This window comes from Drosophila innubila (assembly GCF_004354385.1).
Source record: "Drosophila innubila isolate TH190305 chromosome 2R unlocalized genomic scaffold, UK_Dinn_1.0 1_C_2R, whole genome shotgun sequence".
In the NCBI taxonomy this organism is placed as follows: Eukaryota; Metazoa; Arthropoda; class Insecta; order Diptera; family Drosophilidae; genus Drosophila; species Drosophila innubila.
In genome coordinates this window covers 3065841-3354198 of record NW_022995374.1, presented here as the reverse complement: position 1 = coordinate 3354198, position 288358 = coordinate 3065841, and the positions used below count along the sequence as shown (strand labels likewise).

The 288358-nt window shown below is 37.5% G+C and overlaps 19 protein-coding genes, 1 long non-coding RNA gene and 1 other non-coding gene across 31 annotated transcripts; 11 read left to right on the top strand and 10 right to left on the bottom strand.

Moving 5' to 3' along the window:
* Positions 1 to 8591: 8591 nt before the first annotated feature.
* On the top strand, positions 8592 to 27599 carry LOC117784961. The gene is made up of 2 exons (XR_004617463.1): positions 8592 to 8645; positions 27001 to 27599. It is a non-coding gene; the product is annotated as an uncharacterized LOC117784961 (long non-coding RNA).
* A 110-nt stretch (positions 27600 to 27709) lies between these two features.
* LOC117785938 (hemicentin-2) lies at positions 27710 to 41228 on the top strand. The gene is made up of 9 exons (XM_034624216.1): positions 27710 to 27713; positions 27808 to 28098; positions 33896 to 34020; positions 34685 to 34774; positions 35921 to 36088; positions 40003 to 40137; positions 40313 to 40526; positions 40960 to 41071; positions 41165 to 41228. The coding sequence occupies exons 1-9, from the start codon at positions 27710 to 27712 to the stop codon at positions 41181 to 41183; spliced, it is 1158 nt and encodes a 385-aa protein (XP_034480107.1). The 3' UTR covers positions 41184 to 41228.
* A 10508-nt stretch (positions 41229 to 51736) lies between these two features.
* Positions 51737 to 60762, bottom strand: LOC117785937. The gene is made up of 3 exons (XM_034624215.1): positions 60639 to 60762; positions 60578 to 60603; positions 51737 to 51763 (listed from the first exon to the last, which is right to left on the bottom strand). Exons 1-3 carry the CDS (start codon positions 60760 to 60762, stop codon positions 51737 to 51739), a joined length of 177 nt encoding a protein of 58 aa, XP_034480106.1.
* A 40011-nt stretch (positions 60763 to 100773) lies between these two features.
* LOC117784292 (eukaryotic translation initiation factor 3 subunit F-2) lies at positions 100774 to 101786 on the top strand. The gene has a single exon (XM_034621990.1). It carries the CDS (start codon positions 100774 to 100776, stop codon positions 101644 to 101646), a length of 873 nt encoding a protein of 290 aa, XP_034477881.1. The 3' UTR covers positions 101647 to 101786.
* A 7958-nt stretch (positions 101787 to 109744) lies between these two features.
* On the top strand, positions 109745 to 119015 carry LOC117785936 (mucin-5AC). Its single transcript, XM_034624214.1, has 4 exons — positions 109745 to 110093; positions 112545 to 115197; positions 115267 to 115971; positions 116125 to 119015. The coding sequence occupies exons 1-4, from the start codon at positions 109756 to 109758 to the stop codon at positions 118894 to 118896; spliced, it is 6468 nt and encodes a 2155-aa protein (XP_034480105.1). The 5' UTR covers positions 109745 to 109755; the 3' UTR covers positions 118897 to 119015.
* A 29229-nt stretch (positions 119016 to 148244) lies between these two features.
* LOC117785935 (putative inorganic phosphate cotransporter) lies at positions 148245 to 150944 on the bottom strand. The gene is made up of 4 exons (XM_034624213.1): positions 150935 to 150944; positions 150508 to 150644; positions 149378 to 150451; positions 148245 to 148663 (listed from the first exon to the last, which is right to left on the bottom strand). Exons 1-4 carry the CDS (start codon positions 150942 to 150944, stop codon positions 148442 to 148444), a joined length of 1443 nt encoding a protein of 480 aa, XP_034480104.1. The 3' UTR covers positions 148245 to 148441.
* A 178-nt stretch (positions 150945 to 151122) lies between these two features.
* On the top strand, positions 151123 to 152926 carry LOC117783971 (dynein regulatory complex subunit 3). The gene has a single exon (XM_034621552.1). It carries the CDS (start codon positions 151170 to 151172, stop codon positions 152868 to 152870), a length of 1701 nt encoding a protein of 566 aa, XP_034477443.1. The 5' UTR covers positions 151123 to 151169; the 3' UTR covers positions 152871 to 152926.
* Positions 152927 to 154725: 1799 nt separating this feature from the next.
* On the bottom strand, positions 154726 to 157839 carry LOC117783967 (putative inorganic phosphate cotransporter). The gene is made up of 4 exons (XM_034621547.1): positions 157629 to 157839; positions 156205 to 156341; positions 155073 to 156146; positions 154726 to 155002 (listed from the first exon to the last, which is right to left on the bottom strand). The coding sequence occupies exons 1-4, from the start codon at positions 157651 to 157653 to the stop codon at positions 154781 to 154783; spliced, it is 1458 nt and encodes a 485-aa protein (XP_034477438.1). The 5' UTR covers positions 157654 to 157839; the 3' UTR covers positions 154726 to 154780.
* A 3754-nt stretch (positions 157840 to 161593) lies between these two features.
* On the bottom strand, positions 161594 to 169678 carry LOC117785203. The gene is made up of 5 exons (XM_034623113.1): positions 169276 to 169678; positions 168822 to 169211; positions 164472 to 167723; positions 163530 to 163777; positions 161594 to 162267 (listed from the first exon to the last, which is right to left on the bottom strand). Exons 1-5 carry the CDS (start codon positions 169594 to 169596, stop codon positions 161814 to 161816), a joined length of 4665 nt encoding a protein of 1554 aa, XP_034479004.1. The 5' UTR covers positions 169597 to 169678; the 3' UTR covers positions 161594 to 161813.
* Positions 169679 to 170821: 1143 nt separating this feature from the next.
* Positions 170822 to 177935, bottom strand: LOC117784167 (dosage compensation regulator). Of its 3 annotated transcripts, XM_034621825.1 has the most exons (5): positions 177777 to 177935; positions 177180 to 177705; positions 175612 to 175930; positions 174488 to 175178; positions 170822 to 173243 (listed from the first exon to the last, which is right to left on the bottom strand). In XM_034621825.1, the coding sequence occupies exons 1-5, from the start codon at positions 177850 to 177852 to the stop codon at positions 170917 to 170919; spliced, it is 3939 nt and encodes a 1312-aa protein (XP_034477716.1). In that variant the 5' UTR covers positions 177853 to 177935; the 3' UTR covers positions 170822 to 170916. The 3 variants fall into 3 exon arrangements, with proteins under 3 accessions (XP_034477716.1, XP_034477717.1, XP_034477718.1); XM_034621826.1 differs by lacking the exons at positions 177180 to 177705; positions 177777 to 177935 and adding an exon at positions 176000 to 176130 and having other exon boundaries at positions 170824 to 173243; XM_034621827.1 differs by lacking the exons at positions 177180 to 177705; positions 177777 to 177935 and adding an exon at positions 176009 to 176045 and having other exon boundaries at positions 170824 to 173243; positions 175612 to 175952.
* A 598-nt stretch (positions 177936 to 178533) lies between these two features.
* Positions 178534 to 228419, top strand: LOC117785826 (tyrosine-protein kinase Src42A). Of its 5 annotated transcripts, none has more exons than XM_034624074.1 (10): positions 178534 to 179692; positions 187279 to 187373; positions 223097 to 223218; positions 223329 to 223413; positions 223480 to 223558; positions 224912 to 225080; positions 225144 to 225302; positions 226298 to 226466; positions 226532 to 226698; positions 227239 to 228419. In XM_034624074.1, exons 1-10 carry the CDS (start codon positions 179387 to 179389, stop codon positions 227445 to 227447), a joined length of 1560 nt encoding a protein of 519 aa, XP_034479965.1. In that variant the 5' UTR covers positions 178534 to 179386; the 3' UTR covers positions 227448 to 228419. The 5 variants fall into 5 exon arrangements, with proteins under 5 accessions (XP_034479965.1, XP_034479964.1, XP_034479963.1 ...); XM_034624073.1 differs by having other exon boundaries at positions 226289 to 226466; XM_034624071.1 differs by lacking the exons at positions 178534 to 179692; positions 187279 to 187373 and adding an exon at positions 203513 to 207923.
* A 2693-nt stretch (positions 228420 to 231112) lies between these two features.
* On the bottom strand, positions 231113 to 232910 carry LOC117785728 (actin-42A). Its single transcript, XM_034623937.1, has 2 exons — positions 232796 to 232910; positions 231113 to 232661 (listed from the first exon to the last, which is right to left on the bottom strand). Exon 2 carries the CDS (start codon positions 232635 to 232637, stop codon positions 231507 to 231509), a length of 1131 nt encoding a protein of 376 aa, XP_034479828.1. The 5' UTR covers positions 232638 to 232661; positions 232796 to 232910; the 3' UTR covers positions 231113 to 231506.
* A 2640-nt stretch (positions 232911 to 235550) lies between these two features.
* LOC117785637 (peptide-N(4)-(N-acetyl-beta-glucosaminyl)asparagine amidase) lies at positions 235551 to 238740 on the top strand. Its single transcript, XM_034623744.1, has 7 exons — positions 235551 to 236134; positions 236203 to 236315; positions 236377 to 237212; positions 237807 to 237891; positions 237959 to 238055; positions 238128 to 238247; positions 238309 to 238740. Exons 1-7 carry the CDS (start codon positions 235780 to 235782, stop codon positions 238587 to 238589), a joined length of 1887 nt encoding a protein of 628 aa, XP_034479635.1. The 5' UTR covers positions 235551 to 235779; the 3' UTR covers positions 238590 to 238740.
* On the bottom strand, positions 238725 to 257819 carry LOC117785636 (midasin). Its single transcript, XM_034623743.1, has 13 exons — positions 257617 to 257819; positions 257340 to 257557; positions 256307 to 257279; positions 256088 to 256251; positions 250839 to 256023; positions 250620 to 250779; positions 248213 to 250041; positions 241251 to 247466; positions 241057 to 241183; positions 239974 to 240445; positions 239805 to 239910; positions 239063 to 239746; positions 238725 to 239003 (listed from the first exon to the last, which is right to left on the bottom strand). The coding sequence occupies exons 1-13, from the start codon at positions 257731 to 257733 to the stop codon at positions 238824 to 238826; spliced, it is 16431 nt and encodes a 5476-aa protein (XP_034479634.1). The 5' UTR covers positions 257734 to 257819; the 3' UTR covers positions 238725 to 238823.
* A 625-nt stretch (positions 257820 to 258444) lies between these two features.
* Positions 258445 to 260160, top strand: LOC117784195 (protein cutoff). The gene is made up of 4 exons (XM_034621860.1): positions 258445 to 258929; positions 259384 to 259528; positions 259587 to 259785; positions 259848 to 260160. The coding sequence occupies exons 1-4, from the start codon at positions 258569 to 258571 to the stop codon at positions 260058 to 260060; spliced, it is 918 nt and encodes a 305-aa protein (XP_034477751.1). The 5' UTR covers positions 258445 to 258568; the 3' UTR covers positions 260061 to 260160.
* LOC117784194 (protein disulfide-isomerase A3) lies at positions 260144 to 263079 on the bottom strand. The gene is made up of 5 exons (XM_034621859.1): positions 262816 to 263079; positions 262039 to 262126; positions 261622 to 261974; positions 261131 to 261244; positions 260144 to 261070 (listed from the first exon to the last, which is right to left on the bottom strand). The coding sequence occupies exons 1-5, from the start codon at positions 262962 to 262964 to the stop codon at positions 260305 to 260307; spliced, it is 1470 nt and encodes a 489-aa protein (XP_034477750.1). The 5' UTR covers positions 262965 to 263079; the 3' UTR covers positions 260144 to 260304.
* A 344-nt stretch (positions 263080 to 263423) lies between these two features.
* Positions 263424 to 266760, top strand: LOC117783331 (elongation factor 1-alpha 1). Its single transcript, XM_034620706.1, has 2 exons — positions 263424 to 263572; positions 265197 to 266760. Exon 2 carries the CDS (start codon positions 265214 to 265216, stop codon positions 266603 to 266605), a length of 1392 nt encoding a protein of 463 aa, XP_034476597.1. The 5' UTR covers positions 263424 to 263572; positions 265197 to 265213; the 3' UTR covers positions 266606 to 266760.
* Positions 264612 to 264685, top strand: LOC117786018. The gene has a single exon (XR_004617551.1). It is a non-coding gene; the product is annotated as a small nucleolar RNA snR61/Z1/Z11 (small nucleolar RNA).
* An 828-nt stretch (positions 266761 to 267588) lies between the features above and the next one.
* On the bottom strand, positions 267589 to 276337 carry LOC117783330 (microcephalin). Of its 4 annotated transcripts, none has more exons than XM_034620703.1 (9): positions 276260 to 276337; positions 275783 to 276038; positions 275508 to 275726; positions 275252 to 275444; positions 271105 to 271239; positions 270946 to 271040; positions 269454 to 270873; positions 268737 to 268955; positions 267589 to 268047 (listed from the first exon to the last, which is right to left on the bottom strand). In XM_034620703.1, the coding sequence occupies exons 2-9, from the start codon at positions 275941 to 275943 to the stop codon at positions 267640 to 267642; spliced, it is 2850 nt and encodes a 949-aa protein (XP_034476594.1). In that variant the 5' UTR covers positions 275944 to 276038; positions 276260 to 276337; the 3' UTR covers positions 267589 to 267639. The 4 variants fall into 4 exon arrangements, with proteins under 4 accessions (XP_034476594.1, XP_034476592.1, XP_034476595.1 ...); XM_034620701.1 differs by having other exon boundaries at positions 276107 to 276332; XM_034620704.1 differs by lacking the exons at positions 275252 to 275444; positions 275508 to 275726; positions 275783 to 276038; positions 276260 to 276337 and adding an exon at positions 271623 to 271755 and having other exon boundaries at positions 271105 to 271300.
* LOC117783332 (zinc transporter ZIP11) lies at positions 272106 to 274241 on the top strand. Its single transcript, XM_034620707.1, has one exon. The coding sequence runs from the start codon at positions 272679 to 272681 to the stop codon at positions 273705 to 273707; it is 1029 nt and encodes a 342-aa protein (XP_034476598.1). The 5' UTR covers positions 272106 to 272678; the 3' UTR covers positions 273708 to 274241.
* A 411-nt stretch (positions 276338 to 276748) lies between the features above and the next one.
* Positions 276749 to 286918, bottom strand: LOC117783826. 2 transcript variants are annotated; one of them, XM_034621373.1, is made up of 6 exons: positions 286454 to 286918; positions 278911 to 279043; positions 278678 to 278835; positions 277692 to 278334; positions 277241 to 277628; positions 276749 to 277168 (listed from the first exon to the last, which is right to left on the bottom strand). In XM_034621373.1, exons 2-6 carry the CDS (start codon positions 279016 to 279018, stop codon positions 277164 to 277166), a joined length of 1302 nt encoding a protein of 433 aa, XP_034477264.1. In that variant the 5' UTR covers positions 279019 to 279043; positions 286454 to 286918; the 3' UTR covers positions 276749 to 277163. The 2 variants fall into 2 exon arrangements, with proteins under 2 accessions (XP_034477264.1, XP_034477263.1); XM_034621372.1 differs by having other exon boundaries at positions 278911 to 279045; positions 286458 to 286918.
* Between the last annotated feature and the right edge of the window lie 1440 nt (positions 286919 to 288358).

The window sequence follows — 288358 nt, the reverse complement described above, 5'->3', positions numbered from 1 at the left end:
AATCTGTGAACTGTCAGCACGCCTGATGGGGCAGGTGGGGCAGGTGGGTCAAGCTGCCTCTTGTTGCCCAAACAAAAGCCACTGTTGCTGCCAACTGACATTGACGTGTCTGCACTGCAATGAGAAGCAGATGGAGAAGGAGATGGAGGCAGGAGAAAAGAGAAAGGCAGGAGATAGGCAGGTTACCCCTTTAGAAACACGTAATTTCACACACGCTCACACGCACATATCAATGGCATCTGTTGAGACAAGCACAAAAGGTATGCTCTGAAATATGACAAGCTGAAAAAACACACACACACACATAACTAGGGCATTACGTGCCTGGGAAGTAGGGAGTGAGGGCAGCCTTTTAGATGCTTTCTTCCCTTTTTTTGTTTTTGACAAAAATTGGCAGATCGCGCGTCGCATTTTTTTCGCATCAAATGAAAATGTTATGGCTCGACAAAAACATAGCTTTGAGAAAGAGAGAGACTGTCGATATTTTTCAATCAAATTTCCGTAAATGTCACGTATACGCAACGTTGACTCGCTGTACTTATTATTAATGCCGTCGGTAAGCCGCCCCAAGAGCATTGAACAGCTAACTACACAAGTATCTGTTCTCTACCTAGTAAAAAAGCATCCAAGAAGCAAGCAACAAAAAGGAATACACTCAGAGAATAGTAGAAAGTCTCATAGAGAATGAACTTTTGATTAAAATCAGCTATTTGCTATCACAATACTATTTTTATAGTTTATTTATTTATTTAACGTCGACTAAAAGCAGACAACAGAGAGAAAAAACAAATAAATTAAACTTTAAGTGCAATCATTAACTAAAATAATAGTTGCTACAGGCTAAAAAGTTCAGAATAAGATTTTTATTAGTGGAAAAATCAGATAAAAAACTATGATAAATTTTTTGTTCTAATATTTCTGTTGGATGAAAAAATTCGTTATCGGTTATAAAGTCTGCTGAAGCAAATTGCTTGCTGAAAATGTATTTGCTACATTTTATGTAGCTGCCATTAATTCATTATTATTATTTAATTTATACTTGAGCAAATTCAACTTAAACTTTAGCTAAATTTGGTCTGCCCCTTTTTAAATTTGTATAGCATCATTTTTTCTCTGAGTACATTAAGTTGCAGGAAATACGCACATGTCCTTGCTCCTTATATGTGTATATATATATGTATGAGTACATGGCATAAGGAGAAGTTCCGCTTTTGCTGGTTGCCCATTTAACTTCATTCTTCTGTCGTTGTCAGCGTCTGTTGCCACATTTATGCCCATTAACGGAGTTTTGCGCCCCGGCATTTTTGGCATCTTTTGCTACCGCGTAAATTTTTGATAAACTCAAAATTGCCGATGACATTGAACTGTGCGAATTTCATAACAACAGCAGGAGGTGTCCCATTGCTTTCTCCTTTCCCCTTTCTCCTTTGCCTTCGATTTTTGTATTAGGATAATGAAAATTAAGGAGACTCGCACATATTTTCAACATGTTTACGTTGACTGGCAAGCCAAATATTTAACAGCTTCAAGCAATTTCATTAATAAATATTTCAGTCGCTTGATTCATAATTTATGTAATAAAATACATATAGGATTGGGTTAACTTTACTGCATAATTCAAGCAGCTTGTTCGGTATTTTCCATTCATAGAGACAGAGTCGCAAACAGCGCGCAAATATCTGGCAAATTAGTCTATATTTTATGCCAGTGCTTTATTATGCATGCGCCCCAAAGTATGCAACATATTTCAATAGCTGGCATTAAAAGAAGCTCCATATAAATTGTATGCGAGTGTGTGAAAGTGTGTGTGAGTGAAGAGGGTGCCACAGCAAAAAATGCCCTTCTTTATTGTGGTAGAAGTGTGAGAAAAAGCCATCAACACCTTTGTCATTTATTTATAGTTGTAGGCGTGTCACTTTCCCTCTTGCTTCTGCAACTGAAAGTGTGTGTTGTTTTGCTTGATTGTTGTGTGTGTGTGTGTGTATGTGTTGGGTGTTGGGTCGTAAATAACCACTGCGTAGACACATGCCACTTTATGTCAATTATTTTGACAGCTAACAAGCGCAAATACTGCTATTCATGCAACCAGGTCGCAGTTATAATATCACACTCAGAGTGCGTCCATTAGAGGCAGATCAGACTGTAGGCCCAATTAAAATGCCCTTTGATAAATGTTCTAGGCAAAGTTCAACGTCAAGAAATAGGCTTATTAATAGCATTTTGAATGCATAAAGTCTATAATAACATTTGTTATAGAAATACTCGTATAAAGTTAAGCAATTAAGCAGTTTCATTAATAAGGATTTAAAGTGAGCTCAATTGAGGCGCATGCAATCCGAATTAATGATGACCACAGGCACAAGACCAAGTGGTTTTTAACCCAAAGTGTCTGTCATGCTCGTATATCACATATACACACACACTTACACATACTTACATGCGCTTTCACATTCACATTCAACTTACAAAAGGCCGAAATCGTAACGAAATTATGTCATGGCCTGGTCAACAGCAACAGCCTGGCAGTCAAGCTGCTGTTGGGGGCATATCAAAAGGCGATTTAATGAAATTACAGTCAATATTAATCACTGTCAAGGCTAATTGAGTATGAAAACAAGCAGAAGAGCGCAGCCCAACACAAAAAGAAGACCAACTTCATGTGGAGTGCTCTCTTTCTGCTGCTCTCTTGCTCTCTTTAAAGCAGTGTCAACGTTCATTAGACGCGACTGGAAACAAAAACTCCATTTGACAGCTTAAAAGGGTTTCTTTGCCCTCTTTCCTTTCTGGGCACACGTGTGTCAACGCAACTTACGCGTAACCAAAAGCACAAGCTGATGAATTGATGCATAAGTGTCTTCCAGTCTTTTCTCACAGTCTATCTCCCAGTCTCTGTCTGTCTGGCATCATAGCCTTGGCCAATACTTGAAAGCCACAAGGCGACCCCTGTTGCTATGACACGCGCATAATTTGTATTATTTTTGAGCCCAGCCGACTGTTGCTGCTGCCCTCATTTGTTATGTTCCAGCTGGCATTGAATTACAACGAATGGGAATACGAATGCGAGCAAGAATAAGAATACAAGTACGAGTACGAACATTGAACCACTCAATAGGGTGGGGCAATGCCGCACATCGTTTGTCAATCGTAAATTGTGTGCTGACAAGGACAAATGACATTTGAAGTCGATTTTATTTGCTGCCGATTGTGGCAAATGAAGTGGAACCTGTTTTTTACGACAGTCCAACACTGAAATTATTACCACAACGTGTAACTATGTAACTGTAAGTGAAAAGGCGCACATTTTAATGGTTAATGTAATCAATGCTGATGGTAGATGCACAGTCAAATGAAGTGCAATTGACAGCGGGGTCACGTTGCTGTCCAGCTTGCAGCTGTCAATCAGATGATGGCCGGGCATTAACTTATTGAATTTTAGCCAATTTACCAGCTGCCACACTTAGCTGATCAAACAGCAAAGCAGGGAGACTGAGAGAGTGAGAGAGAGTGGGAAGAGGAAGAGTGAAATGTTGAGTAAAAGAGTTCAGGCACAATTACCCGTGAGCTATGGATATGTTGCATGTCTGAAGCTGGACTCAACTCGACTCTGTGGCACGTCAAGTGGTGCCGACGTTTGTTGCGCTCCAATTTAATGTGGCAGTTGCAACTACACCCAACCAACTAAATCAAGCGCTTCGTTCTAGCTGCTGGCCACCTGTCAAGTGCATGTAGATAAATTTCCAAGCTAATGGTGCCGAGCTCTCGGCTAGCCGCAAAGCAACATGGCTACTAAGGCTACTGACCATGGCTGTGATTGGGATTTGGGTAAGGGTTAAGGGAGAAGGTTCAACTATGCTACTGGTGCATGTTGCACATGGCAATTGCAGCCGGCAGCTGTTTAAACTGTTACAAAAATACAGCATGGCTGTCAGAAGACAGACGCTTTAGCCCTTGTACTGACCCGCACTTCGTCTCACTCTGCTCACTTGTTCAGTTAACTTAATTGAAAATCACAAAAATTGGTCATTCCGGCACAATGAGCAGAGCAACTTGGCAGCCGGCAACGATAAATGTTACCAAAGTGCATGGCAGGAAGCACAAAACACAAAAAACAAAAGCAAACGTCGACAAATTCAATTCCACCATTGAAAGCCTTTCACTTAGCCACAGACAGAGCGACAGAGAGGCAGAGAGTGAAGCAGAGAGAGAGGGTGAGTGAAGTAAATTGAAGTTAAGTTAAGTAAAGTTGGCTAAGCAAAACACACTCGCACTTTTTACTCAACTCCGCCTGTTTTTTCCGGCTGTCTGCAAATTTATACAAAAAAAAAAAAAGAAAATAAACTTTTTTAAACACATCTCTGAGAGAGAGAGTGAGAAAAAAGTAGAGAAGCTGCTGCTATTTCTAGCGCGGCCATTTCGCCACGTTCCGCTGTTGATTCCGACTGCGACTAGAACTGGCACACACACACACACACACACGCATACACTGAGGCGGCTTAGGAGAGAGCCACACATTAATTCATTTAATGGCTGTAACGTAAAGTAAACAAAAGACCAACAAAAATTGCTCTAAAATAAATAAAAATTAAAGCAAACAGCGAGCAGCAGAAGGCGGCGCAGGGGAAACATACCTAGCAATACGTATACGTAACGTAGAAAATCAATGTTGTGTATACGCCGGGTGGTTCAGCTGGCTTTGGCACTGGCTTTAACGTTAGCTTTGGCTTTGGCCAACATAACAACAGCATACAACATGCAGCCAAGTGTTCATAATGCCATTACAAACAATTTTCAAAGAGACAGAGCAAAAACAAGCATAAAATGTGAACTTAACTCGACGCTGATTACATATAAATAGCTAAAAGTGGGCGTTGCGGTTGTCCTTTGCGGGGTGCGGCGGGGCAAGGGAATAAGGGGTATATTTTTAATTTGCCTCGGCCTTTATGCCTAATAACTCTGCATTGAAAAGGGCTGCTAAGTTGCGCCTATTTTGAACACAGAGCGAAAGTCCAACAAGAACCCTTAAAAAAAGGAACCTTGAAATGTCTGAATAAGTCTGAAAAGTCTTAAAGTCCGGTCACGTAAAATTTATAACCCAGTTCAGTGGCATTCAGCTAGAAATCTGCAAGTATTGGCGAATTTATGAGGTCCAAAAATGAAAATATAAACTTGTCAGTCACACGTAGGCATATAAATTAGCCAAGCCAAAGCCAAAGCCTGAGCCTGAGCTTGTCATTCTTCAGCTTGGATCTCTGGTAATCCGAGCTCATAAAGTTCAATAAACTCCGGACTAAACCTTGTGGTTAGGCTACAATAACTTTGAGCTGAAATTCATGCAGGAAGTGCACTAATTTATGGCTAAACCCTCGTACTTTGGACCGCTATCTATTCTGGTCAACCTTTTGCAGGGGCGTGGTCGACATAAATAAGATAATCACACTCATATCACAAATGTATCTCCACTGGCTGACTGATGCCAGGTGCTGGCAGAGATGAGACCGGAGAGGAACAACAATTCAAATTAAATTGAGCATGCTGCTGATACGAATGGTCAAGGATCTGGTCTGGTCTGGTCTGGTCTGTTATGGGATGCTCCTTTTTTAAATAACATTCTACTCAAAAGTGCGCTCATGCGTGAAAATTAGAAGCCGAACATGAAAAGGACACTCACACTCACAGACACACTCACATTTACATCGACTTGAATAGGGGACACATTTTTGGAATAGAGTCTGGTCTCTTGTGTGTGTATGAGTGTGTGTGTGTGTGTGTGTGGGTGTGGTCAAAGTTTGGCAAGGACATGAGATGCCGCACAATGTGTGTTATTTTGAATAAATTAAATTCCTCTGCAGTTTGCCATAATAAGCACTTCTGAGTATGGATGTGCGACAGTCTCACGCTCCAATAATTTTATTACAATGACAACGAGAGCATCCCAACCCATAAAAAAAAACAGGCATTGGCATTTGGGGTCAACTCAGGCCGCAGCTAATTAGGCGTTTTAAATGTCAGACTGGTTAAAAAATCTTGTCGGCAACATATGCTGCATCCTGTCAGTGGCCAAAAGAATCCCAAAAAGAATTGCTGTAAACGACTCCGGTTACAATATGGCCACAATGCTCAATATGCTCATAATCAACAGACAGACACAAAAGCCGGCCATTAATTATGCATATGTAGTGTCGGGATGTGTGTGTATGTACATGTGTGTGTGTGAGTGCCCTGTGTCCTGTTAGCTTATGGACAGACTGAAAGCGAAGCAGAAAAGGAGAGAGTGTGAGCGGGAGAGGAATGAAAGCATATCGAAAGCGTTGGAGATCTAATAAGCTTAATTAAATAAACAAATGGCAACGCGTTTTTGGAAAAGTCGCATTAAAAGTACATGAGAAATAAACTAATACATATGTAAGCCACGTTTACAGATTGTACGCAAGCAACCAGAGGATTAGCAGACTGCCAATTAGTACACTGAACAAGGAACTGTAATTGTAACTAAGAGTCATATATGAATACTCTTAAAAATGTCTTTGAACATTTATATATATAATTATTTAATTTAATTATTGTCAGGCTATAAGCAGCCACACAAGAATAAAAATTTAAGTAAAAAGCACAAATTAAAAATAATTTTCAAATAAATAAATATGTTTATTAAATTATATTAAAATGTAGAGATTCTGCGGATATCAAAAATTAAAAATATAATAAAATCTTTCTTGTAAAAACTAAGATTTGAATGCTACAAATATTTGCAAAATGTTTATATAATTTTTACTTGAATTTCAAATTTTTTTTGCAAGTTCTAGCTTTAATATTATTAATCAATTTTCACTCGAACTCACTATTTAGCTAATTGTTTGGTTGTCTGATTCAATTCCTTTATTTAGCTATATCCATACATTATTTGTTACACATTTGATGACAATCTTCGACTACACTTTGTTCTCGTAAGTGTATGGAAAAACTGTGTTGACCTTATTGTGTGTCCTCTGAATAATAAAAGAGTAATAAAAGTGTACACATAATATTAATGGATTTGAATTTATCAGTAGGTTTAAGTGCGATTTTCACTATTGTCTTTTCCTTTTGCGTTTTGCCTTTTGCTTCACTAATCGAATATTTAATTAGTTTAATTCGATTGCAAATGAATTTGACGATTAGCATCAAAATTGTTTGAAAAGCCAATGCCCGAGATTTCTGATCAGGCAAACAAACAAAGCGAAAAGGCAACAGCAACAATGCTGCTTATTCGAATAGGTCGACTTGCCCTCTCTCCACCTTTATGGGGTTTGACCCAAGGGCCACAGTCAGAATGACCTCAAATACAAGATTGAGAACAAGAACTAAATTTCTTAAGTGCTTTCATTTTGCCAAGTCAGTCTCCATCTTGGTCTGAGCCTCAATTGGCAATGCCTACAAATGTTGCTGAGAATGACGACCCTTCGTCCTTTTTGCTTTGCTTTGCTTTATTACACTCGAATCATTTTCAAGAGTCAACTTCGGCAACCCCTTTACACAAGAAAAGGGGTTGGAAAAACAATTTTGAAAATTTATTTTCATTAATTTTAATTCGCTGCAAAAGTTTTTGCGTTCCCCTTTCGCCAATTGTATAAATCGGGCAGAATTTGAAGGGCTTCAAACAGTTGAGAGAGAGAGAGAGGGGGAGTTTAGGCATGAACCAAATAATTACTTTTTCAGATTTGGCCAGTTCTTGTCCCTTTTTAATTATTTGCAAAGGCTTGTCGCTAAACTTCACTTCCATTTCGGCCAGCCAGGCGAGCATAATTAATTTATTTCATTTTTTTTCTTCACCCTTAAGTCGCTTTACTGTTGCCTGTGTTGTTGTAGGCCTAGAACATTTCCAATAATTAATTGAAACACTCGCTAAAAAGATGCAATCGTTAATATTTAATTAAAAGTGCGAAAGTTGCTAACAAAAAAAAAAAAAAAAAAAAGAATTATGACTGAATCTGAAGTCGTGTCAAAGGATTAATCATTCAGGCTTACACCCAAAGTCGATGATAACGCAAACTCCTTTCAACTTCCGCGTTGGATGATGATGTGAATGATGGGAATGATGGGAATGATGTGAATGATGTGAATGATGGGGGCGTGACGTTGATTTAGTCTCGTGTTCGCGTGACTTTGGCAGCGTTGATTGCACTTAAGCCCCAGCAAAGGCACAAAACAGATTTAGATTCAGATTCTCATTCTGATTCAGATTCAGAGATTTCCGACTCTAATGTCAATAACATGCGATCTGCTGTTGATGCTGATGCTGTTGTTGATGCTGTTGCTAACTTGGCTGACTCAGCAGGCGGCAATCAACGAGCTCTTCTCTGTTCAATGTCAATTGATGCGTATTCGATGTGTGTGTGTGTATGTGTGTGTCTGTCATTCTGTAGGCACAGTCGGAGCCAGAAGCGAGCAGACAAACAGACAGACACACAACAAACAGACAGACTTACAGACAGAGGAATCGGCTTTTATTTACGTTTTAAGCTCCTTTGAATTGTTAGTAAATTAAAGAGAATACCGTCTAGCTGCTTTGATTATCAGCTAATAATATTTTCAAAAATTTCCCATCTTTGCAGACATTATCAAAATTATCAACATTGTCAACACTGAGCCGCATTACAAACTTTGGGGTGAGTACGAAATAAATCGACTGTTAGCCATTAACCATTAGTCCATATTCCAGCTAATCGATGTGGAAATTAAAGCCGAGTTGTGTGATGAAAATGTCAATTGAGAGATCTAAATCATGATTGACAATGTCAGATAACCTGATAATTGTATTTGGCTGCGGTTTTGTACAAATTGTTTGGCACATTGCGCATACGCCAGGTGTTCGCACATCTGAATTGTCGTCGCGCGTGTTACTGGGTCATTTGCATGCAGTCTCTCTCTCTCTCTCTACTTCTCTCGCTCAGATACTGTCTGTCATTAGGTCTGGCATTTTGCAATTAATTGCAATACCATTGTTAATGAACTAGTTTAGCAAAAAGAATAATAAAACAAGTAAATAAAAAATAGCAAACACAATTCAGCAAGGCAAAGAGGGTGAGGTCATGACACGACCATGGCGCTGATAAACAGTGGGGAAAAAAAGGACAATTTGCAAAGTGACGTCAAAACAATTACGTGCAGAAATACGCTTGATAATAAAATGAAGTGAAGCTCTGACGGCGCCGTTAGTTCTCTCTCTCTCACTCTCTCACTCTCTCCCCCAAATGCTGAAACGTGCTCAAGTGTTGACTTTTATAAATTGTGCTGTCGTTTTTCTTACCTGGCCATCAGCTCTCGAGCCAAGTGAACTGTTGTGGTGTGATGTGAATGTGTGTTGGCTGTTGGCATGTGCTCAACTTGGTCAGCAATTAATTACACACAACGACAGACAGTCTAAGAGAGAGAGAGAGAGAGAGAGCGGTTCATCAGTCGTTGGACAAGTTTAAAGGCGCATTTAAGGCAAATTTAGTTGGGCCAATCAGCCGACTCAGTGCTGAGCTCTCAATAAGAGCAGACCGTTGTCCTAGCCGCAAATATATATTTGCCTGCCACGCTCCACTGGCTACAAATGACAGTTAAGTGCGAGCTTTACGGCCAAAACAGCAAAACAGCAACAGCGAAGGAAGAGGATGAGAATGAGGTTCAGGATGAGGATGAGACAGAAGCGGAGGCGGAACTTGGATGCAGTCAGTGGCATTCTTTCGGTCGGTTAGTTTATCTCGCTGGCTGAGCGTTAAAATAATTTCAGGCTTTCTTTTCATTTGGCGCCCTCTCCCTCCACTGCTCCTCTCTCCTCTCCTGCTCTGCAATTTTGCGTGCTGGCGTTGCGGTTTTGCAGCCTTTGCCGCAATTAATGCTAACAGATTAATTATACGCATCGCTGCATAATTTGCTGTCTGTTTTTCAAATTTATTTTATTTTCATTTTGCTTTTTACGAGCTATTTCGCTAAAAAAAAAAAACCATTGACAACGAAAAAGGAACCCGAAACAGGGACTGGCTCTAATGAGTGCACATTAGCTTGACTTTGGCATTAAGAAAGGGCCCCAATTTGTCGGGATAATCAACTTGACAACAGTCGCAGCTATATAAATGTATACTTTCCTTCTTTTTTTTTTTTTTTTAGCTCTCAACTGGGGCATATTTTAAGTGAGTGCAATTTGGTATTGATAGGTCGGCTGATAAAGCAATTTGGTCAGGCTCTGGCAACAGCTGTCACTGACCTATTATTTATATGACTTTGTTTAGTTTGGGCAGCAAACTTTTTGTGTACTCTTTTGTAGCCATAAATCTTATTGTGTTGCCTGTATTAATGTGTCAACTACACGAAAGTAATGCACACACACTTCAAAGACCTTCAATCAGCGAAAGAGAAGAGTAAAGAGAAAGGTTGAGCACTGAACGGACACATGTGCTGAGTTTGGTAAGAAAAAGCAATGGGCCGTGATAATTATAACTCAAGTAAGACCAAAAGGATAAAGATTGGCACTCAAAGAAGTGTGGAGACAGTGACATTCATGTTGATTTATATGCCTTTTGGGGCCACACGGGGCGTATGATTTATGCCGCAACTGTCGCTCTATATTTATGAAAACAAATAAATATATATGCGGTGCTGTCATTAAAGTGTACAAAACACATTAATTGCATATTAAAACGTATTAAGGAAACATTAGTTGACACTATCTGTGTACCCCAAAAAAAATGAAAATGCCATAAACAGTTTCCTCTATTAAAAATGCCCCCGAAACACATTGTAAGCAGCTGGCAAGAAACTGGCTGGCAAGGCGACAATTTGTGCCAAGAGTGCTCGTATTTGCTTAGCCATATTAAGTAATAAAAGCGTTGTAAAAATCATAAAATGAAAGTACAAAACTGTGGAAAAGTGAACCTGCCTTTTGCCATGTTGCCTGTTGTACTCGTACTCGTATTAAATATTATAAAAGGCAATTTGCAAATCTCATATAAAAGCCACACGGCATAGACCCGGCAGGAGGAAAGAGTGGAAAGAGAGGATGCCAGCAGTCGACTGACGGCAATCATTAGCAACAAAAGGCAGTAAACAAACAAAACAAGAGCCGTAACAAGTAAACAGTATGCCTGTCGTAGTCGTTGTCGTTGTCCTTGTTGCTGGTGGCAACCACAACCTTGAGGCCCACAAATGCCTTGGCTTTCAAGCTGTTGCCACGCCCCAAAAACGAGCGGTGCCAAGACCAAGGCAAAGACATTCAATTGCATATGTCAGAGGCTTTGATAATTGTGCTAGAATTAAAAAGATTTAGTAGTTAAGCTGTTGCTACAGTTTCATTCTGTCTGCTTGTTATTCCTGGCCATTTCTTTGGCGCATCTCTAATTAAAGCAGCTCTTTGTGCCGTTTGTTTACCACTCATTTTGATGAATACAAGAACAACTGTACGAGCTGCTCTGTCGCTCTGTCTGTCTGCAGGTAATTAACATTTTTATGTACTTTTTCTCAGCTCAGCGCTCCATTTGACTGGGCCAGGTTGGACTGCCTTGGCTGTCACATAATTAAAGCGTTGATTTATGCAACAGATAATAAATTCAACAATTCCACAGCCAGAGTTTCCCTTCACACTTCCCACTTTTCCTTATCTTTTTTATTTTTATTTTCGTTATGCACTTCACATTGTATTTATTTTATCGCCCATTCGATAACGATGCTTAAAAGCGTTTTTTAATAATCCAATTTCTGGTCGCACATTTTAAAAATGTGTCATTCTCTGCGAAAGATAAAACAATAATGTGAATCAGTTAAAGATTATTCTGATGTACATATACTTTTAATGTTTTAAGATAATATTCGAGAGTATTTATTTATTTAATTTAATCAAATACTCGCATACTTAAAAAATTATGCTTATCTTCAACAATTAAAAGTTTTTTTTACAAACTTTTACTGTGAAAATAACTCATATTTTCCACTATAGTTTTTTTTATTGTAATTTTCTTTCCTACGTATTTATTAAAATTACCTACAGCAGGGTATTTGTATGTCCCACTTACTTTAATTCCTGTTCATTATTGGCACATGCGTATGTTTACATATTCATATCAGTTATTGATTGAGTTCACTCGAAGCAGGGTCATTCATTTTTAAATATTACAAAATTGCGTCTTTTTGCCATGTGCATTATTGATTTATGACTATGGCGAGTTGACGTCAATCAGGTTCGCTAGTTGTCGAATTTCTTTTTACATTTAACACAGACCAAAGAGAGTACAATGAAGTAATCAAAGTCGAAGCATAAGGAAAGAGCGTCGGCTTCCAATCAAACTTTTCCAATAAAGTCTTTAGCCTAAAGACAGCTGATAAATCAAGCAATCAGAGCGAAAAGAGCTTCCAACACATAATTTATGGCAAGTGCTTTAAAGTTGCCGGCCCAAATTATTCTCTGAAACGAAAAACAAAAAACAAAAAAAAACCTCGATGATAATATGCGGCTGGGCAAAATCAAAATCAAAACCAAAGTGGAGGCTGAGCCACAAAAGTTGAAGTTCGGTTGAAAAAGTGCGAAGTTTAACTTTGCCGATTACACCGTCGAGACCAAAACAGCACAGACCACATTGCGTATACGTAACGCAGCGTATACGTAATAATGGGCCACAAGCCCAAAGACTCAGACGTGTATAGTTTGATGCGCAGCTTTTGGATATAGGCAACGAGTTGGTTAATAAAAAGGCCAGTCAGCCAAATGAAAAATACTTTTCGTGGGTTGGGCAAATTGACTTAATCTAAAATAAAAGTTTAGTGCGTTAGGCCACACACAAACACACACACAGGGAGGAGGAAGAGGAAGAGTTCTAAGTTCACAAACGATATTTTTATGGGAGCGTGTGTGTGTCGATGAGGTAAACGAACCAGCAACGATTTACACACACAAACACACAAACAGGAAGGCAGATGGGGCAGCATGTTAATTTCCCAGGAAACGCACGATAAAGTTGAATGCTTTTTCGAAAAACTATTTGACTTTGAGCAAAGGGTAGATGCCAACACCAAAGACTCGCACATTGAAACTCAAACACTCGTTACATATATCACAATTCTGTCTGTGTCTGTGTGTGTGTGTGTGTGTGTGTGTGTGTGTGTGTGAGCATTTACCTAGCACATATGCATTGGGTTTGCCAAAATGTCGAAATTGGGCTTGGTATTGGGATCAGGAACTGAGGCTGGTCCCGAACCTGCACATGCGCCTGAATTAAATCAAATAAAAAAGTTTTAATAAGGAAATAAATTTTGTGAAAATGCTGAAAAGGCAGCAAGATTTACGATGCACAAAGATAAATTTACAAATGCGAATACACAGACAGCAACGGAGACAGAGACAGAGAGAGAGAAAGAGATAGAGTGAGAGAAAAGGGTAAGAGTATTGAAACACATATGCTAAATGGGCATTAGAAGAACGAGCAAACTTCAACTGAACAACAAATGAAATGGCAATTCATTTATTGCCTCCTCACAGTATTTATGCCAAGCAAATAACTATACTATATATAGTATAGAAATGTGTGCATACACATCTGCATAATGTGACGCAATTACATTTAAAAGCTCATAAAACGAGAGCAGTATTTCAATTGAAAAATAAGCCGCAGATAAAATGCAAAGCAATTGACAAAACAAATGTGAACACAATCAGCGCTTGAATTTAAAAAGTAAAACAAATACTAAAATTTAACAGAAACTATAACTACTTTAAGCAGCAGAAAGCAAGGCTCGAGGGGGGATGAAGCAGAAGGGGGACTAAAAAAAAACAAAACATATTTAATTTCCGCTATATAAGCACAACTGACTTGTGATTATTTCCGTTTATGATAGTTGCGCAATTTTGGCATTTGGCTGCATCATTGTGCGTATCCTTGCCAGCAGGATGCCCCCACACACACACACACACACACACACACACACTCAGTTACAACATGTAGAAGTTGAAAGCTTGTGCCAATTTTGCCGCTTGTGCAAGTTTTGTGTTTTGTTGCCATGACAGCAACAATTTTCGAGTGTTGGCATTTGTATTTGCCATTCATTCCATTCACTTATTTTATTCATGTAAATAATTTCTTATTTTTATTTATTAGAGATTGCAGCAACAACATTTATTGTCAAGGCAACGTTTATAAAATCAGGTTTTGCTTTGTTCTTGTTGAGTTTTGCCTTCCAATTCGAATTTGGGCTCGGCTGCAATTGAAGCAGTTCTCAAAACTGATTGTTTACTCTGTGGATTAAAATATTTTTGCATTTTTGCCTTTCGTTCGCCTGCATTTGAATAATTACAGAGCTGAATGGAGTTTTATATTTCTGTTTGTTTAGACATTTGCATTGCGATTGCGATTGCGGCACGGACCTCATAATTAATTAAAATATTCAAAGGTCAGCGGGACGTATACGTAACGTGGCCTTCTCAGTGAGCTCTGGCCCTGACGGTTGCCAGTAGAAGTAGAAGTAGCTGTCCCGCGGGCACTTAGGACGCTTTATTGCTGACCCTTGGAGTTTATCATGATTTGAGAGACATGAGAACGACTTCTTCAAAATGTTTTTTTGGCCAGAGACCGTTGTCAGTCTTAGTCCCAGTCGGCCCGTCAAATACTCAGCAGACTTTCTGCTTTTTCTTACTCTTTCACTCTGTTCATTTTACTTTTAAGTAAGTACTCTATCTGTAAGGTTGTTCCGACGTGTGTGTGTGTGTGTGTGTTTGTGTGTGTTTGTGTCCTGACAAGTGACTTTTGGACTCTTCCCTTTTAGCGCACTCGCAATTTTCATGCGCGCTGCTCCCGAGCGTTTTGTCAGCTTTATAATTAAAGCAAAAGTTAATTTTTTTTTTTTTTAACTTGTCATAGTGTGAACCTTCCTCCCTCCGCTTTTCCCTCAGCTACAACTGCTTTTGCTCCCGCTACTGAGATGAGTTGAGTTGAGCGTTGTTTTGCATGCGCCCTTGCCGGAAAACTCATTATTTTTTAAATGAAACTCTTGCTTTGAAACCCGCTCCTTGTCACCCCTCCACCTCCCCCTCCCCCTCATTCGTCTCCCTCTCGCGTCCGTCTCGTGTGTTTGTCTCTGCCATTGTGCTCATCATGATCCCAGTCGCAATTAACTCAAGAAAATAATGTTGCGGCAATGACTAGCGAGAAATGTAATATTTTTGCTCCCATTTGCTCCCCTTACTCTTTATCCGCAACCCTCTTTAGACAACCAATATGACCATGTTGCATTTGTAATAAGCATGTAAATGAAAATGGAAAATGGAAAATGGAGTTAAAGTTGCCAACTGAAGTTTGCAGCTTGTTTGGCATCTCATTTGTATGCCAATTGCATTTTCAGCTAATGCGAAATGACGATGCTTGTACGAGTACGAGTATCTGGGCCAACTATGCATGGCCAAATGCTTGACGCTGTTTTATTGTCATGCAATAATTATAAATTTGGAAAATGCGAATCCTCAAACGACGCATTGACAGCGCATTCCAATGTCGAATAAAAGCAATTTGAAAGTTTGCATTGCCACGACATGAATGTGTGCATGTGACGCGCTTACAAATACTTAGGTTCAAGCTGCTGGGAAATGCTTGAGAAAATGGCTCTGAGACAGCTAAAGAGAGGGAGAGAGCGAGAGAGAGAGAGCAGGTGAGGGTAATTGAAATGTATGCGAGAGCATCCCAACTGACGAAGAAGAAGTAAAGGGAGAAGGAGTTTAATGAACTTTGGCATGCATGCACAAGGAATAAGAGTACGAGTACTCCTACTCACACTCACACTCACACTCGCACTCGTACTCACACTCGTTCTCATTCTCGTCTTACAAGTATTACGACTATTGCAGAGTGTACTCACACCCAGTTGCCAATTCGACTGCCACTTTCAGTTGCCTGCTTGGCTCATAAATGCTTGCATACTTTTAGCAATTGCTTAGCTGGGATTTCCTTAATTTTAGCACTACGTCTCAACATGTCGTGCTCCATGCTCCAACTCTCTAACTGTATTTGCCTCCAACTTCACATCCATTTGCAACTGTAAGTCAGCTTATGGCCGTCAAGGGAATTGCGTCACACGACTCGTATGCGCAATTTTTTTGGCTCATTGTTTAAGCATTTTCATTTCGATTTTCGTTTTCATTTTGCAGTTCGTTTGGTCTTTTCATGGCACAGGCCAAATTGAGTATGTGGCCACTTGTCAGTCAATCAATAAAATGCAAATATTTGCCAGTTTCTTAGCATTGTTTTGCGCCAATGATGGCTGAAAGCAGCCGACGATGCTTTGAACTTCAAAGTTCTGCATAAACACTTCACAAAATTCAATGACAACTCCAATAAACTGGCACTCAAATGACGGCGCAACAGCTGCGCCCAAGTGGGTGTGACCCACATACACACATAGATGCTGACTGTCAGTGAGAGACAGAGAGAGAGAAAGAGACAGAAAAAGAGACAGCGAGGTGTAGAGAGTTAGTGACATATGGCTTGAATGCTTATGTGACAGTTGTGTTTGATGTGTGCACCACAAATTGCTTTGATGGTCGCCAACGACGACTACTTTATGTGTTTGTATTTGTGCTCTCTGTCTCAAAGCCATTTTCTGATACCTGCGAATCTCGGTGGATAAATCCCATGAAATCTGAAAGCAGCCAAAACATGGAACATGGAACATAACTTCATCAAAAATTAACCGATTTTCAAGCGGAATGTCATTTTGATCATGATTTGGCCTCTAAATTGATTCTGCATTCAAATTTTTATCATCTAGAAAATTTGATATTTTTTCAAATTTAAGCCATCTATCAATCAATTTTCCATACCTACCCCTTGACATTTTTTCAACAACTTCCATCTCTCATAACTTCATCAAAAATTAACCGATTTTCAAGCGGAATGTCATTTTGATCATGATTTGGCCTCTTTATTGATTCTGCATTTAAATTTTTATCATCTAGAAAATTTGATATTTTTTCGATCCGAAGCCATCTATCATCCAATTTTCCATACATACCCCTTGACATTTTTTCAAAAACTTTGATCTCTCATAACTTCATCAAAAATTAACCGATTTTCAAGCGGAATGTCATTTTGATCATGATTTGGCCTCTTTATTGATTCTGCATTTAAATTTTTATCATCTAGAAAATTTGATATTTTTTCGATTCTATGCCATCTATCATCCAATTTTCCATACCTACCCCTTGACATTTTTTCAAAAACTTTGATCTCTCATAACTTCAACAAAAATTAACCGATTTTCAAGCGGAATGTCATTTTGATCATGATTTGGTCTCTAAATTGATCCTGCATTCAAATTTTTATCATCTAAAAAATTTGATATTTTTTCGATTCTAAGCAGTCTGTCATCCAATTTTCCATACTTACCCCTTGACATTTTTTCAAAAACTTTGATCTCTCATAACTTCAACAAAAATTAACCGATTTTCAAGCGGAATGTCATTTTGATCATGATTTGGCCTCTAAATTGATTCTGCATTTCAATTTTTATCATCTAGAAAATTTAATATTTTTTAAATTTTTAGCCATTTATTATCGACTCGGCTGTTGATGCTTATAAAGAATATATATAGTTTATGAGGTCGAAGATGACTCCTTCTCCCTGTAACATCCATTTGAACGAAGACAATATACCCTTTTACTGATTTTTTATGTAACGGGTATAATGGCATGCCCATAGACTAAAGTCTTATCATAAAATGCTCAAATTTGTGTCGCTTGGGGAGCACTTTACATGCCAAGTCCGAGTCCAAATGCGAAACCGATGCGAAATCCTCAAGCTCACATGTGCCACAATATTAGTTCAATAGCCTGACTGGCAAATCCTTTGAGGTCAGCCAAAATGTTGGCCAAAACTTTTCGTAGTGATACAGAATACACGCACACACACACACATACACACACACACACACACATGTGGCGGATAGTTGTGTGTAGCCCACATCGGTTTCTATTATTTGAAGCGCACTTCAGTTCAGTTTCAGCTTCAGCTTCAACTTCAGTTTAGTTTAGTTCAGTTCAGTTCAGCCGCAGTGCATATGGAGGCCACTTTATGGCTTTCCACTGATTTGGCCGGCAATGGGACGATCGGTTATCGCTTTTCGCTCTTTCGCTTTCACATATTGCGGTTGGAGAAATGTATAAAAATCGTTGAATGTTTTGCGGTTATTCGCCAGTTTCGGAGGCTTGCACGGAAATCGCCTTAGGACAAAATATTGATGCCGCCGGCGTTTTTGGCAAAACCCAAATCCAAAAAACCGAATGCCCAATGGCCCAGACCAATAACCAATCCCAATCCCAATTCCAACCCCAAATCCAAACGCAGAGTAAACTCAACCAAAGCAGAGCAAACATGTTGGAACATGTTTTACTGCAGTTTTTGTTTGGGAGTTTTATGTACAAGGCACATCTATTGGCCTGTTTGTTGTTGCTGTCTGTGTAAGCTGCCAACAACAACAATGCCAATAGCAACCATAACAATAGCGAGAAAGAGAGGGAGACACATTCGCGCCGAGCGTTGTAAAAATCATTTTATGAGTTTGCATAAAATTTTGTGGTTTTCACGCCCATGTTTATTGCAGGCGGTATGGCACATATGTTACCATTGTTGGCATCATCCGAGTCTATTGATTTTATATAGATATATTTTTAGCCGCGTTTCTCTAAGCGAAAAACCCAAACGAATTTTTTAAATACCTTTTTTTTATACCTTTTATTTTCTTAAGTTTAACTATTATTTTTCGTTTGCTTGATTTAATTAAACTTGTCAACTGTAGCTGACACTCCTTGAGCAGTCGAAATGTTTTTTATTGAGTTCACACCGCGCACAAAATTCGGCTCATTAAATGATTTTCTCATGTCAAATGGCCATCAAATTTAATTTGACAAAAGCCAAGCAGAAGTCGAGCGTGCAATTAAATGGCCAATCGACTTGGTTTGGGTTGAGTTTGGTTTTAACACCTGCACGCAACAAGCTTGGGGCTACTGTCTTCTGGACAGACCCAATTTCCGTTCATTTTATTGTAATGACAGCCAAAATTGTAATAAGCATGCATTAGGCCAAAGCCAAAACTGAAGCCAACATTCGACCCAAAAAGTTGGTCATTGTGTGTGTTTTGTAATTATCCAAAAAGAGCCGCCTTTAGTTTATCGAAACGGGCGAGATTTTAGGGTTCGCCTTTGCTGTCACTTGGCAACCCTGGCACGTATTTGGCGGCTCTGCGGCTGCCTATAAAATGCCACTTAAATCCAGCCGAATCCGCCAGACAACAGCGCAGACGGCTGTCCGGCTGTCCAGCTGTCCGGCTGTCGGACGGGCAAAGAAAAACAATTAATATTAGCGTATGCAACAATAACCTTTTGTTTTTAGTGGCAGCCACAATGCTGTCGTCCGCGGGGCACTTCAAGTCCGCCTCCTGCCTCCTGCCGCCTGCATGCAAGCGTTGGGGCAGTCAAAACGGATTCTTGCCCTGCAGGTGAAATAAATTATTATTTATTACGGTCATTAGGGCTTAATGGCGGCAATGATGTCCACCACCACGCACAGGCAACGATCCTGCCACGGACATGGCCACGAACACGGACACGGCCACGGCTTTAACTTCCACTCCAACTGCGACTCCGGGTCCAACTCTGAGTCCGAGTACGAGTCCGACTTCCGCCGCTTAATCGAAAACGAAAGAGAAAACATTTTGCGGCCGGACAACCTTTGTGGCATCGTGGACCCTTTTTAATGGCAACCGGTTCACATTATGCCGCCACAGCGTATTGTCCTTGAAAATATTACGCATAAACAAAAAGAAATCCGGCGGGCAAAGCGTTTATCGTAAATTCAGAGGCATTATTATCTGCACAGGCGTGTGAAAAATATATTTATGCATTGCCAAAACTTGTGGCAAAAGGGCAAAAAGCGTAGCATAATTTAGGCTCATAACACACACACACACAGACTCACACACATGCACACATATGTAGACGCATATTAATGGTGCTTCGACCTGACACATTGTAAATTCAAATGCATTTCTATGGCAGCTGTGACTCAGCTGTGAACTCGGCGAACTCAGGCCCAAAAACTTGGCCCAAAGCTTTTACCGCAAAGTGAAAACAATCAATCAAAATATGCATATGTGTTGTTGCCTGCGGCCAAATGGAAAATTGTGAAATGCCTTGGCTCGGACGAAAATGATTTTCATGCATTTCTGACACATGCGGCAAAAGGCGACAATTTCCATAAGAAAAAACGCAAGAAATCATGAGAAATATCAAGTATACGCGGCGGTGACTTTGCACAGTGCAACACTGATTTATTTAACACGCAAGAGTTATTCGTTTGTGTTATTATAATGCAACAGCAATGGTATTGGATACGGGCAACAACAATTGCAACTGCAACAGCAACAACTTCAATTTTAAGGCTAAAACTTTAACTCTCTCTTGCTGTTTTTTTTTCTCTCTGTGAAGTTGACAATTCCTGACACAAAATTACATGCACTCTATTTGCATGTGTGTGTGTGTGTGTGTGTACATGTAATAGCGCTTGTAGTTGTGTGCGCAGTCTTTGTTGCAGTCGCCTTCCCTCATCGCGCCTCAACCGCTCCTGTTTCTTTGATAAATGCGCATAATTTCAGTAGTTCTTCTTGAAGTAGTGTGTGTGCTGTGTGTGCCTGTTGGTGTGTGTGTGTGTGTGTGTGGGTGTGTGTAATATTCTGCTGCTGCTGTGCTGTGCTTTATTGTTCACAGCGCCGCGTTAAACATTATGCCAGCTGGGTGGTTTGTCTTGGCGGAATTATGAAGACGATTACATGACTTTATAGGTGACTATGAGTTAGTGTGTGTGTGTGTGTGTGACACGTGTGTGTGTGCGTAGTGTGCGGAGTGTGTGGCGTTGGGCGTGTCACTGCCATGTGTATATTTATGAGCAGCGATGCGCTGACGCAAGTTTAATGAAATACCTGCCGCGATTTATGAGCTAGTTGACTACGAAACTGGCGAAAAAAAAAACGAGGAAGAAGAGAAAGAGGTGAAAATTAATTTTGTATGAAAACAGTGCTGTCTAGCACTATTAGTCATGCTGTGCACCTTAAAGCGCATAGTTTCAAGCTATGCAAACATTTACATCAGCTGCAAATTTGGTTTTATTTTATATTTTGTTGGTTTCGCTGGAATTCAGGTGACACTATTGCCATTGCAAATAAATGTGGTGCCCATTTAGCAAACATTTTTTGCCCCGCATATTTGCAGTGATGTTGCCATTCAATTCAGTCGGGGAAAAAACTGTTATCCTGCGTTTTCCTGTAAATAATTCAACTGAAAAATTCATAAAGCAGTGCCACGTACCTGTCGTATCTCTTACTCTCTCACACTCACTCCCTCTCTCTCTCGCGCTCTTACTATGTTTCTTTGTGTGAATTGTTGTTTTTCTTTAATTGTTTAGAAAATAAATCAGCGAAGCCCCGAAATAAGTTGACAACACCACATGAAATAAAACAGAGAAAGCGAGCTGGCTAAATGGAGCAGTGTGTGTGTGTGTGTGTGTGTGTGTGTGTGTGCTGCGAGTATTGGTGCCGTGTGCCGAGCGGAAACGGAACTAACAAAGCACAAAACGAGCAGCGCAAAAACAAAACAAAAGCAACATAAAAACTCGCCTAGAAAAAACTATGAAAATTTGAAAAGAAAAAAATGAAACGAACGGAAAACAAAATTGCCAAACTAAAACTGCAGTCACGGAAAAAAAAGCAGCACAACTCCGCAGTGGGTGTAAATATACACCCTTCATACAAACACACACACACACACACACACACACACATACACACACGTGAAAGTTTTGTTGGTGTAACAAGCATGGCAGAGCACAAAACAATTTACGAAAATTTGTACAATTTCTAAACTTAAATAAACAGCGAGAATGGTTTTATTTTTATTATAACTGCCACCATTTCACTTTGCACACAAATACACCCAAATACATACATATACAAACACATGCAGACATTCAAAGAGGTTGGCAATAAAGGCAGCTGAGCTAAACCAAATGACGTCTTAAATATTTTGGTAAAACTGTTTGAATCGCCTGCCAAGTAAACTGCAAACTTAATGAGCTGTTGACGTTTAAGCCATTCGAGCTTATTCTGGCCGTAATTAAAGCGCTTCGTCTACGGTTATGCGAGTACGGTTGAATTAAAACCGAGCACGCCACACTTTTTAACCAAAAATTCAACTCAAGTTCAACAAACCATCGCTGGCATGCAATGACATCAAATAATCCAAATGCCATTGTACTTTTTAGTAGTAAATTAACAAGCGTCGCCTGGTGACGTGACACACACATACACCCACACATACACCCACACACAGCATGCAATGCGAACTAAGTGAGCGAGCACGAATTAAAAGAGAGAGAGAGACAGAGAGAGCGGACAGTCTGGCTTAAATTGAAAAACTTTTGCAACTAGCAAGTTCTTTTTCGAATCCTTGTTATTTTCCTTGTTGTAAGCTGCTAACAACTTGGCAGAGATTCATTGCAGTTCACCAGGCGCACACACCACAACAACACACACACACACACACACACACACATACGCTTCAAATGCATATGCGTGGCAGCAGGCGATTTTAAGCCGCTTAAAGTCCCTTTAAAATGCCTCCACGCTGCGTATACTTAACGTGACAAGCTCAGGCAATGGCAACTAATTGTGTGACTGCAAATGAAGCAGAAGCTACCAGTGATTTAATTCAGAGCAGAGAAATATTGCAAATATATATAAATTCAACCATGCAATATATACAATAAAAAGTTGAATACTAATGAACTAAAGCATTTTAATCTGTTATGATTCGGCTTTGACAGACATCAAAGCATTATTGCAGACGCTGAAAAAACCACAGAGTATTAAAATTTTTCACTTAGAGAATTCTTGTTTTATTTTTCAATCAAGTCTTTAAATTTCTTGCAAAAAGGTTTTACATATAAAGGCAGTATGAAAATATATAAAGTTAAATAATAGTGTAACTTCAATTTAAATTGTAATTTTTTTAAAGCGATTAGATTGATTGCAGCAATTTGAATTACGACACGAAAATTAGACAAAGAAAATGTTTAAGTATAAACAGAAGCCTTGTTTCTTTAAATATATAATTAAGTTAAAGTGCTTAATATTTATTTGGAAATGTAAAGGAAACTCTGCGCTTGTTAACATATTTACTTTGATTTTAAGTCCATTTGATTCGCTTTTGATTAATGCAAATTGTAAGCCAATTTTATACGCACAACATACAATTGCTCAATTATTTAAAATAGGAATAAAAAAAAAGTGTGCCCAGAGTCTGTGTATGTACATTTATACATATATAAAAATGGCGCAAATTAGAGTCATTTAAGTGCAGTGCACCGGAAACGGAAATGTGCGCAAAACAATTACGTGTGAGTGAGCAAACGGCAGATTCAGCGAGAGCGAGATGGAGAGCGAGAGAGTGGGAAGTAAATGGAAATGCAGCGAGAGAGAGAGAGAAATAAGCTGACACTTATACACACACACACACGCACACGCACACGTATGTAGATGCAAGCCCATGACAACAACAAGAAAATCAACTGGTCAGCACTTTAAGTGAATTTATATAATGCGCATTTGTATGTTGCCACTCAAGTGCAATCAAAATGCGTTACGCGTATTTTCACAATTGCAATTGGCAACAAGAGCGAAATAAAGAAGAAGGAGGGCGGCGGGAGGGAATAGACAATCCACAATATAGGCCACAATATGGACATTGTTGTGTGCTCTGCTTATTTATGGCCAAATGGCATTGAAATTGCATTTCGCATTTAACTTATGGCTAATGACAGGCTCTTAACATGGCTAACATGCAAATCTAGCTATGTACACTAGTGTGTGTGTGTGTGTGTGTAATGCAGCGTGGTTATCTAATTTAACCGACAGTTGTAATTGCGTGCATTAGCATGGCTAATTAAAAAGCTAGCCAACACCTGCGGGTCTCAAATTGATAACAGAAAAAGTTCTATCACAGCATTTAACAGTCGAAACTTTTAGTGGCTCACTCACATGTGCGGGCACATGCCACACATGCCACACATTGCTGCTGCCACACAGTGGGCCACACAGTGGGGCACACACACAAAATGCCCTTAGCAATTTGCTGCAACAACAAATGCTTTTAATCAACGGGCATTTGTTGCGAAAGCCGGCGAAATAAATATAAATAAGGCAAAGCTATTTGTTTGGCTTTAGCTAACGACTCCCCAATGCAATTGGCGCATCCATCATACGCACTGTGGTCCAGTTCAGTTTCAGTTTGGTTTCGGCTTTAGTTGCGACAGACTCTGTGCTGTTGTTGGGCTTCATTTCAGTTTCTTATGTGTGCGAGCAGCCGAAATGTATCTGCAAATCCCCAAATAAACATTTAAATAATTTACTACGGCCTCTCAATTACTGTCAACAATAATATTGCGCACAGTTGCATATGAAATATTTATGACTGTCTTAGTGTGTGTGATTCTCTCTGTGTGTGTGTGTGTGTGTGTCATGTGGCATGCCGTTACATTTCCGACTGTGACAGCAACAACAACAACGACAACGACAAAGGCCCAAGCTCAGTGCATTATGCAACAACAAGAACAACAACAACAGTCGCATGCCATGACAAACAAAAGCTACAAAATGAAGTATGAGGTCAACATACAACAAAACAAACAACACAAGCAACACAAGCAACACAAACAACAAAAGAAAAGCACATGATTGTCGCTTGAAACTTGAGCCACAGCAACTAACCTCATGACATCAGCTTTTTGGTTTTCAACTTATTACAATTTCCATATAACCTCCAACGCGCCCGAGGAGCCTGCAGCAGGACAACCCCTCACCCTTCCCCCTTTCCCCCGCCTTATATGTTCCAACAAAATGCAAACAAATGTGCATATGCACTGCGAGTGCTATGAAAAGAAAGCACAATGAGCACAAATATAGCAAAAGAACCAGAAACAGAGACTGAGACAGAGACTAAGAGAGAGAGGGAGAGTGGGAGAGGGAGAGTAGGAATGAGAGGGGAATAAAGTAGAAGGCAGTGCCAAATGCCATGTCCTTCATAGAGAGAAGAGCATTTGCCCTTGTCGCCCAGTTGCAAACGTCGTTGGAGGCGTGGCAAGGGCTGAAGAGGAAGAGGGCAAGAGAGAGGTAGCGGCAGAGGGAGAGAGAGCAACTGCTGTGGGGGTCTTTAAGTTTTATGGCACCATTGTGTCAAGATAATAATATGTACGACTACGAGAACGTCTCTCTATGTGTGTTCGTGTGTGTGTGTGAGTGTGTGTGTGTGTATACGTGACTGCATTTAAGTGCATAGTTGTGTTGCACACAAACTGAGTGAATGAGAGAGCGAGAGACAGCGAGAGAGAGAGAGAAACGCAGACATTGGTAGACATTAAATAGCATTTCTCTTGCATGACATTTGCCAGCGAATTACTCTAAACTGCAGCTTTTGATACGAAAGAAGCAAAGTAGCAAATAACTACAGGCAACACAAGAACCACCCAACAACACCCAACAACCACCCAACCACCACCCAAACAGCAGCAGCTACTTTTATCAATTTAAATGAATTGCACACAAGTGTGTCATAAATTCATGCCGCATGACATTTGTTAATGTTGCCTTTTGGACGCGTTGCTTAATTAAATATCATACCATAGTTATGCCAATACACACACTTAATTCTGCTGTGTAATTTAAATGAGAAAAGTACGCAAATTTGCAATTTTAATGCTGTCTAGTCGCCGTGTCAGAGGCATGAAATTATAATCAATACAAACACCTTTCACATGGCAACAATTTTTAGCTGCGAGTGTTTAGATTTCGCTCTGTTCACAACATAAAACAAAGTAAATAAAACATAAAACAGAACGCAGATAAAAATTACGAGTTTGCTGAAAAGTTTTGACCAAAATTGTTAGTTGTAGTTTTTATGCGTTAACTCGTAAGCATAAAAAAGAACACAGTTACAACTAAACTCATTCGTGCGTGTGGACAGATAAATACAATTTTATGAAAACAACTTTACTCGCAGCGCACTTCAATAATATCTCCAAGAAACTGTAACAATTGTTAGATCATTCATTAGGCGGGAAACAACACTGAGAAAAAAAACAACAACTAGAGATTTCGACTACTTGTTTAGCATAAACTGTGGCAAGTTGCTCTCTCTCTCTCTCTCTCTCTCTCTTGTTGACCTATAAATAATGTGGCAAATTTGCTGGCACAATAAATAAATTCCATTTCGTATGCAAATGAATGGAAAGCTTACAGTTTTGTATACACAATTGGGTCGATGTTTTGAGCCAATGTCCAAGATGCCCAATTACTATACAAATGCTGTTTAGACCAGCGGCCAATTCAATTAATTTCAGCTGAAACAAATCCTCTCAACGGACTCATAAAACGCAGCAACAACTTCTCAACATTTTCACATTTTCACATTTTCACAGTCGCAATCGAAGCTCTGTTGTCGCATTTGAATTGGGTTAATTGGCAGCTTACAATCAAAGCCAAACAACTGGAAATTTGAAATTCAATTGGTTCTCATATTAAAAACAAATTGACTTTTTCTAGACAATAGAATTAATACGCTATTAAATGCATATTTTGTGACAAAAAGAGTTTTGAAAAGAAAAAATCGTAGATAACTAAATAAAAGAAAAGCGGAAAAACATTGTTAAAGATTATGCGAGAACTAATTAGTTAAGAGCTGCAAAAACTGTTGATAAGAGCTTCACATTTACTCAATTTCCACAATGATTGCTTTTAGTCTGCAAATATTTGTGCAGCAATTTTAATAATTAAATTTAAGACTTACAACAAGTCTTGAGTAAAGATAGTTTACTTTAAAAAGCGACAATTGCTGTTGAATATTATGAATTATATCATTTTTAATATATTTATATGTAATTTTCTTTATTTTCATTTCTTTACAGAATGCATTAAGAGAGCCAGAAAAATATCTTCATAGGCAGCAGTTGGAAAAAGTTGCTGCTTGAAAAGACATTACACATTAAAAGTGATTCATCATCGACGTGACGCGAATGTTGTTGTAGATCTTGTTGAAACAAAAACAAAAAACAAACGAAGCAAAAGCAAAAAGAGCCACTACAGCAAATTGAATGTAATTTCATAAAAAGCGAGTGTTAATTTTTTCGCTGTGCGACACAATAGCAACAGCAGCAACAACAGCAACAGCAGCAACAACAGCCACGTTGTCACAATGGCAACAATACATACTCGTGGCTTAATGTGCTAATGCGCAGTGACATGAAAAATGATGGAGAACATGCAAGTTTTGCCCTGTCGCCCAATAGCAACAGCAGAAGGAACAAACTAGCCAACTTATGGTAAAAGAAAGTGGCGCAAAAAATATATATATAGAAAGAGGCGAACAACAAGCTGCAAATTTGATACATATAGAAAAGTGGTGTGTATCGTTGTCACGGCGCCATAGAAAACGAGCAGAGCAACTGACAACAAGCAACAACACATTGACAAGCGACAACAAAGCGATACAAAAAAATAAAGAAAACTAAAGAAAAGGCTGCACTGCACATCGAAGAAGAAGTAACAACAGCAACAGCATCATTTATCAGCGCATCAGTCAGACAACAACAACTACAAATATAAGAGACACAACATATGTGTGTGTGTGTGTGTGTTAGGGTGTTGTGGCATTGTGAACGCCATTGCTGAAAGGAAACAGCGCGTTCATTCAAAAAGCCATTAACCCTAATAAGTAGGCAACACTAAAAGCAGCAACATCAGTCGAAGGCAACGCATCGATGTGCCGTTGTCTGCTCTAGTTGTTGTTGTTGTTGCAGTTGAAAACGCCACAAGAAGAAGCAGACGTAGAATAGCGGAAGTTGTTGTTGTTGCTCAACACGCAAACGTAAACAGAGGGTTGCCACAAATGTTGCTGCCACGGCTGCTGCGACAGCGGCTGCTGCGTGTGCCGCTGCATTTAATGGAACTGCGCATCTTGCTGCTCTGCCTGCCAACGCTGCTCTTGGCCACCACCTTAGAGCCAGGTGAGTCCTAACAACACACACCACAAAAAAACAATAGCCAGCAATTGTTTAATTAATTCTGACAATTCAATTGCAAATGGCTTTTTTTTTTTTATTATTAATTTTGTTTATTAAATTATTCTGTTATTATTTACAACAACTTAAATTAAACTTATATATTGCAAATGGCAAATGAAATTTTCACGCGCTCCTCAAAGTATGCAGCAGTTTATTTTATTATTTTATTATTTGCATGCAACAAACTCTTTGCTAAAATAAACTGAATGCCTTTAGGGCCAACGCCTCGCAATTAAAAGCCTAATCTCAAACAGTGGGGGGGGTTAACAACTTTACCAATTTACGTATTTATTATGCTAGAACATTTTATTATGCCAGCAGCGCGTTAAATTCCAGTCAACTTCAGCGCTAAGTATTCACCTGCGGCTAAAACTTTCACTCAAAATCCGCGTATTTAGATTAATAGAAGACGTTGAAATATTGTATAGAATACTTTAATGTTTGCCATTCATTTTGTAAATGGATTGCCAAGGCAAACAGCTATAACAGACAGGCGGACAGACAGACAGGACAGTTGGGACACTCAAGTGGCTCCGTTACAGTTTTCTCGAGTTTCGTTTTCATTTTCGTTTACGTTTTGGTTTTTCGCGTATCTTTATGTATTTGAGCAAAAGTTTTTTTTAGACGGCCAAACAATGCAGGTAAACATTTTAAAGCCGCAACGGCAATTGCTTGGCAAACAATTATTAATTTTTCATCAGAGTTCGCAGCTTTTAGAGCTCGCGGCATTGTCGAGTTTTTGACCTTTTGCTAATTTGCTTTAAATGGACGAAAGGCGCCTAAAAGCAGGGCACACCCAAACGCTTTTGTGTGAGTGTGAGTGTGTGTGTGTGTGTGTGAGTGTGAGTGCTGAGCGGCGTCACGTATACGCATCGTTAGCCCCGCTAAGTTATGACCAACACGTAACATTCACAAATAATAAGGATAATGAAAAATACACAGGGGAGAGATTAGCGTTAAGGCGACCCGCCATTTGTTGTTGTTGTTGATATTGTTGTTGCTACTGTTGCCCTTGTGGCTTTGCTTTTGACCTAAAAGCCCCACGTGGAGCCTGAGTGTGTTGCCACTTCTTCAATTTTTTATTCCGGCTTTATGTTATTGTTGTTGTTGGCTGGCCAAACGCGTTACGCATAAATTATCAACGTAGCAACGGCGACACCTTATCAGGTCGCGGGCCGCTCATTACGCAGCCTCCGGGAACTGAGAATTGAAGACTGGGAACCGAGAACTGGGTACTGGGAACTGCTCGCGTGACAGCGCAGAAATTGAAAATTTATTGCCACGCCTTGTGGCCAGAAAAATCTGTACAAAAACAGCAATAGCAACTGTAAAAAAGACAACAGACACACAATGCGAAACTTTTTTAAATTGACTTTTAAAGTGCGCTGTGAGCTATGCAAATAATGCTCAAAATATAATAAAGAGGGGCGTGGCAAAAGTAAAGTAAGCGTGTAATTTTTATTCGCAAAATGTCGAGAGAGTTGAACTTCATTCCACAAATATTGGAGCTGGCAAACAAATGCTCAGCAACATTCGAGTTTTCTCTATTCGTTGACTTATGGCCAGAACCCAAAGAAAATAGAACAAAATTAAAGAAACATTCATGCAGCACGCCAAAAATATAATACTCTTATAGAAGAGATCGTTTGTATGACAGCTATATGATATAGTAAACAAATACTATCTGTTCCAACACATGATAGCTATACACATAATTGTCAAACTATTTATATTAAGTGATAACATGTCTTGATTCGTTTTTAACTTAAATTGTTTATGCATACGACTCAGGGAAGTTTTTCTCTGGAGTCAACATGCAAATCTTAGCGTACTGAATAAGAAAAACGATTTTTTTAGGGCTACAAACGAGTTATATTCATTCAATGCGAAATATCGATATTTACAAGAATCTAAATTCAACAGCTTCTTTAAGTTAATATTCTTAGCAATTTATTTTGCATCTATTTTTATACTTAAATTAAATTATTCATGGAAAAATTATAAGACCCTTTGCAAGGGTATTAAAAGAGTAAAGTCAGCTAAGCACTTTTCAGCTGACAGGCAACAAGAGCAGCTAAAACACACGTGTCAACTTCTCTGTCAGTCTCTCTGTCTCAACGTCTAAATGTCTGTCTCTCTGCATATTTGCCGGCTTCAAGGTCACACACACACACACACACGCACACACTCAAACCCATGTACGGATAAACAACTCACATTTGCAATATTTTGTTTTGCTTTCCTTCTTTTTTTTCTTGTGCTCTTTCGCCCTTTGCCTTTTACTCGTATTTACACTCGCGCTCATGTTTCAAGTGCAAATGAGTTTGCCTTTCCTGCTGCCGAGTTACCTCTTCTAATGCTACGTAAATTGCGCTATTTCGCAAATTTTCTTAGTGCTTTTAATAATAAGCTCGTGGTATTTGTAAAGCTAGACGCGCGATCTTTAGCTTACCGGGTTGAGCTCAGGTTATTGCTGACAGCATTTGACGGAGATGGAGACGGAGACGGAGACAGAGACTCCAGCTGAGGCAGGCAGCTTAAAAACTGCTAAGCACTTTGGCCACGCTGCCAAAGGAGCGTCGAGTTAAGCAGCTTTCTGGCTTAGCTGTCGGCAGACAACACCAACATATTGGCAGCGTATTAAAATATTACGCATACGCCGTGGAAAGTCAATGGGTTGAAGATTAGACAAAGCACAAACAGTGAAGAAAGGGAAGACGTGTAAAATAATAAAGTGTTTTGCGGCCAAGTAAAAGACAGATAAATTAACATGACATGTACGCAGCAGGACAGCAACAGCAACAGCCACGAAAATAATAACAAGAATAGCAAGAACGCTATCAAAAGTTCATGTGTCGTGTCAAGAGGCCATACAACTTAAACGCTCGCAAGATTGACAAGAAATATTTATTATTAATAATAAACATGCAAGCCACGCCACTCGCACTTGCTGACTTCATTATTTATCGCTTTTTAGTAGCCCAGCCAAGACGGCGAGTAGGGGAAATAAATGAAAAGCAAACGAACATAGTATTTTTCTTTTTTTTCTTTTTTTCTTTTGGTTTTTGATATTTTTGCAACACATCCGGTTGCGGGTGGCCGATGGGCGTCATTGGTCGCCATTTTCTATTGCTTTTTGCGCAAGTTTTATTACTGTTGCCTACTTTCAGGCATAATATAATTCACACGCCTAAGCCGCTGGCAACTGACATGCGCACGTAGAGAGCGACCAAAAGCAGCCAAAAAATAAAAAAAAGCGAGTGAAAGCAAAAGAAAGCTACAAGAAAGCGACGCGTTGAAATACGCGACTTTAGCCATTTTATTAGTTGTGCGTGTTTTTTTACTATTATCGCATTTAGACTCACACACACACACACACATACACATTAATAGTGGGGCAGGCACTTGACCTTAGACGCGGGGCGGGGCAAAATGTTGGCTTTTGTGTTTGTATTTGTATTTGTGTACGATATTTGTCTGAACATTTACATTCCTCTTTACATGCGCAATATATTTTGACTTGTCAGTTGCGCATGTATGTGTGTGTGTGTGTCTCTGTTGCTGTCATGCATACAAATGCAAAAAGATAAAGAATTTATATTTTTGGCTCTTTGCATCAGAATTATATGTTTATGCCATATATATATATATATATAGTATATTTATTTATACATATTTTTCTTTCTTTCTTCTCTTTATTTTTTTGCTGTTTGTTTGTTTGTTTGTTGACCACAAAAAATCGACCTGACCCATCATAAAGTGGTCGAGTGGTTGAGTGGTTGAGTGGCCGCCTTTTGTTGTGCTGTTGGCATATTTTGTTTGTTATTAATGGCGCGTTGTTATTGTCTGCATGCTTTTAATATGCTGGCACAGATAATAAATACTCGCATACATGATTCTCAATGAATTTAAACTCAATGCAGCGTGACCACAAACTTTGACGTCAGAGAGCAAAACAGCCGCATAAATTACACGGCACTAACAAAGGACATAGCGCATGTACTAAACAAATAGGAATACGAATGCGAATGCGAATACAGATTCAATAACAAATACAAGTGCAGGGCAAAGGCAAAGACGTTTACACAGATAGCGCACACATACGTATACGAATATGGTATAGGTGTGAGTGTGTGTGTGTGTGATTGCATACGCATGCCTAAAGTATGAACTATAAAAATTTACGAGGCAATAAAAGTGCGAGGCGAACTCGCTTCGCTGTGTTTTATGGATTACAGGAAAAAACGCAAAAGGAAAAGGAAATCGGGAGGCAGACAGTGGAGCGGATAAAGAGCAAGTAGTTGCGCATTTTCTGCTTCTACTTACTTCGATTTTTCACACAACAAATTGTGCCGACAAGCTGGGGAGCTGAGAGGGGTTGGGAGGGGGGCTGAGAGGGGAGTTTGAGGCTCAAGGCCAAGCTCATGTGTTGGCTGCTTGAAAGTTTTTCCTGTATTACGCACCGCTGATTGATTGATTGATTAAATTCCATTTTATAGCTCACCGCAGTAAGACTTACGCCGCTGCAACCCCATTGAGTTAATAATATGGCCGTCTTTCAGTTATTCATATTCCACCTGCTTGAGCACGCAGCGCATTAAAAATATATATATACTGTATATAATCGTCTTGAAGTTAAAGACGGCGTAAATTTAATTTCAGCTTGAGGTCTGACCACTCGACAGGGTTTCCAGGGCAATCAAAGTTTGCTTATTAGCGTCCACATTGACTTGAGAATTTTAGTTGGCTGATTAAAATTAGCATGGGGCGTATACTTAATAAATTGCCTAACTTTGCTTTGAAATTGTAAACTAATGGCCAAGCAAAAGAGTACTTGAAAACTACTCGACTAGCAAATACTCTTCAAGTAATTTAAGCTATAAAATTTTCAACATTTATTTAAGCTTTTAATCTAACTTTAATTTGTCTTTCATTTTCGCCTGGCTTAATGTTAACCAAGGGCGTGTCATTCTTAATATTTTCTTATTCTGTTCACCCAGACAAATTGATAGTTTCCTTTATTTTTCTTATTTTCAATTAACAAGCCGCACCCAAAGTAATTTTTTTTCAATATACCTTTACGTTCTCTTTCCTTTTTTTATGACCACAAATAGGATTTATTTTTGGTAAAGCAAGCATCAAAAATTCTATGGCAAATTTTCTTTAGGGAGTATTTTTATGAAATTTTCAAACTTTTAAAAAAAGCTAAATAGAATTATTAATTAAAAGCTCGAGCTTGGCTGATGTAATTATAGAAGTATTAGATATGAGTGTGCCGCATTGCGTGATCAACAAAATAAGCAAGGACAATGAAAGCGTTTGCTCTCTACTTTGTTCTATTATTGAGCATGTGTGTGTGTGTGTATGGGTGTGTGTGTGTGGATGACAAGCGACAAGTGAAATCAATAAATGCCATGTCGGGGCAATAATCGTAAATAACACGCTGAGTTTGTGATGTCAATCAAATGCTTTATTATTTCAACAGTATTTGGCTGCTCGCAGGCAGAGCAGCAGGTGAATAGGTTAAAGGTCAGGGATATTTGACAATTGCAGTCTGTTCAAACGATTATTTGGGAGGGAAAAGGATTGCCATGCATTTACTGATTGCCTTGGCCAACTCAAAGTCAGTCTCTATCTTCAACTCGACTATACAGCTGAGTGCTCCGAGTGACCTTTAACGCAATTTGTGCCTGCAGTCTCTTGTCTCACATTGCCTTTGTCGTCTTCTCTCTGATTACAGATCAAAAGTCAATACTCACAGATAACGACTGGAAGAAGCTATGGATGCGCGGCGGTATAAATGCCGACTCAAAATTGGATAATAATCTCGACTCGAGCGACAGTCCCATGTTCGAGGACAGTGAGGTAAGTCGACTCCAATGACAGATTGCTTCAACATCTATTTCACTGACTGCTGCAACGATGAAGTGCATTCAAGTGTATTTTAAATTCAAATCGAATCCAATGCAGCAAATACGTGTGGCAAGTGCACAATTGGCCAAACGATGGTGTTAGCCAGACTGGAAGTAAATAATAAACTTTTAGTTTATCAATATGCTAATTTGATGGCACGAGAAACGAAGAAACGCACGAAGGACATGCAAATAGTGGGCCAGGATAATGCTAATTACCATAGAACATGAAGACGAGCCAAGTCAAATTAATCTTTAGTGCTTATTTATATTTCATTCGCACTGCCTTCGACTACGAATCTAATTATCCAAATAGCAGAGGCATGCCACAACCGCAATTGCCTTCCTTTGGCACCCCAAATGGAGCTACGAGTATTGCTTTAGATCGCGCTTATTCTAATATATTTTACATGCCGTCCTTCTATTCCGCTGACTAATTGTGCGACGTGGCTAACATTTGGCTTAAATATTCTCTCTTTCCACATTACATTCTACGTTTTTACGTTCTTTTTTGCAGGCAACACATAAAAAATGAACTTTTAACTTTTTGTCTTGTCTTTGCTCTTCTCTCTTTTTTTCTCTCTATCTTTCTTTTACTGGTTGTTTTATTCCAACAGCTGATGGCGCACAATACGACCGTCCAGCTGGGTGGCACCGCCTTTCTGGTCTGCAAGGTCTCCGGCGTGGATAGAGTGGGTGTAAATTGGGTTTGTTTTTGTCTCTGTCTCTATAGTTGTGCCCCATTCCTTGGCACTTCTGCTAAGCGTTGTAATCGTTTTCATGCATGCAACAATGGCTGCCACCGCACAATGCCACTGCCACTGCCACCGCATAGCTGGCATATTCAGCTTGCATTTTGTTTAGACGCTGCAAATTGAATTTATTCCGCTTTACAGCTAAATACACTACACAGCTACAGCTATTTTAAATGCATTTCCATTTTTATACTCATTTTTTAATTATATAGCATTTAAGTTAAATCATTTTGCTATTTAGTTCTTTGCTTATTTGTAGTTTAGTTCATTTCTCGGGCACGCAAAAGTCCAATTTGTTTGGCCAGAGTTGAGCACGAGACTCGTATACAAATACGGGCTTAATTTGCAGCTGAAAGGCAGAAAACGTTTCGGCATGACATTGTTTAGTACACTTTGTTTGACATTCAGCAATTAAATGCTCAAATGTGACACGCAACACAGCCTAACACAACGGACATAGCTATAATTGGGCCAGGCATGTGCCAAAATATCAATTAATCAAAGCAGAGTTCATATCACTTCTATACTCTTGATTATTTCACCTCAATTGTGTCAACAGACAACAGCTGAAACTACAGAATTTGTTGAAATTCGATACGATTCGATAACAATAACAACCTGAGTTCAGAGGTCAGTTGGTCTGCTATTAAAATGCAATTAAATAACAACTTATTTTGACCTCAACACGCCGCAACCAGCCAGCTATGTTATGCGACATTTTAATTTATTTCTATAATACATAATTGTGGTATGGACAACACACACACACACACACACATACACACACAGACAGCCTGTTGAAGTGCTTTTTATAATCACTTTTATTGTAAAATGGCGGCCATGGGTTGACAATATGTTTCGCTAATTGCATGAGCTTGTTTCGTGTACGTGTGAGTTGTAATTTGTTTTTGTATAGCATACTTTTATGCGCTTTTGCAATTAACATTTTATTCCTTGCTGTTGTTTTGCATGTTAAAAAGTGTGTATTCTCTTCAGGCAATGCAAAATCGATAATATGTATATTATTTGTGTGCGTGTGTGTGTGTGTGTGTGATTCTACATTTACTGTATTTCATTATTTTTTATAACTTGCAACAGAATCAAATTTCTTGGATACGCCGACGGGACTGGCATATATTATCCTCAGGCGCCCAGCTCTATACAAACGATGAGCGTTTCGCGATACTGCACACGCCCGGCTCCAACATGTGGACGCTACAGATAAAGTTTGTGCAACGCCGGGATCACGGCATGTACGAGTGTCAGGTGAGTGTGAGAGCAAAGGAACGGAAAGGAAATAACTGGGAAAGGGGAATGAGCAATGAAAGATTGCGGGGTTGGCCATTCCATATTTTATGCATGCAATGCAGTTGAAATGAACTAAAGTGCATTTGCATATGCTCCGTTTGGGGCATCGGTACACTGAAAAAAATAAATAATGTTCTATAATCAACATTTTGGTCTCAAAACTAAAAATGTTGGTCTTAAAAATGCGTTGAGAGCATAAAATTCTTCATGTTAGAAAACACATCTTGACCCAGACCAAGTTCTTATTAAAAGAATAAATATTCTTAAAATTTAAGACAACAAATAAACAAATTTGGAAGATTTTTAAATACATATATTTTTATTTTTTTTTATTTTGATTTACAAAAATTTTAAAATCATTCCTTTACTAAGATTTTTCTTGGAATGAGTGGGAGAGAACAGACGACTCTAACCACAGCGTCACGAAACAGTTATTCGCTTGAAATATATTATGACATATTTATTTATATTTTTCTAAATATTTAAAATTTTTATACTTATATTAAAAATTGTGATATCTTAATTAATATTCTAAGTATGAGTAATTTGATCTTAAAATGGTCTTATTTTATGTTTTCGATTTTATAAGTTAGTTATTTTTTTCAGTGCAGTGTGTACTGTGCGTATGCGTCGTATACGCAATATTGAGGTTTTTGGGGCTTTTCGGTTTCGCTGATTTCACATCACTGTCGATTTTTACACGGCACATGATTTAATTGTAATATGCAAATGCACGAATACATACATAAATACATACATACATACATGCGTATGCAAAATTTCGATTTAAGGCAAATGCTGGGCGTCTGTGCATCTCACCAGCTGCATCCGCACTCGAGTGGAGTCCATGTCCTTGTCTATGTGTAGTAGTATGTTCCTGTGTTCTGTGTCCTGTTCCCTGTGCCGTGTCACATGTTCGCTGACGTTGACAGGCTCGCCGGCCAGCCGAAACCATGTGGCTGTCAGGCGCAGACGCCAAGGCTGCCAGATAAACTGGACATTGACAAATTTAGCCAGTGACTTGCACACACGCCCCAATCACTAAGGATGTGTGTGTGTGTGTGTGTGTGTGTGTGTGTGTGTGTGTGTGTGTGTGTGTGTGCTGACATACATGCAAAGTAATGCAAAAGTTACCAAACAGACAGCAGACAAAGCCGAAAGTCATGCAGATATACGTTTTGTTAAGAGGCGTGTTTCCCACAAAAAAAACAAAAAAAAAAGAAAGAATGGAAAAAAACAATCAAAGTACGACAGCAGCAGGAAGACAACTAACCGAAAAGCAACAAAGTTGGAAAAACGCCTGAAATGGACACTTGACAGTAGCTCTCTGTTTGTGCAGTCGCGAGTCCTGAGTCCTGAGTCCAGACTCCTGAGTCCCTGAGACAACTTACAATCTGAACTACGGCTAAGGACCAAGGACTAAGGCAGCTTCAAAAACCTGGCTTCAATTTCAAAATTGTTTGCTAGCAATTTCAATATGGAGAGTCACATGCAGCAGCTATAGAGTCAGTCCGTGTCTGGCGGACAGTCGAGTCGGATGTTCGGGCTACGAGGATTGCATGCAAATATGCCAAAATGATTATTTTCCTTTTGGATTGCAGTTGCTGATGCAATTGCTGTTGTTGCTGCTGCTGCTGCCCGCCGGATATTTCGGACTGAAACGTGTAGGAAACGCAGAGCACTTTTCCACTTATATAGAAAATACTCGTTTTTGTTTCATTTTGCGTGCCAAATTGAAATTGTTTGATTTGCATTTCAATGAGTGCAACATTTCTGGCAGTCAAAACCGTTGCAGCAAGACGGCAACGAGAAGAATGGAAGAGTGAAAGGGAGTAAGGAAGAAAGGGAGTGAACAGAAGAAACCTTAATGCTTAGAACAACTCTGACTCAGAGTTTACTGATGCATTAACATTCGAGTTGATTAGAACCAATGCTAAAACGAATACGAATACGAATACGATTGGGAGTATGAATCATGGTAAATTGAACGATAATTTTGACTTGTAAAGAGCTAGATCCAAAGTCTGACCAAAGTCAAACCGTCATAACTTTGTCAAAACTGAACCGATTTTCAAGCGGAATGTCATTTTAATCATGACTTAGACTCTAAATTTATTCTGCATTCAAATTTTATTCATTTAGAAAATTTAATTATTTTCGACCAAAAATCGATTTCGATGCTAAGGGTCCCCCCTTTGAAATTTTGAAAATTCAAAACTTTAAATCTCAAGTTTTCACTTTTAATCAACTCCTTATATCGTAACTAGTATAAAACAACACTTTAAACTTGATTCTGAGACCTTTCCTTTTTTATTCAAAAAATCATGAAGAATTGAATAAATAATTTTGACTTGTAAAGTGACGAACTCCGAAGTCTGACCAACTTCAAACTGTCATAACCTGTTTAAAACTAAACAGATTTTCAAGCGGAATGTCATTTTGAACATGATTTGGCCTCTTAATTAATCCTGCATTTAAATTTGTATCATATAGAAAATTTGATATTTTTTCAATTCTAAGCGATCCATCATCCAATTTTCCATACTTACCCCTTGACATTTTTTCAAAAACTTTGATCTCTCATAACTTAATCAAAAATTAACCGATTTTTAAGCGGAATGTCATTTTGATCATGATTTTGCCTCTAAATTTACTCTGCATTTAATTTTTTATCATCTAGAAAATTTGATATTTTTTCGATTCTAAGCCGTCTATTATCCAATTTTCCATACATACCCCTTGACATTTTTTCAAAAACTTTGATCTCTCATAACTTCATCAAAAATTAGCCGATTTTCAAGCGGAATGTCATTTTATTCATGGTTTGGTCTCGAAATTGACTCTGCATTTAAATTTTGATCATCTAGAAAATTTGTAATTTTTTTGATTCTAAGCCATCTATCATCCAATTTTCCATACTTACCCCTTGACATTTTTTCAAAAACTTTGATCTCTCATAACTTCATCAAAAATTAACCGATTTTCAAGCGGAATGTCAATTTCTTCATGATTTAGCCTCTAAATTGATTCTGCATTTAAATTTTTATCATCTAGAAAATTTGATATTTTTTCGATTCTAAGCCAATTTTCATCCAATTTTCCATACTAACCCCTTGACATATTTTCAAAAACTTTGATTTCTCATAACTTCATCAAAACTTAACCGATTTTCAAGCGGAATGTCATTTTGAACATGATTTGGCCTCTTAATTGATTCTGTATTTAAATTTTGTCCATTTAGAAAATTTTATTATTTTTGACCAAGATTCGATATCGATGCTAAGGGTCCCCCCTTTGAAATTTTGAAAATTCAAAACTTTAAATCTCAAGTTTTCACTTTTAATCAACTCCTTATATCGTAACTAGTATAAAACAACACTTTAAACTTGATTCTGGGACCTCTCATTTTTTTGTAAAAAATCATGAAGAATTGGATAAAAATTTTGACATGTAAAGTGACTAACTCCGAAGTCTGACCAACTTCAAGCTGTCATAACTTGATAAAAACTGAACCGATTTTCAAGCGGAATGTCTTTTTAGTCATGATTTGGACTCTAAATTCATTCTGCATTCAAATTTTGTTCATTTAGAAAATTTGATTATTTTCGACCAAAAATCGATTTCGATGCTAAGGGTCCTTTGAAATTTTGAAAATTCAAAATTTTAAATTTCCAGTTTTCACTTTTAATCAACTCCTTATATCGTAACTAGTATAAAACAGCACTTTAAACTTAATTCTGAGACCTTTCATTTTTTTGTAAAAAATCATGAAGAATTGTATCAAAATTTTGACTTGTAAAGTGACTAACTCCGAAGTCTGACCAACTTCAAACTGTCATAATTGAATTTGCTCGTTTCTTTTCTATAAACAGGTCTCGACACCGACTGGAATTATTTCTCACTTTGTGAATCTTCAAGTGGTTGTGCCCGAGGCGTTCATACTTGGCTCCGGTGAACTGCATGTTGACATGGGCTCAACAATCAATTTGGTTTGCATTATTGAGAAGGTGAGTAAAAAGAACTGCAGCCTGTCGCATGCCACATGCCACAATTCAATCAGAGCTACTGAAAAACTGCTGTGTTGCAGTTATGAAAGCAATTTGCATTTAAAGTCGTATGCGTAATATTTGCATCTCATTGCATTTCGTGCTACTTCTCTTCCTCTCTCTCTCTCACTCTCAGAGTCCAACACCACCGCAGTACGTGTACTGGCAGAAAAACGATCGTCTCATCAACTACTATGACTCCAGGCGGGACATTTCCATTGAGACCACACCGGGGCCACGAACGCAGAGCCGTCTTATCATACGCGAGCCCCAAATCACCGACTCCGGCAACTACACCTGCTCCGCCAGCAACACCGAGCCAGCCAGCATTTATGTCTTTGTATCAAAAGGTGAGAATCTCACAGCAGCTGGCATCTCACTGAGCGCGGATTAAACAGCTGCTGGAAATTTTTGCATTAGCGCGCAAATTGCCAAGAAAACGATGAAGAAATAGCAACGGAAAGGGGCAGAAACAGACAGTAGGGGGGCGTGGCACGTTGCAGTTGCATGCAATTTGCATGGCCACCTCGCGGCCAAATTGAATTTCTTGTGATTTTAGCATTTAAATAGCCATCGCGCGCACTTGATGCCAGCGATAAGAAGTGTAAATGCAAATATGCAAATTGTGTAAGCGATGCAACGCCAGCAGCTTATTAAAATTATAATCAAAAAGTCCTGCAGTAATTCTAAACAAATTCTAATTCTAATTCAAATTGATATCTACATCTTTCTTTGCATATATATTGTATATTGTATATTGTATATTTACGCTGTCACTTGCAGGCGACAATATGGCGGCAATCTCACGTCGCAAAACCTCCTCGGCCGATCGCATTACGCACATATTTAGGTCGATGCTGGCGCCCTGTCTCCTGCTGAACACGGTCGTGGTGAGGTAAGTACTTCCAACTGCCTCCCATCCGATTGGGTCATTACTAACGCGAAATGCAAATGGCTTTTCTTCGTCTCTTTTAATTTCCTGCCACAGACGCATTTTCTTGACCTAAGAACCTAAAATACGATACAACATCATGGCGCAAGCGAAACAAAAATGGAAATTTAGTAAAGTACTGGTATGATGATAACACAAAATCCTATTTAAGCTATTTCAATGTTAGTATTTAATAAACAAGAACAACAAAGATTATATAAATACTTATACATACAACAAATTTATTAAAAACCAAAAAAAATGACAAGAAACAGAATAACAGCTAGCGTAAATCTAAAGCTAAGTTCAATAGAAACTATGTAAAAATCATACTTAATCGAATCACAATATATTATATTATATAATCTAATTGAAATATATATGTGTGTGTATGCAAGGCATTTACAACAACAACAAAAGAGTAAGAGTTTAAATACACATAAGTTTAAGTTTACTTGAACATCATTTTACATAATTGTGTACAGTTTTTTTTTATCACTTTTGAGCATGTATTTAAATAATAAATAAATTAGTTGAAGATTTGTTTGAGTACACTGTTAGTTTATGTATTTTATTCAAGTTAGTTTATACATAGTTAATGCTTTGCCTTGCCAAAAAAAAAAAAACAAAACAAGAAATACAATCATTGGCCAATCTCTGCAACAATTTAATTTAATTTCGATATTTTTTTTGGTATTAAGCAAATGTTTGCATCGCTGTCAGATATAATCTCAATGGATCAAACTTTTGACTACATATTTACATACTCGTATAAGTAGACTTTTGCATAAGTAGCCAATTTCAGTCCATACCAATCGTTATTGTAACTGTTACCAATTACCAATTGAATAAACCAATAAGTATAGAAAAGAAAAATAAACGAAGAGAGAGCAAAAGCCAACAACAAAAAAATCAGAAAACCCTATGGTAATTAATTGCGTTATTAAGTTTGTAAATAAATTATATTGCAAATGGCATGGCACACACGACAAACACAGAATATATGGGAAATTATTCATTTAAAGTGTAAATACATAAAATGAGCATTGAAGCACAACAACAACAACAACCAAAACAGACACAAATGACTGAAAAGAATAAACACAAAAAAAAAAACATCAGCTGCGTATAAGTAAGGGTATTAGCAGTGCGGGGCAGCTGTCATTTACAAGCTGTAATTAATTGCCACAGCTAAAACATTAAAAAGAAAAACAACAGCAAGAGTCGAGAAAGAGAAAGAGAAACACACAGAGAAACAGAGAAACAGACAGATCCAAGCTATAGCCATGAATCTAGCATATAGTAACTTTCAGCAATCAGCCAAATCAGAGAGATATGAGAAGCGGCATAGTTACTTTAAATGTTGCTGCTTGAACTCATCTAGATATAGGAATAGAAAAGAAGTCAGATAGAAAACATAAAACCTTAGAGACATAGAGACAAAATTCAATAAATTTAAATCAGATTGCAAGTTCAGAGAATTCCAGAAATATTTCCTTACATTTTCTTGATTCGCTTCTCTCAATGCAAAACACCTGAAGATTTGAAAAACATCTACGTAATCCAACATGTACAACTTCTTGACTAATTTTCCACAATCAATAACATCCATTTAAACTTTAATAAAATCCAAAAAAGAAAAACAAAACATAATTGTGTGTTAAAGAGTTAGAATAAAATTTCAACGTAAATAAATAGATAAAGTTAGAAAACAAAGTACATTCATTACCATATAAAGCAAAAATAACAAAACAAAAAACTATTAAAACACATAATAAACAACTGTTAAAAATATCATGATATTTGAATAAAGTCATTAGTGTGAAAAGCAGAATACGATTATTAATAATAATAAATAAATTAACGATATCAATAATTCGAAACAAAAACCAAAATCATTGCGAAAAAAAAACCAAATCCAATAATACCAAATGTCAGTTTCCTTTATGTGAATGTGTATGTGTACTATGCCTAAAGCCCATTCAAAGCCAGCACTTTTGATTTTATTTAATATAAAAAAATAAATATAATGAAATAAATATATTAATGAAATGAACAAATATTCGTTTGGTTTCCACTGTTAAGCATTTCCACTGTAAATATTTTAATTATAGCATATTGAAATGGCCGATAATGGCCATTAACTAATTAAAGGAAAACATGCAAAATAATAAAGTCAGAAAAATAATATAAGTATGTACTTTATTCGAAATATAAAACAATAACAGTAACAGCAAAACTTTCAATGTAAATGCTCCTGCGCATAACTGTAAAATTTAACTTTAACAACAATTTCGAATGAATATGAATTTAACAAAATTATAAATAACACTTTGTTCATGACAAGAAAGAAAAATTAAGAACAATGAATAAAACCAAGAAAGGAATAGCCATGCAATGATTAAACGAGATGATTGCATTGAAACCAATCCAAATTTGGAATGCATTGAAATAAACCAAGTGATTATCATGAGAAAATAAATGTAATTTAAATAATAACTAAAAATAACTCAGGTCTTTCAATTACGGGTGTGGATGTGGGTGGGTGGGTGGTTGGTAGCCGAAAAGTAGGCTACAATTTCATGTCTACGATGCCAATCAGTCAGCTGCCGGCAATTGAGGCTCTCAAAATGACGTCAAATCGACGTCCATTGTGCCACACTTGCGCTATAATTGGACGCCATTGTTGGAACAACGCAGACACACACAAGCACAACACACACACACACACACACACGCACATACACTTATAAGAAGCATTTTTCAACTGCGCGCCAATTATATTTCGACATTCTTCGAAGCTTTGGCAGTTTGCTTTCTGTCAACGTTTTATTCAACGTTCCGCCGTTCATTTCATCAGCAAACATGTTGCACTTAAGCACACACAAACTCCACTCACACACACTGACACACACACACACATACACGCACACACTTGCACACATTCAATTGGCATTTCTTAAGGGAAAAACTTTGGATCGCGCACAAAATCAAATGCATTGAACGCTTCTGTTGCCAGGGCCAAGAAGCAAACTTTTGTGGCCACCAAAGTTTCGGGCAAATCAAATGAACCCCGACTAAATTTGCCATGCACAAGTGCCAGGCAAAGCGAACAGGAGCAGCAGCCAGCAAAGAGCGTAAAAGTAAAACATTCAACTGCAAAAGTAATGGAGAAATTTCAACAAGAAATTATACTGTACACACATTGCCACACACACACACACACACACAGACAAACACAAAGAGCGATGGGTTTTGGGTCTTGGCAACTTGGACATGAAACGGCCTTTTCTTAGGCAAGAAACTTTATACTGATACCCTACCTGAAGATCGTATGAATAAGTTAAAAACAACTTAAGGTATTAAAGAAACTTTGTCAAGTTTATAGTTCATATAAAAAATTATATAATAAAGAAACTATTCTAAAACAATAATTATCTATAACAATATTGTAATCCTTTTAAGGTTCGGTTTTTCAATGCTTAGCCAAGGGGTTTGATAACTACATCAGAGATAATTAAAGTAAAATTTGAAAATATCTCTTTGGTAAAATGTAAAAGACATAATTATTCACATACATAGTTTTTCTGTTTCAATAATTTACATCTATAAACACTATTTTTTTTAATGTTATTGGACCCTTGTCTCATTATTTTCCTTTTTTAAATATTCTTTATATTCCGATGCCATCATTTCTCGCAGTCTTAAAACCTTCATAAGAAAATATGATAATTTTAAACATTAAACTAATATACGTTAGAGCATTAAGTATTCGACTTGCCACCGTAAGCTTTTATTTTCCGTTTTCTCTACAGAAGCAGTCGAAATGGCCAAATTGGCTGTTGACAGCTCCTAGTTAAGTGTGTCGAAATACTTCGACATTTGAGAGATTGAAAACTTTGCGATTTCTATTTTCGATTTGCTGTTTTGATTAAAAAGTTTTTCACGTTAACTAACAGTATGATCACGCAAATAACGGACTAATTTTAACCTTGTTCTGTGCCCCAAAAATAACACTAATAAAAAATTAACAAGTTACATATTAAAGCCAAATTGCTGGCAGTTTGCTTAAACACATAAATTTCTACCGTTGTCTACAATTTTTTAGACGTTATAAAAATGGTAAGTAATCGAATTTTCCAATGCATTAGCTTTAATGACATAACATAATGTAAATTGCCAATGCACGAAATTTATTTAATTTTAGATGCTTTTTCGACTTGTCTTTGCTTGGAAATATGTCAATATTTTTTAATTTTATAAAATAATTTTTAATAGCATGTGAACGCATTAGCATTAGCTACTGTCAAATTATTAATAATACCCTAAATTGGGTCGAAAGTTCACTTAGCTTCAAAGCAAAATAGGGCAGGGAATTCTTCCTTGTTGAGAACTTTAATTTAAATATATATTTGATAAAAAAAAGAGAAGTAAAATTCACTTGAGACAATATTGATTTATATTTGCAAGTAATGCTCTTATGCGCTGTATTTTAATAAATAGTGAACGCTGCTTTAAGCGCAGATTGAAAATGCACTTCAATCGTGGAAACTTTTATACAAATTGCATAAGCAACCGCCGAGTTTAATCAAACTTATGCAAGTTTATGGATGAGACTTTACAGGAAGGGTGGCAACATCTGGTTTGTATATAAAAACTATAGCAATCGGAGCATTCGATAACAATTACCATTGACTGGGCACATCAATCAAAGTTGTAACGGCAAAAGTGCACACAATAAATCGCAAATAACTTGAAATAACTTGAAATAACTGTAATCAACACACTCACAGACTAACACAATTGCACATAGATACACGGCAAGTGCAAACAAACAAACAAACAAACAGAACGCAAAACAATCATTCAAATGGCGGGCACATTGTGCATACGCCCCGTGGACACACGGCTGGATTGCTGGATTGCTGGAGAAAGGGCTGAAGGGTGAAAGGGGAGTGTCACTGAAGTGAGCTGAAGGTGGCATTAAGCTGTCGCTGTCATGTTCTTTGCTGCCAGAAATTATTGTGCATTTGTGGAAATCTATGCCACGCGGGCGTGTCATTTCACAGGGCTGCACATTTGTGGTAATTGATTGGAAAATATTGTAGCCCCGTTCCTACCCCCCTCCAACCAACAGAGCACAGTGAACAATTGTTTAAAAGCTTTTACAATGTTTCATTTGTGGCAGGAGGGGGAGGCAAAAGTTTTGCGGCAGAAAAATGCGCGTATCTCGTGTTTAGCACTTCATATTTATTACCTGTCGAGTGCACTCAAATCAGTTGCACTCGCTGTTGTCCGCTGTTCGACAAGTTGTGCGGTGTGTGGAGGTGAAAGGGCAGCGCAGCTGGTCAGCGGCCAAAGTTTACCCCTTTTCTGTGCTTTGATAAGCATAATTGATGATGCAACCGTGCACAGTAAAAACAACAACAAGAAGAACAACAACATGAAAAACAACCACAACAGCACACCATAAAATAAAGCCAAAAGCCATTTACGTGCTGCTGCTGATGCAGCCACAACATTTCCCATTGAAGAAATATTTTTGCTCATATTTTATTGCACATTTGTGTATTGAGCGCAAGTGCTGAAAAAAAGTTATCATCAATGTTGGCAACGCAAGTGCATCATCACGTCCCAAACGCCGTAATGCACTCAAAGCGTAAGGCATCCTTCACCTTTACACACACACACACACGCACTCGGACACAAGTAGCACTCGTCGACATGGACTGAAGGTCAACATAAAAAAAAAAAAAACAAAAATGTACAAGTTGAAGTTGCATTTTCATTTTACCTCGCATAATTAAAACAAAGTTAGCCACATGTACAACAGCTTTGGCCTTAACTTTGTCTTAACTGCGGTAATGTGCAAGTATTTTTTAATTTCAAGCACACACAAAGTTTAAAGTATTTCTGAATTTCATCAAATGTCCACCCAACACCAACTGAATTAATATGATAATTTCACTGAATAGCTTTCTTATTGAATTAAAACAGATATAAGCGAGAGTTTCCAAGTTTCCAAGTGGATTAAACACATCTCTCTGAAGCGATCTAAAATCAAGAATAAACGCCTAGAATACTTTATATTTAAGTGTAGACAATTTAAAGAGAACAAGAAAACAAATACTTTAAAACTGCAAGATTTTTTATATAAATTAAAAGATTGTTAGTCAATTGTGGTATGAAAATTATAATTTTGTTCCTATTTATATCATGGTAGGAACTTTTGTTATGTTAAAATTGCGAACAGAAATATGATCAATTTGTAAACTAAATTGATGAGTAGTTTACTTACAACATTATTTATCAGTATTGTTTTGCATTAATCATTATTGAAAAGTAATTACAATTTAAGTTAATTTACTTAAACTCTGATGAAAATTGTCATACTTAGCTTTAAGCAATAAACAGACATATATTTTAAAATGTACACTGATAAAAAAAGTTCTAAAATCAATATTACGAAATAGTTCCTATTTATACTTGCCTAACAATTTAAGATTTTTATTCTTATATTAAGATTTTTTATATTAATAATCTTAATTTTACTTATTTGGTTTTAAAATAATCTTATTTTAAGAACAAAATATTTAAAATGAATGTTCTTGATCTTAGAAGTTGGTCTTTCTTTTTCAGTGTAGTTTATTTTGAATTCAAATGAAATGTGAGTTAAATTGAGTTGATTAATACTGAAATCAATTAGCATAATTGCAATTTGCAGGCCATGTGAAAAGGGTGCATTTGGAATTGCATACTTTGAGGCGCACCCAGAACTCGTCTGCATGATGATAATGCTTGTTGCACTGTTACCGGATGCACTTATGCATATATCTATTCAAATTTGTTAGATAATATGCAATTCTTGTTAGAGTCAAGTTGAGTGCGTCAACCTTGGAAGTGCAAATGTGTGTGTTGGTGTGTGTGTGTGTGGGCTAAATCGAAATCATTAATTTTAATGAACAGGATATTGTAGGTACATCATCACATTGGGAATACACACACAAACACGCACACACACACACACACACACACTTGTCTACGTTGCCAACTAATGAGCGTCTCCAGGGTGCGGCCTATGCGTGTGTGTTTGTGTGTGTGTGTGTTTGTGTGTGGCTTACATTTGCAGATTACATGTCGAAATGCAACATAATTGACACGCTTGGCATCAATTCCACATCAATGTCAGAGCTCAGCACTGAGGTCGCAACGTGGCATTTGACATTTGTAATGACCTTGCTTAGACTCAAAGCTAGTTGTAAATGCAAAGTGCTCAATAGAGGCATCAACTAGCAATGCTCCAAGCACGCTTCCCGTCTGCTTGACCAATTAAAAGTCACTGAACCTGACGCCGCTCTCTCTCTCACTCTTTCTCTCTCTCTCTCTCTCTCTCTCTCTCTGCTCTTTCTTACTCCCTCCGCCACAGTCTCTCCCGGCCATGTTGGGCTCATTATTTAAAAACAAACAAGCCCGGTTTTACCTGCCTTTTTTGAGGCTCTCGACACGTGTTTGTTATGCAAACAAGTTGCCAGCATTTAAAGCAGCAGCCACTTCTCGTTTGGAAAAGGGGGAAATCAGTAAAGCAGGAAAAACCTTCGACATGCAGCACTTTTAATTTGTTTCAGTCGCTGCAAATAAATAACAATAACACTGATTTCCTTCTGTGTGGCTATATGTGTGGCTATATGTGTGTGTGTGTGTGTGTGTGTGTGTGTGTGTGTGTGTGGGGCTGCTGAGTGGTGGACACAGTCCAAGTAGCCAGCGGCGGTTGCATGCAACTTTTATCAAATACTTTGTGACATGCAAGTGAAGCTAAATTACAGAATCAAATATGCAAAAACACACAAAGACAGAGACGCAAATGGAGAGAGTATGAAATTTCGATTAAGAGAGAGAGGGAGAGACAGAGAGGGGGGAGGGAATAAGGAATATTTATACGAGCTCAACACACATGCAATGGCGTTTCGAATTTCCGCTTCCGGCTATTTTAATATTATAAGCAACGGCATTTTATGCTGAGCGCAGCAACTGAAACAGCAGCTGACGACATTTGGAGTCGCTGTCGCAGTCGCAGTCGGAGTCGGAGTCGGAATCGGAGTCCAAGTCTGTCATTTGGCAAAGATATCGCATGTGTTTTTGGGCTCAGCTTTGAGTACATATACATAACATATATACATTTGTGTAGTAGAAATGCTTATGCAAGCAGAAAGCATTCAAGAATTATGGATAAAATAAAGAAAACAGCAAATGTTGCTTCAAGCTGATTTTTTTATACTCGTTACTTAGAAAATAAGTAAAAGGGTATATTGTGTTCGTTGAAATGTATGTAACAGGGGGAAGGAGGCATCTCCGATCCTAAAAAGTATAAATATTCTTGATCAACATCAATAGCCGAGTCGATATAGCTATGTCCGTCTGTCCGTCTGTCCGTTTGTCTGTCTGTCTGTCCGTCTGTCTGTTCGTCTGTCCGTCTGTCTGTCTGTCTGTCTGTCTGTTTGTCTGTCTGTCCGTCTGTCTGTCTGTATGAACAAAAGGATCTCAGAGACTTTAAGATGTAGAGCAACCAAATTTGGCACACAGATTTCTATATACCCCACGCAGATCGACCCCGAATATCGCGAAAAACCACCACACCCACAGTTTTAATGGTAAATAACGTTATCTATTAATATTATCTATAATATATCCTAAACGCAGCAAGATCGGAAAAGTAGAACGGGAGTAATAGCTAAGCAAAGTTATAAATAAAGTAATTATTTCAATACAATCACCTAAAAGTATGCAGTAGTTTTTGTTAGGTAGTAATTTTTTAAAGTTCTTTTATATATATTGAAATTAGTAACGGGTATCCTATAGTCGGGTTCTCGATTTTAACATTTCCCATTTGTTTTTTTTTTTTTTGTTTTTGCTGCTTGCAAAATATTCTTGTGCTGTATTTTTTGTGCATTTCTCGATTTCACATTTAAATTAATAGGCCTAGGGGCATTTGTGTTTCATTTTCGCATAAAATATTGCAGTCGGAGTTAACGAGTATACGCCGTATTATATGCCTTGCCCTTGTCCTTCCACTTCCCCTTAAATACGAGTGCGAACTTTGCTTTTATGTTTGACGGAAAAATCCACTTTGCCGTGATATCCGGACTCTGAGCGCTGTAAAATTAAACAACGGGCGACGTTCGACGCTCGACATTCGACGGTCGACAGTGGACGGTCTTAAAAATTCGCGAGCTTCAAAGTAGTTGAAATTCATTGCAGTGGCTTTCGGTTTGGCAACGTTGCAACTCGCTTTGTACAGGATTTATGGCCAGCTAGCGAGCAGTCAACGAGGCTGCAGCTCGTCGTATGTGTGGCACGTTGCTCAGGTGTTAAATTTGCCATTTGCATAATTGATAAACTTGATGGCCGAAGGGAAGCGGCGAGTCAAGCCTTAAACTGTCCAAATACTCGTACTGGTCAGCAGAGACTGCTTCCCAGGCTGCCGGAGTTGGCGCCAAAGTGCTTAGCATGCTGACTTTTGACCTGATGTCGGATGTCCGCATGTCGGATGTCATTTCCATTCGCTTGTGAGTCTCCCAATTGCGTCCTTCATTCCATGCCAAGTCTTTGCCTTCTCTCTTGCCGCATAATTCAGATTTGAGCCATTATGGGCCACGAACTTCCGCTCTACCTGTATGTGTATGTCTTTGTGTGTGTGTGTCCATTTTCTTGGCATGCAGCGAGTGCATAAATTTTTAGTACTCCTTTCTCACGTTCTCAGACTGCAGGCAGGAGTCGAGTCGAAGTCGAAGTGCTTCGTCCTGGACATTGAGCTGCTTTCTTTAACTTTTGATTTAGTGTCGAGTTGGAGTTGAAGTTGCAGTTATATTACGTTTTACGACTACTTTTTGTTATTTAGTTCCACTCTCTATGTGTGTGTGTGTGTGTTTGTGTCGCTGCAAACAAAGTTTTATTAGTTTCTGCATTGTTCAGCAACCGGATAACTGAGTTTGACTCATACTATCTACCTTTCTCTCTCTCTCTCAGCAACACACTGAAGTGCTGCGCAACTATTTTAAAAGAAATCAAGCCTTTTGGTTTATATTACTTACTTTACACGACCCCCAACTCAGTGACCCTCATTTCTCTCCTACTGCCATTGTCATAAACATCAGAGTACAGTTCAAGCACCCAAGTCGCTTTTGATTTAGCTTAAATGCAGGCCAGGAAAAGGAAGTTGCCCCTTCCTATGTGGCACTGAAAAGCAACAAGGTTTGGGATTTCAATTCAACTGCTTGGAGAATCATCGAGTAATGGATTAAACTAAAAAGCACTGATAGCAACATTTAATTAGCGGAGTGCGTAACAAGAGTCAGGTTCATTTGAAGCCTTTGAAAGCAGTACGTTAATTAGACTAATTACCCAAAATACTGTGTGTACCAGCTGACAGTACAAAAGCCCAAAACGAACAACAAAACACTTTTACAAACAAGCACGCGTAGCAAAACAGAAAAAGAAACATAAACCATATTGAACAACTAAATAAAAAAGAATAAGAATTTTCCCAAATGAGTCAACAGCACAATTTATCATCTCAGTGCAGTTTCAAAGAGAGAAAATGACTCTGTAGACAAAAATACTCTAGAGTTTTACTTATGGTTCCAGTATGAGTATGAGTGTCTAGAAAAGTTTTGTAAGTAATATAAAAAACAAAGTTTTTATAGCTTTAACTTTAAAGAAATAAAAAAAACAAAAGAGAAAAGACTTTTTAAGAATTTGGCCTTGACATTTATTTTACACAAGAATTTATATTAATTTGGTTCGAATTAAACTAAGATTTAATAGTTATTACAGTTCATTAGAGCAAAACACCATATTGTAAAAGAAAGTACATTTCTTAGGCAATTATAATATGTATTATATTATTCCTCTTCCCCTCCCTTTCCTAAAATCCATACTTTTCCAATATCTTTCGTTAAATCCCTGACCTTTCTAATACTAATAACTTGTTATATTACTTTATACTAGTCTAACATTCATACTATTACTAATAACAACACTAATCTTTATTGATCTGATTGGGTTTTTCTGGGCTTTCCGCAATCCTCCCAACAACTGTTGGATCATTTATAATTATAGCATACCCCAGATCTAATTCTGAATTAAAATTTTTTTCTTTACAGTTCATAATTTAATTTAGTTTCATATTTAATTTTATTTTTAATCTTTAACTTAATTTTTATACCTGGTAATTTTTTCATTGCCGACTGCTTTTAGTCGTGCATAAATAAATAAAGTATAAACAAATTGTTTTAAAAAAAATATTAAAATTTAAAATATATTAATTATTTAGCTTAAATCTATTTGCTATTCAATCAAAGTTTTTTAGAATTATGTTTAGTTACTTTTTCTCAAGAAACTTCTATTTAAATTGCATGTACTTAATATATAATATTCTGAATTTTCATTTTTATTTTTTGATAGTTTAATTTACATTTTACATTTAATTTAATAGTGACGGAATAACATTATATTATTCTTAAATCATTATATTTGATTTTTAATAATAAACGTTCTTAGGAAAATAGTAACCCATGTCAAGGCGATAAATGCCATATCAAAATTGAGCCACGAGCTGCCTGACGAATAGTAGTAGGAGCAGGAGAGGGAGAGGAGAGGGTGAGAGGAGGAGAGAAGTGTTGACTGACGACATTTTGTGGTGCGTGCCGGCGCCTAATAAACTTCACGCACAGCTCAACTCATCTCAGTTCTGTACAGTTGAGCTCGACTCGCGGCAGAAGTGAGAAATTATGCTGACTGTTGAAATGTATGCAATAAAAATTTTTCAGCTCACGCACACACTTGAGCGCCTCTGTGCGCCCAATGATGGCCGCCATGGCGACGTCTATGGCAGCTGGTGAGAAATGGCTGTCAGCTGACGCAGCAGCGCAGCAGCAGAGCAGCGGCAGAGCAGCAGCAGCGTTGGCAGCAGCGTTGGCTAAAGTTATTAATTTTCTAGCTGAATTTAGATGCGCTAAATGAGGCGAACTGTTATTCGGCATTTAGATGTTCGCTTTGCTACCAGATAACAGCAACAACAATAGCTGTACAGTTAGTCACACACACACACACACGTATACACACACACACACACTTATAGAGAGAGATGGCTGCAATAAGCGTCTCCCCATGCGACTGCAATGCGGCGTACAATTTCATACTTAATCTGCGTTGCCGCCGCTTGGAAATTTAATTTGCTGCTGATTGATTACAAGCGATTTTGTGTAATGTCTCCAATGGCCCAAAGGACTAAACGGCACGGAACTGGGCACGAGTGCTGGTATGGATACAGTTTTTGGGCAGGAATGGGAATGGGAATAGCATTGCCGTTCCATCGTCATGGTCACAACAGCAGCTGTTGTTGTTGTCGTTGCTGTTGTCGCTGTTGTTGTTGCTGCTGACAGTGCTCATTGTTATTGCTCTTGTGCGCACCATTTGACTTTTAACTGCTCACTCTCAAGTCCGGTTCATGTGCCAGCTCAAATCTCCATTCCCTTTCCCCCTGTCGAGCTTGGCGTCAGTTGAGTGTCCCCACAGTGGGGCTGATTGAATGCCTTTCTGGTAGCAACATTAAATTTATTTCGCTTGTTCAACTTCATTGGACATTGAACATGCTGTTGAATGCAGCAACAGCAACACAAAGTTCAGTTTGCTCATGAATGCGCTTTTCTTAGCAATTTGTGAAATGCTCTTTAGCATTTGCTTTAATGACAACGCACCAAATTAAATTCCTTGGCTGCGCTTTTCCTTTGCACTTGCATCCTTTGTTCTTGCGCACAAACTGCTTGCGTTTCTCGTTAATTTATTGTCTTCAAATCGAAGGGCATTTATATATCTTTAAGTTTGCCAACTTCTTGTCATTCATGCAATGGCTTTTATTGAGTTATTTCTTGGCATTTCAATGGATTTATCGGCGTTTGAACAGTTTCCAGCTGCATTTTATACTCCCTCCCCTTTCTCTTGTCCCTTTTATAAATTAGCTTTAGAATCAATAGTTTATGCAGCGCATTTAAACTATTCCAAAAATTAAACTTATTCATCGCAAGTTTTTAAAGAACTAAACGATAACCATTTCCTCGCCAATTTTATTTTTGTACGGAGTTTTCCCTTGAACATTTCTCTTCTAGCTCCGAATCTTCGTTATCTTAAGCATAAGCGGATTTTAATACCATGCCAAGTCATAAAAATCTAAATTATAATACATAAAAAGAGCTGCTTAATGGCTGAGCCATCAAAACCAAGTCAAGTTCATTTCCATGCGAAGTTATCAACTGAAATTCCCATGTTAACAATTCTCGCTCAATGCCATATTTTACGATTCTTTTTTGGCCAGGGATAAACATCAGAAATAATTTGACTTTTGCAAACGTTTTATCCATGCCATTTTTAATTGTCTTTGAGGTGTATTTTTCCCATATGAAAGACACTCAATATCCTTTGTCAAAACTACATTTAAAATGAATTTTATTACTCCCTTATGTCTTATCTGCTGCTGCTTCTTCATATTCTGCAGCTGACCTACCACAGCAAAGGAAGCGTATTCGCTTTTATCAGAAGGAAATGCAAAAATGTAATGCGTAATTCCGGCATCAATATTCCTCGGCTTCCATAATTGAAAGTAAAATCCTGCAGTCAGTTTGCATTTAAAGCCCTTCTCTCTCTCACTCTCTCTCTCTCTCTCTCAGTTCAATAAAATGGCGTATTGCAATGAGTCCTTTGGTCACTTAAGAGCATCAGTGCCTACTCAAATCAGACTGTAGATACTAATTAAAATATAGTATGCTTAAAACAATGATGAATACCTCAGATGCAGTTGCGCATCGTATAAAGATCGTACTTATACGCACAAAAGGAAGCTTCCTAAATTATCGTTATTAATTAAGGTAAAAGAACCCCTTTATACTAATATTTTGATATTCAACTGGATTCAATTCTCTATGGGGATAATGACAATCAAGGCCCTTCAACTTATGATACGGTCAGCCATCACTAATTAAAGCACATTTAGAATAAATTTTTGCTCAGATACAGATGCACATTGAACGGCATTGAAATCGTCTAAAATTGGACTTAGTTATAAGAGTTTTCAGATAAAACTAGTGGGAAAGGTTATATTCGATATCCGTTACTTATTTCAATATATATAAAAGTACTTTAAAGAAATTACTATCTAATAAAAACTACTGCATACTTTTGGGTGCTTGTATTGAATTAACTATTATTAACTTTGGTTAGCTATTACTGCCGTTCTACGTGACCGATCTTGCTGCAATTCAGTGGTATAACAGATTATAATAATAGATAACGATAAATACCACAAAAAACGTATTATCTGAAGAACTGTAGGCGTGTTTTTTGCGATTTGCTGGAGTTGAAGTTGGCGGGGCAAAAATTTGAAACAAACTTGACCTGCTCCAACGCCATTGGAATCTGTGTGCCAAATTTGGTTGATCTAGCTCTTAGATTTAAGCGCTCACACAAACGGACAGACAAACAGTTAAACTGATAATAATATATATACTTTATAGGGCAGGAGTTGCCTCCTTTTCCCTGTTATATACTTTTCAACAAATACAATAGTATACTGTATAAGTTATTTTTTAAGTAACAGATATAAAAATAAAGGTGTAACAAGTATTACAAATTCTGGCAAATAAAATATAATTTTTTAATGATGTTTAAATGTATCTTAAGAAAAAACCCATTAATGTATCTCTCGACTGCATTTAGAACAAAGGAAAAGCAAGCTACAGTTTATGCAAAATACATATAGTATATGTGAAAAAGATATGATTGTGAACTTTAGAGTTGAACGAATGTTAAATAAATTCACTGGCGGCACACACAAAAGGCGTCTTATTATCGTGCTCACAAGTGTATGCGAGTGAATAAGGCAAACTGTGCGAGAAATGTTCGCTTTGTGAATCATTTTGTCTCTGGAGATGGCCTGGAAATGTGCATTCAATGCAGCTAAAGAATAACGACAACGAGAAGGATGATGATGATGATCACAATGATGATGAAGAGCAGCACAAGGAAGGAAAACAGGATTGATGTAGGAGAAGGCGGGAGATTGTAACTCAGCGTAGATACAAGCAAATAGGTTGCTTGTAACTAAGCAAATTGCAACTGAAGATAGAGGGCATGGAACAGAAATATAGATACAAATCGATTGCCTGTAAGCTGCATTAGACAGTTGCCAGTTGGCACAAGCAGACTTAATTGACAGGCACAAAGACGCATTGCGTATACGCAGCGTTGTAGCCAACCATTTGCCATTTTCCATTCACTTTTCCCTTTCAATTGCCGATGCAGATATTTAGATATGTATTTGCATGTGGTCTGGTCACAGCCATTGAGTGAATAACTAAATAAAAAAGCTCGGCATAAAGAACGCTTGAACGACGACCCTTCACCCTTCCGTTAACTACAAGCATTAATCTAACAAAACAGAAGCAAACCGCGCTTCCCGAGCACATACGAGTATTCGTCCTATATAGAGGAATATCCACACATTTGAAAGCGACTACTCGTATTCACATTGAATGGCATATAGCATGCACTAATTACGAGCACTATAGATGGATGGTTGCTATTGCTGTGGACCGTTGAGGTCACCTACAGTATTCCCTTCAACTGCTGCACGTCCACAGCAGCCAATCAAGTCTGTTTGCCCAAGCAAAGGTAAATTTCAAGGCACTGTAGTTGCGGCTTTGTGGTCAGTTAACTCTTTGGGGGACTGGCAAATAGCACAAAGCAAAAAAAAAAAGAAAATAAAAAAAAATATGATAGAGAAAAAATCAAAAAATTAAGCAAACGATGGCTTTTGAATTGAGCCAAGTGAGCATTGAGACTAAAGAGTCTCTTCTACCTTGCTTTCGAATTTTTTTTTATATTTTGTATATGTATATCATGCGATCAAAAGGGTTGGCGTTTATTTGCTAACATGCAAAATGCAATAAACATTAAACGAAGCATGCATTTTTGTGCAACGACAACGGACAGACAGACAGACGGACGGACAGACGGACAGACGGACGGACAGACAGACGGACGGACAGACGGACAGAACCAGTTATAACACGACGAACCAAGGCAATGGCAAAAGGAAAGGGATGCCATTGGAAGGCAAAAGAAAAATGCAACTGAGTGCCGGGCTTTGTTGTCCATTTACGTCAACAATTTCATTGAAGCTGCACACACAATCACAGATACAGATACAGATACATTTGCAGGGACAGAGACAGATACAGATACAGAGAGACAGATACAAAGGCAGAGCTAGAAACATTTTATTCTGCCGCTGCCGCTGCTGCTATTTGCCAAGTAGTTTCAGATGGATACATAGATAAAATTGAACTGGGATTTGGGGATTGCACAAAAGTAACTGAGCAAATTTCCGCAGCTAGTTGAGCTTTGTGAGATCCAGCTCTTGCCCTACTCAGCAACTGTTACTGTTGCTGTTGCTGTTGCTAAAAACCAAGCAAATTGAATGCTGATGCAGAGCAACAACAACAACAACAACAATATCAACATCACAAGGACGATGCCACTAAAAGTTGGCCAAAACTGGCGATGAGTGTGTGTTAAGTGCTCGCAACGCGTTCAATTTAAAGCATCGACCATAAAACAGCGCCATGTTTCGGCAATTAAAGGCAGCACAAGAATTGCAGCTGCTCTGACAACAACTGCTGCTGTTGTTGTTGTTGTTGTTGTTGTTGTTGTTGCTGCAATTTACAGCAACAGGAAATTGCATGTGGCACTCGATGCTAATTCACACCGGAACAGCAACGACGCACAGGCTGATGTCCGCGTTCGCTTCCCGAGCAGGACATCTTATTGTCCATGAACTGCGCCATGCCAAACTCACTAGGGAGTACACACACACACACACACACACACACACACACACACACACACACACACACACACACAGACTTGCATAAATTGCAATCTACACGCGCAGCGTTTTCATTTATTAATAATGCATTTGCCACTGGAAACTGGAAGCTGGGAACTGCAGCTGAAATCTGCTGTTGTCGTTTGGAGTCTTCGTGCTCCTTGGCAAGGGCGTAGCCAGAGAGTGGCAGAGGGGGGACATTGCCCCCTCCCCCCCTACACTCATGGCTTCAAAATTGTTAACTTCCTTAACCCACTCAGAGTTGTATCACATCACATCAGATGGCAAAAAAATTTCAAGCTCTAGATCTTTTATTGCTTGAAAGTTGTTGAGAATGAATTCTAGTTGTGGTACTATTCATAATAGATACAGAAAATCGCTTGCTATAAATTCATTTTAAATATTATCAGAATTTTTAATCATTGAAATATATATGTGTTATAAGTATTTGTATTCTATTTAAAACTAAATTTAATTTTATTCCATCATTTTGACATTTAAAGTAACCATTCTTGATTTTTGAAGCAAAGACTATGGTGAGTGTGCACAAAAGGCTGGTTTACGAAAAATTTTAACTTTTAAAGATCAAAAGATCAAGATGTTATATTGCTAACGTATTTTCTACAAATTATTAAAAGCAATCCAAAAGTTGGTATTCCTAAAACCAAGCAACGTATGCTATAGATTCGTTATATAGTATAGAACTTAAAAAAAAAATTGTGAAAAGATTTGGTAAAATTGAAAATTTATTGCATTATATTAAAATATTTTCAAAATATTAAAAAACTGAATAAGATAAATTTTTAATAAATTTATTATTTGTATAAAACATACATTAAATTAATAATTTGGTTAAAATTGAAAATTAATTTATGGCAGTTGACTTTTGTGACTCCGGAAATACAAATACCCGAAAAATAAAATCTCTGACATTAAATGAACTGCAAAATTTTCAAACGGATGTTTTTAATAAGCAATTTTTTTTTAAAATCTCTAGATACTTGTGGTGTGTTATATACTTTAAAAAAAATTTAATGCACCCCCTTCGCATAAGGCTGCCTACGTCCTTGCTCCTTGGAGTACGTTTCGTGTGCGTTTTGTTTTCATTTGAGATTTTCAGTTGAGCCGCAAAAACCCAACAACAACTACTACGACAACTACAACTACAAGGAGAACAAGAACTAAAGCAGTGGCAGCCACAGACACATTCATTTGCCACAGATGCAGCTGCTTAAATCTTCATTAGTCGTGATTTCAAGTTTCAAATTAGCACAGATTTTTCTCATTTTGTTATTGCGTTAATTTCTCACACGGCACACGTTTCTCTGCGGTTTCTCAATGTTCGCTAACGCTAATTAGTCGAGAAAGGAGAAAAGAGAATATGGCAGGAACAACTGAAACTGAATGAAAAATCACTGAATAAATTTATCTGGTTTCAATCAAATAAAATTCGGAATTAAAATTTAAAATATATACCATTTTAATGTAATGCGAATACAAATTAAGACTAGTCCATTTACAGAATGATGTCATAAAGTATTTATAATACGGCTAAATTCAAATAATATATTTATTAAGTATTTATGTGCTGAGTTTCATGCAAAATGCAAATCTCATGCAATCAAAAATGTCGCATTAAATATTAATAACTCGCACAAAATATGCAAATGAAATGCTTAAAAATCAGTTAATTAATAATTTCGCAGGAGAATATTACAAAGTTGCAAAGAAGTGGAAGAAGATGGAAGTACGGAAGAATGGATAAAGAGGACACAGATCAAATGCAGACTGTCTTGCATTGAAATGAATTATTATGAAACTTGCATTTGACATTTATGTGCATTGAGGGGCAAAGGGCAAAGGGACACGCCCACAAAAGTGTGGGCAGCAAGTGACAGCAAATATGTGGGCGTAAGGGACCACAGACACACACAAACACACACAAATAAAATACATTTCGCTTCAAAGCAAGGAAGACTTAATACCCTGGCAATTGAGTTAAGATAAGCTAAGATAATATATTAAGTCCTCTACCTGTTACACAATTGGCAACCAAATCGTTATACCCGCTGCAAAGCGTATTGAAATCTATTTGTAAGGTAATTCAGCTGTTGGCCAAAAAGATTTATGCGACTCTGGGCCATATCAATTTCTACAATCTGCCAAGAATTTTTTGGCAGCTTTCTAAATAACGATAGTTATCTTTTTAAATTTGTTCACTTTTTGTTGCAATATTTTCATTTATTTACAGAATTTTTTTTGTTTTTTTTATTTATTGAATTTCTATGTCTGTTTAGAATTCATTTAAATCTTTATTTGCGGGTTCTTTATGCTGATTTTCACTTTTCGCTCAACTGAACAAATGGAGCTCTATTTAACGTAGCCGCAACTAATCCTATTTAAGTTTTAATGTTTTATGCTGAATGGAATGGAATGAATGTATTCTTATTTTCGATGCGATTCAATTTCATGTGAAATGATTTTCATTTCCAATTTCACTTATTTTTATTTTTTATTTTAAATACAAGCATGACAAATTGTTTATTTTGATATTTAAGTTTCAGCTTGCCTTTGTGTGTGTGTGTGTGGGTGTGTGTGTGTTTTTTAATACTTTGCATTTCACTTTTATTTCGACTGTGCCAATCGATGGCATTAGTGGAAAATCAATTGAGCGATGGCAGCAATCAAAACCGTAAGCCATGAAACCAAAACCGCACATCAGTTGTTGTAGCTCTAGTTGTAGTTGTTGTTGTTGTTGTTGTTTGGCCTGATGCCTGCCGCAATGTATGTAGGTGTGTGTGTGTGTGTGGGAGTGTGCGTGTCTGTTTACGTTTCAGCTTAAATTGCCTTTGACAGCTTGAAATATACGATTTTTATTCAATCTAGCACTTGTCCATATTATTTTTAGACAAAATACACACAAATATAAATATAACGCATACGCAACGTTGCCGTTGCCTAGTCAACCCATCAACTGGTCGTTCAGCACTTTTGGCTAAGTGTTTTTCATATTTGCTAAAAACTTTAATGACACTTGAAAACGCAACGTGCTAATGAAATAATGAAATCATGAAAGGCGACGACACGTGTTTAGCATTTCTCATTTCGGGCTCTCTGACGATTAAAAGCGAAATTAATTATGCACTTTCGATTTCAATGTCCACTCTGAAGACTCTAATTTTGAGTTTTGTACATTTCTCATGCACTTGGCCCACGACAATAACAAACTCAACGCATTTGCATTAAGTTTTTCACTTTTTTTAATGGCCTGGTCGCATTTACCAAGCTTTCAGGTATCCGTTGTCGTTGTTTGTTGTTGTTGTTGTTGTTGTTTTGTACTAAATTACGTGCAACTATTTTTTATGCGCATTTTGTTTGGCTTTTGTTTTTATTTTGTGTGTGGTTTCTGGTGAAAATTCTCACTGCGTATCACAACAAAATTTATCACTTTCATTTGAATGGGTTCCAAACCAAAAAAAAAATATATATATGGAGGAAAATAACTAAAAACTGTGGCAATAAATTGAACAAGCCATATAGAAATGGAAAGCTTCATGAGAAGAGGTTACTGAACTCTGACTGGTATCTGTAGCAGCTTTGTAGTTGGCAGTAAGTTCTGGGCATATTTTGTGGCCACTAGCTGAAAGTTGAGATAGAAATATGCGAAGCATTAAACAAGCTAATTTTATATAGGCAGTTGCACGGCAGATTGTTAATTTATTTTAATGAAAATACAAACACGTTCCAACAGCATTTGGTAGAACCAAAAACACGGCAAAAATGCTGGCAAAACTGAAATACGTACTTAACATTAATTTCACTTTCTTTCACACACACACACAGAGACAAGGGAAGAGAGTGAGAGATAGAGAGGGAGACAGCTTTAATAGCAAGTAGAAAGAAGTGAAAAAATAAAACATGTTTGATATCAACATAATTAGTCACGTAGTTGTTATGTTTGTTTTAATGTGACGACGAACGCGTTCATAATGTGGCATTATCATTATGTGAGTCGCAACAGCATCAACACAAACAACAATAGCAACAGCAACAACAACAACAACAGCAACATCTATAGATGCGTGAAGGTAGCACATTAATCCAAAAATGTTATAAAATAAACAAATTACCCATAAAGATGTGTGGCAGCTAAATATGCATATAAATATAAATAGACAATCAACCACATTCACACTACATAGCGTACTATATGTCTGTCTGTCTGTCGGTCTGTCTGTCTGTCGCTTTTACTTTCAAATATATGGTAAGTGGCCAAAAGAATGTAAGTAATTGCAGTAAAAATAAATAATTCGTAGTTAATTTTATGACTGCACAATAATTGAACAGAATAATTAAGCTGCGAAGGGAAATAATCGTGGAGAACTTTGCGTATTATTAAAATGTATTTCAGACTTCTTATTGTTATTAAAATGATTAAAATGATAATTAAGTGGCGCAGCTTCAGAACAATGCTCAGCTTGTGGGAAAATTGCTGCAGAAGCCGCTAAATAGTCAGGAAAAAAAGTAAGATATAAGATTGTATCTAGCAGATACAGATACAATGCTAAGAAATATATGTGTGGAAGATTTATGCAGTCGCCAGAGCCACAGAACTTTCACAGAAAGTTCACAGACCAGCAGCAGCAACCACAATTCAAAGACAGACGCTGAGACAGAGAGACAGTGAGATAGACTGACTGAGTGACTGACTGACTACGTGAGACGCATGCGCATGCGTCTGGGAGACTTGAAGAAGTCTTGGTCTTCAATATGTTGCCGAAAGTAAAATTAGCTGCAGCAGAAAGAGGCGTGAAAATTGTGCAGAGCCAAGTTGTTGTTGTTGTTGAGGCGTGCAGCATTTTGTGGAATAATGAACGCTGAGTGACTAACAACTTCAGCTTTTGCATGCGGCAAGTTAAAACGCGCATGACAAACGCGTCGAGCACGTTATTTGTGTCGCTGGAGCAGAGCGTCTTGAGAGACAACGGAACTGAGCTCCAAAAAGCGAACGTTACTTATGAATATAAGTGAATATATATACAAATATATGTGTGTTAGTCAGACAAGAACCTATGCGCTGACCTTGCGCTAAAAACATAAAAGACTGCGAGTATTTTGTGGCCTAAAGCAAGGTACTCCGTCTGCCAGACAGACAGAAGTCTTTGGTTTGTCATTGTGTGGGGATTTGTCGAGTCAAATGGGCGAAAGCTGTATGCCATTTTTGGTTATTTTCACCCACGGTCGTCAAATGTAGTGCTCGTCTGGCTTAAGCGATGAAAGCGCTCACCACAACAACAATAATAACAACAACAACAACAACAGCAACTACAACTACAACAATGCTGACAACAACATATGCTGACACTCAGTTGCTGGCCATTTATCAAAAGCTGCAATTGAAATGCCCAACGCATTTGACTTAGAAAACAACGCATACTAAATTAAGCTTAACAAAATGCAGCACATCAAGTAACGCTTGACTAAGAGATGCCCTAGAAAATCCGTTAAATTAACCCATTGCAAATAGTTTCTAGAATTTAAATGCAGAATCAATAAGGAGGCCAAATCATGATCAAAATGACATTCCGCTTGAAAATCGGATAATTTTCAATGAAGTTATGAGAGATCAAAGCTTTTGATAAAGTGTCAAGGGGTAAGTATGGAAAATTGGATAATAAATGGCTTAGAATCGAAAAAATATCAAATTTTCTAGATGATAAAAATTGTAATGCAGAATCAATTAAGATGCTAAATCATGATCAAAATGACATTCCGCTTGAAAATCGGCTAATTTTTGATGAAGTTATGAGAGATCAAAATTGTTGATAAAGTGCCAAGGGGTAAGTATGGAAAATTGGATAATAAATGGCTTAGAATCGAAAAAATATCAAATTTTCTAGATGATAAAAATTTAAATGCAGAATCAATTAAGGGGCCAAATCATGATCAAAATGACATTCCGCTTGAAAATCGGCTAATTTTTGATGAAGTTATGAGAGATCAAAATTTTTGATAAAGTGTCAAGGGGTAAGTATGGAAAATTGGATAATAAATGGCTTAGAATCGAAAAAATATCAAATTTTCTAGATGATAAAAATTGTAATGCAGAATCAATTAAGATGCTAAATCATGATCAAAATGACATTCCGCTTGAAAATCGGCTAATTTTTGATGAAGTTATGAGAGATCAAAATTTTTGATAAAGTGCCAAGGGGTAAGTATGGAAAATTGGATAATAAATGGCTTAGAATCGAAAAAATATCAAATTTTCTAGATGATAAAAATTTAAATGCAGAATCAATTAAGAGGCCAAATCATGATCAAAATGACATTCCGCTTGAAAATCGGCTAATTTTTGATGAAGTTATGAGAGATCAAAGTTTTTGATGAAGTGCCAAGGGGTAAGTATGGAAAATTGGATAATAAATGGCTTAGAATCGAAAAAATATCAAATTTTCTAGATGATAAAAATTTAAATGCAGAATCAATTTAAAGGCTAAATCATGAAGAAATTTACATTCCGCTTGAAAATCGGCTAATTTTTGATGAAGTTAGGAGAGATCAAAGTTTATGAAAAAATGGCAAGGGGTAAGTATGGAAATTTGGATGAAAATTGGCTTAGAATCGAAAAAATATCAAATTTTCTAGATGATAAAAGTTTGAATGCAGAATGAATTTAGAGGCTAAATCATGAAGAAATTGACATTCCGCTTGAAAATCGGTTAATTTTTGATGAAGTTATGAGAGATCAAAGTTTTTGAAAAAATGTCAAGGGGTAAGTATGGAAAATTGGATGATTGATGGCTTAGAATCGAAATAATATCAAATTTTTTAGATGATAAAAATTTAAATGCAGAATCAATTTAGAGGCCAAATCATGATCAAAATGACATTCCGCTCGAAAATCTGATAATTTTTGATGAAGTTATGAGAGATCAAAGCTTTTAAAAAAATGTCAAGGTAAGTATGGAAAATTGGATGATGGATGGCTTAGGATCGAAAAAATATCAAATTTTCTAAATGATAAAAATTTAAATGCAGAATCAATTAAGAGGCTAAATCATGAAGAAATTGACATTCCGCTTGAAAATCGGCTAATTTTTGATGAAGTAATGAGAGATCAAAGTTTTTGATAAAGTGTCAAGGGGTAGGTATGGAAAATTGGATGATAGATGACTTAGAATCGAAAAAATATCAAATTTTCTAGATGATAAAAGTTTAAATGCAGAATCAATTAAGATTCTAAATCATAAAGAAATTGACATTCCGCTTGAAAATCGGCTAATTTTTGATGAAGTTATGAGGGATCAAAGTTTATGAAAAAAGGCAAAGGTGAGTTCTACTTGCTGTAACGACAAAGTATGAAAATGTATTTAAATACTGTTCTATATTTGCCTTAGAGCTTAAATTACTACTACTCCAATTGGAATTTTCCAACTGCAGTAGTATAAATACTGAAAGCAATTCCGTTTTTTACTATTTACAGGTATCGTCTACGTTTAGTGTATACAAATGCTTGGAAGCCGTTTTCCCTAAGGTATTGCTGGGAGCATATAAAGCAAACTAGATAACTTGGCCAATTCGGCAGATGTCCATATAAGACGGCTGTCATAAAAAGGAAAATATATCTCAATAAAAACGAAATCCCCAATTTTTTGTTGCCGTTTTTGCAACATTTTTTTGGTTGGTTCTTTTCTGGTGTTGTTGTTGTTGTTGTTGGTTGTTTTGTTGTCTCTGGGCACATACATTGAAACACTAATGTAGTGAAATAATTTTCGTTAATCGAAAGTAGCGACGCACGTTTAACAACTCCGTGTGGAGGGCCAACAACACGCTGTGCTCATAAAAAGACAATAAAAAAGTGACATTTTGGCCGAAATATACAGTTGGCCATAAAGTGAGGCACAACGGAAAAGTCAGAGTGGACAAACGGTCAGACAAAAATCAAATCAGAGCCAAACTGGAAAACAACAACAGCAAAAACAGGCAAACTGCCAAAATGGCAATATTGACAATTTATTTGGTTGCCAAGTTGAGTTTGGAATCTTTATATGGTGTTTGTGCCCACACACGTTACGTGTATGTGTATGCGTGTGTGTGTGTGTGAATTAAGAAAAGTGCTTTATAAGTGCTGCTCCATCAAAATCAAACTCCAGAGGCTTAACAAAACGAAAGTAGTTCTATGCTCGCCTATTAACTTTGAGTTTTGCTGCTGAAATGAAAACATAATTACATGGTCAAGATACCGTCGCACATTCACTCTTCACACCACAACAACAACTACAACAACAGCTACACTAACAAAAAGGCAACACGAACAACATTTTCATAATGCCAAATCGAAAAAAAATAAAAATGCGCGCCATGTCAACAGCCTGCGGCTAAAGACGTTGTTGTCCCGTCGCTCCGTCGGTCTGTCTGTCTGTCCGTCTGTCTGTCCGTCTGTCTTGCCGTCTAGCTTGTCCAGCTCGGAGAACGGCAGCAACTGTCTCTACACGGCACGATGTGAAGCGTCGAGTTGGCTTCATTAAAGCCGCATGAAGACATAAAACTCAACTGAAGAAGATTTATTTAACAGTAACAAAATTCGCAGGCTGGCGACAAACTTGGCTAGAACGCGAAACAACAACAACAACAACGAGAACAACAACTACAGTAAACTAGTCTACACATTTTAAGACGTCAGCTTTCTTGCGGTTTAGATTCTTTGCATTGTTGTTGTTGTTGTTGCTGTTGTTGCTGTCTTTCCTTTAGGCAACACATTTTTTAGCTATTTCTATTTTTAACATTTCTTTGTTTTATTTTTTATTACCTTTTAATTTCCGTGTGGAGCAAGAAAGAAAAGGGTATTAAAGTAGCTATACTTTTATACTTTTATATTTATATTTTTATTTTCACTTTTATTATCAAATCAGTTTTAGTTTTATATTTTAATTTATAATTTAAAGATATTTTCGTAATTTTTTTTTAATTTTAACCAACTGTTCTCATTCGACACTAAATAAATAAATAAATAAATAAATATGCCATTCCATACGTATTGTATAGTATTTTATGTAAAATTTAAAATAAATAAACCATGTTATAATCTCAATTATTATCTTTTTAACAACTAAAATAATAGAAAATAGAAATAGAACTGAGAGAATTAGAGCATTCCAGCTTCGTTATTCACCTTTTGCGCCGCATTTTGTTTCGTTTCTCGTTTTTTGCTTGTCTCTTTCTATTTGATTACTTTCTTATTACTCGATGACACTTTAAGCTTCAACGTTGTCGCCTGTGTCTTCGGATTCGCTTTATTTGTTGCTCCATGCGATTTTTTTTATTAATTTCGCGTTTTCTAGGTCAATTCCGCAAACGGAAGCAGTTTGACCAGAATAAACTTTTTCCACTTTTTGGCGTTTTTCTTTTTTTTTTGGTAAGACCGCGAGACTCTCAGGGCTGAGACACAAACAAACTCATAGATTTGGTTGGGCGCCTTTTGTTGGCGGCTTTTCTTAGCACATTATTTATTATGTGTTTTTTTTTCTTATTCGCCAACTTTCTTTGTCAAATGATTTTTGGTGGCCAACTGAATGGGTTAAGCAAAAAGTAAAATGAAATACTAAAAAAATAATAATAATAAAAAGAAAACTATGCATAAAGAAAGAAATGAGTTATAAGACCTTTGCAATAATTAACTTTGTATGCCCGAGTCATTGTGAGCGTTTTATTGAATAGAAGTTACAAAAAGAATAATAATAATAGACAAAAGCTAATGGAAGAGGGGGTTGCCTTTACAAAAAGTGGCAGATTTGACAGCGATTAATGCCAAGTAACTTAAATTTAGCAAATAGAAAATGAAATAAGCTGATCACAGAGCAGAACAGAGCAGTGCGAATCGAATCGCATCGAATCGAATGGAATGGCAACGAAATCAATAAGAAATTAAGATGGAGAAGAGAAAAAAACAGTACAAAACTCGAGCAAATGGCATGCTGTATAAGCCAAGAGCCATGCCAGCCAATAAAGAGCTTCTCTTTTTGAGGTCGAGCAAATTAAAGAAAGAAATACATTGACAAAATAATTAAATAATAGCCCTGGAGGTCAGTCAGGCGTTGCACTCACAGTCGGAGTCGCTGTCGGAGGCGCAATGCACACAGAGCAAAACTAATAGAAGCATATTTTCCTCCACTTGGAAAATAAAGCTGCAACAACAATGGGAAAAAAATAAAAAGGAAAACGGAAAATGTCCAAGCCAAGCAGCGACAGCAAAGCCGCTTGGCTTTTAAGAACGACAAAAAAAAAGAAGATATAAAAAAAAGCTGAAAACTATATATAAAAGAAACATGAATAAATAAAATTAAATGCAGCATACCCACTTAAGAGATGAGCATGCAATTTTAAATAAGAATTAAAAGCACAAAACTGTTAAATGAAGTTGCAGTACAAAGAGAAGTAAAGCAAAGGGAAGCGAGGAAATAAAAAAGGTCCAAGGGATAGCAAAAACTCAAAACGACAACATTCTGGAACTAACTGAATCTTACACAAAGTAAACACTCTTTACGAGGTAAGAGTCTAGTGACGAAAGTCTTTCCATGCCCCAAAATTTCTGATATTTATTTTCGTGGCGAACAATATTAAGTTTAATATATGAATAAAAATAAATACATTTTTTTGCATTCGGCACTGCGCAAAAAAGTTATTTTTGGATATAAGAATTGTGACCTTTTTGCAAATGTGCCGAATGCCAAACATTTTCTTTTCTTTTTTTTTAAATCTCTCACGCACTTTAATGAATAAAAATCGTTAGAGTCATTGTCAGTTAAATCGCCAAAATATAAGTCAAAAAACTGTATATTACCTGTATTTTTCCTGAGTTAAAGGTACGCACAAAAGACCCCAAAAATACCTTTCCAACAATATATTAAACATATCTTTAGCTTCTACGGTCTGTGAGCGTGCCAATTTAAGCTGGTTTTAGCATTTTCCCGCTAAACTAGCGTTTTTTCAAAAGACGTAAAGCAAACATTTATAGATTTTTGAAAGGGAATAATTTTTCATAAATAAATTAAAGCTTTTTCAACGCTTTGCTACAAACAAACAGACAAATTGTTCATCTCATTTTGGAAAAACCGCTAAAAGTTTCAAATTTAATTATCTTTTGAATTAGGTGAATTAGCAAAAGTCTTTCATACTGTTAGTTAAGACTATAGCTTTCGATCGGTATATAACTCGATCTGAATGAACATTCTTCCTGTATAAATTGCTACTGGCCTTCGTGCTGCTTTCGTCACTAGCGCGGACTGCCGTGCACAGTGATTTCTGTCCACTGCACTGAGTATTCACTTATTCAGTATTTACTGTTCAGCGCATTCAGTATTCTTTTTTCGGTATTCCATTTGTCCATTGAACGAACTTCTGATGCGATAACTCGAGGGACAATGCGAGTACTCGAAAACTGACAGCCTCCAATGGCAATGGCAACGGCAGCAGTAAATGAAAATCTCTAGCCGAATGTTCAATTACAAAATTGATTACCATTGAAAATTGAAAATTAAGTACAGTTTTGAGTTTTCAGCATAATTGCAGTTGAGCATTTGAACGTTGGAAACAAAAAAGCTGCTAGGACTTGTAATACCCTCTAATTGCACATATAAAATGCTTCACAACATTAAATGTTATGCTTTCAAATTCACAATACATCCATTAAAAGAGATAACTGAAAAATGCATTAAAATAAACGACAACGATTTGCAGTCTACACTTGCTAAGCAGATATTACAGGGTATTAACAACAAACTGCTTAGCAGAATTACAGCCTAAAAGACGAACGCAAATTCGTTTTGCATTATTTTGTTTCGTTTCGGTTTTCGATTGGTTTTGCTTTTGTCGTTGCTTTGATTTTTGTTCTTTTTTTCTGTTTTCCGTTCTGTTGATTTGGTTTATCATCAATTTTATTGTCACTAGGCATTTACGAGCGATTATTTTAGTTGTTGGTTTTTATGACCGCTGTCGCTGTTGCTGTTTGTGTTGTTGTTGTTGTCGTTCATGTTTATCGTTGGCAGTTGCCAGTTGCCTGTGATTATGTCTAAAAGCCTGGCCAAAAGCAGCAATCGCTGTGTATTTAATTTATAGTTAAACCAAACGCCAAAATTTGATTTATTGGTCAAAAGGTTATTGACCATTATGTTACCCATTTAACTTGGCTGTAATATTTGCTATTACTCTTGTTATTCCAGTTGTTGTTGTCAATACAATTCTGTGTGTGTGTGTGTGTGTGTGGGCGTAACGTTGACAATTGCAACGCTGCAACCGATTATTGAATTTGTTATCGCTGTTGTTCTTATTCTCGTTGTTGTTGTTGTTGCCACTGCCAATAAATTAACATCGCTAAATGCATAAAATGTTTACAAAACCATTGCCAAGTCATAAATCAAATTATTGGCCAGCCAATTGTAGACACAATTAGTAAATAATATTGACTAAACTGACATTCTGATACCCTGTAAATAATTGAAACTAAGTATTGAGATAAAAGTAAAAAAATTTCAAATAATTGTCGAGTAATACAAAACTTGTTTCAAATAAAATAAAAATAATGCAAAATAGCTATAATTAACAATAATTTAAACGCTCTTACAAATTATATGAAAAGTTTATTAAGTCATTTTTAAGATTTATTAAAGTAATGTGTAAAATAACATAAAATAAAATAATGAAATAATGCAATAAATAGAATTATCATAATAATTTTCATATTTCCTTACAAATAATATTAAGTTTAAAAAGTAATTTTTATTATTTATTAAAGTTATGTGTAATATAACATAAAATAAAATAATGTAATAATGCAATATAAATAGAATGATGATAGTAAATATTTTTTTGTACAAATAATATGAAAAGTTTAAATAGTAATTTTCAATAATTATTAAAGTTATTTGTAATAATAATGTAATGTATAATATGTAATGTAATAATAATTACACCTCTTAGTATCATTTTATATTTTTAAATTTTAAATTGGTTTTGTTTTTTATCATTTTGGTTTTAATTTTAAACTTTAATTTTTCACAACTTTATTAAGTCAAGTGTTCTTAGTTGATATTATATAAATAAATAAATAAATTTAATTCAGAAATTTTGTTTTATTTACTTGAATAATTGTAAGAGTATTTACAGCACTAATTTGCCTTATCTCTGCAACTGGAGTTAATTAAATTAAAAATACATCTGATTGTATAACTTTCTTAAGATTTTGAATTATGGTAACTAAAATCAGTATGGTTTCTGAATAAGAATACCAGAAATATGAAGTAGCTCATGAGCTGGCAAATGTTTCCTTCTCATGACACACTTTGAAACTCTCTGAAAGTGTTGTACAACAACAACAACAATAAGAGGAAATAACAACAACAAGAATAACAAACTCGAATGCAATTGTTGCGCATTTATACTTATGATGATACGTTGGCATATTTCTTTCAGTTCTGTTCTGTTCAGTTCGGTTCTGTTCTGTTGCATTCAGAGATTGCGGTTAAACATGCGGCAACAAAAGCAGCAACAACAACAGCAACAACAAATAAAAGAAGAGCCTGAAGTGGCATGGTGAGAATACTTATTTAAGGCCCGGCCCAAACACGCATCACAGTTGCATGAACGTTGCTCAAACGGTAAAATGCGTGCTCAGATGGTACACTGATCAAAAAAATGTTCTAAAATCCAGATTTTGTTCTCAAAACTACGAATTTTGGTCAAAAAAAATGCGTCGAGAACATAAAATTCTTAGATTATGAAAGCACATCTTGGTTTTGAGAACATTTCAAATAAGACAAAGATCTTATTTTAAGAATAAAAAAAAAAATATAATTAAAATCAAAAAAATAAAAATTAAAAAATGATTTTTAATATATAATAATTTTTTTTTTTAACTTTCATTTTAATACATTTAATTCTGTTTTATAAATGTTATTTTAAATTTTTTACGAGTGGGATTCGAACCGGAGATTCGAACCGGAGACTGAAGCGGTTTCTTATTTGTTTTATCTGAAGTAGTAAATATTTATACTTTCCTAACAACTTAAGATTTGTATTCTTTTATTAAGATCTTTGCCTATTTAGAATAATATTCTTAGTATTAGTAAAATAGTCTTAAAGTGTTCTTATTTTAAGAGCAACATTTTTAAGATGAATGTTCTTGTCTTTTTTTTCAGTGTACGACCTCCTGTTGGAGTTGGAATTGGATTCGATGATGGCATCGGGAGTTGGAGTCGAGAGTTGGGAGACTGCATCCCATTTGTGTTGCTGAAGAAATCGAGTCACACAACTTTTGCTTATTTAACTGTTTCGGTTTCTTTATGTTGTCGCTGTTGTGTTGTTGTTGTCTCTGTTGTTGTTGCTGCCACTTAGAACGGTGCAAGCGCTGCGCAGGCGCAACAACATGCAACATCTTTTCATTTTTTTTTTTCAACTGTCAATAGCAAGTGGCAAGTGGAGAGACGTAGAAGACTGTCTCAATCTCGCAGTAGTTTACTGTAACAACAGCAACAAACACAACAACAACAGCAACAATCACAACAACAACGAGAACAACGAGAACAACGTTGCTCGCTTTAACTGTTGCTGCAGGCAGTGTTAGAGATTGTTAAGCAGCTGGCTAACTGACTTTGACTTCCAACTACTTGAGTGGCCAGTCTAAGACTGTCTCCATCTCTGTCGCTGTGTCTTTCTCCATCTCTTTTTGACTGCCTGTTGTTATAGTGATTGAAGTGTAGCAAAGATACAAGTGCATTTCACTTCTGTTTTAACTCGTATTCTTGCCGCAAATTAAATGACTTCAACGCTGCCTCGCGGCATTGATAATATTGATGTTGACGTTGATGTTGATGGTTGAAGTTGTTGTTGTTGTTGTTGCTGGAGCTGCTGCTGTTGTTGTTTTTACTGCTGTTTAACCAGCATTTAACTTAAGCCGATTTACGATTTATATGAGAGACTTTTCTGTTTACCTGCAGCTTACAAAAATGTTGCTGACTCTTTCTTTGGCTCCTTCTCTGTCTCTCTCTCTTATTGCTTTGACTGTTTGTGCGTCTCATTAGCATGTGGGTGCCCACTGTGCGTGTGTGCGTGTGTGTGTGTGTGCGTGTGTGCGTGTGTTACTGGGCCGATTATGCTGGCTGTTAACCAGATGTGAATGTCTTGGTCTTGGTCATTCAGAATGATGACCAAGCTGTTTACATCCAGGTTCTGTGCGTTTCCTTAGAACTTGCCGTGCTTGTTCTTGTATTATACAACTGAAGCTGCAACGTCAGCAGTTGCAGTTGCAGTTGCAGCCATTGTCTAGCCATAACGGTGTCATAACGGTGCAACGGTGCGTAATTGAAATGTCACTAGACTTCACTACAATTTAACATTAGATATTCGATCATGCTACGTAACGACAGTTGTTAGTCGTTAAAACAACAACAACAACAACGTTTGCATATTAAATGCACATCCATTAAGCTGAAATGCCCTGCGGCCAAAAATCCAATTACCAGCCGCAAGAGGGCGCCACATCATTGCACATTATCAACGGGGTATTGGGCAAGTGTTTGGTCAGGTCAACATGTTATTATTGACAAATGGAAATGTCAGAATGAAAAATTAACCGAAAATCAACAGTGCAACAAAACAAAACACAGCAACAACAACAACAACAACAATAATGACAATTGAAAATGTCAAAATTCGCGCGTCCAACAGCAGCAACAGCAACAACAACAGCTCGAGGTAATGGCCAAAACAAGCATCACATGGCTGCAAAATTGACAGAAATGTGGGCTGCCCCGCCTACCGCCCACCGCCCACTTCAATGCAGCACCGAAAAATGCATGGTAACAAAAGTTGCGCCAATGAAACAGGCAACCAAATTGACACTGGCCAACACCAAAGGCGCAACAGCAGCAACAGCAACAACAACAACAACGTTGGTGGCACTGTCTGTCGTCACTCGACAGACGCGACATTTGAATGCAACTTGCCGCCTGCCACTGTCAACGTTCTGTGTGAATGTCTGTTGTTGCTGTTGTTGTTATTGTTGTTGCTGTTGCTGTTAAGTTGCCGTTGTGGCAATAACCACTTGATAAATGATAAATTAATTGAGTACCATTGCCAAATATCGCCGCTTTCTATGCCCTAAGCAAATCAGTTAGTTCTGTTAACCAAATCAACATGAATATGATTACATTTTGATCTCATTTCAACAACTAAATAATAAACTTTGCAACCAACTTTGGCTAAGACATTACAGCATTAATATTCTAGCTTGAGGCTTATAAACGAAAACAGAGGGACAGATAGGAAATAAGAATTATTACAACTTGAATAAATTTTGAATAAATATTCAACAATAATATTCAAACTAATTTTTGAACTAAAAACCAGTCATTATAATTTTAGTTATTAAAATATTACAAAATAAAAATTATTTTTATTGATTTACTTACTTAAATGATTAGCTTTAAGTTATACTTAACAACTGGACAAATAAACATTAGCATTGAGCAATTAAGTTAAAATAAAATTTGAAACATTTCATGAGCCTTAGATTTTCTTAAAAAATACCTTTTTTTAAGTCAAATTTAAAAATCGATTTTTATTATTGCCTTTACATACATATTATAAACTCATTTCATTCATTTTACCTTTAAAAAGAATAAATTACAATATGAGCTTAACTTTTTAACAGTATAAACTTTATACCATAAAGACTCTAGAAATAACTATAATTTTATAATTTATATTTTTTGCACAAAAATAATTATTTTTGTTTATGTTTTTAAATTAAAACTCAAAAATTAAACATTATTTTCTGTAATACAAAATGATAATTTTGTAAATCATGGTGAAAACACATAGATTAAAGTTAAAGAAGAATAATTGTATATTTACTGTTCTTTTAAAAAATTTACAAGTCAATGATTTTATACTTACATTCCCTGCTAAAAACATGTCTTAAATATTTATTCTTATCTCGAACTTTAATTGAGATTTCAGACAGTTGTATTAAATATTTATTTATTAACATAATTTTTAATAGAGTATTCTTAGTTCGTAACCACAGACAGAACTTGCAATTAATTATATTTCGTGTTTGGGTGTGAAAATCTTGTCGTTTATGTTGGAAAATTTCGCAAGATTTATCTTGAAAACCCGTACGTGTCTGCTGTGAATCACAAGGACGTGTAAATACTATCTAAATTCAGTTGCAGGTGAATGCGAGCCGCTTTTTAAGTTAATGTTGTTGTGTCACCTGTAGTTGGTGAACTTGCAACTCGAGTTTGCATATGTGAGATAGTTTTAGAGCATACATAATTAAAAGAGTTATCCAGTTAATAGGGAAATCGGCTGTTAGCCAAGTGTTTGGCAAATAAGCCAAGCAAGCTTGTCATTAAAATAAACTATAAAATTGATATATATATATATTTGTGTCAACTAAAAGTAAAATGAGATCTTAGTTCGAAGCTGACAAAATGTGGAAATGATGTGAAAATTTTCATGCAGATGCAAAGCAAATTGAAACAAAGCCAAATAAAAAAGTTGATACACAAATATTTGCATAACACTTCATGTTTAGCAAATGCCAAAGCAACACACACACACACACACAACTATATATATACACACACATAGTTATACACATATTTTGAACCACACAGATGTGCTCTCACTTAATGTGGCTAAAAGTTGCAACAGCAGCAGCAATCTGCTAAATGTTGCTTATATTCATCAGTTGGCCAGAAGGGAGAATTAGAGGAGTAGAAGAGTAGAGAAGTGAAGGAGCAGAAAAAGGGGAGAGTGGAGTATGGGTAACAAAATCAACAGCAATGCTAAATTGTTTAATTGAATTTACCGCAGATGCGCTTAAGTTGGCAGTAATTTAGCAAAGCCATGTAGTATTTCTAACTGTATTTGTATCTGAATCTGTATGCGTATTTGTATCTGTATCTGTTTCTGCAAATGTATCTGCTGCATCCTTGTAGCAACGACTATGTACATTGCTAGTCAGGAACGTGCCAGACTCTTAAGCACATGGGCTCGATTGTCGTCGCAATACAAATACAACAACTACGGACAACAAATCGACACACACACACACACACACACACACGCACACTTCTGGCTGGAGGAGCTCAGAACAACAAGAAGCATTTGCCAGATGCAATGCAATGAAATGAAATGTATCTATAAGATGCACATATTTTTGCTACACAGATAGAAAAACGCTGTGAAGTTTTTATATTTTCACATTGAGATAACAATTTTGCTCTATGATTTAGCGTTAAATATGGATTAAGTAGATTTACAGTGTAAACACTTTAAAACAAAATCAAATATATATATATTTTTAGTTTAAATATATTTCATATTACATTTAATAATTTTCATATTTAATTTAAGAATCAGATTCTTCCAATTTAATATACAAACATGACTTTGTTAAACTAATTTTCTATTTGCATTAAAGTGAAAAGCAAAATTTCAAATAAATATATTATATTGTTAATTTTATTTTAATTTGGTTTTTTTTCATTTTATTTTTTTATCTTTTTATTTTTATGAATTTCAAAATTTTTGTATAACTTTATTTTATTTCTGGCTTAGAGTGGGATTCGAACCCAGGCCTTCGGACTAGAAATTTCTGTCTGTAGCAGGTCGGCAACTCTAACCATTAGGCCACCTCACTTAAAATAAATATTTTCTATTTTTTGTCTAACAATAATGTACCAATCGGCTACAATTTGAATAGTCGAAAATTTTAAAGTAAATATAAAAAATATTTGTATTAAATAGTTTCGTAAAATACTATTATTAATTATATAAACTTTTTATTTCACCTTGAAGAAAAAATATTCTTAAAAGAAATCCTTAGTTTATTCCATTTGAATACGATTTAAATAACTTACCGCATATTTAAAAAAATATGATGTAAGTTTAAAATAAATATGATATTTTCAATCTAAAGTGCTTTTCTCATTTTTTTACTATATTAACTTAAGTATATTTTTAGATAAATCAAAGTGTGTTATATTTTTAATTTAAATTGAACATAAAAACGTCAAATACGGTTGTATTTATTTTGACTATTCGTTTTTTTCTGTCAGTGTAGTTACTGCCTGTGTCTGGTTGTCTGTGCGCCGGCAAAGTGTCTTCTTCCTGTAACTATGCATTAAATTGTAAACAGGCAAAGAAAGTGCTCCACAGCGTTGACTTCGATTGGTTAAACTCGGTGCGGTTTGGTTCGGTTCTAGATTTCTCCCGGGCACAATTATTCGGAGCTGGCCAAGTGTGCTTTCATTTCTCAATTGGCCAGTTGGCTGTGTCTTGGCCTCTTGTGTTGATTGCTCAAGACACCGATAATGTTGTTGATATTTAAGCTATCGATGGATGTCAAAGTTCGTTTGCGATTTGCATACACTGTGTGTGTGTGTGTGTGTGAGTGTTGCATAAACTTTTGTAACTCACTGTTAATTAATTGGTTCTTGTTTATTCAGACAGACGCAGACTTGGCTCATTACAGGTTGATTCTATGGTCTTTTTGGCAGAACACATCATTAGTAAACATTGACAGCACTATGGGGCAATGCATGTTAAGTTTGTAAATGCGCTTTACAACACTGACAACTAAGCATGCTCGCTCTGTCGCTCTCTTTGTCTCTCTCTCTCTCTCTCTTAGCAAAGAGAGTGACCAAGAAAGCTGTGCGTCTGCGCAGCCGGTAAAGACGATCGCTTAAGCGCGCTCTCTTTTCAGCTCTCTCTCTTTTACGCTCTCTCTCTGTGTGTGTTTATTTCGTTACGCTCTTTCGGCTGCCGGTTACACATCATGATCATCATAATGTTTACAATACTGATGATCATCTTGACCATTTATATGTGTGTGTGTGTGTGTGTGGAAGCTTCAACTTTTCTTTCTTGGTTAACTTCTTGGACTTTCTTGCCAACATGTTTAAAAGTCTTTTGGAAGCGCCAAGTCAACAGCAGTCAGTACGCTCTGTGCGCTGCAAGCGTTTGCTACGTTGTAACGGAACTGTTTAAAGCCAAAAAAAACAAACAAACCAACAAACAAATATACAAACAAACATAAAAAGGATACGAATAACTGATATTGTGCGTGCTGAATGTAACAAGATTTTTTAATTAAAAGCGTCTATAGTAATTGAATAAAATTTTAAAATCAAGCGCAATTAATGCACGAAAAGAAACAAATCAAAAATCATATAAATAAATCAAATAAAATCAAGTAACAATTTAATCGAATTGCATTTGTACGGAAAAGCATAAAAAAAAGGGAAAAAATTCAGCACGTTTGCTGATTTAAGATTGCGGCTCGCGAGTTGTTGCAATTGTTGCCATTGTTGCAACTGTTGTTGTCGTCCGTTATTGTTTATGGATTTGCTTGTATTTTTATTGTATGCATTTGCACTCTAACACGTAGCACGTAGCACGTTGCAAGTGCGGCAGTCAGACAACTCGCTAGTTGCCACAACGAAACGCGGCTCGTCAACAGGTAAGCCTCGTATTCAGCAAGGATTAACTTTGCTTAAACTGTTGAAACAGCGAAAGCAACAACAACCAGACAGACAGACGGACAGACAGACAGACAGACAGACAGCCATATAACACTATGCCAGACCAGACTATAACCCAAACTGAAAAACCAAAGTCCGACAATCAAACAACAACAAGAACAACAACTACAAAATAGCGGGGGCAAGTGTCGCCAAAGCGGATTACTATAAAAATATTCACAAGCCCTACATTATGATTTTCTACAGTTGTAGTTGTAGTTGTAAGTGTGTGTGTGTGTGTGTGTGTGTTTGATGTCCTTTTTTTCATATTTGCTTGCCATATTTATTTTTAAATAGCCTGCAACTGATGCTGCAACTGATGCTGCAAGCAACGCGTTGTTGTGGCAACAATGTATGTTGTTATGGCCCAATACTAAATAGTTAAAGACCAGCAGCGGTAACAAAGCTCTCACACACAGGTGAAAAGAATGAAATGAAAACTTGTATTTAATTAAAGAAAAGGAGCAAAAGCAAAGGCAAAGGCAAAGCAGAAGCCGCCAAAGCGCAACAACAGCAACAACAACAGCAAAAAAAAAATAATAAGAAAAAAACAAGTACCACACACACACACTCGCACGTGTGTGTAACTGGAAACAAGTTAAAATGCCTCAGCTACATTTGGTCAAGTTTACATGACTTACCAAAGCCTCAACAGAAGCAAACACAGAACACAGAGCACAGAAGAGTTGCAGGTTCCCCAACAGCTTTAAATATGTGCCTGTGTGTGTGTGTGTGTTCATGTGTGTGTGTGGCAGCTATGTGATTTTAATGAACCTACTAAGAACTTGGCCAACCAGTCGAAACATAAACTAGCTTGGCTTTTGCCATAATATTCTATTCAACTCGCTTTGTTTATCATTTCTATATATTTTTTTTTGCCAGCTCTTTTATTGTGTGTGTGTGTTGGTGTTTCCCCAAAAATGTATAAAAAAAAGGCAGAAAACAATGCGCAATATTTATGCAAGGCATTAACAGGCAAAGCCTGGACTAACTGTCTGTCTGTCTGTCTGTCTGTCTGTTTGTCCGTCTGTCTGTCTGTCCCAGTGTCTAGCATTATGGCCAGTTTGGTAACAAACTTAAGCTGACAGCGCCAGAGTTTCAGTTAGAGCTTGAGAGCTTGAGAGTTTGAGTTTGAGCTTGAGATACTTTCTAAATGCGACTCAGATTAGTGCAGTTTTGTGTTGCAGTTGCAAGTTGCAAGTTGTTCTTATTGCGGTTGCTGTTGCGGTTAAATAAATAAGGCAACGACGTGCTCATAGTTTGTGCCACACAGCTCTCAGCAAATAAGAAATTGCAACTGTGACTTGCACAAAAAATGAAATGAAATTATAGATGCGTTCATTCTGTTCACTTTCCAGCCCACTTCCTTTTCAGCTTGGCACAGTAACTAAATGATAATGCTACCATTTTCATCCTCAACTTCTGCTGCTGCAACAGTTAATAATTACCAGACAGACGGTCAGACAGCCGGACAGACGGACAGACAGTCAGACAATTTGCTTTGCTTCAACATGTAATGACCGCAACATAGTGGCGCATCTGTAATTTTAGATACTCGCACGAGTATCTATGCATCAATGTATCTATGTAACTATCTAGCTGCACCCTGCAGCTGTTGCTGTTTCTTAGCTACGACTATTGGCAAAACGTGCAACGTGCAACATTTCACAGTTGCATGTGGCTTCGGCATTTCTACTTAGCCCAAAATGCCAACCATTCCAGCCCAAAACAAAAAATAGAAATGAAAATAAAAACTGACCAGGCAAGCAACAAAGATTTTTAGCCATCATGACATAATAACCAGTTACATTTAGCCTCTCCTCAGATAGGTCAAAGTTAGACCAACTGTAAAAGGCAGTTTATAGCCGTTTTTATGGGCAAATTCAACAAACTGCAAATTAATTGTGAGCTTATCAAATATTTAACTTCTTATGCAATGCTGCTTGTTTATAATAAAATAATTATAGAACTTTTAGTTAATTAGCTTAAACAGATTTAAAACTTTTATATTAGGAAATTATATTTAGAATTATAATAAGGAAGTTTTAGGCTAGAAATTGCAACTTCCATGTTGTTTTTTTTATAAATTATAATATAATTTGTATATTTAATACTAAATAAATAATATATCAAGCTACTCTGCATTACAGCTTATACAGTAGGGTGCATAGATTTTTTTCACAAAAAAATACTAACACCAATTCGATATGTACGGTCAATTCTAAGATGTTTTCACCAAAAAACCATACTTTTAAAATAAAGACCTTTTTGAAATGAATAATATTGTGTCCTTGTATGAACGAAAATTATGTTTTTAAGGACAATTAGTTCTTTGATTCTATGAAATTTTAATTAAAATTTAAAAAACTAAAACATGCTAACAATTTCGAAAAAAAATTAAATTTTTAACTCAAAAACTTGGAATTAATATTTGGACAATGGTCTCCTGATGAAAACATTCTAGAACTCTATATTACCATATTTAAAATTTGTTGGCCATACAAATCGATGCAGCCTATTATACAGCCTGTTTTTTTTTTTCAAAGTTTGTTTAGTTTTTTTTGACTTGAGAATATATTCAACGAAAGTTCTTAAAAGATTTTTGTTAAAACAAAATTTACTTCAATCGGAAGTCTATCTGTTTTGCCTGTCTCTCTCGCTCTCTCTCGCTCTCTCTCTCTCTCTATAATTTATTACAATTGACTGAAATTGAAGCAAATATATGTATATACATTTTTCATTCTTGAAATGACTACCAGAAATTTAAGGTACGTTTATAATTTGTAATAAAGTCAAATGAATATAGATTGCAAAAATTGTGCTATGCTAACAAAGTGAGTGCTCTACGAATGTGCCTATGAATATGAGTACTTTGAATGTGAGCATTCATTCTGTGGCACAGTTACTTTTGGCTCTGCCAACTTCTATTATCTGAGCCAACTTAAATATTGTGTTGCAGCCTCGTTTGAGTTGTCTTTGTAGTTGTTGTTGTTGGGAGGAGGCAGGCAGTTGGAGCAACTTTTGCTGTGCAACTTCGACGGCAGCAACAATTTTCTTTTTGTTAATTAAACGCAATTCTATTTATTAGTGTTATGCAGCTGAGTGTGTCTCACACATACACAGATAGAGATAGAGATTGAGATACAAGCCGAGTCAGTCGAAGAGACAGCAAATGATACAGAGAGAGATGGAGATAGAGAGAGCGAGAGAGAGAGCAATGACTAAGGCTGCCCGTTTAGATAGCTATGTGCTGGTTCTATAATTGGCGAAAATATTTAATTATTATTAAGTGCAGCTTCCCCTAGAGCTGAGAGAGAGAGAGAGAGAAGAGACACTCGATTCTTAGTTTACAACAACTTTTGGGCCATGTCTTGGCTCGCCTTAACTTGGCTTGACTTGATTTTGGCTTCAGCTGTTTTCTTGCCTCGAGTTTTGTTTTTATTTCATTCATTTATTTGCTGTCGTCTGTTTTTAAGGGAGTTCACAAAAACTTTGACTGCCAGTTTATTTGGCAGAAATTGCTGGCATTATTGTTGCATTTCCAATGCCATAATTAGACTAAATCTAATTTGCCAATCGCATGCAAACAAACCTCGCACATTAAACAATGATGCACTGCATCTGCATTTGTAGTTGGTATTTTAGATTTTGGATTTCTGGTTTGTTTTCGTAGAGGTGCAAGAGAGAGAGAGAGGAAGAGGGAGAGGGAGAATTTCCTCCCTTGCAACGCTCACTGTGGAGTATCGTGTAATTAATTTGTGGCGCGCATTGTTGTTGACAGATGAGCGTGGCAGTTGCCACTGTTGCAGCTGCTGCTGTTTGTTAACTTGATTAATTAAAATGCAGCAGCTTTTAATGGCAACAGCTTCAGCTTCAGCTTCTTCGTCGCCTGCATGGCGTGCACATTTGCCATAAGTTTGTTATGTGCCAGTTTATCAGCTGCTTATGCAATGCAACAATGTCTTAACTCTCAACAACAACAACAACAGATTTTCGAACGTCTTCAGTTCAAGCACGGAAGTAAAGCTGAGAATAATGCATAAAATAAACTACAAATATTTATTTATTATTGCCGTAAACTGCCAGTTGAGGTAGGTCAATTGATGTTCGCTTCAAAATTGATTCAAATTAGTTATTGCTTTTTAGTTATGGCTCAAGTTTTAGTTGCTCATAGAAAGCCAATCTCATTGCAAATGTGTCAGAGACAGAAGAGACTCTTCTGTTGCAAGTCTTCGGACTTGGCTTTGCTTTAATCAATGTTGTTGCTTTGTTCTTTCACTGAGGGGCATCAAAGTGGCTGCTGCACTGAAAAAAAAGACTAGCCAAGAACCAACCAAAGACCAAGAACATTTATCTTATACAGTTTGTTTTTAAAAAAAATAATTACTAATACTAAGAATATTAATCTTAAAAAATCGCAATTCTTAATAGATGGAAAAAAATCTTAAGTTGTTAGAAAAGTATAAATATGTCACATGAAGCGCGGGTCAGAGTCTCATTTTTTTTTTACAGATAACATAGTAAAGGAATATTTAACAAAAATTACCAAGCCAGAAAAAACTATATATTTATAAAAAAAAAAAAACAAACTTAAAAATCTTTCACATTTTAAATAATTTGTTAACTTTAATTTTCGAAACATTTATTTTTATAATAAGCCAGGCTGCAAACCGGTACGAGCGAGCCTCGTAGAACCGGTTCGGTTCGGGTTTTTAAGCAGCCTGAACCAGATAGTGAACCGAACCCTTGAAATTATTTACTTTGCCCAAACCTAAACCGAACCGCTTTCCAAAATAAAAGGTTCGGTTCGTAAAAAAAATTAATTACATAAATTTTATGGTTTTCAATATAACGTAATTATATGATATTTCGTATTAAAATAAGTCATATTTAAATCTTCAATTACATTTAAATTATCATCAAAAATATGATTTCTATTTAAAAAAAATTTAATAAGTTCAAAATGTAGAGAAAAATTTATAACAATAAAAATATTTTTTTGCATGAAATTTAACCAAGGTTCGAACCCAAACCTAGGGTTCAAAGCGTATATAAACCAATTGGCGAACCGAACCGATGTCTTGCTCTATGGTTCGAACCGCCGAACCGAACCTTTACCAACATTTTGGAGGTTTGCAGCCTTGACAATAAGAACTTTTTATGTTCTCGACGCATTGTTAGACCAGAATTCTAAATTTTGAGACCACAACATTGTTTTAAGAATATATTTTTTTTATCAGTGTACTTGTATTGCAGCACATTTTCATTGCCCGTCAGTGGCAGCAACAGCAACAGCAGAAACAACAACAACAACAGCAATGAAAGTATGTTGTTGTTGCAGCGAGCAGAGCATTTGGTTGCACACAGAGTTTTTGGGCACAGGTTAATTTGAAAGCATCTAAGTTTTTGATGTGCTCAGAGCATACCCATATAGTTTGGGTGTTCAGTTTTGAGTTTTGGGTTTTGAGTTTGAGCCAAAAGCCGTTCACTGCTCGACAGCAGCACGAACATCGCTGGCTGACGTTGACTTGTGGCCATGTTGCTGGCAACACGACACACACACACACACACACACACATACACACACACACACACACGCACACTAGTGTAGCATAGAAGTCAGTCAACGTGCCACATGTCATGGGAACTTTTAGACGACGCGAAGCGCTGCTCAAACAGTTTGCAAGCCAAAAAGTTGTGAAATCATGGGAGTGAAATATTTTACTTTGTTCATTGCACATTTATTAATAAAGATTTTTTTGTTCTTCTTTTTCGCTTAAATAAGTTTTTGCATGCAGCAGCAACAAGAGTTTTGACTCGACTGCAACATTGCACTTGCTACTGAAGAATTTATAATTTAATTTATATATTGCATTGGCTCCAAGCAGCAATATTCGCGTGTTTAAGCCAACTTGGCTAGTCTCTTGGTCAGACCGACAGACAAATAGACAGACTGACTTTTGTTTGTTGTCTACATGGCGTATACGCAATGCAAATAACTTATTTCACTCCAGACATAAATACATATGTATTTATTTGAAATAATTCATGCGCATCTCTCGTGTTAATGTCATCTGCTGGCAGCTGTCTTAACCCTTTTCTTTAACCCTTACATTGCCACTCAGTTCTTAGGATGTTCACAAATTGTAGGCGGATGACTTTGAACTTTTGACACATTTGCCAGTTGGGTTGTCATAGTTTGTGTCAGTGAATGAGGATATAGAGAGTAACATGAGTCGAATATGAATTTTGTATGCCTTTAAAATATTGTTCAATTATTGTTATTGCTTTGTAATATCTTTAGTTATGCTCTGACCTTCAGCCAGAGCTGCTGTGTTAATAATAATGTTAACTATGATGTTATTAAGCTACATTGATCTCGTTGTCAGCTGACACATTGATATTTAATCAAGTGTGACTATCGACAATTGATTTTTAATTTTTAATTTACGACTGATATATTTACACACGATATTTATATATTTTGTCGTGTTGAAAAAATGTTGTGTATTTTCATTGCCTTAAAATAATAACAATTTCAACAATATGGTGTCGATGTGGATTCGTTTACTCGCAATATTTATGTTTCTTTTTGTATACTTCGCTCTTCCCCACATTTTGTTCAGTTTTTATTTAATTTTATGCAATCACTTTCACAATCCATCAAAGGGTCAAAAACACAATATACAAATTGAATTTCCAGTGATAAAACATAATTAATCATTGTAATTGTTGTGTCAATCGTTTAACATTTTCTGCGTATGTTTATTAATAATAATAATAATAAAAAAATAAATTAAAATGCCATTGTTTAATTAACAACTGCAAGTCAGAGATAACATATGACTACAAGCTGAACAAAGTGATTAATTTCTTGTCACAACCAAACATAATGTGAGCTTTAATTCGAGTACTTATCGGACAATAAACTAACCATACCATACCATTTATGGCAACAGCTCAATCAGCACTTGAAAGCGCTTTTCAGACCATGTCCGGCAGCGGCAATATGCCGGGCTAAAAGGAGAGTGCTGTCCATAATCCATTAGAAAAACTAGCAAATTATGATTTATTGCACTTTGGGCGATGGCTAAAATTCATGAAAGCCGTAAAGTGTGCGCTGCAAAGTATGCAGCTTACATTGAGTGCAAAAGTCTTGACCAAACAAACACACACACACACACACATTTTCTATGCGAGCACAGCTCAGAAATTAGTAAAGCAACAACAACAGCAACAAACAGCCAAAAGTTTAGATCATAAAAAAAAAGAGGGCGAAGAAAAAGCGCAGAGTATTTGCTAAGTGCCATGGGGAAAATGTAAAACTCATGTAATGCTCCAACGGGGCGGCTACTTATTTATGGATTTTGAAACTTTGGCTTCGTAAATGAAGTATACGCGCCGTTGTATTGATGTCCATCTCTATTTTCAGTTGCCCAACGCACTGCACATGACCCAATTAATGCTCTATTTATGAAAAAAACCAAAACAAAACAAACAACTCTGAGGTCAACGATAAATGACTCAATTATACGCATGAGTAATGTGCGTGTGTTGCTTTCGACTTTGAATTAAGTCTTAAGATGTACTTCATTTGTTAGTTTAGTTTACGCCTAATGAGCACAAAATTGGGCCAAGTTTTTTGGTCTTTTTTCTTGGTTCAATATGCAGCAACAAGCGAGCTGCAACAAAGCACATACAACACAACATTCAAGCTCATCGACTTATTTACAGTTGCAGGGCAAACAAACAAAATGCCACTTTAGTTAATAACTTTGACCGCATTCGGAGTCCGAGAATTCACTCGAAGAGCAGAGCAAGTGTCATTAGCATATGCTTAGCACCAGAACCAAATAACAAATACAAAAAATCAAAAGCCAAAACCAGTTTAGTGCGATTGACAAAAAAGAAAATGCGCGGCGATCATACTTATAACAGCATTTGGTTAAGTAAATGGGTCAACTAAAAGATTCCCATTGATTGTGTGTTGAGATTCGTTTCATTAGCACTTCTTTGATGAACTATCAGAAATTTCTGAAATTCGCAAGTACTGCCACTTTAATTGAATTGATTAACACACATTTCACTAGTGTGTGAGTGTATTTTCACACGACTTGTCTGCGGATTTATGAGTTCCCCTCAACAACAAGAACAAACTAATTAAAGCCAACAAAAGGTGTGAGGAATGCAGCTGGAAATGAGCACGTATTGCTCTAGCTGTATCTGTGTGTGTGTGTTTGAGTGTGTGTGTGTGTGTGAAATTGAATGACTCGACTGGAGTAAAGTGAAGTTTTGCGGCGAAAGGCGCTATAATAAACCATAATGACAAAATTACTATATTTAGTATGCTAAAAATCGGTCAAAGTGTCAGTAGGTTGTCGGCAGTTGCCTTCATTAGCAGCAGACAAACACACACACATACACACACACACCAACACACACACTCTCACTTGTGACAATAACATGATATTGCAATTTTTGGCATTAACTTCTTTTCACCAAGTTCGGCTTGGATGATGAGCAGTTGGATGAACAGGCTGCCTCCGGCTAGTGTCTACGGTGGCTAGCGACAACAACAACAACAAGCACAACAACAACGACATGAAAATGTGAACAACACGATTTATGAGTATACTCAGTAATACTTGTATTCATTCTTGTATTCATTTACTAGCCAAGCAACTTTCATTTTTGCTGCTGTCAAAGAATATCAATAAACAAATGTCTTGGCCATAATAAAAAGCGTATCGAACACTTTTAAATAGCTTATTGCCAATGTGTCTGAGTATGTGTGTGTGTGTGCCACACTTGATTTAGTCCGCTTTGGGTACTCGATGCTCCACTCTTCGCCAAGTCAAGTGAATAGTCATGTTTGTTGTTCTTGTGTTCTCTCTAGTGGATTTTGACGCGCTTACAGAAGAGGAGAAGTGGGGAGAAGAGAGGAGAAGAAGTGGAGAAGAGCGTGCTCGATAAGTGGCTCAAGTGCGGCAATTACGAGTGTGCCACCATGATGCAAGCAGCCAGTTGCAAGTGGCAATTGGCAATTGGCAAGTTGCACTGATTTGTTGCTTCTACATATAAATAGCTATATCAAAGCAACAGTCAGTCGTTAATTTGACAGTCGACAGTCTGAAGAGCATTCGAAAGAGTTCTCTGGAAGATCTACAGCTGAAAGTAGTGCAGCAGAACAGCAACAACAAGTTAAAACACACAACGATTATGTTCATTCTTTATTTTATTTATTTTTTTTTTTTTTTTTTTGATTTTTGGTAACGTTATAAAAATTGAAAGCTACGCATTCAGGTGACCCACATTTTGGTCAGCAGCAGCAGCTGCTTGTCTGTCGTCTGTCGTGTTTGCTGTTTGCCATCGGCATGTTCTGTTCCCGTCAGTTATTTGGCTTGGACATTTGGCCCAAACGGCAAACCAAAACAACAACGAGCCACAAGCTGAGATCAAACTGGCATCCAGTTTTTTTGACGGCTGTTGCTTTTCGATTCTCTTCTTTCATTTTGGCATGAAATCAATCTCTTTTGGCCCATTCACATTCTCTTGTGTCTCAGGTCTTCGTTGCTGCCTAATTTTAGTACACTTCTTTTTTCTTGTCATTTATTTTGTGCTTTACTTTTGTATACCCTGCATGCATTTAATGTATAAACAGCGTTATAAATAAGAGTGAGTTTCAAAAGTCAATTAATTTAATAAGATAACAAATGTAAACATTAAGATGCATCAAAAAAATTTAAAAATGATAACCCAAATTCGTTATTAACAGTGTTTACAATTTCTAGTTCCCGCATTTTGAGTTTAAAAATATATTTTGTTGAAATTTTTATCATGTTATATTATTAGCATATCTTTAGTATTTTTAGTCCGATCTTTATAAGATTGGTATCAAAGCTCTTGTTAGAACTACGACTTTCAAAATCAAAGACCAATTTTCCTTAAAACATAATTTTTGTCTATGCAATGACTAAAAACACACAATTTTTAAAAAATTTTTAGACTGCCTTTATCTTATATCGAAATTAAACTATGCAAATTTCTTCTGCATATTAGCTTACAGAGTATCTATTGGCTGTGCACTTTTGGCTAAAGCATTGTTATTGGTTTTATTTTATTTTCCTTGATTTTTTGCACGCGTACCCGGCTGGAATTTTAAATAATACATTTGACGCTTTCATTTTAGCTAAAATGCTGAAGGCACTGCAGCAATTTTATTAACGCCTACCTTTTGTGATTTGCCTTCATTTCTTCATTTCTTCATCTTTTCTTCTTTGGAGTGCGATTTGTGTTGATTTGTTGGTTGTTGCCAGTCTTAATGTCATCATTAACTTCTCCATTGAACTTCAATTAGTTACGCCCGTCAGTTGTATTTCCGCAAGCAGTTTAGATACCAATTTTTTTGTGCTCTTTTTTTTTTATATTTGTTGATTGGAAAGTGGCGCAATTAAAAATTAATTGGCAAGATAAAGAGCAGCGGTCAGCTTTGATTGACACGTGCTGTGGCTAATTCATTTAGTTGAATATCAAATTGATTTTGCAAATTAATTTACAATTTTTAACTTATTGAAATTGCATTTCTCTATATTCTTTATTTTCAGCTGAATACTACCACTTGAAATGTCTAACCAGTCGATCAATTAACTGTGTACTGTTAACCATATTTGGTAAGTGTAAACATTGAAAATTAATGTACACATTTATGACAACTATTTTGTTCAAAATTGAATGTTTGCGAGATGTCCTACAGTTTATTTGCCAATATTGAATATGAAATGACGTTTATATTGAACACAAATGTAAACTAATGTAATTATTTGTCGATTCACAAATGTTCTAGCCGTATATAAGTACTATATGCATGTACTTATGTGCAAAATAGTGATTGAATGAATTTTAAAACTACTCAGTCTGAGAGTATCGATTGCTAAAGTGACAGGGTGGTCACTGTTAACATTATCATTATTAAATTTCTTTATAAGCTCTGTTATTAACATTAACATTAGCAGGTAATGTTAACGCCTAATTATGTATGTATTTAAGTACCGAATGCTTATAATAACATTATTAAATTTCTTTTAAAGCTCTGTTATTAACATGAACACTAACAGGTAATGTTAACGCCTATCTTATGTATGTATTTAACTACCAAATGCATCTATACTTGAAGTACTAAAATTATTATCTATAATTTAAATGAGTTCTACAACAGACTCGAAGAAATTTCATTCAACATTTATATTTTTTTTAAATTAAAATAAAATATTTTCTGAAAGCTGTAAACGATTACCACTTAACAAGTATCGATAATTGATAACAGCATCAAACTATCAAATTCTACTAATTCAAGCTGCTTATAAACTCTAAAAGATTAATCAAATGTTGTTTAAGCTTGCGAAATCCAGATTTGGCCAGCAATATAGATGACTTTCAATGGCTCTATTGATGGCATTTAATAGCCAACTACAATATCTGTTTGTATGTAGATATATATATAGAATATTTGTAATTCCATACATACAATAGATGCTTGGCCTGCAGCATTCGTGGAGTAGATGCCAAATTTTATTTGAATCGATAGTTCTGGGATCCCTTTATTGAAAAGCAACGAGCAAAAAATTTGCCAACGAAAATTATTGGAAATTCCCAGTGGGTGGTGGTGGGGGCAACAAAATAAACAACCATTCGTTTCATCAAGTTGTAAATGCAACAACAACAGCGATGCCAAAATCAAAATGCTGTACAAAATCAAACAATATTCGTTCATTGAGCTTTTAAGCCGCTAAGAGCTAAGTACCGTGTACCGAGTACCGAGTACCGAGTACTGAGTATTGAGTACTGAGTGCCGAATACCAAATACAGACAGAGTACAGTCTATATGTATGTTTGAATCTAACGAGCACATGTCATTTTTCAGTTGATTTTACTTTGATGTGTCAGCATTCCGGCCAAAATAAATACAAAACGTCGTCCATTGATGGTCGTGATTTTGATTTCGATATATATATATATATATATATACATACAGACAAATGTATAAAATGTGCAAAGGACATTTTAATATTGGGACAAAAAACAAACTGAATGCTTGACAAAGAGACTGTGCAATTGATACATTTGCTGTGTTGAAAAACATGGAGGAAAAGTGGAAAATTATATGCTACAAATATATTATATATAGTCTATTAAATGTGCATTAAATAGGAATGCAATTAAGGCTGATATTCAAATATATATAAATACTTAAATTGACGTAAGCAGCTTATAGAAAAACAAAAGAACTTTCATAGATTTTGATGAACTCTTCAAATAGCGTCAAAGAATAGTCTTCAATCACTTGCAACACAATTTATGCTAGTCAATAACTAATATAACTGATTTGAAAAATTGCCATCATAGTTTATAACTCTGCTCGGTTTTTAATTAAATTTCTGTGCAGGCAAATGTATACTATATTATATTTTTGTATCCACATATTTGAGGGTAAAATTCATCATATTGCGGTTTGTTATATTGCTCAGTTATTTGGTTGTTCGGTTGTTCGCTTGTGTACAAAAGCTAATACAACAAATCAATGGAATTTTGCATGCATATTTAAGCGCTTGTGGTGCATCCTCCATATTGACAGAGTGCCAATAAAAATAAACAAAAAAAAAAAAGGGTGCTCTGAAAAATGGGAAATGCACTAACGAACTGTTAGATTTGCATACAAACTGAACAACTATGCATATTAAGCAGTAAAAAATACATACACATAACTATTGGTGCTTAATGCGAGTTTCGTTGTTATTGTGGCTAATGAAGCTATTAGTGTTGGCCTTGTTATTGACCAGTCAACGTTCAGGCTATAAGTTTTCCTTCTTGTTTTTTTTTTTTTTTTTTGACTTCTTTTGGCCATTTTATCCATTCGACTGACTGCCACGGGAAATGCCCATTTTCCGCAGTCCACAACAACAAAACAGAACAATTTTTTTACTTGATTTGCTCACCCACAGCTCACAGTCAGAATGAAAACCTATAACAAAATTGGTAAAGTTTCGGCTGGGTCAATGAGGGGCATATTGTGAGTTCGGGGGGAGGTGAATTTTTTTTGGGGCAAGAGTTGATGCCAGTTGGCTGATTTCTGTAGCATTTCCGTTGTGTTTCATTTTAATTTTCATACTCAAAGCACTTTGACCATTGTGAATGGCGCGCCGAGAATGTAAAACGAAACGAAATCAAATGGAATGAAATGAAATAAAATAAAATGTTTGACTATTGGCGGAAGTGCGCCATAAGTTGATTTCTTGTGCGCCATTTTGTTTACACATATTTTCAGCAGTCTGCTTTCGGGCGTGAGAGCGAGAGAGAGAGAGAGTGGGAGTGAAAGAGAGGGCATTTAGTTTTGCGCTCGACAGTTGGCACTGAGTTTGTATTTGTGGCACTTATTGCCTTTTATACGCCATAATGTAACGGAAATTGTTCAACTTTTTAAAGATATAAATATTTAATTCAAATGTCGCTCTCAGCAGCAACTCTTGGCCCAACTCGCAGTTCCAGTCCAGTTTCTAGCTACAAGTTCGACCCAAGCATAAACTGAAACTGTTGCTGTTGCTGTTCCTGTTCAATTTACTGTTTGAACTTTTATCCCTCTGCTTCTGCTTCCCCTCTGCCCACAGACTTAGAGACTGGCTCATACGACAGCAGCAGCTGCCAGCCAGCCATTAATATTTTTCAACTATTTGCATAAATTAATGTGCGCACAAAATGTTGCCAAAATATGCACACTTACAAGTGGCAAAAACCTTCCCTCTGTGTGTGTGTGTGTGTGTGTGTGTTGTGGGTGTGCTTGTGGGTCAGTTGCTTGTGCGCGTTTTAATAGCGATTTAAAGCGCCTCTATTTGAATTTTAGTTTAGCAGCAGCTGAAACTTTTGCCATATGAATTTGAAATGCAACTGCAAATCAGCCTGTGGCCCACATTAATTCCAACTTCGAAAAGTTGTATTCCCAAACATATTTTAATACCACATGCACATATTTTGATGGGCGCAGGGCGAATGCAAATGCGGCTGGCGTTAATTCGCAATTAGTTACAGTCAACACACGCTAAAGGTGAAGCTGTTGCAGCTGCAGCTTCCACTTCTTCCCAATTTCTCCCATTTCCTCTCTGCATGCAGCTCAAATTCATAATACGTGATGGAAAAAGTTTTGCTCCAGCTAAAGCAGCTCTATATATTTTTGGCAGTTAGAAAGAGAAAGAAATCAAGAGTGGCAGACTGCATGGAATTCATAATTTCTAAATAACATTTTTAATTTATGTGGCATTAACATAGCATTTAAAAAATTTATATTACTAAAAAAGAACATAAATTTTATATACAAGTTCATTAATATAAAAAAAGAAAATAACTCAATAATTTACTTGCTCATATATTTGCATAAAAAAAGTTAACAGTAACAAAAACATTGTTATCATTTTTTTAATATTTGCTTTTGTAAATTGATCGAAATAAAAATTATTAGCATTTTTAAATTAAATTTTACAAAATCAAATATATCAAGATTAAATTTAAATAAATCAACTAAAGCTGCTAACAAAGTAAAACGTTTTATTAAGTATGCTGTAGAATTATTAGCAAAAATTTAATCTTATTTAAAATATAAAACTTTGAAAAAATATATGATAAATTATTTTACTGAATTTTCATTTCGAATTTAAATGTAACAGATTTCTTGGTACAAAAATTCAATTTGCAGCCCACACACACACACATATGACGTGGTCTTAGTTGGTAACGTGTGTGTGGTAACGTGTGTGTGGTATGTGTGTGTGTGTGCGGTGGGTGTGTCTGTGTTTGTACTGGAAAATGTGTTGACTGGTAATTGAGTTTTTAGTAGCTGTTAGCGGTGCAACAGCAGCTCTTTGCGCCACTTAGTGGCAAAGATGCGCACACACACACACACATACACACCCTCACATACATATATACATACATACATATGTTTGTGCTGTTAGACCAGCATCAGTAGCAATAGCAAAAGCAGCACATGTGAAAACAGCAGCAGGAGTTGCATTGTTGCCCAAATTACCTGCATACATATAGTACAAAACATACATACGTAAGTATATACATAGAGAACACACACAGACACACACTCTATGATATGTACAGACATTCGAAAATCACGCATGCAGCTGCAAAATGCAAGTTAAAGTTCCTCAGAGGCGCAACCAAATCAAATTTGCAGCAGCAACCAAAGGTAAACTTTGAACGCTAGTGGCGGACATTTGTCTGGCATGAGTATGTGTGTGTGTGTGTGTGTGTGTGTTTGTGCGTGTATCTGTGTGCATTCAAACACTCATGCAAATTCTCACGTCGCTTATTTGGTAATTTACGCGAGTGCGAAAATGCGTTGTCTGTTTGCCTAACAAGGCGTGTGTGTATATATGTGTGTGTGTGAGTGTCTGTGTTAGCCAAAAGTTCATAAACTTATCCACTCACCTGAGCACACACACACACACACACATACACACACACACGCCCACTGAACCACTGCCTTAATTAAGTTATCAAGACATTTTGGCTCAAAAGTTGTTGCCAAAACTGCGGCTAGAATGCAACTGCATTTTGTCAGCCGCAATAAATTCGCATAATAAATGGGCAGCAGCGTTTAACTGTTTAACTGTGTCAACAGCAGCAGCAACAGCAGCAGTCTACAAATTTGGCATGCAAAACCGAATAGAGAACAAAACCAGCAGCGACACCTGCAACCAAAATGTTAAACAGCAGGCTAATGTCCAAAAAGATGCACAAAAGTGCTTCAAAAAGCGTTGCTGGCCAAAAAGGATGCTGATGTTGTTGTAACTGCAGCTACAACTGTTGTTGTTGTTGTTGTTGCTGCTGTCGCTGTCGTTGACGTTGCTGCGATGGACGTCAGCAACAGCACTGAAAATAACAAAAATTATGCTAAATAGGTAAAGCAGCTTTTATGCAACTGAAGCTCAACCTCGAGCAGTAAATTATGAGTGAGGGTGTATCCTAGTTGGTTGAGTGGTTGCTGAGTTGGGCGGTGCAGCGGTGCAGTGGTGACTACCTAAGCGGCAATGTCAATGCGGGTCAGCAACAGCAGCAACAGCAACAGCAAAGCAACAACAGCAACAGAGATGAGTCAACAGCACAAAATAAAGTAGGGCACAATCTTGCACAGCAGAAGAAGCTGCCACTTCGTGCAACGAATTAAAGCTATGAGGGGCACATGCTAGAGATGGAAGCGTGTCACGACAAATAACAAAAATGTTGTAGAAATAGAATTGTTTTCCTGTGAGATTTCAACGCGATTAAATCTTTCGATTGCAAATAAGACTTAATTTGATTGTACAAATTTTCTATCAACAAAAAAAAAAAGTTTATAGAATAATAACATTTTAACTTAAAAATAAAACTAAATAAATATATATGAACAAAATTTCAGCTTATATTTAAAGTTTATTATACATCTTTTATTTTAACAATCTAAATTAAAAAATATTATTTCTAAAATATTACTTCAAAGACTTTGATTTCTCATAACTTTGGCAAAACCTAACCGATTTTCAAGCGGAATGTCAATTTCTTCATGATTTAGCCTCTTAATTGATTCTGTATTTAAATTTTTATCATCTAGAAAATTTGATATTTTTTTGATTCTAAGCCATCTATTATCCAATTTTCCATACTTACCCCTTGACATTTTTTCAAAAACTTTGATCTCTCATAACTCCATTAAAAATTAACCGATTTTCAAGTGGAATGTCATTTTGATCATGATTTGGCCTCTAAATTAATTCTGCATTTAAATTTTTATCATTTAGAAAATTTGATATTTTTTCGAATTTAAGCCATCTATCATCCGATTTTCCATACTTACCCCTTGACATTTTTTCAAAAACTTTGATCTCTCATAACTTCATCAAAAATTAACCGATTTTCAAGCGGAATGTCATTTTGATCATGATTTGGTCTCTTAATTGATTCTGCATTTAAATTTTTATCATCTAAAAAATGTGATATTTTTTCGATCCTAAGCCATCTATCATCCAATTTTCCATACTAACCCCTTGACATTTTTTCAAAAACTTTGATCTCTTATAACTTCATCAAAAATTACCCGATTTTCAAGCGGAATGTCATTTTGATCATAATTTGGCCTCTTAATTGATTCTGCATTTAAATTTTTATCATCTAGAAAATTTGATATTTTTTCGATTCTAAGCCATCTATTATCCAATTTTCCATACTTACCCCTTGACATTTTTTCAAAAACTTTGATCGCTCATAACTTCATCAAAAATTACCCGATTTTCAAGCGGAATGTCATTTTGATCATAATTTGGCCTCTTAATTGATTCTGCATTTAAATTTTTATCATCTAGAAAATTTAATATTTTTTCGATTCTAAGCCATCTATCATCCAATTTTCCATACTTACCCCTTGACATTTTCAAAAACTTTGATCTTTCATAACTTCATCAAAAATTAACCGATTTTCAAGTGGAATGTCATTTTGATCATGATTTGGCCTGAAAATTGATTCTGCATTTAAATTTTTATCATCTAGAAAATTTGATATTTTTTCGATTCTAAGCCAATTTTCATCCAATTTTTCATACTTACCCCTTGACATTTTTTCAAAAACTTTGATCTCTCACAACTTCATCAAAAATTAACCGATTTTCAAGCGGAATGTCATTTTGATCATGATTTGGCCTCAAAATTGATTTTTCATTTAAATATTAAAAATTTAAAAAATTTGATAATTTTTCGATCTTAAGCCATCTATCATTCAGTTTTCCATACTTACCCCTTGACATTTTTTCAAAAACTTTGATCTCTCATAACTTCATCAAAAGCTAACCGATTTTCAAGCGGAGTGTCATTTTGATCATGATTTGGCCTCTAAATTGATTCTGCATTTAAATTTTTATCATCTAGAAAATTTGATATTTTTTCGATTTCTGTTGTTTTATAATAAAACATATTGAGCTCCATATCGTATTGGTTTTTAGATTTTGAAAATTCACCACTTGATTCAGAAGATTTTTACGTTCCATTTATATTTAAAAATGTTCTTTTTAATTTTAGATTGATTAATTTTTTATAATTTTATTTTTATCGAAAAATTAGATTTAAAATTAAGTTTCATGACAAAAATAAGTCTTACTTGCGATCTCTGCTAGCATCTAAAGATATATTCATCAAAAACAGTGAAGCAAAGTAAAAGGAAAACTTCTACTCAAGGCGTAATTAAAAGACAACATGGAAAAACAACTGCCAAAAAGATCGAGAATCGAATACAGGTTGGAGACAGCTTTAAGAGCACATTTGTGGCATTAAAGCCATCATTAGGGGCAGGTGCAACACAAATCTTCATAACTGTTCACACATTTTTGGCAACGTTTTCGTATCTCTGTTAAAAATGATATGCGGTGCGGGAAAAGTTCCCCTCGGGTATTTGTCAACAGTTGCCAACGACTGCGACGCTGACGTCGACGCAGACGCCGACTGAGGCAGCGACAGTGGCAGTGGCAATTGTGGCACAGCAAATAGAATCTTATCTACGTGGCACGCGTTTAACTGACATGGCCAGGACAGCGGGAAGGTGGAAGAGCAACTGGCCAGCTTCACTGGCAACTTAGCCAAATGCTAAGGCGAAACTGGCGATGGTCGCAACAGATTTCAGATTTCTGCATGAAAAATGTTCGCACATACATACCTTATTCGCCTTTGGCTCAAAAGCTGCTGACTGTTCACACGCTCGCTTGGCCAACCGCTCGACTGGCCAACTGACTGGCTGGCCGGTTGGTTGGTTGGCTGGGCATGGCCAGGATGCGGATGCTGGGCTGCCTTACATGTGTGTGAGTCTGTGTGTGTGTGTGTGTGTGTTATGCTCCTTTGCATTGGTTTTGTTTGCTGTCTTGATAGTGAGTAAAGCGAGAGAGCACAGAGGCAGAAGGCAGGAGGCAGGAAACAAGCTCTTCAGGCGCCCGCATCCTGCACCTGCCTTTCACTTTATCTTGCTTTGTCCGTCTCCCTCTCTCATGCTCTCCTTCTCTCTGTGTGTGCATGCGCCTGCTTAATAGACGCCCTTTCTCACTGTTCCATGGTTTTCTCTATACACGAGTATGTACTGTACGAGTACGAGCAAACTAACTGCCGCTGGGCCAAGTGTAGCATATTTTTTACTGCCAAGTGATGATGCCTCTTGTTGTTGCCTCTTGTTGTTGCCGCTTTATATACCCGTTACTTCAAAAATACAAAAAATGGTATATTGTGCGCGTTGTAGTGTATGAAAGACCAACACAACCACAGTTTTTAAGATAATACGTTTTTTATGGTAATTAACGTTATCTATTAATATAATCTATCATCTCACTAAACCACAGCAAGATCGAACAAGTAGAACGGCTGTAATAGCTAACCAAACTTATTAATAATTAAGGCAATACAAGCGCCCAAAAGTATGCAGTAGTTTTTTTTAGTTATCAATTTCTATAAAGTACTTTTATATATACTGAAATAAGTAACGGGTATTCCTATAGTCGGTGTCTCGACTAAAGTCTTTCCCACTAGTTATTGTTGCTCTTGCTGTTGAAACTTGAAATTTAAAATGTAATTTAATATAGATTTAACTCAAGTTGGGCGCTTGTAATGGACTTAATTTGGCCAACGACTACATGCATTATGATAAGCTTTTGACCATTCGCTTAATTAACATGACTAATGCACTAAACAGCAGCCGCTGAGTCACAGTTAAACGCACAACAACAGCAACAACAACTAAATAACAAAAAAGCGTACTAAACTAACCGATAACTAATGAGCTAGTGGCTAATCAGGCTGTAACATGTCCCTAACGCCTACTGCCACGCCCCAACTGAAACCAATTTAGTGAGCCACACACACACATATAACTCACACACACGCACACACACACAGTCACACGCATAGACTACACACACGCAGCTGATAAGGCTGAAGAGAAATTGTGCCAGTCATAACTCAAAAGGGAACTCGTCAGGACGCGGATGAGACGCTAGAAAGGACGCAGGACGCGTGTCTACATTATGGCCATCATTCAGAGGCGTCATTGCAGGCCAGCAAAATGACAGAGAGAGCGAGCGAGACGGAGTGTGAGAATAATCATAAAAATGCTGTGGAACCTAATCCTTTCACAAACACACACACACACACACTTACACACACTCACATGGCCACTAACTCTAACCAAAGAAAACGCATTTAAGCATGAAAGGATACGACCACTTTTGTTATTGTTGTTGTTGTTGTTTGCTGAATACGTAAAAGGATTTTGCGCACCTTTCAAAATCCCTTTTTTTTTTACAGCTTTTTTCTTTTATAAAGTCCGAGCTGAAGCGACTCCGAGTGAATGCATGAATGCATGATGATTGAATGAATGAATGTGCCATGGCCAAGGCCCACACAAAAAATATAAAAAATAAAAAATGAAAAGAAAAATGAAAATGAAAATGAACATGGATGGAAAAAAAAAACCTTTGTATCTTAGGGTCAGAGCACTAATCAGCTGGTCGTAGACATTTTGTAGCCATCCCGGTGCCTCACTTGTTTTGATTATAAATTGAAAAATTTGCTGTTGTGCAAATTTCAACAAAATCAAAGTGTTTGCATGGAATTTCCTAATTTTTTTTCTTCGTTTCTTTTTTCTCCGTGCTTCCCCTTTAATGGCATTTCCATATGTCACAACCCGAGCAGGCGGTCAAGCGCAAAGGCCGAGCGCCCAAGTGGAAATGGTGACTCAAGTGTGTGGTATTGGGAATTGGGGGTTTAGTTGAGACATAAAGGATATGCTTGTTAGTAACCAAATTTGCAACAATGACAACCGGCACACACACACACACACATAGAGAGAGAGAGAGAGAGAGAGACAGAGAGAGATCACAAAAGCAAAGAAAAGTTTTTGACACTTTCAAGTTCACACAACATTTTGAAGGTGTGCAGTCATGGGTAATCGAATTCCAACAGCTTTTTATTGAAAATAGGTATTCTGTTGGTACATCTGTACAGATATATACATTAGGGTGCATACATTTTATTTACAAAAAATGGTAATCGTTTGTTAATTCTAAGATGTTTTCAGCACGAAAACAATAATTGTAAATTTGTGTTGAGAGATGTAGCGTTTAAAGCAGGGAATAACACCGGAACCGGTACGGGAACCATTAACCGAAATTAACCGTTTAATTTTTCAACTTCCAACTGTCATAACTTGATCAAAACTGAAACGATTTTCAAACGGAATGTCATTTTGATCATGATTTGGACTCTAAATTTATTCTGCATTCAAATTTTGTTCATTTGGAAAATTTAATTATTTTCGACCAAGATTCGATTTCGATGGTAAGGGTCCCCCCTTTGAAATTTTGAAAATTCAAAATTTTAAATCTCAAGTTTTCACTTTTAATCAACTCCTTATATCGTAATTAGTATAAAACAACACTTTAAACTTGATTCTGAGACCTTTCATTTTTTTTGTAAAAAATCATGTAAAATTGAACAAAAATTTGGACATGTAAAGTGGTTAAATCCGAAGTCTGACCAACTTCAAACTGTCATAACTTGATCAAAACTGAAACGATTTTCAAGCGGAATGTCATTTTGATCATGGTTTGGCCTTTTAATTCATTCTGCATTTAAATATATGTAAATGTTTAAAAAAATGTTTTGCATTATTTCTAGCTATTTATTTTGATGTCATATTTATTACAAAATGAATTCTTAACATTTAAAAATGTTTTAAAATTCATTAATTTATTGGGCCCATATAAACTGATGCACCCCAATAAACATATTTCTATACACTAGATAGAAATGCTAAATAAGAAATAAGAGGTTTTTTTATAATGGTTCATGTGCAAACTTTAATATTCAAAGCTGATTGCTGTGCCACTCGATAAGTCTGTAATTTTTGTCATCAGCAGTGCTGCCAACTTTGAGAAATTCCAACTTTAGGCCACAGCTTCTACTTGTTAACACTTTCCAACACTGGCACAGTGCCAAATGAAGCGCAGCCAACTTAATTCAGCTGTTTTGAACTTTCTTCAACTGAGCTTGCACAATTTACAAATCTAACAAAATCCAGAATGTCAATCTGCAACTATCAAATGCAATCCAAGGTGCGTCTGCATCCTTTGGTGCTATTCCAAATTATCGACGCCTACGAGCGTCGTCCGAAATCGGCTAAAATGTCGGTCGGAACGTTGTTGGGACGCAGGGACAAGGGCAACGACATTGTTGATATAACCAACAGCTTTACGGTGCAGCACAAGGAGCAGCAGATCGGTGATGTGGAGCAATTCAAGCTGGACACTCAGTACGCCAGCGAGATGTACGAGCTGAACCAGATCACGTATCCGCAGGAGAAGATCATCGGTTGGTACAGCACCGGCAAAACATTGTCCCGCTCGGCAGCCGCATTGCATGCGTTCTACTCACGGGAGTGCGGGGAGATGCAACCGTTGCATTTGCTGGTGGACACAACGTTGCGCGCTGGACGAATGAGTACCCGCCTCTATTGCGCAGTCGCAATGGGCGTGCCCGGCGGTACCAAGGGCCTGTTGTTCACACAGCTGCCGGTACTGCAGCTGGACACCGAAGGTGATGAGTCTGTGGCATTGCGGATGATGCAGAAGTACGCCTTGCAGCCGACCAAACAGCAGGGTCGCATGCTGCCCGAACTGGTGCATGTGGTGGAGGCCATCAAGGAGCTGGAACTGAAGCTGGAGCTCGTGTTGCGCTACATCAACGATGTCCTTGGCCGCAAACGTCTGCCGGACAACCATGTGGGACGTGCTCTGCACGATGTCCTGACCTCGGTGCCCTTATTGGATGCGGAGAGCTTTCGTCTCATGTTCAACTCCAATGTGCGGGACATGCTGATGAGCATTACACTCTCCACCATGATCAAGACCCAGATGGAGCTCACCGAAAAGTTGTCCTGCCTGCCAGATCATTAACTTCACAAATAACAATACCAAAATACTATGAAGACTTACATTGTTTCGTAATTATTTTAACTAAACTGGGTCTTTATTAGAATGTTTGTCTGTCTTTCACTTTCATTCTTATAAAATAAAGAATCACTTATTTAGCAATTGGTTTACTACTTTGGTAAATATTTGTCCAATTTTCTGCATTCGATTTTCTGTGTTATACCCTATAAATAAATTATATAGATAGCTATTGATCCTGAGAGGCAACGCTCTCAGGAGGGTTACCCATATATGTTTAGAGCAAGAATAAATGATGATATAAGAGACTGCAACAAAGAGAAAAAACTGCGGAATATTATATAAAAATCTGTGTCAGAAGTACGATAATCACGAATTTTCTTAAAACATGTACAAAATACTTAAGTTCGGGTTTAGATTGAGATAAGATTTATTTATTTAATATCCCAGTGCTACAAGTTGAAAGAAACTTATGAAAATTGCACTAGTCAATATGCATGTATGTACAATTTTTTTAAATTAGATTAAATTGTTTAGACTTCTTTGACTTTTTATAAGTTAGGAATTTAAAACTTGAATTTTAGATTTTTTTTTTTTTTTGTGTGATTATACTTAATGCAAAATTTAAGACACTACTTCATAAGTGTGTTGACAATATTGCTAATCATTTGCTACAATTAGTTATTCATTTATTTTTTTATTTATGCACGACTAAAAGCAGTCGGCAAAGAAAAAATTACCAATTATGAATATTAAATTAAAGATTACAAATACAATAAAATATAAATTATGAACTGTAAAGAAAAAAAAAAATTTTAAGTTAGATGTGGGGTAAGCAAAAATTATAAATGATCCAAGATTTGTTGCTAGGATTGGGGAAAACCCAGAAAAACCCAATCAGACCAATAAAGATTAGTATTGTTAATAATAATAGAATGAATTTTAGACTAGTATAAAGTAACATAACAAGTTATTAGTATTAGTTATTTATAATTTTTTCTTGATTAATTTTTATCCTCATTTTTCTGATATTCAAATTTAATTTTTTTACATCAACAACTGCAATGGAAAATACTTACACAGTTTAACAGGAAATAAAGCAACACTTTAAGCAGCATTGCAGTTGTCAACGTTGCAATATAATATATTTTTTGTTTTCATATTTTTACGAGCACCATAAATATATTACAGAAGTGATAATGGCGTCGATTGCATAATGGATTAAATTCAGGCCACTCTTTCGCCGATGTCGATGTCGTTGACAATGACGCTTGCTGTTTGTCGTTTTATTTAAGCCTTTATCAATGCAAATGCGAATGCAACCGCGAATGCCACATGACGCATAAGGCCATTGTTGCAGTTGACTCTGGCTCTGACTCTGGCATTTCCAGTTTCAGTGCTACTGACCCCCAAGGAGTGTTTGCATTTTTACTTAATTTGAAGCGATTTATTTATAATTTTTTAAAGAGCGGCTGCTGTGCCACTGATTGCAGCTGCTGCTGCTGAACGTAATTAATTAAAATGGCAATATTATTGAACGCATTTGATGCTGTGTGGTAAATTCAGCACGAAAGTGTGTCAAATCAAATGCAAATTTCAAATCTAAATCTAAGGAGGCAGAGCAACTTGGCGACAGGGCAAGCGGAAAATGCAAATGAGCAACGCACGCGCCATTTTCACAAAATGGTGGCAATCAAAAATGTTGCACGCAGCACTGTGTGCAGATTGCGCAGCGATGTCGCAAAGAAGTTATTTCACAGATCACGTATACGCCACATTGGCTAGAAGACATTGCAACTTTTTGCTAATTAATGTCAAAAATGTTATATATTAAAATCGTTGCATTGAAGTTCATGCCACGTGTTAAATCCCCTGCACGCTGCGGCTTCATAACTTTCGACACTTGCTCCTCCTGCTCCCTCAGCTCCTCTGCTCTCCCTCTCTTCATTTTGCTGCTGAACGTGTTTGGACTTTGTGCGCAAATCAATGCGACAATTTGAGCTAAAGTTGTAACTTGCCACATTTAAGTTGGAGCAGCATTTATTGTGGCCAAACAAACTTGAAAGCCCTGGCAACTCATTGAGGATTTATGCTGAAGTGTGTGCGCTTTTGTGGCCACAGTTAAGGTGTCAGTTGCAGGCCGAGAAATGGAAGCCAAACCAGGAATACCGCCTGCCAAGTTGGCCCTGTTGCCAGCTCAGCAATTGGCAACGCCCACAACATTTGACTCACAATCAGACAGACTATAGCAGCCATAAAATACTGCTACTCGTACTCGCACATATGCCACAACAAAAAGATATACTATGCGAGCCATCTTATAATAGACATGCTTCACGTACGCTGTGTTGACGCGCAAAACAATAATAAGGCTTCAATGCCAAGATAAAAATATGAAAAAGCAACAACAAATGGTAGGAGTAAGAGGTAATAGACAGACAGTTAGACGAAGGCGAAAAAAGCGAGCTCAAAACTTGCAGAAGCGAAATAAAGATTGGCATAGATATGCACGTGATTGGAATGTAACTCCGAAATTAAGTGGCTCCTGCGGCGCCAAGGAAACCAAAAGAAATCTTTTGCAAAACAATATATGTCATATACAAGATACAGTAGCACACACACACCCACACACACACTTACACAAAACTCTGTTGACTGCGCCAACAGCAAATGGCCAACGAATTGAGTGGCAGTGGCAAAACGGAAAATAAAATGCACATTAGCAGAAGGCACACAAAATGCCGTTGGCAAAACCGATAGGAAGGAAATTGTTACGTAGGCCAAGGCGCAGCAAAAAGCAACAACAACAACAGAAACAGCAACAACAAGAAAACAAATCGAAATAAATAAATAAAATCAAATGTTCTGTGGAAAAAACTTTGGCTTCGCTGGACGAACTTAGGTAAAACTGTGCACCACCTCCACCTGCACCTTAAGGACCACAGCACCACCCTCCATCACCCACCACCCTCAATCGCATCTACACCCACGCACAAAGCGCTTGAATTACATCTTATGAGCGTCTGGAGGTTACGCTTTAGGGTAACCAGCACGGCGTATACGTAACGTAACGCTAGCGTAACGGAAACGGAAACAAAGCGATAAACTTTTGTTAGTGTAGCGCGGCAATCCACACTCGAGGCCCGCGGGAGCGTAAAAGTGCGAAAGTGCGCCCCCAATCGCAGCAATAGTGGAAGCCACTGTGAGTCCAAGTTCTGTTGCCTTTGGCTTCGTCTGAGTCTCCGACTCCAACTCCTTCGTCTAAGACAGTGGCAGAAAAACAGCTTCAAACGGAAGCAGAAGCAGCTCAGCAGCAGCGTGTAAATGTCGGCTAACACTTGGCTGCGTTTCCTGAAAAAAAAAAAAATACAGAGTGTAAGACGAAAGAAAATACTAGGAACCAGTTGGCTAAAGTGGAAAGCCCGACTACAGGAATACCCGTCGTTTATTTCAATATATATATTAAAAAAAAAACTATTGCATACTTTTGGGTGCTTGCATTGTCTTAATTTTTAATAACTTTGGTTAGCTATTACAGCCGTTCTACTTGTTCGATCTCGCTGCGGTTAAGTAAGTTAATAGATAATATTAATAAACTTATTATCATAAATTTAAAACAAATTTAAACTGCTTCAACGCCATTCTGATCTGTGTACCAAATTTGATTGCTCTACCTTTTATAGTCTTCAAAGTCTAGGCGCATACACTGCCTTTTATATACATTTCAACGAACACAATATACACTTTTACTTATTTTTGTAAATAACGGGTATAATAATACGAAAGACGAAGGAAAATACTAGGAAAAATCACAAGAAACAAGCAACATACTCAACAGCTTGCTTATGTGCTACTCAGACACAATTGCAGAGCGGAGAGAAGTTGGAACTGATGTGTGAATTACGAGTGTATTTTAGTTTTTTTGTTCTACTCTTTTCTCTTCAACTTTGATTTCAGCTTTTAAAGGCAAGCATAAAGCGGATTTCATTAAAAGTCTTTGACCAAAAAAAAAAAAAAGTCTAATGCAATTTGCTTTAATTTTTAGCCGCAAATGAAGACTGATTGAGTACAAGTTCAAGAAAATCCAATAAAAATACAGTCTCACTGAAAAGTCAATGGCTAACAAGCAAAAACAAACCGAAATAAGTTCTGGGAAAAAATCTTAATTTTCCACAACAGAAACGTGACACATTTTCACTGGTCAGGAGGGGCAAACAGTTCTGCAACTTTACAGAGAATACAAGCATACACACACACACACACACACTCACACACATACTTATGGTGTGTATCTGTGTGTGGCTCAATTGGTTGACGCTTGTTTTTGGGTTTTGTTTTTAAGGATGGGTTAGCCTCAAAAACCAATATCTTTTGTATTTTCGTCACACGCAACACGTTAAATGTTTTGGTTGCTTGTTTTCAGGTAATATAAGCTAAATTTTGGTCCTAAAGTCTTAAGTAGCCGATAGAAGTTGGATTAATTCCAAACTAAACCCTTTATTTTTACCAATTAACAGTGAATGGCTAGAATATCAAATATTGCACCTAAATTAGGAAGGTCTTTGATTTAATTAATCAATCAGTTAGTTGATAAAATAAATTTGAAAATATATTTGTAGACAAACAAGACAAATTTTATAAATATATTTCTTAATCCATATATGTAAAACTCTTTGTCCTGACTCACTCACACACTTACTCATATTTTTTGAATATTTTAATATTTTTGAGGAATATCAAATATAGCAGCTAAATTGGGTAGGTCTTAGATTTAATTAATCAATCAGTTATTTAATAAAATAAATTTGAAAATATATTTGTTGACAAGTAAGTCAAATTTTATAATTTTTTTTTTAATCTTTATATAATATGAAAAATCTTTGTCCTGACTCACTCATTACTCACTCATATTTGGGAAGGTCTTTGCTTTAATTAATCAATAATTAATAAAATTAATTTAAAACAAATTTTTGCTTAATAAGTCAAATTTTGTAAATTTATCTTTGTTCTGTCTCACTCATTCACTCACTCATATTTTATACAAATTTAAATTTTTTTAAAGAGTATTACTTAGCATTAATGGAAAATCTATACTTAAAAAGTTTCCAAAGCTTGGGCAACTGTTGTGACTGCCCTCGCTTATCGAACCCTGGCTCTTGTGCTTAACAAAAACTGTCAACCACATGGCCCAAAATGTCATTTCGACTAAATACACCTTTTCCTTTTGTCATTTGATTTATTGTATGCCCGAAAGTATTTGCGGTGCATGTGTGTAGCATGTGTGTGTGTAGGGTGTGTTGGGTGTGTGGGTCGTATACTATGTAAATGTCTGCTTGATTTGTTTAAACAAACGTTCAAAGTGTGCTTCCTTTGCTTGTCTCTACAGCTGTCAGGTTCAATCTTCTGCTCGTTGTGCCCTTAACCGAAACCTGAACGACCGCACTTTCTTCTAGTGTTTGCTCTGGTTTGTAACACTGTGAGAACTGTTGGTGGTGTGTGTGTGTGTCTGTGTGTCGTCCACTTGTCATGTCACTCAGCGTCATTGTCATGCAGACAATGCCAGGCCAGTCCGACAGTCGGCAGTCAGTCTTCAATCTACCAATCTCTCGCTTCCCTTCTTCCCAGCAGCATCATTTTTGGAGTCTTGCATTTCATTTACATTTTCAATGACAGTTCGAGTTTGGAGGCTGGCTTCTTCAGGAATGCTGGCATTCGTAATTTACCGTTACAAATCAATTGTCAAGTTTTGACCATGACGCGTCCTTCGACGCCTTTGTCTGCCTCCCTTGCCGCCATTTTGTCAGCGCGTGTCAATGCGTTGATATCCTTGAAGCAGCATCCAGTCGTACTTAAATGTTATGCTCCAAAAAAGAGGACGACATTTTTACACACAATTTATGTTAATATGGCCACAGTTTAGCCATAAAAGAATCAGAGCAAACCGATATTCCGCACAGCCAGCCAAACATATTTTTATAGCTTTTCTCGATATTTATGCGCGATTTTTTTCGCATTGAGCTCAAATTGTTTAGCTGCTTATTTTGTGGGATACATATCAAATGTACGTGCTACGGCAAAAGTTTTTGGGTTCATTGCACAAACACACATCCTTACTACACATACTCTTACAACCCCAACACACACACACACACACACACAGACTGAATGTGTGGCTTGCTGTTAACATTTTGACAGCAAAAGGCTTTAAGTTGTCAGCGCGTTCTTTAGCCATTTTATTGTTTGTTGTTGCTCGTTGTTGTTGTTATTAGTTTGTTGCTGTTGCTGTTATTGTTGTTGTTAGCGCTTGTGCTTATTAACATATTGTTGTTTTGCGCCTGTCGCGCCATTGACAATTCATTTTGTTATCAACAAACACGAAAGCTTAGTGACAAAACCTAAAAACAAACCCCAAAAACCTCACACCAAAAACTTTTCAAAATGCACGACTACGAGATGACCTGGAATAGGCGTTAAAAAAAATTTAAAGTTAAATGATTAGATACTGATAAATATGTATTTTCTAAAAGAATTTTAATAAATACATGTATTTAGTATTTAATTACAGGAAGAGCAAAAATTACTTATTTTAATTATAAAGATTAATTTTAACTCTTAAATTTCGTAAACAAAAAAATTTAAAATAATAATACATTTTTATTTTTATTTAAAATACATAATATAACTCTTAGTTTCAAATGGTATTATAAAAATTTAAAAGTAATAAAAGAAAAATTTTGCTTTAGATAAGACTTTTAGTTTGATGAAATTGAAATGTTTTTTTTTTTAATTTTTGAGCATTTTTTTTTATTTTCTAATGGTAGTAACTAAATTAAAAAAAAGAAGTGAGCAAATTGTAATTTTTTCAACGCATTAAATTTTTTTAATAAAACACATAAATAATTTAACAAGTTTTGCAACTATTGTTTTGTAATTACCCTGTTTAGTCACATATTTCCAGGATATAAATATGCTTATGCATAGTATTGTAGATTTGGCATGTAAAAACTCCATTGTCAACTGAAGATTTGTGCTAACGATAAGCTCTGACAGTTGAACTGAGAGTATGCCATGCGAACAGTGTTAATTAAAGGCAAACTAAAGCCTTAAAGCCTCAAACTAAAACCAGTATGCTGCTCACACAAGAAGGTGGAGGAGTAAGGAATAAAACAACAGCTGCAGGACTCATGGATGTTGCATATGCAGAGTAGATCCTGGCGACTTATGTCTAAGTTGTGGTGCACTTTAGTTTGGGGCATTGAGAGCATGCTTTAGCTCCAAGACGACGCGACGCGACGATGGCTGCAGCTGCCTCTAAAAGGCAGTTTAAGCTCTCAAACACACACACACACACACACACACATACACAAGCAATGAGAGCTGGCAGTCATGTGGCAGCCACGTTATTATTAGCATAATTACAGGCGCATTAGCGTGCTGCGGCTTGGGCATCAGGTTCCTGGGCAATTTGTGTGGTTGCCTGATTATGACAGCCTAAAAGTATGCCACATTTCCACACACAGCACACGCAGGAGTGTGTTGCAACTTGTCGACCACTTTAAAGCTAGCCTTATGCTAATCAACATACAGTTAGTTAACTAAATATTTTGATACATAATAAAATTTACATATTTTTACAGATTTTAAAAAATATTTTATATCCATTTTATAACTTGCTCTAAATTTTGATGGCAATTTAAGCTATGATTATGTCAAAAGAATAACTTGACTAACTGCATAGATATTCCTAGAACTGCCTGGCTATCTGTTTTTTTTATAAGTTTTCTAGAGCATTTTCATTAACATTGCATTAATTAGTTTTTCATTTTACTTTGCAGCTTTGCTACTCGCTTCATGTTTACGCAGGCGACGCTTCAGCCGAGCTTCAACATTAAACATTAAACAGCAACAACACTAAATCCGACCCGACCCGACCCGACCAAAAGGTCACACAGCTAAGAACAATTTTTAGATAAAACTCAAGCTCAAATAAAAACAAGAAGCAAAAAAAAAAAAAAAAGAAAAGAATACAGCAGCGAGTGGAAAGGAAAACAACAGAATAGAAGAAAAAAAAAGAGAAGAATCAAGAGAAGGACGACTAGGACTTGGCAGGAAACAATGCGTTCCCTGCGCAGTTTACAGCTGCTCGGTCTGCTGTGCCTGGCGTTGGGTAATATCAGCCATGTCGCGGCCTATCCCAAGACCAAAAGCAACACCAACACTCCAACAACAACAACAACAACAACGGCACATCAGTCGAAGCAGCCTATCTACACCTATCTGACCACATCAAGTATGTCCAGCCACGGGAATGATGCTGCCATGCAACCAGCTATTGTGTACGAGGCAACTATGCCCAAGCAGCAGCAGCAGGAGGGGGAGAAGGGGCATGCCACAACATCCGCAACAGCAACGACGTCGCCGGTGGAGGCATCAAAGAAAGTCATCGGTTCCAGGTGAGTGCACATACTCTTTTGGCTGATGTGAGCGATTTTAACTTTTGCGGAGGGGTTTGTAAGGGGCAGTGAATTCCCCCCACCTTCTTCTCCTCCCCTCAATTATCCCTCCCCCCGTTTCATGCGCTTTAGCATTGTTTGCACTTGTTGTTGTCGCTGTTGTTAGGCAAAGTCTTTTGTTTGTACAGCTTTTTGCAATTTTTCCCACTAATTGAAATAGAATTTGCCTTTTGTTGTTGTTGTTGTTGTTGTTGTTGTTAGCCTTGGATCTGGTCAGTTGGCAAATGCCTTAGTATTTTAATTAATTTGCTCAACAGGCGCCGCACAGCATCGTGCCACTTGACAGGGGGCACCAATAAAACACGTGGCATACCTTGCGGCTCTGCGTCTAAAATAAGTACAACAAAATGAAGGGAATGAAAAATAGACGAAATACAAAATGTAAACAAAATAACAAGTGAGGCACAAATTGAGTGGTCATTAACTTCAAATCAATGCTAATCAGTGTGGCTTCTGGCGGGGTAGTTAAGTGGTATAGGTCGGCCAAAAACAGACCCCAAATGCAGCTGGAAATTTAACCAAATTTGGCACATAATATACATGTATAAAAAGGCAAAGTAAGAATTAATATTTTGTTTTTTTTCCCATGAATTTCGTTTACCTTCTGGGAAAGTTGTACCCTCGTAAAGATTCTTGTTTCCCATTTCGCACTTTCATATTAATACTGCGTTTAAACAAATTCACAGCCTGCGGCTTATGGTTGTCTGTCTGTCTGTCCGTCTGTCCGGCTGTCTGTCTAGCTTCCTCTCTGTTGACTGATAATGATTACGAACAGCTGCCACATTGATAATGTTAATGATGGTTAAGATAAAATCGCTGCCATGGAAGCTGTGTACAATATAAGAGTATTACCTTCAGCCTCGCCTATGGTTACACTATGTATTTATGTACATTTGTATATGCAATGCATAAATTACGTTATTCGGCCACAAATGTATTTCATTTATTGGCAATTTAATGCATTTTTTGTCATTGCCTTTAGCCATATTCTTACAAACAATAATATCCTTTAGATAGGTAACATAAAAAAATTCAAATGGAAATCTGATATTCAAATTATATTTGTTTTTTTTTTTGCTTCAGTTTCTCTTTAGATTTTTTAGCTGTATTTAATAGAAAACAAAAAATATTATGGACCCTGTTCCGGTTTTCACCCACACTTTTCTATGATTTTATAAAATGTATTTTCTGACGTTGCATTTATGCTAACTACTTAAAAATTATATTTTTTTTACTTTATAAGACTAAAATAAACTCAAGGCTAATTCAATATGCGAAATATTTTCAAAACAAAATTAGAACAGGTTAAATATTTTTACTGTGTAAACCTGAAATGGCCCGTATATAACATGTATTTGCATGCTATATATAAAATTCTTTCCTTTGAAGGATAAAAATTGTTTTGTCGAGTACTGAAATAAGTCTTCACTTTTGAATGCAAGTAATATTACAATTAAAAGCAAGAGCAACAAATTCAGCTTCATTACTTTGTTTACTATTTTATTTGTTTGTCGACAAACGAAATTCCAAATTCCACTTTAGTTGCTTTTGCAAAAAACAATGTTTTGTAAGTATATTAACTATTACCCTTTGTTATTGCAATATTAATACAAAGTTGACATTTATAATGAGATTTAGAAAATGTTTCGAAATGTTCTCTACTCATAATGAATTTCATAATAAAATGGACATACAATATAATTGTCATAATTTGTAGTTTAATAAAACTAGTTAATTTAAAATGCGCTAATCAGAAATTGTTAAATGTTTGCGAATGATTATACATTATTTAGACTATTGCAGCTCATGTGGCAGCAGTGATTTTAGCTGGATAATGAAAAGAGACAGCCGGACAAACTGACAGACAGACAGACATAACTCTGCAATGCACTTAGATATTCAGATAGATGCCAGATACAACAATAACTAGAGAAGCAGCTGCATGTGAGTCGACATGCCTAGACTCACGTGCATAAATGTTAATGATGTGCTCGCTGTCATTCACTGCAAGAGATTGGAGGAGTACGTACATGTATGTGCTCTCGTTGCATGTAAATATGTTAACTAACTGACGAGCGTGGCAGTTGCAAATGCAATGGGTGAAAGGAGGAGGGAGTGGGAAGGAGGGGCAACAGTGGGAGCATCATCAGAGCGTGACTCTGTGACTTTTTGCAACGATTGCATACCATTCAATTTCCATTAAAATGCCAGGCGAATGCGCCGCAAAGTATGCAGCATGACTTGCACTCAATATCTCTCTCTTTCCTTCTCTCTCTCTCTTTTTAATCGCATTTATTTGTCATTAATCATTGTCTGACACTCAATAACATACGCTCTGCTTTTTTCTTCCCTTCCCATCTCTGTCTTTTGATCAACTTCTGTGTCATTTAGCGTGGTTTCCTCGGTGTCCGTTGTGCTTGACGGGAATGAGCCGCAGTTTACGGATGCATTGGGTCATAAGGTGCCGAAGCCGCAGCCCTCGTTGCAGGTGGCGAGTCCCATAGATCTGCTCAATCCCGATCGCTATGAGTTCTACACATTTGATGAGCATGGTGAGCTGGTCAAGCGTCTGATGACCATGCAGGAGATCCAAAGCATTGTGGCGAACGGCGATGGTGAAGGACCCTCCATTATACACACGCCGCCACAGACAGAGCAGGAGCCGGAGAAGAATGTGCAGGATATTGTGAATAGAGTGCAGAATGTCCTCAACAAGGAGGTGGCCAGCAGCTCCTCGAAGAACAGCTCGGCGGAGCTGCTGCTGCCAGTGTTGGATACTCCCGATGTGTCCTCCTCCTGGTCACTCATCCTCCCAGCCATCTTTGGCAACACGGGTGGCGACATCTTCCCGCAGCAGAAACCCCAGCAGATCGTGATGACACCCGAATCCGAGCTATTGGATACATCGACGAGGGCAGCGCCAATCACACAGCGGGTTACCAAGAAACCGAAGCCGTCCAAGCGCAAGCCGGGCAACAAACGCAAGCCCAGCACCACAACGACCACCACTGAGATGACACCGCAGGTGGTGCAGGAGGAACTGGATCCCATGGAGTCTGTTTACGCGGGCATTGAGCAATATCAACAGGCAGCGGCCAATATGCATGACTTTGATGTGGTGCACATGCAGCCCATTTACCAGAAGCGACCCAGCACCACCGCCAGACCCGAGACAACAACCACCACCCGACGTGTGTTCTACAACAACCAGGAGATCATCCACACACCCACATCATCCACAAGTGCTGGCAGCTATTCAAGCACCACGGAGAAGATCGTGCACAATCATCAGCTGGCCAAGAAACCCGCCAATGTGCAGCGGAAACCCACGCAACCACATCGTGTGAAGAAACCCAATGGCGGCACTAGCAGCAGCACCACCAGCACCACTCATTCCACGGGCAGCAAGCAAAAGCTAAAGAAGAAGACAACTACTACCACTAGCACCACCACAACCACTACTACACCCGCAACCACCACTACAACTGCAGCAACATCGCCTGCGGAGGAAGCACCACCCGCCACTGAGGCAGTCACTAGCACCACCCAAGCAACTGTGTCAACCACACCCAAAAAGAAGAAGCGCAAGCCAACGCGCACGCCTGGACACGCGACTAGCACCACCAGCGGTGGCAACAAGCCCGGCAAACCGAAGCGCAAGCCAACCACTAAGCCCAAACCACCAACAGAAGCCATCGACACCGCAACTGCAGCCTCTGCACCACAGTATCAGGAGGTAAGCACGCTGAAACCACCGCGCCCACATCGACCACACAAGAAGCCCAAGCCTACAACAACCACGAGCACAACGACAACAACAACCACAACAACAACAACAACCACACCAGAGCCAACAACGACAACAACAACCACTGCTGTGCCTGAGACTGCAACTGAGCCTGCACCACAGCAGCTACCAACAGAAGCTCCAGCAGCTGAGCCACAACCTGAACCGCAGTCAACCACAACAACAACCACAGCTGTGCCAACCACAACAACAACCACAGCTGAGCCTACAACAACCACCACGAGCAGACGTCCACCCGCATTGCATCATCAGAAGTTGCATGGAAAACCTGCACATGCGAGCACCACCAAGCGACCCAGCACCCAGCCGCACCACCAGAAGATCCACCAGAAGCCTGTGCATAGTTCGCTAGCCAGTGAGTCCACCAAGTCACCTAATCAACAGCCCATACACTCCTATGGCTATGTGAATGCGCTGCCAACGAAGAGCACAACCACAACCACAACAACTACAACTAGCACCACACATGCACCCATGTATCCAGTGCCCAGCTACGATGCCGAAGCCACTGAGCAGCTGCCCACAATTGTGGCTCAAGGGGAACAGCTGAAGAAGACACCATTGCCGTTGCCATCGTTGGCATTGATGCAACAGCAGCTGCAACAAAGTTCGCCATCGCCTGCACCACAATTGTCGCCGGATCAGATACTCTCGATGGATCAGATTGTGCAGAGCCTGACACAGGATCTGCTGGGCAGCGACAAAAAGGAGGAGCGACCAGTGCAAGCACCTGTTAAATACGACAGTGCGGAGAATAATGAACAGATGGCATTGTTGGCCAACAAGAAGAAGACACCACTGAGCAGCACAACAACAACAACAACAACCACTCCCAAGACAAGCACAACGCTAATAAATACACCTAGACCCTTGACCGCCAACTACGGAGGTAGTACGTTGGCCACCATGCTGGATGAGGAGGATGCAAGCACAAGTCTGGAGCCAGTTGAGTCCAGCGAGCAGACGACGCACAGCAGCAGTGAACTGGAGCCGGAGCAGGAGACAACGGTGGTGTTGATAACCGCAAGGCCGCAATACTTTGCCTCGACCAGTGCACCGCAAGCCGTGAAGCCGGAGCTGCCCCACGAAGAGCCGGAGACCACAGAGTTGCCATACCACACGCAATTCCAGCTGACCACACCAATGGCAACGCTGGACGATGGCGAAAGTGAAACGGAGACGGAAAAGGAAAAGGAAGCCACCACAAGCCAACCGACTGAGGAAGCTAATCATGTGGTCAAGTTGGAGCCACTTTATGCGGATGTGCCCGAGGCGGTGATTGCCGAGCTAACGGAGCAGCCGGAGGAGTCAACCACCAGTGGTTACCAACAGCAGGAGGTTAGCGCTGAGGCAACCACCGAACTCGTGGCACGTCTGCCCGTTACGGAGAGCACCACAGCCGCCGCTGATGAGGACGACGACGACAGCACTGAGGTAACGCCCATGATTGCCAACCTGGTGCAACAGCTCAATCTGGAGGTGCTAAAGCCAACGGATCAAATCTCAATGGCCAATTTCCAGACACAGGCGGCAACAGTGGCCTCCACGCTGGTCGATGGCAGCAACACTCTCGTCTCCGACATTCACATGAACTCCAATGAGACAAAAGATGAACTCGAGTTCCTCATGTCCGATGTGATACAACAAATTACCCAGGATGAGCAATACAAGCCATCTCAACACAATGATGATGATGATTCACATCGTTTGACCAACTATGCCCAGTTGAACACCTCATTTCTGCTGCAACCAGCGAAGCCAGCGCAGGAGCTGAAGAAAAAGACGACGACGACGACGACGACAACGACGACGACGGAATCTTTGCCTGCACAGGAAACCACAACCATAATACCCAGTAATGAGGAACTCATTAAACAGGAAGCCGCCTACCTCAGTCAGGTGGAGAGCAGCACATACAGGGTGCCGGTGTTATCGCTATCGGAAATCTATGCACAGCAACAGCAGAACGAGGATGCTGAGCAGCAGCAATTCGAGCTGGACAGACTAGATGTAAAACCAACTGAAACAGCAGTCAAACAGGAAGTCAGCGAACAGCAGGAGAAGGAGAAAGACCAGGAGCAGGAGAAGGAGAAGGAGAAAGACCAGCAGCAGGAGCAGGAGAAGGAGAAAGACCAGGCGCAGGAGAAGGAGAAAGACCAGGAGCAGGAGCAGGAGAAGGAGAAAGAACAAGGAGAGACAACCTACATAACTGAGACGACAGTCAGCGCGGAGGCAACCACCGAGGAGAGCAAAGAGACGACGACAGCCAACGAGGAAACAAGCTCAACGAGCGTCGAGCAGCTGGACAGCGAAAAGCCTGACTCGCCGGACAACTACAACATGGAAAGCGAGGAGCAAAAGCCCGAAATGTTGACAAATGCTTACAACGAACAAATCCTCGCGGAAGCCAGCGAAACACCCACGACAGACAAGTCCGATGTGGCACAAACGCAGGTGACGCCAGTCGCTGGAGCAGCTGCAGCAACGATTGTTTACCAGGAGCAAACATCAACAGAGCAACAGCAGACGGAGACGAACACGGAAAAGGAGTTGGAGTTGGAGGAGCAGGGGGAGCAGGAGGAGCAGGAGAAAAGCAAGGAAACAGAAACACAAACAGAGGAGGAGCCAATGCAAAGTGTCGAGGATAATGCAACAAATGCGGCACAGTTGCAGCCACAGTATGCAGCAGCACAGCCGGAGGCAACAGAGGAGAAGACGGAGACGACGGAGACAACGGCTAGCGATGAGACGGTGACGGAAATACCCGGTGATATGTCCGTGGTATCATCCGAATCGGACATGTCGCTCAGTTCGGAGCAGGCTACGGAAAAGCTTGAGCTGAGCACGGTAAAGAGCTTGGAATTGAACGAGGAGTCAACGGAGGATATATCGGATGAGTTGAGCGCCACTCTGACCGAAGAGGATACGACAAGCGCTCAGAACTATCAGCTGGACGATGAGGATCCCTATGTGAAGCTGGGCGAGACCACGGCCAGTGTGGTGAAGCCACAGAGCATGGAGATTGAGCAGGAGGAGGATAAGGAGAGCACAGTTCAGTCCACGGAGCAGCAGGAGGAGGAGAACTACAAGGTGAGCCTGCCCTTGGTCAGTTATGGCAACCAGGAAGTTGAGCAGCCAGACGAGGAGGATGAGGAGGATCAAGCCAACTATCAGCTGCCCAGCAGCACAACAACAACGACAACAACAACGACAACAACAAAGAAGCCTACAACAACAACCACCACGACAACAACACCAACAAAGCGTCTGCACACCTTGAAACCTGTGTCCTACTATGTGCAACCTTCCCTGCTCGCTGGCTACAATCAGCTGGAACCACAACCACCCAAAGTGTTGCCCTACAACGCCAACAGTCTCTCCCAGCAGCAGCAACAACAACAACAACAACGACCTATGCAACGTCCTGCTTCGTTGACCAATTTGATGGCTGCCTCGACACAGGCAACGCGTCCACCTGTCAAACTGGAGCCAAGTCCACAAAGCTCGCAGGGATTGGAGGCATCCACAGTGCGACTGGATGAGGATGTTGTTGCCTTCGCTCGCCTATGCAATGAGCTGGCATTCAGCTACTGGAAGGCCATCACCTCGGAGAAGATTAGCTCGGCCAGAAGTCTGGTCATCTCACCCTTTGCCTTGACTTCCATGTTGTCGATGGTTTTCCTCGGTGCACGCGGCAGCACGTCGGGAGAAATGAACGAGATACTCAAGCTGGACGATATGGTCACCTTTAATCCACATTTAATCTTCAGGAACATCACGAACTCGGTGGAACAGTCGTTGGAGGGAGACATTGCCACGGCGGCATTTGTGCGCGAGATCTTCAGTGATCGGTCGAATGGCAAGATCTTGCCCTTCTTCAAGGAGAAGACACAGCAGCTGTATGCCGGACATGTGGAGGAGGTGAACTTCCATGTGGTGAACGATATTGTGCGAAGACGCACCAATCTCTTGGTCAAGCGACACACCATGGGCAAAGTGCTGGAATATCTGCGCACGAATAGCGTTTGGGTTAATGGTCCGCTGGCTACAGTGTCGGCCAATCTCTTCCAGACAGACTGCTCCCGCGGCTCGACAACGGATCGCGATGGTGAAATGTTCTTCCAGGTGCATCCCACGGTGCGTCAGCGTCGTCTGGTGCCAATTCCCGCGGTGCTCTATCGCTCCGGCTTCTCGGCCGGCTATGAGCCCAAGCTGGATGCCACAATTGTGGCATTTGGACGCATACAGGACACGGTGAGCACCATTTATGTGATGCCAGGACATCAGAGTTCGGTGGCGCCCACAGACAATCTGGATAGACTGGAAAGGAATCTGGTGGAACAGGCGTTTAGCAAGGAGAATGCCTGGAGCAGTCTGCTCACCTCGCTGATGGATCGTCCGGGCATGGAGGTGCAACTGCCGCGTTTCTCGCACCGCTCGTTTGTCAATGCCTCGCTGGGTCTGCAGAAGATGGGACTGAAGGGTCTGTTCAGGTCGGACTTTGCCGACTTGCGCGGCTTGACAGGTGCCGGCAATCGCGACATCTTCCTGTCGGACATGACACAGATCAATACGTTCAGCACCTGTGGCGAGGAGAAGATCTCCGATCACCATCATGTGGAAATGTATCCGGCACCGCCGCTGCGTAAGCGCAACAAGGATGTGGATGCCACCGATGACGATGCCTATGATTCATCCGAGGCGGTTGTGGATTTTGGTTCATTGGTGCAGGAGTCGACATTGGGTCGCGGCTTCTACGATGATCTGCTGGATCCCAAGTATCTGGAGCTGCCATTGCCGCTGCGTCCGCGTCAGGCACGAGTTCCGGATGCGCCTCGGCTGCGTTTCGACAAACCCTTCCTCTACTTTGTGCGCCACAATCCGACGGGCATGATACTCTTCATGGGTCGCTTCAATCCCCGCCTGCTGCCATGAAAACGTATCCCCGTGTCTTTACCCAACTTTAAGTAAGCCAAACATTTCAACAATTTGTTAAAAAAAACTTCAATGAATAGTGAATTTATTTTGCCAGTCTGCAAAATGCCTGCAATTAAGTTAATTCTATTTTTAATGTCCTTATTGCTGTGCCTTAATCCCGCGTCCTGTCATTATCTCCAGCGCACTGATACGAGATTGATGTGCAGCAAATTAAAAAATATTATTCAACAATAGAGAAATTTATATATTCTCGTATATACTCGTTTATATGCATTTTTTCTATGCCCAATTTTATTAAATAAATACGCGCGCACAATATCCAAATATTTTTAAATGCAGTTTGCAGTTTACAGTTTGCAATTTGTGGAGCAAAAAACGATATTCAATTGTTTTGGCTCGCAAACAATAAATGAAATAAAAATGAAAATCAAAATAGGAAAACACACGTAAATGCATATAAAAATATGTATGTATAAATAAAGTTAAACAAATTGGCTGCGAATGCAAATGCAATCAAAAACAACAGCAACAACAACAATACAAATGTAATTTAGTAAAATAAACTTTAACACTACGCAAACTAACAGTTATGTATGCTAATATGTAAGCTTAAAAAATCTAAATAAATAAATAAATAAATGAAACGAACAAAACCGTCGCAAATTTCTTATAAATTGATTGACAAATACAATTTCAGCCTAAGAGTATGCAACACAATTTTTAATTGTGCTTGAGCTCGGTCTCTACTACTGCTTGCACTGCTTGTGACTGCTTGCTTTCAACTGGCAACTGTAAGCCGGAAGTATTAATTTTTTTTGCCAGCGCTGCCATACTGGCAATTTTATAGCTATAAGTTAATTGGAAAGTGCACTTGCAAAAAATTTATAACAAATGATATTATTACGAAATTTGCAAGTTGAGAAATGCTATTTTAAATACGATTGTATATGTATATTGTATATGTCAATTTATTCGCAATTAAATGCTATTGATATTATTAATGAAATATAGTTGAAACAGGTAATAGAAATTAAATTCAACAAATCATATAATTTCTTAAGCATAATCTTTAATTATTAATTATTTTAAAAGACTTGCACTTATGTTTATCATATTTTATAGCCTTTTCGCTATACCTAGCTATTTTTTCTGTGATTTAATTAGTTATTTTAGCACTTAAAATTCTGACAGCACTGGTTTTTGCCACTGCTGTCCAAAAAAACAAAAGTAACATTTTCAAGTGAAAAAGTAGAGACATGGCATGCATATCCTTTCGCAAGAGAAATAGTATTAAGTGTAAGTAGAAGCTCAAGTAATGTGTGTGTATGTTTTGAAGTTTTACAGAGTGTTTCAAGTTTTATGTAGGCCAATGGCAGGCAAGGTCCAACACGCACAGACATGTTGAATAACAACAACAAATGCACATATTTTAATTAATATTTAACAAGAATACACATAAGCGATGCTTATAATGAAATCTGAACAGCTCGGTGTATGGCTCGGTGTGTGAGTGTAAGTGTGTGTGTGTGAGTAAGTGTGTGTGTGTGTACGTGTGGGAGTTGTTGTGGGCGTGGAAATGGGCATGAAACAACTGGCTGCAACTTTGTCAAACTTTTGTGAACACGACTTGGCTGCTTGTTGTTGTTGTTGCTGCTGTTGCTGTTGTTGTTGTTGTTGTTAAGGGAACCCTGCGGTTGCGTTGGCAACTTCAACGTCGACAACTACGGACGCTTGCTCACTTGCATGTCGTACTTGTTGTTGCTGTTTTTTAAGCTTTATGTGGTTTTTGCAGCTATCACGCATAAACGTGTATGTGTGTGCTTGTGGGTGGGTGTGTGTGTGTGTGTGTGTGTGTGTGTACGAAATCACTGAAACAAGTAGCATACTTTTAGGCCAAACAATTGCCAGGCAGCCAACTGTGGTAAACTCAAAAAACGCAGAAAAACATAACAGCAACAACAACAACAACAACAACAAGACAACAACAGTAACAACACAGTTGGTTGAAAAAAAAAAGGCAAAACGACTCACGACTAACGACTGCGGGCAGCCACAAGCTGAAAATATAGCATACAAACAGGCGCCTCTATACAAGAACAGACGCACACTCTCACACACGCACACACACACACACACACACACACACTCATGTGTCAATGCGCGAATGGCAACTGCGTCTGCCATGCCATAGAAAAATAGAAACAGCAACTGAAATCTAGCGCACTCTCTAAATCTGTGTAGAGGCTAGACAGTTGTTGGTCTATATAATGGAGTATATAGGTACTGATGATTACCCTATCCCTAAAATAATTAAAAAGCTTAGCACACTTTAAAAAAGATAAATTTTTAATACGTAAGCTTGATAGAGAGTTGAGTCGATAGAACGTTGTTTGCTTCTATTTAAAATATGTATTAAATACCTCAGAAATATCTTTTATGCAAATAAACTTATTTCCAAATTTAAAAAAGTCGCATTTTAAAATTAGCTTTATGTTTAGTTTTATATACTTCCATTAATAAATTGTATATTCCCATATTTATATATTCCCATTTCTAGCTGAGCTTTTACTTCATATTCAGCTGATTCGTAGGAATGAGATTCCTTAAAAATACAAATTAATAAATACAAAATCAAATATCAATTTAAAATCACAGTAAGTGGAAAAGTCAGCTATAATCTGTATAAAAATTCCCATATACTTTTCTCTGTGAGGTTTTACTTCATATAATTGTTTATCCATAATCTTTACATCATATTCAGCTGATTCGTAGGAATGAGGATCCTTAAAAATACAAATTAATAAATACAAATTCAAATATCAATTAATAATAACAGTAACTGAAAAAGTCAGCTATAAATTTAAAAAAATTAGCAAATCTCAATTAAAAATTGACCTATCGACCTATGATTAAAATAGCAATATGCTAGGGTATTCAATCGTCTGCACTGGTAAAAAAGCTCTGCTTTCTGAGATTTTTTTTCGTGTTTTTATGTTGAATATAAAACATGAAATGCTGCGTATTATCCTTACAATACATATGCACAGTGGAGTGGACCACTTTATTATGCTGCTAATTTGTCATGCAGTTGCAAGTTGCAAGTTGCTAGTTGCGAGTTGCGACGCTTCATGAACTAAATAACACTAAAGTGCAACTAATTTGCAAAAATTTGTATTGCTGTCAGTGATATTTGGAAGCTGCCAGCGTTGCCATCGTTGTTAACAACAAATGCTTCCGCTGCTTATTTCCCCTTCTTTATTTTTTTCTTATTTCATTGTTGTAGTTGTTATGGCAAAGTCGCAATTTATTTCCGCACGTGTTGCGTCAACAATACCAAAAAAAAAGAGTGAAATAAAAATAAATAAAAGGGGGAAGACAAATCTGTCATTGTAACTATTATTATTATTATTCGTATTATATTTTTATTATTATTTTTATTGTACTCGCATTGTGTAGTAAGAAAAGTATTTCTTTCTTTTTTGTTGCTGCTGCTTGCTGGAACAATGCGACAGCTGCACAATGTCCGTTTCTTCTTCCAGTTGCCGGTTGGGTTCGGTCAGGAAAAGCCAAGCAACCATCCGCCCCGTTGGCTCCAACGTCCCGACCATCATCCGCTCATTGTAATTGTTGTTCAACGAACTTTTCCTTTTTCCGCTTTTTTCGCTACTTGCTGCCAAAGTTTCCGTTTCGTTTTTTCGGCATCAGCTTCGGCTTCGGCTTGAGCTTGGGCTTTTTGCTGAGCATTTTCCATGCCGTTTTCCTTTTGTTTTCCTTAACGCTTTTGTGTGTGTGAAGTGTCGTCTTTTGCTTTCTTAGCACCTGTCGAAATTACGCAAGTGTCACTTAAAACGGGAAACGGCAACAATAACAACAAGTGTACAACGACAACGACAATGACAACACGAATAACAACATTGTTCATGTCTTTAACCCTTTCAAGTACAATGGGACTTAATGTTGTCTGTGTACCTGTGGTCGCTCTTGTTATTGCTGTCCCCACGGTGCTAATGTTATTTGCATTTCATGCTTTTCGCTTTTGTTTACCCATTGCCACTCGTATTTATTTGCGTCCACGTGTCGTATACTTAATGCGATTTTCGAATTTCTGATTTCCACCTTTCCGACTAAAGCTAATGAATTGTTGTTGCTGTTTAGAAACTCGTAATACAAAATACAAACTCACTTCAATATATGTGCCAAACTTTTTACACTGTTCAACTATTAGTTTGGGCCACAAAATAAAATACAACAGAGGGGCAAAAAAAAAGAAAAAAACTTTGACGCTTAATGAACTGGTGACCACAGAAACCAACTCTGAGGTTACAACTGCTAATTAATTTACATTAGCAAATTGCAAGCATGTAATTGACTTTTATTGGCGTTTGCACTGCAACAGCAACAGCAGCAACAGCAGCAACAAAACAGAAGAGCAGCAACAGCAACAGCAACATAAACAAATGCAAATACACATAGAAACTAACTCTATGTGCTTTATGCTATGTACTAAAGTTTATATAAAGTTATGCGCTAATTACACAATAGAGACGCATTTGGTGGCCACTTTTGTCAACGTGGCTTAATTAGAAATCTACCAGAAACTACCAGCTGAGCCACAGGGTACAATACGTAAACAACTTATATATATTTGTATATATCCTTATTGAAGTAGCAAATATCGAAATTAGGTCAATTAAGACGCTGTACAACGAACGACTGAAAATTAGTTAAAATGAAAAATGGCATTGGCTGCAAGTGGAAGATTAAGCAGAGCAACTAGAGGAAGATAATATCAATAACTTGTTATATTACATTGTACTAGTCTAATATTTATACTATTACTAATACCTATACTAATTTTTATTGATCTGATTTCGCTTTTCTGGGTTTTCCCCAATCCTTGCCAAAAATGTTGGATCAATTATAATTTTAGCATACCTCATATCTAATTTTAAATATTTTTCTCTACAGTTCATAATTTATATTTATTTTTTATTTATTTTTTATCTTATTTTTAACTATTAACTTAATTTTTATACTTAGTAATTTTTTCTTTGCTAACAGCTTTTAGTCGTGCATAAATACATAAATAAATAAATAAATATTTTCGAACAAGCATAATCCCTTTTCATTACAGTTCCAAATAAGTTTAAAGAACAGCTTAAGGCGCAGTGTATGAAAAGAAAATAAAATTTAAAGCTGAAAGTTTTTTAAAATCAGAAAAACCCATAAAAATATGAATTTTTAATTACAAGTAAAAGTTTAAACCGCTTTAAACAATTGTGTTTGTCTTAAAATTGTTGGAAATTGTTTAATGTATCAGCTGTTGCCATGTCTTTTTAATTATATTCAATTTGCAATAGCTAAATCAATTTATTGTGGCTTTCAGAGCTTAATGAAGAATTAAACAATACATAGATTTATTGCTATTTTTCAATTGAATTGTTACTTAAATCAGAAATGTTGAATTTTAATGACTGCAAATGCGTTTTGCTAATATGCATTTTATGACAATTATCAATAGAGATGAGATAATTTATTGTGAGCGATGCCAAGTGAAATACTCGTAATTCCGAATAATAATATGAAAATGCTTACGTTGTTTAAACAGCTATGAATAGCTGTGGGTTATTCAATTTATTGAGACAAGTTAAGAGATGAGTCGAGACGAGAGACAAAAAGACTATTTTCATGGCAAGTAGTTTAGAGACCTGGCACATTTGTCTGCACAACTTGGGAACGATAATTTGAAAAGCAAAAGCAAAAGCAACACTCCAAGGATTAATTTAAGCGCGAAAAGTGAAAGCGCAGTTACACTGTTTTCCCCATTTCTCCAATTCTGCATTTCTCCATTTCCCTAACAGCCCAACAGCACAGCAGAGTCAAAGGCAACTTGTGGAAATTTATGTTATATATTTTGAGAATTATGTATTTGACTTTGTGGTTGGGGACATGGAAATGAGAACAGTTGCAACAGCAACAACACAAACAACAACAACAGCATCTGGCTCAGGCAATTGCTGTGTACTAAATCCGAGAATCAACCTGAAATTGAAATCATTTGCAACACGCAGCGTCCAGTTGACGTGCGATAAATATTGCCACTAGCCGTTGGCCAAATGGCGACAAAAGCTGGCCACAAGAAAGCGCCAGACATGACTCTGCATGCATGCCCCATGGGGCAACCCACACTCACACACACACACATTCATATACTTATGTATATGTAAACAGTTTTAGACAGAAGCTCCGCATGGCGCCGGCACAACATCAAGAGTAAGAGGTGTATAAGTACACTGAGAAACAAAATGTTGGTCTCAACACAAAGAAATTTGGTCTAAAAATAGCGTCAATTACATAAAATTCTTAAGGTAAGAAAACACATTATAATTATGAGAACATTTCCAATAAAACCAAGTTCTTTTTATAAGAATAAATGTTCTTTAACTTTAAGTCAACAAATAAAAAATAAGGAAAATTTAAAAATATATAATTTTCTGTTGTTGTTTTATTTTGATTTAATTGTATATACATTCTTTTCTGGTTTGGTATTTTTTAAAAGTGTTTTTTAATATAATTTACATTGGAAATGGTGGGACTCGAACCCGCGCTCTAACCATATCGCCATGGGTCAGCTATTAGCTACAAATAAAATATGATATATTTTTACTTTCCTAACAATTTAAGTTATTTATTGTTATATTAGGAGCTGCGATTTTTTTAGATTATTATTCTTAGTAGTTATATATGGTCTTAATATATGGTCTTATTATATGGTCGTAATATGGTCTTAAATTGGTCTTATTTTAAGCACAAAATATTTATGTTCTTGATTTTAAAAGTGGGTCTTTTTTTCAGTGTAGATTTTCTGGGTCTGGGTCTGGGACTGAGTCGGAGTTGGAGTCGGAGTTGTTGTCGGAGTCTGGGCGAGTCCATGTCCATGTGGATGTCGGCAGGCTGCCGCCTCTGTGTGTGGACAGCCGGCAGCGTTGCCAAACGATAAAGCAGCAAACGAAACAAGTACCAAAACAACAACAACGATAGGAACAAAAACAACAAGAACAACAACATGTCAAAAGTACCACACAACCAAAAATGGTTGCTAAACAAGTTTTTGTTATCTACACGAGCTTCGTTTTTGTATCGAGTGTTTATAAATGTTTATACCATGTACCGTAAACACTTAAAGGGTATGCTGAATTGGAGTTTCATGTAAAAAAAAATTCATGTATGCAATTAATTTACTTTAATTAACATTCTGCCTTTTTATCTTTTTCACACAGTTCTTAAAATCTGAAAAAAAAAGCTCTGCTTTGTTGATATTATTAAGCTTTTATGCGTTGTAAATATTTAACATCTTTGCGCTTGACTGATGATATACTGCGTTAATTTCATCTTATAATTAAGAGCTACTCTGCATTAATGTACAAATTTTAAGAGCTTTGTTGTTAATTATGTGAACTTTAAAATTGTTATTATTAAAATTATTATTACTATTATTATTGATAATCCCTAGGGTATGTTATATTCCAGCATCATCAGCTGTTGCATACAAAAATGTTGTCTATGTGTTGAGTGTGTGTGTGTGTGTGTGCAAGTGTGTGTGAGCCTTGCATGTTATACTCCGGACCGCAAATTCTGATTTAATTTTTTGTTTTTTGGCTTTTTTTTTGGAAAATTGTAAGCTGCTTCCCTTTTTGTGTTGGGTGTTCCAACGCTTGCATTTAAAATTAGTCGCTTGTAGTCGCTGCGGTTGTCAAATTGTTGTTGTTGTTGTTGTTGTAGTTGTCACAGCTTCCCAACTGTTTTCATTTGCAACTCTTTGGCAACTTGTTTATGCGACACATATTCAGTAATTAAATTTAACATATCCGACGACAGCAGGCGATTTAAAAGTCATGTGAATATACAAATTTAATTAGATGAATATTCTAGTACTTCATTTGGATAATACTCGTGATTTGGTCAAATTATCTGAAGCCAAAAGATGTGTTAAGCATTTATTAAGTGTCCACTAAGCGATTGAATAATTAAATGAAACTAGCATTACATATTAAATATCTATATTGATTAAGTTCAAACTTCACCTTATCAAATAATAATGAATCCCTAAGGTCTAACAGCTTTCTTCTAATTGAAGTTTGAGCATATTATTATATATTTACAGAAATTAATCACTTACCAAAAATCAAGCACAAATAACTAAAATAGTTGTACTCAACATTAATTAAGCCTGAAATGTGAATTATCAAAATAAATCATAGAGAAAGTGGTAATTGAGAGTGAGAGGGAAAATGTGTGTAATCAAAGGCAGGCTACGTAAATATGCTAAACTAAACGGCAATATAAATATATGTGAAAACGTATGCATGTGTGAATGAGGTTTGTTGTGTGTGTGTGTGTGTGTGTGTGTGGTAGATTCTATACGGCAACTCAAACCGTAACAACTCGTGCTATTTTCATGCCAAATAAGCTTTCATAAATAATGAAAAGTGGCACTGCGGGTGAACGGTAAAACTCGTAACGTTTGTAATAAGCAACAGCAACAACACTAACAACAACACTAACAACAACAACAACTAAAACAAGAGCTGCTATAACAACAGCAACGATGCGTGCACAAATTAGTAGCCAAGGATTACCGGCAATTATTTTCATTGTATGCATTTGCCGCCATTATTTTGATTGCTTCGTTTGCTTTTGATGCCTACCTTCTACCCCTTACAGTTCCCTTCCCCTTCACCACTCCCACTAGCCTGCCACTCCCCCCCTAACACACCTACCCCTTTCGGTAGACAGCGTGGTTTAGTTTATGCCCGTTTCCAGCTGTGGTTATAACTGTACTGTCAGCTGACTGATGCCTGGGTCAACTATGTACGTACTATATATGCCATTCTTATACCCTGTAATCAACACAGATTGGGTAAAAGGACTTTTTTGTGAATGTAATTTGATCATCATCTCTTTACTTTCGATATTAAAGAGTGCCTTCACTTTGATCAGAACATAATTTAATCAGACATATTAATTTTTTTATTAACTGCTTAAACAATTATTATAAAAATGCCAACATTTCAGTTGAAAAATTTCGTTTAATATGTGCGAATTGTTTAATTATATGAAACGATTGATTTTATTATACTATAACTAAATTTTCAAAGATATTATTGATTACCGCCAGTAAAGTATTTTATTAATTTGTTTATTTGGTGTCAACTAAGAACAGTTGATTAAAAGTAAAATAAAATTTTGAAAAATGTATTAAACTAAAAATTAAAATTTTAAATGAAAACATAATATAAAAAAAAAAAATAATATTGTTAAAGTAAAAAAGTATGTTTCTAAATCATGAATTATTTGTGAAAAATACAGTCTAATAAAGCTTCAATAAAGCCTTTGTTTTCGGTATAAATTTCTTCCAACGCGTCTTCAAATTTATCTTAAAATAATCAAGGGTATCTGTTGATCGACTACCTGCAACCTACGACAATTGTAGCTCGTTCACAATAGCCATTGGTTTGCGTAAAGCGGGAACAATGTACGCATCATTGCATATGGAATGAAAGGTTTATTTATATTTATGAATTCATCATGTTCATATGGTTGTTATGCGCTCGCTGAGCAAATTTAAGCATTGCCGATATGTTGGACTTTTGTTGTGGCCACTCTTCGGGCAACACACACACACACACATAAAAATCATGCATTTCAAATCACACTCGTTTGGCAGCTGGTGACGAATCAGTTGTAAATCCTTTAAAATGAAATGCAATGCGCACTGAAAGCATACGATATTTAAATCAATGTTTTTTACTCTGTAATGGGTATTATGAACTCATGTTAACGTATTCGTATATGAGTAAACATGAATGTTGGAGTATTTATGGTACAGAATAACAAAATATCTTACTAAATGACTTTTCTTTACTTTTTCTCTACATGAGCAAAAGATTTATAACCATTTTCATTTTGGTTATTCAGACCTAAAGCATATTAAAACATTTTCTATGTATAGATTAAAATAAATAAGTAGCCTTGTTTAAAAAAAGTTGGCCAATTATAAAATTTCAGACTTTTTCAAATAACTTAAATGCGTTTGTCGTTAATTTATCATTTAGAGTTCTCATTAGTTGTACTTTTGGTGGGGCTTATCATACTCGGGAAACCGAAAAATAAAAGGCTGAAAGTAAAACTAATTTGTAACTACTCAAAAACTTTGTTAACCGGAGCCTTTGACATGTGCCTTAAATACGTTAACTAAGTCCTTTGGCCTGAAGCCCAAAAGCGGTCGCCTGTTATCTGACGGCACCAAAAAGACACCCACACAGACACACACACACTCACACACACACACACACATGAGGACAGCGCAAGCAGATTAAAAAAGTTTGAAATTTAAAACAGACGGCGTATTAATTTATTTAAGACCCTTAAATTATATCCTTTGATGTAAAGCATACAATTCTTTGCTTCGCTCGCTTTTCGCCAACTTTTTTTGTAGTATTATCCAATTGTTGTTGCTGTTGTTGTTGTGCTTAGAGCACAGCTCACACTGCAGTCGCGCAACTACTTTTGGCGTATGTAATTACATTTTTTGCACATAAGAAAGTCAAAAAAAAATAAAAAATAATAAAAGAAAGCAACAAAAAACTAGATGCCGCCTAGGACATACATGAAAAAGCGTAAAAATTACACATGCAGCACTTTTCTGGCCTTTTCATAGAAAGCACCAAGTAAAAAGAAAGCAACGACTGTTAGACAACGAAGTTTAAATGCTCTTTTAATTTATATATATATGTGTTTAAAGTGACAAAGAAAGCTAGGATTCGAAGTGTCTTCACAGCTTAAAGCAAACACTTAGAATATGTTTAATGATTACTCAACGAATCAATTTAATTCCTTAATTTTGTACAATTGATTAAGCCTGAACATGACATTTTATTGGCATTTTAATGGCCTGTTGACCGGAACAATGTCTCCAATTTGCGATAATCCCGTATAAGGGTATTGAAACTAAGCCGGGCAATGTCCGAAGTCAGAAAAGCAAAGCCACACATATGTGCACTCCACTGTGTGTGTGTGTGGGTGTAAGTGTGTGTGTGTGTTTGGGGTGCAGCGTTGCGGAAATAATGAAATTATTAACACTTGAGCAACTTCCGGCTAAAAAACAAAAGCGCTGCAACGAACTACGTCGCCGTTAGCGTCGCTGTCGCCGTCGCTGTCGCTGTCGACGGCAGCTGGCAAACAAAAAACGGCAGCTGCAAGACAAAAAAGGCAGAAAAAACTTGCGAAATACATTAAATGAGCGAAGAAGGCATGTAAACGGCCGCAAAGAGAAGTGCTGCATGATAGAGAAAAGTGGTAAAAGGGGGGAATTGTGGCATTGGGGGCTTGCAGCAATCATAATTGCAGTGCAAACTTGGTTACGGTTTGCCACAAAAACAGAAAAACGAGCGAACAACTCGAGAAAAGGCGATAGAGAAAAATTCTCAATGTGTGTGTGTGTGCAATAGAAAAACGCTTCTTCCATTTTGCGCCAAGCAACAGACTGTAAATTTTGAAGAAGTCATAATAGAGCCGTTGGCATATTTTGCTATAAACGAATTCTGCGCTCTGCTCCATACTCGTTAAGTATACGTCTAGTTGTACTGACAATAAACATAGAACAAACAAAAAAGGTGATGGAACACAACTCCAACTCCCGGTGTCAAGGGGCACATGCGAATACAAAAACAAATACGAATACACTGCAAAAAAAAATGTTGGAAAATCAAGAATTTGCTTTCAAAACCAAGAATTTTGGTCTAAAAAATGCGTCAAGAACATAAAATTCTTAAAATTAGAAAATACATCTTGTTTTTGAGAACTTTTCAAATAATTCAAAGTTCTTATTATAAGAATAAGTGTTCTTAAATTCAAAAATTAGGAAACTTGGAAAATTTATAATTTTTTTATTATTGTTTTATTTTTATATGAGTATATACATTTTTTTTGACTTGTTATTTTTATAATTACTACTTCACAATGAGTTTTTCCTTGGCAAGAATGACATTTTTGTAATTTCCTAACAATCTAAGAATATTATTTTTATTTTTATTTTTTTTTTATCAATTTTCTAGTATTACTAACATGGTCTAAAGATTGTCTTATTTCAAGAACAAAATATTTAAGATAAGAATATTTAAGATAAGATAAGAATATTCTTGATTTCAGAAGTAAGTCCTTTTTTTCAGTCTACAAATATGAATACAGTAACTCCACATTTTATGCGCTTACATGAATTTCAAGTTGCAATTCACAGTGACTCTTAACTCGTAACTTGTGTAATTAAAAGTCAGTTGTCTGGTTGACTGCCCAACTGGCTAACAGGCAAACAGACAGTCATTCAGTCTTAGTCAGCTAACAATAAGTCGCAGCCTCAACACGATGTTGGCCATGTTTATAGATCCCAGACAAGTAGCGCAATCAGAAGTTGTCCACACCGACCAAAAGCTGAGTACTTAGATAAATTTAGTCAGCTGCACTAAAAAACGATAAAGAAGAAGAGAAGAACAAGCAGCAGCTGCGAATCCTTTACTGAGTTTTTGCTTAATATATGTGATTATATATGAAGTATATGCGAATTTTTTGCTCCTTTTGTCTTTGCTGCCTAACGCAGCCAAAGAGTTGCGTATTTATTCTTTTTCCTATTACTTCGTTTTTTTTTTTACCTCCACTCCCACTCCCTCTGTCTCTCTCTCTCTCTCTCTCTTGCTCTTTTCTTTTTCCTGAGCAGCTTAAAAAGTGGCGTAGGGAAAGACGCAAGCATGGCGAATGTGGCTTAAAAGGCGTCCTAAAATGTTAAGCCATACGTGTACTGTTCATGCTGGTTTAGTCAAAGACAAATTCAGCAATAGAAAAAGAATTTGCACAAATTGTGCTGGGCTTAACTTTGGCAAGCACTTTCAAAGAGTTTTTTTTTTTTTTGAAAACTTTAAATACTCAAATTTACGAAAATATGATCAAATGAATTTAAAGCAAAGAATAAAATAAAATATTACTTAAGATTTAATGTTATCATTTCGAGTTTTGTTGTCAGTTTACAAAATAATCGTTTTTAAACAAAAAAATAAATAAAATAAAGTAAATAAAATGCATTCTAATAAAACATTAATAAATAAATACACATATTCAAAAAAATATTACAATTCAAATACAATATATACCTAGACTTTCAGCTGCACTTAATCCATGAGATAATGACATTTAAAATAATTGAGCTGCAAATTTTAATTCTGTTGTTGTTGTTGTACTTTGCCGGCCATTGTTAATATGACATTTCACACTTTGAAGAGTTTTTTTTTTTTTTTTTTTTTTAAACTTTGAATTACACTTGAAATTTAAATACTAAAATTTACGAAAATATGATCAAATGAATTTAAAGCAAAGAATAAAATAATATTACTTAAGATTTAGTGTAATCATTTAAAGTTTTGTTGTCAGTTTACAAAATAATCGTTTTTAAACAAAAAAATAAATAATATAAAGTAAATAAGATGCATTCTAATAAAACACTTATAAATAAATACACGTTTTCAAAAAAATATTACAAACAAAATACAATATTTAACTAGATTTTCAGCTGCACTTAATCCATGAGATAATTACATTTAAAATAATTGAGCTGCAATTATTAATTCTGCTGTTGTTGTTGTACTTTGCTGGCCATTGTCAATATGACATTTCACACTTTTCTTATCACACGAAACAGCATGACAATATTCCGATCAATCTGTGGTATTTCTCGACACGAGGACCGTTTTAAATGCTGCGCAGATGCCATAAATTACTCATACGCAGCACATGAAATGAAAACGATTCATAAATAACATTAACTTCATGGCAAAATTGTACGTTGATGCGGCAATACAAATAGCATAACTTTTTAAATTATTTCTGCACACTCATTTTGTGCGCATTTTCCGAAAATTTTCAGACTTTTCTTCTCACTCCTTGTCGTTGTCGTTGTTGTTGTTTCATATTTTTGAGTGCATTTTCCCGTTGCAGCAAAGTTTTGACTTCCCGTTTGCAAGCGCATAAAAATGTTTTTCAGTCAACATTTCCACTCACCACCCACCCAATCTCAACCCCTCCCCCTCGCCCTCGCCCTCGCCCTCGCCCTGTTTTAGCATTTGTTTATCTTTTTATAGAGCGACAATTTTGTAATGAATTTATTACTGTGCCATGCAGGCAAGGGTTATTCATAAAGCAAGGCACAAGCACAAGACTTGGACCAAAAAACAACGATATAAATGAAAAAAAAAAAAAAATAGAAAATTTGTTGAAAATAAACTTAAATTAACTTGCAATGCATTGGCAAAGGACTGCGCGGCTGGCATAAAGAATCAGCTGAAAAGGGGAAATAGGGCCAATGGGCCACACATACGACTATGAGGGCAAACCCAGGATAGTATATTTCCCCAGAAATTTGTCAAGTAACCAACTACCAACTACCAACGACGCACAACTTTTCGAGTGCGCTTTTTGCATTACACTCAGCGTATCAAATTTGTTATTGCATTCTCAATGCCCTCAGGATGATCAAATAGCTTCTCTTGTGCAGCTTTAAATATTTATAAGTACAAAAATGAAGAATTTAAGTCACATGCTACGAAAATTTTACTCTATTTAAAATAATAATAAATAAAACAAAATAAAGGGTATCTAATATTTTGCCTAACATTTTATTCAAGTTTTCTTGGTGTATAATGGTAATTTTTCGTGTCAATTTTAATTACATAAATTATTCATTTTTTTCCTCTGGCTTTAAGCATAATTTGCTTTAAATAACTTTTCCAATTTCGTGTCTTTGATCTCAGTCCATTTATTTGCTGTTAATTGCATGCGTATACTTAATATTTTAATGCGTATGTTAAACGACAGACCGTTTGAATTAAATGAGCCTCGCTCAAGCTTATAAAACATCGAACAATTTGTGAACGCCCCATTTGCTGCAAGTCCCTGTTGTCGATTAAGAGGGGGTCATAGGGTCATTATTGTCATTGTCCCTGCTGAGTGATATGTGTATGAGTGTGCGAGGGTGTGCGAGTGTGTGTGTCAACGTTTTTACACTTAATTAATTAAACGTAATTGAAAATCAAATAAAATGAAAGACATCTGAGACAATAGAAATACAAGACAATGGCCGTAAAATAGCAATTGATATTGTCATTAAGAGGAAATGAGCAAAGAAATGAACTGCATTGCAACACGTACACACACACGCACACACCAATACATCTATACATATATACACACACACACGTAGTTGGAAACGTTGTCTATGAGTTCATGTTCACAGCTGCTGCCAAAGGCTTTATGGACTTCCACAGCAAAGACAGCTTGCAGGTTGCATGGACAGCGGCAATGTGCATTTCACTGCCACAATAAAATTAAATTGCCATTGCACGACTATGCAATACCCTGTTTTTTAATATAATCAACATGGTTGCTAAGCGCTTGATGTGGGTTGAATAGTATTTATTTGGTTAAGGATAATATTTTTTAAGCATAATTAAATGTATCAATAGGCAAATTTGCTGCATTCAAGCGGTTAAGCAAACAGATAAAATTCTCAAAATTCATAAAAATTTATTTTAATATTTTTATCAATATTTTTTATTTAAATGAGAGTATAAAATATAAACTTCGGAGGGGCCCACTAAAATAAAATTCTCAAACTACCCTTACATTTATAAAAATTAATATCATTACTAAAGTAACTAATTTTTATATAAATTGGAATTTTAAATAGTAACTTCTGAGTGGACCACTAAAATTTGAATGCAATTTTCTGCAAAAAGTAAATGCTTGAAATTTTTCATTTCGATATTTAATTATATACAAAAAGTTTTATTTAAAATTAAGTATTTAAAAATAATATTATATATAAATTTAAAGTACTTTTAAAGTTCACACTTGCATTGAGAGAAATTTTCTTTAAAAAGTAAATGTTTGAGATTGTTCTATCAGGTGACATTTTATTTTTAGTGTTTTATTTATACTTCAATTTAAAAAAATAATAAATTTAAAACACTTTAAAAACATTCACTTTCATTTTAAGTGTTACATGTTTATGCTGTTATGGACCACCAACATTTCAATGTTATTATCTTCAAAGATTGATTGATTTTGATATTTATTTTTAATGTAAGTGTTTTATTTAAAATTATATATTAAATGTTAAATGTTTATGCTGTTATGGACCACCAAAATTTTAATGTAATTATCTTCAAAGATTGATTGATTTTGATATTTATTTTTATTGTAAGTGTTTTATTTAAAATTATATATTAAATGAAAAATAAATTTAAGATACTTTAACAACATCTACTTCCATTTTTAATGTTACATGTCTTTGCTGTTATGGAGCACTAAACTTTGAATGCCATTTTCTACAAAGAGTAAATGTTTAAGATTGTTCTGTCAGGTCAAAACAAAAATTTCAAATTCTTAATATATTTTAAGTGTTTTGTTAAAAATTTAATATTAACTTAAAAATACTTTTAAAACGCTCACATCCATTTAAAATGTTACATGTTTATAACTTAGCTGAATATGCCCCTTTTCGACTGTGGCAACAATAAATAACGACGAGTGGCAGCTCGCGCTTAAGACATGCTGCAACAATTGTCTTGCAGCCGCCATAGTAATAATAATAATAATAACAAGGCGCGAGTGGGTGGCACTTCAACTGGCAAGACCCGACGAGTGCACTTGGCGGCATTCTGGCACTTAGTCGGTCAGGACATGTTTCTCCATCTGCCTCTCCAGCTGTCCGTGTAAATGTACTCGCATTGTACTAGCATATATGCATTGCATTGTATTTGGCGTGCCATTTGCGTTAAACGATGACAATTTCAATTGCTTGTAAACATTTCAGCATGTTGGAGGGTGAGGTGAGGTGAGATTGCTTCTGAAAGAGTGAACAACGTAAGCGTAAAGTTGTCTAGTTGTTAACAGCCCAAATGTTAGAAGGAGGGCAGAGGGAGCAGGGTAATTAATGGCACGCAATGACTGCTGATTGATTTAAGGTACTGCAACAGGTAAACAGGCTAAAAGGCAACTCTCAAACGCAGTTGATTGGCTTTAAGGTTTGTGTGCCTTTAAAACGCAATCAGCAATTTGGCAAATGACAAGTGAAAAGGACAACGAAAAAGCGTGTCTAAAAAAAAAATGGGTGTCCAGAGCAATGCAAAATTAATTACCAGAATGCAAATTAATTGCTGTCCGTTTGCTTGCTTGCAGCTTTTGCAAGGCGCATAAATCTTCTGTCTGGGCACAGTGAACACAGGCGCTGACGATTTGCCCCAGGACCCCAGACAGAAAGTGGCAGCCAAAAGAAAATTCAAACACACACTCCCGCATACAACAACACATCAACACACACACATGCTTGGCAGTGCAACGACAAACAAATTGCCTAGTTGCCACACAGCAACCAAGGCGATGGCAACCAAAAATCTAGTTGCGGCTAAGAGCTGACTGTGCGGACTCGTTATTTGGGGTGGCAATAATGCCAGAGCACGCTCAAATGAATTGCTTGCCAGTCGAGCCAGTTGAGCAGGGAGTGTCAAGACTTTCTCCCTCGCCTTTCTCCCCTTCATTCTTTCCGTTGCCATCATCGCAATTTCGACATTTTTGGCTTGCAGCGACGCGACGCCAAAAGCGTCAGTTGTAGGAGGTTATTTGCAAAAAAAAACTTGAAATAAATTAGCCAGGCATATCTCCATATTTTTTTTTTGACCCAAAAAGCAAGCGTATATGTGCTTTATAAGCAAGTCGATAGAAATATAATCAATCCATATCGAGCTAAAGTGAAACTCTTTGTGTTTATTTTATTTATTTATTTATTTGTTTATTAAATATTATATGAAAAGATTAAAAAAAAAAAAATTAAATATTTAAAAATATAAAAATCTGGGGATATTCAAAGAATTATTATATTATCCAACACCTGTTTGTATGGATAGGAGGGAACCCAAAAAAAAATTTTTTTTGAAAACTTTGATCTCTCATAGCTTCAACAAAAATGAACCGATTTTCAAGCGGAATGTTATTTTGATCATGATTTGGCCTCTAAATTGATTCTGCATTTAAATTTTTATCATCTAGAAAATTTGATATTTTTTCGATTCTAAGAAATCAATTATGCAATTTTCTATACTTACCCCTTGACATTTTTTCAAAAACTTTGATCTCTCATAACTTCATCAAAAATTAACCAATTTTCAAGCGGAATGTCATTTTGATCATGATTTGGCCTCTAAATTGATTCTGCATTTAAATTTTTATCATCTAGAAAATTTGATATTTTTTCGATTCTAAGCCACATATCCTCCGATTTTCCATACTTACCCCTTGACATTTTTTCAAAAACTTTGATCTCTCATAACTTCATCAAAAATTAACCAATTTTCAAGCGGAATGTCATTTTGATCATGATTTGGCCTCTAAATTGATTCTGCATTTAAATTTTTATCATCTAGAAAATTTGATATTTTTTCGATTCGAAGCCATGAATCATCCGATTTTCCATATATACCCCTTGACATTTTTTCAAAAACTTTGATCTCTCATAACTTCATTAAAAATTAACCGATTTTCAAGCGGAATGTCATTTTGATCATGATTTGGCCTCTAAATTGATTCTGCATTTAAATTTTTATCATCTAGAAAATTTGATATTTTTTTCGATTCTAAGAAAGATCCTCCGATTTTCCATACCTACCCCTTGACATTTTTTCAAAAACTTTGATCTCTCACAACTTCATCAAAAATTAACCGATTTTCAAGCGGAATATCATTTTGATCATGATTTGGCCTGAAAATTGATTCTGCATTTAAATTTTTATCATCTAGAAAATTTGATATTTTTTCGATTCTAAGTCACATATCCTCCGATTTTCCATACATACCCCTTGACATTTTTTCAAAAATTTTGATCTCTCATAACTTCATCAAAAATTAACCGATTTTCAAGCGGAATGTCATTTTGATCATGGTTTGGCTTCTAAATTGATTCTGCATTTAAATTTTTATCATCTAGAAAATTTGATATTTTTTCGATTCTAAGCCATCAATTATGCAATTTTCCATACTTACCCCTTGACATTTTTTCAAAAACTTTGAACTTTCATAACTTCATCAAAAATTAACCGATTTTCAAGCGGAATGTCATTTTGATCATTATTTGACCTCAAAATTGATTCTGTATTTAAATTTTTATCATCTAAAAAATTTGATATTTTTTCGATTCTAAGCCATGAATCATCCAATTTTCCATACTTACCCCTTGACATTTTTTCAAAAACTTTGATCTCTCATAACTTCATCAAAAATTAACCGATTTTCAAGCGGAATGTCATTTTGATCATTATTTGACCTCAAAATTGATTCTGCATTTAAATTTTTATCATCTAGAATATTTGATATTTTTTCGATTCTAAGCCTTCTAACATCCAATTTTCCATACTTACCCCTTGACATTTTTTCAAAAACTTTGATCTCTTATAACTTCACTAAAAATTAACCGATTTTCAAGCGGAATGTCATTTTGATCATGATTTGGCCTCTAAATTGATTCTGCATTTAAATTTTTATCATCTAGAAAATTTTATATTTTTTCGATTCTAAGTCATATATCCTCCGATTTTCCATACCTACCCCTTGACATTTTTTCAATATCTTTCATCTCTCATAACTTCATCAAAAATTACCCGATTTTCAAGCGAAATGTCATTTTTATCATGATTTGTCCTCTAAATTGATTCTGCATTTAAATTTTTAACATCTAGAAAATTTGATATTTTTTCGATTCTAAGCCAATTTTCCATACTAACCCCTTGACATTTTTTCAAAAACTTTGATCTCTTATAACTTCACTAAAAATTAACCGATTTTCAAGCGGAATGTCATTTTGACCATGATTTGGGCTTCAAATTCTGCATTGAAATTTTGTTTACTTAGAAAATTCCAAATTTTTCGATTCTATCAGTAAATTTTCCGTTGACGTTAACCAAATTGTATTCAATTCTCTATTGCTTCTTCCCTCTTTTTGTCCCTTTCCCCCATTGTCCTGTCTATTGGCTGCAATATTAATTCTATACGCATGCATTTTAAACAGTTTTATTTACATATGTATTCATTTTGTTTTCTTCTTATTTGCTGATTGCTTATCTTGATTTAAAGGCTGCCTTAAATTAGCCGCAGGGCTTATAGGCATTATAATGCTATGCTATATATGCAGTTATAACTGAGGCGTGCAAGTTTGTTGTTGTTATTGCAGTGGCAGATCCAAAATAATAACAACATTTATCCCAACGGGAACAAAAAACATAAGCCGCGCGGCAAATTTAAATACACATGTCGCTGATGTTGCAGCTGCTCGTGTTGTTCTTCTTACTGATATTGTTGTTGCTGTTGTTGTTGCTGCTGTTGGCTATTTATGTGGCTTTATGCGGCAATTTTTGTTATTGTTGCTGTTGTTGTTGCTGTTGTTGTTGCTGCCGCCTCTACTGAGCGGAAATTGTATTGCGGCCAATATGGTAAATTGCCTTGAATCTACCTTAAAACCATATTTCAACACTAGATTACACAAACAGGCAATGCTGTGGTTGTAGCTACAGCAGCAGCAGTTGTTGTTGTTGTTGCTATTGTTGCTGTTGTCGTTGTTGTTGTTGCTGTTACACTGCGGTACGCCATTACACCAAAATACTATCATAAAATTTCGCGCAAGCGTGTGTCTCGGCATTTTAACCAACAGTTTTGGGCCAAAGCAACAACGACAACAACAGCAACAACAGCAACAGCAGCGGCAGCAACTCGCGGTGCGAACAAGCAACATTCATACATACACATATACAGGGTAAAACATGCATAGCAGTACATAAAATGCACACACGCAGGCCGCACACACACACACTGCCACACATACACTCATACACTGAAAAAAAAAACAGCTTCTAACAGAAAAGAACATTCATCTTAAATATTTTGTTCAAAAAATTTAGTAATTAATAATTTTAAGACCAAATTGTTAGTAATAAGAATATTAATCTTAAAAGTCTCAGTTCTTAATATTAGAATACAAATCTTAAATTGTTAGGAAATTATAAATATTCATTCATCTTAAATATTTTGTTCTAAAATTTAGTAATTAGTAATTTTAAGACCAAATTGTTAGTAATAAGAATATTAATCTAAAAAATCGCAGTTCTTAATATAAAAATACCAATCTTAAATTGTTAGAAAATTATAAATATTATATATAAATTGTCATATTACATTAGAAGCCGAGTTGACGCTTCAGAGGAGAGCAAGCTCGGGTTTGAAACCCACTCTTCCCAAGAAAAATTACACTGTAAAGAAGTATTTATAAAAACACCAAGTTAGTTAAAAAATTTTATATATAACAAAATAAAACTCTTCATAAAAAATAATGCATTTTTAAAGCTTGCTAATTTTTTTTTTTAATTATTGATTTAAATTTAAGAACTTATTTTTATTTGAAACGTTCTCAAATTTAAGATGTGTTTTCCAACTTTAAGAATTTTAACTACTCGACTGCTTTATACCAAAAATTCATAGTTTTGAAATCAAAATCTACATTTTTTTGTTCAGTGCAGCGAGACAGATGCACACTCACTATGTTATTCTGGCCATGCCTCGTTGTTGCAACGAGCTGCGGTTGCGCTTAAATGTGTCATTAAAGTAAAAACAACAACAAATGAGGTAAAACAAAGCGAATTTCTGGTAACACCAATGCTTAGATTTGAGCTGAGAAATATCCAGTGGAAAAAATGCACAGAATGCGGCTTTATAAATCAAACGAAAGCTGACAGAATGTGAGTTTATTTTTATTTCATTTTTTCTACTTCCTTTCTGGCTGGGCTGCACTGTGCAAATCATTCATAGGGACAAAAGCTGGAAAAAGCCATAAAAGAAAAGCTAAGAATAAGGAAAATATTGAGCTGCAAATATGCAGCATAACAAATGCGTCATTAGCATGTCCCAAACCAGACCCAAAAAACACATGCAAAACGTTTTGAACTGCAAAGTCACTAAAGCAAAATTGTCTTTTGTTGCTTTTCACTGTTTGCCTTTCACTTTTCTTGCTTTCTTTCTATTTTGGACTCACGTTCTGTCTGTACTTTTTTGCATTGTAATTCGTTCACTTTTTGTCATCAGTGTTGAATTTTTGCATAGAAAATTGAGCTTTTGCCAAACTAACGATGAACTAAAATATGCAAATTTATTTAACATGCTCGCACAGACAGCGGAGCAGTGAATGTATATAGATTAAGGGGGGAGTGTGGGTAGTTAGGAAGACCGTCGTCGAAATATATGCAGCTATATGTACAATAAACAATCAACTGAGCACAATGCACACTGAACTCTGCCTAAAATAAATCAGTGTACGTTTATAAGCTATAATTAAAGTAAATTTTGCTATTTCCTGCTTATAAATTACTTATAAATTAAAATTATAACAATAATGAAATAATAAGCAAGCAACTATCATCATTATTCTTAATATTTCGTAGGAAGATAAAAAATTTCATAAACTATTGTTGAGTTTTATTTTGAGCAAAAAAAAATAAAATCATTTTTAATCATTATTTTTTGAGTTTTATTTTTTTGATCAAAAATAATCATTATTGTTGAGTTTTTTTTTTTTATCAAAAAAAAATCATTCTTTTTGAGATTTATTTATTTGATCAAAAATAATCATTATTGTTGAGTTTTATGTTTTTGATCAAAGATAATTAGAATTGTTGAAGAAAACTGTAAAAATCATTATATAATCATTAAAGAGAGATTTTTAAAAAATAAAACTTATAATGATTACGGTCCCTGAGAAAAATATCTTTGAGTAAATTTTTTTTTTAAGTTTCCAAGAACTCAAGAATAAACTTATTATTTGATGTTACAATTTTACAATGTAATTGTTACTTAGTCCGAAAAATGTTTTATTTTAAAGCTGTACAATTTATAATTAATAAATAATTAAATTATTATTGTTTTAAATATCACATAATTGTTTAGAATTTTAAGATTATGTTTTTATAATACTATATAGTCATTTATGAAACAATAATAATCAAAATAAATGAATTATTATTGTTTTAGCTATCACATAATTGTTTAGAATTTTATGATTATGTTTTTATAATATTATGTAGTCATTTATGAAACAATAATCCTTTCAAAATACAGGTAAGAAACGCATGACTGTGCGCATTCATTTGGCACTCACTGTTGCCGGCATTTGGCATACGGCATTGCATAGCTGGCGTTTACAGTAAGCGAGAAATCTGCTCGAGCTGCAGCCCTATTTCATATTGTCGGCACCTGTAAGGTGTGTGCACCCACACACACACACACTCACACACACACATGCAACTGTCTTGCACAAAGAAACCGCTTAACGACACTACAACATGCAGATGCGCACAAACACACAGACAGAGACACAAACACGTACACATGTGTATGTATTGGTGTGCGAACACATGCATATGAAAACCGCTTTCGTTTCCGTTTCAAGAAACAACTTGAAAATGGCGCACGGCATGATGTCTGCTGTTGTTGTTGTTGATTTTGTTAGTATTGTTGCTGTTGCTATAGCCATCAGCTGAAGATAGGTGCAAAAAGTAGCAACTGTAGTCCGCACAACAACATGGCAACGAGATGACAATCAGGCAGACAGTGAGAGCCGGCAATGGCGAGAAGTGAAATCCAAAAAAAAAGATAAGAATAAATAAAGCAAACCAGAGCGTTACAATCGGGAGTGCATGACTATTAGCCACCCTGCATTTGCTATTTTTCCTGATATTTTTTATCCTAAAAATCAAGTTTAAATTTCTCACGAATATTATAATTCTCACGATATTATTGTTAAATTCAGATATAAAGTAGATAAAATGGCAACGATATTATAAAGTCAAAGAAGACCAAATAATTTTATCTTACTGAAAACAAATCTTAAAGAGACTCGAAAATAAATATATTGTTGAAAAAAATGGTGCTTGATTTAAGTATTTATACTTGATTGGATTGGATTAATATTAGCCCGGAATCTCTGTATTTTTTTCTGTGTACCTTTCTCTTACTTCCTTCTTCAGCTACTACATCTTAGCATATCTTTTAGGCATTTTATAGTTACAGGGTATATTAAATGCAAGCAACGCCCGTTCGCACACGGCTGAGAAATAAACAGGAGCACAGGATTTCATTTGCTTTGCTTGCTGTCGTTGTCGCTGTTGTTGTTGTTGTTGTTGTTGTCGTTGCAGTTGCTGTTGCTGTTGGGTTACTCCTTGCAATTGTTGTTGCTGTTGCTGTTGGAGTTTTTTACTGTCATGCAGGTAAAGTAAATTATGCGACGTGCAGAATCAATAAATCAACACGTTTATTGCTGTAAACGTATTTTGGCCCCCATGTCCTGAGAGCACAACATTCCCGTCAACAGTTCGATCTTCTGGCTGATAGAGAAGGTTTACTCGGTCAGCTTGGTTGGTTGGTTGGTTGGTTGGTGCCACCAACTGTGGTTACCACGTTGCGTGTCGTCTTAAATTTATACAAAATTGAAAGCAGAAGCTGCTCCAACTAAAAGCTGAGCGGCATATGCCAATGAATTGCAAATCCTGCTGCTGCTAACTCCACCAGCAACAGCTGCGATTCATTACAAATGTGATTTTCCCTTTTAGCAGTAGGAGCGGAAAACTTTCCTCAATTTTCAGCGCAATTTTCAAGCTCGTTGAGCGCAAATACATACACACACACACACACTTACACACACACCACTCTACTCTGTCTGTAGATACTAGAAGTGTGTGTACCTTTGGCTCCATTTGGAACTTGGCAGATCTTGAGTGCTTTATTGTTATGTTTTAAAATTCAATGAATTCTAAAAATTCTTTTGCAGTGTCCGTCGCCGTTTGACATTGCATTTTGTTGGCTTGCACTTCGGTCCCAGTCTTGGTTGCATTTGCCAAACGACAAGTCGACAGAATTTTGTAGTCATCGCATTAACAATATAATGTGGCGCCACAGTGTGTTGCATGTTGCCATTGGTGTAGCAACCTTTGATCTGCTCTCATTTATTTTAAATGTGTATAGGGAAGGTGCCAGCTCTTGAAACAAGGTCACACAGTAAGACGGAAACAGCAAAAGTGTAAAAAGAATAAAAGAAAACGGTAAATGGCAAAAATGAAAATGAAAATGCAAATGCAAATGAAATTGTTGCAACCAGCATTGATTAAAAACGACTTCAAGAATTCAGAAATTTAATATTTTAATACCTTTTTAAGTTACAAACGAAAGAATTGCTGCCAAACATTGTTGAAAAGTTGCAAATATCTCTAACAAATATTGTAATTTCAACCATTCTTTTTAATTTATTAGCAAATACATTTTTTGTCACAAATTGTAAATTTATCAGCAATTCACAAAAAGGTATTGCAAATTCTAGAATTGTTTTATTAAATTTCAATTAATTTAGTTGTTATTTAATTTAGCACAAAATAAGAGGACAGCATAAGGATTTTTATATATTTAAGGAGTTTCTTCTAACAGTTTAGGTTTTACTGAGTTTTTTATATTTTTTAGTGAAAAATGGTAATTACTTGGTTTTTGTAAACTTTGAAAAAGCATAAAAGCTAATTTTGGTTATAAAGAATCGGGACTTTTTTGTGTAATGTTTTGTTATTTTTTGTATTATAATTTATGTACTAAATTTAAGAACGTTCGTCACAGAATTGGATAACAGAAATTTTGGGGCATGAAAAGACTTTCGTCACTAGACTTTTACCTCGTAAAGACGTTTTTTTTTTTGGAAAGTTATTAGTTACACTGTAACGCAAGAATTTAAATGATTACATTTTGTGTTTACTATAAATAAAAATTATTAAACAATATAGCAAATAGATTATTTATTTATTCAATCAATTTATTAACTTTTCCTAGCTACCCAATTGAACACTGAAAGTGCAGGATATTTAATAGCTAGGCCGCTGTACTTGGCTGCTGAAATATCACTTGTATTTAAGGCCAACAACTTTTCGCATGTAGTTCAAAGTTAAATCAGCATCGACATGGAATCGACATTAATGTACTGAAATGGGACTTACATACAATGGGTCACAATTGAGCATTGACCATTGACCATTGCCATTTGCATAAAAATATGCCGAGCGTCCTTTCACGCGGATCTGAAGTGGAAAAAAGGACATCACTCATTGTACAACAAAAACACGGAGAGCACAAAAGAAGTTCAACGCATAAATTTCAATGTTGGGCAAGACACAATAACTGCAGCCATTGCACATAATTATGGACAGTGCAACGGCAAAGGACAACAGCTGCTGCTGCCTTCTGCTCCTTGTACTCCTTGTGCTCCTTGTGCTCAGTACAGAGTCTGCGCCTGCGCTTATGCAATATTAATTAAGCGAAGAAAAGCAACTGCAACTGAACATTGGACATTGAACATGGGACATGGGACATGGGACTTTGGAAATTGGGCAACGCATGATGGCATTGACTTATTGTCCCGCTGCAGCGAAGACTAAAGTCCAAGGATGAACAGGCAGATGAGTTCGAGCAGAATAAGCGCCTATAGACTTCTCAACCTATGGAGACCAACTATGGAGCCACATGTCTCTTTTGTGCCTGTTAATTTCCAACTATTGTTGGCCATGCCACGACTCCTCGTTGCCCCCTAACCTCTGACCCCCGTGCAGTGCCCTTGCCTCAAACTCAATTGAATGCGCCGGGCATAAATTAAATTTTCAAGCAAGTGCTGTGCTTGACGGCTTTTGCTCCACTTGATGTGCGCTTTGTGTGGTTCATGTGGTTGCTTGGACCATGCTCGAGCAGATCTGATTTGAAAATACCATTACTGACTACACTGATAAAAAAAACTTTTCTTAAATCAAGATTTTGGTCTCAAAACTAAGAATTTTGGTGTTAAAAAATTCGTCGAGAACATAAAATTTTTGAATTAAGAAAGCACTTCAAGACCTAGTTCTTATTTTAAGAATAAATGTTATTGAAATTAAAATCAAAAAATAAAAGAATTGAAAATTATATTTAATTTTAATTTTGATTTGTATAGATTTTATTTTGTCTTGGTAATTTTAAAAATGTTATTTAAATTTTGTTCCGAGTGGGCTTCGAACCGGCGCCTACTGCTTCTCAACTGAAGCGGTTTCTCTAACCAGAGCGCCACGTGGCAACCGTTTTTCTCTTATGAAATAGTACATACTCATACTTTCCAAACCATCTAAAATATTTATTCTTGCATTAAGAACTTTGATTTTTTTGATCAATATTCTAAAAGTTATTAATATGATCTTAAAATTTGCTTATCTTAAGAACAAAATATTTAAGTTAAATGTTCTTGATTTTAGAAGTTGGTAATTTTTTTCAGTGTATTCTAAAAATGTGTAATTTGATCTTAAAATGTGCTTATCTTAAGAACAAAATATTTAAGATGAATGTTCTTGATTTTAGAAGTTGGTAATTTTTTTCAGTGTATTTCTATTGCCCCCAGCACGTTCACATTGAGGCGCTTGATGTCCATTGTTGCCGCTTCAGCCTGCTTCGTTTATAATTTGCAAATTTACGCCTTGTCTAAAATGCATGTTTCATTTGATAATTGCAGCTGAAATACGAATATGAATATGAGTACATGTTTGAATATTCGCATTAATTACGAGTACTATATCGAATTACAGGCATCAATATAAACCAATAACCAACTTGCTGTAGAGTTAAGAATATCTACAATACATTCGGCCTGTTGTTAGCCAACTAACAATTTGTATGCCACATTTGTGGCATGCCCCTTTAAAACATAATGAAGTGCACATCATGTGCATTTAAATTGCAGCTCTTGCGGTCATCTCATTAATTTTAAATGCAACTAGAAGTAATTTGAACCTCTTTCAACCATATGATTCGGCTAGTATTATTTGCAATTACGAGTACGAATATATATATTTGTATCTATATAACGATATTTGTAAGACTTTATTAATGGTCAATATTAAATATTATACTTTTTTAAGGACTTACTTATTATTACCTATTATTATTTAAGTGCAAATAAAAATAATTCTCATAAAAAAATGATTTTTCTATGAGCTTTATTTTTTGCTTAAAACTTATGATTATAAACTCAAATGGTAATTTTGACTTTTCATGGACAAGATTAATGTATGTATATTTCTACTCATAAAATCTCATCTCATGAGCTTTATTTTTTGCTTAAAATAATGATTAAAATCTTAAATTGTAATATTATTTATTAAAAATACTTTTTTGTTTAATTTTTATAATAAAACTGATATTGATAACAGTCCCCAATTTATATAGGAATCCAGACCAAACAAGCTTTCAAACTAAATGTCATTTGGGTCAGGGTTTGTCCTCAAATTTTATTCTTAACTTGAGTTGTACGGGAATACATTTTATATTTTAGTACAAATTTTTCATCCAATTTTTTTGGAGTTTTTCTAAGAACTATATATATAACTATATATATAACTATATTTAAGCAAACTACTGTTTCCATAATTCTCGTAGCTAAATAGCGTTCGATACAATTGAATTCCTGTGACATTCAAGATATATACGTGTAGTTGCATTCATTTCTGGCTGTACTATATATCGTATCGCCTTTATGGATCGGTGAAGGCCATTTATGACTTGTCTTTGCCTGCTGTCCGCTGTGGGCCGAGTTCAAATGAATTTTTGTGCACTGCTCAACGGTTTTAATTGAAAAACATGTTCGTTTTGGTTGCATTTTTGGTTTCAGTTTTGGTTTCAGTTTTGGTTTCGGGGAAGCTTGGCGGCTGTAAGCCGCTGTAGCTGCGACTGGGAATGAGAAAGAGAATGAGAATGGAACTGGGACTGGGACCGGGGCTGAGTTCTGTGGCTTGGTCTTGTTGGGATGCCATCTCTGCCGCCTGCTGGCCAAACAATTCCCTGGACCAGCGTACTGTGCGCACGCGTTCGTGCATAAATTCCGCCAAGTGTCCATTTTTCTGATTTGTGTGCAAAGTTTTTTTCGTTTTCGTTTTTATTCTCTTATTTTTTTTTTTTATATTTTGTTTTTTTTTTCTTTTCAGTTACCCTATCGCTTGGCGTTGACGGACTGGAAGGCTGCTGGCCATGCAAATGCGGGCCTAAAAATAGAAAATGAATTCATTCAAAGAAAATAGTAGTAAGAATTTTCTATTACATTTTGCGGCCAGCAACGAAAGAAAGAACGAAATTGCGCGCAAACAAGAAATTAAAATACACGCAAAAACGTTTTAAGAATTTTTAATTAAAATCAACGATGCGTCCACAGCCAAAAAATGTCTACAATTCGTTTAATCAAAAGCCCAACCACATTTTGACCAAAACATTCGCTAAGTACAAAGTATAAGTACATTGTGTTCTTCTTAATTATTTCCTACTTACAACTATATCGAGTTGCCTTAACTTATCTCATGCAGAATACTTAAGTTGTTTTATTTGTTGTCATTTCTATGGCTTGAAGCGCTTCCTTTTCTTTTTTGCACGAGGATTTATCAGAATTTCGTTCGACATCGCGTGGCTTTAAAAAGTCCGCGGCATCCCATGGCTGTAGATCTGTCGAGCCCCATATGATATAGACCAGATTTCCCACAAAAAAGACAGCTGCAGTCAGTCCAAAGACAATTTGCCACTGGGCTCGAGAGCTCTGAAAGGAATGAAAGTTAAAAAGCTAGTTGGAAAGGCTATAGTCGAGATACCGACTATGGGATACCCGTTACTTATTTCAATATATATAAGAGTACTTAAAAGAAATGACTATCGAATAAAAACTACTGCATACTTTTGGGTGCTTGCATTGAATTAATAATTAATAACTTTGGTTTGCTATTGCTGCCGTTCTACTAGTCCGATCTTGCTGCGATTAAGTGGGATAATAGATTATATTTTAAGATAACGTTAATTACCATACATAGCGTATTATCTTAAAAGCTGTAGGTGTGGTGGTTTTTCGTAATTTGCGGGCACGGAAAGGGGCGTGTCAAAAGTTTAAAACAAACTTGATCTGTTTGGGGTCTATAGAAATCTGTGTGCCAAATTTAGTTGCTCTATCTCTTATAGGCTCTGAGATACAGGCCCTCACACAGAGGAACAGACAGACAGACGGACGGACAGTCGGACGGACAGACGGACAGACAGACGTACGGACAGAAAGACAGACGGACGGACAGACGGACGGACAGACACTAATGGCTATATCGACTCGGCTGTTGATGCTAATCAAGAATATATACTCTAGGATGGGAGATACCTCCTTCTCCCTGTTACATACATTTCAACAAGCACAATATACCCTTTTACTTAATTTTAAGTAACGGGGATAACCATTTTTCAAGTCTCTATAAAAATATTCTCAACTTACGGTATCGGTGACAATGACACCCACGACCAGCGATGTCAGCACAGAAAGGATTGTGGCAGAAGCAGTCGTAATACCCATTATCATGCCCGAGTGATTGGGCGACAGATCGATGGTGTTTATGACGCTGCCAACGCCAGTTCCCGATATCAGAGCCGATTTAAGAGTCATCAGGGCAACCGCCCACTCAGTCTGACTCTTGTCCAGAAAACCAATGCCAATCAGGGCAGCAGCCGCTCCCCAGGATGCCACTGTGTTAACGGACTTGCGCATCACGTTTAGCGACATCCACTTGCGGGACATAGCCACATCTGCAAAGGCGAGGAATACAAATGACGTCAGCCACATGGCCAGGTAAGGCAGTGCCGAGAACAATGCGTTGCTCTTGATGTCCATCTCAAGTACGCCGTGCATATACGCCGGAGTTTGCTGACTCATCATCGAGTTGGTCCAGCCCTGAGAAGAGCTCACAGTCAGCAGAGCAATGAAGGCTGGGGAAGTAAAGATGGCACGCCATGGTACGGGTATCTTCTTTTTATGGAATCCATCTTCCCGCTGCATTGAACGCTCAATGTAATCCCGCTCCTCTCGGGTAATCAAACGGGAGCTGGGCGCATTGTCGGCTGCCAGGAACATCCAGAGTATACACCAGACGACACAAATGCCCGTCGTCACATAAAATATACCCGGCCAGCCCATGGGACTCTCTGCTATTAGGCCACTCACAGCCATGGCCAAAAGTAAACCGCATGCAGTGCCCGAATGGGCCACAATTCCCAACTTATTGCGATCCTTGGGCGGCGACCACTTGGCCACGTGTGCCAGTATGGCGGGAAAGATTAGACCCTGGGATAAACCCAGAATAACACGCAACACGCAGAATGCAACCCAGCCGCCCCAGCTGATGAAGTAAGGTGTCAGGCAACTAAACACACCTGTGGTCAAGCTGGGAATAAGCAGCACTATTTTGGTGCCAAAGCGACGCACCAAAAGTCCCGACGGAAACTGGGTAACAACGTAACCCCAGTAAAAGCTGGACAGGATGTAAGATTTTTGTGCCTCTGTCCAGGCATATTCCTGCAATCAAAATCGGTTTTAAGTTTCCTTCACAATTCAGGTTACAGCAACAATACCGGAAAATCTGGATTAGCACTCGCCGCATCCGTCATGGCCACCAAGGCGACACTGACTGTATTTCGGGCTAAGAAGTTCACACATACGGCCAAGAAGAGGAGCAGAGCTTGCAGATGTCGTATGCCAATAACGGGTCCTTCAAAAAAATAAAAAAATTTAAATTCACATAGATTATGGTCAACACAATTTGATATACTAAATTTATCTAAATGTTTGCTGAGCTGTTAATAAATTCCAAAAATTCGTTATCTGCTGCTTTAATTATTAATTTACTATAAACTGAAATTTAAATTTTATCATAATCTTTTAGGCAATTGCAAAAAAACAATTATTTTAAGTCTCAAATGCGTTTTCAATGAAATTTATTTGGATTTAGTAGATATATATTTTTATACACGTTATTATTAGTATTATCTATCATCCTACTAAATCGCATCAAGAACAGTTAAATAGAACGGCGAAAATAGCTGTTTAAATTTATAAATAAATTCAAGCTCCTAAAAGTATGCAACGGGTTTTATTATTGAATACTCTAATACATCTAAAACAGTGTTGTCCACAAGTAGGCCATTAAATATTAATTCCCAACACATCAATTCAAGAAATTTAGAAAACAAATATCTTATCCATTTCTAGAGCTTACAATTTTTAACAATTAACTATGCAAGATGCTGACGATCATAACATTCCATTGCTGGATGAAATTATCTATCCCGATGTTGAGCCGGGAATTATTAATCGTGCTTTAATTGAATCCTGTTACTTAGAAGATGCACATCGCGGCGAGGAACGTCGATTACATCAGTTGGAACCAATTGTATTGGAAAACATAAAATCCATACGTATTGAAAATAAAAATATACTGCGAATAGATCACTTATGGATTTTACCCAATCTGACAAAGCTCTGTTTAAATTTCAACAAAATTGAAGTTATTGAGCATTTGGAAATGCTTACAGCACTCAAGGAACTAAATTTAAGTTTTAATTTAATTGAAAAAATTGAGAATCTTGATACGTTAGTAAATTTGGAAAGCTTATCCCTATATAGCAACAAAATTACAAAAATTGAAAATTTGGAATCATTGGAAAAACTAGTTATATTAAGTATAGGTAACAATCTCATCATCAGTGTTGAAGGAATTGAACGATTTCGTTTTATGAAGAATTTAAAAGTATTAAACTTGGAAGGTAATCCAATTGCCGAAAGCTCAGAATTTTCGTTATCATTATATGTTATTACCCTGCTGCCAAATCTGAATTATTATGAATACAATTTCATTAAACAAGAGACAAGAGAAAAAGCAAACACCATATTCTTTCGAGAGTTACGAGAAATTGAAAACTTTCAGGAAAAAGAAATTCAAGCTCGTGAAACTCAGGAGCGTGAACTGGCAGAAGCTGAACGTTTAGCATCCAGTTTTGTAGATCATTTGGATGGAAGTCAATTGTTTCATTCATTTTGGCGAGACGATGCAGACGGTCGAGTTCTCATGATGGTGGGACAACAAGCCCAAGAATTAGCCGAAGAATATGAAAAAGATGTCTTTGAACTAACTCAGGAAATTTATAAATTGGGCTTAAAACGATTTGTGGAGAGAGATGAAGAAATTAAAGATTTTATGAATAATTTACTGGATGGTCAGAAGGATCTGCAAACTTCGGGGCAAAAGGAAATCGAAGAGTTTATAGTGTATAAAGATAAAATTTTTGATGAAGCTCGAGTAACATTACGCATGTTAGAGCAGAATGTAATGCATGGCGATGATGAAGATTCACTGGAAAATCTAAAGCTGTCTGACATTATGGACAAACTGAATGTTCACTTTGAAGATGCATTGAATGATATGTGGCTGGTTCTTATGTCTCAGGAATTGCATTTGCATGAAACTATTGAGGAGTCTACAACAAATTTTCATCGTAAAATTTCCGATATGATGTCAAAGTTTCTGGAACAATCGCAGGCATTTTTTGTTCAACTACGTGAAATATCTGTGCATTTCTCCGAAAATATGACGGAAATCGTAACTCGTTTCATTTCAACTAAGCTGGCGATGCAGGACTTTGAAGATGTTCCACCTGAATTGCGAGCTTGTATGGATGATCGAGATGCTGTATTAAGTCTTATAGCTGGGATGAAAGATGCTCACACCTTTCGAATTGATGAACGCGAAGATCGCATGACAACACGAAGTAAGGAATTTATTGATAACATGATCAGCAAACTAAGCAATGAAGAAGTCAAACGACACCGCGCAAAATTATTGGAAATAAACTCTTTCATTGAAATGATGACGGAAGATATGGCTTCTTTACCTCATGATATACGAGAAGAATTAATTGCTGAGGAGTATGGTGTTTAATATTTCTTTAATTGTATTTTAAATTCGCGGTAAAATAAAACAAGAAATAAAATGTATTCTACAGTTTTCTTCTGGAAAACACTGCTCTAAAACACTGCTCTAACTCAAAGAGTTAACCAACTTCCAACTGTCATAGCTTGATGAAAACTGAACCGATTTTCACGTGGAATGTAATTTTGATCATGGTTTGTTCTCTTAATTCAATCTACTTTCAAATTTTTATCATCTAGAAAATTTGATTTTTATTCGATCCTAAGCCTTCTATCATCCAATTTTCCATACATACCCCTTGACATTTTTTCAAAAACTTTTATCTCTCGTAACTTCATCAAAAATTAACCGATTTTCAAGCGGATTGTCATTTTGATCATGGTTTGGCCTCTAAATTGATTCTGTATTCAAATTTTGTTCATTTAGAAAAATTAATTATTTTCGACCAAGATTCGATGTTGATGGAAAGGGGGGACCCTTTGAAATTTTGAAAATTCAAAATTTTAAATCTCAAGTTTTCACTTTTATTCAACTCCTTATATCGTAATTAGTATAAAACTACACTTTAAAATTGATTCTGAGACGTTTCATATTCTTGTAAAAAATCTTGTCAAATTAAGAAATATTTTGACTTGTAAAGTTGCTATGTCAGAGGTTTCACCAAATTTGAACTGTCATAACTTTGGCAAAACCTAGCCGATTTTCAAGCGGAATGTCATTTTGATCATGGTTTGGCTTCTAAATACAATTTTTATTCAAATTTTGTTCATTTAAATTTTACTATTTTTCGACTATCATCGCCATGGTTCACCGAAACCGTGTTGAAACCGAAACCGTAACCTACATTGGTTTTAGTTTGATTCCTTGATTTAATTTGAGATATTTTCTAACCTTTATTTTCAATTTCATCACTCATTATATTAAGAATTTATTTAACTTTTCCAATATACAAGTCCCAATTTTCAACTTGAGACACGTTCAACCTCGTTTGTCAATGCCCGAAATACTTATGAGAGTTTTTATCGAGAAATCATAGCAAAATTATAATTATGCTTTTACGACAGTAATTAGAATTTAATTACGACACGTTGTGGTTTAATTCTTCAATGTTATAAAACAAATGATAAGAGAAATACTCTTTAGTAACAAGTTAGAATGCATATGTACAAACTATGCTCGACGATAAGTTACTCCTTAGTTGATATCAATATACATATATTACATAGTGTTTTCTTTCGATTCCAACTTGTGTTTTTACAAAGCTGATATACTCTCTTTTATTCATGTTCATAAAGTGCAGGCCTTAAAAAAAACTACTCTTAATATTTAATTTAAGAAACTAATTCCTTAAATGATCATGACTTAAATTAAATGACCTTGATGATCGTATTAACAAGTATGTTAAAGAATTTTGATAAAATTCATATCTTTACACACTTTATGGTTTAATAATTTGTTGATAATTTTCTTAAAAATTAATTGCAGAATATGGGTATTCCACGTTTTGATTTGTTATCGATTTACAGTTTGATTCATTATTGATAAATTGATATTGATATTTAATTCAAAATCAGATTAGATATAACACAGATTAAATTGGCACGAGCGTGCATATTAAGATAAGAAAACAATCTCACGATTTCCATTTTATTGAACCAAAAAAATAATATAAAAAAAAAAAAATAATTATTCTAGTTCTGAGGCAGGCTCGACTAGAAGTTTCCCTATACAATAGGTTAAAAATTACAAGTAATCATAAATTAATATCAACTTGTTTAAAAGTTATTGGCAACTTGATTAGGAATTTAAAAAAAATATACAGACTTTTGAAAAGTATTCGCTTAGTATTAAACAAAGCGAAATGTAGAGTTATTAGAAGTAAGTTTATTATAAATTAAAGTTGCAAGTACATTTGGCCATCATATTGCTTTCTCTGCTTTTGTATTTATGGCTTTAATCGTTGATTTCTCTCGCTGGTCGGAGGCAGCATCTTGATTAAGTTCGGCATCACGAGGCTTTAGGAAGTCCACAGCATCCCAGGGCTGCTGGTCAGTCGTGCCCCAAATGATGTAGACCAGATTTCCCACGAAAAACACAATGGCCGTCAATGCAAACACAATTTGCCACTGACTTCGCGAACTCTGAAAACAAGAAGAAGAAGATAAGAGAGAGGTTAACAATTGCGGCTATTGATAAGCGGTAGTTACTTACGGTATCGGTGACAATGACGCCCACCAGCAGCGGAGTTAGTAGCGGAAAGATATTGCCCACTCCATTTGTGATGGCCATAACTATGGCCGAATGGTTTGGCGACATATCAATGATGGTTAGTATGCTGCCAATGCCAGAGCCCGCATTTAAGCCGGCATTAATGGTCATCAGCGCAATGGCCAATGCCGTCTGATTCTTGTCCAGAAAACCAATGCCAATCAGCGCCGCAGCCGGTCCCCAATAGGCAACCGTGTTGATGGACTTACGCAACGTGGTCAACGACATCCACTTGCGGGACATGGCCACATCCGCAAATGCCAGATATATATAGGACATGAACCACATGGCCACGAACGGTAATGCCGAATACAAGGCATTGCTCTTGATGTCCATCTCCAGTACGCCGTGCATATACGCCGGCGTTTGCAGCTGCATGGTCGAGTTGGCCCAGCCTTGAGCACAACGCACTATCAGCAGGGCATAGAAGGGTACGCAGGTCCAAATGGCACGCCATGGTATGGGTATCTTCTGTACATGGAATCCATCTTCTCGCTTCATCGAACGCTCAATGTAATCACGTTCGTTTTGGCCAACCAGCCGGGAGCTGGGCGCATTGTTGGCCGAGAAGAGCAGCCAGAGTAGACACCAGATGCCACATAATCCCGCCGACACATACGATATACCCGGCCAGCCCATGGAACTATTTGCTATCAGTCCACTAATTCCCATTGCCATCACAGAGCCACAATCGGAGCCCGAGTAGGCGAAAACTCCCAAGCGATTGCGATCTTTGGGCGGTGACCATTTGGCCAGATGTTCATGTATGCAGGGAAATATTAGACCCTGAAATAATCCCATTACAACACGTAGTACGCTAAATGCCACCCAGCCACCCCAGCTGATAGAATAAGGTGTCAGTGCACTCAAGATGGCGGTGGCAAATGTTGGTATAAACAGCACGATTTTGGCGCCAAAACGACGCACCAAAAATCCAGCCGGAAACTGGGTGATAATATAGCCCCAATAGAAGCTGGAAAGAATATAGGAACGTTGTGCCTCTGTCCAGTTGTATTCCTGCAATAAAAATGAATTACTCAAAAATTTAAGTAGATTAATAATATTATTTTTTTACCGGAAAGTCAGGATTGGAAGTGGCCGCATCCGTCATGGCCACCAGGGCAACACTGACATTGAGCCGGGCTACATAATTAACGCATATGGCCAAGAAGAGAAGCGCAGCCTGCAGATGTCGAATGCCGATAATGGGACCTTTTAAAAAATACAAAGTTCAGATTATTAGCCAATAGTAATCTATATATAGAAATCTCTTTGTCCAATTGACTGAGCATTGTACAGGCCAAACGACTCAAGATACAAGTTTGAAATTTTACCACAACACAGATATGAAAAGTTCATCGGCGTTTTGTAAAATTCGACCTGCAAGTGCGTCAAAATCGAGATCAAAGTTCGCGTTTAATTTGATTTACATATAGCATCGTTCAGCCAGCAGGTATCAATATAATTTTCAAGATTTGTTAGTTTTAAAAAAAATTCCATTTCATTCATAATCTCCCAACTAGTTCAGCATTCATCAAGATATTTATGGAGCCACAAATCATTCGCAAATCAATGGTATTAAATAGCGCTCCAATTAATAAGGCATTTATTGAGTCAATATAAACAATATGAAATATGTATGTCAGAATCTAGATTATAAATTTGCTTTCTATCTTATCGTGAGAAAAATACTTTTAATGGGCTCAATGACGTCTAACGATAAGTTTTGACCAACACTGCGGATGTGATCTTACGATCAAAACAGTGCTTTAAAATTTTCAAGATCAATTACAACAGTTTTAGATATTTGGAGAAAGTTTAAATATATAGTTTGTGCTTTTGTTTTTAATTTTTTTTTTACAACTCTTCTTCTTCTTACAACTCGTTATACAGGTTTTACGAGTCGATCTGCTTTCTAACAGTCTAGATACGCATAGGTATTTGTTTTATTTGTTTTGTCAATGCTCTTTCAAAATAAAAAGAAAGTTTTTTTATTCAAAAAATTCAATTTTATACTCTTATGCAAACATTGTTATGTTGCATGCAATTAATATTAAAATTTAAAAATATATTCTATATATTTTTATTGTAGCGTAGATCTTTTAATTTAAAAACCACTTATTGTAATTTGTTGTATTATTATAATCAGTTAAGCTTGTTACATTTATCAATAAGTTTATAAACGTCGTCGTGTTTTTTATTGCTTTTAACTTTAGTTATGGTTAATTTTGTATAATGTATATGTGTATACAAACAGGTGTGTAAATCATTGGCACAACTATTAAATTCTGGCGTTTTCCGGTTACTTTTTTTATCACACAAAATAAACACGAAATTTATAAATGCTTTGCATGTATATTTTATCAATGCACAACAATTTATATAACTTTAAAACAGCAATTAAAAATGCATTTGGCAATGCACAATTAGGTATTAAAACCTCCCACTTGACACAGGGGTTAAAGCACCTTGTAATTAAATATTCAATGTGCTATTCACCTGTATTTTCTACGGTGGCGCTCATTATAATGGCAATGAGTTAACGCTTTTATTAACTAATCAGCCGCGACACAACATATATTGCCTTAAATATTTGAACACTTTTATTATATTTTATATCTGGCATTTAAAACGGGCTCCCAGACGGTCAGGCAAACGCAACACAGAGACAGACTGAAAGTCGTCCGCACTTGTCAATATCTGAAATACGTCTGAACATTTTTTCGAAAGCTGGAACTGCCATATACTGTACTGTTTCGAGTTGTTTCAGTACTACGAGTAGTTCGAGCAATAACCGATTATTGCTGCAATTAGACGTATGTACAAAGCCGGCGATAAGAGTTGCTACTTTTTAGCGACGAGTACGATATGCTATATAATACCATATAATAGAAATGATTACACAACAGATTCTATAAGTTTTTCATGACTGGCATTTCTCGATACCGCTGAAAAATGCATTGTTACTTTCTACTAAGCGAATTTGATGAACAATAATTGCACTGTAATTAAATGCTAAATGTCTATCCGATTCTTATCAAATGGATATTATTTAATAGAAAAACTGTTATATCGAAATATTTATTATGCATAAATTTAATAACAGCCATTAATTACATAAAAAAAGCCCGCAGTTGAATTTGAAATGTTCATGAATATTAATAAATTTGTCATTTTTACAAAAATCACTAAACAATAATCACTGAACTAAAAAAAATTAAAGTAGTAAAATTATAAAAAAAAATAAACAGTTAATTTCACGAAACCAGCCAAAACTCAAGAACTAGGAAATTGGTATATTTATAACGTTACCTTAAATCTTTAAAGAGACAAAATTAATCTTACAAATTAAAATTAAAATATTAAAAATCAATTAAATAAAATATGTGAGCTTTCAAATATTAAATGTTTATTAAAGTTTGATAAATTATCATCTGTTTAGGCCTAGATTTACTTTATGTTAATATTAATATATTAATATTTTTTAAGCGTATTTTAGTCCACTTATTCTAGACGACAGAAGAAAAAATTAGCTAATAATTAAAATAAAAGTAAAAAGTAATATTTTACATTATCAATTAAAATTGAAAAGTTTAAAGATTAAACTAATCTTTCAAAGTTAACTTAACTTAAAGCTGAAGCTAATACAAGTCAAAAGACAAAGTCAAATAATATACAGAAACTTACAATATGCCTGCAAACTAGAATAATAACTTATAAAGTACATATATGTTTAGTTAACCGGGTTTACTTAGAAAACTCATCGACCAAAAATTCAATAATAAAAGCGCTCTATACAAATTCTAAAGGCCCGAACAGGCAGCCAAACAACTTATTCTAACTTGACCCAAACTAAAATAGTGTTTGTATGCAGTTTTCTAATCTGCAGTTCATTTTAGAGAAACTCCCATAACAAAACATAACTCACATACATACATATGCAAGAGTATGTATAGCCAATGAGGCGTTTGGTGTTTACGGGTGATGGCAGCATGGCAGAATCAAGTTGGTTTTTTGCCCCATGAGCAGCTGCAAAATAAATGTGAATTTCATGAAATAATGGCGCAAAAATACTTTATGATGCAAAATGCATGGCGGCAGCGGCAATAGCCCAAAAAAAAAAGAGGTTTAATAGGAGAGGGGCAAGGATTTGCTGCTACACTGAAAAAAAAGAACAAATTCTAAAATCAAGAACTAAGACCATATTACTAATAGTAAGGAAATTGATCTGAGAGCATCACAGTTCTTAATACAAGAATAAAAATCTTAAATTGTTAGGAAAGTATAAATATGTCATATTTTAAGTGCAGACAAAAGTGGAACCGTGGCGCTTTGGCTAAAGACGGCGCTTCATATGAAAGCAGCAGGCGAGCGGTTCGAATCCCACTCGGAGCAAGGTAAAATAACATTTATAAAATTAAACCAAGCCAGAACATGTATATATAATATATTATATATCAAATATATCAACAAAATAAAACAAGATTAAAAAATTATAAGTTTAAAAATGATTTATAAATTTTTTTTAATTTAAGAAAATTTATTTTTTAATATTATAAGAACTTGTTCTTATTCGAAATGTTCTTAAAACCAAGATGTATTCTTTTATTTTCTTGAGACCAAAATCTTGATTTTAGAAAATTTTTTCGACCCTAAGTCATCTATCATCCAATTTTCCATGCTTACCCCTTGACCTTTTTTCAAAAACTTTGATCTATCATAACTTCATGAAAAATTAACCGATTTTCAAGCGGAATGTCATCTTAATCATGGTTTTGCCTCTAAATTCAATAAGTATTTAAATTTTGTTCAATTAGAAAAATTTATTATTTTTGACCAAGATTCGATTTGGATGGTAAGGGGGGACCCTTTGAAATTTTGAAAATTCAAAATTTTTAATCTGAAGTTTTCATTTTTATTCAACTCCTTAATATTATAAGAACTTGGTCTTATTCGAAATGTTCTCAAAACCAAGATGTATTCTTTTATTTTCTTGAGAGCAAAATCTTGATTTTAAAAAATATTTTCTATCAGTGCTGCCACTGCAAATAGTTGTGGAAGTGCAGCAAGCAGCAGCTAAGCGGCAAGCAGCTGCCACATTCAAGTCAACAGGAGTCGAAAAATTGGTTCACATGCATGCACACACACACACACACAGGCACACACATGTGCATAGACAACAACAAGCATGACATGGTAAATGGACAGTGTTCGTTGCATGTTCATGTATGTGTCAGGGTCTAAGGTCATTTTCAATTTGCATAAATCATGTATGTCCATGTGAGGATCCTGGCTGCTGGGCTGTGTGTCGTGTGTCGTGTGTGCCCTCTCAAATAAAGCCACAACAATTGCTTGATAAATAAAATGGCAAACTTATCCAGCAGCTGCTGGATATATATATATATTAAAAATATGTCAAATATGGTACGAGTACATATATATAGTACCTTTTTTTATATACAAAAAAGATATTGTATCTCAAGCATATCATAGAGCTCTGGGATATGTATTATGTATTTAACGTAAGTTCACATACGCTACGTATACGCAATGTTTTCCCATTCGGTTTGCCAATCAAATTTTTTGACAAACTACGAGCAAAAATTTTGTGCAAACTTTGCAGTCGAAAAGTCAACCGCATGCAATAGCAGTTGGTTGAGGGGAAGTGAGGTTTAGGCCCAGTTACCAGTTACCAGTTACCACGGTGCAAACATAGCACAAAGTTGATTTATAAGACTTTCATATGGCGTCGCTTGGAGTCGGTTTGTGTTGGTTATTTGGGGTTCGTCCGTCTGTTTTGATCATTTGTGAATCATGTCTAGCTGTTTTGACTTTGATTTATATGCTGTGCATATGCCCAACCACAAATCCAGTGGCCATTGTGCCCGACATGGCCGGAAACGAATATAGCATCGGTTAGTGTCCGACCAGGCCAACGACGACAAATGCCTCTAAAAATAATCGTGTAGAATTCTAAAATCCAAATGGCGCCAGCACCACAGCAACCCACTAAAACATCCATGCTGTAACCCAAATTATTTCATTTAACCGAAAATTGCATTGCACTCGAATTGAATGGTTTATACAGTAAGGGGAAGCGGATGTCGAGGTGGGTGGATTTTACAGAGTATTCTGGTTTTCTGGGCACGATTCGATTAATGCTCGGACGCCGCATTGTAAAATTTACATAAAACCGCTTAATTGGGTTGAAATTATTTTGTTTATACGCGAGTTGCTCGTAAACCGACTGAAAGTTTAAAACGACCGCGACTATTATAACAGCACAAAGTGTGCAATTGTGGTTATTAAAGGATGCATTTCAATATTGTTGTAAATGAATGTGAGATAATGTAAATATAAGTGCTAATTTGCATATTCATTACATACAGAGCATTTAACAATCTATCTTTAATCTTAGAGACTAAAAAGCTGCGGCATCAACTATCATTAATTCAATATACATATTATTCAAATTGGGCAAATTTAATTGATGATAAAAATCATTACAGTGGGTGTATAAATTCAATCTTATGCACTAACAGTTTTTATGTTTGTATTGTTTTTATTCTCTTACTGATAACAATTTCAATTAACGTGTTAAAATATTTCGTAAAACCTTTACAAAAATTTGATTACAGTGATGGTAGCGATAAAAAAAAGGAACTCATTACATATATATATTGGCTAACGTTGCCTTTGCATTACAATATTAAACTTGGCAATTGCCGCTTCCACATATTTCTCTTTATCGGCCAGGTCCGATTTGAATAACGTTTTCAAGTCCTGTAAATTGGGCATGCTTTGACAGTCGCGCACATTGAGTAGTCCCCGGAAGACGGCATCCCATGTCTGGCGATTGAAATAACGTGGAAATGCCTGCTTTGGCATCCAAATGCCTCCCGGCTGACGCTGTGCCACCTCCATATAACGACCAAAGAGCAGCACATGCATCACTCCAGCAAGACCAAACAAGTCCAATTGATAGGTCCAGCGGCGTTGAGTGCGCATCTCAATGCACTTGAAGGCATCGTCAGTGTAGACATAGTCGAATGTTTGCTTAGGCGGAAACAGTTTGGTGTCGATGGACACACCAAAGTCAATCAACTGCAAGCTGATCACCTTTGATTGTGGACTCAAGCTAGAAGCAAAGAAAAAATCACATTTTATATTGTGGCAAATACTATTACAGAATTCTTAAAAATAATATTAAAAATCTGGGAATAACACTGGAATCGTTAACCAAAACTAACAGTTTCTTTTTAGTGCCGGAACGGAAACCGTGTCAAGAACCAATTACCGAAACGTTTGTACCGGTACAGTTGTAGTAAAGTTGCTAGCTCAAAGTGTTGACCAACTTTCAACTGTCATAACTTGATGAAAACTGAACCGATTTTCAAGCGGAATGTAATTTTGATCATGATTTGGCCTCTAAATTCATTCTGCATTTAAATTTTTGTCATCTAGAAAATTTGATATTCTTTCGAATCTAAGCCATTTATCAGTTAATTTTCCATACATACCCCTTGACATTTTTTCAAAAAATTTGATCTCTCACAACTTCATCAAAAATTACCAGATTTTCAAGTGGAATGTAGTTTTGATCATGATTTGCCCTCTAAATTCATTCTGCATTCAAATTTTTATCATCTAGAAAATTTGATTTTTTTTCGACCCTAAGCCATCTATCATCCAATTTTCCATACATACCCCTTGTCATTTTTTCAAAAACTTTGATCTCTCATAACTTCATCAAAAATTATCCGATTTTCAAGCGGAATGTCATTTTAATCATAATTTGTACTCTAAATTCATTCTGTATTTAAATTTTGTTCATTTAGAAAAATTTATTATTTTCGACCAAGACTCGATTTCAATGCTAAGGGTCCCCCCTTTGAAATTTTGAAAATTCAAAATTCTAAATCTCAAGTTTTCACTTTTAATCAATTCCTTATATCGTAATTAGTATAAAACAACACTTTGAACTTGATTTTGAGACGTTTCCTTTTTTTGTAAAAAATCATGTCAAAATTAAGAAATATTTTGACTTGTAAAGTTGCTAGGTCAGAGGCTTGAGCAACTTTGAACTATCATAACTTGATCAAAACTGACCCGATTTTTAAGTGGAATGTCATTTTGATCATGATTTGGCCTCTTATTCTGTATTCAAATATTTTTAATTTCGTTAAAAAAATTATTTGCAAAATATTAAATATTTTACTCGAGTCACTCGTTGTTAAAGCACATTAAAGCATGGTAAATTAATGAAGCTATCAGAATATATTAATTAGATTGCTAGACTAATCTTTCTTAAATAAATATGATCTGACAAAGACATCATAACGAACTCATAGATACGATGATTTCAATGATACTTGTACTAAGAATAGAGCGATTACTTACGGTTTCATAAGCAAAAAGTTATCGGCTTTAATGTCGGCATGAATGATGCCCATGGCATGCAAATGATCGACAATGTCCAGCAACTGACAGCACAGATGCATCACAACATATTCATCCATATTTTTGTTCACATGCTTCTTGAACTTATTGCAAACGTTGATAAGGGAACCGTATTCAGAGAGCTCCGAGACATAAATACTGCTGTTATTACCCACAAGAGCATAGTCGATGCTCATGAAGGCGGGAATCTGTGAATAACAATTGTTTAAATGCAGTTTTAATCAGTTTGAAAAGGTTAAAGAATCCAGTTACTGCAAATAATAGTTAGGAACTAACAAAAATTTACAGCTTAAAAATTTGTATACAAAAATAATAAATATTATTTTAGATTTGTATTAAAAAAAATTAAAAAATAATATTTAAAAAATTTTTTTTTTATAAAAATTAAAAAAAAATTCATTGTCAATTTCTATTATAAGAATTGAAGAATAGAAATCCAGTGTAAATATTAATACCTTAAACATCTTTAAAATACGTTGTGTAAAGTCGTTAAATGTATCATATGAAAAGTAGTGAGTCACACATTATAAATATTTTTAGATTTTGGAAATACGCCACTTGGTTCAAAGGATATTTACTTTCAATTTTTATAATGGAAATTGACAAATAATCTTTATTTTTGACTTTTATAATAAAAATTGAAATAAATTATTATTTTTAATTTTTTATAATAAAAATCTAAAATAATATTTATTATTTAATTTGTTTATACAAATAAATTAATAATTATTTTTCGTATTTAAATTAAAAATTAAAATTAGTGATTATTTTTAACTTTTAAAATAAATCTTGAAATTAATAGTTATTTTTCAACTTTTTTATAAAAATCAGCAAATAATTGTTGTTTCAGAATTCTTATTTTAAATATTATAAATCACTTACCATTTCCTCATTGGCCAGACGAGAATGCACCTCCAGGCATATGTAATACTCCCAGTAGTTGGTGGGCTTCTCCTGTTTCAGGGCCACCTTTTTGCCCGAATTTTTGTGGACGCCGCTAAATACAGAGCCATAGGCACCTTTTCCAATTATCTTAAGTACATCAAACTTCTCGCCTTGAATCTCCAGCGTTGACTGCGGTAGCAAGCGTTTGACGTGTCCTTGCAACTGGCAAGTGGGCTGCTTCTCAATGTACAAGGAGAACTCAATGGAGTCCAGCAACGAGTTGATAATGTCCACATTAAAGGGATTCACATCTTTTTGGGCCAGTGTTTGGTTCAGCATGGAATCATCAATGCTGACCTTGCGATGCTCATAATTCTGCTTGGGTGGGGTACAAACAGAGGATTCTTGCCAGGAACTATGCGACATTTTTGGTGTCAATGGCGTGGTCTTGTAGTAAATGCTTCTATCATCATCCTCGGCCTTGTGGATAACAATTTGTGGTTGCTCTAACTTCATAACTTCCTTGGGTGACTCGCTTCTCTTAGATGCCTCCGGCAGCAATGTTGAATTCTTGATCATGCTCAAGTTGCTAGCAAACATTTCGGTGGCTGCATTCAACTCAAAGTAATCGCTGCCTGTGGAAGGCTCTGTTGATGCTCTATTCGCATCCTTTACCTTGTCCTGTGATTTGCTTAGAAATGTAAGTTTCATTGATGGCGAGGGATTGCCCAGCTTGGTGCAATCCTTCATAAAGGAAGCGGTCAAGTGAGCTGGTCCAATTGTCTCCAGCTTGTCGGCGCCTTTATCGCTTACCACTACAGTTGCAGGCAGAGGTGGTGGCATTGTATCATCCAGAAAGATTTCAAACTTTGACTTTGGACTCTGCGTTGCCACTGGTAATTGAAGTGGACAACTGCTCAGCTCTGTGCAATCCTTCATAAAGGAAGCCGTCAAATGGGCGGGTCCAATGGTCAGCTGTGGCTGTGTCTCCGGCAGCGTGCAGTCCAGCATTGGTGGCACTGCCGTTGCCGGCATACTCTCATCCAGAAATATTTCGAATTTCTTGGGAGCTGCTGGCGGCTGTGTCTCCGGCACAAACGATAGATCCGCCATAAAGGAATCGGTTAGTTTACTCATGCTGGTCGCCGGTTTGCTACTCGACTTGGTCGCTTTCACGTCGTAGTTCACATCATCGAACATATCCAGAGATTGATTCGTTTGTTTTGTTGATTTGCTAAACATCTCCGGAGTCTGTTGATTACACAAGCGCTTCGTAGTGCCCGCAAACATGGGTGAACCAAGTGACTTGGGCTTTGCTGGCGTTTTGGTAAACAAACTGTTTAGCTCCTCATCATCATCTGGCGGCAGCGGTGCCTGGAGCACCTTGGATGCATTTGGCGTGCGCTGATGCAACGAGATTTCCGGCAGTGCCAATGGCATCTTGGGCAATGTTTCGGTTCTATCCTCCTGATAGCAGGTCATCAATGGCCTGGTCACCGTTTCGGTTTTATCCTCCTGGAAACGCAACGATTTCATCAGCGGCACACTTGGCGCATTTGCTTCCCACAGCTGCAATCGCTCAAAGTTGCCAGCAGGCGGTTCTTCACCCAACACGGATAAATCTGTGACCATTTGACGTTGCAATCTTGTTGGTCCCGGTGTGTGCATCACCTGCTTTGTCGTTGCCGGTGTTGTTGAGTCACCAGCCTGCAGGGTATCCGCATCCACGGGCGAGGTTGTTGCCGAGATGAGTGTGGATTTAGTGTTGGCATGGTTGCCACCCGAACTGCCATGTGTGCCATGCTCCGATGTCTCCAGAATCGTGGAGAGCTGTTTGCGCAGCATTGGTGACACTGTCTGAGCACTGGGCAAGTTCTCCGCCTCATTGGACTCCGTCTCCGCTAGTGTTGGAGTCGGAGCTGGAGCTGGCGACTCCGCTGTCGTGTCCTTTAGCAAGGTGCCAAACTGACGAACTGGCGCCTGTTTCTGTAACGCCTTGGGAGTGCTCACAGCCTGTGATTTAATAAATATATTGAATGTTTGCGTGGAGCACGTTTCATCCGCATCAAAGAAGGCGCTGGGAGCTGTTCTACCAAATGCTGGCACTGGCAATGCCTCATCTTCGTGTATCTCAAATCTGGTCAATGGTGGTGCAGGCACCACAAAGCGATCCTCAACTGGAGGCGCTTTCCCGAGTGCAGTTCCTGTTGCAGTTGCAGTTGGAGCTGGAATTGAACTGACTGCCGCTGCTGATGTTGTTGGCTCTGTTGCAGGATCAACCCATATTTTAATGGCACTTGGTTCGGCTGCAGCCTGCTCCTCCTCCTTCTCCTCGTCCTCCTCCATCACATTGGACATATTGGGCATGACAGACTTTCTACTCGTGCCCGGCTGCATCGATGGAAAGAAACTCTTGCGTCGCGGCAACTTTTCCACCGGCATTAAGACCGTCTCCTCCATGTCCATCTCGCCATGCTTCTCGTTGCGCTTCTCACGCCACTTGGCGGCCAGTATCTCCTCCAGCTGATACTCTAGCTGCTCCTCATCATTGTAAATCTTGGCCATCAGTGTTTTCAGTGACTGCACCTCTGGCAGCTTGCGATAACCATCCATCTCATCACTTGGCTGTGGCTTGGCGACAGTGGCAAAATTGGGATAACGACGGACGCCATAAGCTGCTCCATTGCTCCACCATTCGTTGTTGCGCAGCACAAAGGGATGCTGATCCTGGCGACGTTTGAACCAGCCATAGGCCAGACACTCCTCCGGGGAGAACTCCATGTTGGGACGCGGATAGGTCATGCATTTGTTGTAGCACGGCAGCGCATTCTTGTCCGGCTCATCCTCAATGGTCACCGGCGTCACCCAAGGCTTTTGCGGCACACTCTTGGCCACAAAGTTGGCCGGATATTTAAACGGCTTATCGAAATGACGCTCGTAGTCTGTAATTGGCGGCAATTGTTTCTCATCCACATGAATTGGAAATGCCGGATCATGTGCAGCAGTTGCAGCAAAGATTTTGCCATGCTTGTGCGGCTTGCTCCAGGCAATTGGCTCCTTTAGATTCTCCTGCTGCCGTGCTGAATCAATAATGGAACGCAAACTGGACTTGACATCGCCGGAGGCTTCGGTTTCCCCGGCAATTGGTGGTGGCGGTGGTGGCATATTGACATCCGCATTCTCATCATTAAATACCTCCAGCTGGCGGTTTGCATTGCGACCCGCGCGACTTGTGCTCGGTCCATCGCTCTGGAAACAAACAGAATAGAATCAGCTTTTTATTATTATTATTATTAAATCCTGTGCCTATTAAAAATGGACAAGAAAGGGTATTATGTAACAGGCAGAAGAAGGCGTGGCAGACCCCCCCAAAGTATATATATTCTTGATCCGCATCAACAGCAGAGTCGATATAGCCATGTCCGTCTGTCTGTCTGTCCGTCTGTCTGTCCGTCTGTTTTAACGCGTCATTCTCATAAACCATAAAAGCTAGACACTTCAAACTTGGTATGTAGGTTCCTGGATACCGTACCCAGATCAAGTTTGATTTTATTTTTGGATATCATATAGCTGCCATAGTGAAAATAGGTCGAAAATGAAGTTTTTGTATGAAAAACTTCTTGGTTTTTTGAGATATCTTAACCAATCAGATACAATATACATATGAGCTGTTAATATACATCCTGACCAAATTTGGTTCAAATCGGATTACTACATCATATAGCTGCCATAGAGACGCTTAGTCGAAAATCAAGTTTTAGTATGAAAAAGTTTATTGATTTTTGAGATATCTTCACCAAACTGATAGAATATGCATTTAAGTTGGTCTTATACATCCTGATTAAATTCAGTTTAAATCGGTTCACTATATCATATAGCTGCCATAGGAACAATAAGTGGAAAATGAAGTTTCTGTATGAAAAACTTCGTGGTTTTTTGAGATATCTTAACCAACCTACCACAATATACATCTGAGCTGTTAATATACATCCTGAAAAAATTTGATTGAAATCGGACCACTATATCATATAGCTGCCATAGAGATGCTCAGTCAAAAATCAGGTATTAGTATGAAAAAGATTCGTGTTTTCTGAGAAATCTTAATCAAACTAATAGAATATGCATTTAAGTTGGTGTTATACATACTGACCAAATTCTGTTCAAATCGGACGACTATATCATACAGCTGCCATAGAAATGCTCAATCGAAAATCAGGTATTAGTATGAAAAAGATTCGTGTTTTCTGAGATATCTTAATCAAATTAATAGAATATGCATTTAAGCTGGTGTTATACATACTGACCAAATTTGGTGCACTTGTTGTGACCTTTAAGTGATGAACTCACCTGCACCACACCGGGCAGATTACTCTTGACCGCTGCTCCCGTTCGTATGCTGCCCACTGTGATGGTGTTCTGTCGCTTCTGGCCATGCAGCGAGCGCAGAGCAAGTCGTCGATCATTGAGTTCCTGGGTAACCGCTGTCGTCTCCTCCCCCTCCGTGTACATCATGCGCTGGGCAACCGTATAGCCGAAATGCTGATGTGCCTCCTTCAGCTCCTCCAGCGGCTGGGCACGACAATCGATGCCCAAGCGAAAGATTTCATTGGCTTTGCGCATATTGCCGCCCAGATCGTAGCTATATGCCCAGGCAATATAGAAATCGGCCAGCATTGTGCCGATGCCGCTGTTGTACATCTCCTGATAACACTCGATCTTGTCGCCCTGGTTGCCCATCTAGAAGCAGAATGTTTACACACATATATGTACATATATACATAAATATAATGTAACAACTTACGAATTTGATAAACAGCTTGATGAGACGCGGATCCTGTTTGTAGCGTTCATCCTGCTCGAAGCGTGCCAGACATTTGTGCATCACTTTCTGCAGGCCGGAGTTGCTGCCACCCGCCGGATAGCTCTGTTCGATCCAACAGATGTATGCATACCAGGGCTGCAGTGGATCGTCTCCACTGTAGTTCTTTATGTCCAATTCCAGCTGCTTTCGCTGTGCGCTCAACTCTTGTGTGGCATCTTGACATAGAGAAGCCTGCAGCAGGCTAACATTGCGTCCACTGGCTAATGGCTGTATGTTTTCCTTGGCATTGTCGAAATCCATTACAAACACACACTTTACACAATATTAAACAATTTAAACTTGATGCCAATTACTTTAAAAAGTGACAAAATGAAAACCGCGCGAACAGCAAGTGACGCTGTAATTGAATGGCGGCGCTGAAATTGCAAATGTATCGATAGAGCTCGATAACATGGAATAAAAAGGCGGGTATGCTGGCAAAAGAGTTCGATTTGTAGAGTTATCACCCCAAATAAATGCTTACTTTTTGTTAATAATTATTACTTAAATTAAAGCAAGTTCTTAAAGTAAGTGCCATAAAAGTGAAAAACACTACAAAAATTTATTAAAAGCTATTATTAATAAATAGCTTATCGCTGCTGTAGAACTATCTATTTTACTGCAGCCCTAGCCATTTAATAGCCCTCTTTTGAACATAACGGAATTTTACAGTCAGCTGCTTGCAACTTTGCAAACCCAAATAAATGCTTATTATTTGTTAATAAATATTACCTAAACAAAAGCAAGTTCTTAAAACAAAAGTGACATTAAATTGAGAAAAATAAAAGTTATTTCTAATAAATAGCTTATCGCTGCTGTAAAGCTATCGATTTTAATGCAGCCCTGGCAGTTCAGTAACCCTCTTTTGAACATAACGGCACATAACGCGGTCAGCTGCTTGCAAACTTTTTAAATTCGAATTAATTAATTGATGTCCTTTCGACAAATAAACATAAATGACTAAAGCAAAGAAATAAAATTAAAAAAATATGTTAAGTGCGGGATCAGCAGCGGATTCCGTTGAGACCATTCCCTTTCAATTTGAGGAAACCGACGTAGCAACCTCAATTCCAAATAAATTCAACAAAAGCTGTAGCTTTGATTTTGGTCAAATTATAATGCGAGAGCAACAGATAATTAAGGACTACGAGCGATTTAAACGTGTGACGGAACAACTGCACATAATGCTAATCGCCAACCGAGAGATTTTAAACAACCCCAAGAACCAAAGAGAAATCAAAGTGATCAAAGAGCTGGACAAGCGCTGGAATTGTGAAATTGGACGCATTTACACGCAGCGCATGATGGAACGCTATAATCCAGTGCTGACCAGGCAAGAGTTGCTGGCCAGCATCCAGCGCAGGCGTTGGTGCTACATCTGCTGCAATCAGGCTACAATTCTGGATGATGAGGGCACATTCTTCTGCAGCATTGAGTGTCAATTAAATTATTACGATTCCTGAAATATATGTTTATATAGTATATATATATGTAGAAAATACGAATCTAATCGTAGCATATTTATTTAATAATTAAGTGTACACTTATGTATGACAATAATAACGTATTTTTTAAAATTATTTAAAAGCGTCGTTGCTCAAAGCGATTGGAAAAACGTCCCCAGTTGCCTCCAGCTCCTCCGCCGCCACCAGGTCCGTAGTGGCTGTTGTTGCCATCCTCATCGCCAAAGCTGCTATTACCACCATCGTTAAAGCTGCTGTTGTTGCCTCCATTTCTGTAATTGCCTCCAAAACCGCCTGCGAATCCGCCTCCAGCAGCTCCTCCACGACCATAGCCGTTGCCTCCGCGATTCCCATAGCCTCCGCCTCCTCCAGCGCCGCCACCTTGATTGCCATAGCCTCCTCTGCCGCCTCCATCAGCATAGTTATTACCAAAACCGCCGCCTCTTCCGCCAAAACCGCCGCCGCCACCACCGCCCGCATCATAGCGAGCACGCTTTGGTGGTCCTCCTCCGCCGCCGCCTCCTCCTCTTCCTCCTTCAGCGTTGCCTTGGCGAGACATATGTGGCAGTATGCCAACATTACGCTGCAACTGATAATCACCCGCATTCTGCACGCAGAGATCTCTTATAACACGCACCAGCTTCTCATTGGGTTCATCCAGTTGCAGGACACTGCCAGGATTGTCACAGGCCAGCGTTATCAGATCCTCCAGAGCTGGCTTTAAAGCACCAATCTTAGCCGCATGCTCCGGATCCATATCGAAATTCAACCAGTTATCCACGCGCACAGTATTATTGGGACCCAGATCAATCTTACGGCAGCCAAAGATCATCACCTGCAGTGGCGACACCATGGACATTTGCTTGCAGGAGACGGCACGTGTGCGTATCTTCTCGCCAAAGACAAAGAATGGATATTGGAAGGATACGCCAAGATTGCTGCAATTCACCGATGTCTTGTGGATCAGAGCAGCCTTGGATTCGGTGGTCAGCACCTTGCGCTTCTCCTTGTGCACACAGATGTTCGGATAGAGGCCCAGACAGAGCAGAGCCAGTGAGATGTCGAGCATGGGATCATCCGAGTTGGCGTCCACCTTATATGGCAGCATGCACTCCTCCGGGAAGCCAGCCTGCTGCAGCAGATCGAGCAGCTGCATCTTGGCATCGTACATCACATTCATTGTGGACATTTGCAGACCCTTCCAGTCACAGAAGCGTGCCTCCTCCATGCTGCCGCGTGCCTTGGCGCTGTGCCACATCTGGGAGGCGACAATCATGGCCACATGATCCGAGCACTTGCGTCCACTGAGCGCCTTCTGATGATTGGCCAAACGGCGCTGTCCAATGTCCAGGGCAAACACCTCCGAGAAGGTGCTGGAGTAGGAGGCCATGCTGGCCACCAGATCAGCGCAACCAAACACCGCACCCAGCACCATCATCTTGCCCAGACGCGGCTCAATGGGCAGCCGTGCGAGCAGACGACCCAACGGCGTCAGGTTATCATTGCCGTCCAGGCAGCGCATCTCACGCAGCAGCACCTCCGCCTCGATGACCGCGTCCACGGGTGGTGGCTCCAGCGCCTTGGACAGAAAATGATGTATGGCTCCCAGACGCAACAGTTTCACGGTCAAAGCAATCTCGTGCAGCGGTGTGCGGAACATTTCCGGCGTCAGATTCTCCTCCAGCTGCTCGAAGCGTGCACGGGAGCAGAGCGTAAAACAGAATCCCGGACGCACACGACCCGCACGACCCTTGCGCTGCTCCAGATTGGTTTTACTGGCCCAGACGGTGGCATAGCTGGTCAAATTGTTGTGGGATGTGAAGAGCTTCATGCGCGCCTTGCAAATGTCCACGACAAACACAATGTCATCGATGGTAATCGAAGTCTCCGCAATGTTGGTGGACAATATGATCTTGGTAACGCCATCGGGCACGGGTTCAAACACTTTACGCTGATCGTCGCGTGGAATCTGCGAATGACAGGGCAAGATGCGATAGCTGGGATTGCCAAAGCTGGCAGAGCTTTGCAAGTACTTCATCAGGGCAAAGATCAGATTCCAGCCGGGCAAGAAGACCAAGATGGCACCGGGTATATTCTTGGATTTGATGTGCATCAACAGGGATTCGAGTAGCTCAAAGCTGACATCCGATTCGGATAACATGGCCATGGCAGTGCGAGTCTGCTCCGAATACTTCTCGCCACACACCTTGTTCAGATTCTGTTCACCCTCCTCCTTGGGATCATTGAGCAGCTGTTCCTCCTCATCATCCGCCTCCTTGCGCTTGCGACGTGACTCTGCCGTGGGCACAAACTGTGTCATCTGTATGATGTCCTCCAGGAAGAACTGCTGCACTGGAAAACCGCGTCCAGGCACCTCCAACACCGGACAACCGTTAAAGTAGTTGGAGAAGAGTGTTGTATCAATGGTAGCAGACATCAGAATTACTAAAAAAAAAAGAGCAGATATTTAAGGAATATTTAAGGATATTAGGACATCAGAATTCATAAAAAAAAGAAGAGATATTTAAGGAATATTTTAGGGTATTATCAATATTAGCAGATAAGATTACTAAAATTATTATTAAAAGAAAGCAGACATCAGAGTTACTAATGAAAGAAGAGATATTTAAAGAATATTTTAGGATATTATCAATATTAGCAGATACTAAAAAAAAAGAGCAGATATTTAAAGAATATTTTAGGATATTATTAAATGTAGCAGACATTAGAATTAGTAATAAAAAAAGGAGATATTTAAAGAATATTTTGGGGTATTATCAATGGTACAGATATCAAGATTACTACAAAAAAAAAGGGACAGATATTTGAAGAAGATTTTAGGATATTATTAAAAGAAAGCCGACATCAGAATGATTAAAAAAAAAGAGCAAATAATGATAAATCATAATGATAATATCATTCATTTTTAGTAACTTTAAAGGAGCGTGAAATATACCAATATTATTCTTTAAGCATCTATGCAATTTTACAATGATCTAAAAAAAATTATTATAAATAAAATAATAATAAATAATTATTATTTTTGAGCAAAAAAATAAACCTCATCAAATAATGATTATATTTTGAGTTTTATATAACTCATCAAATAATGATTATATCTTGATTTTTATTTTATTGATTATTTCGTGATTTTTCTTTTTTTGCTCAAGAATAGTAAGTATTTCTGTATTTTGACTTTCTATAAGGAATATGGACAAAATTTGTGTATATTCCTGGTCAAAATAACAATTTGACTTTTATTTTTGATCATAAAAATAAAACTCAAGAAATAATCAATATTTTGTGAGTTATACTTTTTTTTGCTTTAAAATGATGATTACTTTCGAGTTTTTTTTTTTAATAATCATTACTTTATGAGTAAAATAATATAAATCATATTTTACAGGAATATCTACAAAATTTGTCCATATTCGTTATAAAAAGTCAAAATATCAACTTGACTTTTATTTTTGATCATAAAATGATGATTATTTTATGAGCTTAATATTTTTTTTTGCTAAAAAATAATGATTATTTTGCGAGTCTTACTTCTTTGCTCAAAAGTAATCATAAGCAATATAAAAATCAAGAATAAGGATTATTTCTTGAGTCTTATAATAAAACTTGTAATGATTACAGTCCCGGAATTAAACAAAATTTATATATAAAAATATAGGAAGTTTACGCACTGTGCAATTCCGGATAAGTAGCGACCATGTCACGCAAGATGACCAATAGGAAGTCGCTGTTCACATCACGCTCGTGAATCTCGTCCACAATGATGTGGGAAATGCCACGAAGACCCGCCTCCAGTTTGCGCAACAACACGCCCACGGTGCAGAACAATATGGAGCCATATGGACGTGGAAACACGGACTCAAAGCGCACAGAGTAACCAACTGTTTCCCCTAGAGACTCGCAGCGTTCGCGGGCCACACGTTCCGCCACGGAGATGGCCGAAATGCGACGGGGTTGGGTGACATAGATGTTGGCATAGCCACCTTGTCCCGCTGAGATATAATCATCCAGAATGTACTGGGCAATCTGTGTGGTCTTGCCGCAGCCCGTATTGCCACGTATGATGACTACGGGATTCTCATTGATGGCAGTCATGATCTCGGAGCGCATTGCGGCAATTGGCAGCTTATCGCGAAATTCCAAAAACTGTCGATATTCGGCATCGTTCTGGCGACGATTCAGCAATTCACGCTCATAGTCCATGGACAGGCTATCGATGGATTTGGTGGCCAAGTCGCCCTCATCAATGTTGCAGGCATGCCAGGCATTCCAGTTGGGCTGTGGTGGTGCCCACGGTATGACAGCGGCGCTCTCCTGACGTCCATCTCCCTCCACCTGGACATCGGAGCGATTCGGATTAACCTGGACAGAATAAATAGATGGATGATCATTATAATAATAATTACATTACAATCGAGGCTGCAAACTGATTCTCAACCGGTTCATATGCCGAACCCTTGAAATTATTTACTTTGCGAACCAGAACCTTAACCAAACCGCTTTCTAAAATAAAAGGTTCGGTTCGAAAAAAAAAATTATGACATAAATTTTATGGTTTTCTAATATTAAGCAATTATTTAAGACTTTGGATTAAAAAATGTCATTTAAATCTTCAAATAAATTTAAATTATAATAAAAATTTTAATTCTTTAAAAAAAAAAGTAATTAGTTCAAAAAGTAGAGAAAAATGTATAAAACAAATATTTTTTTGTATAAAATTGAACCAAGGTTCGAACCCAAACAAAATTTTGGAGGTTTGCAGCCTTGATTACAATATAAACAATGCAATAATTACAATCAATGATATGGGTACTCCATCCTTTTCCATTTTAATGTTACTGGGATTAACCACTGGCAAATCCAATGCTTTAATGACCTCATCCAAGCTATTAATATGACGTTCCTCGATCTTAACCGCATACGGTTTCATGTTCTCATCCGATTTCTTCTTGAGGGTGCCACTGTATGCCTCTATGACCTTCAAATGGAACAACTGACGCACCAAGGATAAAGCACAAGATTTGCTAGCTGATTTCTTATTCGATCCCGTCTCACGGGCTGTCACCTTGCGCTTCAATGCCGGCACATAAATCGACAGCTCTGCCATGAAGCTCCTAAATATGGATATTCAAAGATTGATTCAATTGATTTATTAAATGTCTGCTGGGTTTTGTCAGACTTACCCTGACGATCAAAAGAGAAGACGGCTCAAAACTCAACCTGCTGTGCGCAACTGGTGCTCATTTTTATTTTTTGAATCGAATCGGATGCCAGGCTTTCAGAGCCACAAGGCGCACATGTGTTTAAGTAGTACGTTAATTCGAGTACGAATTTCTCCATCTTAAAGTCCGTAGGAGTAGGAATCTTCTCCGGTTCTAGGTGTGTGTCTGATTTTGTGGGATTTGTTGTGTGCCAAGTCGCTCTGAAAGCCAAGTCGTCCAACAGTTCTTTTTACAGTACAGTACACGCTCGATAAACCAAACGCTAGCTCAATGAAACCATAAACAATTAAGTTTCCGACTGCGAAATACCCATTCAAAATATATATTAATTAAATCTATGAATTTTCAACTGAAAAGATGTACAAATAGTTACATAAAATGATTGATTTGGTTTCTGTTTTTTAACAGGTAGAAAAATACTAAATGAAAAAAATAATGTAATTCATAAAAAATCGTTGACTTATAGAAATGTTATAATGCATTGGTCACTTCATTGGCATTGAAAATGATAATGCTAATGAAAATGAAGTTTCACTAGAGTGCAAAATTGTAGTGCTAGTGATTTAAAATTTCATTAGAATTTAAAATATTAGTGCTAATGCATGACAATTTATAATTGAAATAATAAAATTAAATTTCAGTAATATTAATAAAAAAATAAAAATTAATTTTAGTAGCATTCAAAAATTGAAATGTAATTAAGATTTTTGTTGACCCTATATTATATTCTAAGTAAATCAATAAAATTTTAAAATAATCATTATATTGTAATTTTTATAAAACCATTCATAATGATTACAGTCGCTGATATAAAAAAAAATATATCTGTATCTGATCTAATCTAATCAAAAGAGCTTTGCATTTGGTTGGTTCACCTTATCGAGTGTGTACTGTGAATGTGTATGTAACATTTGTGGGCATTTGCTTTGGTTTCCAAATGCTCCTCTCACAAATTACGAAATTGCGCACAGCAGGTCTATAAATTGTCCAAAACAACGAGCTGCGCTCCAGATTTAGGCTCGATAAACGCTAAATCCAGTGCGCAGCTTTCCATACGAAAAAAAAGCAAGCAAATGATGGAACTAAAGAAGATGATGCACCAGGCTGAAGATGCAGATGAGCATGCCTGGAGCAGACGTACCTGGCATGATCGGGACCGACGGGAGTGTATTTGTAATCATCGCGTATGTTATTCGATTGCTTGTAGATGTTCAAGCGATCCTTGGCATTCTCAATGGTCCAGTTGCCATGGATGGCGGCATTCATATCAATCGATTCCGCCTCATTCATGTCCTTCTGCTCCTGCACATGATCAATCAAGTTGAAGCGCTCGCGTCCACCTAACTGATGATTCAGTGGGCGGTAAGCCTCGCCCAGATCTTGGGGACCGGATGCACCGCCAAACACACGACGTTGCTGGACACCAGCAGCACCGCCAGCACCAGTAGCATAGTTACCAGCACGTCCGCCCGACGAGTCACCCTGTGGTGCAGTCGCATCCACGGGCACATCCTTGGGATTCAATTTGCCCTCACGCACCAAATAATTAACAAAGTCGCGTGATGCATTCTTCTCCGCATCCTTCTTGTTGGTGGAGTTACCCACCGCTACATAACTAAACGAATCAACGCGTACTTCACACAAAAAACGCTGACGATGTTTGGGTCCTAGGCATCAATAAATCAATAACATTAAATGTTAAAGCCGGCCAAAAATTAAAAATATTCTGCACACTTACCAGTTGGACGCACTTCGAACTTGGGTTCGGTCTGGTTCTTTGCACAATATGAAAATAAAAATGATTTTATATCCATTTTGTGCAAATTACAAATATTCTATTATTTTAGATTTTCAAGAATTTTAGGAATCACGACCACTTTTCGTCAACGCTCGCTGCAAAATATTTGACGGGCAAGGGGGCAGCTGTCAGGTAAACTTTTTAGCAGAGCACTGTAAGTGTTAACATTTCTCTGTAACGTAACATAATGTCAGCAGTGCTGGCTAACGTTTTGGCAATGCAAAACTTTTAAATTAATTTAGAGAATTTGTTAAAGTAAAAGTAGTTTAATGGAAGCTAGTTGCACCAGTCGTTATCTGGTTTCGAAGAAAAATCGCAGGCACAGCACGAAATTAAGTTTCACCATTTTCTGACGAGGGCTACAGACTGACGCTTCTATCAGTCAAAAATCTGACAGTTGCTCAACACTTAACTGTTAACAGTAACATCTGCTCACAACTGTTCAGACAATAGAAACCTAGGTTCACTGTTGCCAGCTGACTATTTTCAATGTTCGATTGCTAAAAAAATTTGAAAATTTATATTAGACGGAAATATGGTAATTTTTTATTTTTTTTATCGAAAATGAAAATGGCTAAAGCTAGTTATTAAATAGCTAAGTTGACAGCACTGGCTTTACACAGCATTGCCAGGTATCATGAGAAAATGCAACTCTGCTTCTGATCGAATTGCATGCCTGTTCGCTGACGAAAATTTCATACCAATCGATGCTATCGCTGCACAGTGCTATCGACTGTCGCGCAGGTTTTCATCGGGGAGCCATTTTCGCTGCAGCTGAAAAACGAAAATTAAATAACTTAAAAATGTAAAAGAAATGCAATAAATGTTGAGAAATAATAGTGTAATAATGTGTGCATGTGCTTCAATAGTTTACCAGTGTTTTTAAATTGTTTTCGTTGGCCGCGTCCGTCTTGTTTGGCCATCAGCATCACATACACATATACACCACATCCATATATCCATATACATATATATATATATATACATGCAAAAGAGCCAGAAAAATACATACAAACGCACACTCACAATATTGGTAGCCGTGTGTGTAAGCATTTAATTTAGTTAGAGTGCTTTATAACAATTTATAATTGCTAAAGTACAGCAGTGCAGCAGTTATGCAGTGTGCAGTGCGTGTTGCCATAAATGCAAAATACAATAAGGCATCACAAATTAATTAATTAACTGACGACGCGCGACGTTCAGAGGCGCAACAAACATAGTAAAAAGAGCGAGCGAGAGCGAGAGAGATAAGTGCCAACACCCCATGTTGATCGCGAGTGAGCAAATAAGCAACAGCAACAACAACGAATAGTGTTAGTTTTGTGCATTTGCGTATGTGTGTGTGTCGTCCTCGCATAAACAAACGAGTGCAATTGAATTGTAATTGGCGTGCATTCGTCTGTAGCTGTATGTGTATGAGTGAAAGTAACAGTAAAACTTCACACAACAACAACAAAACAATAACAACAACACCAAGCACAATTTGGCTTCCATTCATATTGCATTTAATACTGAGTAGCTGATTTTTGGCTCCTCCAATCCTCCACACAATGGGCAACTGTCTACGCACACAGAAGGCGGACGAGAAGCCGCATTCCGGCGATGTTCGCAATCCCCTTGAAGATCCCGGCGCTGGCATTAGCGGAGTGGGTGTCGGTGTGGGTGTACCACAGATAGTGATGCCCATGCCCGGACAGCCAGCGGAGCAAATACGTCCGGTGCCACAAATACCCGAAAGTGATGCAGCCAATGCGAATGCCAAAATCTTTGTTGCTCTCTACGATTACGATGCACGCACCGACGAGGATTTGAGCTTCCGCAAGGGTGAGCACTTGGAGATATTGAATGACACACAGGTGAGTGAATCATATATGTCCAAAGAGTGCAAAGAGTTGAGAGAGAGAGACAGAAAGAGCAACAGAGCAGTGATTAGAAATGAGCAAATAGTTGATGGGGGGAAATTCTCTCTCTCCCTATCTCTCTGTGCCCATGAAATATCTTATCAAAGATAATAAATATTTGTACATAAAAGTGTATATGTTTGATAGCCATAATTCCAATTGGATTCGTACAACATTTGCCGCGCAATGCATAAATTAAAACTTGATTGAAAAGTTCGTGAAAGCTTTAATTATTCGAACCATTGGAGCTCCAAGGCATCGCATGCAATCTACTATACCATATATTTAATCATGAAAACTTTTCATCATGCAAATTTCGTGTTAAATGTAAAATATTAATGGATAAGAGGGCTGGAAAATATATCTAAATGATTAAAGTTGGTTAATGACTCTTAAAGTCCATCTCAGAATGTTTTTTAGAGTGACCGTATCATGTTACTTACCATAAAAAATAAAACCTTTATTTATTAAATGGAGTAGCAATATTTATTATAACAATTTTGTCTTATATCAAGTTATTTTTGAAGATTGACATTTCATATAGCAATTTCTCTCAAAAGGTTCAAAAATTATTAAATTTTAATTTTATTATCATTATGGAAATTAATAATGTTAGTTAATAATTATTAATGACCATCTCATTTTACTTGCCATCAATTAAATTTTCATAATTTAAATTTAACAATATTCATTATAGCAATATTTTAATGTTTAAAAATAATTAAGTAGTTTTTTAGAGTGACAGTACTTCTTATTGATTTATTTCATATGGCAAATTCTTTTAAAATGCTCAAAAAAAGGTTAAATTTTAATTTTAGTATATTTTACTATTATTAATTTGACGACAAATGCTTATTATAATCCATCTCTTTTATAAATGTCGACTTTATAAATAATACAACCTGCTTTTTATAAAAAATATAACCCATACTTATTGAATGGAACAACCATATTCATTATAGCAATATTGTAATTTATCAAGTAATTGTTTAGAGACCTATTTCATATGGCAATTCCTCCAAAAATCATTTTTAATTTTATTATATTTTATTATCATGAATTTGACGCAACAAAGACGACAGAAAATTCATAAAATTTTAATTTAATTACATTATTGTGTGATTATAAACTTTAGATTGTATAAAAATATGTTTTGCTATTGTATAATTCACTTTGTTGTGTGTAATGCCTTATTTATTTTTATTTGCCAATCACAAATAGTTGGTTCATGTTCAGTGAACGTCTTTTATATTAAATTTCCGCATTTTCTATTGCCACAACTGCCACTTTGAGTTTATATGTAAACATATATACATATGTGTATGCGTCACAACAGTTAACCATAACAAATCCCCAACTACGAGTAAAATTTGTAAACTTTTTATTTTCTCTTTTAATACTTTTTTTCTCTGTTGGTTTGTTTCAATGTCACCGTCGTCATTTTGATGAAAGATGGGGAATTGAGATGGCAGAAAACCAGACACTGTAATTGCGGCCAACGCAGTCGCCACTTGCCACTTGAACCAACTGAATCTGAAAAAAAAGCAGCCAACAAAACCCCAAACTGCAACCCCAACTTCCAATTTTAAGTCTGACTGCATTTTCCATGCACAAAAGCGCTTTGCAATTTTCAAGCTGGTTGGTTTTTTGTCTCTATCCCCCTCTCTCTCTCTTTCTCTCTCTCGCTCTCGGCTGTTTGAATACGCTTACTAAGAGTACCGTTACAACTGAGATAGCTACAGTAAAGTTTATTAATTATAGTTAGTAGAGAATAAACGGAAATGTATTTGTATATACTGTAAGTGGCTTATCAATCATTTGCTTGTAATAAAAAACAGGGATTTTCCCGTAATCACTTGCTATGTGCATGATAACAGCTTTTTGTTTATACAACGTTTATTATAAAAGGCCATTAATTATTTTCAAAAGCGCTAAACTCAGATATTCTCGTCCATATTTATTTATTGTCAATTTAGCAAAATAGATCAAATATCTATAGTTATAGTTAGTGCATAATACTAATTAGCGGTTCACTCTCAGCTGGAAAACTTGTTACAAAATATATGTTATTTATTTAACGCAATATATGTATTTAGTTACTTAATCGCCCCTAAAGGGCATACAACTTTCGACTGTCGACAGTTTTGCAGACTGTTGGTAATTTCTGGTTATTTTTCTGCTGTAATTTAAGCAACTCCAGTTGAAAAACCAGACCAGACAGTTGCTAGCTCGTTTGCAGGCAACATGGCATTGAGTCCAAGATGTTTGGCATATTTGATAAAATTCTATGATTAGCCCAGTGGAGGTCACACCTCCCTCACAGTCTGTTTGTATTGTGACATAAGCGACCATAAGGCGCATTCAACTCTTGCAGAACACTCATTTATATATATATATATATAGTATATGTATTTTTATATGCATGCATATTTAAAGAGTTTACGTCAGCACAGCCATGACCACCTTACAGACAGATAGATAGATGGGAATGGGAATGAGAATGAGAATGGGATGATCTGAGACCAGACCATAGACCATAGATGAGAGGGAAGGACGCTTGGTCGCCTCGCTGACTGCTCAGACAAGTGGCAGCGGCGGCGCCTAAAAGCATGACGTCCACCTTTGGCTTTAGGCCAAATGTTGCGCCAAACGGTTTCAGTATATCATTTCACATTGCAGCAATTTCATAGCCCTGTAATAATTGAACGCATACCAAAGACATGAAGACAACCCACATTCGCTCTCTCTCTCTCTCTCTCTCTCTCTCTCTGTTTTTATACTCTTTACTTAAAAATAAGTAAAGGGGTATATTGTGTCAACAGCCGAGTTGAAAACGCCATGTCCGTCTATACGTCTGTCCGTCTATACGTCTGTCCGTCTGTCCGCATAAACAAAAGGATCTCAGAGACTATAAGAGATAGAGCAAAAAAATTGAACACACAGATTTCTATATATCCCACTCAGATCAAGTTTGTTTCCAAACTTCCCCACCCGCAAATCGCGAAAAACCCCCACACCCACAGTTTTTAAGATATTCAGTTTTTATGGTAATTAACGTTATCTATGAATATTATCTTTTATCCCACCTAATCGCAGCAAGATCGAACAAGTAGAACGGCAGTAATAGCTAACCAAAGCTAATTATAATTATGGCAATACAAGCACCCAAAAGTATGCAGTAGTTTTTATTAAATTGTAATTTATATAAAGTACTTTAATATATATGGAAATAAGTAACGGGTATTCGATGGTCGGGATCTCGACAAGTTTCTTCTCTTTGTATCTCTTTCTCGCAGCTGTCACTAACAAAGTAGAGTAATCAGCCAGCAGCTCGCGGCTGTTTCCGGTAGCTGTGTGTTGGGACGCACAAGCAACGTTTACAGCGTGTAATTAAAGTACAAGTATAACAATAACAATAACAACAACAACAACAACAACAACAACAACAACAACAACAACAACAACTATTTGTGCTTCGACACAAGACTTTCAACTTGCCATAGCGGCAACAGACAAAACAAAACATAACAAAATAAAAAAGCTGTCCCGGCTTCCTTTTATAAACTTTTTCTACAACAACATCTTTGTTGAGCTCAACGTCATGCATAGAAATCAAAATTGTATGTTAAAATATTTTATGGGTGTGCCTCGTCAGCGACGTCGTTTGTCGTCTCTTTAGTTTATTGTCATTTGCCATCACACACTCACCAAATACACACTCATCACACACACACACACACTCAGTCACTTGTGCAGTTTTGTCGCTTGCATTTTGCATTCTTTTGTAGCCGAGCAGAAGAAAGAGAAGAAGTAGATGAAGAATCAGCTAAAGAAGGGGAATCGCTTTCATATTTTTCGCTCTTTATGGCAGCAGCAGGAAGCGAAATGAAACCCTTCAAGGATTGCTTCCCTCAACTAGAGAAACTGAGATTACCCTTTATACTCCCCCCTAAAATTTCCCATTCAAGTTGCTTTTGTTGCCTGTTCAGCCTCTTAGTGAAAGATTATTGAAAAAACTTTATTTATACGTGTAGAACATTTTTGAAGAAGCTGCTGAGTGCAGACTGCGTTTATCGGATTTACTCCAGATTTTAATATTTTATCTGCCAAAGCTAAATTGAAAAGTCTTCGCTTAAGAATCGAATATTCTTTTTAATTTTTTTTAAATAAACTGAAAGTTAAAGCTGGGCTGTGCAATGATCATTGAGTCAGTCAGGACAAAGAATTTTATATATTTAGATAACAAAATTATATGACTCACTGATCATTGCACAGCCCAGCTTTAACTTTCAGTTTATTTAAAAAAATTAAAAGATTCTTCAGCTAAATTTTGCTATTGACAAAATCTATGTGCATAAAATTCTTTGTCCTGACTGACTCACTGATCATTGCACAGCCCAGCTTTAACTTTCAGTTTAATAAAAAAAATTAAAAAGATTTTTAAGCTAAATTTTGCTATAGAGAACTAACTTAAATTATGCATCTATACGCATGCTAATTTTATTATATAAAATTCTTTGTCCTGATTGACTCACTGATCATTGCACAGCCCAAACCATAAGACTTAGTATTTTATATTTTTTTTTTTATTATTTATTTGAATTGTTAAAACTATCCTATTTATTTTCTATAGTGTTCCTAATATCCTTGAGCTTGTAAGCCTATGAAGTCATTTAATAAATGATTTCTTTTTAAATAATCTAACTTAGGATAAATATTTTTTTCATTATTTTTCTACTGTTGCAAAATCAAATCAAACAAATGATAGTGATTTATATTTAACCAAACCTCTCTAACAAAATTGCCAATTTTAATCTCCGGCAATTTATTTTAAGTTCGTCATTGACAAAGAGAAGAAAAAGAGAAATAAAATGAGAGCTAAGTGGATGTCTCAACATTTGGGTCAACTAAGAAGCTTATCTGTCATGGTTAGCTGTAAAAATCTGGGCTTTGCTCAACTGGAACCGCAATCATTAAGAAAGGCAAAAGAAATCGTTTGCAATGTGTTTTTAGTTTGAAATATAATCTATATTTCACTTTTAACAGAATGTAATCAATTTAATTTTCATTAGAATCAAAGCGTAACTTATAAACATAGATGATTGTACAATGTACATATATAGACAAGAGATAATGTGATTATGAAATGCATTTTTAGGAGGAAAAATATTTACATTAAACGGACAGAGAGGGAGGAAAGCTATAAAGTAGGATGAGTGAAAGAAAAAGCGTGAAAGAATCAAAGCAATAACAACAGCAGCAACACATCAAATAAACAATGAACCCTAAAAATGTCTGTTCATTGACCTTCCCGCAGACATAATCATGTCCCAGGCTAATGATAGCACAGCACTTGACTTGGGCAGAGGGGGAAATCTCTCTGTCTCTGTCTCCGTCTCTCTATCTCTTTCTCTGTTGTGGTTGATTTTTTACGACATACGAATCACAATTACAATTTTAGTGTTAATATTATTTCAAAATAAAGTAAAATAAAACTAGTTTGCTCTTTTATATTCGGGTGAATATCTAACTGTGTTTTGCTTTTATCTTGTCGAATCGAAAACCAAAAGCTGCACAAATTTGGCAAAAGCCAGTTTCAGTTCTTGTTGTTGTTGAGGTTGTTGCTATTGTGGTTGTTACTATTGTTGTTGTTGGTTTTATTAGTTTTTTTTAAGCTATAACAAAAAGCTAAAGCAGAGTGGGAAAGCGCGTAACCAAACAAACCGAATGAATAAAGTTTTAATTTAATTTTCGGTATTTTCCCTTAACTTTGATTTTCTTTCTTTTTTTTTCGCGCAAATTGTAACGAAGCAAAACCAATGCGTGAATAGTAAATTACACGAGTATAAAGCACAATATGTAATAAAAATTGCAGAGAAAAACCTAGCTGGCAATAAAGCCTAGCTGATAGACCGACAAATACCCTGTGACAATGTTAACTTTCAAATAATTTATTTATTTATGCACAACTAAAAGCAGTCGGCTAAGAAAAAATTACTAAGTAAAAAAATTAAGTTAAAAATTAAAAATAAAATTAATATTATATGTAAATTATGAACTGTAAAGAACAAACTTAAAAGAATGAAATAAAGTCAATGGTGTTTAGTTAGAAAGCGTCTCAAAAAAATTAGTTTCGGTGATTAAATAAATGTTAGTCTTTTAATTTTATTTAAAGTAGTATTAAAACTTTTTTTTTAATGAAAAAAAGTTTTTTCAAGTATTTTCATCCAAATGTTTAACATTTTAAAGCAAAAATAATATTATCATTAAAAGCATCTAACGAAAATATAGATGCTTAGCTTTGCAGTTAACTAAGCAGTTTGTATACCCACTTTCTATACCTACAGGGTATTGCAAAAATAGTAGTTTTGCGTGCCTGTTTGCTAGCTGCTATTATTATTGTTGGTGTTGGTGTTGTTGTTGTTGTTGGTGTTTTATGTATTGTTGATTGTTATTGCTGGTCGCAGGTTGCGTGAGTGCGACTTTTTAACAGCTGTGCCGTCGTCGCCATTGTCGTCGCCCACTGCGAATTGATAGTCAACAATCAAGAAAATTTTTATTACCTACCCATACAAATATGAACTATGTCCAACTACTGGGAATGGCAAGTGCCGTGTCTTGATAGCCAATGTGTCGAGGAGAGTGCCTTCCAAAACATACATAACTCCCCATAGCAGTTGTTTTGGCTGTAGTAGTAGTTGTTGTTGTTGTTGTTGACTCCGTCAAAAGACTGCAAAACACGTTTCGCATTTGTGGCCAACGCTGCCAAATAGACACAGCAAATTTGTTGCTTTTTCATTTTTGAGATGGAAACTACGAACTGAACGAAATGAAATACGTACGAATGTTAATTCATTTGGATTTCGCATTCGCTTTTTGTATTTCCCTTGACGACAGCTAAATTAATTATTGTTTAAGCTTCGTGTAAAATCTTGTTCAATGCAACAGCAGCAAAAACAACAAAAACAATAACAATAGAAATAGCAATCAAGACAACCCGGCAGCTAGTCGACTTGTTAGTTAATTAATCACAAAATTGTTAAAAATTCTACGAAATACACAAGGAATATGAGTAGATAATCTTGTGAAATACTCGTACGTATATATATCGCATTCCCTCATTCCATTCAAAGACATATTTCAGCTTAAAGATAAATTCAGTTGGGGAAACCATTAAATTTGAGTATAGTTCAAATTAAATCATTAAATGATGCATAAATATATTGAACGCTGATCATTTATTATTGACTTTTAACCATAATATTCTATTTAAAATAAATGTTGCTTATCTTTATAAGGAAACCACATGATGAGTCAGTTAATTTGTTCGTTTTAAGTGTAGATACTTGCTCGATTAATCTAAAAATAAATACAAAACAGTTTGAAGTTGTTATCTAGCAATTAAATGACAAATATGTTGCAATTCAATTGATAACTCGCCACTTAGCATGGTTTTATCTTATTGACATTTTCACATTTCATATTAAATTAGATGCGATACGATTTTGATAACACGTATTGATGTATTGATTTATTTACAGGGTGACTGGTGGCTGGCGCGCAGCAAGAAGACGCGTCAAGAGGGCTATATACCATCCAACTATGTGGCCAAATTAAAATCCATCGAAGCAGAACCGTAAGTTAACAATTAAAGCCAATATGACAATTACGTTATGGGTTTGTGTCTTTGCTAAGTTCGCTGTCAAATTGTAGCTGCCTGAAAGTATGCAGCAGTAATTTTTTTTTCGCGCAAGCTTGTGGAATAAGTTGTGTTACAAAGTTTTAATTAGTTAAATTCAAGAATTTGACAAACTTCCAACAAATATTCTGCAATTATTTTTAAAACTCTAGCTTTATTATTGACAGTTAAGATATTAAATTCTTAGTTAACAGCACTGTTTGCATAAATCTAAGTTACTTGCTTTTGTTATGTTGCTATAACAACAAATGATGTGCGTGTGTGTCTTGTGCCTGGCGCCACACACATTTTATATGATTTTATGTCATGCATATTCATATCAATAAAAAATAAAATAACAAGCAAATAATCATAGCTAACATCAGCTGCCTTTGATATTTAGCGGAATCTCAATGGTGACATTTCCTTTTGAAATACACAAAATAAAAGAAGCAAAAACTGTGTCAATTTATTCATAAACAAATTTCAACAAAAGCTTACCGACTGCAATTTCGCAGGCTTGCTTTATATTTTAGAATCGTTCAGTTCAGGCTTGCTTACAAGTAATAAACTCAAGTTATCGAAAAAAGCTAATATCAATCAATTTTAAATTCCACTTGAAATAAATAGATTATATTTTTTCAATAAATACAGAAGTTTATTTACATTACTAAAGATTATGAATAAGTTTTGGTTAAATTACGAACAGCCCTCGCCAAAGCAATTAAGTTTTGTTGAGCAACCTTATCGGACAGACGGACAAACTGACAGACAGTCAGTTACATATCAATTGCTTAGCCAAAATGTAAATATTGTATTTGATTACAACAATAAACAATTGTTCCACCAGTTGAATTGTTGATTTTTATTTATCGAAGCAAATGTTCTGCTTGATTTTCATATTAAACTGTCAAAGTCAAGAGCAAAGGGCTAATAAAAATACATAGACTTGACCCAATTTCGACTTTTTGAAAAACCCACTTAATGATATGCATAATGTGTAAGGATTATTTCTAGAGCCTTTTGACACACATTCCATTTGGCCAAAACAGCAGCAGAAGGGAAGAAGAAGAGCAACAACAGATCAGAGAAATGCATTTCACAAAACTGAAACCGAAACGAAATGAACAAGAAACAGCTGCATAAATTAAAAGAGATGGAGAGAGTGTATGAGTGAGGGAGAAAACGATGATTTTAATTCCCTACTGGGGCGTAGGGAAAAGTTCGAAAAAACCGGTAAATCGAACAAAAATACAACAAAAATCATTATTAATTAAATTTATCTTGAAGCTGGTTAACTGCCATCCGTCTGCTCCCAAGTAACTGTATATTTCGACCCCACAGCACTTCAGGCCAAAAACCACAAATATTTACTTAAGTCAAGGAATATTCGTTCGTTATCTCAAAGACTATTGTTCGTATTTATCTGCATTAGTTTTATGCATTTCATGTAGCATTTCCTAAGCATTTCAAGGCCGAATTCAACGTTTTTTGGCCCACAACAATAGTAATATTATTTTGGCCTAATTTGTGGACAATTGTTGTTGGTGTTGCCGTTGCTGCTGTTGTTGAAGATTTTTTTTTTTTATTTAATTGTATGCATAACTCAGCATTAACTCGCGGGTAATTTCTTTTATTTATTTGCAATGCAATAAATTGCATATAACTGTAACTGGCCAGAGCTTTCTTCTTGGTAATGATACTTAACAATTTTCGTTCGTCTTGTCATCTTTTATTTTTTCTTCTTACTTTTGTTGTTCAGGTTACATTAAGAGCTGTGAAACTTCTGAGAAGTGTGCCTCTTATAATTGTATTTTTGTTGGTCATTCTCATTGCATAATTTAAGCAGCTTTCTTGGTTTTTTTATTTTGTTGTTGAGTCTTTAAGCACTTATTGGCTTTAATTCCTTTGACCATTTTTTGGGTCTTTATGGGCATGCAAATTGGGTTTTTTTAAGTTGGCCACTTCCGCATTGTCACGTGCCCTAAAAGTTAGATGTTGCTCAGAATTTAAAGTATTTAAATACAACTTATTAGTTGTATATAAGAAAGTCCATTGATATAAATATGAATGTTAAGTTAATTTCAAAGGGAGAAAAATATAGAAAAAAGAGAAAAATATTTTTTTGAACAAAATTTATTAAATTTAAATGCAGAAGCAATTTAGAGGCCAAATCATGAACAAAATGACATTCCGCTTGAAATTCGGTTAATTTTTGATGAAGTTATGAGATATCAAAGTTTTTGAAAAAATGTTAAGGGGTAGGTATGGAAAATTGGATAATAAATGACTTAGAATCAAAAAAATATCAAATTTTCTAGATGGTAAAAATTTAAATGCAGAATCAATTTAGAGACCAAATCATGAACAAAATGACATTCCGCATGAAAATCGGGTAATTTTTGATGAAGTTATGAGAGATCAAAGTTTTTGAAAAAATGTTAAGGGGTAGGTATGGAAAATTGGATAATAAATGGCTTAGAATCGAAAAAATATAAAATTTTCTAGATGGTAAAAATTTAAATGCAGAATCAATTTAGAGGCCAAATCATGAACAAAATGACATTCCGCATGAAAATCGGGTAATTTTTGATGAAGTTATGAGAGATCAAAGTTTTTGAAAAAATGTTAAGGGGTATTTATGGAAAATTGGATAATAAATGGCTTAGAATCGAAAAATATAAAATTTTCTAGATGGTAAAAATTTAAATGCAGAATCAATTTAGAGGCCAAATCATGAACAAAATGACATTCCGCATGAAAATCGGGTAATTTTTGATGAAGTTATGAGAGATCAAAGTTTTTGAAAAAATGTTAAGGGGTAGGTATGGAAAATTGGATAATAAATGGCTTAGAATCGAAAAAATATAAAATTTTCTAGATGGTAAAAATTTAAATGCAGAATCAATTTAGAGGTCAAATAATGAACAAAATGACATTCCGCATGAAAATCGGGTAATTTTTGATGAAGTTATGAGAGATCAAAGTTTTTGAAAAAATGTTAAGGGGTAGGTATGGAAAATTGGATAATAAATGGCTTAGAATCGAAAAATATAAAATTTTCTAGATGGTAAAAATTTAAATGCAGAATCAATTTAGAGGCCAAATCATGAACAAAATGACATTCCGCATGAAAATCGGGTAATTTTTGATGAAGTTATGAGAGATCAAAGTTCTTTTTAGAATAGTGATTTGTAGAACACACCTGAAACGGCATAGGATCCGTATTACCTTACCCTTACACGATAGAATTTAGTTTATTGAAAGATCCAGATCTGAAATAACTTTTAATTTAGTCGTTTACATATTCCAAACATTTCAATCATATTTAAATGGCTTTTTCATGAAAGAGTGCTTTGGTCTGTGATTCAAACTTGTTTAGGTCAACAGTCAATTTGCTGCAACTCTAGTGCATTTGATGACGTTAGATAAGATGACCTGATGTCTCTCCAGGGCATAGCTAGTGAAGTGTATGTAGGTCACAGAAAGAGAGAGAGAGAGAGCGAAAAAGAGCGAGATGGACATGGTAGTGTTGAGGGACGGTCAATGACGTCAAGCGTTGTCATCGATTTCAAAAGTCAACAAGTCCGAGGCTAAAAATTTGCTTTAATTCAAGTGATATTTGTCCATTGAGTCTGTGGCATTTTTTCGGGGGAAATACCTGGTAGCTTTCATTATGCTTATTTACGAGTATTTATTATTTTTTTTTTTAATGTTTGGGTAACTTCCGTTGATGTGAAAAAAAAAAAAAAACAGCGTGAATACAAACTATTTACTTAGTTGTTCAGCGTTTTAGCCGTAAAATCGCAAATGGCCATTATCTAGACACATAAATCGCTAATAATATGCCGTACCTTCTGACTGCCAATGAGGCAGTAAGTCAGTGAGGAGGCGCATCCGAAACCATGTCGGAAGTTCTATAAGCACATTGAACCCGAGCAATAATTTGCAAATTATATAATTAACTAAAGCAAACCACAACAGCACCCACAAACCTAAAAATCGCTAAGAATTCCATTCGTACAGATTACAGAATTATAAACAAATAGAACTACTATACAGCCCATATATAATCATTATAAAAAAGAACCACACATGTACAATTATGCACTTGTTTTGTTCTTAAATTATTTTCTTTGCTGATTATGTAGGCGAGAAGCGTTTCAATTGATATGCGAAACTTACGCAAGTGCAAGTTTATATATTCCAAACTACGAGTTTCAGTTCAGAATAGAGCTAACAATTGTGCTTTTCGATTGTTATTGTTATTGTTATTTATATTGTTGCTATCCATTTGATAGTCTGCCTAGTTAGACGATGCGAAACGATTGATTGCACGTGTGTTGTATTTGTTTTTTTCTTTCATTATTATACTGATACTTATTCATGTTTGTGTATTTGATGAGCCAAGCTTATCTTCCGACACGGAAGGCGACGCCAGACGAAGCTGGCGTTTATTTTGCTTTGTAGTTGCTTTGAAATTGTCGCAGCGAAATTTGAAGCGTTGTTTTTGGTTGCCAAAATTTCAATGTCAGTGGCACTAAATGATCGTGTGCATATTAATCGCTTGATTTAATTGTTCATATCCATTCAAAATGAATACTCCAATTTTATTTGTCGTATATGCCAACAGCGTAATTGTCAAAGACATTATTATATATTTATAATTGAGATGTAGACTTGCGAAATAAACTTTAGTATCTGTTAAATTGCTTATATAAATCAACTAATTTACGTTAAACATTATCGTAAATAATCATTTCTCATTGTATAAATATATGTCATTTTTTATACCTTAATTGCATAATGCATTAATCAGTTTATGAGCTTTTTATTGGGTCAATAATAATGCATTTGCATTTTACAATTCAATTAAATAATTTCTAACTATGTTTTGTATCTATTATATAGACTAGATATTTTCTTCGCTAAATGTAAAATAAACTTAATCTAGCTTTAGTTGTCGATGAGTAAAAGCTTCAAATTGATCATTAGTAAATTTATTAATTAACTTTGGCATATGTTTACTATGTTGTTGATTAATAAATACATTCACAAATAGTGTCCCGTAATTTATTTTTTTTTTTGGTAAATTTCGTATTAACTTTGTTTTACATTCACAATTGCAATTGTTGTTATTGAACATGAAACAAAATGTCATTGAACTGTTGGACAATTGATGTTGTTATTGCTCGCTGCTGTTGGTTATGCATTGCGTGTCTACCCTTTTTTCATATTTTCTATATATATTTATACCGATACTATATGTACTTATGAATACGTTTTAATTCAGTTTTGTTTCTTTCGATTTTGATTTCGATTCATGTTGCGCTGTTTTGTATTCGTCAACGTTCGATGACGTTGATGTCCGACAGCAAAATGTTCAATTTGTGACATGTTAACAACATTCAATAGAAGCGTATTTATATGCATAAATATGTATAAAAAAACAACAAGTCAAATCAGAAAACAATTGTTTAAATAATTTTGTCAGCTGTAGCTGAAGATACGCAAAGTACGGGCAATGCTCTTCAAGAAGGTCAACAATAGTTTTTTTATTAACAATTTTTTTACGTTTCTAGCGAAAAAATTAATTTACCAGCCTTTAACGGACAACTTGATTTTGAAAAATGTACAGGAAGTTCGGAAATTAAAAAGAAAAAAATTTAATAGCGACTTTGGAACTGTAAAATCAATCAACAGTTAGCTGAGACTAATTGTCAAATTAATTAACACATCTATTTAATGTGAATCAATTTCAACCGTTAAACGCAAGGCTAATTAAGATATCAAATTTATTTAGACTCTCTTATTGCTTCGAGTGCAATTTGTTAATCGATTTAGAGGCTTTGCCTGATCAGCATTTGCATTAGCTTTTGGTATTGGACTCGAATTTTTATTGCTTTCCTGATGACCTTTACACGCACTCAGATAATTATCGGGGTAACTAGTGCTATCCAACTGTATTTTAATGATCACTTTAGTTATAGCTTATGACTCATAAATCTACACACTTAGCTACAATTACAGATTCAGGTTTCATGCTTATTTGTTTCCGATGTTGTCAATTTTAAATAGGACCTTAGACAGTTTTTGTGTTTTATATTAAGATCTCCAAATGCGGTATATAAAAAAAAAAAAAAAAAAATTTATAAATATAACAATCAATTCTACTTCTTTTAGTATTATAATTGTTGCTTTAATCGAATATTGCTTGCTTTTTTTTTTGTTTTTTACGTAATTCTTGCAAACTAATATACAAAAAATGTTTTTAACACCTATATGTTAAATATTGTTGATTGTAATATATATCGGTAAATTGTTTATGCATTTATTAAATTCTCTGTATATGGAAAATACACATTTGTTTGAAATGATTGTTAAGCAGACCAGAACGCTGTTTAATAAATTTAAAGAATATTTTAAAATTTATCTAAATACAAAATATCGATAAGAATACATTATCGGTCAAATGCATATTCTGTAACTACTTAAGAGTCTATTACTCAACTTATGTTTCTTTTGATATCTATTCTAATAAAATGCATATTTTCCATTTCATTCTAGGTAAGTAAATTTCCTCCCATACATTTTTCACTACAAAATCAACAAATCTGGAGCACTTTTGATGCGTATTTTAAAATGGGTAATATGATTTTTTGATGCATTTTTTTCCGTTTATAGGTTATTTAAACTGAAAAAAAATAACAGACCTAATTATCCTATTTTATATTAAGTGTGTCTGACGTTTGTCTCATGCGATTTTCATGGTAATCGTGGCACCATAAATTTTCGCGTAAACGTGGATCAATTAATATTCCAGAGGAATCCTAAACACTTCATGATTTTTAGCATTCTTTAACAATTACGAGTTCAATAGCGTTCAGAAGAACTCAACCGTTGGCATTTAAAGCGCATATTTTGATTTCAGCGTTGACAGTGATATGTTTTTATTTTGCTGATATTTATAAACAAAAAAAAAACACTTGACAAAATGTCAAACAACAACGACAACAATTTAATTACTTGTGTATTAAAGTCTCGGTGATCTTTATAATCGACTCGACGCACTTTATGACTAATTGCTGTCGTAATTGTCAGTTAAAGTAATCTCATTTATCTTGTCAGCACCTCAACTGTTAAGAGCGCAACGAAATGCAGTTAAGAAGCGAAAAAAAAGAGAGCAGAGAAGAGAGTTTTAGAAGAGCAGACAATCAGCTGTTTAAAGTTAAAGTAAGTTGAACTTATAAAGACAAAGAGTTGGCCAACTTACCAACTTCTTACCAATCTGCGCGCGTATAAGAGCGGACAGTCAAAAGAGCCAAAAGAGCGGCGTCAACTTACACATATACAAATAAAAGCTTGGCTCAAATGGCACTCGATGCGCACATAGATACTCACACACACACAACACACACGCAGAGACTCGTTGTATGTGTGTGTGTGTGTAAGACGGATCGCCGCTTCGTGTTTAAAAACCTTTCTATAAAAATTTCATAAACGTATCAGTTGTCTGCGAAGCGGTGCACAAAACGGACGTCAAACGGAAGGTGGCAAAAACGCATTGAAATAAATTGAAATAAATTTATAACGTGATTTTTAAATGCCAATTGCATGTCGATATATAAATTCAATATAGCTTAACGTATATATAGGAAATCAAATACTTATCGAATGCAATACAATTTTATAAGAAAATATTTTAAACGTGCGTGCGTGTGTGTGTTTATATATATTATGTGTGTTTCCGTTTGAGCCTGGCAACAAACAAGCAACAAGCGAAGCCAACAAACAAACGACAAAAGATCGAAATACAAATATATATATATATACAAATATATCGTTTTTATATATATATAAACTTGTTGCACGCGTGCGCGGCATGTTGGCATACTTTTAGCAGCGACTGTTTTCTTTGTTCAACACAATTGCTGCAGCTCTGTTAAGTGTTGTGTGTGTGTGTGTGTGTGCGTGTGTGTGTGTATATAATGTGCACTTACAATGTAATATGGAGCGGCATCAAGCGTATCAGCAACATTTAATAGTTTAGCTACATGTTGCTGCAACATACTACGACAAAAGGTACCCAGCGAACTTGTGGCTAAAAGTAGACAGCAAACAGTTAACAACAGCAGCAACAACAGCAACAGCAAATGTGCAACACAATATGCTTATATTTGTTGTTAGTGTTATTATTATTATTACTGTTGTTGTTGTTATCTGTTTGCCTCTTTTGTCAAGTTGCGCGCTGGCGCAGAACTTTCTATTTTCTTTGCTGTTTCGTGCTGTGCTTTTAAGTTGTATATATGAAATACATAGGTATATAGGAGCACTTACCTATAGATATCTGTATAACTATTTTTTATATGTTTGCTGTCAGAATATTAATGAATGGCAGTTTCGTAAGAACAAAATATTTACCGTTGAGATTGTTTGTCAAGAATATATATATTTGAAATGCTCTTGTTGTATCTTTTACATAACATTTGTTAACAATACTTTGTGTTGCTGTGTCTGTGTCTCATTAACATCCTCGTTAAGTGAACCAAAACAGAACTCTGCTTATCGTTGACTATGTGCTAAAATGCGAATTTTTAACCACTTCAATAACACTTTACACTCGGTAGTCGTTCAGTCGTTCAGTCTGTCTCTGTTTCTGTCTCTGTTTTTAACTTGCTCTGTCTCTGTCTGTGATTGGAAGCGGTGAGTGTGCCTGCAAAAAAGAAAACTTAAACTGGCGATATAAATATTTAGTTAATGGCAGTTGCCAGTTGCCAGTTTGCCACTTGGCACATGGTCTCTCTTACTTATTATTATAAGCTTAACTTTAGTTAGCTCTGTACTTTACGAATTGGTTTAGTTTCATACTTTTTTTGCTGCAACCTGCAACCATATCAATTTGAACTTACGTGACTTGAACAAATTGCATTATTTTGCACATATTGTACAGTGTACATAAAAAAATATATATGAATATATATAGTATAATTCGTAGCGGGTTCCACAAGTTTCAATCCACATGTTGTTGCTTTAAAGCAGACCCGTTATAATTCTTGAACGTAATTTAAGCGCGTTTTCTACTATCGCAATTCAACAGACATATGACAATACTTTTGCTGCCACTATGCGAGTAATATGCAATTATGGCAATTACATACAACATTCTTAAGTTTATGATTTAAGTGGAAATAAACATTATGTTCTCTTACTCTTAATTTCTACGCTGATTTTTATTGAAAAGCAATGCCGAAATAAAAATATGTAAAAAATTTTGTTTTTTGCATTTCTGCGCATAAAAATAAAAAAATTTCATTATATTTAGTAATATTCTAGTCGCGCTTTTATCAAAAGTTCAATTCAGATTTTGCTGCTTGTTCTCAAACTCCTTCTACAGTCTTTTATTGTTGTTTTCTTAGCTACTTTGCTTCACAGTTGTGGCGTGTGGCAGCTCTTTTGTTGTTGTTGCTGTTGTTGTCTCTTCTCTTTGGACCGTAAATTTCCTGTCCATGACTCATGCGTTCGTCAGTCAGTCGTCGTCGTCGACTGAACGTCAGCAAAAACGATAAAGATACAGATACATATGCACATACACGCCATATCTAAATACATATATTTTACTTGAAAACAAATGAAAATTGCTTTTAACTCAAAGGGCGCAGACTTAAGACTTGAAAAGATACAAAAAATACAAAAAAACACAAAGGGGGAAAAACAGTTCAATTGTTTTGTTGGCTGTTGACATTTTGTAGCAGTTTTATCTGTTAACAGCGTTTAATTTAATGCATATGAGTTTTTCAGCCATTATTATGTTGACAAAACAAAAGCTGTTGTTTTGTCTTGCTTTCATTTTAAATCGAACAAGAAGTTATTATTTCAGTTCAGTTACAATCAATTTATACAATATACACTTTAAATAAGTTCTGTAAAAAATAAAAACAATTGCTCTGACTAAGCAATATTAAGTGGTAAAAACATTCTAGGTTAAAGTCAACTTTTGACACTTATAACTTATAACTGAAGCTTTAGAGACAAGGTTTCCAAGTTATAGAAAATGTGTTTTTTGAGGAAGTTGTTGGCGCTGCTTCATTGGTTTTATGCGTCGTGGAAATTTCCCACAATGACGCTTTTTTCTTGGAATTCAATACCAATAAATATATATATTTTTTCCTCTTCTTTATCTTTTTTATTTTTTGGGGTATTTCATGCTTCAACACTATTCAAACTGGTTGTCGAAGGAGCTTCACTTTTATTCCATACTTTAGGCTTCAGTTTTGTGTAGCTTTCGTTTTTTTTTTCTTTTGGTCTCCTTTGTTTTTTCATCTTTTTAAAAGCTAGCTGAAACGGTTTCCAAGCCATTTGCAATAATTACATCCGAGTCTGCCCAAAATGGTCGTCAGTGTCTGCTGTTGATGCTTTTTGTTTCTCTACCAAAAAATGTATTTATATTTGGTTTTTGGGTGTGCACACAGCAGCATCATCATAGCTCGGTTTCGGGGCTGCTGAACTCGTCTCGCACGGTTTAAGTTATTTGGTGCTACTAAATTTAGTCGACGCTCTCGTTACCATTGTGCAATGACCCAAATCAAAGCCAAGCTCATTTCGGTTTTTGCCTATGTTTTTTGTGAACAGTTTTTGCCAACGCGTATTTTTTTTTTTATTATTTTTAAACCTTAAGCTTTATATTAATTTGCACATAAATGGACTTCAACTTGATGTTGGTACAAAGTCAAATACAGTAGAGAAAGTATATATGTGTACCAGTAACTTAAAGTTTAGTTCGAATGTATCTGGAAATTTGTTGATTGATATTGATTTGAATGGGGCGTGTCAGGGGCGTTGTGTTTTTAGTGGCAACGATTTATGTTTTGCAGTTCGTTGCTCGTTGTTTGGTTTCATAATTTGCTTAGCAACAAATGATTGGCAACAATGTTGCCAACCAACAACAAACGGCATTTGACTTGGCTCACACAAGACAATGAGCAAAAAGGCCAAAGAAGAAACAAGAAACAAAAAAAAACCAAAACCAAAAAAACAAACCGGTTCAAATTGGGTCGTAGTACTTTTGAGTGCAATTGTTACCTTTGAGCGGCAGCAACAAATCACAAAAACAACAACAACTACAGCAACAATAGGCTCCACTCGTTGGCCTGGCTCATTATAGTGGCTATTATGTTGGTCTTGTTCAGTTTTCTTGGCACGCGCTTTAAGTCCCCCAACACCCACACACTGGACTCAATGGTTTTGTAACGAATTTTGGATTCGGTTAGCATAGGTCAGTCTCAAGACCCGAAGACTGTCTCAGAGACACTGTGGAGTTGCGAGTGTCGCTCTTATTGAGCGTTGGAAAGGGGGAAAGGGGGAGACCCTTAAGGCCTTCTGAATTAACCTTGTTGGTTCTAATGCCAAAGCTTTTGGCATTCCAATAGCCATTTAGCCATTGTCAATGCAACAAATCGAAAATGAACATGAAAACCTAGAAACAAATTGTTTAGTGAACATCTATTAACGGACATTTTGCATACTCACAACGCGAATGATTAACTTAACTGTGTATAGCCTTCCAAATCGTGCTTTTTTGTGTATTAATTTGTTTTTTACTTTTCATTTTCATTGTTGCCTTCTGCTAACGGTATGCACATTTATTGTACCCAAAGTGCATTCCTACGAGTTCTCATATAAAAAAAATAGGGAATGAAAAAAACAGCGTTTGACTTGTTCTTGTCATCAAATCCAGCTAATAAATATATAAAAGAAATATGTACACACTTTGTCTTATCGCGGCACACAGACTTTCGTCTGGGATCTGGTTTGACAGGTTTGTGCGTGCTTAATAATAATATAATGCCGCAGCTGTTTTGTTTTCTAAATGTATTAAATATATACACTCCTAAATCGAGTAATTTGTATACACATACATATATCACAATTTCATTAGTTATCAATTATTTCTCATTCTCTGTTGTTCTAAATAAAACAGAAGCCAAAAATTTAAATGGCTAAACTCGTGACAACAGCATGTATATATATATATATATATGTATATATATAGATAATTTGAATAATATGCATACCTTTGATCATTAGTTATTGATATTTTCTCATTCGCTGTTTCTCAAATTGGAAACAAAATAAGCGAAATTGATGCTCTGTTATCGATATATTTCATTGAAAGTATTCTAAACTGATATACAAATGCATTAACTTCATAAATCATAATTATCCCAATTTATCTCATCTTTGCCTGATTTGAAAAGCAATAATAAATGTATTTTTCAGAGAATAAAACATAAACAAATATAGATTCCGGGTTTTTGTTCCGGTACGTCCCGAAACAACTATTTCGGTAAAAGGTTTTATTTCAGTTTTATCCTTTCGGTTCAACAAATCAATTTTGAAATATTTTAAGTTGTTTAAGTGTTGTTTTATACTAACTATGACATACGAAGTTAAGTAAAAGTTAATACTTTAGATTAAATATTTTATTTGTCAACCATAGAAAAAAATTATTTAATTAAAATTAATAAAATTTGAATGCAGAATAAATTTAGAAGCCAATTTATAATCAAAATGGTATTCCGCTTGAAAATCGGTTAAGTTTTAGCAAAGTTATGAAAGATCAAAATTTTTGAAAAAATGACAAAAATGACATGTATGGAAAATTGGATGATAGATAGCTTAGAATCCAAAAATATCAAATTTTCTAGATGATACAAATTTGAATGCAGAATAAATGTAGATGTCAAATGATGATCAAAATGACATTCCGCTTGAAAATCGGCTGATTTTTGATGAAGTTATGACAGTTTGAAGTTGGTCAGCCTTTGGATCTGGTAACTTTACAAGTCAAAATTTTTGTCCAATTTGCCATGATTTTTTACAAGAAAATGAAAGTTCTCAGAATCAAGTTTAAAGTGTTGTTTTATACTAAATACGATATAAGGAGTTGATTTAAAGTGAAAACTTGAGATTTAAAATTTTGAATTTTCAAAATTTCAAAGGGGGGACCCTTACCATTAAAATCGAATCTTGGTCGAAAATAATTAAATTTTCTAAATGCAAAAAATTTAAATGCAGAATGTATTTAGAGGCCAAACCATGATCAAAATGACATTCCGCTTGAAAATCTGTTCAGTTTTGATCAAGTTATGACAGTTGGAAGTTGGTTAGGTTCGGTTAACGATTCCGTTATTGTTCCCTGGTATTTTCACATTTAATTGAAACAACTTTCATGCTTGAATATGTCTTAACTGATGGCTGTTTATGCTAATGAAGTGCAGCTTTTAGAATGGCTAAAAATTGAATAACTTTGAAAAGGGATCAGAATATTAATCATTTTAATGATCATAAGATCAAGATGTACCAGAAACATGACTAATGGACTTAACGGAATGAAATATCGCTTTCGAATTGGATAATCCACAATGAAGTAGAACTTTTACAATTAATTTCATCAAATTATTTAATCATTTTTACTATGCATTCATGTAATCTGTTGTATGAGTAATAACAGGGTTTTTCCAGCTGCGTTGGAAGTGTAAAAACGATTTGTTGTGATTGATCTGTAGTTGATCTTGCCATTTAAAGTTGGACTTTGATTTTAGCGATCTTTGTTAAACACCAAATGACTCATAACTTTGCGCTTATCAATTGGCTGATAATAAATTCCAGTTGACTCTTAAATTATTAAATAAAAAAGCAAAAAAATAAATGTGACGCCTTGATGCAGTTTCTGTTTATTTAATTTTTTATTACTCGTATTTTATATTTTATTTTCTTAATATTGTTTGCTGTTTTCGGTTTCTTTATGGCCTGACATTGACATTTGCTGATGCTGATGTTGGTAATATTGTGTCGCTCAGTTGTTGTTGTTTTTTTTTTATGACCAGCCTCCGTTCTGTATTGTCTGTGCAGATGTTGGCAATGAAAAAATATAGAAGAAGAAGAAGATGGATAGATGTAAAGCTAAAGCCATTTGTCTCCAGTCTGTCTCCAGGATGTCCACTTCAATGCATGTATTGCTTAGCTTCCTGTGGGTTCTCTCTTTGCTCTCTGTAAATTCGCTTTGTCTCAAGTGGTTGACAATCCCCTCGCTTCAGCTCTCTCCTGCCCAGTCTATCATTGCCTTGTTCCCCCCTCCCCACGTTTGTTTGTTTGCTTTGTCGGCAAGTTGTCAGTTAGTCAGTCAGTCAGTCAGTCACCGTAAACTTGAACTGCTCTGCGACTGCTGCCAAGTCCAAGTTGTTTCCATTTCCATTTGCGGCAATGCAGCCTTGAAGTCACATACACTTATTTACATACACACACTCATATATGCATATGTGCGTACTCACTCTTATGCACTTACATGGCATAAAAAGTTCAATGGTCAGCTAATGAAGCCACCTTCAAAGTTGGCTTGTTGTTGGCTTATTTCACTTGACCATAGCTATCTGGTTATTGGCCGAATTAACGTTGCGCCTCTGTCATAATTGTTACCAATAATTTCAAGCTCAAACTGCCCTCAATCTGCTCAAATCGTGCAATTAACAAAAAATTTAATAAATATACGAGTATATATATATTCACCATAAATTGTCACTCATAAATCTCCGACAAGAATCACAAACTCACTCTTAAAACTTGTTTGCCCAGCTGATACTTCAGCATACGTCAAGTTGTTCGAAATCAACAACAACAATCAGACAAACAAGACTCTCCATGAGTCTGTGACATCTTTCAACTGGCACCATTAAACTCCCTTCATTTTTAATTTGCCCCCTCCATTCTGTGGTTCACTTTTATCTTAACTAATTGCCGAAACTAACAATTCGATTTATTGCAATATGAATATTATTCAATTATACATTTTGATGAACTCATTTTCTAAAGAATTCAATTCTTAGGAACCAATTTGCCAAATCACGTTGAAGGTCTTTCAAGCTTTATAATCTGCAAATACTCAGAAAGCTTTGCTGAAGAACAGTTCCCTGAGGCGTTTAGAATAAAGAACGCTTTTTTTTTGCCCAAAATGAGCACTATATATCATTTATTTAAAAAAAAATAATAATTCAATAAAAACTTCTTAAGCGAACAAAGAAAAAATTCCCAAAATATATGATGAATATGCTGGGGATTAACATTATATTTGCTTAGTATCATGGAACAGCGTTTAATAGCAGCTTTTGTGTTATTTGCTAACATTTTCATAACATTTATGTTATCTTACATTAGCTGTTGCGTTTTCAAATGTTATTTGACAATTTCAAACTGTGCTCTGTGACTCAATTTTCTTAAAATTCTATTTGCATGAATATTGCACTTTTTTATTCCCAGTATAAAAAAACAAAACACCGACTCATTTAATAGCACTCCCAATTCCATCACATGCAAATCCCATAAAACATTCAAAATTGGACATAGTGCCATCATTTTGAATGGCGTGCACACGATCGAATCATTTGAATTTTGTTTTAAGTTTACGCCAAAAAAAAACTGAGAAAAACAAAATACAGAGAAAAAAAAAATGTATTTTTATTGTACGCTGTGAAATGTATTTTTGCATTCACTGCAATTGTTTTTTTTTTTATATCTTTTTGTTGTTGTTGATTGAACAAATCAAGGTTGTCGCCATGTAGGAATTGAATTGTATTTACAGCGGGTGTAAAATGAAAATGGGAAAAAAAAAACAATTTAGACAGAAATGTTGCAAAAACCATCAAAATAATGTCAAATGAAATCGAAACAGATTTAAGAGATTTCGGCACGTGTGAATTGCATTAACTACTCGTTTGCTTGACTTATCGCCAGTTTTTTGAGCCAGAAAATGAGCCAATAAATCAACAGATTAGCCCTGCACTTTGCAATTAAGCTGCTTACTCGAAAATACCCTGCACTACAGCGGCGGGTATATTGAGCATGAGCTATAGCTAATAATTTTGAAACGAATTAAAAATAATTTTTAACTTTTTGTTGATGTAAACTCATTCTAGGATTTTTTATTAGGGCAATTTTAATTTTAACATATGTTTTTTTTTAGAATAATTGGTAGTACTTTAGATTTTAAACAAAATGAGTTTTAAAAAAAATAATACAAATAAAAGCACACGAAACAGTTAAAGAAAATGTATAAAAAAAGTTCAATTCCAGCGCCAGAGTAAAAAAAAAAAATGATTTCAAATACTGAAATGCTTTATGTTCTCTTCTAACAGTTTTTGTTGCCCGTTCGCTTATCGTCTCTCCAGGCCGAGAGACAATTGGCGATTAATAGAAGCAAACGAAGATAAACTTAAAGAGGGAAAAGAAGAAAAAGAACATATATAATAAGCGAAAAGAATCTCTTAACAAAAAAAGGGAGAACATTGACCTGTGGTGTAGCGTGTAAACCAAGATGACCACCATGCCAGTGGTGTGGTGCACCGATCCCAATTCGGTGAACAATAAGCCGACCGCCTTTGCCCTGCATGGAATTCAGCTGCAGGGTAATGTGACTGAGAAGCAGGTAAATGCATTGCGTGAACTGGTCAATGCAGCGGCCGAGGGACGTCTCATACTGCCCTCGGATGGCACATTTATGCTGCTGGACAGCGGATTAAGCATTGAGAGTTCGATACTGGCCAATGCTGGCAAGGAGACGGTCAAAAATGATGCGCATTTGGATAACAGCAACAAAAGTACCAAGAACACATATATATTAATGCCGGTGAGCAACAACAAGGCAGCAACAACAGCAGCAGCAACGACAGCAACAACAGCGACAACAACAGCAGCAGCGACAACAGCAACAAGCAATTCCTGCACGCCAGCAGCAATTGCCGCTGCAGCAGCACAATTGGAATTCCTTTTGGAGCCCAAATATTCAACATTTACGCCGCCCAGCTCACTGGCTGATGTGGAGGAGGCTGAGAGCAATCGGCAGGCGGATGAGGAGGAGGAACAAGCGGATAGTGAGATACTTTATGAGTTTCTGTGCTGTGCCAAGTGCATGAATGAACAGCGTGCTGGACATGGCGGCACTTGTGCCAGCGCCAATCGACGCTTGCAACGCTTTCTGCGACATTGCAACAACAGCAGCAACAGCAACAATGAGCCACAGCAACAGGTCAATGAACCCGTTATAAGCAGCGATGATCCTGTTAGCAACATAGCCAGCAAATATGCCAGACGCCAGCAACAGCAGCGGCAACGTCACAAGCAGCATGCCACTGTATCAATGGGAATTGCACGTAATCGCGTCAGCAACAATCGTCATCATCATCACAGCAAATTACCCATGCACAGTGTGAAAATCTTTCATAATCGCAGCAGTCACAATCCACTCAGTGGCGCGTGTACTACAGCGCTGCCCCCGCCAGCAACAACAACAGCAACAGCAACAGCGACAACAACAACCACGTCAACGACAGCGACTACAGCGAGCTTTAGCATTGAGTCGGCCAGTTTGTCGGTGACAGCGGCACTGTCAACATCATCAACGCTGCCGATCTATGCGATTGTGAGTAAAAAGCGTGACGCGAACGTTGAAAAGACTGAAACAACAACAAGCGCCAACAGCAGCAACAACACTAACAACAACGACATGTTAGCTGCGGTGCCTGAAGAACCAACAACAACAGCAGCAACTGTTGAGGATCTTATCAGCTTTGATGATGATGAGAATGATAATGATGTTAATAATCAACCAAATGCCAGCTTAGCCATAAACACAACAACAACAGCAACAACAACAGCTAGTAACAACTGTGATAATCATTTGGATTTACTGTGTGCTCCAAATGATGTAAGTGAGAATTGCAATTTAATATCGCTGCTGGCCACCCCGCCCCCCACACCGCCCAAGCCCAATTCGCCGGGCAGCAATAATTCCAGTCGCAAGACAAGCTTTGATTCCACCTGCACAATCAGTTCCATGGACTCGGGTTTTATGGAAATGCAGCACAAATTGGATGCCTTGGCAGCGGCGGCAGCAGCAGCAACAGCAACAACGACAACAACAACGACTGGCGAGAAGATTGCCAGACGCAACTATAAGGAATGTTTGACGCAGTCGCGAAATCGTCGCAAATCCTATGAAGAGTTTAAGGCCATGTTTGCCGAAGCAACACAAACGGAAGCGGCAGCAACTCGTTTGACGCGACGACGTTGTGGCACATTGCAGGAGCAGCAGCAACATGTGGGAGCAACAGCAGCAGCAGTTGTTGTTGAGGTGGCAGCAACAGCAGCAGCAGCGTTGCCATTGCTGGCGGCAGATGACGCAACAACAACTACAAACAACAGCAATAACACTGTGATGACAACGCTCGCCTCAATATCAGAACAAGAAACCACAAGCACAGGCAGCAACAACAACAACAACAACAATGACAGCAACAATATCAAACCGGATTGCGCAAACGAGTTTGCAGCGACAACAACAGATGAAATGGATACCGGCGACGATCTAACAACAACAGCAGCAACAACAACTTTTGCCAATGCCGTCAGCAACAACAACAACAATAACAACATTACCACCACAGAAGCAATGCGCAAGAATTCCGATTTTCTATCGCAAATACTCGATCATCAATTGGCGGCCAAGGAGCAGCGGGAAAAGGCGCACAAGCGACGCACATCGTATGAGGAGTTTAAGCGATTGGTGCGCGAAATTGATGGCGGCGCTCTTGGGAGTGTGGAGCATCCAGTCATGGAATGTCAGCTGGACACACCCACAGCAACAACAGCGACAACAGCAACAACATCGCCACTTAAACGTCAGAATTCGCGACAGCGCAAAAGTTTTGCCTCCTACTTTTTGCCGCGTCGCAACTCGACGAAAGAGCAAAAGACTGAGCTTGAATTGGACACGAGCAAAGCCGAAATGGAGCAGCAACAACAGCAGCAGCAACAACAACAGTTGCAGGCTTATGCCAAATTGGCTGGCAGGAACAACAGTTGCTGCGGTGCCAGCTCCAGCTCAAGTGCCAGCTATAAGCGCAATTTTAAGATCTATGATAAGCTGGTCTATGGCACCATCTATGACATCATACAGCGCAAGAACGATATCTATCAGTTGACATATCAAAAGTATGACAAATATATGACCTATGGCACCATCTATGAGATATTGCATCGCAAATCCTCAACAACATCGCAGAGCAGCAACTCTTTGACCAGCGGCAGCAATGACAAATGGCAGCGCAAAAGTCTTAGCTCAATTTTAGAACGCGACACAACAGCAGCAACAACAACAACAACAACGTCTGTACAAATGCATAAATCAAACGATGTGATTTATGATATAATACAAAAGCAACAGCAAAAGCGTGAAAGGGAACGTCAAAAGCAGCAAGAACAGGCAAAGCAACAGCAACAAACACAACAGGATGCAACAACAGCAACATCAGCAACAACAACAGCAAATTTGGGCACACATGTCACGCACAAATATGGCACAATTTATGACATCCTGCAAGGAGAGAAATTGGATGCCGGCGAGGAGGCAATCAACGATTGCAAACCAGTTGCAACAACAGCAATATCAGCAGCAACAACAGCAACAACACGTTTTGTGGTCAGCCATGTGGATGAGCAACAGATTAACGCTGACAACATGTTGAATGCTTCGCTTGCTGTTGCTGCTGCTGTTGCACCTGCACCAGCAACTGTTGCTGCTGTGGAGCAGGCGAGCAAGTGCAGCAAAATGCGTCGCTTGTCCAATATGCTGAGCTACAGTAAATCTAGCCAAAACAGCCATAATGCAACACAGGAGACAGCCAGCAACAATGAACAGGGACAACAACAACAACATCAGCCAAAACGCAGCCAGGCCAAGCGACGTGTTGGTGTCAGCAATCTGTTGTTGCCACTCGACTCGGAGGAGCTGTACACACGCATTATTGCCCAGCAGCGACGCGAGGGCAGCACCAGCAGCAATTCGAGCAGCGATGCCGATTCTCAGCATCTGGCATTGATGAAATCCAATTCATTGGATGCCATCTCCATGTCAGTGGCCATATCGCCACCAACAACACCCTCCCCGCCGCGTCCACGTCGCAGTCTCAAGCAACACAAATGCCTGCAGCAGCAGCAACAGCAATCTCAGCAGCAGCAACAATTGCTGCCGCCGTTGATGAAAAAGCATTCGCTGGACAATTGTTTGGCACCAAAGCAACCACAGCGTCGTTGGTCCAATCAAACGATTCTCAAATGCACCTGCCAAGCTCTAGAGGAGCCCCTCGCACGGCCAAGCAGCCATTGCACTTGCCCAACACCAACACCCGCGACAACAGTTGCTGCTGCTGTTGCCGCCAATGCATTGTCTGTCATTGAGAAAAGCCGCTCGCTGCCCGCCGCCTGTTCACATACGTGCGTTAATTTAATAGCTGCCGTTGCCGGTTGCGATGCGGCGGCCACACCAATAGTCAAGTCTAACACCAAACCTACAACAGCAACAACAGCAGCAACATCAACGACAACGACAACAACGGGCAAAAAAGGCAAATCGCGTCGACTTTCGGAATTTACGCGTGGTGAATTTTTAAATGAAAAATCGTAAGTTTTAGCTCTATAAACAAAAAAAAAAACAACACTCAATTTGTATTCATTAATTTATGATTAGAGTTTATGTCCACCTCCAATCCGTACTACGACTATATTGTGGTTATTTTTAATAGACTCTTGTGATTTGATTTCGTTTCATTTCATTCAGTAATTTGCAATATTAAAATGAAATATTGTTGAAAACTGAGCAAAGCGTCCTTTAGGAATAGCAAAAAAAAAAATATATAAAATGATCAGACAGAAATGTGAAAAGCGATTATATTTTGTAGTCAGTTTATTACGCTCTATAAAGTAGTATAAAGAAATACTTAATAAAAATATTGTGAGTTTGGGAATATGCTGTAAAAATTTAATAAAAACTATGTTAAATATAGACAGAAAATTTATATTGAAATAGAACAACTTTTAAGATACGAAACTTATATCAAGAAATACTTAATAAAAATATTGTGAGTTTGGGAATATGCTGTAAAAATTTAATAAAAAGTATGTTAAATATAGACAGAAAATTTATATTGAAATAGAACAACTTTTAAGATACGAAACTTATATCAAGATATACCTAAAAAACAAATATTGTTAGTCTGGGAACATGCTGTAAAAATTTAATAAATAGTATGTTAAATATAGACAGAAAATTTAAATTGAAATAGAAAAATTTTTAAGATCGTTTTTGCAATGTTGAGTTTATTTTTCAGGCAACTAATTTATAAATATTTTAATTTAAACTGTATAGCAATTAAAGATATTAGAATTAAAAGTGGACTCAAAGATTTAAAATTCATCTGCAGACATTTACAGTTTTCTTAAGTCTCCTAGTTATCACCCTATCTCTAAATATTTAGAATAGAGTTCATATTCCCAGTATTTTATTTTTATTCCAATTGTTTAAAGACAATTAACAAAGGTTTCTCAAGTTTTGTCTGCTTTTAAGTATTATATTCTTTACATTTATTTACTGCTAATCTGCCCTGTATTTGGGTATGTCTGTGTTGAAGAGTTTTTTACATTATTATGCAGAAATTTGCTGTCAAACAAATTGAATTGAATTCGAGTCGACTTCAAGGCCAAAACATTTCAAATTGGTTCAGCTCAAATTTGCATATCAATACGTAAAAAAATGTACAAACTTTTTGTACTTGGGACTCACGTGCTATCCACTTGAGCAAAAACCCAAATCCAAAACCAAACTGAATTTGAGAGACAAGCGCCAGACGGGACAAACAAAAGCAAAAGCTTGTCGATAAATCAAAAATAAAATACAAGCAAACTGCAACACTTGACACAAAATCTAAAAAAGCAGAAAACTGAAGAAAAAATTGAAAATGTGTCGAGCAATGTTTGTTTAACGCTTAATTAAAAACCATCGTGTCAAAAAAATTGTCACGACTTTGCTTTATATAGTTTTTGATTTTGCCATCAACGCAAGTCTAATGAACATTTCTGGGCATGGCAACAGTTAAAAGAGTAAGAGAAATAAAATACAAGACGGTACAAATACCCCAAGGTATAATGAGCAGAAGCAGGAGGAGGAGAGGGGGGAGGGGGGAGCTCTCTTTTGGGCCACGTACCAGACGATTTGTGCATTTATTTGATAGTCAAATAATTGGCAGGTTAATAACATAAAGACGTGACGTTAAACGCGATTACAACACTGTATAAACCTAACGAAAGATCGAGCAATGCAAGCAAAAGAGTGATAAAAAGAGACAGACATATTGAAGAGAGAGAGAGAGAGAGAGAGATAGTGATAGAGAAACAGAAAGAGACAGAGATTATATGCACAGAAGCTGTTTTATTATAAACTACTCGCACGTTTGTCATTCATTAACAACTATTTGAAATAACAATTATTGGTTTTTCTTCTATTTTTTTTTTTCGTTTTATTTTGTGTTTTGCTATGTATTTGCAATAATCAAAGTACACATACCTTGTTATTGCTAATTGCAGTTTCATTAGTCACCCGCCTGTTGATTGTTGTTCTCGACAGAACGAAAGTCATATCATAAAACTGTTTTTGCATACGCTGATACAGCAACAGTGATAGACTGGGTTTTAGCACAATTGGAATTGTGGCCTGAATAGGTGCGACGTCAACGTTTATTGGCAGCAAAACTATTTCTACCATAAATCCTTCAAGTGCACTTTTCAAATATACAATATACAATACTGAAACTGAAACTGAAAACACATAGAAACTTGACCTCGTCTTTAGTTTTCGTTGCTTTCCATAAAGTATTTCATTTTATTGTTTGCTTCTAAGCATTTGCATAGTTTAAGCTAATTTTTGCCACCCGCCAGATAATGAATATATATAATTATCTATATGCATGAAGGTCGTTTATTAAAAGCCCATTAAAAGTGGCTTGTAAATATGCAATTCGATATGCTTAACTGCAATTTGTTGACAACTTTCGGTTGCACTCGAAATATGCCTTTTTCAATTGTATAATCTTTTTCTAAATACTGTAGTTGTATGCTTCTAATGTCAACCCAACTGAAAATTGCCTGGGTGTGGCTGATGTCATTGTCTGTGTGGCAGCCAACACACAATGGAATTGTAACGCCTTCCCGTCCAAATTGTTGGTCATTAGTCTGTGCGTTTGCCTTTTATTGTGTTATATAAGTTGGCGAATTGCAACGTGCAGCACGTGATTAATTCATTTGAGCGATAAATGTTAGATATATGCTATATAGCTTTGCCTGTAGACAGTACTTGATAATTAGTTTCGAACTGCATTCATGCGTTGCGATCACAACAAAAATATCGCCCTTCGGACTTGTCCAAAATCAGTCGCATTGCTTTGGATATATGCGATATAATTTATAATTGATTAATTTTTATTGCCTTCATTTATTTGTCGTAACTAAACAAATTTGGTATTGTAGAAAGGAGTAGATTAAAAATTAGTTACACTTTAAAGGTCTATCTTTTTCAATTGTATGTCAATAAATTGTCGACTATATACTTGCTGTTTGAATTCATTCCTTAAACCACCACTGGAGACTTAGTGGTTCACCTACACTAAAAAGAAAGACCAATTTCTAAAATCAAGAACATTCATCTTAAATATTTTGTTCTTAAAATAAGATTAGTTTTTTTAACATTTAAAAAATAACTATTACAGAATAAAATGTAAATAAATCAAAATTTAAAAACAAAAAAAAATTATAAATATGATAAATAATTTGTATTTATTTTATTTTTTAATTTAAATTTTAAGAACATTTATTTTTAAAATAAGAACTTGGTCTTTTTTGAAATGCTCTTAAAATCAAGAAGTGTTCTCTTGATTTCATAATTTGATGTTCTAGACGCATTTTTTAGACCAAAAATCTTAGTTCTGAGACCAAAATCTTGATTTTAGAACATTTTTTTTTATCAGTGTAGCTCTTTAATTTCGATGAACAATGCAGCAAATAAATGTACTCTATTAAAAAAGAATTAAGTTCATTTTGATATTACTCATTGAATACTAAAGATATCTTTTATTTTCAAACTTCTTATTTTGCACAGTATAAAAATTCAAAATTTATTTTGTCATTTTAGAACAGCAGAAGTTTTGTTTTGTTGTAGAGTTTATACAGCTGACCAAATTACAGGGTATTTTTCCTATTAATATTAAAACTCGCTTTAATTAATTGCTTAGTTTGTACATGCAATGGAGAACAATAACAAAGTTATCTAAGTATTTGTATGTTCATTAATAAACTAATGATTTTGCCTTTCTATTGAATTGAATGTGGAGCCCTCGTTAAACAATGAATGCAATTGACATTGAACTGTACAATTTTGAATATGATCTCTCTGATCCAAGCCATAGTCATGTCAATATTAATAAATATAATAATAGAAAATGCAGTGGTTGATTCAAAAATAGATACAGAAATTATTGCTGACATTCTCTAGCCATAATTTGCTAGCCAAATTGTCGTATCAGCCACAAAGATTTGCAGCGTCGATTCTCAAATTACAATTGCGTGTTTTGTGTTTTTTTGGTTCTGTCAATGATCGCGGAATCTGGGAAATGTGCATGCTACAAGCAAACTTGGTTTTTTTTTTTTGTGATATTATCTGGAAAGTGCATGATCTGTGCTTACTCACAACAAAAAAAACAAAATAAATAAAACCACATGTGTAAAAAAATGTGGATGGCAAACGGTGCTTGATGCCGGAACTTGATAATTTCTTGGCTTGGCCTTTTACTTACAATGCATTTTATGGCCGTGTGGCATTTTCTATTTGCACATTTTCACTGCTAGAAATGGTGAGATGGTAAGATGGTCAGATGGTAAGACTGTTGAGATGGTCAGATGCCAACTACCAGTTAAATTCTAAAAACGTTTGCCAGCCGCATTAGCAGCATTAGCTTGGAAGACACCAACGTGGCACCAACAGCATTTTGTCCATTTGGCTTGCAGCTGGTGCAAAATCGAAAGCCTGGCATTAACAAATTATTTCTGCATAAAATTGTGCTTGGACCAAGACTCGCCTTGCCATATAAGAGGCAGCGCTACACTCAGAAAAAAAATCAAGATTTCCATTTCAAGTACAAACGATCTCAAAATCTGTCAAAGTTCGGAATTTCTAAAGTTGAGAACAAAAATCTTATTTCAAGTTCGGTTTTTGCACGTACTGAAATCTTCAAAATTAAATTTTTTTTTGGGATACTTTAAGTACGTTTTGGGTTTAATTCGAGTCTAAAAAAATTAAAAACTACTTTTAAGTACACAAAAATCTTGAACTAAACCCAAAATGAACTTGTTTCTAGTACAAAACGTCATAATTAATTAACTTTAATCTTAAAACATACACTAGTATGTGTACTAAAATTATTTAAAATACCAAAATTAAATACGATTTAATAATTGTGGATTTTCTTGGTTAGCGACCTTTCGAAATAGCTGCTGATTTTACCGGCGATCCAATCTTAACGTCATATTTGCGTAGCTAGAACCAGTTGAGGATTCTAAGGTGCGACAATGAAAAAGAAATATTCCAAAACGTACTTGTTTTTAGTACGAAACGATCTTATTTTTAACTTCCTTTCAATCTTGAAAAAAAAACTATTTTAAGTACAAACAATTCTTAAACTAGTTTAGTACAAATAACTCAGTTGTTTCTGGAGGTATCTTTACGAGACTCACGGATTATATATTTTTCATGGTCTTATATATTCTTAAAAAGTTTGAATATAATCAGACTACTATTTCGGATAGCTGCCATAGGAATGTGAAGTCGATTCATACTTAATTCAGGATTTTTAGTACACAGCAATCTTAAACTTTAAAGAACGAAACGGTATAAATTCAAGTACGTTCGTACCTAATTTTAGGATGGCATATTTTTCTCAGTGTATGAGCATGAGCATGAGCTGGACTACGAGTACGAGTACCGAGTAGTAGCTGCAGGATGGTTTGCTTAAATGGTTTATGGCTATTTTTAGATGGGCTCGACGGCAATTTTGCCATTATACCAAGAGACGATGTTGTTGTTGCTGCTGCTGTTGTTGTTGTTGTTGTCTGCTGTGCATTGATTTGAAATTTGTTTCGCACGAAATCCAATGGAGCCTAAAATAAACAAGTGTCGTTTGTTAGCCTAGCCGTGTTAGGCACTCTGCCTGCCTACCTGGCTGACTGGCCATCCTGTCCAGCCAGCTAGCCTGCGGCAAAGAAACACTAAAAACAATTAAATAAAACGCCGGCAATGGCAACGGCAACGGCAACGTTGCTCACATTGTTGTTAAGTGGTAACTAGAAAAACAACATTGCCCATTGCTAGTTTGTTATTATTCCAATTTTTTCGCATTTTTTTTTCTGTTGCCTGCGCTTATTTAACGAATCAGTTGCTCCTACGGCTGCTCCCTGGAATAAAATTGCATTGGCGCCATCAGCAATTATCTATGGCACAGTATACACTTTACTTTACTTCAGTTTGGTATGGTTTGGTTTTATAAATAGACACTTGCTCCCATTGTGGTCCACAACTGTCAATTGTGGTGCGTGTCCATGTCTTGTGATTGGCAGTAGCCTAACGTTTAAATGCGGCAATTTCAAATGCAGGAAATGAAACGCAAAACGTTTCGAATGAAATCAGCAAATGTTGTCAAGAATTCGAGTTTATATGTAGTTATAGATTTATAAAGAAAAATCCAGCTGCTTTTGTAGTAGTAACAACTGTTTTTTATATTTGCAACAATTATATAAGGACAGCAATTGTTTAATACACAAAACGTGACCTAATTGTTGTTTTATTGAGTATCAAGATTCAACTAAAATCACGTTTAGAAAATTTCCTTTCAATTTCCGATTGCTGTACTGGGTTAATGCAATTATTGTTGCCTTTAAAATTATGCATATATAATTTAAATAATATTCTTTTTAATAATTATAATTGAAAACCTTTGCACTTTGAATTACTCATAATTAAAATTAGTTAATGATTATATGCTAATGCAGCTAAACTGCTTTCAGTTTCACCTACACTTATTTATTGTTTGTCAAAGAGAGAATGCAAATATTCGACCTTAATGAACTGTCTTCAGCCTGTCTGCCTCTAGACATTGCCCCAATTAAATGTGTATTTTACAACTTTAGTTGCTGTGTTTATCAACCAAGCATATTTGCATAGCTGTTGGGTTAGTTGTCACTACTCGTAGATACAAGTATCTAGTATCTATTGTAGTTGTAGATACTCAACAAGTTCATTCATGTGTCCAGAGATCGATCAGATCAGCTTCATTAGCATATTGAACCTTACATGAATCAATATTTCTGTTTAGCGAGGGTTTTTTTTTTTGTGAGGGGAGGGCATACTGTACTTATAAATAATTCAGTTGCTCGCTTTGTTTTATTCACAATTGTCGCGTGTCAAAAGTGCTTCATACGATTTCCCAGTCATAGAATGTAAATTAATTTTTATGATGATTATATATACTAAACAATTATTTTCAATTCTTTGCAGGTAAGTGTACACTTGACATGACAAAACAGCAGTCGCATTTTGGCTAAGTATTAAACATAACATAAGGTTTATTCTTATATTACTCATACGCAACGTTGGCAGATTGATTTATTTTGTTTCTTGATTACACAACAACAACTGAACTTTAATGTTTCTAATTAAATATTTAAAAATAAATACGTCAGGCAGCGGATGTCGGAACAAGCATGTGAAAAAAAAAACAACAAAAATAAATAAATATAAATAAAATCGAAACATGACCAAGACAACAATTATAGAGAAAGTGACAATCGCCATGGCTGCATTTTTGTCGTGCGCCGCCGCTCAACAAATTCAATAAAAAAATAAAAAAAACAGGCAAAATAAAAAACAAAGAAAAAATCCACTACATACTCCAATTAATATGCATAAAAATGCATTGGCGATTGGCGATTGGCAATTGGCAATTGGAAAACGCAAATCAGGAATTAAAGCTCAGTCATGACGTTAAATAATATATACCATATATATATGAAAATGCAGTGGAAATTTATTCAATAAACAATAATCAAATCGGCCTCGATCGTAGAGCTTGGAGGGAGGCAGCTTGTTTCGTGGAAAAGTTTAAACAGCTAATTAACAGATGTAAATTAATGGCATTTCAGTTTTAAGCCTGGCCAAAACACCTGAGCAACTCACAACTCTTACGTACACGCTGAGATGGTTATGGGGGCTGTTCGGGTTGCTGGGTTCGACAGTAATCTTCTGAGGTAATCCACAGTTAATTCACAGACTCTGAATCATGCGTGACGTTTTAAACAACAACAAAAAAAAATGCCTCAAAACCCGTTTGACGATGCGGACGTTTGCGGCTGGAAAGCGCAAATTACATGTGCATATATGTATTGTATATATTTGGTTATAATATATGGTTAATTGCACAAACAATAATACTAACAATCACAACAACAACAATAACAATAACAACATCATGACCTGCTTCAATAAATTCAAAGCAATTGCCAATTGGCAATTGGGGCAGCCGCAAACAATTGACTGTGGAACGTTTAAACCGTTGCATGGATTAGTTTCTGTTTCGGATTTTTGTTTTTTTTTTTTCATTGCTGCCAAAGTTAGTTAGTGAGTTAGCCAGCTAGCCAGTCAACCTGGCACAATTTGACTCAATTGTATAGAATTGGGCACGGTGAAAACAACAAGTACACACACACACACACACACACCGACACACACACCGACACACACACCGACACACACACGACCAAGTGTCAATCAAACGCGACGGGAATGGGGGCCGAGATTCGAGACCAGGGACTCAATCAAGTTGGGCACGTCAAGTGCCGTAACTAGGCAAATTGGAGCAGTCAGCTGAATTCCAGTGCAGGCCCAGACCAGACCAGATCCGACCACAACAACAACAACAACAACAACAACACTTGAGCATTTGCAGCAAATTGCAAATGAAGATGTGAACTACACACATCTCAATATATATATTTTGATATACATAGCTATTAGAGTGGGTCAATTTGTCTAAAATAAAAAAAAATGCAACAAGCGGTTATCAAAATCCGAATCTTCGTTGAATTCTAAGAAGAATTGCCCAAGAAACCTTGCATCTATAATCAATATCGAGCTTCCACTTTTTAAGGAGAAGTTTTACATACGTGCACGGTTGCCACACTTGGCGGTTTCTCGCCAAAACTGGCTCTTTTTGGCACTTTTTTTATTATAATTGGCTCTTTTTTGGTTTATTTAATCAAGTGTTTCTTGAAAACTATTAAGAATGCAATTTAGATCTAAAATTTTTCGCTCCCATTCATGAAATTTCCTTTTTTCATGAAATTGGCTCTTTTTTAGTGAAATTGGATCTTTTTAAACACTTTTTTGGCGCTTTTTTATTTTATTAAGTGGCAACCGTGCATACGTGTTATTTATATGGGTACTTGTCTGTTAGGTAAAACTTACCTCAAAAAAAATTCAGATTAATACCGATTTATAATGAATTTCGAAATAAGAATTAGTTGAATTGGACAAGTAGAACGGCAGTAAAAGCTTATTAATAGTATAATTAAAGAAGTACAAGCGCCTTAAAGCACGCAGTAGTTTATTTTTATATTTTTGGAACAAACTGAAAGTAAGCCGTATAAAATACACGCATAATTTATCTTTAAAAAGTGAAAACTCGTTATTGATATTCAATTCTTTTAGAATTCATCGTAGATAACGATTTTGATAATCGCTTTATCGCGAAAAATATTGACCCACTCTAATAGATATACATCGATGTAGACCGGACATGGACTGTGTCTCTGGACATGGCCTCGCTGCCGTTGGCATGTTGAATCTAATCTAATTTTAACTCAAAAGTGCATGTTGATGCCAGCCTTGTTTGTGCATGAAATGCAGCGCCGCAATTAAGTTAACAGCCAAAACAAGCCAAACATGTTAGCCCAAAGATAGTGGCAGCATCTTAGCATCGATGGTCCTCATCGTCGTTGTTGTTGTTGTTGTTGTCGTTCCACTAACCATGGCCAAAAAGCAACACAACACAAAACTAGCCACTAGAAAAATTGTAGAAAAAAACGAAATGGTAAAAAAAAAGCCATGTAGCAAGCAACTTTGGCTTGTTGTTGTTTGTTGCAGCAGCAGCAGCAGCTTGTGGATATTTTTAGACATTACGTTGCATTTGCGTTGTTTAAAAATAGTTGGTCCAGTCCACAAGAGGAGGCTGCGACTGCGCCTTGCTTGGCATTTGATTTTGGCTTGGTGGCATGCGTGTGAGGCAAGCTCCGTCTCCGTCTTCATCTCCCCCCCTTCATTGCCTTCTCTTCCATCTGCATTCGGTTTGGACAGCAGTTACTCGTAATGTGCTCTCCAATCGGTGTGCAACCAACCATTTGGCTCTGTCTATAAATAACGCTTTGGTTGCTTCTAGAACAATTTTTCATGTTATACGCTGCAATCGTGAGACTCTATAATATATTTATTGATATCGATATGTCGAACAGACGGCAAAAGATATTGCCTACAATTTGCCAGTAGAAACACTTAAATTCGCAAGGCATTAATTTCATTAAATTCGCATTGTTAGCGTGCACTGAGAAAATTACTTTAATCAGGCATCATCTTCTATTCCCAGCTAATTTTTTAAATTATTAACAATTATTTAGGTAATACTTAAATTTGATACTAATCTAATATTCATCTTGTATGCGCAGTTAATTTTTCAAATTATTAACAATTATTTACGTAATACTTAAATTTCATATTACTCTAATATTCATCTTGTATGCCCAGTTAACTTTTCAAATTATTAACAATTATTTAGGTAATACTTATATTTGATATTAATCTAATATTCATCTTGTATGCCCAGTTAATTTTTCAAATTATTAACAATTATTTGGATAATACTTATCTAAGAAACAATTAAAATTTAATTAACAGCTGTATTTCTTTTGTTTACATAACAATCGAACATTCTGTTTTTGAAAAGCTTAATTTAACAGTTTTATCTATGTTAGATATTTAAAATGTGCAACACAACTGCATTAACATCAGCTTAACATTCTTGCTAATGTAATTTAACAGTTCCCTCTATGTTAGATATTTAAGTTCGACACTGTTGCCACTTTAGCTTCGTTTATAAAGTAATTTTAATTTAACAGTTTTATTTATGTTAGATATTGAAAATGTGCTGCATAACTGCATTAAAATCAGTTTAACATTCGTGCTAATGTAATATAACAGTTCAGTCTATGTTAGCTATTTAAATTCGACACTGTTGCCATTTTAGCTACTTTTATAAAGTATTTTGAGGTTGTACAAGTTTCTTAAATTTAGGCAAAATTCGAAAATTATAAATTATTCTGTGTGTCTTGGGTGCATTTCTGTTTTTGTAGCTTCTTTTCGTTATTAATTTTGTAAAATCTAGATACTTTAAAGGGTCAAATGCTGACCACATTAATGTGTTGCTAACTTTCATATCAGTTTTGTTTAATTTTTCAGGGTGACTTGGCTACAATCTGACAAAGCTGTAATGTCAATAGAGTCAGCTGGAATAAATTTGTATTTATTTCAGTGTATAACTATGTTTCAGGCGAGTACTGCGTGTCAAGATGCTATTGTAAAGCAAAAGACCTGCCTTGTATATTTAGTAGTGCAGTTAAGTGGATCGTTTTTTCACAGTCGCCGCTTAAGGATGCACATCTCTTTCTCAGTCTCACTCTCTCTCTATTTCTGTCTATGTAATTAAAGTGTTGCATATTTATGAAAGTCATGCATGCACACTGCACCTTAAAAGGGGCAGTAATCAATGGTTCTATAAATAGGCTAAATGTACAACAACAAATGGTTGGTCAGCAAACACAAAACTTGAGTTACTCAAAGTGGTTTAATGGCGTCTAATAAAGGCTCATTGGCATAATAGACACGTGCTGCAAAATGAATGCAGCATGAATGTGGCATGAGTACTCGTATCAATCAATCAAATTGTATGCACTTGAGGTCCATTCATAAGCAGCCAAAGGAGGCTGCTAACTAATGCTAACCATAATATAGCCTGGCATCCTGCTGACTGTTAACTGCTACACTGTTGACTCGTAAATTACTGGCCAACAGCACTAAGTTTGTTGCAAAATCTGATGATGATGATGGTGATGGTGATGGCAGACAACCGTTTGTTGATGACAACAGCAACAACAACAACGACAACAACGACAGAAAAACTAAACACACAGACAACTCCCCAACGTTGCCGCCCTCCCATTGAAACAAGCAGACAGCCAATTAAAAGTGCCAGCCAAGTTAAGAGTCGCGTTGTGTCCGTGTCCGAGTCCGTGTCCACAAGTTCTTTTAATAATAGCTTTAAATGGCTTTGCGCAATCAGATTACTTGCTTGCAGCCTTACCCGTTGAATTCCAACTAACTAAATGGCTCTAGGCCGGCCAAGCCAGAATCATCACAGCAAAATGAACTGCTGAAAAAAAAACAAGAAGAAATAAATGCAAAATGAGAAACACAGCATCAGAATCCCCCAGAGTCAGTCTACACTGTCTGTTTGCATTCTAAGCCAAAGTGAAATTCAATAGAACTGGCAAAAGCCATTTGCAAGTTGCATGCCATCAGACCAGGCCCATCTAGCATTGCGTCCTGTCTTCCCATTTGCCATTTGCCACTTGCTGTGTGCATGTTCCTATACCCCACAAACTGTCAAATGCATGGGGTATATATGTTTAGAGACAAACCACAGCTTTGATTTGTGGTATTCTAATGATTGAAAGTGAAGCCAACCAATGATGCAAGCCTCCAAAATGTTGTTAAGGGTTCGGTTCGGCGGTTCGAGCCATAGAACAGGACATCGGTTCGGTTCGCGAATTGGTTTATATACCCTCTGAACCCAAGGTTTCTGTTCGAGCCTTGGTTCCATTTCATACAAAAAAATATTTATATTGTTATACAGGTTACTCTACATTTTAAACTAATCAAAATTTTTTTTAAAGAAATCAAATTTTGATTATATTTTAAATTTATTTGAAGATTTAAATATAACTTATTATAATCCAAAGTCTCAAATAATTACGTAATATTCGAAAACCACAAAATTTATGAAATTATTTTTTTTTCGAACCGAACCTTTTTTTTTAGAAAGCTGTTCGGTTAAGGTTCGGGTTCGCAAAGTAAATACATTGAAGGGTTCGGTTCATGTTCCGGTTCAGGCTGCTTAAAAATCCGAACCGAACCGGTTCTACTAGGTTCGGTTCAGAACCGGTTTGCAGCCTTGTGTTTAATATATATATCACTATTGGACCTTGTCAATTATATAATCTTCTTCTGTGTGTCTGTTATTTCAAAATATTTGTGGAAATATTTTTAAAGTGCTGAAAGAGGATTAAAGCTAGGGTATTCAAATTACTTAGTATTGTTCTATTTGTGGAAAAATACTAGAACCGACAACTACAATTTGTTATGAACAAATTTACACAGAATGCCAGATTCAGACTTCTGACATCGAAAAAGTATTGTTAAGTTACACAAAGTGTAAAATTTAACAGCTGTTAATAACATGACAGATCTTTCTGTTAAACCCAAGACTAGTCAGGTATTTTTCAAGGCATTCTCTTAGTACAGCATGCTCTATTTTTGTGTTCTAACTTGCATTCCAACTGCAACTGAAACTGGCAGCTGGTTTTTGTTGGTTTGGACCAAGTGCCGAGCTATCCACTCACCTGGTGCACTCGGGCTGAACTGGAGCTAAAGCTGGTCTCTGGACTTGGGGTTGTTGTTTCATGTTTATGCAAATGCTGTTTGGGGTTTTATCTCTGTGGTTTGGGGCATTTCAGGCATTTGGTTGTTCCTGTGCATGCACAAGAGTCCAACACGAGCTGTCTGTCACATCGTTGTATTTGTTGTGTGTACATAAAGAGGCATGTCCTTGTCCACAAATTTTTGTTTTCACTTTTTTTTTCTTTTCTCCCCACTTTGGCCACGTTTCAAGACCTAACACGCCCCCAGATGTTGTAGTGTTGCCATTGTTGTTGTTGTTGTTACATGCATTGAAATGAAAAGTTTTGCCAGCCTCTTTTTTTCCGGAAAATATTTTGCGCAGCGTTGAGGCTGATGAGTTTCCTTTATCGCATTGACGCCAGCAAAAGCGTGAGAGGAGCATAAAAAACCGCTTTGAATGCTGAGACAAAAGTCCGCAAATGGCTTCGTTTCCACATAACCCACATAAAAGTTGTCTATACTGACAAATAATGCATGTACTTCAGTATCTATGTCTATGCAAATGTATCTGGCTCAGTTTGCGATGCAACTATTAAGTTGTCTGTGTGTGTGTGTGTGTGTGTGTGTATCTTTTCACAATACATTTTTTTTATGCATTTTTTATGATGTCGTCGCCACACATTTTGGCCACGCTTTTGACATCTTCTTTTCTCTGCTGACACGAACTTCAAAAAATGCCAATGCGACTGTTATATAAGAAAATCTCTTTCACACACTTTAATTGTAATTACAGTTGCTCGAAAGAGCAGCATAAAAGGCAACTGGCAATAGGAGAGGTGGAAAGAAATGAATGACAATCAGTATCAGTTAGTTTTTTATATTAAGGTCAATGTTAATGCCACAAAGATATTTGCTCAACAGCAATTTCATTGATGATTTCCGCATTTGATATCGAATAACAGTTGCAGAAATAGAGATATTAAATACTGAATATTTGAAAGAGATCATAGAAAGTTAAGATGCCAGAAAGTATGTTTAAAATATATTTATAATAATATTTGCAAGTGGAAGTAGAATTTCTGTCATGCGACTAAATAGCTTCAAATAAATTCCAATAGATAATTACCAACAACGTTAAAATCGTTGCACATAAATATTAAATAAATTGCAAACACAACAACAATTTGAACTGAGTTCCGCAATTTTCGATTCGGAAGTGCAATTAAAATGGCATTTCAAACGTTCATAAAATGCATAAATAAATTCAATTTGTCGCTAAAACTGAGAGAGAAATACAAAATATTTAAGGCAATCGGTGCAAAAAATTGTGCATAAATTACACAAGTATTTTCAATTTTCAGCACGAAAATTAAATAATAATTTGAATAGATAATTTAAAAAAAAATTGTGCACATTTCATATGAAACTAATTGCATAATGACTTAATTACGCGCTCAGTAAAGCAAAAACGACTTAAAATTAAGTTTAAAAAGAATAATAAAACAGAACAGTTATATCGATGATATAATACAGTTTATGGAGACACAAGTATGTGCTGATAATTAATTAAGTCCGCCAATGCATTACATATTTAATAAAAAAAATAAAATTGAAATGCTCTTTTTAAAAGATATTAACATGCATATTAATGACAGGGCAACATGCTTAAAATTTAAACACGTTTTAAGACTTTATTTAGACTTTTTACCTGGGCAAATGACTCAATTGAGGTGTAGCAAATCAAGCCAGTTGTTGTGGGGGATTGGTAGATATATGTGATGTGGGGAGAGAGAGGAAAGAGGACACCCTCGCACGTGCCTCCTTTTGCCACCTGATTGAAATAAAATTTGATAGCCTTGCAATAGCTGTTTTTTTAATGGCTAAAGTTTAAAATTGTACATATATAATATACTAACTACGAGTATGATGACTTCCTTTTTGCATTTATTAATTGTTGCTGTTGTTTTCTTTACAGCTGGTACTTCCGCAAAATCAAACGCATTGAGGCTGAGAAAAAACTGTTACTGCCAGAGAACGAGCACGGCGCATTTTTAATACGCGATTCCGAGAGCCGTCACAATGACTACTCGCTATCAGGTGGGTGTTACACACACACTTACTCTGGCATACTAATGCCATTTTTTATAGTTAAATAAAAAACAATTAAAATATATGTGTATTACAATTTGTAAAATGCATAATTACAGTGCGCGATGGCGATACGGTTAAGCATTACCGCATCAGACAATTGGATGAGGGCGGATTCTTCATTGCCAGACGCACAACGTTCAGGTGAGTTCATTAACATACTCTTTACAGTCCAGTCAGATTCTAATCTATATATATATTCGCAAACAGAACCCTACAAGAGCTTGTCGAGCACTATTCCAAGGACTCGGATGGACTGTGCGTCAATCTATGCAAACCATGTGTACAGGTAAGCTAATATTGAACTGATTTCATCACTTTTTAGTCTGGAACTCATTGTATGCCTTATTGTTTATTCGTACATGCACTTAACATGCATTTAACATTGCGTATTACATAGTGTCGCTAACATCAACAACATTAACATGGCATTAACATATCACAATACATTTCATTGTTATTGTTATGTATTTATCCATTATTTCATTATTTACAAATACTTAACGAAAACGATTTCAATTTTTTTCTTTTTATATATTTCTTGTATTTGTTTCTTTTTAATTAATATACTAACTAACGAAATTATATAAAATACCAAAATACTTACAAATAAAAGACAAATTCATTTTCGGGTATTTTTGAGGTAGGAATTTGTATTAAACGTTAACGTTAATCTCTGTTCATGTGTGTATGTGTGTTAACCACTGCCAGAAACCACTATTATCACGCCAAAAAACAAAAATAAAAAAAATACTAAAATTAATAAATCAAAATAAACAGACTAACAACAAATCCCATTCATTTCATTAACTTCAAAACAATTCCATAATAGCCAAAGTACAAAGTGCAATCAGATGACTAACAAAACAAATTATTTGAAATTACTGCCATAAATTTTAGACTAAATAAAATTGCACATTTCATTTAATTTATTCATTTGACGTATTGAAGAAAAATAATTTCACACAATTTTAAAAATGACTGAAATTTAAACAAGAAAAAAATTCTAAAAGTCAGCGCTTTAAGCTCTAGAAAAATTTTTAATAACTTGTTTTGGTCAAAGTTTCTATAAAAAGATATGCTTATAAATTAATTACTATAAACTTATGAATTAAATATTACAGTTTGGCGTGCGAATGCACTGTAAAATTCATTGCATACAGCAAATCGCGTGTCTAACAAGTTAATTTAAACAAAAGCTCTGTGAAGGGCAAACAAATTGCACAATTATTTAAAAGTTCAAGCAATGCACTTTCGAATTTGAAGCGCTCTTGTGACTCAGCGACTGCTAATTTAAAACAGCATTTAAATGTTAATTAATTGAAATTCAACTATTTTGTTGCACTTTGACTTAGCCAAATTACAGCGTTAATTACTGTTAACATCTTCGCTCTATTAACCCAACACACAATTAACAATCTAACAACCGCAACCGCAACACCAAAATAATTTGTACATAATGCCTAAATGTATGCAACAATAATCCATTCAACAATTGGCACAATCATCGAAACGAGCCTAAAAACACACACAGAACAAAATGTAATAGATTAAAGCCTTAAAGTTTTGCAATGTTTTATGCATTGACTAATTGACTTATTTATTCACTTTAATTTATTGTTTAAACAACGATAACTCATAGATTGAGAAACCTGTGACCGAGGGCCTATCACATCGAACACGCGATCAATGGGAAATCGACAGAACATCGTTGAAATTCCAACGCAAACTGGGATCCGGACAGTTTGGAGATGTCTGGGAGGGACTGTGGAATAACACAACTCCCGTGGCGATTAAAACGCTTAAATCAGGCAAGTCAAATTTTAAGTAAGTTGGTAGCATTAACTAATTATTCATGCTTCAATCCTTAACAGGCACTATGGATCCCAAGGACTTTTTGGCCGAGGCTCAAATCATGAAGAAACTGCGCCACACAAAGCTGATTCAGTTATACGCTGTCTGCACCGTCGAGGAGCCCATCTACATTATTACGGAGCTGATGAAGCATGGTTCCCTTCTGGAATATCTGCAAGGTATAAAGCATAGCTGAGTTGAATAAGTTTATGTGCATAGACAATTCTTTAAGCATACAAGGCCAAAAATTAATTAAATAGTAATATTAGACAATACGAATTTGAGCATAATAGAAACTTTAGAAATTTTATAATTTTCACACTTGTCTAAATATATTCTAACAAAATTAACAATGCAACAACAATTTCACACAGTTAAGCAGACTTTGCATATAGAAAATAAACATAACATACATCAGTAAAACGTGGAATATTGAAAAAAATAAAATGCAGTAATCAAGGCTGCAAACCTGTTCTGAGCCGAACCTAGTAGAACCGGTTCGATTCGGGTTTTTAAGCAGCCTGGACCGGATCATGAACCGAACCCATAAAATTATTTACTTTGCGAACCCGAACCTATACCGAACCGCTTTCTAAAATAAAAGGTTCGGTTCGTAAAAAAAATTAATTTCATAGATTTTATGGTTTTCTAATATTACGTAATTATAGGAGACTTCGGATTAAAATAAGTCATATTTAAATCTTCAAATAAATTTAAAATATCAAAATTTGATTTCTTTAAAAAAAAAAATTGTATTAGTTCAAAATGTAGAGAAAAATGTATAACAATACAAATATTTTTTTTGAATGAAATTAAACCAAGGTTCAAACCTTGGGTTCAGAGGGTATATAAACCAATTCGCAAACCGAAACGATATCTTGCTTTATGGTTCGAACCGCCGAACTGAACCTTTAACAACATTTTGGAGGTTTGCAGCCTTGGCAGTAATAACTTTAATGAATTTTAAGAATAAACTAAATATGCACATTTACTTATTCCCTGGAATTATAACATAATATCTGTATGAATTTAATTTAACGCTTGCATTAACCAAATTAAGCAAACATCAACATGAACACACCACTCAACCACTCAACGCCCGCCCGTCTGCTTCCATCATGTCATTCAAATGTCTTATGAAAATGTGTTTTTTAATATCTTTTAGCAATTGCAGGCAAAGGTCGTAGTATCAAAATGCAAACGCTCATTGATATGGCTGCCCAAATAGCCGCTGGCATGGCCTATTTGGAGTCACAAAACTACATCCACAGAGATTTGGCAGCCCGAAATGTTCTCGTCGGCGATGGCAATATCGTGAAAATTGCCGATTTCGGTTTGGCTCGGTAAGTGGCAAAATGTCAGCAACAATCTATACATGTTACCATTACAAATGTCTTGACCTTAACAGACTTATCAAGGAGGATGAATATGAGGCACGTGTCGGAGCCCGTTTCCCCATTAAATGGACTGCGCCAGAGGCGGCCAATTACAGCAAATTCTCAATCAAATCGGATGTGTGGAGCTTTGGCATTTTACTCACCGAACTGGTCACCTATGGACGTATTCCCTATCCAGGTACGTTAGCCAAAACACTTGTAATTCGTTTCCAGGGTGTCAAATTGAATCTATTATCGGTTTCAGTTAGGATTTCGGATATGTTTTTATTTTAGTTTTTAGTTATCAGTTACAAAATATCTTTGTATATCGATTTTGAAACGATTACCGGTTTTTTCTGGGTTTCGGTTTCGAAATACCGGTATGATTTCGGTTAAAAAAAAAAAAAGTTATAGAAATATTATAAGAAAGTTAATATATTAACAAAACTTCTTTGATTCCAAAAAATAAGCTGTTGAATAGCATTAATATTTAAATTTTAAATCTAAATTTGGTTGAAAACCGTTAATTACCGCTTCAAAACAATTAAAATTAAATGCTTTATTGAACCGAAACTAAACGCTTTACATGAATCGGTTACTAATCGGTTATTTCGGTTAGCATAATTACGGTTTTTCGATTTCGGTTTTAAAAAAAAATAATTTCATTCGGTAATTACCGACTTAAGGTTACTGTTTCGAATACGGTTTTAATGCCTGTTATTTTCCAAACTTTTTGCAGGCATGACCAACGCCGAAGTATTAACTCAGGTTGAGCACGGCTATCGCATGCCGATGCCACCCAATTGTGAGCAGCGGCTGTATGAGATAATGCTGGAGTGCTGGCACAAAGATCCAATGCGCAGACCCACATTCGAGACGCTGCAATGGAAGCTGGAGGACTTCTACACATCCGACCAGAGTGACTATAAGGAAGCGCAGGCTTACTGATAAATGCTTTATGCGCCCGCTGGCAAGCGCAGCAGCTGCAATAAGGTGGCGCCAGGTGGCGCTGCAGCTGGCCAAGTGGAGCAAAGCAAATATGTTAAAACAGATGCATAAACGACGACGACGACGACGACGACAAAGACGACGGCGCCAATCATCCCAACACGGACAATTCTTATTTAGTTACTTACTTCAGTTTTGCACAGATTTTCTACCGCATTATAAAAGAAAAACAAAACAGAATCCCATACTTTATGGGCTGAATGTATGTTTAGGCAACAATATAGGAATTACTTACATGTTATTAATGTTTAAGCAGGCAAATTTTAGTGTTTAATGCAGTGTGCTAAGAAGTAGGAGAAAGAGGAGAAGCAGAGAAGAAGCAAGTATGTGTAATAATTCTATTTGTATTATGATTACAAAAACGTTTTCTTTAAATACATGTATATCGCCAATTACATATGTGGAAATTAATTATGTTTATTTAAATACGGATTAATAATACATATATATATATACATATAAAAATCGAATGTATTAACAGATGTATTTATACAAAATCGCATGGCTTGGAAGGAAAGAGCATGTGTAATGATTATTTTTGTATTTCAATTACAATGCATTATTTTGTTTCTTTCAATACATTGTAACTGCGAAATTCTGCGAAATGTTTGAAAGCTGATGAAACATATACATAGAAATATATATGAAAACGCATAAAGTCACAGTTTATATAGGATCTTCAAATATACATATATATGCATACATTTCTTTTAGTTAATAGCCATTATTAACCATATTTAAATACATATACATATTTATGCTTTTAGTTAAAACATTATGTGTCTTACCTTATATATATATATATTCAACAGAACACACACTCAACATAATCAACGACATATATGCTTTATCTGTATCATTATCGTGTAATCTTAAAAGAAACAAAAACAACACACAAATACCAGAAGAAAAGTGCTAGCAAAGAGAAAAGATAAGAAAAGAAAAAAGTAATACTAATGCAATGCAATAAAGTAAAATCCATATTATTAATGTTATACATTTTAATTGTAATTTTTAATCATTAAATTATATATTTAAAAGTATACACCGCATACACACATATTTACACACACATACACAAATCCATGTACATTTAGAACAAAAACATCAAAATAAAAATTTATTATCGTAATTTATAAAACAAAATGAACGACATTTAATCAAGAATTATTCATTTGCTAAAATGTTAATTTATGATTTTTATTTGGTTTGCTTTTTGGTGAGTATTCGTTTTATTTGATTTCTATATATTTTGTTTTAGTTTTTATTAAAGAAGTGCAATAATATTATTTAAATAATTTATATACCTAATCTACGTACGTCTATACCAAGAAAGCATGAGTTGAAGGCTGATTTTATAATGCTAAACTTAGTCATAATTATGAGTTCACTTTAACTAGAATCCGTTTGCTTCTCTACTTGAAATAAAATGCACAAATTGATGATAATAAAAGGCAACTGTAATCAATAATAATGAAAGAAGAATATCTCATTATTTGAAATTTTGCATTTGTAATTAGATAAAAGTTCATATAAAATATGTATGTATGTAATCAAATGAAATTATTCTTTGAAAGGAATTCCAAATAAACAAAAATATACCATGTATAACGATTGCAATAACTATTGATAACAATTTCTATTAATACACATGTAAAATGTAAGTAAATACCATAATATGCAACACACACAATTTGACAATTTGATGATATAATAATAATAAAACAAAGCATATGTATGTACGTATTTTATATAAGGCAACTGCTTTTGATCTTTATATACGGCTGTTAGCCCCTACATATACATATATGGGCGTGTGAAGCCGAAAGTGGTCAAAAGTTGATTGAATTTGGTCAATACGAGTTTTATTTTTTGTTATTGTCATTCCGTTTGAATCAAAACAAAAAACAAAAACGCATTGAATGCCCTGCCTAAAATGTCGTCTGAATGTGCTGTATTGTTGTTTTTTGTTGGTGTTGCTGTTGCTGTTGTGTCTGACTGATATGCTCCTCTCTTCCCCATGACATTGGGTGTGCCACCCTAAATGGCAGCAACTGGGCAATGCTGACAAACAAAACAAAAACAAAAAAAAAAACAAAACAAGCGGATCAGTCGAGCGCACTCGACAGTAGGATACCCTGGGGCTAGGCTCTTAGTTCTCGCTCTCGTTCGGGACGCCGAAGATTTGATGCCCTTGCATAACTCTATTAAATTTTTGACTGATTTTTCCGCTGACAGCTAAATAATATAGTGGATTGATTTGAACCAAATTTTGTCAGGATGTATAAGACCAACTTAAATGCACATTCTATCAGTTTAGGTACGACATCTTATAAAACATAAAAGATTTTAATACAAAAACTTGATTTTCGACTGAGCGTTCCTGTGGCAACTATATGATATAGTGAACCGATTTGAACCAAATTTGGTCAGAATGTATTACACTAACTAAAATGCATATTCTATCAGTTTGGTTGGTATATCACAAAAAACAAAACCTTTTTTATACAAAAACATGATTTTCGACTGAGCATCTCTATGAAAGCTATATGATAAAGTGGTTCGATTTGAACCAAATTTGGGCAGGATGTATAATACCAGCCCAGATGTATATTGTGTCAGATTGGTTGATATATCTCAAAAAACAAAAAACTTTTTCATACAACAACATGATTTTCGACTGAGCGTTCCTATGGCAGCTATATGATATGAAAGTCCAATCCAAAAATAAAAACAAACTTGATCTGTGTACGTATGCAGAAACCTACATGCCAAGTTTAAAGTCTCTAGCTCTCATGGTCTCTGAGATTGACGCGTTCAAACAGACGGACAGACAGACAGACAGACGGACAGGGCTATATCGACTCGGCTGTTAATGCTGATCAAGAATATATATACATTATGCGGTCTGTCACGCCTCCTTCTACATGTGACATACTTTGCACAAACTTAATATAACCGCACAGGGTATAAAAATAAAGAAAAGCAATGCCAATTGATGACGATTCCGTTTCCAAACATTTGTGGGTGAGTCAGTCAAGCAGAGTCAATTGTTGATTTCATTTTTTTGTTATTTACAGTCGCTGATTAATTCGGGCATAAACTACAATACACACTTGTGTGTGTGTGTTTCAGTTTGATACTGGCTATAATGTTACCTTATAAGGTAAGCGACTGCGGCAACAGCTGTTTTTGGGGTGTTTTTTCTTTCAGCTTGCAATCGATCAACTTGAAAAAATGCCGGTAAAAGGGGCGTGGTGACGTCCGTTCCTGGGCTGATAAGATGGCCATTCCCGCATGTCCAAAAAAAATCAGAACCCGCAGTTACAAAAACAATGAAACATTTGTTTATCAATTAACTTCCTGCGAACTGAGTATTATATCTCAATTCTGTCTTTTGTTTATATTTGGCTGGAAATCTAACATCTTAGTAAGCGTCTTATCGATGGAAATCCCTCGATGAATGCCTCAACTATTCGAATCATCATCTTTATGATTCATACAAATTTGAATAAATACTAATAATAAAACCAGTTTCAACGTATTTCAGTTCTTCATCGCTTTTTATTGTTTTTAAGCGGGTTACAAATACTTTTTGTTTTTTATGGTAATGTGTAATACATATATTGTATTTATATAGGAATGTTGAATGATTAATGCCGAATATATAAATATTAAAATTACCAATATATGTGCGTATGAACTCGTGAATTTCGATAGAACACAAATAGGGCTAAATTGCTTATGTGTAATATGTATTATATGTATGTATAAAATTGTTATAAAAAAAATGTAGTTTATCTTTGTTATTGTTGCTGTTGTTGTTTGAGCTTAAGAACTGTTTGTATTGATGCCTCAGATCCTCTTTTTTTCCGTTTTCATCCGTTTTCTACCCTATTCTAATACAAAGGGAATAGATGGTTTTTTTTTTTTTGAAGGAGGGTTGTGAGGCACAACACAGACAGGACCACGCCCAGCGTCAGCCGCAGTTTCAGTTGCTTAGAAACATTTGCGGTGCACAATGGATGGACCGGACTCATCGTATTCCTGCTTCGAGATCCACATCTGTTGGAATGTGGACAACGAGGCCAAAATGGAGCCACCAATCCAGACGGAGTATTTACGCTCTGGTGGCGCCACAATCTTAATCTTCATGGTGGACGGAGCCAAGGCAGTGATCTCCTTCTGCATACGATCAGCAATGCCCGGATACATGGTGGTGCCACCGGACAGCACAGTGTTGGCATACAAGTCCTTACGGATATCCACATCACACTTCATGATCGAATTGTAGGTAGTCTCATGAATGCCGCAGGCTTCCATGCCCAGGAACGAGGGCTGGAACAGTGACTCGGGGCAGCGGAAACGCTCATTGCCAATGGTAATGACCTGACCATCGGGCAGCTCATACGACTTCTCCAGCGATGAGCTGGACGCGGCTGTGGCCATTTCCTGTTCAAAGTCCAGTGCCACATAGCACAATTTCTCCTTGATGTCACGCACAATTTCACGCTCGGCGGTGGTGGTGAAGGAGTAACCACGCTCCGTCAAGATCTTCATCAAATAGTCGGTCAAATCACGACCAGCCAAATCCAGACGGAGTATGGCATGGGGCAGGGCGTAACCCTCATAGATGGGTACGGTGTGAGTGACACCATCGCCAGAGTCCAAAACAATGCCCGTGGTGCGACCAGAAGCGTACAAGGAGAGCACCGCCTGAATGGCCACATACATGGCCGGAGTGTTGAAGGTCTCGAACATGATTTGAGTCATCTTTTCACGGTTAGCCTTGGGATTCAGGGGCGCCTCGGTCAGCAGGACAGGGTGCTCCTCGGGGGCCACACGCAACTCATTGTAGAAGGTGTGATGCCAGATTTTCTCCATGTCATCCCAGTTGGTCACAATGCCGTGCTCAATGGGATATTTAAGGGTGAGAATGCCACGCTTCGACTGCGCCTCATCACCCACATACGAGTCCTTCTGGCCCATGCCCACCATCACTCCCTGATGACGGGGACGACCCACAATTGAGGGGAATACGGCACGGGGTGCGTCATCTCCGGCAAAGCCGGCTTTGCACATGCCGGAACCGTTATCGACAACCAAAGCGGCAACCTCTTCGTCACACATTATGCTGTAGATTAGTTTGAGTTTCTGCAATTGTAAAAAGACACAACGAATATTATACACTCAAATCTCAAACTCTGACTGAATCTGAATCAGACTCAGACTCTGACTCAAGTCCAGACAACACAACGCACACGCACAAAGAAAGACTGAGTTATTACCTTTTAAGGAAATATAAGAGACGAATGAAGTTTTTTTCAGGTTCTCGGAATATACCGCTGCGCAAACTTTGCACAATGACTGACGCTTCACAATTGAACCGACGCCTACTTATTTCAAAAGTGGTTGAATTTCACTGCTGCCAACTTAGCTATTTTATAGCTAATTCTAGCTATTTTTGGAGTTCGTTTGCCAGAAAAATTTAAAAATTGCCACCAAAGCTTGCCACCCTGCAAAATGTTCCTATCTGGCAGCATGTACCATTTTAATCAAACTGCATAAACAGTTACAACTGAGAAAATTCAACTTTTTTTTTTTATTTTGTCAATTTTTTATAAATTTATTACAAACTAATGAGTTGCAATTTAATGAGCTCTAATTAATAGTACTGATTCAGTATTTATCAATTACCAGATGTTATGGTATATTTTAGGTATAAAATTTAACGACGTTACTCCTCATTAGCAATTTGCTCCTCACTTAACATCTGCAAACGCGCGCAGATTAAATATTATTTAGTTTTTTAACCGAAACTAAAACCGTAACCGAAACCGTTACGGTTGTGGAAAAGTTGCTGTCAAAGAGTTGACGAACTTCAATCTGTCATAACTTGATCAAAGCTGAATTGATTTTCAAGCGGAATGTCATTTTGATCTTTGTTTGGCCTCTTAATTCATTCTGCATTTAAATTTTGTTCATATAGAAAATTTGATATTTTTTCGATCCTAAGCCATTTATCATCTAATTTTCCATACCCCTTGACATTTTTTTAAAAACTTTGATCTCTCATAACTTCATCAAAAATTAACCGATTTTTAAGCGGAATGTCATTTTGATCTTTGTTTGGCCTCTTAATTCATTCTGCATTTAAATTTTGTTCATATAGAAAATTTGATATTTTTTCGATCCTAAGCCATTTATCATCTAATTTTCCATACCCCTTGACATTTTTTTAAAAACTTTGATCTCTCATAACTTCATCAAAAATTAACCGATTTTCAAGCGGAATGTCATTTTGTTCATGATTTGGCCTCTTAATTCATTCTGCATTTAAATTTTGTTCATATAGAAAATTTGATATTTTTTCGATCCTAAGCCATTTATCATCTAATTTTCCATACCCCTTGACATTTTTTTAAAAACTTTGATCTCTCATAACTTCATCAAAAATTAACCGATTTTCAAGCGGAATGTCATTTTGTTCATGATTTGGCCTCTAAATTGATTCTGCATTTAAATTTTTATCATCTAGAAAATTTGATTTTTTTTTTCGATTCTAAGCCATTTATCATCTAATTTTCCATACCTACCCCTTGACATTTTTTCAAAAACTTTGATCTCTCATAACTTCATCAAAAATTAACCGATTTTCAAGCGGAATGTCATTTTGTTCATGATTTGGCCTCTAAATTGATTCTGCATTTAAATTTTTACCATCTAGAAAATTTGATATTTTTTCTCGATTCTAAGCCATTTATTATCCAATTTTCCATACCTACCCCTTGAAATTTTTTTAAAAACTTTGATCTCTCATAACTTCATCAAAAATTAACCGATTTTCAAGCGGAATGTCATTTTGTTCATGATTTGGCCTCTAAATTGATTCTGCATTTAAATTTTTACCATCTAGAAAATTTGATATTTTTTCGATTCTAAGCCATTTATTATCCAATTTTCCATACCTACCCCTTGACATTTTTTCAAAAACTTTGATCTCTCATAACTTCATCAAAAATTAAACGATTTTCAAGCGGAATGTCATTTTGTTCATGATTTGGCCTCTAAATTAATTCTGCATTTAAATTTTTACCATCTAGAAAATTTGATATTTTTTCGATTCTAAGCCGTTTATTATCCAATTTTCCATACCTACCCCTTGACATTTTTTCAAAAACTTTGATCCTTATAACTTCATCAAAAATTAACCGATTTTCAAGCGGAATGTCATTTTGTTCATGATTTGGCCTCTTAATTGATTCTGCATTTAAGTTTGTATCATCTAGAAAATTTGATATTTTTTCGATTCTAAGCCACATATCCTCCGATTTTCCATACCTACCCCTTGACATTTTTTCAAAATCTTTGATCTCTCATAACTTCATCAAAAATTAGCCGATTTTCAAGCGGAATGTCATTTTGATCATGATTCGGCCTCTAAAATGATTTTGCATTTAAATTTTTATCATATAAAAAATTAAATATTTTTTCGATTTTAAAACATTTATCCTCCGATTTTCCATACCCCTTGACTTTTTTTCAAAATCTTTGATCTCTCATAACTTCATCAAAAATTACCCGATTTTCAAACAGAATGTCATTTTGTTCGTGGTTTGGCCTCTTAATTGATTCTGCATTTAAATTTTTATCATCTAGAATATTTGATATTTTTTCGATCCTAAGCCATTTATCATCTAATTTTCCATACCTACCCCTTGACATATTTTCAAAAACTTTGATCTCTCATAGCTTGGCAATAGGATGGCAGCCCTTGGACCGGGTGGCATCCTTCCACACGAGTGCTGCCAAGTGTTAAGGGAAACAAAAGCTGTTACTTGCTGGAAATCATCTAAATTTGTTTATGTGGGCGTTGTTGCACAGTTTTACCAAAATTGTAATAGCAAAACTTGCTGTAAATATATTTAAATTGCCAGATTTCCAGCTGATAGCAATTTTGAAATTTTTCTAGCAAACAAACTCTGAAAATAGCTACAGATAGCTATAACATAGCTAAGTTGGCAGCCCTGCCAACACTAGAGTAAACAGCTGCTCTCAAGCCACCGAACAAAACCGCTGTTTGTTTATAATAATTCTTTTTTAAATTTGTGCAATTATTTGTTTAACAAAAATACATAATTAGTAAATAACATACGCTATCGATATATATTGTGACTAACATTGCTCATCTCTAGTCCTGCCCACCCAAGTCACCACCCACCCGATTGCGGCATTCCTTCATATTTTGGATAAACTCTGTTCATTTATCAACATGGTTGACATTAATTTAGAGTATGTAGAGTTAATCGAGCCACGATCTACAACATCCACAGAACAACAGCAGCAACAGTATCTGGAAGCGGTGCGCATATTGTTAGTGCTACTGGAGAATGTGCTGAGCCAGCCAAACAATCACAAGTTTCGCACTATTCGCCTGGAGAACAAAGCGATTAAAGAGAAGCTGTTGTGTCTGCCGGGAATTGAGTCACTGCTGTCTGCCATTGGCTTTAAACGCACGCCAAGCTCCAATGCATTCACATTGTCCAGTGAGGTGTCCCTGCAACACATTCAACAGTATAGGGACGCACTGAGAAAGCGGCGGGAGGCGTGGCTTAGCGGCTCAATGAGTAAGTAAAACTGGTATTTTTATATATATAGTATATATTTTGAAATTCATTCGTATTTCTTTGTTTAGGTCCAATTAATGCACACGCAAAACCCGCGGAAATGGCGCCTGCCTGTGCAACGCCTTTGTTTATTAAGCCTTCAGTGCCCTACCGACAACGCATTAGCTTTCCACGTGTCCTGGTAAGTCTATTCCTTTCCAGTTTCAATATTTAATATGAACAACAACAAACTGCACTCACAGCGCACTTCAAATCGGTTTCTGCAATCCCTGGAACTGTACAGCGATGCGGTTATGCAGTATGAGGATAAGGCACTGCTAGCCAGCGGCTTAAGCCTCATACCCGTGGATGCACTAACGTCTAATGCCACCGAGACGCTCCTAGCAATGCAGGAAGCCATTGCCAGGGGCGAGTTCCAAGAGAAGGAACCTTGTATACGCGATTTGTTGCTAGTTGAATTGGTCAATTGGTTCAAAACCGAATTCTTCAAGTGGGTCAATAAGATACCGTGCAAGGTGTGCGGCAGTGAAGACGGAAAACTGCGTCGCACCCAAACCGAAGGTGATGTGCGCGTCGAGGTGACTCTGTGCTGTGGCCAAGAGACCAAATTCTATCGTTACAATGACATTTCCCAGCTATTGGTGTCACGCAAAGGTCGTTGCGGTGAATTTGCCAACTGTTTTACATTCCTATGCCGATGTTTGGATTACGATGCACGTCTGGTGCACTCGCACTTTGATCATGTGTGGACTGAGGTGTATTCCGAGACGCAAAATCGTTGGCTGCATGTCGATCCCTCCGACAATGTGGTGGACGTGCCGCTGATGTATCAGCATGGCTGGAAGCGCAACATTGACTACATATTTGCCTATTCCCGGGATGATGTACAGGACGTCACCTGGCGCTATACCAATAACCATCGCCAAATCTTGCTAATACGCAAACTCTGCTCTGAAATGGAGCTCATCGATACATTGAATGCGATTCGAGCAAAGCGACAACAATTTGTGAGTGGCGAGCGCAAAAAATTCCTAAGTCAGCGAAACATGTTTGAGGTCATCTCAATGACCCTGGAGCGGTAGGCACTTACTCATTGTAATACCCGTTACTTAAAGAATAAGTAAAAGGGTATATTGTGTATGTAACAGGGAGAAGGAGGCAACTCCGACCCTATTAAGTATATACATATATTCTTGATCAGCATCAACAGCCGAGTCAATATAGCCATGTCCGGTTGTCCGTCTGTCCGTCCGCATGAACAAAAGGATCTCAGAGTCTATAAGAGATAGAGTAAACAAATTTGGCACACAGACTTTTATAAATCAATTTTTTTTCAAATTGAAATCGCGAAAAACCACCACACCCACAGTTTTTTAGATAATACGTTTTTTATGGTAATTTACGTTATTTATTAATATTATCTATTATCCCACATAATCGCAGCAAGATCGCGCAAGTAGAACGGCAGTAATAGCTGACCAAAGTTAATTATAATTCAGGCAATACAAGCACCCAAATGTATGCAGTAGTTTTTATTAGATAATAATTTCTAAAGAGTTCTTTAATATACATTGAAATAAGTAACGGGTAATCTATGGTCGGAATCTCGACTATAGCCTTTCCGACTAGTTTTTTAAACTGAATTTTTTTGTACAATCTTTAAACTACGCAGCACGCCAACGGAAAACGAGCTGAAGGGCAGGAGCTCCGGCAGTTTGTCGTGGCGACAGTCGCGTGGCGAGCACACATTCACCAATGTGAGACATCAAATACTAATTGTTATGGTCCAAATGATCAGACGATTTGTACATTATTTAATTGCAGATTTTTGTGTTTACCCCAAGCGACAGTGAACTTGAACGGCGTCAATTTAATTTGCGCTACAGCTGCGCCAGCGATACGTATGAGCGATATACCAAAGGTTTAATGCGCCACAATAACAAATGTGTCTTATCTAATCAATACTGACGAGCGATCACTTTCCTTTTTTTAGATGGCGATCGCTTGAATATACTCGAAACCTATAAGACTTGGCAGAGTGCGCAGTTTGCCTCGAAGAACATATTTCGCAAAGTGGAACACGACTGGAAAGTAACATATTTGGCAAGATTGGGTAGCTACAAACACAGCTTACATGCTATCTATATATATTGAATTATTAACACACTTTACAGAGGATACGGACAGCGCTGAAATCACTTGGAAATTTGATTTTAGTAAATCAAAGCTTAAAGTTAAATCCTACAATCTTATATTCGATACGAGAACCTTTGGCGAGGGCAAAGTTGATGTGCAAATCGAAACTAGTAATGGCAGCAACTCCATTGAAGACGCAAATGAATTCCAGATTGTGGCCAAACTAAGTAATGGTGTGTCCTGGCAGCATTCACAGCTCTTTAGACAGGCTCTTAACTCAAGGGAATACCCCTTTGAACTGCAAGTTGTACTGCACTAGCAGTAGAATCCATTAAAAAGCTTTTATTATATACGATCAATTGTAAATAAGTCAACTATATACGTATTTGTACATTATGCAAAGGTTTCAGTGAAACATTTCAAATTATGAGTCGTAACAAAATAAAGTCACAAATTTTCGAACAAAAAAACTATATTCTTAATTCTTCAAGTGTGTGTTAGGAATTATAAAATTGCATTTACATCTTAAAATAATATGTATAAAAAACTAAAACTACAATTCACTATTAACTAATTCAAACCATTGCCTCATGGCTTCACTGAGGACAAGCGGTAGTTGATTCAAATCCCGTACAATCACATAATATGGAAACGGAAAATTGTCCAAATAGGAGTTTATTTTAACCGAACCATCCGCATTCACTTCCACATGTTGTATATCAAGAATTGAATTCTGAAATATAGTTGACAATTAGAAATGAATTCGCTTTCATATAAATTAAGTTTGCATACCTTATTATCGGGATTATCAATGATAATGTAAACGATGAAAATTCGCTGTAAACGTGCCAATTTGATGGCATTTTTCACCTTCTGATTTCCCTCGCTGAATATATTACGTCCATCGCTCAAGACCAGCAGCAGATTCTCGAATAAACCATTATCACCACCGAGTCCGCTCTCCTCGATGTTCACGGTGCGTATAAAGTCGAGCAGACCGGCAATTTTAGTTTTATCCTGTGCAAAATTCAGTGCGCTAACCAAACGTGGTCCATCAAACTGTTCCGTATGATTCAGGATTATTTTTGGCGCTTCTCCGAATGACACAATGCTCAGACGACCACTTTCAAGCAGAGTCAGAGCCTGAGACACCAAGGAGATGGCCTCCAGGGTCAGTGTCTTGGAATTGTTATGATGCATCGACTTGGAATCATCGATGGCAATGGTAATCTTATAGTCACGCTGTGCCGGCTTTGTGCGACGCAACCAGATCTTGTCCTTGCGGAACTGCGATGCTATATATGGTATGATCTTCTTCATGTTGATGCGACGTCCAGTGCGATAGTCGCCCTTGAGACGTGTACACTTCGTGGGCTCCAAGATGAGACGCAGCTGCTCGCACAGCTCTCGAGCATTTTGTGTCATGCGATTCGATATGCTCGACCAACTCTCATAATCCTCGTGCTGTGGCAGCGTCTGAGAAAGGATTAAAAGATTAGTGATAAGATTAACTGGTTTATCGGATGCAACTTACCACATTTGCGTTGGTCAACTGCTGTTGATACATTTGACGCAGCTCAATTTGCTCCGCTGTGCTCAAATCCTGTGCATGTGTGCTCTTATCCAGCAGTAGCTCAGTGCTGTGATTGATAAGGATAAAGATTTTTAATAAATACTTAACTTTGGCTGCTGAATTTACTTACTTGCTGTGTGCAGTGGTTTCAGCACTACGTGGCACTGTCATAGTGGGAACCACTTCGCCTTCGACTTCCATTTGCTCGAGCGGCGTTTCCAGACGTTCCTTGGACTGTTCTGTTTTTGAGGGTTTCTCTGACTTTTGGTCCGTTTTTTCAGAGCTTAGTTGTTCTAGTTGTGCGTCATCTTCTGGGTTTACTGTTGGCTCCTCCGTATCCATTAGTTCATCAGCATTTTCGGCATCTGCATTCTCCTCATCCTTTTGCTCCTCATCCTCTTGGTGTTTAATTTGCTTGGATTGCTCTTCGGTGGCATTGTCCAAAGTGGTTTTATCGCTGTTCTTTGGCTCCTTTACATGCTGATATTCCTCGGCTTCCGCGTCCTGTTCCGCTTGGTCCTGTTGCTCGCTTTCATTCTGCTTGGACTCCTTTAGTTGATCAATTGTTTTCAGCTGCTTTAGTTTGTTTTGCTCCGCTTCACCTTTATAATAGAAAGAGAGTGATATTAGAGATCTGTAGTAAAACAAGTGTTCGACTACAGTCGAGCACGCTCGACAGTAGGATGCCCTGTGCCCAAGTACCTTAATGCATATTTCATCCGTTTGGTTAAAATATCTCAAAAAACAAAAAACTTTTTCATACTAAAACTTCATATTCGGCTGAGCGTCTCTATGGTAGCTATATGATATAGTGATTCGATTTGAGTCAAATTTGGTCAAGATGTATAATACCAGCCCAGATGTATATTGCGTCAGATTGGTCGAGATATCTCAAAAAATCAAGAAGTTTTTTATACAAATACTTCATTTGCGACCTCTTTTTCCTATGGCAGCTATATGATATAGTGGTCCGATCCAAAAAAAAAAAACAAAACTTGATCTGCGTATGGTATCCAGAACCTACTTACCAAGTTTGAAGTCTCTGGCTCTTATAGTCTCTGAGATCGACGCGTTCAAACAGACGGACAGACAGAAAGACAGACAGACGGACAGACAGACGGACAGACAGACATACGGACAGACAGACGCACCCTTTTTTGTCCAATTTTAATGGGCTCAGGGTATAAAAAGGGGAATATATCAAGGTAGTTACCTAGCGTGCGTTCCTCATTGGTGCGTCCTTGTTTACGCTTCTCCTGTGTCTGCTTTTCATTCTTTCGTTCCTCCTGCGAAACGGTTTCCTTGGTCTCCGCAACGCCTTGATGGCCGCCATCATTTGTCTATAAATTCCGAAATAAAGAGTTAAATGCCTGGCTAGAATTTAGAATTAAGGATCTAAGGAATTACATCATTTTCGGCCTGTCCAACGCCATCCTTTTCTTCGCCCGTCTCCTGCTCATCCATCTTCTGGTCCTGCTTGACATCCTCATCCTGTTGCTGCTGCACCTGATCCGCCGAGCTGTTTTGTTCGGTATCGGGCACAGATTGCACATTCTCTTCCTTGCTGGACTTGTCCTTTGATTGTGTGTGCTGTTCTGGCTTCTCTTCACGTGCCTCTTCCTCTGGCGGTGTCTCCTCTTTCTGCTCTTCCTCGTCCTTGTCGAGTTCGCCACGTGTTTGGGTCTCTGGCTCCGTGTTTTCTTTCTCCTCTTCTGCGGCAGCTTCTTCGTCTTCGGCATCATCTTTGCCATTCTGAGTTGTGTCCTTTTCAGTGCCTGTCTCCTCGGCATCAGAGTCGCTGTCATCATCGGGTTCGGGCTGATCCTCCTTGGGTTCTTCATCGGCGGCTTCCTCCTCTGGCTCCTCGGCCATCTGCATGTTCTCCTTCATGGCATCGATGTCAAATGGATTCTCATCATTTGCTTCATCGGCTTCGTTGTCATGACCCTCGTCCACGTTGTTCATATCGCCCAAATCCATTTCCTCGGGCTCTGGTGGCTCTTCCAGTTCATTGTGCATGGCATTGGTTTGCTCCTCATCGAGTTCGGGCTCCTTCATGTCGTCAATGTCCTTGGCCTGCTCCTTGCGCTTATCCTCGCCACTTGGCTCATTTGTCGCATCCAGGCCATCCTTCTCATGCTCATCGTTGCCCTCCTCTTTGGCAGCCTCGTTCTTGGTGTCCAGATCGTTATGCTCATCCTTCTCATCCTTGGTGCCCTTGCCCTGATCCTCTTCATTCATATCGGGCTCCTCTTCCTCCGGCTGCTTTTCCTCGTCATCGCCCCAAATCTGCTCATCCAGCTTCTCGGCGCCATCTTCCGTTTCGCCCATTTGCTTGTTGAGCTCGTCCTCCTCTTCGGATTCGCCACTGTCATCTTCCTCTGGCTTGTCCACATCCTGCATTTTGGCATCGAAATCGTCGCTCATCTCAATGCCCTTTTCCTCCTTGCAGTCGGGCTCCTCCTTGTCATCCTCATCCTTGCGATCCTCCGGCCGCTTGGCATCGTCCAGCTGATCCTCAGACTCAATCTTATCGGACGCATCATTCTCACCGGTGCCATCTTCTAGGCCAAAGCCCTCGCCATTCTTTGAATCCTGCTTGGACTGTCCCTCCTCGTCCTGCATCAGATCCGGCGGCACACAGAAGCCCTTGCTGCCAATCTCCACGAATGCGGTCAGCATAATGGACAGCATCTTGGCCGAGATCCTGTGGGTGCCCAGCTGTTGGAGCAGCATGTAATCGGCCAGCAATTGATACTGCTCCAGCACAGGCAACAAGGCCACCGCTCGACGCAGGCAGAGCAACTTCTGCTCGCTGGGATCGGCATGTTTTAGAACTAACAGCACATTGGAGAGCTTGCCCAGAGTGCGTGGCATGCCCAGGAGTTGCCAATCCGCGTCCAGTTGACCTGTCAGATGCTGCTTTAGATGCTGTTCCCTCAGCTCGTTGACTTGCTGCTCCTGCTCAGTTTGCTTGGCCGGCAGCTTGCCATGCTCCTTGTAAATCTTCTGCAGCGCCAAGAGCACGGCATGTGCAATATTTGCCAGCTCTGCATCCACATTGGTTAGCTCAATGGACTCCACATTGGGAGCAGCAGCAGTTGCCAATGCTGAGGTGGCATCCAACGTGGTCAGCAGTGTCAAGAGCGGCTGTGCCAGCGGCAAGTGCTCCTCATGTCCATTCTCCAGCTGGGACAAGGCCTGTTTGATGTTTCCTATAATCTTCTCATAACTAAGCTGGTATTGTTGCAGCTTGTTGCTGTCCAGGAACTCCAGATTCGTGCGCTCCAGCTGCTGCAGCAGCACTTGACTGCTTCGCAGGATTAGGCCACAGAGCTCCAGCAGCTCCGCCAGACGCAGCGGTTGACGGGAGAGCAAGACACTGTTCTCGCTGTTCTCCTGCCCAGGAGCACAGTGGAGCAGCAACTGCCACTGCCGGAGCACGTATTGAATCTGGCAGAGATTGTGCTTCAGCTGGACACAGGCATCCGCATTGCGGGAGAAGCAGAGTTGCTCGATCTTCGCCTGCTCTGGCATCACAACATCCGCCACCTGACGCAGTTGCTCCAATGCCTGGCGCAGCTCATGCAACTCCCGGGTGCAACTGGACAGCTGCTCCCGCTGCTGCTGGACGAGCAGAAACATGTCCACAGCGAAGCCCTTGATCCGCTCAATATTCGGTGGTCCCAGCTCCGACAGCGGCGTCAACATGATGTTCTGCAGCAGCTTCAACTTGAAGACGCTCTTCATGTAGTAGAGATCCAGCTGCTGGTTGAGTTGCCGCCAACTGGGATGCAGAGATGGCAGCATGGCTTTGATGCTGAATGGCGGCAGCTGGAAGTTCTCGAATTCAGTGCGCAGCGAGAGCTCCATGAGTCCCGTCTTGTAGCTGAGACCCAGACGCGCCAGGACCTTGAAGAGATCGGTTAAGGCCTTGCGCTTCTGTTGCAAGATCTGCTTGGCCTGGAGCTTCTGCTGTGGTCGCTCCTTGCTGCGATCCACGTTTAGATTACGCAGCTGCTCACATCGCTCCAGCTGCACATCCACCAGCTCATCCAGTTCCGCAATCAATGCAGCATAATCCGTATGCGATAGCGTCTCCCGCACAATGTTGCGGGCGGTGGCAAAGTGCTTGCCCAGACGCTGCAGGATGGGCGCATTCTCGGCCAGATGCACAACCTGTGCCTGGTATTTGTGATGCAGCTGCTCGCTGGCCACAAAGTGCTGACTGTCCAGTGGAATAGTCTGCTTTTTCTGGTGCTTATTCATGCTGTAGTCCTTGACTGTGGCATCTTTGGGCTGGAAGACCTCGCTGATCTTCTGCTCCAGCAGCAGGCGATACTCCTTGAGGAACTTGTTCAGATTGCGATGCACACTGGCCACATTGTTGCGCATGCTAAAGTAGCTGAGATCCTTGTTGTAGCTCTGGATCTTGACAAATTCCCGCAGCTTCTTCTCAATGGGAGCACGACGAGTCTTCACGGTATCCGTCACCTCGTTGGAGAACTGCGCGAAGTACAATTGCAGATTGTGCAAGGCGGCAATTAGCGGTTGCAGTTGTAGATTCATTTGCTTGCCAGCGCGCTCCATGTTGTGCAGATACATCTCGAAGCCATGCAGCAGCTGGAGTCGCACATGGAAATCCCCAAAGCAGGAGGCCTCCACAAACTGACGCAGTGTGCGAATCAAGTCGGGTAAATCTGCGCCAGCTTGCAACAGATTGTAGATGAAGAACCAATAGCGATATGCCTGCAATTCCACCTGCTGTGCCGTCTGGTTGAGGCAGTTGCGCCAGTGTTGCAGCTCCAGTTTGGTCCAACGCTGCACAAACTCCGCGACCTCGATCTCCTCGCTGACCAGATTGTTGTTCTTGTGCGCCAGCTCGTTCCACAGTGCCAGCTTCTGGCGCAGCAGCTGGAATCCCGTGTTGAAGCGTCCGACACTGGCATTTGCCGGCAATTTGCGTATACGGCCAATGACCAGCTTGATGTCCGCCAATCCCGCGTGCTCCGGATACAGTTCCAGTTGCTCCAGCACACGCTGCTCAATGCGCTCCATGACATTCAGGCAGTCACCGATCTCCGCTATGTTCGAGTCCTTGTAGTAGTCATAGTTGCGACTACTCGTCTGGCTGTCCTCCAGCTCCAGATCCTTCAGCTGACGCTGCTGCAGCGCCAGGGCAAAGGTCAGGCCATTGTAGACGCTGTCGTCCAGCTGCGCACCCAGCGCCGTCTTGTAGTGTCCATGCAGCTGCACAAAGACCTCAAGACGCGCCTGATATGGTGCAATCAGCTGCAGTTCACTGCTCCTCTCCAGCTGCTCCAGCTCCTTGTAGCTAACTGGCGTATGACGGCTCATCACCTCGATGAAATTGCGTGCCAGAAAGACGTAATCCTGCTCGCTGACAATCTCCGCCAGCTTGGCCTTTGTGTGCGCCTTCTTGTCCAGCTTGAGTACCTGCTCCAAGCTGGGTTCATTCACAAACTCGGCAAAGTCCTCGTCCAGATGTGTGGGAAAGTTCTGCTCAATCTCTTTTAGTTCCAGCAGCTCATCATCCTCGACGCCGCCAAGTGTTTTCGTCTTGTAGAGACTCTCCTCCTCGGCACGTTGATCACAGCGACGCTTCTCCTCCAGCTGCCAGGTTTGATTGCAGATGCCCAAGGCATCATCATAAGCAGCAAAGATGGTTTCATCAATGGTCGCCGCAATTGTGATGAAGTTGCGCAGCTCGCTAAGCTTCGCCTTAAGCAGCCGGAAGTATGCATGCTCCGAATGTGGTAACTTGGCCAACAAACCATACACATGGCTATTTCGAATGGCCAACGGACGTTGCGAGGGAAACTGCACCATCTGACTGATGGTCTGCTGCAATCTCTGGACCTCAATGGCACTGCCCGCTGCGAGGAGACGGGTGAAGAGCACCTTCAGTTGCTCCAGTCCAAAACGCAGCTGATTGACAGCGCATTTGATGGGCTGCACAAAGTCCTGATAGTATGCCGCATACCTGGCCAGCGTATGATGCACAAAACGCTGAGCATTTGCCAGCCAAAGTTCCAGCTTCTGCAGCAACTCGGCGCCACTCTTCAGCTGCGCTCCATTGGCCAACTGGTCACCCACAAAGTGCAACCAATTCTCCCTAATAGCTGTGATGATCTTGTGCAGCGCTGCACAGTCACAATTGGATTTCAGAAAGTGTGTCAGATCCTGCACCAAAGAGGCATAAAGACATTGCTCCGGACGCAGTGCCAGCTGCTGATTGAGTTGCTGCTGTTGCTGATGCGCCAGCAACAGTTGCTGCTGCAGCTGCACATAGATTTGTTGGCCAAAATGCTGATACTTCATGCTGATCTTCATGAAATCATAGGCTGTAGTTAAATGATTTAAGCAGTTAATATCCTCGGTTATGTAGAGATTTTTTAGGCGATTCTTCTCGACGGGATCAATTAGGGGCGCATGTGTCAACACACACAACTCCAGGGCGCCAATTAAAGTGCTGGCCAGTGCAGCATTGAAAGCTGTTGTCATTGATTGCTCCTGTTCATTGTGCAGCTGCAACTGCTGCAGCGTCTGTTGCAAGTCCGCAATGCAGCTCTGGAAGCCTGCATCCGCTTGTGGCGACAGCTTTAAGACATATGCCAATTCTTGCAGCAATTGTCTGGCGTTCCGTTGCGCCAGCTGTCCATTGTTGACTTCGGGACTGTGTCTTCTGCTCACCAGCTGCGCATTCTGCCAGAGCAGCTGACGTATCTGTCTCAGGGACTGACGCCAGGGCTGCAGCTCACTGAGTGGCACCGACAACAGTTGTCCATTTGACTGGCAAAGCAGCGAGAGCAGCGCATTGGCCAAAGGCGGTCCCTGATAGCTATAACGACTGGACAGCTCCAGCTCCGACGGCGTCTGTGCGCAATCAATGCGAGTGGACAGATTCTCGAGCTGATAACACTGCAGAGCATTCAGATATTGACGTTCATAGCTGCGCAATGCTTTGTAGCAGCTGCTGCCATTGAGCTGCTCCAGCAACTCCTCCAAGTCATTCACCTGCTGGAGTTCTTTGTGTGCCGACCTGATCTTGGCATGCGTCGAACTGTTTAGCGTGTTCAGACATCTCCAGAGTTGGGCATTCAATGTGATTAGTTGCTCACTGTAGTCCGGATTCAGTTGCTCAGCGAAATCTCCGTTGAGCGATCTGCTCAGCACGCGATTCATGAAGTAATCCCGCAGTGCCGGCAACAATAGTTGATAGATCTTGAACTGACTCTCATCCACATCCAGCTGATGCTCATCGTTCTGCTCCAGCTTGCCACCTGCCAACTGCAGCCTGAGCTCTGTCAGATCTAAGTCCACATCCAAGCCGGGTTTCTCCTTTTCCTGCCTTTCCTTTAGCTCCGCTTGCAGTCTAACAAGTGATGTCTTCAGTTCACTCTCAGACATGCCAGCACTTAGTTCAAATTGCTTAAGCTGCAGGCTCTCGGTGTGAGTTCGCTGGAATGCTCGCCACTTGTTTGCCTCATCCGATTGCAGTGCCTGCCACTTGTGCAACCACAACTTGCTGTCCATGTCACCATACTGGGGAACCACATTCAGCAGCTGCTGCAGCTGCTCGGTCTTCTCAAACAGCACAATCTGTAAGACAAATTTAAAAGAGGATTAGTTTTTATCAACAAATCAAACCGATGCCAATGTAGGTTAATTTTTGATGAAATTATGAGAGGTCAAAGTTTTTGAAAAATTGTCAAGGGGTAAGTATGGAAAATTGGATGATAAATGTCTTAGGATCGAAAAAATATCAAATTTTCTAGATGACAAAAATTTAAATGCAGAATAAATTAAGAGGCCAAACCCTGATCAAAATGACATTCCGCTGGAAAATCAGTTAATTTTTGATGAAGTTATGAGAGGTCAAAGTTTTTAGAAAAATTGTCAAGGGGTAGGTATGGAAAATGGCTTAGGATCGAAAAAATATCAAATTTTCTAGATGATAAAAATTTAAATGCAGAATAAATAAAGAGGCCAAATCATGATCAAAACGACATTCCGCTTGATAATCGGTTAATTTTTGATGAAGTTGTGAGAGGTCAAAGTTTTTGAAAAAATGTCAAGGGGTAAGTATGGAAAATTGGATGATAGATGGCTTAGGATCGAAAATATATCAAATTTTCTAGATGATAAAAATTTAAATGCATAATCAATTTTGAGGTCAAATCATGATCAAAATGACATTCCGCTTGAAAATCGATTCAGTTTTGTTCAAGTTATGTCAGCTGGAAGTTGGTCAACTCTTTAACCTAGCTACGGTAAGTTTACGGTGTTATTCCCGGGTTTTTATATTTACTTATTATTCTGCAATAATAAAGTTCCCATTGACTCACCTGTTGTTCCAGATAATAGGGTTGGAACTGTGTAAATTGTTTGGCATAAATCTTGCTGGACGCGTTGAAAGGACGCTTTGTCTGCTGCACGTAGTTGCTCAGCTGTTCCAAGCTGGCACGTAGACCTTGATGGATGTGGAGGAAGTTGGGCCAGGCCTCCAGGATGGCAGCCAGTAAGTGCTTCTCCAGCCACTTGAAGTGCAGCACCAGTTTGTGCATCAATGGTGCATGCAACTCGTTGTTCTGCAACAGTTTCTGCTGCGATGTGGCCAGCAGACGATTAAACCAATTGAATTTGGTCAGAAATTTGGCATATTGCAAGAGTTGGAATTTGGCAGAGCTCAAATGATGTTGCAGTGATTCCTGGAGGCCATCGAGGAATGTGGAGAGATGGATTAGAAAGTCGTTGCTATATTTCTCAGTTATCTTCTTGGCCAGCAATGCCTGGGAGTATTGCAGGGCATCCAGCTGCTGCAGTTTGATCACAGCTCTTCGGGGAATCTTCTCGAGCAGCAGTTGCGCCCACAAGGAGGCACTGAGTGCCAAGGCACTGTCAGCTGTAGCATCTTCTGGCTGGGCAGTCGTTGCATAGTCCCGCAGACGTGGAAAGAGTCTTCTATGCCAGGGTAAATCCACTAAAGTCAACTGGAATCTTTGTCCTTGCTGACGCAAGCAATCAAACAAACTCGCCGACAATTGCTGCAGTTCTGGCTGATGGATAAGCAATTGTTGCAGATAGAGATGCCTCATTTGAAGATCCCCAAAGGCGCACACCTCGTACAGCATGCAGATGAGGTAACGACTCAGTTGCTGGACATTCAGTTGACTCAGTTGAAGTGATTCCATGGACTGAAACAACCAAGTCAATTGCTCCTGAGGCAGCTGCTCAACAGTTGGCGACTGGAGCAGCAGCTTTAAGGCCGCCGCCTGCAGTTTGATGAGCGTCAAGGTATTCAGATCATCAGTGCAGAGTATAACATCACTCAGATAATCCTCCTGCTGCAGTGCATCTGCCTGCTGCACGTAAACGTCTGTTTGGGCAAGCACAACTTCACGCAGCTTGTTCTGATAGTAGGACAATCCGAAGCCCATTAAATCCATGTTGGCGGAGTACACATAAACCTCCATGGCAGCCACATAGATGGCTCGCTTCAACTGGTATCCAATGTGCTTGTAGGCGGCGCTGAGGAACGCAAACTGCGTTAGATGCGATATGGTATAGGCATTAAACTCGGTCAGTTGGCAGACATTGCGATGAATGGCCAACATGCAGTTGATGGCCCCAATCTGACGCACTCCCTGGCCATGGACAATGGCACGCATGTCGTCCATGCTGTAGGCATCCTTGGACACCGACAACGACAGCTCCACACAACGATTGCGCATGGCACGTGAGAGTTCCCCATTCTTGGGATCCACAGTGAGAAAGGCTCGGAAATTGGGCGATTTACGCACCACTTCGGCACAATCCTGGGCACTGATGCCCTTCTCTGCAATTAACAGACAGCCATTGGGCTCAAACACGGGATTCAGACGATCGAGCACCGCCGAAGAGCAGAGATTCACATGCTCCAGCAATATGTATTGACCGCACTTCAACGATGTCACAATGCGCGAATCAACCCACTCAAAGGAGCCGCCAGTGTTGAGGGAATCCGCTGATTTGATGTATGCCTGCAGCAGGGAGAGCTTTGATTTGTTTTCTGGCAGCTGCTGGAACAGAGCGACGCGACACTTCTCTGGTGTCTCCCACAACTTGGTGATGATAGCTTCCAAAGCAGACAGACGCTTCTCAAACAACTGCAGCTCCTCGGCAACGCTGTGGGAATCTACAAATAAAAATGGTATATTAACAAGGGCAACGGAATCGGATACATATAATCGGAAATATAATGTTGGAAATACAAAAATAAAGACAAAGAACTACTAAGAAAATCTAACTGAGCTCTTTATTAAATATTCGAGTAATTGTTCCTATATATATATGATATAACATACGGATATGAACCATTTACGGTCTGGATGCGTAAGACTCAATAAACAAAAGATTTTTTCATATCAAAACTTGATTTTTGTCCAATCTGTAAGTTTATTTAAGATAGCTCTAAAATTAACAACATTTTGCATACTAAGAAATTTTCTTAAAGTGTCAACTTTGACCACTTTGCAATTCGAATTTCGCAAAACGCCGTTTTAATGCACATTAAAATTGTCTTAGCTATGTTGTGTAAAAATTTCAGCCTTGTAGGTCTTATGGCTTGGACTGTGCAATGCTCAGTCATTAAGCAGGACAAAGAATCTTAAAAAAAATAGATAGATTTCAACCAATTTTGTTTGCTTAATTTTTATTTTGTAACCACATACTTAATAGTTTAGTGATCCTTATTTTTATACAACAGAAACTCACCTGTCGTTAATTGAACCAAGTGATTATACTTGCTCCAAGTGCTCCAGAGTTGCTGAGCAAACGTTGATGCCATTTGCTGTAGAAAAGCTTGCTGAACCACGCCAAAGACCAAGGCCTGCACATTTTTATAGATTTCCTCCAGATGACGATTGAGATCAATCTGAAGAGACAACAGAAAAGTTTAGCTTTAAAAAAAAAGAAACAGATAACGCTCATTACCTGTTGAAAACTGCCTGTGATGGAGTCGTCAATGTTGTCCGAGTTGCAGACACGATTTGACAGCACACAGAGGGCATCAATCAGCTTGGTCTTGCCACTGTCTGTGGCGCCACAGAGCAACAGTGGCTTCTCCATGTGCACCGTTTCCACAATTTGCTTGAGCAGCTGTCGCTGCGTGGACAACAGCAGAGGTGCCTGCTCCTGCCGTTGAGCCGCGCCGAGAGCAACCTGTTCCCGCTGCAGCACCACATCATTCAGATAGATCTTATCGGCTGTCCAATAGAGAGCCACATCCTCGGCAATGGCATTCAAAAGATCAGCATTGCAATTGAAGACACTGGCAAAGGCGTTCCTAATGTACAACTTGTCCTGATCGCAACGCATCCTTTGATAGTAGACGAGCTGCATGCGCTCGTAGAGCGTCAGCAGAAAGTCCTTGAAGGCGACTTGGAAATCAGCTGCTCCTGGCAGCATTAGGTAGCCAGTTTCTGGATTGTGGAGCAGATCACACCAGCGCAGAATATCACGCAAATTGAACTCATAAGGACCACCCTTGTAGCCAAACTCCATGCTGGCCACACCACGATCCAGTTGCTCCGAGAAACGCACCAAGCGTGCAGCCAAATCGAAGCTTAAGGTGTCTCCAACTCCCGCTGACGATTGACCAGTGTAAATCTCAAAGAGATTACCCTGCTCAGCTGGCAATAAGGAACTGAAATGTTGGCGTAGCTGCTCAAAGTAATCGGCGTACTTGACATTCACCACATGGAGCAGATCCTCGGTGCTCAGTTTGCGCAAATAAACCTTGTTGAAACGATTGAGGAAGGACTGAGGCAATCCTTTGCGTCCACCGCCTTGTTTCAACGGATTCTGGCAGGCAAAAATACGCGTGGAGTCTGTCAACTGGAAGCTCTTATTGAGTTCCGGAATATAGACCTCGCCACGATGATCCAGCACGGCATTGAGACCCTCGAGCACCGATTGTGGTGCCAGATTCAGTTCATCCAGCAGTATCCAAGTGTTTGGCGCCTTCAGGGCAGCCAATAAGGGACCATCGCGCCACACAAAGCTGCCCAAATGACTTTGCGCCTCCACACGCTCCAGGAGATTATCCTCAGCGGGCAGATCGGTGCCAAAGAGATCCGCCAGATCCGTGTGTTCGCACAAATTGATGCGCACTATTTGATAGCCAATGGCATGGGCAATGCTCTCCACAATCGAGGTCTTGCCCACACCCGGTGGTCCCTCGAGGAGCACGGGTTTCTGCAGCGACAAGGCGGACAGCAGACGGAATAGATTCTGTTTGGTGGTCGGCGCATCGAAGAGGAAATCCGCATTGGCCGGCGTCAAGCGTTCTGGATTGACCGCTATGTAGAAAGGACAAATGCCAAAGCTGCGCTCATCCAGTTCCACCTGTTGGCCACGTTTTTGGCTGACATCCGACAGCTCAAAGCGTTCGTTGAGTATCTCGGCTGCTTTTCTGATGGCATAGTCGATTATTGTGGACTTAAGAGCTTCAATTTGGGTTAACGATTCGTGTGGCAGCATTTCCAAGGCATCCAGAAAGATGGTCTCCAGTCCAAAGATGGCCTGCTCGGCAAATGTGAGCTTGGCATTGCTGACCATGTAATTGGCCCAGGCCAGAATGTCACGCACCGAGAACTTGAACTTCTCATTGGAGTCGCGTATGAAGAGCACAATTTCCACCAAATACTCGGCTATTTTGTGGGTATCCCTCAAGGCACTGGAATCGCGGACACCACGCTGCATGCAGTTGTAGGCAATCTCAATAAGATCCGACTTATTATCCGATGGCACACACCAGACCTCCGTGAAGCGATTCCTTAGCGCTGGCGACAATTCCTTCTTGCCAAAGTCTCCACCGGGATTCATGGTGGCCAGGAACTGAAAGCCTGCCTTGGCCTGCACCACAAAGTCCCTGTTTAAGCTATCGGATTCCATATCCTCCTCCACAACGCCGCCCTTTTCCGCTAGGAGTACACTACGCTCTGGTTCCAGTATGCAATTGAGCCGCTCCAGCACCGAATCCTCAGCCAGTGAGATTTCATCGGCCATGAAGTAGGAACCCTCCTGCATGGCATAGATAAGCGGTCCATCCGCCCATTCAAAGAGTTTCTGCGTTTGATTCTCCTGGCTACGACATGGACGTAGTCCACCCAGAAAATCAGCTCCTTCCGTGTGCATGTGACAGTTGAGGATGCGGAGCCGTACACTGGCAATGCTGGCGAGCAGCTGACAAACTGTGGTCTTGCCACAACCAGTTGGACCCACCAGGAGCACGGGTTCATCGAACTGCAACGCCTTGGCGGTTAGCACGGCCATCCGTGTCATGTTACGGGTCCAAACGATGTCCCCGCGCTGCTTAAAGTTGCGTATGGCATCCAGAATCTTACGACTGACGGCGGAACTCTCACGCTTGGTGTGGATATCAAAGAGCAGCTCCAGATCGATGCGTTTCTTGAAATTGCCATACAGTGTCTGCTCAATGAGATGCAGTTCCTCCGGTGTGCGCACCTTGGCGGAGAGCACCAGGTAACCCTCCTCGATCAGATGCTGATTCCAATCGTACTTCGAATCCTGCTGCAGTGCCTTGTCCGCCAGTGTATAGCGATTGCCCCAACGAAACAGATCTCGCAGGGTGAACACTTGCTTGGAGGTATTCTTGCGATGCTGCTGCAGCTGGGTCATGCACTGTACCATCTTGCGGGCATAGGAGGCGGGTATCAGACAACGCTGCTCCAATATAGTCTCCAGCTCCGTGCGTGGAATGTCGGCAAAGTGCAGCTCAATGAAGCGATTCTTGAAGGCACGTGACAAGGTCTTTCTGCCGCCATAAAGTCCCGGCGGATTCTGTGTCGCAAACAGCATGAAATTGGGATGTGCCTTGACCAGTGTTTGGGTCTCCGCAATGTACAGCTCCCGATTGTCGTCCAGCACACGATTGAGTGCCTCGAGAATATCCGTGGAGGCCAAATTCAGTTCATCCAAGATGATCCAGTAGCCATGACGCATGGCCTGCACCAAGACGCCCTCGCGGAAGCTCAATTTGCCGGTCACATCGGCCGCATACGTGCCGATATACTCCTGCAGATCCGTGTGCTCGTGATTGTTGATGCGCAGACAACGATTGCCACTCCGCCGGGCCACATAATCAATCAGACTGGTCTTGCCGGCACTTGTGGGGCCTTGGAGTAAAATGGGCAGCTTGCCAATGGAAATGATACGTGCCAGATCCTGTAGATTCTTCCTAACGCTGGTCGTGAGGATGTAGTGATCGCAGGACTGCTGCTCCAGATTGCCCTGCTGTATCCAGTAGCCCTCAAATTGCAGGTAATTCTCGCCGAGCTGCGGCAAGGATTGATTCAGCACTGCCTTGGCATTCTTCAGCAGGGCATCCCGTATGAGCAACAAGACCAGCTGATGCGATTCCGGATCCAGTTGCGTGAGGAAACTCAAACAGAAACTCTCGTAAAGATTACGCTCAATGGAACCACACAAGTTCCGGGCACAAATCCTCAAACTACGGCAGAGCGTACGCAGCGAATAAACCGGACGATTGCCGAGTCCATCGTTCAGCTGCAGCTCGGAGAGACGCCGCAGGGATTTGTAGAGCTGGACAATGCTGTGCACGGATTTACGCTGTATGCCCGTATTGGCCAGATAATCGCCGACCAGCAGACTCAAGTCCGCATCCGTGGTCAGCTCGTCCACAAAGAATTCGGTGAATCGATTGCGTATGCCGACGGGCAAATCCTTTTTACCAATATCCGTATTGGGATTCATGCAGGCAAATATGCGAAAATCTGGATGACGCTTCACGGGCATAAAGTCACCACGTTCCAGCAACACCACAGATCCCTCCGGCTCCAATATGGTGGACAGGCACTCCAGCGTCTCAGCCGATGCCAAATTGATCTCGTCCAGCAGCACCCAATCCCCGTTGCTGATGCTATTGACCAGGGAGCCGGGTATAAAGGCAAACGATATATTAATGCTCTTGTCCAGCTGCGTTTGCAATCGTTGCAGCTTCTCCCGCAGCGTCTGCCAGCGTGGCAGCAGAGGATTATGCTTGTGCTCCACTTTGCTGAACATGCCATTGCACACATTGAGCATGGTGCGTATGATGACGCTGTGGCGACCATTATTGAAATGTGTGGCAAAGATTAACAGAAACTGTTGATTCTTTTCCGGATTGAAAGTTTCACTAAACAGATGCTCGAACTCGTAACGCAATGGAGCCAAAACATAGTTGAGTTCCACGGGTTTGAAGCCACCCACCAGATCAGAAACATCCGACTGATTGTTCATATTAATGGCCACCAGTTTGTGCTCTGTTCTCTCGGCCAGATACTGCACCGATGAGGTTTTGCCCACTCCTGTTTCACCCACCAAAAGCACTGGCTCCGAGTGACTCACACAGACGGCAATCCGCTCCAGAATGCAGCTGGCCAGGCGTGTAAAGGAGAAGGTTGCACGCTGTGCTGCTGGCTTGGGCATTGACTTCTTTAACTGCATCGTCAGCTTCTGTCGCTTTGTGGCGCTTTGATTTTGGATCAACTCCTCCTCTTCCGGCAACTTTGCTGGCAGCGTTGCACGTCCAACTTTAAAATGTTCCTTGCCAAACTCCACATCGGGCTTGTAGTCATTGGCAAAGTGCTCGCATCTTGAACGGATGATGCCCAGCTTGGCGCCAATGTTTGTGATCAACGCAGTCTTCTCCTTGCTCTGCGGCAGATACGAACAGAAGACATCGACGGCATTTTGGAAGACAAAGTAAGCGCATTCCGCGCTGGTTACGGAAAACTGCGAATTGGCACGCTGACACAGCTTGACGAGATCGCGTGTGGACACCAGACGACCCGAGTTGGGCATTGAGCCGAGTGTCACCTGCTCAAATGGCAGTGCCACATAGTTTTCCGTGGTGTCTGCCTTGTCATTGCTCTCCTGCTGGCGTAGATTATCAGCTGAGGTGTGAGCACCGCTGGAGAAGGTCAGGAAGACGTCCACAATGCGATTGGCGACAGTTGCCAGTTTGGAATAGTTGGTGCTCACCACTTTGCACAGTTCATTACGGGACAGTGGCAATATATTGATGGTATACAGATATTTCTCTAGCAGAGAGTACAGAGATTTCTGACTCGAATTGCTCGACGATTTGTTGGTGCTGTTTCAAATGATTTAAATAATTACATTATGTTTTTAATTAATTGATTTGTTAGTTCACTTACCGCACTGTTACAAACAGCTGAAATCCTGGTTCTATCTTAACACAATCCCGAAATCCTGGCACACTCAAAGAATTCCGCTCCAATAGACTGCTCAATATCGTATATGTGTCCTGTGTAGCTGCGTCCAGATCCTCCAATAATAGCCAATAGCCATGCATGACAGCCTGTTGCAAATATGTATATTTAAGTAGTGACTATACAATCATCCAATTAACTTACCTGGGTTAGCACACCGGGCAACCAAACAAACTCGCCGGGCACATCTGTGCAACGATATTGACCCAATAGCATTTTACTATCCGTCTGATCACCCAACTGTATGCGTAGAAATCCATTTCTCTGCGCAAGTGCGTCCGCATCCTCCAATACCATTAGATCTTCCATCGGTAATTCAGCAATTTTACGTTTTTCCCCAGCATTTTTCGCTGATTTCGGTTTCTTTTTTGGTTTAAGTAGTTCATCATCTTCTTTAGCTTTGTTTCGTGTGTCAATCTCCTTGGGTTTCGGACAAATACGTCCTGTTTTACGTGCCAGGTACTCAATCAGTGTGGTCTTGCCGCAGCCAACGGGTCCGGACAAACAAATGGGTTTTGCGGCGGACACGCCTAATGCAATACTTCTCAGATTGACAATGGTGGAGTCCACTTTCACAATGCGATCATAACATCCATCGGATTCGTCATAGAAATCCTTATTGTCCTTGTTGAATATGGGCAGGAGAACACCTTCGATATTGGTTACTGATTGATTGGCCTTCTCCAGTTTGATTGTCAACTGTTGTTCCGGCAGCTCGGGCAAATCTTCGCACTTTGTGGACGTGGGAAGTCTCTGCTGCTCCTCAAATTTCAGCTGCACCTGAGAAGGTAGCTGAGAGTTCAGCTGGTGAAGCTGTGTGGCGGTCATATCGGTCAGCATGGCCATAATGTGATTGCAATAAAGACGCGTCAGCTGACACTTAAATTCTTTATGGGCATAGTTGTTTAGGAACTGTGACCAGTCCCACAGTTCCCGGTAATAGGAGGCATCACTCTTCAATAACTGGTAGCAACATTGAACGATTTCCAAATGTGATTCGTTTTCCTTAAGGTCTACAGAGCCATTGGTTTGTGCCTTTCTCGCCTTCTTAGACGGATTCTTACTTGCTGGTTCCTCGAAAGGTGCTGGCTTGTGGCGAAAGTAGCTCTTGGCAAACCTTATTGGCAATAATAAGGGATTAGCTACATATATTCCAGCACTTAAAATAAGGACTCACCTTTTGGCATCGACTGACAGATGCAACAACTTGGCCACAGCCATACACTCCAATTTATACTGCTGAACATGCTCGGAAACATCGCACCTTAATGACATGGTAAGCAGCAACAACAATTGCTCCTCGAAACTCACGGATATGGGCACGGTGTAGCCAGGCACCGTTAACTGCTGGCTAAGACTGCCGAACAGTCGCTCCACATCTTGTTCCACGTATCGCTTTAATTAATAGTCACAAATGTTACAATTACTGAACAATCCGTTAAAAATGTGCTCACCTTCTTCTTCAAAAACTTGTGCAAGTTTAAGACAAACACATCCTCCTGTGGCTCACTGGCAGTAAGATTCAATAATTTTTGCGCACTGCGTCGCAGCTTGTTGATATTTACGTCCATTGTGTTGTCTTTTTGTGCATTAAAATTATATTTTAACGCACTGTTACTTAAAAACAATGCGAAGTTTTTAAACACACGTGCAATGCAATCACTGTTGTCAACTTAGCTATATTATAGCTAGTTTTGGAGTGTAAGCACTGTTTTACCAAAATTTACCGATCTGGCAACATGTACCATTTAAATCAAACTGCAAAAACAGTTGCTACTAAGAAAATTTAACTTTTTGGATTATTTTTAATATTAAAGATTGAATTTTTCAAATTTTTGCAGATTTTTTTTTATAATTTTGTCGATATGTAACTTCTCTCCCCTTGGGATGTCGAAGGTCAAACCTTTAATAAAATGTTATCCTTAATTTTATCTAATTTCGGATTTTAAATTTTCATCAAATTGTTAATTTATTGCAAAGTAATTGCATTTTAAAATGTGCATTAACCTACATTTAAATTTTCAGTGTGGCCTCACGCGACTAATTAATACTGATTCAGAATTCATTACCAAAAATAAATACACATTCAATTGCACACGCAACAGTTTGATTACATTTTCGGGGCGAATGGCTAGTGTAGAAGAAGAATTGCGCAAATAACTGTGCTTCGCGCGCCATTTAAAAAAAACCAGCATATTTTTCAATTAAAAGGAAAACGTTATATATAAGATGATGTATTCCCATAAAAAGATTTTAGATATCACAGTACGCAAACCTTCGAGTGACGTGTTGTCTTTTCCCGATGTTAAACTACCTGCTCTTGTGGGGGAATACAGTTTGTCCCCTGAAGGGGATTTCGAGAATTCGAGTTCCCAAAAGCGTTACATAAATCAACGGTCGCCATTCATGTGCCCTATCTCGTTGAACGCGCCAGAAGACGCGCATCAGTCTCAGGATGATGCTAAAGATTTCTGTACAAGTTCAATTTACTTGGACAACATGTTTTTCTTTTTGCGACACTCGAGTGAGAAAATACGCGCGCACTTAGAACACGAGTTTGTCTGCAGTCGAAAAGTATTGGAGCTGATTATATGCGCTCCGTACGATTATAATAACAACTGGACACTGGCCGTAAGCAAGTATCGTAATACTATATACATGTGTCAGCTACAAAACGAAGCTTTCGGAGTTCCACTTTTCGATCATGGGCAACTAAAGAAAGCCATGTGGATGAAGAAGCTGCGACAGCACTTTTTGGAATCAAGGCGTAACTATACAAATACAAATACATACAGCCAGGGACAGCTAAATAGCAACAGTCTATTTAGATTTTTTGCTTATTATTATTATCTTTAATATTACTATTACACATTTCACATTACACATTTTACATTTGGGTTGGTACTATACATCCTGACCAAATTTGGTTTAAATCGAACCACTATATCATATAGCTGCCATAGAGACGCTCAGTCAAAAATCAAGCTTTAGTATGAAATTTATTTTGTTTTTTGAGATATTTTAACAAAACTGATAGAATATGCATTTAAGTTGGTGTTATATATCCTGACCAAATTTGGTTCAGATCGGTTTCCTATATCATATAGCTGCCATAGGAACAATCTGTCGAAAATTAATTTATTTTATAAAATTTGATTTTTATTAATTGTGTCCATAGCTGTATCTTACATACATCTAATTGACTATACTTTATCCTATAGCTCTCAATGTGGGACAGATCGAAGTGGATCAGCAAACAAATGAATGTGGTCAATTCTATGGAGTGTTTTCCATGGCTATCAATGGCATGAGACTTTTGTTCGATGCTCCAGTGTTGGCCAATCGCTGTCCAAACACAAATACAACGTAATATCTTTAAACTTGCATTAATTTTTGGTTTAATGTTTCCTCCTTTCCATCCTAGGGAGTTTGTTGATCTTCAGTTGCGTTCGGGCTCAATGAACCGTAAGGAATGGGCTGAATACAATCTCACTGAGGGTCTCAAGTTGTGGGCTCAGACCTTCTTGGTTGGCATCCAGAACATTTACTTTGCCTATTATAATAGTGAGGGAATTGTGCAACGCATTAAGACTAAAACGGTTCGTGAGCTCTATGAGGACTGTGTAAGTGATCACCGATCTTCAAATGCTGCATGTTAATAATCTTTAGAATCTTGAATATCTAGAGGAACGATTGGTCTGCCAACTGGTGTGCCACTTTCTTAGCACGTTTCCTGGACACCATCAGGAAGTTAATGGCGACTGTGGATTGTCCTGATCTCGTTTATATGTTTGACTACGACGCAAAGAACGGAACTATCAACTACCGAGTTGCCGAGGATCGTAACCAGCATTCATTCATACCAGACTGGTATAAGAATCAATTGAGGAGTCTATGACAAACTTTAGAAATGATATGCTAATCAGATAAGAAGAGAATTATGTTTATGTTTATTGACAGCATTAATTGAATTTCAAGAAATCACACTATTAAATAATTTAATACAAGTTTTTTGTTTGTTTGTTTTTGTTTGTTTTACATTTGTTTCATGTTCTGAGAATGCATTCGATTTTACAAAAATATGGAAATGCTAGTTAGTTACAAGCTAATTTAAATGTACGCAGCTGCAGTTGGCAGTTGGCTTACAGCTCGGTTTTCTTGGGCTTGGCACTGCGGTCATAGCCCTTCAGTTCTGTGGTCGCCTCCTTGGCAATGTACTTGATGAAATCATCGAGCTCGCGACCACCATTGTAGCTGACGGGCTTGTTCTTTGAATCCTTGGGCAGCCAGAAGAGCGTGGGGAAGCCGCGCACATTGAACTCTGGTGGCACATCATTGGCGGTGGCATCCATTTTCACAATGGCCACATCTTCGTTCAGCAGCTTCTCGGCCAGCTCGTCGTAGATGGGAGTCAGCTTCTTGCAGTGACCACACCATGGGGCATAGAATTCGACCAGCGTATCTTTGCCGTTATTGATGACAACCTCGTCAAAGTTCTTGGCCACAGCCACCTTAACAGGTGCATCATTGGATTCGGGCACCGGTTCGCTCTTGATGTAGGGCTCCAATTCGTTGGCCAGCAATTTCTCAGCAAAGTCATTCAGACTGTCAACGGAGAACTCCTCCTTCAGTGCATATTTCAGATTCTTGGCATCGCGGGCCAAAATCACTGGCTTGTCACCGACAAAATCATAACCGAACTCGTTCAACTCATGCTGGAAATCATCCTTGGAGCTGATGGCAAAGTTCAGCTGGCCAACAAACTCCTTGGCCACCTTGAGCACACGATTACGCCAGTAGTTGGTGCCCTTGGGATTCTTCTGATAATCGACGGAATAGTAGGCGGTAATCAAGGGATTCTGGAAGTCGCGGGATGTGTCCTGTGTACGATGTCCAACCAAGCCATGACTACAAAGCGAATGGTTAGCTAACCGTTTAAATTTGAAATATGTCACAAAAGTAACTTACTAATTGTCCTTGATAAAGGTGGTAAGATCAGATTCGGAGCTACCCTCAAACTTAATTGTGGAGGCCTCGAATTTATTGCTCAAATGTGGAGCGCGGATGAGAACAATCTTATCGCTGTGTGGAAGATATGAGAAGACATATCAAGTGTAATTAAAAGTTATGTCACAAGATCTAGAAATGATATGATGAAGCATATATCTCACTTAAGAAATATAACAGCAAATGATGGAGATGATGGAAAGGGAAATGGAGTGAAATAACAGATAAAACAAATTATTTATTAGCTTGAAAGCCAAATAAATAGATATTTAGATTGTGTTACTAGATCTAGATATGATATGATATCTCATTTTAGAAATATAACAGCAAATGATGGAGATGATGGAAAGGGAAATGGAGTGATATAACAGATATAACAAACTATTTATTAACTTGAAAAATATATATAGATATGGAATGATAAATGTTGAATATGCTTGAATCTTGCTTACGTTTCGTCCTGTTGCTTCAGCACATCCTTATCATCACTGTGTCCAAAACGATATTTCTCGCGATTCTTGTCAGCAAACTTCATGAAGGTCTTGGCCAATTTCGAGTCAATATCGCTGAAGTAGCCAAAGATTGTGGTGTCCTTGGTGTCCAGGAACTTGGCCAGTTCCTCAACGCTGCGCACCTGCCTGGAAGCGGGTCCCACCTGAGCACGCATGTACTTGGCAATGCCATTAGCCTCGCGTGGTCCATTGTAATCCTGCGACACCTCATCCTGTCGGAAGATCTTCAGCGTGGGATAACCATTAACCGCGAATTTGCTGCACGTCTCCTTGCCAGCCTCGGTACAGTCAACCTGTGTAAGATCAAGCAGATTAAGTTAATAAAGTTTTATTGGTTACTAACGCATTTAAGCCTACCTTGGCCAATTTGATTGGTGGTTCGTCATCCTTGACCAGCTCAGCTGCCTTGGCATATTCCGGCTTCAAGCGCTTGCAGTGTCCACACCTAAAAAAAAATAAAGAGAAAAAATTAAAGACACGTCACAAAATTCTAAAACTATAAGTAATTGTGCTTGTTTATCAAAATGCTAACAACTTTCCCAAAAATGTTTGAGAAATGAGTTTCTAGTTCGGTCCTTATCAATTATTGTTCGCCTTATCGCACTAACCGAAATGCGACTCAATTAAATAGCTTGTTTAGTGCTTATGTTGCAGCTGATAAGACTTCCTTCTAATTTTCTATTAGACAAGAAATAGCTATGAAATTTGAGATAGAGAGAGAGAGTTGCCGGCCGGCAAGATACTTTAAATAGCTTAACTCTTTGCCACACACATATAAAATACGCATACATACATACACAGGGCAAGTTCATTGCTGTTGAGCAGACCAGACAAGTTTACAGCTTTTTTTTACTATCAGCCCCCCACACACTGACATACACACACATACCCAAGCAAAAGCTTACAATTGTACTCACTTATTTACATATATATATACTATATACTAAAATGGCCGACACTGACACACGTTAATCCTGACACGGCTTTTTTCTCTTCACACGCTGACGTGTACTTTTGATTTGAATTAATTCGCAACAATGACAGGGCAAAATCAATTGCTAAATGCCAATTGCAATTGCACGCTAACCGAATCCCATGCCACGCCCACTCCCCACCCCCACCCCGATAACTCACCAGGGTGCATAGAACATAACCAATGTTGTTTCATGCTGCTTCAAAGTGGACACAAAATTATCGTCACCGAGTTCCAACACATCATGCTCGGCGCCGGTTGCAATTGCAACAAAGCCAAATAAAAGCACTGCAGCTACTGAGCGCCACATTTTCTTAGATTGTATTTTTGTAACTTGATTTAAATCGAAATTATTATTTTATAAATACTGTCTAAACAACCGCCTGCTGAATTTTACGTCCAAGCCGGTCAAATGCTTTACTAGAATTGAATTCGTTTCAATAGCCACGTCATATATACGTATGTGTATGTATGTATGTATGTACACTGCTGCTGGTGTGAAACGTTGCCACCCGATCCAAGACCTGTCATCCTGTTAAATTTTCGACCCGAAAATATGTATCATTTTGGGTCAAATGTCAAAATTAGTAACTTAAAAATTTGTTACTTTTTTTTTAGACAATTTCTTATTTTATGTTATTTAAATTTTCCATTTTCATACAAATTTTTAGTTTACTGCAAAGTTGTTTTATTTTGAAAATTGCATTACCTACAAATTTACATTTTTAAATTTTAGTGTGGTCACACTGAAATGTTGCTAATATCGAAACATTCGATAACTGTAAAGCAACTCTGAATCGCCACGCTTGCAAGAACGAGGCTACAAGTTTCCTGTCTTGACGAACTCTCGTTCACTTTGTTCAAGTCTGTCGCCGTATACGCATAGACTTCGTGATTTCTCATTCAATTTATTCGAGAGTAAGTTCTAGTTGTCAAGTGAAAAATTTACCAAATTAAAAAAAAAGTGCAATGGCATATCACAGTGCAATAAATAATTAGATTTATAAACAAATATGCAATTGGACTATAAAATTCTGCATATTTCTCAACGCGAAAATCTGTCTCTGTGTGTGTGCTTCTACTGAAAATAACCTACAAGAAAGAAGTGAAAGGTGCTGACGACGCTTAAAAAAGCAAACACGTGGCAAGCAACGGCACATGAAGATGAAAAATTGTTTATATTAATTAATTTCATAAATGAGTCACTGCATTTTCTGCAATATGGTGTAATTGAAGGCAGCCACGCCCACTTAACGCGTGGCACCGGGTTGACTCGACTTTTAGTCACACCAATTAGAATTATAATAGTCCGAATTGCAGTATATCGTGTCATGCGGCATTAAACAATTAGTTTTCACAATTGCGATTTTATAAAACTGCACCACTTCACATGTTCTGAAAAACGTGGTTTCTTTTTTTGCATGTGCAAAATTTCCGGTCTCTATACAATATAGAATTTCAAGATGGCGGACCACAAAGAAATGGTGTGACTGCCCGACAAATGCTTTCACGTAGCAACCAAAAGTCTAATAACCTTTGTCACGAAATATGGGAAAAAATAAAAATAATTGTTGCAATTTTGTGATATTTGCAAAAGTTTTAAGCTTTCAACAAGTGCAAAATTCGCCGTCTCTCTTGCAGATGAGCTAATTCAAGATGGCCAGCTTGCATTGCACTTAATATTTTCTCTTGATCGTTGCCTCTCTGTCGCGCTGCCAACCACTACTTGATCGTATATGTCCGCCTTTGTTCGAATCATTGTCCGGTCGCCATTTTAGTTGCTTCTTCTCGCTCACTCGCATGCGCTATTGAAGCGGCCGGCAACAGCGTCACACACACACACAGTCACACGCCTAGGTTAATTTTGCTGGAATTTTCCCTGTTCACTTGTATTAATATAGGTGTGTGTATGTATGCATACATACACACAATTTTATCTAAAATTAATAAACTCGATTTTCCATGATGATATTTATTCAGTTCTGCTACTGAAGAATTTTGACGAAAGCAAAAATACCAAATCACTGAAAGAAAATCGAGTGTTTATTTTAGTTATTACTTTAGGCAAATTGTAAAATTAAAATTTTTTGCTCTTTGCACGTTTTCTTTTTGTTACCAGTTTTGATTTGTGCCTTTGTTACACACATACAATTCCACCACCACCAAGACATGCGGCTGCGGCTAAACCTAACCTCAACACAGCACGAAGTGCGAGAGCCGAAGTATGTGAAAAGCGAAGGCAAACACGTTTCGCTTTGAGGTTAGGTTAAACTGCTGGGCACGCAGACAAAAGTCAATTAACGAAACAGAAACATACATTTTAGGCATTTAAAAAGATATTCCCATTGTTCTGATTACTAATGTTTGTACTGTTGATTATTTTTTGCTAACCAATTTTGTTTACCCTTCTGTTTCTTCCCCAAAATTGCTGATTGTACCAACACACACACACTACACACACACACCTGATGCACGTTGTGGAACTCCAAATACAATCCAATACACAAACCAACCTACTGTTGTTATTGTTGAACCCATTTAGCTATCCTATAAACCAACATGGGCAAGGAAAAGATTCACATCAACATTGTCGTGATTGGACACGTCGATTCCGGCAAGTCCACCACCACCGGTCACTTGATCTACAAGTGCGGCGGTATCGACAAGCGTACCATTGAGAAGTTCGAGAAGGAGGCTCAGGAGATGGGCAAGGGATCCTTCAAGTACGCATGGGTTTTGGATAAATTGAAGGCCGAGCGTGAGCGTGGTATCACCATCGATATCGCTCTGTGGAAGTTCGAGACTGCCAAGTACTACGTGACCATCATTGATGCTCCCGGCCACAGAGATTTCATCAAGAACATGATCACTGGTACCTCCCAGGCTGATTGTGCCGTCTTGATTGTTGCTGCTGGTACTGGTGAGTTCGAGGCTGGTATCTCCAAGAACGGTCAGACCCGCGAGCACGCTCTGCTTGCCTTCACCCTGGGTGTGAAGCAGTTGATCGTTGGTGTCAACAAGATGGACTCCTCCGAGCCACCATACAGCGAGTCCCGCTACGAGGAAATCAAGAAGGAAGTGTCTTCCTACATCAAGAAGATCGGCTACAACCCAGCTGCCGTTGCCTTCGTGCCCATTTCCGGATGGCACGGCGACAACATGTTGGAACCATCGACCAACATGAACTGGTTCAAGGGATGGAAGGTGGAGCGCAAGGATGGCAACGCCGATGGCAAGACCCTCATCGAAGCCCTCGACGCCATTCTGCCACCCAGCCGTCCCACCGACAAGGCCCTCCGTCTGCCCCTGCAGGATGTCTACAAAATTGGCGGTATTGGAACAGTACCCGTCGGTCGTGTGGAGACTGGCATCCTGAAGCCCGGATGCGTTGTTGTCTTCGCCCCAGCCAACATCACCACTGAGGTCAAGTCCGTGGAGATGCACCACGAAGCCCTCACCGAGGCCGTTCCCGGAGACAACGTTGGCTTCAACGTCAAGAACGTGTCCGTCAAGGAGCTGCGTCGTGGCTATGTTGCCGGTGACTCCAAGGCCAGCCCACCCAAGGGTGCTGCTGACTTCACCGCTCAGGTCATCGTGCTGAACCACCCTGGCCAGATTGCCAACGGCTACACTCCAGTGTTGGATTGCCACACCGCTCACATTGCTTGCAAGTTCGCTGAGATCAAGGAGAAGGTCGATCGTCGTTCCGGCAAGACCACCGAGGAGAACCCCAAGTTCATCAAGTCTGGTGATGCTGCCATCGTCAACTTGGTGCCATCCAAGCCTCTGTGCGTTGAGTCCTTCCAGGAGTTCCCTCCTCTAGGTCGTTTCGCTGTCCGTGACATGAGACAGACTGTCGCTGTCGGTGTCATCAAGGCTGTCAACTTCAAGGATGCTTCCGGTGGCAAGGTCACCAAGGCCGCCGAGAAGGCCACCAAGGGCAAGAAGTAGCTGGTTTCCTTCGACACTACCAACATCAATAATATTAACATCAATAATAATATGAAGCAACAGCCACAACTCAACAACAACAGCAACAGCAATACAAGCAGCAGCAACAGTAAGCACAACAGTAGAACAACACAAACACCTGTCCTGGGCAAGACGAACGATAAGATGTTCCAGCAGAAGCAAAAGTTTAATTTTTTCCATCGCAAGGAATTCCGTCGGATACGAATGTTGAACGCCATCGAAGCTGCCTAAGCGATTGGGTGGATGGAGCAGCAAGAGAAGACTTTAACTCTCGATCTTAAGTTTACCTACATATGTATAATATTGTAATGAATTGATTTCATTATAATATTATATATTTAGTTCGTATGATTGCGTAGCAGTAGCGCAGGCGTCTAAGCATTTATATTCGTGTATTCATTCGTATAAATTAAAATTTTGATTTAATATCTTATCCTATTATTGCACAACTACTTTGTACTCTATACTTGAAACAAACAAAAATACTAGAAGAAAAAATGAGATAAATAACTTTATTTACAACAAATAAAACCCGCATCATTTTTTGTACTTACTCTTTTTTACTACACATAATTTCAGCTTGTTTTGGGTTGCGAATTTTTTAGTTTCAGCTGCAACTCTATTTTTATTTGCATTTTACACCTTAAGCCCAAACCCGAAGCATATTTTCATTTGACGCTCGATTCATTGCCCGAAATGTGAAATGTTAAGTACAAAACACTGAAAGAAAAATAGTACAAGGAAATGCAAACAATACAACTGAACTTTACCTCATTTACTTGCAAATTGATATGCAAAAAATAGTTTGAATAAAGCGAACAATTGCAAACTTGGAATAATAAAACATGGTTTTTTTTTTTTAAACTAATATTCGTTTTGGGTATATTTACGATTGGCATATTAACAATTTGAATTATACTTGGAGAATGTAAATTAAAACTTTTAGAAGAAAAAAATATTTAAACTAGACGACGTAAATTTCTATTTAAACACAAGCAGCAAGTGTATATGAATTATTTGTTGATCACCAGAACCGGATCTTTATAGCAGACTTTCAAGCTCTTTCGATGATGCCTCTCTTGTTCCTCCTGCGGATCCTCATATCGAATGCCATAGGGCGTTATTATGGCACTTTTCATCAAATATTTACTGAATTTCTGGACTTGCATTGCCGTTATGCTGTCCAAGACCCAAGCGGGAGTCAAATATATACGATCGTCTTCAGCGCGTCTCTTATCGCCAACAATGAACTTGGCCTTATAGCGATTCTCAGTCAGTTTAGCGCCCCCAAGCAACAGCAGCTCCTTTATGTTATTGAATGTTATAGGTCGGCACAGAGATGACACGTAAAAGGTTTCCATATAGCGAAATAGTTCACAGCGATAGGATATGCCAAAAGCTTGACGTTCGGTGCGACAAATCTGTAGAATTAAACAAGTGTAAGTACAATCATATATGTTATAAAATCATGGCGAAAATGCAAAAATTAAAATGACATTCCGTTTGAAATGTTTTTAACGTATGGAAAATTGAATGATAGACGGCTTAGAATCAAAAAAAATAACAAATTTTTTAGATGATAAAAATTTAATTTAGAGGCCAAGTCATGATCAAAATGACATTCCGCTTGAAAATCGGTTTATTTTTGATGAAGTTAGGAGAGATTGAAATTTTTGAAAAAATGTCAAGGGGTAAGTATGGAAAATTGAATGATAAACGGCTTAGAATCAAAAAAATATCAAATTTTTTAGATGATACAAATTTAAATGCAGAATCTATTTAGAGGCCAAATCATGATCAAAATGACATTCCGCTTGAAAATCGGTTGAGATTTGACAAAGTTGTGACAGTTGGAAGTTGGACAACTCTTTGACCTAGCAACTTTACCACAACCGTACCGGTACAAACGTTTCGGTATTCGGTTCATGACAGAGAATTTTGATTCGGTTACGGTTTCAGTTCCGGTACTAAAAATGACACGGTTAGTTTCGGTTAACGGTTCCGGTCCGGGGTTATTCCCAAATTATTTGTGTTCCCCGATGAATATAATATTCATTATTCATTATATATATTACATATATGTAACTTTTAAGCAAATTGCTCGACTTACCTCAATGGCACGTGAGAACGAAGTTAATTCATATTTCTCCTCGTTTAACCATTTACCGGCTCGCATCGAGTCCAGAATCCATTTGTAGTTGACAATCCAAACACCGCGCATTAGACCACGCAACAGATTAAGAGTACGACGTGGCTCCAGGCTAACCAGGTGAGTGGTATTCTTGGTAACTGTTGGATCCAATCGCATTCCACGCAGCTTACGTATTGCCTGAGATTGCGTGTTAAAACAGAAGGTCAATTGAAAATGGAAGCAATTGATTTACAAGCAAAGACAAATTAATACGACTCAACTTTTTGTTTTTTTGCAAAGTTTATGTGTAATTTATTAGTGTAAAACAAAGTAAAAGGCTTTTATTGAACGACAACTGAGTGTTAACTATGTTTTATCAATAATTATTGAATTACTAATGTGTACAATTAATATTTGAAAACAAAACTAAACTAAAACTACATGGTATAGGCTCAACATAATCAAGTGATTACAACTGTATGAGGGAATTCCCCGCACTATTAAGAACCTCATACATAAAAACTTAGAGCTACAGACTAAGGAGTACATATAATCATAAGATTAGAAACTGAGGGAATTCCTCTTAAACTATTGAAAACTTTATATAAAAAAGGTGTGTATATGGAACTACAGACTAAGGAGAACATAGTAAAATTGTCGCTTAATGTGTTAAAGGTTGGCTGATGTGTTACCAACCTTGTGGATGACCTGCACCTGCTCCTTGTGCATGTTGGTGTGCACTAAAGTGTGCATTACAACCTGTCGCTTCATTGAATGCCTTTTTCGGTTGATTGGCTGCTCCGATGTGCTGTCGTTAACGGAGTCACTTTCATTGCTAATCTCAATCTCACAATCCTGTTGCACATTGGGTCCAACTGCTGCTGTTGGTTTTGGCGTGGCCAAAGTGCGTCGACGCTTTAAGGTGCTGTTGGAAGATGTACTACCGCTGACACTAAGACGTGGTTTTTTGCTGGACTTTGGTGGCGTCACAATAACCTCCTCATTGGGTGTAAAAAGTCGTCGCATTTTCGGTGTAGTCGATTCCTGTTCCTTGATTGCATCCACAGCCACCGCCTGCAGTGGCGCCAAGGGACGAGGTTCGGCAATCTCCAGCTCAGTTACCAAGGCCAATGAGCGTCTTTTGGAAGTACTGTTGATATGATTTATGCGCTCGTTAATCACATCCATGTCCACATTAAAGATGCTGCGCCGACGATTGGAGCCTTCGCTGCCGGGCAAGCGTGTGGAGCTAAAAATGGGCACCGGAGTTTGTCCTTCGGAGCTGTCAGGCGATGTTTTGGTAGTTACAAAGCTCTCGCGAGATGTTTGCGACGTTCTATCTGCCAGCATGTAATTGGAGCTCCTGCGTCCTAGATAAGGATTCACATTCTCATCATTCACTTCGCTTATATCCATGTGATCGCTGGTGTACAATGTACGGCGTCCCTTTGCCTTGGAAATGATGTGAGCATAGGACGGACTCACTTCCATCATTTGTTGCACATAGTTGGTTTTGTTGCCCATTGAGGTATCTGCCACTGGCTCTTCAGCAATCGATTGAAATGAAGGCTTCTTTAGCAGGCTTGGTGTGCTGGGCTCTACACTCGAAATCCGTGATAAACTACGACGACGTATGATCCTGGATTCACTTTGAGCTGGTGACTGAAACTCATCCTGAACCGCTGGTCGCGGAGTGTGTTGCAAGGAACTGCGTCGACTTGTGCGGCGTTCAGCCGGCTCCACAGATTGCGGTGGCGTTTGAGGCACTTCGTCCTCTTTATTCGACATGGTCATTAAGCTGCGTCGTCGCGTCATTCGCGGCTCACATTGCACTTTGGGGTTGGAGAGCTCCACTGCATGCACTGAACTGCTGCGTCGAGTGGTGCGCACCTGGGTTCTGGATACATGTGCTGGCTCCACACCAATGGAGCTGCTCCTTGGTCTTTCTGCAGGTTTGCCCTTGTCCTTGAAGCTTAAACTCTGTTGTGCTCTTGACTTTTCCCTTGGAGTGTCACCCATGCCATTTAAATCAACTTCCTTGGGAATGGCACTTGGTGTGCTGTTGTCAGTTTGCTTGGATTGAACTCTTTGCGGTGTAAAGAATCCATTGGTGATTCTGTGGGGGATAAATAGATATTGGAAATAATTTAATTATGTGTTTTGTTTTTAGATTTTGTTCATCAATTACCTATTTATTAATTTGGTCCCTGGTGAATCCGTGACCTCGTCATCAACAAGATGTTTATTCTGGCTCAATGGCTTAAAGTAGCGTGTAATTTCATTCTAACAAATTGATAATTGAATTAGTAACATATTTTGATGGGACTAAACAACAACAATTGCTTACATTGGGCGTGGATGTTGGTGTTAATGCTGTCGGTCCATTTTTATCATTCTCCTGATCCGTAGTATCGGTGGTGGGCGTAACTGGCCGCTTGCGCCGTTGGTTCGGCTCGAAATCGGACTGCAAACAACGTACGCGCTGTAAAGGATTTAACATTGATTTAAAATTGACTCAAAAGACGCATCGTCAGCTGATAAATACAGGAAATCAAACCGAAACAAATATCGGTTCCGGTACGTCCCGAAACAACTATTTTGGTAAGAGGTTATTTTTCGGTTATTTGCTTTCGGTTCCGTTATCAGTACCGGTACCGGAACGTACCAGAAGAACAATAAAATATAAAATTATTTTAAAGTTAAAAAGCAAAAATGTATTAACAGATAAACCTTATTAAAATTTAAAATTATATTTTAATAGAAAGCACTTAATAGAAACATGCGGTTTCGGTTTTCAGTACTTCAAAAATAATTTATTTCGGTTACGGTTCCGGTACCATATACGGCATGATTACCTGGATAAATGATATGCCTAATTTGTTATTGCTGTTGCTGCTTCAGCTGCTGCTGCTGATTTCGCAACTGCCTCTGTCAGTCACATTTAGCTAAAACCACTGTTTTATTTGTTTATAATCTACGTGATATCAGCGCCGTTGCCGGAAAATGTTTATATTAGCTCGATTCTTTTTATCTCTAACACGCTCTCTTTATGCAGTGGTGAAAACCGGTTTAGCCCGATCTCTCAGCATCAAATAACAATAAATATGCAAGTATGAGAGCTTGGGAATTAATAATTTAAAGCATTTAACATTTAGTTGTATTGAAATTAATTGCGCCTTTCATTTTGCATTGAATTTTGTTTTACAAACAAGTGTGGCAACATTGCTGAGTGCGCATGCAGCCCTGGTTTTCTGCTCTCTCTCGCAGTGCGCATGCGCCGTTTGGAGCAGCGAGCGCAGATAAGAGCAACCCCCGCTGGCATATAAAATTAGCTACAACACAGCCGACAGCTTCAGTCTGCGGCTCATTCATTGCTTGTCGTCGCGCTCAACTCGCTGTTAAACTAACAGCAAGCCAATTAAAACGAACAGTATTACGCGTCCCAATTAATAGTACAATTAATATTTTTTTAACTATAAACAAATGCCGTACGCATCCGTCAAACAGCGATAAGCAACAAGTGTGCACACACCCCTCGCCGCTCGCCCGCTTAAACACAATCGTTTGAAATTCGTAGAGCCAAACAAATCAAAAAGCTGTTGTTTGTTTTGCTATTATTGTCAATTGAAGTACAACAACAAAAATCAGAGGCTGAATCAGTGTTTAGAAGAACTAAGAACGTGGCACTTTCGAGCGAGTAAACAATCTGGGAGAATCCAGCAGAACGTCTGCTTGGAAAACAATTAAGAAAACTTGTTTTTCCCCAGACTGACATTTGCTGCGATAACACCAACACGCACATAAATTATAAAGACGCTGCAACGCGAGCAATTACAATAGAATATCAGTGGCAGTCAGAGACAGGCACCAAGAAGAAGAAGAAGGCACCAAAATCAAAACAAAAACAAACAAATTATAAAGATGATAGCTGGTTATGGACCCGTAACACAAGCCCTACTGGGTACACTCCTAACCTGGGGCCTAACAGCAGCTGGTGCTGCCATGGTCATCTTTGTGCGAGGCACACAGAGAAGATCACTGGATGCAGCCCTGGGCTTTGCAGCTGGTGTTATGATTGCTGCCTCGTTCTGGTCACTACTTGGACCGGCTATTGAAATGGCCGAGTCATCGCATTTATATGGCATTTACTCATTTCTGCCAGTGGCTGGTGGATTTCTACTGGGCGCAATCTTTGTTTATGGCTGTGACAAGTTGATGTGTTATTTGGGCCTGAATAGCACCAATATGATGATACAAATGACACAGAGCAACAAGGATAAAGCAGACATTGCCATCGATGAGCTGAAGCACAATGGAGCGAACGCCAGGCTGACGTCCAAGAGTCTGGACAGCTTCTCGGATTGCCTCAGTGTGCAACACAGCGGAGAGTCGCGACGCCGCAAGAAGGGCAGCATTTGTGAGGTGGAGCAGTGTACATACACGGCGGAGGCGGCACTGGAGCAGCAGCGTACACAGGAGGCGCTATCGCAATGGAAACGCATCATGTTGCTGGTGGTGGCCATCACCGTACACAATATACCCGAGGGATTGGCGGTCGGAGTCAGCTTTGGCGCTGTGGGCACTACAAACTCCTCGACCTTCGAGAGTGCACGAAATCTGGCCATTGGCATTGGCATACAGAACTTCCCGGAGGGATTGGCCGTCAGTCTGCCGTTGCATGCAGCCGGATTTAGTGTGATGCGTGCCTTGTGGTATGGACAATTGTCTGGCATGGTGGAGCCAATCTTTGGCGTACTAGGAGCCGTTGCAGTGACATTCGCTAATCTTATACTGCCATATGCCTTGTCATTTGCTGCTGGCGCCATGATTTACATAGTATCCGACGATATATTGCCGGAGGCACATGCCAGTGGCAATGGAACGATTGCAACATGGGGAACTATTTCTGGATTCTTGATAATGATGTGCCTGGAGGTGGCGCTATCCTGATGTGGCCACCCAACATCCCACACCCAACACAGACATGTTCCTACACACAGGACTCATAAATCATTAGTGTTTAAATTGCAAATTTTCAAACGTACTTAAAACAATGCGCATTTCTTGTATGTAAATAGCAACAGAACTGGCTTTTATATCATATTGTCCAGTACTTTTATTTGTATATATACTATATAGTAATGTGTGTCTGTTCAAATCTCAGAAAAAACGTTGCCTGTTAGCGCGTTTAACGCCAGCCCAAAATGAATAACTATTTTTTATAGAAGTAACTTGAACATTATGTATATTTAATACCCCCGACTCCCGACGTACTCTACTATCGAGTTATGTAAATGAATGATTATTATAATAATATAGTAGCATCGTAAAATGTATTCTTGTGAAGTGGCGGTAAACAGACGTACGTGCATGTAAAATAGGTTTTAAGTTGTCAGGCGTTAAACATTCAGCTTGTCTGGTTTTTAAATTGTCGTCATATTTATAAGTAATAAAACATAATGTATGTACATATTATATACTATATAGAAATTGCATTTTGTTTTGCTTTTGGCCATGTTGCGTCCCGCCTGTTACCAACTTCCTCTGATAAACAAGCAAAAGACACAACACGGCTCCAACCACGTTACACGCTAATTGAATTAGATAAACCAACGCTGACAAGCAAGCGAGTAATAGTAACAACAACAGCAAATATAAAGTGCTTGACATTTGTTGTCCCAATGATAAGAATCTGTCAGTCAGACGAAAAAGCCATGTGAAATGAAACGAAATACGTGAACTTGCAGACGGCACTCAAAAGAGCCTCTACCTGCGATTTGTGGATTTGTGTTGCCATTTTGGATATACCCTGTACTTCAACATTATTATAAAGGGCATACAGAGGTGCCTTCGACCCCATAAATTTTGTATCTAACAAATGTAAATTTATACAATACAAAACAAGCGATAAAATAGTTAGGGCTATGTTGTGTGCAAAATTCAGGCTTCTAGTTCTTATGGTTTGGGTTGTGCAATGATCAGTGAGTGAGTCAGGACAAAGTGTTGTATATGTATATAGATTAAAAACTGATTACAGCAAATACGTTTGACTTATAAGTATTAATTCAGTACTCGTTCAGTTTAATGCTAGATATGTTGATATACCCACGAACTTCGTGCAGGTAATCGTTAGGTCGACAAAAGATATCTAAACTCTCTATGTGCACTATGCTCGAATAAACAAACTAAGCTGAAGAGATTTCGTTTGCTTATCTGAATCATTAGCGCTTTTTTTTTTTGATAATGCAGCGCTTCAATAATCTTATCAATGCTATGTTGTCAACTTAACAGTTTGTATAGACCTGTAGTATATAAATATATTTATAGAGCCAATAAACCAATTAAATAGCTACTAAGACTGAGTAGTATAAATCAATTGAATCGTGCATAATTACTGTGTAAATATTGGAAAGTAAAAGAAATTACACTGATTGGTTTTAGTTCAATTTAGTTCATCAGTGTGATTTTCCTTACTTATGATGTTCCGGACTTACCTTTATTTTGCCGAACAGCTCAGGATGCTCATACTTATGGATACTGCTGATGGGAAACTGTTTGGGATCACAGATTCGTCGTTGGACCTTGCACGCCTCAATCCACAATATGGACACAATTGGTATATTCCAGTTCTGAGCGCGTTTATATGTGGATAACAAACCCTCCTTGAAGACAACATGTGTAGTATTGCTGTAGAAACACATTTATAAGTATATATTTAACTTATAATATATCAATCTCAGCTCCGCTCACCGCAATAGGCGATCATTGACCTGGGCGCCCAGCTTGGCAATGACGGACTTGACTCCCTCAGAGCGATTGTCATTGCCCGTGCGCACTTCCACATAGATAATCACATCCTTAAGAATTTCGGCGAGTGTTGGCGCCGGTTTGGGATTGCGTTCTTCCTCTGTGATTATGCTCTGCTCAGCATGGGGAACATCGAAATTGGTGTAGGCTTTGTTCGGACAGCTGTAAACCACATTATTATTAAGCTATAACTTAATTCTGATTAACTGAACGCTTACTTTAAAGCACGAATGGCGCGAGTGCGCAAGGAAGCGCTGGGACTGTTAAAATCTCTCTGCAAGCGAAATACATTGGGATCCTGTTGGGGCATCATTTTACGCAAGTGTTCCGTGGGACTAACCGGCTTGTTTGCATCCCTGGCTTTGGGCGTCATTAACATTTGGACGATCGCTGGCGCCGTGCTGATTGCAGTCGTTGACTTTGATTCAGAAGTTGATTCGGAAGTTGAAAAATCCACAAAATTCTCATCTCTCACTGAAAACGTGGTTTAAACATCAATTAAATGCAATGTAACAACAAGAATCGTACACAAAGTCACACACTTTCACACATATTGTTTCTGATTTCCACACAGTACGGATCCTGAAGGTATTTTCTTGTATTTATTTTTTTTGTATATGTACTAAAAATTTTGAGCTCTCCAAAATTAAAATAAAACTTTTCTGTAATAAACAGTAAAATAAACAAAGGCTAACCTGATGCAGCCCTAAGCGTTGCCTTTGAATGCCAACGGAACTCATTAACTTTCAGTGGTGTCACCTTTAAGTAATCAAACAAGTATTTTCACTAACCGGCAGAATCTATGCGTTTATGTGTTTATTTATTAATATTATTTATATTGAAATATACTTTGTTATTTGTATTTACAAATTGTAAATTTATGATTTTTACGCGGCCTCTTGGCGTTGGTAGACTAATACAGGGCTGCAAATTTATTGTTATCGATGCGAATGTATCGATCGACATGCTTAACAGAGCTATGTTAGCATAACATCTGTTATTAGAATCGATAACATTTCAAGTACATACTTACTTTGGCGGCTCGATACTTTTCAAATAAATTTAAAAACACTTTGTTGGGATTTTTTTAATGTAATATGTTTATGTAGTGTTCACATAATTGGAATATTCGAACTTATTTACATATGAAATGTATTTACAGAAAATAAAACAATAAATGTTAATTGCCTAAAGTAGCAAACAATTGCTTATGACAATTCTCACACTTTTATTTATGTGTTTGCTATATAAGTGTGCTTATTATCGCTTATTATTGTGCACAACTCGACTCTAGGACGTTCTCAGTCTTAAACGATTTAAAAACTATGGCAAAATTTTAATTAATTATTACAAATTGCATAATCATTAAATCTCTTCTCAGGTGTCTAACCATTAAACTGTAGTAAATTAGTATTATTGTTAATGCGTATTTATATTAATACGCCCAAAAGTATGCTGTTATAAATGGCTGCATTTCGCGAATTTTATCACAAAAGTGAGCGAAATGCACTCCACTGACCAAATGTAATACGTAGACTTTGACTAAATACTTGTAAGATAATGCTAGGCGATGAATAAATTAGGGCCAGCTCGTATTACTCATTCTGCAAGAGAAGAGAAAAAATGAAATGGGTTAATGAATCAAATTTGGAATAATTTTGTTTAAAATAACCTACCATGGGCGCTGATTAGACTGCGCGCATCCCAGAGCGAAAGCTGCGACTGCGAAAGTCGATGCTGTGGCGGATAAAGTTTATACGGGAAGTACGAGTGATGGAAGGTGGCTATTGGTATTGGCGCCGCTGTCTGCGGTAGCTGCTGCTGCTGCTGCTGCTGAGCGGCCAATATGAACTGATGATGTTGCGCCGAGATCTTGCGAGAGATCTTGGGCTCCTTTTTGGGCTTGCTGGAGGATTGCTGCTTTGATGACTTAATAAAGTTGGGTATGCGTGCCAGCAGACCACAATAGTAAGGATCATCCTGCTTCTTGCGCTGTTGCGTGTTCTTCTGTCGCTTCTTTTCCGCATAGACGGGTGCCATGGATGCGGCTGCCTCATAGTCCGGCTACAAGAAATGATTACACTATAAATGTCCACTCTTAGGAGTTGAATTTCTAGATTCACTTACCTTTGGCACATAGGGACTTTCGTTAAGGAAGGCAGCACTGAAGACACTGCGTCTGCCCTTGCTGGAATTACTCGAGTTTTGCGAATCATCCGAAGCAGCCGGTGTGGGATAAATGAGACCCACTTGGCTCTCAATGGTGGAGTACGGATCCTCGCTGGAATGTGTAAGTGGCACACGCATTCCCAGCGCATCCAGCGATTTGGGCAGCGTTTGTAAGCGATTCTTTAGCATATCCATGGCAACCACGTTGACCACCATTATCCACAGCGGTGTATTGATTAGATTATTGTTTGACTTGACCAGCGACACAGCCGACAGACACTGACGCTCCAAGCGGCAGCGTTCCGGATAGTTACGTGCAAATTCACGGTTTATGTTCGTCTGGAACTTCTTCATATCAAACAGTTTGGATGAGGCGCCAGCGGAAAGTGACATTTGCGGCATTTGCATGATGTCAGCACCGATGACCGTCTCCTCGTTGGCAAACGAGGTGTTGTTCACATAGATGCTGCTCTTGCCATAACGCTTGATGAATATGTTGCCAGTGTCGTCCATTTTGATTTTGAAACCATCGCCAATCGACTTCTTGATGACCTTTGTTTCAGCATCACGCATGGGATTCTCAAAGCCGTTAAGACCGATTCTACAAAAGATATGTACGTTTAAGGAAGTTACTCTTAAGAAAAACTAATACACTAATAAAGAAAAAATGTTCTAAAATCAAGATTTAGGTCTCAAAACCAAGAATTTTGGTCTAAAAAATGCGTTTATTCTGACTTAGTTATTTTTTAATTTTTTAAATGTTATATTTTACTGTGTGTTTTTACTTGTAACGAGATTTAATTTCAATTTAAATTTAAGACTTTTATTTGTGTATTGAGAGCTTGGTTTTTTAGTTTACTATTCTTGGTATTAGTGTAATGATCTTAAAATTGTCTGTTTTTGATTTTAGAAGTTGGTCTTTTCTTCAGTGTATGAGTACTTACCGTACGCCATCGAAGCCATGCTTGGAACCATTTATGGTTATCACAGAGGAGCGGGCATATGCCTTGGCCACACGTCGATTCTTCTCGAAAACGATTATCTTGGCCCAAATCTCATCATCGATTTGCTCCCACTTGGCCAGCACTTCATTGATGTGATCCTGAAGGGTTTAATAGTTAGTTTTCATTTCTCAATATCTCATTATATATATCTCAAACAGTGAGCTCATACTTACGCGAAATAACTTTTCGCGATCATGCCAAACATCTTCCTCCTGCTCGTCTTGTCCAATGGCATCCAAATTGTCCAAGGAACGCGATATAATCTTGCGGCGTGAAATCATTTTTAGTGTGGGTGTTCGTTCTGTTCTGAAAAGAGCGTTTTTCAAATTATTATGGCAAGATACACATGGATATAATTACAACAATTAATTTGTCGTTGTTGCTGCGGTGCGAATGATTTGAAATGATTAGATCTGGACTCGGGGCAAAAAGGGAATTAAATTATGTTTATAGAGAAATCTTAATCCGGTATAAGATTATTAAGCAATCAGCCAATCAATCTGCAAGCCAATGAACTTCATCAACATTTTGTTGTCTGTTTTTTCGGTTGGTAAGTTTGTCGCTTAAGTCACTTGATTTGGAAATTCAATTTTGTTTGATTTTATAGAAATGTTTGTATAGCTGAAATGAAATTATCAATGTCACTGCCTCTAATTGCGTGTGCCTTGACGACAATTTGTTCAACTTTTTATTTTGCATTTTTTTTCGTCAACAAACACTTGCAATGCATTTCAATTGCCTGCTTGGTTTTTCTTGACTTCTTTTTGGGTTTTTTTTTATTTTAATTTTCAGTTTCAAGTTTAAACGCATTGCCAACGTATTGTGACAAAATGCCAGCTACCAGCTTGGCATATCAGGTGTATTGGCGGTCAGGCACGTGATTGGCATTCAATTTGCCTAGCCAAATGCGATTTATCAATAAATAGGAGTATGTGTAGACTGAGATATGTGTGTCACACGGCTAAGCAAAGCATTGAAAGTGAGTCTGAGAACCAAAATAAACTTCCTAGCTGTTGCCCACCCATGTTAAATACCTTTTCATGTACTTATCGCACTTCTAATGACACACATCAAGGGAGCCAGTGACAAATTAAGGGCACAACATGCATTGCAAGTCAAATGAGCAACTAAACGTGATCTATTTAAAGTGAAGTGTTTCTTAATAGCATAGAATTGTTGGCTGGCATTTAATGATTGTCAGGTCGCTCAGCATGTTAAGTATTAGCGGTCAAATCGGTCAGTTCGATTGAAGTCAACGCCTTTCTGGCTTTCTATTTGCGTTTCAATGCGTTGGCGTTGTTCTTAATTAGCAAGCAGATTGGCCATAAAACTGATATATGTCACGCACCAACCAAAGAACCAAACTCCGATAAATTTCTAATTTCAACTGGTTTTTGTTTTTTAAGATTTGAGAACACAGAACTTGTCGCTAATTTGTTGTTAATGCTGTCGCACCCACAATCTGTACAAAGTCTAGCCTTGTTCCACATATGTGAACAAATATTACATACACCTATTTATCTATGCTGCTTAGTCAGTTACTTTGTTTCAATATTCTTTAAATTTTATGCTTAATATAGTTCATATTCATTCATGAGTCAACCTTCTTAATGACCACAATTTTGACCTCCTCTGGCGAGAAAAAAAAACCCAAAGGGAATATTTGCCGTTCGACTTTTGACTGTTTCATCTTCTATTTTGGAGTACTGTGATTAAGTTCGCCAGAATGCCAAAGTTTCTGTTGCTCAGTTGCTTTTTTGTTTTTTTTTTTTCCGTTTTATATTGTCTTGTATAATATATACGCGTAACATTTCGTTCTTTTCTCCGCTTTGCTGCTCGCTCTCAGACAGTTCTACGCGTTGTTGTTGTTGTTTTCATTTTGGTTTTTAACTAATATATACATTTTTTTTGTATGCTGAACGTGCTGTTGATTTTTTCAGCGATGATCACATGGCACACCAATACAACTAAACATGAAATTTAATTAGCTAACTGGCCTTTTGGCTGTCTTGTTGTTGTTATGAAACTGCATTAAAATTAACTAATTTTTACACAAATAAAAACTTATATATCTTTACGCTCATTTATTTGCTTTTATTATTCTGCTGTTTTTTTTTTCTGAAAGACAAAACTATGTATAAGAGTAATAAGAAATCTAGTAAATATTTAAACGTCTTTGTTTTAATTTCTGTGAATATTATTAATCAGCGGCCAGTTAAAAGTCAAAAATGTTGGCTTAAGCACGCACTGTCAGCTAAGCTGTTAAAAGTGCATTAAGTGTTAATTGAGATGCCGCCGATTGATCTGCGTCACAATGCGTTATATTTTGCCGTTTAGAGTCAGAGTCATAGTCAAGTTCGTGTCTTAAGTCTTTCGTTTGCACGCGCACATTTTCCGCATGCCATGCCAGCAATCAAGCTTAAATACATTTCTATAGTCTATATAGATTGTATGTGAGTGTATATGTGACCGCCTAGCCTTAACTTGAGTGCAATTAATTATGTAAGTTGGCCCGTTTTCAAGGCCATTGCGAGTTGAGTTTATTTTTAGCCACAACGCATTCTGAAACTGTTCTCTGCGTGTGCGTAAAACTTGGTTCATTCTCTCGCTCTACGTCTGCAAGGTCGTTTGGTTCCTGCGCAGAAGGAAGTCTTTATTTTTGCTAGTTGTCTTTGTCTGCGTTGTGGTTGTAGTTGTTATTGTGGCTGTTAAGCGGCTTAAGTGAAAAACTTGCTGACTGGCGCAAACAGTGGCATTGTTTTATTTGTTTAATTGGTTTTTATGAATCATGCCACAAATTGCGCAACTGCTGCCCGCTTGGCATGTGCCACACACACACACACACTTACACACGCACACCTAAGTCAAACTAGTTGCAATTTGGTTTTGTGCGCCTTTCAAAATGTTGGCGCTGCAAGTCTTCGCAGTATATGTGTGTGTGTGCGCTGACTTGTCAACCTCAAGTGGACAAAGTGGGGCGTACGACAGACCCACACCCAAATGCAATGCTAAATGTACCCAACTGCCTTTCTGTTTGTTCAGTTTCATAATTTTTGCGCAAGTTCTTGGCGTGTGCTGCAACCTTGAAAGTGGAAACCTAAACGACTTGAACTGTGAGCGCATTTATGCCTCATGCGTTATGTGTCTTGTTGCTCACACTGGGGGAGTGGAGAAGTCTGACAGGGGCAGATCTTACATGTCCGGCTGCGATTCCGGCTGGTCTCAAACAAGTTTGGCTTTTATTAAATCGCTTTGTTCACCAAAATATATAACAAAAATTCTATGCATTGCGTTCACTTTTTTTTTACTGTTGTTATTTTTTTATGGGTCCATCAATTTTATTAAAAATGTGCAAAAAGTATTGCAAAAATGCTGCTTTAATAATAATTTTTTGAACTTTTCCAGCCTTTTATTCTTTTCAATTTTTAATGTGTTTTTTTTTTATCATTTCAGTTATAATTTAAAATTTTTATAATAATATATTTATCATAATTAGATTTTAGTTTTAGTCTCTTAGTTGACACAAAATAAATAAATATCAAAATAAATAAAAAAAGAAAAAAAAAACATTTTTTTGAAATCTTTTAATTGAAAACAATTGACTTAATTAAACATATGATTTAATTGAAGCTTCTCAACTGCTGCTGCAACAATTAATAGCATGGAAATTCTATAATAAGATTGTCTTTTAATGTAACAAATGAAAACAACAACCAATAGATTGTGAATTGTTTGCACAATGCTGAGAGGGCGTTGCGGGGGGTGACAGTGTGACTTGGGATTGTTGCTGTTGCTTTCAACGCAACTGTAACAAACAACAATGACACCAACTACAACAACAACAACAACAATAGCTGTGGTTAACATTATTTTTATGAGTTGGCATTTTATTTTCTAGTTTTTTTTTTCTTTTGTTGTTGACTTTTTTGTTTCATGTGAGTAGAGCACATAAATTGAAATAACATATAGTATGAGTACGAGTAGCAGCTGAAAAAAAAAAGGAACACGCAACATCATGAAAAACCAAGTACTATGCCATATAAACTTAGCCATGGGTGTACGTTTATAGCAGCATTACAGTTTCTGTTTTATTTAGGTCGCTCAGCACGTGCAGATGTCAAAATAATGTGTCAGAAGTAACAGTTTGTTGCATGTTTATAAGGCGGTATTTAAGTTTATATGGTAAAACGGCGTGTTGAACTCAGACAGGGACTTGAAAACATTACAAAAGTCTATTTGAAAGAATTTTAAAAGCTAAAATTGTTTACGTTGAAATAAAAAGTGTGAACGTATTTGTTTAAAAAAATAGCTTAACCCTCTTAGAATAACTTTAGAAATAAGTCAAATTATTTTTCTAAGATGAATTTAAGCCTCTGAATTTAAAAATTAGCTCAGAAAGTGTGTAAGTTGACAATATGTAATTAATTTGCCAAAATTCACTTAATGCTAAAATTCTCAACTTTAATATTTTCACAAATGTGGCATTCAGTCTAATTAATTAGATAGGTTAGTTTTTAAGTTTTATTCATACAAAAAAACTCACATTTAAATAAGTGCAAAATAAAAAATTAAGTACTGTTAAAAGCTTCTAAGATATGTTAAGCAACAGTAAACATTTTTTTTTGTAAAAAAATTAATTACACTTTTAGTTATTGCAATTAAAAGGAAAAGTGTCTTTAGGCACGCTTACGTGTTAGAGAGTTATAGTGTAAAGTCTAGTCTTTTAGCTAACAATAAGAGACTTTAGAGTTCGTTGTAAGCTGTGTTTGAGTTTTAGAGGTTTTTGTGTCAATTCTTTATGACAGTGTGTACGTGTATGTGTGTCAAGCAGAAGCTGCAACAAGCTGTCTTTATCTGGAGTCTCGAGTCTTGGAGTCTGCTCTGCATTCGACTTGTTCGAGTGTTTGTGAGTTTTGCACTAGGCGCAAGTACAATGCGGCGTATGCGCAACTTTTGCTCTGTCACTTGATGTGCATGTCGCTCATTACATCATCAGCAACAACATCATCATCAGCCGAGGCAGCAGCAATAGCAGCAGCAATAGCAATAGCAATAGCAATTTCAGTGACAAGTGCCAGGTCTCTGACGGTATGGATCACACAGGTGGGTCGCGGGGGGTTGCGAAGGGGTTGCATTTGTGGTTGAAAATCGGCCGCGCTGCATGGCACGAAATTATAAATTCCAATTTTCACTTGCATTTTTTATATAGACGCTGGCTTTCATAATATTTTCGCTTAGTTATTTCGCTATCGCCTGTCTGCTTGCTTGCCTTTTGCAACTGTTGAGAATTCTCACAAAAATATTCATATTCGCATTCGAATTCGTTTTCGTATTCGTATTCGTGCCAGGAAGGCGCGAAAGAGAAAAGACAAAAATTACACAGCGCTTTCGTGCGGCTTCGAAGGCGACTTTAACTTCCGCTTTTGTTGTGTTTGTTGTGTTTGTTGTTGCTTTAGTTATTTGTTGATGTTATTGTTATTGTTATTGCTATTGAGTGATTATTTTTTTTATATATACTTATATAGCCGCCACGGCATTGTTTCAAAATTACTTGCAAAATTTTGTGAACGTGCACGCTTTGGGCCTTGGCTGTTGTTTTTGGCCATTCTGGCCATTCTGGCTATTCTTAGGCTTTGACAAGTGCCGCAAATAATAAAAAACAAGATTGAAGAATCTATGAAAATGGCAGAACAATGCAAAACTGAACATTTCGATAATGTTTGCTTTATGAATTTCATGTTTATTGTAGCTGCTAATTAAATGTGTCTCGTTATGCTCAAAAATTGACAGCATCTCATTGCAATTAGTCATTCATCATCATTCATTTACTCCGTCAGTCAGGCAGTCAGTCAGCTAGTCAGCTAGTCAATTGTCAATTTGACTATGTTAATTTTTTTTTCATTTACTCGTTCGATTTATACATTTTTATGATTCATAAACTCTTTTGAGATTGATGCTGTTGCATTTGCTCAAGTAACAAGTTGCAATTACATCATAAATCTACTGCCAATCAATGACAGACCAACTGTCGGCGAGTCATTAAAAATTTGAAACTACAATATACTATATAAATACAATTTAATATAATAACAATAATAATAATAATAGTAATACAAAACAAAGTCAAGCCATCAACAACAAAGACCTGTATGATTCGAGTATTTCCAATAGTTTTTTTTTCTCTTTTCTATTTCTGCTTAATTGGAGTTCATTAATTTCAGTTTCAATTTAAAATTGAGCTGTGAATCGAGCTCCTAATTAAATATGAAATGGAACGTAATTTATTTAGATATTGTATCATTAAAAACATATAAATTGCGTACTTGTGTCAATAATTTGGTGTAAAATTCTGGCAAGTAATTGAATAATAGAAATCAATTCAGCAATTCAGGGGCAAAAGACTTAAGACACGAACTGGTTTTTAGTTAAAAAAAGCGTTAAAATGTAGCAAAATTAATGCTGCGCTAGTTTCCAGTTTGATTCATTAGGGATTTGTTTATACATAGTCCAAATAAACATGAGTATTCACAGAGCAGAGCAAATAATTTGGGTCGCATGCAAATGAGCGTAAGATAAACCGATTCTATATATAACTACTATATGCAATTTTTTGGCGAAATCTGTGATAGAAAGAACCTAAAGTCGGCTTTCTTTCTTTATTCTTATCTGTCATGCAGATGGCGAATTTCATAACAAGCGAAACGTAGGCCAAAGACCCCAGAAAGAAAGAAAGAGGTTCGATTAACATCTGTCACAGGTAAAAACGACACTATTATTCCGATTCCGATTCTGAGGACAAGTATTACGCATCTGCTTTGTGTTTTTTTTTTCTTTTTTTTTTAATTTTCGACTGCAGATTACATCGGCCGGCTTGCCTGGCTAACACACGCTCAATTCTGTCAAGGCAAACCGAGAAATAAACTTAACTCTGACATTTTCGTTAATAAAAATGTGAAATTATATTAATGTAAATGCTAATCTGGGCGTAAATTAAGCACACGCAGTCCAACTTGATGTTGAACGGGTTTTTTTCTGCTTTACATTGAAGGTTGCCAAGCAGCAGCAGCAGCAGCAACAACAATAATAATAATCATAATAATCGCTGCACAACAATTTTTATCCACTTTGCATTGTGTTTGATATGGTAGCATTATTATAATTATTAAATGCGTTGGCTTAGTTTCTATTTCATGCTTAAGAACCTTTTGTGCCTATTGCTAACAAAAGACTCAAGCAACGAACTTGATTTTGTAATTTACATGCCTACAATGCCTTAACCGTTGCTGCCGTTGCCGTTGCTCTTTAGTTTTTATTTCACACTCATGGACAACAGCAACAACATCGTGTTCTATTGTTGTTGTTGTTGTTGGTGTAGTGGCCTTTGGCGTTTAGCACATCCACAACACATGCACTATAAAACCACAGCCCAGACATGTTTATTTATAAGCCGAAGCCAAACGCTAATTAAACGCCAAAGCGTCAAACAAACCATCAACAACAACAACAACATTGAACACAAATGTCTTGAACAATTTCAGAAATTATTGCACAATTTAGCTGCCAATCAAAAGCAGTTGGACGTGCTGTGATTTTAATTAGCAAAGAATGACAAATTAAGCAGGTATTTTCCTAAATGTCAAGGTTGCAGCAGCAGCAGCAACAACATCCACATCATCATCGAATTTATGTATACTTAATTTCAATTGGTTCACTTACCTTTTTTTTTTTGCAATGTGCAACGCGTCGTATGCGCAATTTTCAAATATCCAAGATGAAAGTTGTTCGTTTTCCTTGATGTTAATGTTAGGCACTGAAGTTGTCCAACTGCTGATTCAATATACTGCTTGGCTATAACGCCCACAATCAATCAATGTGTATATAATTCTATATACTATTAGTTTTTTTTGTTTGTTTTTGTTTTGCTCGTTTAATAATTTGTTTAAATCTATTGTGGGCTTTTATTTTTTTTGTATTTTTTATTTGTCTATTCACACAACACTCTCCGAGTTTTAGAACGCTTGACGACGCGACAATTGACGACGGCTGCTGTGTGTTTCTCTCTCTGTGGGTTCTATCTGTTAGTAGTTTTAGTATCTGTAGCTGTTGCTAGCTGTGAGCTCTAAAAAAGAAGCGCGCGCTAGAACCGTTCGCCCCAAGCTGCGTATTTCAACTGGCCAAGTAACGGTGTGGCTGGCCAGAAGACAGCAACAGCAACAGCTACCAAACACCGAGGCGGCCAAAAACCACCGTCACGAACCGAGCGCAATGCCGAATGCCAAAAAAAAAAGCTGCCAGACGACAGCCAGCCGAAGATATTAGCCGAAGTCAGCGACAACGCTTGCAGCGGTCTTTTGACTAGACCTGGCTTTCAGAAGATTCGCAACAGCTCAACGATGAGGTTGTACAACGTTCTTCTACCAAAAAAGAGGGGATATTTTCGCTTGTCATGGAATGACGCACATAAATTCAGCATTTATGCTAATGGCAGAGCATTAAGAACGCTGCTAACACGCCCCAAAAAGACACCCAAAAAACACAAATATTCCGGCGCTTTTAGTTTAGCATAAATAATTCATAGCTCGTTCAATTACCCCGCAATTTGTATATAAAATTTTATATTTTTTTTTTTACATTTTTGGTTTATTTTGGGCGTGTGAATTAGTTTGATTTATATTCAACCGTATTCAGCTGCTCGGTTTGCGGATGTTGTAGCTGATTTCGGTTTCTGATTCAGTTTCTGTTTCTATTTCAGTGGGTAAATCCCAGCCAAATAAAAGTTCTCTCTCAACACGAAACCACTTTAAGCTTCTTTATTTGGCATCAGCTTTTTGATTAACTCAACGAGCGACATAATTCAGCTCAGCTTGCTTCGTTTATGGTATTTGGCTTATATGGCTTATACAGCTTAATGCAATTTACTCGTATTTTAGCTCAATTCCATAACCAAAAAATATGCACTATGTAAACTGTTGTTTTTTTGTGGAAAGATTGCGTGATTCATGTTGCATAAAGGAGTGGCAATTTTCAATTGTTTCTTGGGACAGTTTTATGAAATTAAACCAAAAAAACTCTCAGCTGTTGAAAACAAGAAAGGTTCTAAGTTGTCGTTAAAAGTATCTTAAATAAAGGGAACAAACAGAAACAATTATCAACTTATGTTTTTTTTAAAGTCAAAACAGTGTATCACATCCTATAAAAATACAAATTAAATTGATTTTAAATATCTTTTAAGTAAACATTATAAACGTCATTCTAATACATTTTTCTATAAAATAGTCGTTATGAATATATGAACAAGTAAAGAAGAAATAAACTTAACAACTCAATAGTAAAGTGTAATAAATATTCAATTTTAATAGACTTTTGAAATTCGATGCGAAATTTCCAGTTTTTTTTTAATATATGCACAAATAAAAGTTGAATTATTTTCTTTTGCAAACTTTACCCTTAACCACAGAAAAATTAGAATATTGTTAATGTTTGCTTAATTAAAACAAATTGAATAAATTTCATTTAGCTACAATGACCAATTTTCTGGTTTCTCTGGACTAAAAGTTTTTTCCCTGTTATAAAGTTTAGATTGAGTCTTTTTTTTTTATGTGTTGAATAGCGAGTGTTATT

Excerpts from the sequence above, each read along its gene's own strand:
- LOC117785636 (XM_034623743.1), bottom strand. The coding sequence starts at position 257,733 with ATGGACGTAAATATCAACAAGCTGCGACGCAGTGCGCAAAAATTATTG. Across the intron at positions 250,780-250,838 it reads TCACAGGCAGTTTTCAACAG|ATTGATCTCAATCGTCATCT; the intron begins GTAATGAGCGTT and ends TTGTCTCTTCAG. Across the intron at positions 250,042-250,619 it reads CTTGGTTCAATTAACGACAG|ATTCCCACAGCGTTGCCGAG; the intron begins GTGAGTTTCTGT and ends TTTTATTTGTAG.
- LOC117785937 (XM_034624215.1), bottom strand. The coding sequence starts at position 60,762 with ATGTGCGGTTTTGGTTTCATGGCTTACGGTTTTGATTGCTGCCATCGC. Across the intron at positions 60,604-60,638 it reads CAAAGTATTAAAAAACACAC|AACTTAAATATCAAAATAAA; the intron begins ACACACCCACAC and ends AAGGCAAGCTGA. Across the intron at positions 51,764-60,577 it reads AATATCAAAATAAACAATTT|ACACTCATACTCATACTGGA; the intron begins GTCATGCTTGTA and ends AAACTTTTCTAG.
- LOC117784292 (XM_034621990.1), top strand. The coding sequence starts at position 100,774 with ATGTCAATCTGCAACTATCAAATGCAATCCAAGGTGCGTCTGCATCCT.
- LOC117785826 (XM_034624070.1), top strand. The coding sequence starts at position 203,782 with ATGACCACCATGCCAGTGGTGTGGTGCACCGATCCCAATTCGGTGAAC. Across the intron at positions 223,219-223,328 it reads CAATGACTACTCGCTATCAG|TGCGCGATGGCGATACGGTT; the intron begins GTGGGTGTTACA and ends GCATAATTACAG. Across the intron at positions 225,303-226,288 it reads CCTTCTGGAATATCTGCAAG|CAATTGCAGGCAAAGGTCGT; the intron begins GTATAAAGCATA and ends AATATCTTTTAG.
- LOC117785938 (XM_034624216.1), top strand. Across the intron at positions 40,138-40,312 it reads TGGTTTGCATTATTGAGAAG|AGTCCAACACCACCGCAGTA; the intron begins GTGAGTAAAAAG and ends TCTCACTCTCAG. Across the intron at positions 40,527-40,959 it reads TTATGTCTTTGTATCAAAAG|GCGACAATATGGCGGCAATC; the intron begins GTGAGAATCTCA and ends TGTCACTTGCAG.
- LOC117785728 (XM_034623937.1), bottom strand. The coding sequence starts at position 232,637 with ATGTGTGACGAAGAGGTTGCCGCTTTGGTTGTCGATAACGGTTCCGGC.
- LOC117785936 (XM_034624214.1), top strand. The coding sequence starts at position 109,756 with ATGCGTTCCCTGCGCAGTTTACAGCTGCTCGGTCTGCTGTGCCTGGCG. Across the intron at positions 110,094-112,544 it reads AAGAAAGTCATCGGTTCCAG|CGTGGTTTCCTCGGTGTCCG; the intron begins GTGAGTGCACAT and ends TGTGTCATTTAG. Across the intron at positions 115,972-116,124 it reads TCGAGCTGGACAGACTAGAT|CAGGAGCAGGAGAAGGAGAA; the intron begins GTAAAACCAACT and ends AAAGACCAGGAG.
- LOC117784167 (XM_034621825.1), bottom strand. The coding sequence starts at position 177,852 with ATGGATATAAAATCATTTTTATTTTCATATTGTGCAAAGAACCAGACC. Across the intron at positions 175,179-175,611 it reads GAGTACCCATATCATTGATT|GTTAATCCGAATCGCTCCGA; the intron begins GTAATTATTGCA and ends TATTCTGTCCAG. Across the intron at positions 173,244-174,487 it reads TACTTATCCGGAATTGCACA|TAATTCTGATGTCTGCTACC; the intron begins GTGCGTAAACTT and ends TTTTTTTTTTAG.
- LOC117783332 (XM_034620707.1), top strand. The coding sequence starts at position 272,679 with ATGATAGCTGGTTATGGACCCGTAACACAAGCCCTACTGGGTACACTC.
- LOC117783331 (XM_034620706.1), top strand. The coding sequence starts at position 265,214 with ATGGGCAAGGAAAAGATTCACATCAACATTGTCGTGATTGGACACGTC.
- LOC117785637 (XM_034623744.1), top strand. The coding sequence starts at position 235,780 with ATGGTTGACATTAATTTAGAGTATGTAGAGTTAATCGAGCCACGATCT. Across the intron at positions 237,892-237,958 it reads GCGAGCACACATTCACCAAT|ATTTTTGTGTTTACCCCAAG; the intron begins GTGAGACATCAA and ends ATTTAATTGCAG. Across the intron at positions 238,248-238,308 it reads AACATATTTGGCAAGATTGG|AGGATACGGACAGCGCTGAA; the intron begins GTAGCTACAAAC and ends CACACTTTACAG.
- LOC117783330 (XM_034620701.1), bottom strand. Across the intron at positions 275,445-275,507 it reads GTCAATGATCGCCTATTGCG|CAATACTACACATGTTGTCT; the intron begins GTGAGCGGAGCT and ends GTGTTTCTACAG. Across the intron at positions 271,041-271,104 it reads CACCAACATCCACGCCCAAT|AATGAAATTACACGCTACTT; the intron begins GTAAGCAATTGT and ends TCAATTTGTTAG.
- LOC117785203 (XM_034623113.1), bottom strand. The coding sequence starts at position 169,596 with ATGGATTTCGACAATGCCAAGGAAAACATACAGCCATTAGCCAGTGGA. Across the intron at positions 169,212-169,275 it reads TCAAGCTGTTTATCAAATTC|ATGGGCAACCAGGGCGACAA; the intron begins GTAAGTTGTTAC and ends TTCTGCTTCTAG. Across the intron at positions 163,778-164,471 it reads GTCTGGCCAATGAGGAAATG|ATTCCCGCCTTCATGAGCAT; the intron begins GTAAGTGATTTA and ends TGTTATTCACAG.
- LOC117783826 (XM_034621373.1), bottom strand. The coding sequence starts at position 279,018 with ATGATTTCACGCCGCAAGATTATATCGCGTTCCTTGGACAATTTGGAT. Across the intron at positions 278,836-278,910 it reads ATCGCGAAAAGTTATTTCGC|GATCACATCAATGAAGTGCT; the intron begins GTAAGTATGAGC and ends TAAACCCTTCAG. Across the intron at positions 278,335-278,677 it reads CATGGCTTCGATGGCGTACG|AATCGGTCTTAACGGCTTTG; the intron begins GTAAGTACTCAT and ends TATCTTTTGTAG.
- LOC117784194 (XM_034621859.1), bottom strand. The coding sequence starts at position 262,964 with ATGTGGCGCTCAGTAGCTGCAGTGCTTTTATTTGGCTTTGTTGCAATT. Across the intron at positions 262,127-262,815 it reads GTTATGTTCTATGCACCCTG|GTGTGGACACTGCAAGCGCT; the intron begins GTGAGTTATCGG and ends ATTTTTTTTTAG. Across the intron at positions 261,245-261,621 it reads CTGAAGCAACAGGACGAAAC|CGATAAGATTGTTCTCATCC; the intron begins GTAAGCAAGATT and ends TCTTCCACACAG.
- LOC117783971 (XM_034621552.1), top strand. The coding sequence starts at position 151,170 with ATGCAAGATGCTGACGATCATAACATTCCATTGCTGGATGAAATTATC.
- LOC117785935 (XM_034624213.1), bottom strand. Across the intron at positions 150,452-150,507 it reads GTGCTAATCCAGATTTTCCG|GAATATGCCTGGACAGAGGC; the intron begins GTATTGTTGCTG and ends TTTTGATTGCAG. Across the intron at positions 148,664-149,377 it reads GTGTCATTGTCACCGATACC|AGCTCTCGAGCCCAGTGGCA; the intron begins GTAAGTTGAGAA and ends CATTCCTTTCAG.
- LOC117783967 (XM_034621547.1), bottom strand. The coding sequence starts at position 157,653 with ATGAGCGCCACCGTAGAAAATACAG. Across the intron at positions 156,342-157,628 it reads CGCCACCGTAGAAAATACAG|GTCCCATTATCGGCATTCGA; the intron begins GTGAATAGCACA and ends ATTTTTTAAAAG. Across the intron at positions 156,147-156,204 it reads CTTCCAATCCTGACTTTCCG|GAATACAACTGGACAGAGGC; the intron begins GTAAAAAAATAA and ends TTTTTATTGCAG.
- LOC117784195 (XM_034621860.1), top strand. The coding sequence starts at position 258,569 with ATGTGCCCTATCTCGTTGAACGCGCCAGAAGACGCGCATCAGTCTCAG. Across the intron at positions 258,930-259,383 it reads GCACTTTTTGGAATCAAGGC|CTCTCAATGTGGGACAGATC; the intron begins GTAACTATACAA and ends TTTATCCTATAG. Across the intron at positions 259,529-259,586 it reads TGTCCAAACACAAATACAAC|GGAGTTTGTTGATCTTCAGT; the intron begins GTAATATCTTTA and ends TTTCCATCCTAG.